Source organism: Pezoporus wallicus, unplaced genomic scaffold (genome assembly GCF_028554395.1).
Source record: "Pezoporus wallicus isolate ANWC-B61680 ecotype Strahan unplaced genomic scaffold, APGP_CSIRO_Pwel_v1 scaffold_7383, whole genome shotgun sequence".
Classification (NCBI taxonomy): domain Eukaryota; kingdom Metazoa; phylum Chordata; class Aves; order Psittaciformes; family Psittacidae; genus Pezoporus; species Pezoporus wallicus.
In genome coordinates this window covers 1113012-1349213 of record NW_026636323.1, presented here as the reverse complement: position 1 = coordinate 1349213, position 236202 = coordinate 1113012, and the positions used below count along the sequence as shown (strand labels likewise).

General features: G+C 39.4%; 2 protein-coding genes across 5 annotated transcripts; one reads left to right on the top strand and one right to left on the bottom strand.

The window, feature by feature from the left end:
* Window positions 1-1686: 1686 nt before the first annotated feature.
* Window positions 1687-44274, bottom strand: LOC130594227 (complement C4-like). 2 transcript variants are annotated; one of them, XM_057399989.1, is made up of 41 exons: window positions 44123-44274; window positions 43235-43427; window positions 41996-42179; window positions 41207-41277; window positions 40823-40908; window positions 39159-39241; window positions 37931-38018; window positions 34525-34630; window positions 34219-34342; window positions 33282-33397; window positions 32366-32533; window positions 31424-31621; window positions 28916-29107; window positions 27732-27881; window positions 27194-27320; window positions 26750-26821; window positions 25640-25843; window positions 24607-24718; window positions 24318-24388; window positions 23563-23702; window positions 22224-22436; window positions 20800-20851; window positions 20227-20307; window positions 19145-19348; window positions 17579-17654; window positions 17030-17186; window positions 16593-16688; window positions 16088-16256; window positions 14948-15114; window positions 14068-14226; window positions 13424-13483; window positions 12870-12963; window positions 11951-12119; window positions 10263-10350; window positions 9401-9475; window positions 8633-8741; window positions 6994-7083; window positions 6329-6421; window positions 5475-5558; window positions 3107-3239; window positions 1687-1943 (listed from the first exon to the last, which is right to left on the bottom strand). In XM_057399989.1, the coding sequence occupies exons 1-41, from the start codon at window positions 44185-44187 to the stop codon at window positions 1805-1807; spliced, it is 5058 nt and encodes a 1685-aa protein (XP_057255972.1). In that variant the 5' UTR covers window positions 44188-44274; the 3' UTR covers window positions 1687-1804. The 2 variants fall into 2 exon arrangements, with proteins under 2 accessions (XP_057255972.1, XP_057255973.1); XM_057399990.1 differs by having other exon boundaries at window positions 11951-12116.
* A 28618-nt stretch (window positions 44275-72892) lies between these two features.
* On the top strand, window positions 72893-193898 carry FREM2 (FRAS1 related extracellular matrix 2). Of its 3 annotated transcripts, XM_057399986.1 has the most exons (24): window positions 72893-78071; window positions 83433-83522; window positions 135844-135990; window positions 138283-138513; window positions 141131-141256; window positions 142190-142441; window positions 157976-158125; window positions 159477-159686; window positions 159934-160131; window positions 160774-160938; window positions 161016-161198; window positions 165921-166051; window positions 166501-166659; window positions 167521-167824; window positions 170318-170446; window positions 171050-171381; window positions 181919-182111; window positions 184404-184508; window positions 185651-185778; window positions 185864-185998; window positions 188517-188643; window positions 190031-190218; window positions 191103-191249; window positions 192929-193898. In XM_057399986.1, exons 1-24 carry the CDS (start codon window positions 72911-72913, stop codon window positions 193439-193441), a joined length of 9504 nt encoding a protein of 3167 aa, XP_057255969.1. In that variant the 5' UTR covers window positions 72893-72910; the 3' UTR covers window positions 193442-193898. The 3 variants fall into 3 exon arrangements, with proteins under 3 accessions (XP_057255969.1, XP_057255970.1, XP_057255971.1); XM_057399987.1 differs by lacking the exons at window positions 184404-184508; window positions 185651-185778; window positions 185864-185998; ... (2 more) ...; window positions 191103-191249; window positions 192929-193898 and adding an exon at window positions 184051-184327; XM_057399988.1 differs by lacking the exons at window positions 166501-166659; window positions 167521-167824; window positions 170318-170446; ... (7 more) ...; window positions 191103-191249; window positions 192929-193898 and adding an exon at window positions 166139-166311.
* Window positions 193899-236202: the final 42304 nt, after the last annotated feature.

Sequence of the window (236202 nt, the reverse complement as noted above, 5' to 3'; positions counted from 1 at the left end):
AAATGGTATGTCAGTGGAATAGCCTGTTTGTCTCATATGAGTAGAAATTAACACTTGCTTTACTGACCTTTCTACGAGATCTGTTATAAAAGGAAGACAATATATGTCCAGGCATTACAATCACATTTCCTAAATCCGAAAGCTGGAGAAAACCTTGAGGAAAACAGATTGTCCGATGTTGATTTAAGTGTCTGACTTGCACCTTCAGGAGGTTTCTGGAGGTTTCTGGAGGTTTCAGGACACTCCTTTGCAGGTGCCATGAAGCAGAGGTTCAGGTTTTCATAATGAAAACCTTTCTCACCCTCTATCCTTGCAATGCCTGGCAGCAGTGGGGGACATCGCTGATATCCGAGTTCAGCTGTCATTATACTTGAGTTTACAGCCTTCAGCTGGGCAGTTCACAGTGCTGGCACATGGTGATGAGCTGTCTGCTGTGAACCCGAGGCTCTCATGGTGTAGATGTTCTGGTAGGTGATGCTGCCATGTAGTATCTTGTCCATGCAAGGCTCACTGCTGCCCCTCCTATCCAGTAAGGTCATTTAACTTCAAATTAACCAGATCAGCATGGACCTACTAATTATCATATTGTTGATACAGGTCCTTCTTATTTTCACCAGTGTACCACGAAGCTGTCCAGGTGACAAATTTTTGCACTCAGTAGCTGCTGGCACGAAGACAGTGCTACGAGCATCCAAGGATGGTGACCTATTCAGCAAACCCACCTTTTCTTTTCTTCTCTGCTCTGCTTCAGACATGACTGCCAAATGGCATACTGATGGCAAACAGAAGAACTAAGACCTGTATTTGCAAACCATCTATGTATCAGTGTTATCAAAACACTTTCTACAGGCTTTTTCTTATCCTAAGAAAAGAGAGGTTTTGAGTTTTGGGGAGTTGTTTCTCACTGTCAACTTAGTTTGCCGTTTGTCGAAGCCTTTAGAACTGTGGCAGCAATACCCCCACCTTTCCCTAGCAAATACTGCATCTCCACTACAGAGCTCTTTGCATGGCCACAGTAGCAGCAGTGCTTTAGAAAAATACAACCACAGATTGAGTCAGGTGGTTTTTATGTAGTGCAAATTAATTAAACTCTGAAAAAAGAAAAGCTTGAAAGATGTGACTACAGAGTGCAGTTAAAAAGCAGTTCTGTGCCCTCAGTGAACTACCAGCACTAACTAGACCATGCAGGACTGCTGGCTCAGGCACAGGACATATCCAATCCAGTTGCTCATCCCTGATGCTGGACCAGTTCCAGTGCCAGCTTCAGATGTGTGTATGGGAATTCTGCTGTGGTGTAAGTGGGGTTGTTCATTCCTTTACCTGAGGGCTCACAATTAAAATCAGAAATTAAATGATGTGCTGAAGCATGAGTGTTAATATCTCTTTCAGTAGTAGTGTAACAGCCTGTACTTGGTAAGTGAATGAATGACCAGTCTTCTTTCTGAGCCATGCAAATTTCTTGGCCTCTTTTGCTGTCCAGTGACAATGACTGCAGGAATTAATAAGCTCTGCAAGCACCATGATTTTTTGTTTGATCCCCTGCAGGATGATTGGGCTGTTGTATAATGGATCAGGGAGACAGAAATTCCTGCTTTCTCTTCACCAGTATCAAGGACAAAACCCACAATCAGTATTAGAGTAACTGCAATCTTTTATTATTACACTTCTCCCCCCCCCCCCCCCCCCCCCCCCCCCCTATGTCTACAAGAAATAGATCAATCAGCAAAGCAGAATCAGCAAGAAAAATTCTGGAAGGAGCCACGTCGCAGTCACACAGACAGGATGTGGGAAGCAGAGCAATGGTTCAGAAGGAGCACAGGTTCTCAGACGTGTCCATGAAGTCATGCAGGTCAGCACAGGCTTGCCGGTGCAGGGTGGTGCGGCACTCGCTGTCTTCTGGAATTTTCTCTACCCAGGTTTGTGAATCAAGGAGGTACTGCATCCTGAGTGCAAGTGGGACAGGTAAAGAGGTGAGTCATGACTATGGATGTGGAGCAATGGGAAAGCATACACCCCATGATGCTGTATCCCTCCACTTGAGCATCTCTGAGAGCAGGAGGAGTTACACCAGCCAAGAAACTTGTCTGAAACCAAGTTTCACCAGCAGGTTAACTGTGCTTTGAATAAAGTTAGCGAAGTGTCAGTGCCACACTGGGCCTAACTAACTGAAAAAACTACGTGTGTTTTGGGTGCCACCAGGTAAGCTTGGGCTAAGTTTCTATTAGTTTTCTGGAGTAGCACAAAAGCCCCAGTGCACACCAGTGAAACACAGTGAAGGGGGGTTTCGTTTCAACAGACTATTCCAAGATGTTTCCTAATTTTCTGTGGTGATAACCATTTCTGGCATTTTATGACTGGGTTGGGGAAGATTTTGGAAGCTACAAGTCTTTGTGAGACTTCAGTTTTTAGCAGGCTTCTGTTGAAGCAGACCCCTGACTTAAGCACTCTCTGTTGTTGTACAGAGATGGGGAGAGGGACTTTTTAAGGTTTTAGGAAGTGGCAGTCATAATTTGACTGAGAAGGTCTCCCTCCTAGAAATTTTCAGAGGCACTAATTTTTCTCCATTTCCACACGGGAAAATGAAACATTTAAGGTGTCTTCCTCACAGAATATTTGGTAGTGTCAGGCTAAGGTCCTCCTCAAATCAATTGTCTTTTCTCATTAAAGTGTGACAATGAGAAATGAGAAGAATAGGCTATTTGCATGGATGATGTAACAGAAACTGAGAGTTGCTCTTAGCCATGGTCCCACCCATCTCTTTTGCAAGCATAGGAGTTGTCTGAGGCATCTGCAGTAGATGGAACTATGGAGCATTTCCCATCCTACTTTTCTAGCTGTGAGTTTTTAACCCAGTGGAGTCAGAGACAGATTTTGATTCTGAGAAATGTGGGAATGAGGCTCTGCACAGATCCATAAGCTGATAGGTTTGGGTGTCTCAGCTGTTCCCCACAGCTACCCTTTTGCCTCTTTGCGTAGTACTAAAGCCAGCAGAATTGGCCCCTAAAAATTTGGTCCTCCCTTTGCTTTCTGGAGGTATTTTAAGAGGCTGAGTATCCTCTGGATCCAGGGTCCATGATAGCTGCTGCTTGGAAATCATTGCACTCACTTGTTGTTGAAATCAACCGTTTGCCCATCTTTCCCCATGATGAGGTACCGTTTGCCAGCGACCACATTCAAGTTGCATGCAGAGCGTGTTAGGAACTGTCGGTGGACACCCACTTGGATGCTTTCATCACTAGCTGTGGCACAATAAGTGAAAACCTCATCAGCTTTTCTAATACAGAACCGTAGCCCATAGGACACAACCCCTTGTGATCATTTACTCCACTGCTAAGCAAAGGTAATATTTCTCTTGTGAGCTGTGGCTTGGCATGGGAATAAATGGCCATGCTATGGTAGGCTATACTTTCCTTAACATTATTTGAGAAAAAGTAAGCCATTTTGGTCTTAGCTGGCTGTCTGAACTTCCTCAGTAGTTACTGAAGGAGCTGTTTTGCTATAAAGAACTTTCAGGCCCTATGGAGTTTGTTTAAATTTCAGAGATTAAAGCAAAAGGCAAGGGAAACATGCTTTTATATTTCACATTGCTTAGGCTCGTAATGGTCTTAAAAGCTAGCAAACTAAACTCAAACATCTTGAGGCTCAACAGTGCAGCAGACACTATTAAAAACTCACTCTTCTTAGTGCATCTGACCTGAACTTTACATAAAATAATTTAGAAGTTCCTGGTCAGCATTCTGGCCCAGAAAATTATTCATCTGGGCACCGCACTGCCCACTAATTCTGTTAATAATCAAAGTAGTCTAAGGAGCGCACATCTGCAAAATTGTCTTTGTCTTACACAAGTAAGTGTTTCCATCTGTCTTCTGAACCAACCTTTTATTTGCAAGGATTGGTACTGAAATAATGCCAGGGGTCCAGAAAATGAGAATTTACCCTACTAATTCTCATCTACCCTTGGTGATGGCAACATAGACCAACCTCACTGAAAACAGGTACAGAAAAGAACAAAAGATAACAACTCTAGTTAGTCATGAGCTTCTTTGGATGAAATGCCTTGCTTTTTCTTCATGCCTCATGGCTTCATGTCTCTTCCCAGCTTTTCCAAGCCTGTAGAAAGCCTCTTGATGCTCATAAGCTGCATCATACAGCACAAACCAAAGGGGATTTTAAGGGATAAAATAAAGAGGAGGTAGGAATGGGAGAAGTCATCTCTTCCCTTTAACTTCACAATCAAAGTATATTTCTCTCAGCTGTTTCCAGTGCTTGCCTATGAGTTGAGAGTTCAGATCCACTGGGGCTCAGAGCTCTAAGTCCTTTAGATCATGAAGGTTTTCTGGAGGGATTAATGAAATTTTCCATCCTGGTACTCTAATCTCCCATAGCCAGTGTTTTGATCATTAGGTATATTATAATTTCTCTACATATGGAAAGTCCCTTGTAGAAAAGATGCTGTCCCTGAACTCATGAGGTATGGACCTCGTTTTCAGACAGGACCCAAGCACTGGGCACAGATCACAAATTGTGTGCCATAAAGTACTTGGTGACACTGCCAGTGCCCTAGGCAAAGACCAAGGGAGTGGGTTAATTATTCTGCTCCAGTCTAGGAAAGTTTCAGAATCTTTGAAGCTGCTTTTTAAAGGCAATCTCTGGCTACCAAACTCAAACCTGACAACCATGTGATACCACAGCAGCTGAAGTCTGATATGACAGACTCTCCAGAAATTACTTTGAGGGTATCAGTGTTCACTGATGTTGATGATAAAGTTCACCTGGGATGGCAGGCTTGTGAAAGGACATTGTCTGAGAGCAGTGCAAAGCTTTACACTGCACCTAAAAAAAATAAAGAGGCTTCTTTGTTTTTTTCACATCTATTAAATTGAAGTTCTAGAAGTTTTCCTGTGTTCACTGACTTCAGGCAAGCCATTGTGGACAACTCTGCCTGTTCTGCTAGGATTGCAAGTGATTAACAATATATTGGGTAACAAGCACTTCAGATCTTCATCTAGTATCAAAACAGAGGTCAGCGGACATTTCTCCAATAGAAAAAAAATGTGAATCAATAACAGCAGCCCATAAAGTGAATTGGCTGATACAGAAGACCTAATATCCACACTATAGATATTTTTGGAGGGTTTATCTTAGACTACCTCCAGTTTGGAGCCATGGACTAAATGCAGCTGGAATGTGTCTTCTGGTTTAGTTTCATCTGAAAAACTGAAGCTCTTGTGCTCTGAGGTTGCTGCACAATGTGAACTGAAGCAACCTACTCCTGAGCTGAAAGGAACAGGGAGGTAGCTGTACCAAACAAGCCTTGCAAGGAATCAGTCCTTCTTGCAAGCCTAGTACAGAAGCATATCTGATCCTACTTCCTACAGCAAGAGAAGAGATCTGCATGGCTTGCACTGGCTAACATTGAATCAACCTAATTTTCCTACAGGTAAACGAAAGGAGCCAAACTTTTTGATACTTACTGGCTTTAAGGATTCGGTGGATTTTGGCCTCATAGTAATTAAAAACATTCTTCTGAGTACTATTGAGGAGTTCCACCTCGTACACTGCAACAGACAACAACTGTGTGAGGCCAGATGGAAACAAGAAATTGCATCAAAAACTGAAAAATAAGTATGCTTTTACCAGCTGTCTCTACAGACCCCTGTGTACCATCTATTCACAAATCATGGGGTTATGAAAGACAACAGGATAGTAATCCTGAATGCCTAGTATGCTTTTAGAAAGTCAGGTCATCAGTCAGAAAATCGTCAACCTTGAGATTTGTATTCCTTTTGTGTATATTATTTTTTTTAAAGAAGCTCCTATATGATTGATCGAGTTTTCACATTTTTTCCTGTCCTCTGTCAGGATCTAACTTACTGAAGCTGATGAACCAGTTTTCCTTCAGTAGTTCTTCCAACTTTCCGTCCAAACAAAAGGCCAGAAATATAAATTAACAAAAAAGAAAATATTTATCTGGCTCCACAAAAGGAGTCACTGAACTGTGGCACACCATGCCAAGTCTCTTTATCTCCATCCTGCAACATTAATTATGTAGGGGATGGTGTTGCTCACACCACAGGTCTTTTCTAAACCATGTAACATGATGTTGCTCATCCCCCAGCATCCCACTGTATCTTTCCACAGCTTTTAGTTTTCCCTTTCACCCCCTTGATGACTGTGATAGCACACAGCTTTGTTTCATCAACTCAGCTTTTAGGCCAAATACAGAAACCTCACCCATTCCAGGAGAGGGGCATATAAAACTAGAAATTTATTTTCAGTAAAAAGAACAATGTTTAAACTAAATTGACAGATGTCTTTCATGCCTTACCATAATCTGCAATAGGGTAGTAGCAAACAAAGCTAGAGCGTGACATTTGTGTTACAGCTTTACTGAAAGTTGATTTTTGTCTTGGGCAGGGACCTAGAGTGAAGAAAATAAATTATATAATGGTTAATGTTGGAAAGGACTTTAAGATCACCCAGTTCCAACTCCCCTGACACGGGCAGAGACACCTTCCACTAGATCAAGTTGCGCAAGGCCCCGTCCAACCTTGGCCTTGAATGCTGCCAGAGATGGGGCAGCCACAGCTTTTCTGAGCAACCTGTTTCACTGGCTCAGTGTTCTCATAGTAAAGAATTTCTTCCTTATATCTAACCTTATCTCTTCCTTCTTGTCCTGGGTTCAGCAGTAGCAGTCAACTGCTACTGCTGAACCCAGGACACTTCTATATAAATAAATTATACATTTGTCTGAGTAAACATAGATATTTGGATAGATATAGTTTACACATACTTATCCACTCAACATTATAACAAAAAATTTTCTTAGAGGTGTGTTGGAGGGTTTTTACACACATATTCAGCTATCAAGTCGATCCTGGATATCTTAACAAAAATTTGTTTGGTACCAAACATACCAGAGGATGCTTTGACTACTGTATTATTTAGAAATAGCTGTCTTATGTTAGAGTGGTCTATTTAGCCATTCCTTACCTTCTGCACACTGGCAAACATTGACGTGGCACACCTTTGAAAGCATGGCACTGTTCTTAGGAGCACTGTAGAACACGCTGCACTTTCTGTCTATGGAGAAGAAACAAAATGGCTTTTCTCAGAGAGCTCCATTTGAAAAGCCTATGCAGTAGAAGCTATATTTGCAGGTCAACTATTCCCTGGTCCAGATAAATCAGGGCATTAAAGGGTTAGATGCACATCAATAGTCCACAAAGACCTATAGCTTAGGCACCTAGAGTTCAGGGTTCACCTTGCCTTTCAGTTGGGCAGTGACCTGCATTTTTGCTTCTGTAGTTTCTGTTGTTGTTGCTGTTGTTTGTTTGGTTCTAGTTTTTTTTGTTGTTTGGTTTTGTTTTTTTTTTGAGCTATACTCTTTCTTTTTTTTTATTTTTTTATTTTTTTTCCTGTGAAAATCATCCATCTTAAGAAGCATCTTTAGACCATAAAGCTACAGTGAGGATTTCACTGTTTCAGGAAGAGGAGATAGGATCACCAAGAGTTAGTGGTTTAAATGTAGTGTAAACTTACCTGGATCCCTCAGCTTCAGGCAAAGTAGAGATTTGGCCTAATTTTCAAATATTGTTTACATAACTCTGCCAAATGGGGATGATTTACATTTAACCTTTGAGCGGGGAATGAAACCGATTCCCCCAGCAAACACAGTACATAAGGCAAACTTCTAGGGTTGCCAATCTCAGAGGCATAGAAAGACAGCCTAGCCAAAAAGAAATGTGAATGGAGCACAATTAAAAGCACCATGAGAAACAGGAACTCAGGAAACCTGATTAAAAAACCTGTGAGTGTAAAAGTTTGTATTTTCAGTTCATTTGCAATGAAAAACCTTCCCGAGAGGATCTTTATTTAGATGGTGTCCTGGGTTCAGCAGTAGCAGTCATGTTTCTCCTCCTTGGTAGCTGGTGCAGTGCAGTGTTTTGACTTTCGGCTCGGGAACAGAGCTGATAGAGATGTTTTGGTTTGGCCAAGGACTTTGTGAGCCTCATGCTCTGCCAGGGAGGAGGGGAAGCTGGGAGGAAGCAGAGACAGGACACCTGACCCAAACTGACCAAAGAGGTATTCCATACCACAGCACGTCATGCCCAGGATGTAACTGGGAGTTAGCCAGAAGGGCTGGGAGACTGCAGGGTTGGAGGAGGTTTCGGTCGGAGCTTGGTCGGGCTTGGGGGGCGAGTTATCGGTCGGCTGGTGCTGAGGTGTTGTATTCTCTTCCCTTGTTATTTCCTTTATCATTATTATCATTGGTGGTAGCAGTAGTGATTTGTGTTATACCTTAGTTACTAAACTGCTCTTATCTCAACCCATGGGAGTTGCATTCTTTTTGATTCTCCTCTCCATCCCTCCAAGAGCAGGGGGAGGGCAAGAAAGGGGGGGTAAGTGAGCGAACGAATTACCTGACTGCGTTTAAACCATGACAGTTCTTTTTGGCGCCCAACGTGGGGCCATGGCAGTAGAAGAGACAGGATTCGAGGCAGGTTATATTAACACTCAATAAAATCATGTGGTTTCACACACTACATCGAAACCACCTTGCTATGGACTGGAGTTTGTTCTTGAGGATCTCTTTTGCAATCAGTTATGTATGATTTTTCTGTGCCCTTACCTGGGTTGTAAAAATCATAAAGGATGGCATTTGCTGGCTGAACCAAGCCCATGGGATTGATTTGCTTTGCCCCAAATGATACACAATCTGGGTCTGGTCCACTTGTAATCTGGAGGAAAAAAGAACAATAGTTATGACGAGTAAATTAACTCTTTCTGCCCAGTCAGTTCCTTATTCATTGCTGCCTGTACTAGCTGCTGAATGCTTGCTTCTGATGGGACAGGTGAGTTAATCCGAGTAGCTGCAGTCTCAACTTGAAGAAGGCATTTCCTTCCGAGATTTTATTGGGAGACTTTGTGGATGAGATAAGCCTGGTAAAGGTAGTTTTGTGAGATGTGTGCAAGTCTTCTCTCCCTGAAACTGTCCGTTCCAGGCTCACATCTTCACTACTTCGGTGTTTACTTTCCTGCTTTTGGCTAAAGCCACCTTGCATATAAGTAGTGGTTGTAATATATGTACACAGCCTATCCAATACTGTAACACTATTTTAATGCTGGACAAAAAGCATCTCTTCTGAGTAGAGAGGACTTGTCTTTTTTGGCCAAAGCTTAGATTTCAAACATGGACTACATCTCCTGGAATATAGAAAGGTGGAGGATGAAGGTTTCACTTCTCCACCCTGTTTCAACTGAGCTGTTCAATAATAATATATCACAAAAATCAAAGGAAGGTAATGGAGTGTGAAAACCAATAATGACTAAATTTAAAAAGAAATTTATATATGCTATCTGAAATGGCAGAGATTGGAAAATCATTGGGTTTGCTTACCTCACCAAAGTATAGCAAAACCTTTCCTTCCTTGTACTCATAGTGCTGAATGTACTGGTCTGAAGACATCACCAACTGCAGGAAAACAAATAAAATGAGAACAAAGCCCTAGCACAACGGGAACAACTTTGCTACTACCTTTTATACTCTGGTTTGCATTGTTCAGCTGTTTGCTTTATTCTGCACTCTTTCTTCCTCCTTAAGGGAGACAGTCTCTGAGAGCATGAAGCTGGACAAACCTTCCCCAGCTAAGCAGGCTCTGGAACCCAAAACTATGCAGCCACCTTTGCAGAGCGCTGTGGCTCATCAACCTGTCACTGTGCCCTCCCAGCAACCAGCTCAAGAAGATGTGCTTGCTTTCTTCTCTGCAAGCACAGTACAAAATGCCCCGGGATGTCGCAGGACAACAGTGTCAAAGGTGAAGAAATATGTGTTAAGGATGGGCATATATTTAGGTGCTCTGCTCTGCCTTGCTTTAATTTCTATTAGAAGGAACTGAGAAGGCTGAACTCTGTTTACCACAAGATTTTAATTTCTTGTACATATTCAGCAAATATTTATTAGAACAAGAATAATGAGTGGTGAGGCACTGGAATGGGTTGCCCAAGGAAGTTGTGAATGCTCCATCCCTGGCAATGTTCAAGGCCAGATTGGACAGGGCCTTGGGTGACATGGTGTAGTGTGGCAGGGGGGTTGGAGCTTGATGATCTTAAGGTCCCTTCCAACATTAACTATTCTAATGAAAATATGTCTATCCAAAAATCTGTTTTCCCTTCTTTATTCTAATATAGGTAATATTTCAGAAGACAACTTTTTTATAGAAAAGGCTATAGAAGATTGAACATAAAAGTGTGTTTCTAACCTGATCGAGATCCTTTGTGTCAGGCTCCAAGCCACTCAGTAGAGAGAGATCTACCAGGGACATCTTTGGTGGATTGGAACCTGTGGACCTTTATAAGAGAGACCATTACCAGAGAACATCTGCACTAGCTTGCTCTGAAAAGTTTGGCTCTTCAGGTTTGCTAATGGTGAAACAAAATATTTTGCTCTATATAATTTTCCTAAGTGAATTTTGATTTGAAATTTAGTTGCTGCCTCATTAAAAGTCATGAAGCAAAATTAGTGTTTTAAGTTTGTCAAATGGTCACCCAAAACTCAGGTGTCTTGCCTGAGCTTGTCATCTAGGCTTTCTTTACAATTGATAGGCAGAAACAATCACCTTCAAAGGACAGTTCATTCCACCATAAAAGCACTGTTGAAGACAGGGAAGGCAAACAGCACTGACATAGTATCTGTTCTCTATAACTTAGAGTGTGGAGACAGGAATTGAGTTTATCCAGTCTTCAATGCTGTAACTATCCGTTAGGTAAATACATTAGATTTCCAATCTTTTCTAATTTTTTTCTTCTCAAAAATCAGGTATTTGCAGTATTGCTAGAAAATTAAGTCGTTCTACGTTCACATAGGGTACATTGCTGTTAGATATTCTGCATACACTTAGCATTACTTCAGAAACTTTTTTTGGTATTCCTTTTCTCATAAGAGGTATACTATGGTGCAGAGAAGATGTTTGTTTATGTAGTCAGTGCCTTCAGTTTCTCTCCTGTGTCTTGACTACAACAAAGGGAGCTTCACATTATTGTTTAAGCCTCACCCTAACACTCAGCAAAGTCCTGCAGAACAGTAGATCTGATAGTTGATGAATGTTACACAGCAATTAATGGGGAAAATGGTTTTTCAGCCAGCACACAAATCACTGAACACACATTTAACTAGGGAGAGTGAAATCGAGGAATTAGGGTAACTCCAGTCCTCCCCTCATTGTTAATGCCACTGTCTGGGAGAGGGAACAAAAACCACTGTCTCTGAGGCTTTGTCAAAACTCAGTGGAAAAGGTAAATTCTCCTGGGAAACAAAACCTGCTTCTGCCACTCTTCATCTCTCTAGAAGGGGAACTCAGGACAGCCACCACTTTGTGCTCCTGTGACCCTTGCCAGGCTGTGAAAGGGAGTAAACCCAAATGTTTCAGCGTTACTCTGCATGGGAGGATTTCTTTCTCACTAACTCTGTCCTTGCCTACTTCTTGGTTGCCACAACAGAATATCCCTTGTGCTTCCTTGTCTCCCAGATAGTAGTGACATTTTTTCATTTTTTATGAGGCCAGAGTGTGCCCATGAAGGAAGTAACAGCATCTCTCCAGAAAGACATAAAACTCTGTAAATGTGTTATTACTGTATTCCAGTCACATCTACTTTATTTAGTAAAAGACTTCTAATGACTAGCCAGCCAGGCACTTTAGAGTTTCCCCAGAGTCTGATGGGGCAGAACCTGCAATGAACATTTGAGGTCTATGTAAACTGTGTAAACCTAATACTCTGTGTAGAAACCTTTTCTTCTGCCATGGGAAAGAGGGCACACTCACCATGTGTGTGTACTCACAAAAGATCACCAGGTTGGATGCTGAGCTTGCAGATGTGATGAGGGTGACCAAGAAGAATTGCAAAAAAAATTAATGCATTTTATAATGAAGAGCTGATCTTGCAGACCTACCTGACACAGACTTTGTACTGCAGCAGTTCTGATTTACTGGGAAGGATCACATCCCTTTTCCTTCTGCTATGGATATCAAACCACTCTATTTCAGACTGTGGCTCAAACGTGCTGTTTTCTGCATCAAATGAGTCCTCATAATCATTGTTTTCATCGTAGTATGCATTTTCTGGAGGTGACAGACATGGTCAGCCATGCACAAATTTGGCTGAGGACCTGGTAACTTGGCTTCTTTTTGTATAATGAGAAATACCAGTGGGCAGCCATGCGATGTCTATGGCTTTTGTAAGTTTGCTGTATACCATCTCAGCATTTCTAATTAATTCAGAGTTAAAATTTTAGGGGTAGAGAATAACCAACAGATCTAGCTAATAATGGGGTCTAAGCTATGCATAAATATGTAAAGGACAGTCCCTGCCTCCAAAAGCTAGCTATTCAAACAGAAAAGAAAAAGGAGATATAAGCAGAGAGGATGATGAATACACACTCCAGGGGATGGAAAGCACAGTCTTGCTCATATAAAAAGACCTACGACAGATCTGTCCAAAAGAAGTTTAAGGCCACATGGTGGGTCCCTTATTATCCAGGGAACTGAGCTGGGCTCTCCTTTTGTGGTAGTCAGGAGCACCATGAAAGGTAGTCTCCCAGTATTGTCTCCCAATAACAAAGTTGAGTTACTAATAGTACTTGTGTATCTATTAGGTACTTGCTGCACCTACAGTCACTCAGATAATTATTGAACTATTCAAAAATATTAATAAGCTGAAAGAAACAATGTTGAGGTAAAGTTCAGAGGCCTCTCTCTTTCCTTGTTTCATTCATTTGTTTGCACTTTCCAAGTTTGGAAAGCCACTGAGTATCATCAGCAGCTGTCTATATGTTTCACCTTTGAGACCCAACCTCTTCCCTTTTCACTCACCAGAGTACTTAATGTTCCCTTCCATTTCCACCGTCAAAATCAAATCATTACATGTGTCGTTCTTCAGCTCAGATGACCAGTACACTTTTAATATCTAAGATGAACACATAAACAGAAAAACACTAAAAATATTATTTAAATGACCAAGGGTTTACTCATCCAGGGTTTCAGCAAATGTTGATGTGAGTGTGGAGAGAAACACCAGTCTCCCAGAGGCACATACTAGTTGCAGATGACTGTCATGGATATAAGCAGGAGAGGTCCCAAGTGCAAATCACAAATAGTGTGGCACCTCAGAGATAACTCTCCATTTCCAGGCACAAAGGGGGTCTTTCAAACTACAGCCACCTCTATCAGCATTGACATTTAGTGAACTTAAAGTTAAAAGCAGTTAAAATTGTTTGCCCTGATGGGTAGTCTGTAAGCCCGGAATTTTAGAAAATTGGAGGTAGGAACAGGAAGGATAAAGCCATGGCGAGTAATTTCTTATGCTCTTTTCAGAAAGGGATTAAAAGAAGTCCAGCTGAACTCTGAAATTCTTATTTAGAGCTTACACTCATTGTTCCATTTCCTCTGCCATGTACAGACACTTCAAGTTTTCTTCCAAGTTCAAACTGCAGACAAAGGCAAAAAAAAAAAAATAAAGAAAAGGTTTAGTCTGTGATCAGCATTTGATCTATTTTTTCCTGCAGTCTTAGTACTCTTCTATTCCTTTAACCTGAAGAACTGGGGTAGGGAAAACCTTTAGCTGTAGAAGGAGTTATGAGACCTCGTGTCATAAGATTTTTAATATACTGCGCTACTGTTCTGAGTCCCAGGAGACATATTTTCCCAACTTATTCTCTCCTCTGTAGCATGGATTTGACATCTTAACAGGTCCCTACACACTGAATATCAGAATGTTCTACCTCTTCCTTATTCCCTAGCAAGACTTGGGCTCCTGGCTGCTCTTCACTACTGGGGGAGATTCGCATCACCAAAATTCTCTAAGAGGTCTGAGAGAGCCTCTGAAGTGTGCTGCTAAACTTCTGTTGATTTATTTTATTCTTTAAAAAGATTCTGTTTTACAGATTAAGATATTAAAACTATTATAAACAAGCTACATCATAATTGCTTAACATGGGAAAACCTAAACCAGATGAGCCAATGTTTCTCCTGTTTGAGGAAATAAAGCTTGAAGCAATGGATGGTTGTGTACCTCTAGCTCCTTCTGAATTGCTTCATCAGTATCAGTCAGAGTAATACTATAGTCTTTTTGCCTTCCAGGTGTTCCCAGTTTTACAGTCAGGTTGGTGGGACTAGTGTTCAATGTCTGTATGCTGTATGCTGACAGAGCTTCTAGGGCCACCACTGTGTCCTAAGTGAGAAAGAAATGCAAAATAACTAGCAATTATGCCAAATTATTTCAACAGTATGTAAGATGACATGATCAGTAACCTGGCGCTATTCTTCAGTTTTATGTATTTTGCTGCTTTGAAGTTCTCCTGTATCTCTCTATTTTTACATGCACAGACTATTCACCTCATTTTCCAGCTTCTTCTTTTATAATTTAAATGCTAAAACCACTGGAGTTCTGACCTTCATTTATTGTAAGTCTTCATAATGACAAAGAATATTTGCTTGCTTATATCCATTTTATTTTGGCCCAGTTTTATTAATGAGCAAAATTTTTAGTGCTTCATACACCAAACAGGTTTGGGATTGCCAGAAATCTTTTACAAGTGTATGTAGGGATAGAACAAGAGGGAATGGCTTTAAGCCAAAAGAGGAGAGATTTAGATTAGATATGAGGAAGAAATTCTTCACTATGAGAGTAGTGAGACACTGGAACATGTTGCCCAGAGATGTGGATGCCCCATCCCTGTAAGTGTTCAAGGCCAGGTTGGGTGGGCCTTTGAGCAACTTGGAAGGCAGGGGAGTTGGAACCAGATGATCTTTAAGGTCCCTTCCAACCCAAACCATTCTATGATTCTATTATCAACTGTTATGATACTGTCCAATCTAAATGAAGAAGTCTTTATGGGGCTTCTGTTTAGTTCCCTCCCCCTGAAACTCCAAGCAGACTGTTGGTCAGGCACCTGTGTAGAGCAGTATCCTCCACCGTAGTTCCTTCTTTCTGTCAGCCACGTAGCAATAGGCTTTGCGTACTCCATGTCTTTCAGGAGCAACGTTTGAAGCAATGCATAGGCAGTGGTTTCCACTGAGACTGCATCATTGCCATTTCCCCAGTGGCGTTGCTGCGTTGCTGCAAGAATAACTCAGTGCTGAATCCCCTTGGTAAAGACATTTGCCCAAAATAGCTATTGTTCTACACAGGAGATATTTCATATCATAGTGCTGAGGAGCTGTCATAAGAGCAACAAACCATTTGGACAGTAAAGATAATGGAAAAGGAAACACAATTTTCAATTTTGACTTATCCAAAATTCTAAGCCCATTAGACCATAGTTTAATGATCCCATTGTACAGTGATGTCCATCTGGTAGAGTGGTAACACTGATATCAGGGTGGTCCCTGATGGATAATAGTATTAATTATGCCCAGAAATCCAGTCTTGCTTGAACTATGGATATTAAACTATAATGTATTTCCCAAATGAATTAGGAGAAATTAATAGTGTGGCAGTGAAGCCATTTAATCAACTGACTTAGCACTGACCACAGCTGCCCGCTGAGGGGGGGAGAGGTTACAACCATGTGGACCTGGAACAAAACACACAGAGCTGGTGTGGGGCTGGAAAAGGCAGCTTGTCTGTTGATCACAAATCCAGTCTAGACTGCTGCCATATGTAGCTGTTCATTCTTATTTACCCATCAAAATTTCTTATTCCAAGTTAGCTTGGACTTTTTTTTTTTGTTGGTTTTAAATGCAGTTTAGGGGTGTGGAAAATTTTGTAGACAGCAGAAGAAGAAGAAAAGTTAAATGATGATTTAGCATGATTCTGTCCAATTCCAGTATCAGATGAGGTGACAATCCAAACTTCACAATGTTAAGCTGTTACTTTATAGTGATATTAGTTATACAAATGACATATTACAATTTCAGCATTGAAATATTCAATTATGTAACTTAAGTATATTACCCATGCACATACATGCCTCTGTAAAGCTAAAGTGTCTTCATTTATGTGAATTTGGTTTGCTCATGTAAGAGTGCTCAAAGTGCTTGAATTAGGAAAAGTGCTTTCTAACTGAACTTTTAAGAATGGTCACCAGTACCTGCATCAAAAACAGAACAGCCCCTTAATTTTTCTTTTGCAGACTGGGCTTCTTTACTATCAGACTGCACAAGCGTCAGAGCATAAGCAGTGACAGCTGTAGCATAGCAGTTAGTATTTCTTGAAAGCTGATTTTTCATGTAAGCCACTGCTCCTCTAATCACTTGTACCTGTGAAAACAAAATGGATCCATTTATAAAGGTCATTCAGACCTATTAACTGTTGCTGCTGGGAGAGTATTAAGAAATTAGAATACTTCATTGCAGTAATTTTTGAGAAAAATTTAATAATTTTATAATTTAATAATTTTATAATAATATAGTGATTAAAGCTATTGATGATGGAGAGTGTAGGTCGAAACACCTTGTACATTCGGCCACAGTATCTTTTCCTATCCACCATAGACTGTAAACAGACTTTTACTTCCTCATTTGCAATACTTAAAAACAGCAGGGTGGTCGTGCTGTTTGCAATAGCCTTCAAACTTGAACAGTCAGGCTTCTTACCACATTAGGTGACTTGAAGACCTGTAAAGTCTGTTGCAGGGCTATAGTTACAAAGGCTGTCAAAGCCAAATCCTCTTCTGCTGACCCAATGCCACCCTGAAAGATGAAACATGGAAAGGAAAAGTTAAATGTACATGTACACATTTTTACGAAGCACAAGGATCTTGGGATTAATTTCCCAAGTGCTCTAAAGGCATAGGTCAGTTACAAAATGATCTAAGACTGGATTGGATGATAAATGTGGTGAAGGCTAGCTGTGCATCTTTGCTATAACAGACCTTTTAACAAGTTATTTTTACATTACAGATTTTGTACTTCTTACAGTACAGGTTTCTTTTCTTTAGATACGTTTCTTGTTATTCAACAAGTCACAATATTCCTTTAAATCCTAACAGCCCTAGATATGCAACAAATTCTTCTAAATACGGATGACCTACCTGCATAGTTCTGTCCAATACTGGGTGATGGTCATGGAATGAATCATCTGGCTGCTGTTGATTGACCAAATAGGAAATTGAGTTGCGTATGTGACTGTCTTGGACACTAGTGTATTCTCTGCTCCTTGTGAGTACTTTAACAATGAATGCAGTTAACCTGCACAAAAGAAAATTTTTCAAACATGTGCTGGCAGATATTTATAGAAGACTATATTGGCAGGAAAAGAAACATACTAATTTTGTACATAGACTCATATTCGATACAGTGCACTCACTGGAATCTAGTGAGTTATTACTTGTCATCAGTGTGAAAATTTCTAGTTTGTGGCAAATGCAAAACAATCATCAGTTGCTCAATATAAACCTCCTCCATCAAGGACTAAATATGCTCAGAGACTTACAGAGCTGATCATCTATGACAAAGTTATACAGGCAGCACCATGCCCAGAAGAATTTAAAATCCAGCCCCTCTAGATCCAGCTTCTGATGCATCAAATGATAATAGAGTTATTTTGGAGAAAAAAAAAAGAAAAAGAAATATACACTTACCATACACTACTGGGAGTTTGTTTAAATGCTCCATAGGATCCATCTGCCTTCTGAAACTCAAGAATTCTAGTATAACCTGCATGAACAGAACAGCACGTAATTGTTCAGAGGATACATATATTTCTCAGGCATTTTGATACCTCGTTTGTATTAACAGGGACATGTTCAGTATTGACTAGTGGAAGAGTACATGGAGGTCTTCACTGACACATTAAAGAGGAAATGATTGTATCAGCAGGCCTCTGACAGAAGGTGCTCTGTCTTGTTTGACTTAATTGAGCCATGAGAATAGCCTGAAAACTGCAGGCATCTGTAGTTAGAAAGCATTTTCTGTGCAGTGAATCTTGGGAAACTTATTTCCTACTACCGAAAATTTTTCAAGCTCCTGACTTTATGGTGCATAGAATCAAAAAAATATACAAACCATCAACTCCTGGGTCAGACATAGGCTTAGAAATCATGATTTGTGGACTCTGATCTTGACTGTGATTATCTTGACAAAGTGTGTATCATAGCTACACAACTCATTTTCTACTCTGGTGAACTTCAATAAGAATTAATAAAAGCATAACATAGGGACTAAATGCTCCTGACAATACCAAATACTCATCATCAGCACTTTATGTCACTTTAGGCAGTCTTAGGTAAATAAGCAAAAAGACCTCAATTCAGCTACTGTTAGCATGTTTTTGTCTCTGTTTATACCCTTATTTTTCACTGATGAAATGTGTGTCACATGTTGTCCAAAGATGTTGAAAGCAGGTGCATTATATTGCTTTATGCCATGTGCACACCATTCTAGTTAGAAAAAGCAATACTGGTAACTTGGGCTCTGTGTTAGTCCCTGTGAGCTGAAACACCTATGCTTCCGCATGCTATGGTCCTGGCTTTGCTGTACAGTTGGATCATGTCTTCAAGTGTGCTCTTTAAGAAGCAGCCTTGCAGCTGCCCTCTCCCTAAGGAAATTCCCTCCTGGGTTGGTCCAAGGCTGCTGGAGTCATTCTAGCTCATGTAATGAATACATGAGTGTGGAAGAGAAAATTTGAACACCATGACTACTACAGGAAGTTTCCTTAGTGATACTTCTCTTGCCAAGTAGAGACATCTCCAGCAGGGGTATCTCCATCTCAACTGGCCATCCTAGGGACTGTCTATGATCCATGGGGAGAAATAAGGACTTTTAGGACATGATTTGTCTTGATCTGTTTTGCACATCTACATTAGGAGGAAATGAACAACTGGCCTTTTCTGTCCATTTACTCTGAAAAGAGTTGACATTGATCAGCTCAGATTTTACTTTCTGCTTCTGAATTAGGCAAGAAGGAGGGTGGACTGTGAATGTCAATACTGCACAATGTCAGATGTGGGCAATTAGTCTTCTAAACCCCCATCAGCTCTGTTCTCATGTCTGTCTGCAGATTATCAGAGGCATTTTTGTGCGCCTATGTTAAGACAATGCTCAGTCCTTTGGCAAGATTCAGTGAAAGATAATAACAAAGATGCTGCAGGTTGTTCTCTGGTTTTGTTTTTGTTGTTTATTTTTTTGTTTGTTTTTTTTTTTCATACCTTTTTCAATCATGCTAATGGCTTCCTCCTTCTGTTGAGGATTAAAGTTCACCCACTGCTCACTGGCATTCAGGTACTCAATTGCATAGACTGCAGGGGCCATTTTCACCATTGTTTGCTCTGCACAGCCTGTGGGCACTTGAATAAGTTTCTCAACTCCACTGAGACTAAGACAATTTCCAACAGACTCATCCATAATATTTCCTGTTGGAAAAAATACAAGCCATAGTACATATCACATGTAAAGCTTGCTAGTGCAACATGAAGAAAGGTCATACTAACTATAGGTTGGCACTCCAGCATGGCCTGATACTTCTCATTAAATACTCTTTTCAGCTACTTAAGACTTTGTAAAGATGGATGAGAAAAAGGTTCCAGGCCCTGGGAAAGCTGGAGAAAGGAAACTGGAGCAGTAAAGGAGCATGGAGAAGAAATAGTCCTGAGACTACTGGAGGCAAGGAAGCAAGGAAAGGGGGAAATACAGCAATTTGAAATGGAAGCCAATAGTCATTGTGTCTAGAATGCATTATCTTTCATTTTCTGGGAAAAAAATATTCTAATAATTAATAAGAGTACTTGTTAGTAGTTGTTTTTAAAATACGTATGCATGTGTGTATATATATATGTATAAAATTATTTGATTAAATGAATATATTATTGTAGGTATCTTCCCTTTAGAAAAACAGAACTTTCCAGAACTTATATGTCAGTCTGACATCCTTATTTCTGAAGACTAAAGCAGTTTTCTACAGACCTACATTCAGTGTGAGGTTATTAGGGAGAGTGAACCCTTCCCTTCTTCTCTGGCCTCCCCATAAATTTAGCCTGCGCACAGTGAGGTGGGAAAGGACTACATAAAGATTTTACCCAGTACAAGTGAGAAGGAGTAATTAGGAAGAGGAAAGGTACTGTATCAGCCTTAGGGCTGTTTTGTTTTGTGATCTGGGCATGTATCACAGCTCATTTGAGCCATAGCAGAAAAACTAGGAACGAACGGAGACCAGACATTCAGGAATAAGCAGCACAAAGGGGGATGTCTTTTGTCACCTATGGAGAAGTTATTGACAAAAAATTACATTTACCTTTCAGGCTAACAAACACGTGACTATCAGAATCTGGTACCATATCAGATGGTCTGTTCAGGTCCAGTGTATGGGACTTTACTGTAAACAAATAGTAAATAGAGATCTATATCTAGGCTCTTTAAACCTAAAAATATAAACTGCAATTTTAGAACATGTTTTTCATTAAACATCTCACAGCTGATGGCAATTACAACAAAAATGTCATCAGAAATGTTAAAGAAATTTATGAAAAGAAATGTACTTCTCTTTTTGAAGTTTATTTCATTTTCAATTGTTAGCAATATTTTTTGGCTTAAAATGAGGCTTGGTTTTAATAACTCAGAAGAACCATTAGCAAATTAAATAGATGCCTACTTAACATTTAAAGAATGGTACTTTGAAATACAAAAGTAATACAAATAAATTATAAACATTTAGAATTAAATGATTTTTCTTTTTTGAGTCTTTCGCTGTGTATCAGATTAAGAGATTTGTGACAAGCTCTAGTCAACCAAAACAGCACTCATATATTAGGTATTTAACTGCACTCATCTGATATTTACACCAGGCTTTACATCGCCTGTAACTTACAGTCACTGTTAATGCAAAAGGTCTTTTCTTCTCTCTGTAGAACACCTTCAGCCTGCACAATTGAGGAAAGAAAGGTCAAAACTTTCGCAAGCACACCTGAAAGCAGGCTGCATGAAAGGTGCAACCTCTGCACTTCACCAGACCAGCAGGTGGCAGAAATAAGTAATTTTGGAGTGAGATTTCTCACCAGGTAAAGGTAAAACAAACTCAATTTTTATTTTTATTTTTTTTAAATTATTATTATTATTGACATATTTCGCTGGATGGAAGTCCTTTAACCAAAACTAACCCAGAAAAATTAAACTTCAAAATTTATTCTCAGCTTTGTGAGTCAAGTTCATAGTTGGACCTATTTTCATATCATCTATGAAATCCACCGAGTTCTGAGTTCCTTCTGTTGGTAAAACTTAAACTTTTTTTTTCCTTCTGACTTCCATACATCCCTCTTCTTACAGTTTCTATTTTAATAAACCTGTTTTTACAAATACCTTTATTGTTTGGTGTACCATTGAACTCTGAGACTGTGTCGATCCTTAGAAAAGTTATGGCCTGTAACAGCAGCAGGTTCCTGGCACCCCATGCCTCATCTTTACCTCCATTACACTAACATTAATGGTGCAGGGGTTTATGTATTGCATTTTTTGTGTGGGTTAAAAATAGCTCTCAGTGGGTGACTTGCATATTGTAGTGAGTCTGCCTGTCAGTGTTGACCTTTGAAAGTCATCTTTTCTAGAAGTCTGCTCCCTTTCATCATTTTGGAAGAGAAGTAAGGTATTAAATAATTATTACATTTTTGTTTGTCTGTATGTATTTTACCCATGCAATTATTAAGATTGAAGATACATTAACTAGAAGGAATAAAATAGGGTTTAACTTTATGGCTAGCAGAGAGTATTTCCTTCTCAAAACATCACTAGAGGGACATATTTAATCTTGGCTACATAAGGGACAAAAAATTTTTACAAATGTTGATGAGCAGGTGGAAGTTAAAGATTATAAGATGGGCACTGACTGCACGAAGGAAGTTGTTGCTGTCTCATAGGTAGAAGGATGGTTTTTTTGCTGTAGAGAACAATTCTTTCCATATACACTACACACAAGCCCACCACAGGGTTAAATTTCTTCTCCATGCTATAGCTCAGTCCTTGCTGAGATACAGGTTTCCTGAGATTGCTTCTAGCCTTATGTTTCTACGATTTCACTCCCTGAACAAGAGCTCTATGCATAGTGACTGTTATATTTCAGCAGAAACACATATTCCTGGGGAAGTGTTCAAAAACCAAGTAGAAAAGGCTCTTAGTGACATGGTTTAGTGGTGGACTTGGCAGTGCTCAGGTAAAGGTTGAACTTGACCTTAAAGACCTTTTCTAACCTGGTTGGTTCTACGATTCATGAAGTGCCTGCCCTCAACTAGTTATACCTACCACAACTTTGAGGTTTTTCCTAATGCTATCACTGTGTCCAGAAGATGTCTCAAAAGTAACAATAGTAATTGGGATTTCTCCCACAGTCAGAGGGACAACTGAGAAGTAGGCTGGTGTTGCAGAGTTCCCTTTAGCCACCAGAATCTGCTGCACAGCCTTGTCCATAGCCTCTGTGGTGCACAGCCCCTTTGCTGCTTCCATTGTCACTACAACCTGCAGAAACAAAGCAACGCCTACGATTAGGCCTAGTGCAACACCACACAGGAAAATTATTCCAGTTCTACCATGCCTGTCTGGATAAGAATGGAAAATGAGAAACAAGTATAACAGGAGACGAGTTTTTGCTTAAAAAAGCAAAACAAGCAATGCAGACATTTTGCAAGACAGAAAGCGTTTTTCACTTCAGTCACCTGAGTTTACTATTGTCCATTTATAAAATGGGAAAACTTTTTCACCAAGAAGTAATCAAATGCTGGCATAGCTTGTCCAAAGAGTTTGTGGAGTCTCCATCTTTGGAGGTATCATTACCTAACTGGGCAAGGCCCTTGAACAACCTGATCTAACTGGACCTGCTCTGGAAAACAGGTTGGACTAAGACCACTGGAGGTCCCTTCCAACCTAAATTGTTCTATGATCATATAGTCTGTTAATATTTTTCTGCATTGACTATGGCTGTGAAGGTAAATCAGATAGTATTTCTTCATTACACTGAATTTTCAATGTAGTTTTGGCTATCCCTGAACCACAGGGGAATGAGAAGGATAGCACATTTTTATACATCCCAGTTGCACACCATTCAATGCAGTTCAGAAGATGCTGGTCAAGCAGAGCTGCCTGAGATAGGAAGAGATGAAAAAATAAGCATCAGCCTGAGGATCACGGAGGCCCTAAACCCAGTGATAACTGTGACCATATGTGTCATATGCAGAAAAAGTGTGGCTTTTTATTATATGCACAATGAATTTTGAGGCTAACATTGGATTATATGCTCATAATTTACCCCCATACCCTGTGTAATCTGCTTTATCAACAGCTGCATGTTGCCCAGATTGGCAGGCAGCAAAAAAGTAGCTGGTTGCTTCAATGAAGGGGGAGAAGGCAAGGAATTTGGCAAGGAATTTGGCTGTGTACTATGGTAAATAAAAGCTGTTTTATACACTAAAATTGATTAGCAGATAGAACTGGATCCTGTCCTTGGGCAGAATTTCAAAATGGAAGCACTATATCTGCACTGCAGGAGGGCACTGAAAGGTGCTTGGGTCATTTACATTAGATTATTACATAGCCATGCATCTAGCTAGATAGATATCTATAGCAAAACAGTTGGTGGTAATACTACCTGGACATCATTGGGCAGGTAGTTGTAAATCACTGCTTTTATTTCTAGTTGTTCATGTCGTCTGACTGAGTATGGTAATCTCAGGGATACAAAAAAGGCTTTGAAAACTGCAAAGGTGTGGGGTTCAGCTATGCAAAATCCTGAGATGAGAAAAAAAGAGAGTTGAGAATTGCACACTTAACATCAGCTGATAAAAAGTTGAATGTTTAATCAAAAGTCATTGTCTGGGCATCCACTAGGTCAAGAGCAGGGGAGGGAGACAGGCATATCCTTTCAACTCACCTGCACTAGAGACCCATCTCAGGAATAGATGATTTGCCCTCTGGAGTCACTGACATGGTTTTTGGTTGGTAAAATTTAGCAGGAATGTTTGTAGCTTTTTTGGATGAAATGTGGTGTTATTACCACTACCTTTCTTGTGGCTTCCTGGCCATGTTGAAGTTAAAATGAGATGGTTTATAGAATGGAAAGAGTAAGTGACAGTTTTGATTGTATAATCCATCCTCCTTCAGAGTCCACTTTGTGTTGTTTTTTATAAATGGTAATAATTAAAAAATATTTATCCCTCAATTTCTGGCTGGGCTTAAATATGTCATAAAAGACAGGAGTAAATGTCACAACCAAAATACTTTTGTGCTTTCCAGTACAGGCTGTCTCATTCTGTCAACATAACACTGTACTTCTGTTTTAAAAAACATACGTTCTCTATTCATCTGTAAAAAAAAAAACAACAATAAAATACCCAATACTTATACCTTTTTGTGGAGATATGCTTATTGCTTGAACTTCCCAGGAAGTTATAGAGTCAGGAGCAAAATTTTCTATGCTAAGAAGCAAAATAAAATATATTAGGAAGTATGGATAAAATGTAAACATCGTTATTTGCCAAAGCTTGAGTATTGTAAGAGAAAAAAATAGTCCCTCAATTGTGGAAAGAAAGTACTTGCAAATATTCTGAAGTCATCTGTATCAGATAAAGCTAATATTTATATACATTCTACTGTACAAAAGTAAACATATTCACCTGGTTCTGTAATACAGTACCTATGATTTCCAGGGTTTTTCACTTCTTCAATATTCCACCACCAGCTCTCAGGAAAATAACTGCGCAAGTTGGGAGAGGTTTCGTAAAACTCTTCTTCTTGGTCATCATAGTCTGTAACACAAGAGCGGGGGTTCTGTTTGAAGTCTTTGGCTGCTGAACCCACCTTGCCTTGCAAACCTTACCCTTACCCTTGCAGGGTAAGAATTGTCACTTTGTCAAAGAGAAAGCAACATGAAAAATACTCTGAATGAAAAGACTTCATCTGGGTTTCATCTTCTCTTAAAAAAGAGAAAAAATGACTAAAGCTTGTCATTGAACAAAAGGCTAATTCTACTTTCCAAGTTCAGTGGTTATCCACTACCAAACAACAAGACATTCCCCTTTAGCAGTGTGTAGCAAAGATTTTCCCTCTATACCATATTCATGACAGACAGAGCATGAAAGGGAAGCTCTGAGAAAAATGGTAGCAGAAATTACACTTGGAATGGGGTCATTGGCAACACAATTTGTTTGTTTGTCGGTTGGCTTTTGGTTTTGCTTTTTTTTTTTTTTTTATGACATGATCCCTGTGTGATCAGGGGAACTCTGGGGAGAAGAAAGGAAGGAAGGCAAAATTGTGCCTGGCTAAAGCGGCCCCTTCTCACGAGGTAGTGTTTGAGAGGTACTGGGTTGTTATAACAATAGTATCTCTAATAAAATAGTTATGAATCTGAGATCACTCAGAGCCCTGAGCACAGACAACAACCCTCTTCTCTGCTCCTCTATTTGCAGCCTTCTGGGGTGCTTGAGGGGCCAAGACCTCCTCCATAAAGCTGTTCCGCTGACTAGATGATTCCTGCCTTTTCTCACCCCAAGAAGTTATTAATCCCACTCTGACCCTCACAGTGCACAGTTGTGAAAATGCAATAGAAGCTCTGAAATACTGATGTGAAAACTTTCTCCTCTGCCCCCAGCATTAAATGCCCCTTAACCTCCATTGCCACCAAGAGAAAGGCATTTTTCTGTAGACAGTTGCATTCCAGAGTTCCTTACGTCGTGCCAAGCCCACTCTGGGCCTAGTCCACTTTTCTTTCTTTCTGAGGGCTGTGGCCTTCTCACAGCAGTCCTGGAAGGCTCTTCTGCATTCAGGGGAGCCAGCCACTTTTGTTAGCCTTTTCACACAAGAAAACCCCATAGGATTTAATTTCATTCCATCTTGACAGCATTTTTGTAGATCAGTGTTTTGATACTTTCTGGCTGCAATATAATTAAAGCCCAGAATTAGTGCTGTAGAAGTAGTGTAAAGGTGCTCATCATGCTCATTCCTGTCATTCTTTGCAGTTAGTTACTGCAACAGACCACCTTCAGCTGGGGACCTGCTCTCTGTTCTAAAACCAGTCCACAAACACAGGAGGAAAGCATGGGTCCTATGGCTTCCTAGATATTCTATTCTAAGCTTTCTCTTCAAATTTAGGCTGTAAACTATAAATGCTTCCTTGGCAGACTGGAATTAGATAACTTGATAGAAATAACCATGGCAGTGTTCTCCTTGAACAAAGAGACCAATTTCAGAAGTATGAGAGATTCCAGCTTTAAGTCTTCCTGTCTCCTGGCAAGGAAATACAGATTTGTGTACACGGGTTTTTTGGGGTTTGTTTGATTTTTTATTTTTTATTTATTTTGGTTTTTATACCAAATACTATACTAGCTCTTCTCTTAATTGGAGCACAAAGTGCCAAAACCAGCACAACTTCAAAGCAGAATATAAAGAAAAGAAATATGATCTATAAAACTGTTTTTGGCCACACAAACAATTTTGAAAAGCTTTGAAACCGTGACTGACTCCATGACATGTTATCTAGTAGAGGTACTTCATATTTAGGATTATAAACTGATGAATTAGTTTCCTTCTGCAGCTGGGCCACTCTTTGGGTTAGTTTTTTGTGGTTTTTTTTTGTTTTTTCAATTATTTTGATAAATGATGCATTGGGTCTCACAACACAGTATGCACACTTGTGCTAGGTTTTGTCACTTAATGCAAGAAGTGGGACCATATCTTGGTATCCTTTACTATTCCATCACTTCTTGCTCCCTAGATCCCAGCCAGACCCTTTTTGACTCCCCCTGCTAAGCCTTTCAGGCCACCCAGGTGAGCAGACATACCAAGTCCTGACATTTTCCTCTGAAAATCCAGAGATCTCTTCTGCCTTTTGGTAACCTGGAGGCATTTATAGCCTGGGAAAGCAAAACAGAAGAGCTTGGTCATGATATTACGGCAGTAATAGCCTGATCATTCAGTTCATTCATGGAAGACCAGTCCTGGGACTTAACCTCATTCATAGAAGACCCATATTTTGATGGATTACCTTACAGCCCTAGACAATTTCTGCCTGCCCCAGCTATGATGCGTACTAAAGGACCAGCAGCAGTGATCTGGGCTAACTGAGCTGCCAGAACTCAGTGGAAGAACAGAAATAGAAAAAATCCACAGTCAAAGAAGATTTTGCAATATCAGGATGAAATGTTTCTGGTATTTAAGCAATCAGTCTCCCCAGATCTATAGTGATCTTGTACAAACATCTAAAGTAAAGGGCAGGTTGCACTTACCTTCCCGAATTTTGGATTGAATTGTATCTGATAAAAAAGCCAGACCAACATCAGTAAAAACTTGAGCACTATCTGCACCACCACCTGCAGAGCATCCAAGATCATACGAATTCATAGCATTAAATACCTGCCAAATAAAATAGCATAGGTGGACTGTATATGCTTGAAAAGTTTTGGTTATTTTTATATACATTAGAAAAATTCTTGTAGTCATTGACATGCAGAAGCAAGACAAACTGGTGGTACAAGCTGTGATTGGAAACTGAGGTTAAAGCTGAGAGATATTTTAGGTTGGCAGTGCTTCCAAGTAGTACCTTTTTAATTTAAAAGCTTGTCTGCTGTAGCATGGAAATCCCTATCTTAAATATATCATTAATCTTAAATAGATTTTAAATTGCAAAAGCAAAACCAGTTTCAGGTTTAGTAAAGCTGTGATTTAGCAATTGATAGCCATTAATTACATTTTTGATTCTCTTATTAGTCATGGAAATTTTTGCTTGACTAGTAGATATGATATTTCTTCTTACAGGTATCTTACTTTTTTAGCTGTAAGCTTATTTTTCTTGTTCAGAATAAAAACTGATTTATCAACCACAGCTAGGGCAACTGCTCCTGCATGGTCTGTTTCAATTTGCAAATTGACTTTTTCTGTTGGTTCATACATCTCTCGTTCTGTTCGCACTTTAATCTAAATAGAAAAGATTGAAACAAAAATATCACATTTGTTAATAAAAAGTGAAGACTCTTTGGGCTAGGAATACTGTCAACAGGGATGCTCCTGTTTTATGATGTTTCTGTCTAGGATCCTGGTTTTTTGAAGATGTAGATGCAGGTATCTCCTACTGGAGGACAATGGCAGGAGGTTAAAAGATGTCTCTGGGCAGGATAATGGATGCTGCCTTTCAATGACACTTAAACACCAATGGGAATTAAAGATGTGTAAAGGGTTTGCTGAACTAGGGCCTTCATAATTTTATTATTTTCCAGTGGAAATAAAATCACCATGAAATGCAGCAAAAGACTAATTAACATACAAAATTAGCTGGTTTAAACCAGGTAATCGTAGCACCTCCTTTCTATCTCACACTTGAATTTTTCAACATGACTGGATTCAGATCTGGTTCATATCTGATGTAGATACTTCTATGGTTTAGGAGGAAGAAGCCATGGTGATTGTGAATAAATAGGGAATTATTAATGGAAATGCTAACTTGAACATAACTGTGTTTTGTCATTTTACAAATGAAGAATTGGCTTGTATGTTAGAGATGGATAATTTTTGTTGAAAACTTTTTTTTTTTCCAAATGTAGTATCACATTCTTTCACCCAAAACAACTTTTTGTTTTGGAAAAACATAATTTTAGAGAGCTGACACTTTTTGGCAGTTGTGTTTCATGATACTGGGAATGATTGCTGTGTCTTCCTTTTTTTTTTTTCATTTTCCGTTATGATACCAATATAAGGAAAAGGAGGAAGGTGAAAGAAAGGCTTAAAGGGGCTCCTATTTTGTTCACACTTCATTTTCTAATGAGAACTATATTTCTTTTACGTGCTTTACTCGCAGCTGTATCTTCTAGCCAGAATTCTCAGGACTCCCTTTTTCAGTAAAAATTAAATGTCTTTCACTTTTTTACTCCAGTCCTGCACTTGCTCTGCTGATACCCCATGTTTTTGTTTTTATTTTGGAATACAGTAACAAAATCTACTTGCTTTGAAAGTACCTTTCCTTCACAGACATCCATAACATCCACCCATACAGAGTCGGCAACAATCTCTTGATGGCCCTCATTTGCAATGAAGTAGTAAGCTAAAAAGCGAAAGGCGGGCACCATCTTCTCGGTGATTTTAAGGTTTATTATTTTGCTTGAAGAGGAGACCCTTCCCAAAAGCTCAACTTGTCCCTTTGTCACAACCTGCAGGGCATAAATCAACAGAAATCAAATATAGCGAATACACAGTAAATGGGGCATTATGTTGCATAACTTTCTATACATATATAGAATTTTCCAAGACTATTTCTGTTTAAAATTTATTTTCTTCCAGTGGCATTTAATTGTTTTAATTCCCAACCTGCACACCAATAGCCTGGAGGAGACCAGCACACCGTACTTCTAACACAGGAAGTGTGATAAAGCCTCTGCTGCACTGATCATGAGGCCCAGGTTTGAACACAAATCTGTCCCACCTCACTCAGTCTTACAGCTCGAACAGGGGGCCCTAGATGACAGTCTTATTTTTGCCTTCTACAATAACAGGTCATCACCCCCAAGAAGGTATCAGCTTTGTTTAATGTGTGATCAGTATTGAATCTTTCAGATGGTGTGGAATGATTGGACTAGGAGGTTTCACCCGAAAGTATTATTCAGGACAAAGTACTATAGACTGGCCTACAACTGATTTCAGCCCATCTCTCATTATTTAATTTCTTTCTCCCCGTTTTATAGTAATTATATTCATGGCTGGTCAGAGGAGTAGAAAACAGACACAGTGGCGCTACTGATAGCGCTCCGCCCTGAACAAAATACACAAAGCTTTCCTAAACACACAACAAATGGCCTTGAGAAAGAAAAAAGACATGCTGCAGCCTGGTCTTAAACCCTCACTGCCTTCATGTAGATGATCAAAGTCTGGGAGAGAGCTGTAACACTGTCTCACACTACGCCTTCCACACACCTTGTCTGCCTAGCACTGAGCCTTCCCAGAGCCCAGCAGCAGCAATTCCAACCCTGTGCTAAGTCATCCAACGAAAATAAACCTCCAAACCTAAATTTAACTCTAGGTATACAACTATTCCTATATAGAGAGTCCTATTAAAAATAAATGGGAATTGGTGCCTGTGGTGCTTATCATCCTGGGAAATTTAAGCTGCCAAGGAAAATTAAGACAAAGAAGATATAAGGGGATTAAACACATTTTATGTTTAACAAATTCACTCCTGGAATGTATCCATTTGTCTCTTTCAGCAAAATAAATACTTTGCATTATTTGTCCTGGCTGAGCAGGATTGTTTCCTCACTTTTTTGTCTATAGAACCAGTTTTCAGATCTAATTTCAGGATGCTATTTAGGGCCATAACAGCCAGTGCTTTCATGGGTCCTTCATGGGTCCTTCATGACATTACCTGCTGGAGATAACACTGACCTACCTGTTAACTAAGATCAGGTGCAGGTAATACAGAGCAATGGTAAGATAAGAATTATGTGTTATTCATCAAATAAACTATAAAAGGCATTTTCTGAGATAGTCAAGGTCCCCTAGAATACAACTAGGTTTTCTAATTGCAGGGACAGAATCTTTGTATATGTATGATCTACCCACAACAAGGTGGGAGTTCTGTAATAGCTGAAAAAAAGCATTTATGTGAATCAGACCAGTAAAAATGATATCTAACGCTGGCTTATTATGAAGAAAGAATACAGATTGGAAGGAGCAGGAAATAATGAGATCTGGATTAGGAGAAATCAAATTGCCGTAGATATAGAAGTTATCCCTCTAGGATTTCGGCTTTCAAGCTGTCAATTTAGTATCTTTCAAAAATATTCACGTAATTATGCATACAAAAATTACCCTATATGGACCTATTTGTTCTAGACTGTTTTAGAAACTACAGGCTAAAATTTACAGTTATGTGTCTTTCTTCAGAAGAAAAAATTACAAAGATTTGTGTATTACATGTCCAAAATATATGCAGACATAAAAAAATACAGAATCATAAAAATAGTTTCTGAGAGGGCCTGATGGAGATCTCTAGTTCACCTGCCTGCTGTAAGATAAGCCATCACCAACATAAGATTAGGTCAGATGTCGTTTTCTCTAGCTGAGTGTTGAGTCCTTCTGAGGACGACAGTTCTCTAAACTCTCTGGGGAACCTTTACCAGTACCAGGTTCATCACTACAAGATTTTTAAAAATGAACCTTCCAGGCCATAATTTGTAGCCTTTGTCCCTTGTTATATTGCATGGCACCACCTAGGAAGGTTTTTCTCCTTTATGTTTGTAATTCCTTTTCAAGTAATTTTAGGCTGCTATTAACTCACTTAGCCTCTTCATCAAACTGAACAAGCTCAGCTCCCCCATCCTGACTTGGTAGATCAGGTTGTGCTGGGATACTCTGGTCTCTGTTGCCCTTTGATGGATCCCCCCTGATTTCCCATGTACTAGTAAATAGGTAGATGTTCTATGTTGCATAGTTTCTAAAAGAAATTACTGATGTGATACTATTCTGTTTACCATATAATAGAAATAGTCAATGCTTCCACTGCCAGGCTGACGAACATCATTCAAGGTGATATGTAAAGTATCTCCAGGTGCCATAACGGTATGCAGGATGCTGATGCTGAGGTAGTTCAGGGAAACAGACTGGTATCTTTCAGCTCTGATACTGGTTTCTGGTGATTCTAATTTTTCTTTTCCCTCTTCAGCCTTTACCTGTCAGGGAAGAAAAAGGCAGAGTAAGTGTCCTTCAGGAGACAGTATAGTGTCACCCTTCATTCAAATCTTGTCAGGTTATTCAGAAACAGCTGGGAAATGAGATGAATCACTGCTGAGAACTCGTTAGCAGAACCTGGCATCAAACAACAGGGTTTTGATTATTTTATTCTTTTACCCTTTTTTGTTTCCTTCTGTATTTGCACTAGATATTTTTCAGCCTTTGCTCCTTCTGAATGAGAACAAATGGCTCAAAATCACAAAGTGATTTTGTACTTAAACATCATTTGTCTATTTTTATATTGTGCACATAGTAGAACTCTCTCAAATGTACTCAAATGTAGACTACTGTCTGCAGTGCTCAGGACTTTTCCTTCACCTTCTTATCATTTCCTGTCACTTCTCATGGCAATACTTCTTGCAGTCCCATTTCCATCCTTCATGCCAGGAAAATACATACCTGAACCACAAACCCCCCTACCCCCCACCACTACCATCAATGCATGCACTCCCAAAGATCTGATGTACAAGAGTGTCCACTTCAGTGAGACATTCTTCAGGCCCCTGGTCTCTCTAACCTATCTTACACAATCTGGACAAAGCTGTGCAGATAGTGTAAGAAATCATGTTCCACTCTCTGTGCTAATTTAATGAAAATAGATCATCTTCACAGTCATTAATGATTGTTTTATGAGGTATTCTCAGTGGCATATTTTTAAACCTAGATGTTTGGGTTTTCTTTACCATTATTTCAAGCATCTGAGCATCTCCAGGGATGTTAAATTTAAAGGGGATTAGACCCTCTTCATTAGAAAGTGCAGTCTTCTTCATTGAGGCATGTCCAGGCAAGGTAACAGTAGCAGTGACAGGTAGAGAGGCAGCAGGAGAGCCATCAACTGAAGTGACAGATGCCTATTGGAAAAAAATGTTTTTCTGTTACTTCAATGAAATGCCTGAGTTTAAAAACTGCCCACAAACCAAAATCAGTTGCTTTTATAAACTGGGAAAATACGAAACACGTTGGTGTTGGAAAATTTGGAATTTGGGAGAATGGGTAGCAACTGACTCAGTCTGGACTCGAGCTAATGGTAAAAATCTTGGAACACAACAACTGCCCAGATTTTCACTTAGCATCTATTAGATCTCAGCTGATCCCAGAGATATTTGTCTTTTCTCCACCTTATAATAAGGTAAATTTCTAACTTTAAGTCTCTGCAGAAAACTTTGTAGAAAAACTTGAAGGTCTGAAGTTTGAAAACTAAAAAACTTAAAAACTTTTTTTTTTAAAAGACAATACCCTGTTTTAGTTTTCAAAATTTGAATTTGATATGGGATTAATTTGATACATTATTACTTTAATCTTCTGATATGGAAGTAAGGAAGAGACTGCTCCACATTTTATGACGCCTTGTTGTACAGCACTGTGCAGATGACTTCCAGAACAGAAAACCAGCGTTTTCTGGCTTCAGTTTCCCTGCTTAGGATCTGTGCATGCAGAAATGAGACAAACCAGGCACACAAACAGTAGCTCTGTGTTGGACCTATTCCTAAAGGTCTCTGTTCTACAGAGCTCCCACAGGATCAGATAAGGATTTCATAAACAGGGCAGATATAAATCCCTTGCTATGGAGGCAAACAGAGTCAGCTTGATACTACATACCACAACAGAGAACGGGGCTCCGGGCACAAAATACTTTTTGGTGTTAGACAGATCAACAGCATAAGGAGATTTCACAAACTTCACATTGCTGAGTTCCTCTTCCCTCATCTCACCACCTGTTAATATCAAACAGTATGTGTTGTTATGAGAGCAGTAACTATGTGATCACATATTACCATAGCATCCATCATTTCTGTTTTCAATATTAATTGCTACTGAAGAACTTCTTGATAGGTATGCTCCCTGCTCATGTCTTGGATGAACAGCAAGACAAAGTTATTGGGAGTTGACTGTGCTTGTGCATATATCAAGTATCACGGTCTGATAAAACTGTGGGAAGGTATAAAAGGACAAGTAGGACTCACAAGGGCTAGATCATCTGCATCGCACAGTAGGTGTAGTACATATTCCTTACCTTTAGACTGATAGCTCAGCTAGCTGAGGTAGAAAGCAAGCAAAGATACCAAGCTCAACTAATAACTTTCTTTGTATGGAAGGAATAGATGAGGCTGAGGTGCTCAAAGAAGATCTCAAGGGGAGCAATTTATCTGTGCTCATACAGGTGTCTGGTATCACTTCAGATGGACTAGGGTACCTTAGATATCCTCACAGGGGTGCTTAACATGGGACAGACCGTACAGGAGAGTACTTACGGTAGACCTGAGTACTGCTGTAGCAGCAGTGGAATACCACATAAGATTACATAGGACATTTAAAGTAGCACTGGACATTTGTGTTCAGATAAGTGAATCCCACCCAAGGTTATGTTTGTCCAAAGAAGGGGGTCAGATGAAAAAGACTGTGATGCACGGCAGTATGAGCAAGCTTTGCAGTGAAGATTGGTACAGTGGACAAGATTTGACACACAAAGGGTTATACCAGAGAAAAATCAAGGTAAATTTTCCAAACTGTATCAGCTAAAGCATAGTGTACTCACTTGCAGTTTCTACAGTGGTAACAGCAACATATAAATGAAGTCCTTCCAGAGTGAAAATACTCTTCTCTAATTTCTCTTCCAAAAGTGAAGTATTTAAAGTAACTCTTCCTTTTCCATTTTGAATCTGAAATAAAAGTGGAGAAAAAAAAAAAAAAGTGACAATCCTCTACTGGTTTGTTGCCATTAGAATGAAAAAACTGTTGCTTATAGCATGACTACGGTATTATAGGGACCTATGTTTTGATAATTTCTGAAAGTATTCAGGTCACCACAATCAGAATAGTTCCACTGAACTCCAGTACTTACTGATAGCTGTTGCTCCAGGCCTGGAAGAAAGACTTTTCTCTCATTTTCATCCATTATGCCAAATCGCACATATGCAACACCTTGAATACCTTTCCCGTAAGTGTGTCTTTGGAAGGAAGAAAAGTAAGGAGATGAATCATTACATTAATAAAAAGCAAGCATAAATCAGACTAATTCTTTTTTGCTGAAACAAAACTGGGATATCTATAGGCATGCCATCTGTAACTAATAACTTGGAAACAAAAATTAGTCCCACTTACTGATAATTCAAACATGAAGACTTTTACTGCTCTGTGTGCAGAGAAATATATAGAGTAAATCCTATTGGCAGAGTCACATGTGGAGGCCTTGTCTGACAGAGTTTACACCCGAGTAGTTTGTTTTGTTTTGGTTTTTCTGTTTTTGTTTTTTCTTTTACAAATTAACGAGAACTCTAGTTGCATAGTGAGGTCTCACACAACTCATCCCGTTCACAGGAAGCAAGAGAGGTATCCAGTGTATTTAGATTGGATGAACAGCTAATTCCTTTGTATAAGACACCTCATGAACAGACCATTTAAAATAAGGGACCAGAGAATCATCTCAGGGACCTACATAAAGTATTTGGTAGCTCTGAAGACCTTAAGAGACAGATACTACCTGCTGATATTTTAATACCTACATTAGGCCAACACCATCTGCTCCATGTCTCTCCTATGGATTGATGCAGTATAGCATAGGAACCTCTGTCCAGAAAACCTCTGAACTCTCCATATAGGTCATGGAGACAGTGGATAGGGCACGTTGTTGCACCTGGCAGGCTCCTTACTCAACAAAACCCTGGCAGATGGCATCCTCCCGCAGCACAGCATGTAATGTGCTACGTGAGACCTGTCACAACTATGGTGTTGTCTTTTACTTGTGGAAATACTACTTCATGTCAGTTCTGTAATGACTTATTTTTGCTTAAACAAAGGCTCCTTCAAATTGACCTGATCAGCAGCACTGATCTATACCAATGAAACTAACTGAGAGACAGTTCTTAGGAAGACTGCTTAAAATGCCAGAACTAATAACCATGGGAAACAACAGTCAATATACCAAATAAGTGTTCATTTAATGCATGCCCAGTTCAGAAAAATAAATTCAATTATCATGAATTCCATATGCTGATTTTGATGAAAGTCAGGCAGGCTGGTGTAGTATCACTAAGACCTTGTCCAATAGACAAAAGAACATTATCCAGTTATTCGATTCCAGTTTTTCCTACTAAGTAATTACAATGTTAATGAGTAGTGAAGTATACATGAAGGAGTTGCACAGTCCATAAACTCAAAAGTGAGTGCTGCAATTACATACAGAGTTCCTCTTCCCTAGAAAGGATTAAAATATTAAACCCAGTTACCTGATACCACTTTATATCACAATATCAAGTAATCATGGATAAAGCTAGTTATTATTCAATAGAACCAAAAAAAGAAGTGAAGGTGCTCAAAAGGAGATTAAAAGAGTTGAGTTTGTTCAGCCAAGCAAAAGGAGGTGAATACAGGGTTCTGCCAGCACTCTGAATGTGTGCTGGGCAAAGGAAGGACCAGCACAGTCAAGGCAAAGAGCTCAGGGACAGCAGGCAGAAGACCAAGAGGCCTAGGATGAAATTAGACTAGAAATAAAACTCAATAGAACTTGAGGGCTGGAGGATCAGTCTTCCACTTAGTTACAGTGACAGGGTCAATGTAGTACATTTAGCCACTGCACCCTGTTTGGACCAAGTTAATTAAATTGAGTGCAGTGCTGTGCAGCTGGTTAGCACAGCACAGACCATGCCTGCTCTACTAAATGCCCTGTCTTCCACAGCAGGGTGGCCACATTCAGACCTGGGGTGTCTCTTGGTCTGTGCTTCCTCCCAGAACGTTTCCAGGAATTCTCTGGGGAGAGCTGTATAGTTGAGGCTGAGCCTGTGCCACGCACCAGCCAAGCCATCAGCAGCCAAACTCAGGGCTCAAGAACCTTCCCTGGAACTGTCTAATTTACTGCCTAGGTTACTCAAATACCTTTTCCGGTATTACCTTCAAATCCAAGCAAAGTTCATAATGTATGAGAGTAATTTTGCATAGAAGGAAAGCATCTAAGAAATTGTATCTCAAAAGAGCATAGAATCATAGGATGGTTTGGGTTGGAAGCGACCTTAAAGACCACCTGTTTCCAGCACCCCTGCCATGGACAGGGACACCTTCCACTAGACCAGGTTGCTCAAAGCCCCGTCCAACCTGGCCTTGAACACTGCCAGGGATGGGGGAGCCACAGCTTCTTTGGGCAACCTGTGCCAGTGCCTCACCACCCTCACAGTAAAGAACTTATTTTTAATGTCTAATCTAAATCTAATCATCTTCCAGATTATTTCTCTCTCCATCTTCTTAATGTGTAAGGTGGGCAAGATATTTCTGGCCATTTTGGTGTACAGCTGAGAGGTAAATAAAGAAAGAACTTTCTCCTAGGAGGCAATCATTAGTATTTCCACTCCTAAGAAACTTGAACATTACATAGTCAAGAAGGCTTGATGTAAGTTGATGAGCCACTGTTAGATCACACAGCAAATCTAGATCTGCCAGTGCGAGATCGAAAATACCTGAGCCACACAGCACAAAATACTTATCCAATCAAGGTTCAGTCTCATTCTTCCGAAGTACTCAAAATATTTTGATGAGTTAAATTTTCATTGTCTGACTTTCTACATTAATAGATGTCTTAGGCCATTCTAACTTTCTAATTTGATATAAGATCAGGTGTAATTTAGTCTCCATGGAGCCCTGCCTCATAATCTGGCCAGTTTGAGGGCTGAGCTCTGTAGCCATGTCTCATCCAGATCAGTGTTGCACTACTCTGCAGTATTGCATGTGTCTGTAGTGATGGTCATGGAAAGTCCTCTGATCAACTGTGTTTATTCACCTGGAAACACTTCAGCACAAAATCGCTACTCTCAAATAAGCACTAGCTTATTACTTACAAACTTCACTGGGCTTTGAGAGAATTTGATCTCCATTTCTACTTGAACTACATTGAATAGCAACATCTGAAGCTTTAGGATGTTTCTAAATATTTAAAGCATAAAGTGTAAAGAAAGGCAGGTTATTGTTTTGTCTGGAACCTTATCTAGCAACAGAGAGCAGGATCCTAGTCACCTTTTTACTATCAAACTAAAGTATTCAGAAAATCTTGTTTCATTTTCATCACCTCCACTTGGGCCCAGATAGTATTTCACACTAATATCTCAAGTTAGTAGTGGAAACACAGAGTATATAGGATTAAAGTCAGATTCAAGTAAAGCCAGAAGCTGATTAATTGTTAATGAAGAGAAAAAGGAGGAAGCTGCAAAGCTCATTATCTACTTCTCTGCCTTGTAAAACAGCCTTGCCATGAGCACACGTACTCTGCCTCGATATCAAACACAAAGCTGTCATTCCAGATGTGGTAGTATGGCTGAAGTGGGATGAGTTTGACTTCAAAAGATGGAAGCTCTACATGGAAGAAAAAAGAAGATAAAAGGTCACAACATGCAAGTTTCAAACTTATCTTAAACTCCTGGCATGTGGTAACACCCTCTGAGAAGATGCAGCAGTGCTGAGAGGATGTTTTAGTTTGACTCAGTAATGCACTTCTGAAGCAAATCCGATCATCTTCCCTTATACTGCTTTACTTCATATAGTAGAGCAGTTTTCACGCACACAAAAATGATTTACATTTTCATTTATAATGAAAAAAAATCAATTAAAAATTTCATTTACAATAAAACCAAGCCAGAAGATAAGCTTTAACTGCTAACAAATGGGCATTAAATGTCCTGAACCAGAAGCAGTCTGAGGTAAACCCACCCTGAAATGGAATGAGTGTGAATGAAGTTCTCAGCATCAGCTATATCACTCTGCAATTTGTTCCTATAAAGCCTAACTATCTACTACTGTAAATGTAACTAGAGAAATTTGCTCCTGGATTTAGGTTTTACAGAGGATGCTGTAGCCTCCACTATAATGTTATACCCACTAGCTAAGGCAAGCCCAGTTTTATTAAACTGAGATTTTAATATAATCCTGAGAATTTCTTTCATCTTTAAGAAAAAATAAAACAAACAACCCCACTCTAAATTATAGTGCAAATAAATCAAGCCATTTCTTACCCCAAATTGTTAAATTCCTACATTTTTACTTCTTTTGCAATGCCCTTACTTTAAAAAATCTTCTCTCAGTATAGGTACAACTCTAAGCAACTTCAAAACTGAATTCTACTGAGAGAAAATAGGCAGCTTTCTTTTTTATTCTAGTCTTCACTGAAAGCTTTGGTCAGAATTGCAATGATTTTAAAATGGAGCTCATTTCCATTTTTTTTTTTTTTTTCTGGAGTAGAACCCTTCCAAAAAAGGATATCTTATGAAAATGTTTAAGTTACTTAATTTGTATAAAAATAAAGGTTTTTTTGAACTGTAAGTGGAAGGCGCACAAAGCCAGAGTTCTTTTGTGCATCAGAGAGAGCAATGAGGCACTGAAACACTATGAATTTTGTTCTTAGTATCTAATTACTGCCAGGTTTAATCACTATAATATATCTTTTAGCACATAGAGATGACTTCATGTATTTATAGCGCAAATTACATATTCTCTTACCATAAATTTTAACTTCAAATTCAGCAGAAACATTAGACATTTCATATTCATGAAACCAGGCTTTGATTTTCCAAGTTCCAGGCCTGAAGATCAGATTCAGCAGAAAAAAGTTGATTAGGATTCTTTAGGTATTTTTATGATGCTAATATATTTAAATTATCACTAAATGCTGATGTTTTCCTTGCCTTGATCTCATCCCAAACTAATTTATTAATGGATTTCTCTTTGCTAGGAGCCAGAAACATATTTCCAAATGTCCTAGGAAACACTCAAAAAGACTTCATGAGGAACTGCAAGATAAGATAATTGCAAGCCACATGTAGCATGCACTGCCTTTGAAAAGTCCCAAGAAATAGGTAATTCACCATATATTTCCTATAGCTGTGATGTCAGAATCAATCTAACATGCAAGAACACACTGAATATTAAGTAAAAGCTTGACTGTTTGAAATCAGAGGTAATTAATTACACTTTGTAAACATAGCCCTTACAGAAGTGCTCTACTTAGTGTAGTCAATATGGTTGAGCAGATAGGTAAGCAGTTTACTAAATTGTTCCTTACCAAGAGAAATGTTACTAATTGCAGCATATTAACATTAAATTCTGGACTCATCTCTATAAGATGAGGTGCTTAAAGGTAAAAAGATACTAACCATAGGTTCAATCCCTGCTCCATGGTGAGAGAAAATCAATTTTGAAAGGTAACTCAAACAAATCAGCAGTTAAAAATGTTAAGTACTTCAACAGATAAGAGGAATGAATCTGGGTGGTTTGATCCTGCTAACAGGAAGTGGGATGAGTCCTCCTCACTTTAGACATTATACTGTGAGGTCTCTGATCTGCATAGATCCCCTTGGGCTCCTTGACAGACAATGGAGAGAAACAGACAGTGATGAGACGTGGTTCATCTCATCCTGACACAGACATCTAAAGCAGCTCAGATGAATCACAACCTAAATATCATAGAATCATAGAATCATAATATGGTTTGGGTTAGAAAGGACTTTAAACATACTCTAGTGGAAACTCCAGCCCCCCTTCCCCAGGCAGGAACACCTTCCACTAGACCTGGCTGCTCAAAGCCCCATTCAAACCTGACCTTGAACACTGCCAGGGATCTCAGTGGCAACCTGTGCCAGTGTCTCACCACCTTCACAGTGAAGAATTTCTTCCTAATATCTCATCTAAATCTACCTTCTTCCTTTTTAAAGCCATTCCTGCTTGTCCAATCCCTATATGCCCTTGTAAAAAGTCCTTCTCCAGACTTCTTGTAGACCCCCTTTAGGTACCGGAAGGCTGCTCTAAGGTCTCTCCAAAGTCTCTCCCATGTCAGAGAAGGGAGTGTGGGGTGACACACTTAGGTATAGACCCCTGCTTGACAGTAGGCACCAGAGCAACCATGCTTGGTTAACTGCTGTCTCATGCTGCCAGTGTGCCATGGTACTTCCCAGGTGCAATCAGAGCACAACTGTCTTCTTTAGTGCACCTCCTGTTCTGAAGAAATGGTAAAGCAGACAGTACAGAAAAAGAACAGAGGAAAACAGGAGCATAGCAGAAAGAGGGGAAGTGAAAGACAAGACTTGTTTTTATCTTGAAGATAGTTCTGCTGTGAGACATTTTGACATGTGAACTGTTTCAATGCTCAAGGCACAGCAGTAACGTACTCAGCAATGTCAGGTATTTCAAAGTTTTCAGTGAACACTGCTTTTATTTTCTGGTCTGACTTTTTAACCACCATTCCTTTTGAATTCTGTTGAGAGAGAAAAAACAAACAAAATTGTACACCAGGTGTCAAAAGTCTACATCCAAAAGCTCAGGTTCATATGCTAGTCCTAACGAAGAGAAAATGCTCTGCTTGTTTTCTTGCTTTAATATTCACAGTATGTTTCCCTCCATGCTCCTGAAATTAGCTAAAAATAAGTAGACATTTCTCAAAATGTGTAAATACAGTTTTCTGGAGAGAAGGCATAGTTATAATTTTACTTTCAGATCTTTTTCATAGTTCCTGTGCCAAAGAATCACTCATTAACTTTTTTTTGTCTACTTACTAGCACAGCGACTGTAACTGTGTCATCTGCTGGCCTCATAGCATTGTCCAGAATGAAGATCCTGTATTTTACTGTTTAACAGAAGAATAAATTTTTTCACATATTTATTTCTGGCCTTTCTAGGTAGCAATTATTACAAGCTCTGAAATGGGTTACTAAATTTAAGATAAAACATTTTCTTTTAATGAAAAGAAATCTGAGAAAAATAAAAGAAAAATAAATGCTTTGCATGTTTCACAACCAAACAGATACCTTTTAGAAGCAAGTTCCAAAAAATACCCAAGGAGATTCACTCAGTATTGTATCCCTTTTACAGTCAAGGCCTGCAACCAAATTCAAGAACTTTTTTGACTTGTCTCTCTTGTTAATTCAATTTTTAAGTAACAAAACAGTTGCAGTCTTTAAGTGAAAAGGATGCTGGTGTTGAAAACAGAAGCAGTAAGAGGTTTTTCACAGGTTTCTCACAATTTTGCTTTCCAATGGAAAGCCATTGTTAGGCTTTTTGACTAAAAAAGAACAGATTTTGCCTGGCTCCTATTAGAAGAGAGAATGACTTTGTAACTCCGGTGACATTTCCGCATGGGTTAATACCATGTGCAGAGCACATCCTGTAGAAGCCCTGTCTGTAAAAGGTGAGTTTAAAATCTGGACCAGCTGGTAAGGACAGAGGTAGGAGGGGTTAAATGAGAAGGATGTATACTAGGAAGATTCAAGTCACTGTTGCTTTTTCTAATCATGCCCTTGTAGTATTTATATTTGACATCTGAAATGCAGCATTTGTATTTTAACCTTTGGAATTTGGTGTGTATATAGGCTTATCCGTCTGAATAAAAATGTAGCCTTTCTTGGAAGACAGGAGGATGCGAGTGCGTTGAATGGTCTGCTTATAAAGGTCTCTGCTTTCAATGACTAGCAGAACATATGGCAGATGACTCCTCTTGAACAGATCCTGTCGTTGAGTTCCTGGCTTGACCTGAAGAAGACAAAAGAAACACACCCCACCCCACCCCCCCCAAGAACCTGGTAATTTTGGAACCACACAGCTAACGCCCAAAACACCTGAAGTGTTTAAATCATTTTATGAACACTATTCAAATACAGATACTAAATTATATCTTTCTCACTGAGCGTTGTATCTTTCTAATTGGGTGAACATTTCTTTTTTAAGTATAAATGCTATCTAATCCCCCATTTTCCACCATAGAAATACATATTCTTCTGTCCAGTGGCAATAACTCAAGCCCAGTGACATTTCTTTAGTCTATGTGCATGTTAAATTCTAGTTACCATGTCATTTCGAAGTTGTAGCAGCTTCTTTTAGTCCTTCACTTGCTGAAATCCTGGCTATGAGATTAGAGCTTTACCTCATGGTGGTTAATACAATGTTTCTAAACATCATGCTCAAGAAGAACCTGATCTGAAAGCTCAGGTTTTAGCTTTGTGAGTAATCAATCCGAGCTAAACTGAGTCTTGCTCTGTGCTGTTTTCCAACCAAATAGCCCAAACAAGTACTCGAACTAAATGCTGCCAGACTTCAGAGAGACATGTCAGAAGCAAATGGTGCAAAACAGGATGCAAAGAATTAATCGATTTACACGTTTGCAGAAACATCACAAGCTTTGGTCTGAGAAACTGCACGTTTCAAGGTTTCTCCTGTTTTGTAAAAATGGGCAGTATGCCAGAGGCAGTCTTAGTTTAAATTATGCAGAAAACCAAACAGCAATAAAACAATTACATGTTTTAAAATTTAATTTCATCACAGATCTACAGTGACGAAAAGCTCTTTCATCACCATGTGATGAGCATGCTAGTAGGGCACAAAAGAGCACCACAATCATCACTGAAATTATATTTGTGATTGTTTTATTAGCTGTTTGGGTGAATAGGGTGCTGCTGACACTGGAACTGGTGTTTTGCCATCTGTGTCTAAGGATCAGTGCTGTCTCTGTTCCAGTGTATTCCTAGTACAGATTATGGATTTTTTATCACCAAAGTAAAACATTTACATCACTATGATGGTAGACTCACCATTAATTTTTTCATGTCTTGGTAGTTGTTATTTTGGTTAAGGTTAAAGATGACCCTCTCTGATAGCAGCTGATTTTTTGTCTCATCTTTGAAGTATGCAGTAACTTGCACAGGATGTTGTGCTCCGTGGACTTGAACTGTTATTGTCTCATGTGTACCCAAATGTACCACATTTGGGGCAGTAATTAGAAATCTAAACCAACAGAAAAACAGATTGTCCAGTATGAAGAATGATTTTTGCATAATTAAAAAATGCCCTTGAAAGGGGAGGAGGGTTTGATATTTCTGCTCAAATATCTCATCAAAGCTCTTGTCTGGCCATGGCAAACACCTAAATGCACTTGATCCTGGCGGTAACAAAACAAGAGTCTCCTCTTCAAAGTCAATTTGAAGGACTTTGTTAATGCTCTATTGATTTGCTCAGTTACATCTATTTCCCAAACAGAGGAATTTGTCCAACTAGAAGAACCAGTATCAACATATGTAAATGTCCACTCAAATAGAGGATAAGTACAGAAAAATTCTGAATCTCTCCCAGAAGTGAGACCTTTGCTTCCTGCATTGCAGAAATCAATTACAGAAAGGAGAGTTATTCTTTCCCAACCAGTCTAGTAAATGTCATAAACTAAAGAAGAGCAGACAGCAATAACAGCATGAATATCATGCTTCAGCAGGACATTTGAAATTGTTTGTTACAGAATGGATATCTCTCCCCTTACAAGTTCCTTGAAAAGGCAGTTTTACTTTTCCCCTATTTAAGGTAATACAAATTCTCAGTGGTAAAAAAAAAAAAAAACAGGCTTTGTTGATTCTCTATCAAAACCTTTAGCATTTCCTACTTTCAAACAATTTGTTAGGAGTGAAGAATTATTAATAAAGTGTACTTACGATGGTGCTTGCTGTGCGCTGGACAACAGCAAACAATAGCTCATCAAAAATAGCAGCCTTTCCATTGGAAAACTCTACATCTGCAAAACAGAAACACCAAACAGCCACTGTCAATCTCCCCTTGAGCTGCAGGTTGTAAGGAATGTTGTAAGGAATGAGCCGATGGCATACCGCAGCAAAGAGCATTGCCTATCCTGGTTATTTATTAATAACTAGCAAAACTTTGCAACCAATAATGATACACATGCTAGTGATACACAGATTAAATAGCCTGGGAAGAGACATTTTGGCCCGAGCCACAGTTTTACATGTGATTATTCATTCATTCTCTTCCTAGATTCAGCGTTTTCACGATAGCAAGTAGAGGTCATGAGCAGAGAGGAGTTTTCACAAATATGGCAAAGGCAATCCCCAAATTCAACAAGACGCCATGGCGAAAAAGTGTCTGTTAAGCACTTCTAAATGGAGACAAATGTAAGTGACAGGTCCCTTCTCTATTAACTTTACTTCTTCATATCTTCTCTACTTAGCTTCAGGCATCTCTGTGGTCCACCAAAGTTGAGAGAAAGCTCCTGGTTTAGACAGCACCAAAGGAGTTGTGCTGGAAATCTACCCGTACAACTCAGTCCCAGTTTGTAGTCCTTGAAGGCATTAATGCTCTAACTTAAGTGGAATTAAAATAGGTGTCTTTCAGCTACTCACAAAGTTTTGCTTTATGGTCAAGACAGAGGGCTTTTCCAGAGTGTAATTAGTCTGATATTAGCATGAGCACATAAGATGATTCATCAGTTGAAGGCACTTCAGATTGCAGAAAAGACACACAGTCTCTTAAAAGGCAAGATACTCAAAAAAGGGGACAAAAAAAGTATCTGAGGAATAACTCTGCAGGATTCAGTTTTGGTCAAGGGCAAATGAAATAACAAACAAAAAGTCTTACTGGGTTTCATTTTTGCAAGCTTTTACTGGATTGTTGTCCCACAGACATAATTTTGTTGACTAATGAAAAAAGAAAATTGCCCATCTGATTAACAGGAAGGTCAAATCCCAGAAATGATTACATGCCCGTCCGAATGTTCTGGGGATAAACTGCCCTTTAATACACCACATTTAAATCTGTGTCTATAATTATTAGCAATGGATGCCTTAAATCACCACTTCACTATTTGTAAGGGAAATTCATGCTCACAGAAAGGGCTGCTTGCACTGTGAGGGTGAAGAGGCCTCCATCTCACCCCACTCCTTGCCTAAGAGACATACTTTTCCTTGCTCTTCAGACAAGCTGCCTTAAGACAAGGAGGTAGGTGAATAGGAGAAGGTGTAAGGTGTCAACAAACCAGTTCCCTATTTTACACTGGGCTCTTCACAAGTGCTGTAGCTCCCTCTGACTCAAAATCAGACAGATGGCAAGTGCTTTCTGTCAATTGGTGGTCCCAGAAAGTACCAGCAGTAGTAGCAACAAGAATGTTTCTGGCTTCAAACTCGCCTCGGCAAAGGCTAAGATTTGCCTGCTCTAAGCATAGCTTTTTTCAAAGAGACAGTTGCCTTCACCCTTCCTCTTGTGGTTTCTACTCTCATTTCAGCTGTCAGACAAGGGGGAGAAGGTGAGAAAAGGTACCTCACCTTCCTAAGGGCCCAAATCCATGCTTTTCGGGAGATGTTTGCAGGAGATAGAAATGGGCACTGTTAAGACCAAAGTTACTTTCACTCTGCCCTCCTTCCCCACCCTCTCATTTCCTCTGCAGTTATGCCCTGAAAAGAAACAGTTTATTTCCATGTCAAAATCACATAATTTTCCTCAGGGCCTCTGGCTTCCAAGACCCAAGCTGGATGGTGAGGAACAGCGGCAATTTTCATCACCAATATGGTCTATGCTCGGGACAAAGACAGGTTTTGTGGAAGAAGTTCTGGTGGGAACAGGGCTCATGCTCTCCCCAGGGAGCAGAAGAGGCTTGTTAAACTTGCAGCTGGTAAAATAAGAACTTCTCACTCCTACATGAACAAAGAGAATGAGGGGAGCTAATTAACAGCAGCAGAAACTGTGGAGCATGCTAAGGCTCTGCCCATTTTCAGAAACAGTTTCATTTCTCGGTCTATATGGCTACTGTCCAAGGTCAGGGCTGATGCAATCACTGAGTGGTTCCAGTGACAAAAACAGGAAAAGAAACTAATATTAATGGATCCTTTATATTTTAATCTAGAGAAATAAAACATAATAATAAAAAACTGTTAACATCCACAAGGTCAACACCCCAATACCCTCTTGTTGAGAAACACATACAGAAATATCCCAGCTGAAAACTCAACACAACCAACATGGGTTTCCTATTCCTGAAGTCACTGGAAAGGCAACTTTGCACAGTGGGTCACACCAAAATCTCACTGTTGTGCCAATCTTTATCAGAGAGGAGGAGAAGTGCTTTCCATTGTCCAGGCTGGCTTATTTGTCAGGGGACTCTGCTCTGTTTGTACAGCTATACAAAGAGCCAACTACGAACTCACAGTGAAACATTTTCACAGATTGCTTTTTAAAGGGGACCTTGCAAAAGCCATTTTTTTGCTTTCAATTTTTTTTTAATTGGATTTGCACACTTTGGCTTCCTTGTGAAGTATGGCTAGGTACATGTGTGTACTTAATGGTGATCCATAGCAATGTGTTGCATGACCATGCTATACTTGAATTTAAAGAGGTGTTCTTAAAAAGGCGTTTGTTATCCATAATATAAACAAATAATTGTAATTAAATAAGGATTTTTCTCTCCATCTCTCACAAAAAAAAAAAAAAAAAGAGCAAATGCATACATAACTTTTTAGGCTTAAAATTCCTTATGCTTTATTTGACTGTCTATGAGTTTATATAAAATGATCATTGTGCTTGTTCTCTGGTATCACAGATTTTTCAGATTGGCTGGGATTTTGATTCCTAGGAATATGGAAAATATTCCAGTTCAAAGCCACGTTAAAATATAACAAAATGAAATGAACTGAAATAAAAAAACGAAAAAATTAAAAATGAACTGAAATAAATAAAATAAATAAAATAAAATAAAATAATAAAAATTTCTCCAGCATATGCATGAAAGAGAGAACACAGAAAACTCACCATAAAATAACTTCTGCATCCATTATTTTTCTAAAGACAAAGTCCTTTTCTGTTTACTCACCACCTACTTTTCACCTATTGATCCTTCAACTGACCCACAATCCAGTCCAGTGTGTGGAAAAATGGTCTGAGATTAATGTATGTGTAAGAAGAAACTAGTGAGCTCTGAATGTAGGGAGACAGACTCGCATTATTTTGAATATATGCTATCTTTCTTTTTACTAGCTTCATTTGAACTTTGTAGGTTTTCATAGTCTTTTGAGTACCAGCAGTAGTGTTTGTTCTTTGGCTTGAAGTGCTTCCAAAAAAGCTTTTTCCCCTTAATCTCACTAAATACTAACAAGACCGAACTTTTATTTCAGTTTCTTAATGCACTCTTTCACCTTTTCCTGGCAGAAGAGTACAAAGGACAGCTTCTCAAAGCACATTTTACAAATAAGCACTGTGGTGATATCCTCTTTGTCGAGTTATAGGGAATTATGATAAACACAAAAGGCAATGATTCACTTCTGGCATTTCAGAAAATTACATTTTAAAATCTGCTTTCAACAGCATGAAGTGTGGGTCTAATTTGAATGGTTCCTCTTAACGGCAGGATAACTTCTCTTTAGCTTCAATGTAAATCGAATATGTAAATTTAGATGATACGATGATACTTTTTTTCTTTATCATAATCTGGTCATGAATTAAAAAGTTAATCTAGGCTTCAGTTGCTTTTACCATGAAAAATTGTCCTTTTTGTCTATATTTTCTTTAAACATTCTGCATTTAGTGCTCCTAAGAGTATCTGCTTAATCCCCAAAACAACCCAAGCTCCTAAATGAAAATAGAAAAACCCATGGATATATCGGTTTTCCTAATACAAACAGATCAAGCAACCAGCCTTAGTTTTTTCTTATGGGTTCCTCCTTCATTTTTCCAGTAGGTAGGATTGATTCTGTGATTTTCTTAACATAGTGCCAAAAAAAGAAAAGAAAAGAAAAGAAAAGAAAAGAAAAGAAAAGAAAAGAAAAGAAAAGAAAAGAAATTTAGTATTTGTGAAAAACACACAAACCCAGCACTGCATGTGGGGATGAAATGGGTTGCGAAAGTGATCTATATAAAAGATTATGTATTTTTTTAGGTGAAAGAATAATTGTGTTGTACTACAGACATAATATTTCACCCCACTGTAGTAACACATCCTGGGTTTTGGGTTAAATGTTTGTTTGTTGTTTTTTTTTTTTCCTCTGAGTAACAGAGCTTTTGGTACCTTTAAGAAATGTAGGTCAAATTTAATAAATATACCGACTAGAGCCTTGCTGAGAGAAAATCCATTGGACTGCATATGGCCAGGAGAGGAGATGTCTGAAAATGCAGATGGCTCTCTCACCCCAGGTGAAAGAAAAGAACTGCTGGAAAAGAGGAATGAAACAACTTGGCCTAAATCATAATGGATATTTGGGGTACTGCCATTGTACCCAAACATCCTGAGACTGTCTACAGTCTTACTCTCAAAACCATCCTTTGTGTTTTGTTATTTTTATTTTTTCTTAATTTTCTTTCAATTTCATTGTAAACCCCAAAGAAAACCCATTTTTTTCCTTGCTATCAACTGTAACAAATGCACATAACTTACAAAATTTAATATATTTCAAATATTTTGATCTTTCCCAACTCGTCCATTTTTATTTAATGGACTTTAATGAACATAATTGTCTCTTTAGGGCATTCTTCTCCTTTTCATGGGAGAAAAAGACAGGAAGTTAAAAAAGCAAAAGGCATCTTGATCATATCAGTGGCAAAAACTAAGATTTTAACTAGCTGAGAAGAGTAAGAATAAAGTTTACACATCCAGGTCTGTGGATGTGGAAGCATATAATCAAATCAAGGAAAACTAGTCTTTTATATTGGCAAATTTTAAAAAGCAACTAAGAACTATTACTGACCCTTGTCCTTTGAATTTCCTGACTTGTTAAATGGAGATACTCCAACATTTCGGACAATGGCACAATTATGCTAAAAAGTGTTTCACAAATGAATAGGAGAAAAAAAATGAAATGCCATGTACAACCGCAGCTCATCGTGTGCCTGTCTGCCACTGGAAGCTTTCCTTGTTCTGATCTGCAAGTTATACCTAAAACCTTCACTTCATCCACTAACTCAGAGGAACATGAGCCACCAGAAAGTAAAACACCACTTAGCCTGGTGATGGGACATAGCCAGGTCCTTTGAAGCGAAGCATGTGGGCCTCCCAGAGCACTGTATGCACAGAGCCCTGGTACCGTCCAGTGGGCAGCTCCACCATGGCAGCGAGCTTTCATGAACTGTGAAATTGCCAGTCCTGCCTTCTGAGACCCCCTGCTACCTCCCAGACAGGTACTTGGAACAATGGGGAGTGCAGGTTGCCTGTAGGTGAGCTAAGTACCTGAGCTCCACCACAGTCAGTACAGGTAGTGGGTTTTGAAAAATTATTTGGGTTATCCTAGTGGAGGGACTTACACCAGTCTGCTCTGAATGCCTAAGCACATGTTAAAAAAGAAGAGAAAAAGAGTAAAACCAGGTGACCCACTGGCAGTTAGGATTCAATCATGCATTCTCTTCTGGTGGGATTCACTATGGGATACTGAGAACCACTCACCTGCTGACATCAACAGCCTTTACTCCACTGGGTCCAAAAACAACTTGTCTGGATAGAATTCCAGGTTTCTATACAGCTTTTTAACCCACTGTTTAGTCTATCATCTTGAAAGAAAGCACACCAGCAAAAGCAGCGCTTGCTGCTCAAGCCATGTTTTAAGGGTAAGCTTTTTATATAGTCAGTGATGTTCTCAGTTGGCAGTTCAGAGCTAGTCATGAGCACCTTGCTTTACCCAGCTACATCAGCTTCATGGCACTAGACCCTGGAAGGCAAGGTGAAATGTTTTGTGGTGACCAGCACCGTTTATTGCCAAGAACAAGCCTTATCTCACTTGCATCCTTTCTGAAAAGATTATTGCAGTCAGAAGCCTGACCCCTCTCCATGCCTTCTGGACTTTCTGCTATACTGCTGCGCACTCTTCTTTCCCACTCCCTTCACGTCAAAATCTTATCTGGAAAACATGGGGCCCCTATTCTGTGTTCCAGCTAAATTCCACTTACAACTAAAAGGGAGGGGGAAGATTATTTTAAATCATTTTTAAGCTCCCCATATTTCACAATAGGCAGAGGGCTAGCTTCACTTCTAAGGAACTAAAGCACCTTAAGATTTTGTGATATAGGGCCAGTTATTTAGAAATGCTAACACATTTCTGGCACACAGAAATAGGCTTCTCTGTCATAACACCTCTGAGGTTAAAAGAACACAGAGACAAAATACACCTTGTACAGATATTTATTTTACTCTTTTTACCTATTCCTCTTTACAGTGTGCAGATAGCCCTTCTCCCAGGGGGGTTATAGTAGAAATAAAGGCTGGCTTAATTGTATTTACAGTGCTCTTAACAAAATAATAACCCTATCTGCAACTCAGATATCTGAAAGTGCCCTCTCTAAGGAGTCAGACAGGCAGGATCCCCTACACAGAGCAGTCCAAGACTGTATAAAAGCAAGATAATGTGTATAAGGTACACAAGAATGCAGCTGTGAGCTTAGGAAAACACTCTTCAAGCAAACACAGATAAAGACATTCCTTCCTTTTTGGCAGCCCTGAGAGATGTACCTTGACCGTCTCCATATCTGCCTGCAAAGATGACCCACAAACATCCTGCCTTCATTCCTGGGTGCTGCTTTTCACCTCTGTCACCTAACACAGAACTGTATCCTACCTACATACCTACATGTTCTTCACTATAAAGTCATCAGTTAAAAGAAGCTGAGACCCAAGGACCCAGCCCTTGTTTCTTGGAAAGTAGCACACCCCTTGTTAGTGGCTAAAGACCAGAAAATGAAGTATTTCTCATACCTTGGAATTTGGAGAATCAGCCAGGCCTTGCCAAAGTTATGGACAGTCCTCACGTGGCTTTAGAGGAAATACCGGTAGGAAAATCAATGAGCAGCAAGCTACTCATATCCATATTGTTGTGCTTTATTTGGGATAACAGAAGATGGGGGGGGGGGGGGGGGGGGTGGCATAAGAAACATCCCTTGTGTTTGTTTTTTGGGGTTGAATAGGGATCATCAGCAATACAAAACTCAGGTTAAAAGTCATGAAACACAAAAGCAAAACTTTGGGGCTGGAGCTGTGTTACAGCCTTCCCATCCCACTGTTTTCTTGTGTTAGTGTGCAAGTGTGGATGCCCAGTGTGCCCTGGCAGAAGCTCTTCAGCATCCCTGCATCAGTGAAAGCTGAGGAGGGAGATTCTTCCAAAGCAGCTCTGAAGGGAAGTGTGTGGAGGTGAAGGAGCTGAGGATAAGAAGGAGAAATAAGCAGATACAGATCTTCATCCAGTGAAGTCATTACAGAGAGACTGGATGAAGTATCACCTTCCTCCTCCCCCTTCTCCCGTAACAGTGGTCAGAATTGACCTAGTTTCTGGTTTCCTTCAAAATCCTTTAGTGAGCACGTTTATTGTAACAGCCAGAGTGCAAATAGCGTAGCTAAAGGAAAGCTTATGCGTAGAGATTTCTGTAGTTCAGAGGGATTTAAAAGATGTGTGCATATGTATGCTTACCTGCGTGTGCCTACATGAGCCTGCGCACTCATTTTACAGAGGTTTCCAGTGGTTAGTTTTCTTGGGACTGTGCAAAAGCCAAAAAGAACAGAAGGTGGCAGGTTTTCAACATTTTCATGCAGCAAAAAAAGTACAGTAAATGAAATGCAGGAAGGAGCTATAGTAAAAGGAAAATGGGAAGGTAATAAAGGAAAAGGATACCAGAAGGAAGAAGAGAGCTAAGCCAAGATTATGTCTGATTTGATATACCTGTGCTGTTGATGATTATATTAACACTGAAGGCTATATTTTCCCCATTTTTGCAATGTAATTCACTGATGCTGTAAGGGCTGATTTTGCCAGACTCTGAAAAAAAAATCACACAGTGTGGCCAATTTATCAAGATCTATACAGAATACAAATGTGGCTCTGAGATTTTCCCTTTAAAGTGCAGGTACATCAGAGAGTGCACCAGGCAAAAAGGAGAATGAATTTACATTTGCCATAAAATTATGAAACAAAACCCCAAAGGAAATAAATCAGAGAAGATGGCAGAACTATTTGTTCTCACATCACTAAATTAAAGATATTCCTGAATGTTCGACCAGGCTTTGTGAAACTGATCCCACAAACAGGTGCCTTTTAATCTGCAGGCACCCTCTTGGCCTGCCTACTATTAAGCACACATTTATCTCTTTTTTCCAACAGATCTATTTCAAGAAAAAGGTTTGCCTCACACTGTGTGTCAGCAGCACAAAAAGACCTGTTTGCAGCCAGTGTTGGCGACTTACCGGGTGGGATGTTCCTTGTGTCTTGAGCTCTCCTTTTCACTTTATTCTACAAACTAATTGCTGCAGCTCGTTCAATAAGAAAAGGACTGAGTGTTAGGTTTGAGTGCTTCAGACGGACACCAAGGGCTGGTCTGAGCTGGAGCAAAGCAACATCTCCTGCACTGGTGGGGATGCCAGGAGCCACCATGGAGTTAAGGTCCCATCCACAAGCACTCATGTGGGAATAAAGCAGTACTTCTGTGGCCCTTAGAGAAATTCTGGACTGTGTCCGACAGATGATGGCTCTTCTTTGTTTTGCTGCCAAATTCCCTCATTCCCTGGGCAGCTGATTAGGTTTTAACTTCATACCTTCACCAAATGAAAAAGGCTCTCTTAAAATGTCTGGGGACCAGGGAGAGCAGCCTCACGTGGCCCAGACACTGGCAGCATCCCTGTCACTGGCCCTCAGCCTGCTGCCTTCCTTCTAGCTGGAAGCATTTCCAGGCCATTATGCTAATAAGTGACCAAAACCAGCTCACAGCAGTAACAGAAAGGGAGATGAGGGACCAGCAGCCCAGGAGAGGGGCGTAAGGAGAAGCTGCTGCCATGGCTATTGCTTTCCATCCTCCAAGCAGGGGGAAATCCTGCTACTGCGACAGCATAACATAAAAGAAATAGAAGAGGCACCGAAACATGGACTTTTGGAGAACTTCTGTCATTTAACATCTCTTTTTCTCAAAGCATTTACTTGCTGCTCTCCAAACACAAGGTATTTTGGAGGAATGACTGTGCTGCTCCCTGGCATCCAATAGCAGACCAGCACTGAAATGCTCAGGCTGGAAGTAGAGGTGGCAGCTGCTGGTCCCAGGAGCCACCATCTGGGAGACAGCCCTGAATGCCATCAGTTTGCTCGTTTTGGACTCCAGTAGAGTGTATCAAATCAGTCTTCCTGATCCCAAGTACTGAGAGGTGCATTCTCAGGTTTTGCTTGTGGGTCTGGCTGCTGTGATTCCTTCCAGGCAAATACACCTTGAATTCTCCTTCTCAACCCGTAACACTTCAACTTTGTGATCTTATCTAAGGAATTGCATAGAAATAAAAAATTTCATTGTATAGTACAAAAATATAAACACACACATAAAATATGTACTATTTACGTATATCAGCACCTGTTGCCTACCATATAAAAGCCACAAACGTATTATATATAACCATATGTAAAGTTTAAAATATATATTACATTATAAAATCTATACAAAATATATAGAATAATAAAAACATATTGTGTGTGTGTGTGTTTATGTGTACACACACACACTTGTTGCAGTCATGACTTGAAACCAGTCGTTTTGTTGGAGAATAAAACTTCTCAGCCACTTCATGAGGAGTCTGGGATAACTCATATTACCACAGCTGACAGTTCCAGATGGGAACTACAGGCAATGCTTAAATGCTGCAAATGCAATTTTTTCAATTGTTGGCATCACTCTTAACAGTCATAATGGTGTTACAGATGTTGAATGCACAGTTCCTGAGAAAACTGGAATTTCTGCGGGGAGAAATATTTTGAGAGCTAAATTAAAGAGGAAAATCCAAACAGCAGTGCACCAAGTCAAAGAGCTCAGACAGGAGTTGTTATGGGGGGTCCTGTTCTAAGTACAGTGTCTTAGGGTAAGAAAATCCCCACTACTGTGGAAATAGTAATAAATGGGTGAAGCAATTGTTTGCAGGAAGTGCACACACAAACTTCTTCAGGCTAATGTGTGATTACAGAATCTGAATTTTCTGGACAAGCTGTACAACTATACTACTAATTCAGAGAAAACCTGCCAGCAAGAAAAAGCAGTTGTTGAATTGTTCCCATTTCATCTGGATACATAAAAGCAAGAAGGGTGTTCTGTCTCTGAAACTCACCTTTTTTTGAGGTTCCAGCCTGGTTAAAAACATTTAGGTTAGCAATGAAGGAGCTGCAGCCACACACCACTCTGGTTATATCATGCACACAGCCTACTGCACTGAGACTCCCTGTCAATGAACTAAGTTTTCCCATAGCCAAACATGGCATGTAGACTTGTTATCAGCAGCTGGAATCGCGCTCCTCTGTTCCACTTCTGTTCAGCAAATTTTAGGTGTCTGTGCCCATCACAATACAGTCCATAACAGCTTTTTTTTGGACCTTGTTCTCCCAAGGGAGGGTGTGAGTGCGGTTTAAGTGAAGCGAGCATGGTCTGCTGAGACTGTTGCTTCTGAAGTCCTGGAAGATAAGAAAGAAATGAGCACATTTAATGGCAAGTTAATGGTTGATATTGCAACCTGAGGTGGACAAAGTCTCCCAGGGTGGAGAGGAGCCCCAGGAGTGCCTGTGCTGTACTGTGTGCTCTAATGCATTAGGGTTGCATGGGAAAACCAGCTTTTAGCAGGATTCAGATTATTTTCCTCCCTTTCTCAAAAACCTCTTCCTCTGTATCATAGAATCATAGAATAGTTAGGGCTGGAAACAACCTTAAGATCATCTAGTTCCTACCTCCCTACCATTGGCAGGGACACCTCACACTAAACCACGTCACCTAAACATGAAATGTCATCAATGTATTGCAAGTGTTCTGGAGCTTGCCCCTGTTCCAGTGCAGTCTGGATCAGTCCATGGCAAATGGTAGGGCTGTGTTTCCACCCCTGGGGCTGTCAGTTCCAAGTGAACTGGACACCTCTCCAAGTAAAAGCAAACTGTGGCCTGCACTCTGCTGCCAAAGGAATTGAGGAAAATGCATTGGCAATATCAACCAACCACTTGGTTGCCTTTGACTCCAGCTCATACTGAAGTTCTACCATGTCTGGTATGGCAGCACTCAATGGTGGTGTGACTTCATTCAGGCCACGATAGTCTACTGTTAGTCTCCATTCTCTGTTAGACTTTCACACTGGCCATATGGGGCTATTAAAGGGTGAGCAGGTCCTACTGATCATTCCTTGGCTCTCCAGTCTACGGATCAGTTTATGGATGGGAATCAGGGAGTCTCGGTTGGTGCGATATTGCTGCTGGTGCACTGTTGTGGTCACAATTGGCACTTGTTGTTTTTTTTACCTTCAGCAACCCCACAACAGGATGATCCTCTGAGAGACCAGGCAAGGTGGACAGCTGCTTAACTTCCTCCATGTTCAAGGCAGCTATACCAAAAGCCCACCAGTACCCTATTGGATCTTTGAAGTACCCTCCCCTGAGGTAGTCTATGCCAAGGATGCATGGAGCCTCTGGACCGGTCACAATGGGATGCTTTTGCCACTTCCTCCCAGTCAGGCTGATTTCAGCCTCCAGTACAGTCAACTCTTGGGATCCTCCTGTTACTCCAGAAATATAGATGGGTTCCACCCCTTGATAGCTTTATGGCATCAGGGTACACTGTGCACCAGTATCTCCTAGAACCTATTACTTCTGTGGGACTGGTGTGCCAGGCCATCTGATCCACACAGTCCAGTAAACCTGATTGTCCCCTACCTCCACCTGGCTGGAGGCAGGGCCCCTCTAATAGTGATCATAAGATTCTCCACTTCTTGTAGAAAAGGATTAATATTCCTTATCATAGGAGTTAGAGTGAAATCAGGTCTTCCACTCTAACTAGAAAGCTTCTCACCAAAGACTGGAGCAGCAACTTTCTTGTGAGGATCATTATTGAGTTGTTTTCCTTTTCAATGCATGCACCTCTTCATCCAGAACTGAGGTAGTTTTTCCATCCCACTTTCTCATGTCTCCTCCATGATCCCGCAGGTAAAACCACAGGGTGTCCTGGGATGTGTACCTCCTATATCTTCTCTCTCAGGTAATAGGGTGCCTTCTGTTAATAGCTGAGACATGGGCTGGTACATGTGGAGAGTTTTATAGATCAGATAGATCGTTTCTGAATTGTTTGACTTCCTGGGACAGTTTTTCCACAGCTGAAATGACGGAAGGGGTGAGACTGTCTTCGAACTCTCTGATTTGACGACTCAGTTCATCCACTGTTGTGGTGCTGTCTCATTCCAGATCATTGATGCCAATGAGTAGGCATATGATGATGGTGCATTCCATGTAAACTTCCACCACATGGGTCGTATACATTCAACTTCATCTGGATCTACAGGTGCATTCCCAGCAGCTGGCCTATGATAGATCATCTCTAGAATGGCTGATTCCTTCAGGTACTGGAAGCCTTTCTCTCTTGTGGTCCAATTGCTTGGATGATACATAACATCATCCTTGTAGGGCTACTTTTCCTTCACAGCTGCCAACAGCCACCTTGAGAGGCCGAGGACCTGTTTCTCTTTTGCAACTGCTTTGTCGATACCTCCTTCCCTAGCAAGTGATCCCAGCTGCTTGGCTTCCCTACCTTCTAGTTTGTGACTGTTGGCCCCATTGTCCCAGCACTGGAGCTATCGGGTGGCAATGTGGTCATCTGGAAGACAGCTGAAATCTTTTGGCATATTACACAGCTCAGTCAAGGTCAGGGATCTAGAATTTACCTCTTTTTCCTCCTCTGATTTGTGTAGCAGTTCCTATGTTTCAGATGTCACTCCTCTAGTTTGAGCACTGAGTCTTTGTGTTCCTTCACTGCACAAGCTGGGTTTTGTGCCTTTCATTTGTTTCTCTTCTTGCTTATAGAGGCTACTGATACTGGCATAGACTGATCCTTTGGTTGAGATGCAGGGTCTGTCACTGGGGCTGGAAAGGCTGCAGTGTCTTCCACTGAAGTTGGAGTGACTGTAGTGTCTTTCACTGGGGTTGCAGTGGCTGCAGTGTCTGTTGTCAGGGTTTGAGTAGCTGCTGTGCTTGTACCTGGAGTTTGGGCAGCTGCTGCACTTGGAGTTGGAGTAGCTGCATTGTCTGTTGCTGTCATGGTTTGAGTAGCTGTTGTGCTTGTCACTGGAGTAGGGGTAGCTGCTGTGCTTGGGGTTTGAGTAGCTGTGTTGCCTGTTGCTGTCAGTGTTTGAGTAGCTGTTGTGCTTGTCGCTTGAAGTTGAAGGAGCTGCTGTGCTTGAGGTTTGAGTAGCTGCACTGTCTGTCGCTTTGCCATCAGATCCAGAGACATCTTTTTCCTGCTTCTTACAGAACAGGTCTCTGTAAGTGTAGGCCAAGCCCCAGGACGTTGCAGCAAACTGTCTCTCCCTGGTATCGCACACCACATCTAAGTGTTTGGTTATTTTGTCCGGATTCTGCATTGGAAGGGCCAACTGGCCTAGATACTTGCCCACACAATCCTACACACCCTGCCACTCATGACTGTCCAGCCTTGGGGAAGATCTCTTGGTAGTATTCTTAAATAGGCTTTTAACCTTAGACAAGACCCAAGCCTGACCCTGCTTAGCTTCTGAGATTGGACAAGATTGGACGTTCTCAGGATGGTCATGCCGTAGGCAAAACACAGCATATTCAGCATCAAGCTGGTTCTCAGCAAAAGGATCAGGGTGCTTTCAAGGGCATTGAAAGGACATTCAAGATCTTTAACATTTCCAGAATCTACTTCTACTATAAAGAGCCTAGCAGGGGAGCAGAGGGTGTGAGGGAACATCTCCTACATGGTTGACTGCCCAAGAAAAGGAAAGAAAAGATGTCTAATTGTTAAAAATTCCCATTACATGCCTCCCATAATACAGAGTTGATGACCACTCTGAGAACACATACCAGCCCAGTTTCATGATCAATGAATCTATTGTATTACAAGTCATTACCATAAAGTACAGCGAAACGAGAACCTTAGCCCAGGCCCCAAAGCCAATAAATGCTGAAACAGCAAATACTGCCTGCAAGTAAGGTGGAGAAGAGAAGGCTGCATGGAGACCTCATAGCAGCTTTCCAGTATCTGAAGGGGGGCTATAGGGATGATGGGGATGGACTATTCATTAGGGACTGTAGTAATAGGACAAGAAGTAATGGGTTAAAACTTAAACAGGCAGTTTAGATTGGATATAAGGAAGAAATTCTTTACTGTGAGGGTGGTGAGGCACTGGAATAGGTTACCCAGGGAGGTTGTGAATGCTCCATCCCTGGCAGTGTTCAAGGCCAGGCTGGACAGATCCTTGGGTGGCATGGTTTAGTGTGAGGTGTCCCTACCCATGGCAAGGGGGTTGGAACTAGATGATCTTAAGGTCCTTCCCAACCCTAACGATTCTGTGATTCTATGATCATGCTGACACTCTGAGATCAAACACAACAACTCTGAGAGCAAATAAATCAACACTGTGTTGAGTGACTATTAATCCGAAACAATAAATGTTTATCACAAATACAATTAAACATATTCTGGTCAGATCTGTTTTTATCTCAACACTTTGTGTCCCACACTGGGCGCCAAAAAGGACTGTCATGGTTCAAGCCCAGCTGGTAATTCAGAACTATGCATCCACTCACTCATTCTCCGTGCTTTTCCCCACCCACTTTCTCCCAGAGGGATGGGGAGGAGAATTGAAAAAATGTAAATCCCACAGTTTGAGATAAGAACTGTCCAGTAACTAAGGCATAATACAAAATTACTACTACTACTACTACCACTACTACTACTACTACTAAGTAGAAAGAAAGAGGGAATATAAATTTAAAAGGGGAAAGGAAAAAATACCCAATAAACACAAGTGATGAACAACACAGTTGTTCACCACAAGCCAGCTGATACCCAACCTGACCCAAGCAACGATCTGGGCCTTCCAGGTAACTTCCCTCAGTTTATATACTGGGCTTGAATACCCAGTACGGAATACCCCTTTGACTAGTTTGGGTCAGGTGTCCTGTCTCTGCTTCCCCCTGGCTTCTTGTGCCCCTCCTCAAGGCAGAGTATGAGACTGAAAAGTCCTTGATTGGAGTAAGCATTACTTAGCAACAACTAAAAACATCAGTGTCATCAGCACTGTTCTCAGGCTAAATTCGAAAACACAGCACTGCACCAGCTACTGAGAAGGAGAAAAATAACTGTTACAGCTGAATCCAGGACACTCACCCAGGCTTTTCTTGAAGTAAATGGAGATAGAGAGGCTTTTAGAGCATTATTCATCTTATTCTAAAGTTGCATTCTAAGTAGTAGTAAAGCAGTGTTCTAAGGTAGGTCAGATTAAGTGCAAATAAACCCCACCTTTTCTTTCCACTGATAAGAAAAGGAGCCTGGAGTGCTGAGCACAGAAGTACATTTCACTCTAGGCATCTGAAATCAGGTGTAAAGAGATGCTTCCATCCACTTCACATTCATGGCTATCCTGTGGGAATGCAAATACTTGAAGGGGATTGATTTTTTTTGTGAACTACACAATAAGAAAGTTTCCCAAGAGTATTCCTGTTTTCCTTCCAGTGACTTGTCTAATTTCCAGGATTGAGGTCAAAGGAATGGGATCTTCAGTCATTAGATTGAAGAGTAATAGGTTCTTCCTTCCATCAGGCCCTTTGTTAGTCTACCTTTACTCAGAACGAATGAAGGTTTTCAAACCTTTTCTGTATCCTGGCAGTTCAGGTAAAAGGCAGAAATATTTTAAGTCCTCTTTTGGTTGTCAAAAGCCTAAAATCTGCCTTTAGTGCTTCCTGAAAAGGTGCTCTAACCACTAGTTTATTTGCACATATCAATTGGTTTACATCTTCCTTAAAACAAACAGATGATAAAGACTCACAATCTCTATGGTTTATCATTCGCTATCTGTTTCTGACAATTTTATATAAAAATAGTAACAGTAATGAAATAACAAAGGATTATCTATGATCTGTGACACTTTATTTTATAGAGAGATCTGCAAGGATTTATCTGTATATATGCTTTGGGATTTTTTTCAGCAAGTATATGCATATGGTTTTTCTTTATTTGTTTTCAGACTATTTACTTATGTTAATGCTTCCATTGTTTTACAATGTTCTGGAATGGCTGGTTTCAGATCTGAGAAATATGTTTGCTTCTCATCTGAAAACTTCACCACTGAGTTGAAGAAGTCCTGGTGTAGTTCTGGAAAAACAGATATATAAGAAAATTCTCAGACAGACTTAGGAAATATGGTATGTTAAAGTGATAGAAAAAATTTAATTTCCACAAATTCAAAATATTTTATTAAGTGAAATAATGTAAACTTTCCAGGACATTTAAATAGGTCTGAACTAAGAATGACTGCTCAGTGCAACATTGTGTTGTGTTTTTTACTGACCTTTTGTCAGTCTGTAGTAAGGAGCAGAAAAGCAAATCTAAGCCTAGACATGTACTGGAGAGTAGCACATTATAAAGATTAAGGTTATATAAATGAATGGCCTGGAATACTGCATGCAGAAATGGTGACTTGCTTTGTGACGATTTTGCTTAATTTGAATGATTTCATAGACAAGAGACCCTAAGGAGGGAGAATTCTCCTATAGGCATCTATGATCTGTTTACTGCACATTTGGACCTTCAGGTATTGGGATTTAATCCATAATGGGCTCTGAACAGACCATTTAAAAAAGAAAAATAGTTGTATTATTTCTTAAGGCATATGAACACATAAAACCAAGGGTTTAAATAGTAACAAGGAAATCTGCCATGTCTAGAAATGGGGCAAAAATAAAAAGGTGTTTGGGTACAGTTGCCAATTTTACTTTTCTTAACATAGCTGGGAATACCATAAAAACTAAGGTTATCTGACTGCAAATACTTATTTAAGTACCTAAGGCAATTGGCAAGATCTCTCTAGATGCTGTTGTATAGCTCCTGGTGATCTCAATTTACCTGCTTAGCTGCAGATTTACATACTGTAGTAGTCTTTATGGTGGTCAGATACTAGTAGCCTCTGACCCCATCCCTCATTATCTGGTGAATGTATGTTTGCTAATTGAGCTGTTAATGGCAAATAGCTTTTTTTAAGGAAAAGAATTTTTATAGCTAACTGTGTTTAAGAGTGGGGAAGGTAGATGCACATTGCTCTGTTGTTAAGTGGGTCCAGAAACTCTTACTGCAAAACACCATTTGCTCTATTTTATGCGCATTTGGCCAAATACATTCCCGTTGGTGCACCTTTGATTTCAGTGGACATGTCTGGGATAAATTTGGCTTTCCAAGACTCTTAATACAAGGACGTCACAATGGCGGGCAATTAAATTATTAACTATTAGTCAGCCAGTTAACTATTTTTACTTTCTTGTGAACAAGCCACTCAAATCTCAAAGGTTGAAGCACTAGCTTTTGAACATTCTGCAACACAAGACTTCTGTACTGCATTCCATATCAGAGCAGTAAAGAGAGCTGAATCACTTGCAAGCTTGAGGATGCTTAAAGAAAAGATTTGGCTTCTTTGGGAATACGAGTACATATGAAGCGGAAGGTCTTGTAGAAGTGCATTTAATTGGGGGGGGGGGGGTGTTGGTTTTGTTTTTTTGTTGTTGTTGTTTGTTTGTTGTTTGGGGTTTTTTTTGCTTGTTGGGTTTTTCTTTTAATCATTAAAAATAGAAGCCCTGGAGCCTATGGCTGAGAGCTTTTAAATCTCTGATATCTTGGCATGGCATTTATCACATCTAATTTTGCGAGTCTCAGAGTTTAGCACCTAGTCCAAACCAGGAATTTAAGCTTCCCCATAGCATGGATGGAAGGACATGAGCACTTCTCAGACATTTTCCACAGGATGAAATGCCTCTAACTCACAACTCCCTTCATGATAACAGGAGGAGACGCTCTATGACAGGGTGATTATCTGACAGTTGTCACAATCTCCTATGTTCTAATCTTAGGGCAGCAAGAAGTGATTCAAATCTCCTACTGGGGCTGATAGACCCTGGTTTAACATAATGTCAATAGAGGAAGTGAGGTACAGGTCAAAATCATACACCTAAAATAAATGATCTGATACAGACTATTTATGTTCAAAGGGGTGATGAATGACAGAACACTGGTTTTCTATAAGGTTATTTGACATATATTTGAAAGACCATCTCCTTATTGAAATGTCATAAACTCATTTTACTTCAAATTTAAGTTAGAAAGGGGAATGGACCAAAGAATCTTTCAGTTTAGGCAATCCTATCCTGCCTCTCACACTGTACACATACATATTGAGATGGCAAATCTAAAACTAATTCATGGTTCATTTGAATGTGAATAAAAGTCTGGAGAACTGGTTTGAAACAAATTTACAGAAGTGCCTGGAGATGAACTTGCAGCCTTATAGATGCCTTATTTTAATAGATAATGCAGGTGAAACAGACACACGCATCCATAGGCCCTGCATATGAACAAAATCCTCATCTGTCATATTTTAAACTGCCTGTGATTCTTATCTTGGCAACACCCAATAAAGAGAATATGAGGTTTGTTTGAGAGGAAGCTACAGTATCAGACCCAAAAGGTTAAGATGTCTGTATATTCACATTAGTTGTGAGCAAAATGGGAGTAAAGTTAACACTGGCTAATTTAGAGAAATCTCTATGGAAAAAGGAAGCTTAGTAAGTGGTTGACATTACTACCTGGAGTAGTTATGGAGGGGAATGCTGGTTCTTGTTCTCTTCACAATCTTAAGGCTTAGCTCTCATTTACTTTTCAGCCTGTGGCTGTCTAACATAGAGGCCAGTAGTTTATAGTCACAAAAAAATGTGTATTTGGCAGTGATACTGTTTGAATTATATGATGAAACTACTTGTGTGGGGTGGTTTTGTTATGACAAGTGAAGCTGCAAAGATTAGGTAAAATTTGTTTTATAAAGTGGGAGAGAGAAAATTACAGTGAAGGGCATCTGAATTGCTTAAACAAGTTTCTTCAGCCTTTGATATGCAATTTTAACAGTTATCCAAGGTCAACACAGAGATAGCAGAATCATCCTTCAAAAGAATTTGTTTCATTTTATGGCACATACCATGGTGTTCTGAATCATTAAAAGCATTCAATGTGGGGATACCTGACAGCTTGTTTAACTGAAGTTCCGAACCTAATTTAACAATCTTTACCATGGTACGTGACTGCATACTATACCAAATGCACAGTGTGTCATGTTTATAGTATACGGGTATATAAAAAATATTTAGTTAACAGAAAAGAGTTCTGTTAATAGGAAAAAATCAACATCTTGCCACAGATATATTCAAATAATTCTAAATATATTACTAAATACATTTCTGTGAGCTGCACTGTTTTCAACAATCTAACTTACTCACTGTCCTGGGTTCAGTGAGTGAGTGAGCAGCTGCATGGTTCTGAGTTACCAGCTGGGCTTAAACCGCAATACTCACCCACAAACATACCTCCTTCCATTAGACCAGCAGCCATCCAAAACACATAAAAAAAGACAGCAACATCTAGATATTGGTGCAATTGTTTTGAGAAGAACAATGTCGTACTCATGTTATAAAAGCCTCTTGAACACTGAGATTACTCCTCTAGAGAAAAATGGATTAGCTCTTTGAATGAGCTACCTTAATATGATCTAAGTCCTTGGTGCAATCCAATCTTTCCCCAACACTGACCATTCAGCTAAACACAAAATATGCAGAAAATGATTAATCATTGTAACCCATGATAGAAGACTATCATCCTCTAATGAAAGTTCAGCATGCATGGCTTCATTCTGTAGGGACTAACCAACTTTTCTCTCAAGCTGCTTCATAGATTTACCATAAGTAAATTAATTTTTGGCAAATATTTTTAATTCTCTGTTTCTGCAGCAGGCCGGGACATAAGAGAGGCTTACACAGTTAGAGGTTTTTCTCTTTTTCACCAATAATTTCTATTAAATCTGTTAAAAGTTATTACATTTATGTACAAGTCTTCCTTTGCTAATTTAAGGGGGAACACTTAAATCATAATAGCCAGAACACCGCCACTACCAGTCAAAGATATTAAACTGTAGTCACAAAAGAGGAATAGACTACTTCAAAAAGTTTCACCTCAGCCACTTTTAACATCTGTGCTAGAATGAAATAAATTTAAAAAAAAAGTTTCACCTCAGCCACTTTTAACACCTGTGCTAGAATGAAATAAATTTAAACTCCTATTTTTTAAACTCATAGTTCTTAATACAGAAATCAAACGTGGATTCATGAACAACTCTGTCATGAAAGCTAGAGTTTGATTCTTTTTATCCTTTTGAGAACATTGCACCAGCAATTGAATAACAACTCTAGCACCAACAAAGTGAGCCCTGGTCTTTCAGCCATTAGTTTTCCACAGGCGGTGTCCATTCCACTCATAAAATGTCAAAATGCACACAAGCCACAGTGCAAAACAGCTATACTGAAAAGCTATTATTCATCCTCTCTGGAAGTATAAGAACATGGACAGAGAGGAAGAGAAATAAATCTTTGTTGCATTTCTTATAATAACAGGCATGTGTTACCAGGGAAAAAAAAAAAAAAAAGGAACAAATCACAATATTGCATGTGGCCTAACAAGAAAATATGTATTTGTAGGGCATTTGTGGGACAGGAAGAGTTAAATAAATTAGCCTGGATGGCAGTAGCTTCCATTCTGTTTTCTTTTTCAAATAAAGTGGTGTCAGGAATGTCTCCCTACTTATTTCATTAATAAAATATATAAGCACTTGACTGTACTCGAATTTCAGTGGTTTGTAATTAAGGTCTGACAGTGAGAGTTAGAGCAGATAACCAGCACAAACACAGTTTGAAGTTTAAAAAATAAAAATAAAAAATTAAAAATGGCACTCAAGATAAACGTATACACATGGAAGATTTTACTGTCTGGACCTCCACCAGCTATTACATATTTACATATAAGCAATAAAAGTCTTAACAATAATTCCTTGTTAATACATAATTTCAGTTATATGCATTGGGTTTTGATGGCAAGGCTTCAGAGGCAGTGGGTCTACAGGCATGGCTTCTGTGAAAAGCTGGTAGAAGCTTCCCTGATGTCCAAATAGAGCCAGTTCCAGCCAACTCCAAGATGGAGCCATCAGTGGCCAAGGCTGAGCCCATCAGCAATGGTGGTAGCACCCTTAGGGTAACATATATAAGAAGGGGGGAAAGTTACAACTGGTGAGAGGATAAAGAATATGTCAGAGAAATAATCTGCAGATAGCAAGATCAATGCAGAAGGATGGTAGGAGGTGCTCCAGGTGCCAGAGCAGAGATTCCCCCACAGCTCATGGTGCAGACCATTGTAAGGCAGGCTGTGCCCCTGCAGCCCATGGAGGTCCACTGTGGAGCAGATACTCACTTGCAGCTCATAGAAGACCCCATGCTGGAGCAGTCTGCTCCTGAAGGACTGCACCCCATGAAAGGGACTCACAGTGGAGCAGTTCATGAAGAACTGCAGCCTATGGGAAGGACCTCTACAGTTCTCCAGAAAGTCTCCTGTGGGAGGGACAGCACACTGAGGCACGGAAAGAGTGTGAAGAGTCTTCCCCTTGAGGAGGAAGGAGTGGCAGAGACAACCTGTGATGAACTGACCACAACCCCATTCCCTGTTTTCCTGTGCCACTGGGGAGAGGAGACAGAGAAACTGGGAGCAAAGTTGAGCCTAGAAAGAAGGGAGGAGGGAGGGAAGGTGGTTTCAGGATTTGGTTTTATTTCTCATTATCCTCTTCTGATGTGATTAGCAATAAATTAAACTAATTTCCCCTAGCTGAGTCTCATTTTCCCATGGTGGTAATAGGCGAGTGATCTCTCCCCATCCTTATCTCAACCCACAAACATTTTGTAATACTTTCTCTCCACTGTCCAGTTGAGAAAGGGAGTGATAGAGCAGCTCTGGTGGGCACCTGGTATCCAGTGTCAACCCACTACATTATGATTTATATAAGCGTAGTCTAACACAATATATACCCATACCAACACATAGCTAATATGGATTGCGTGTTGAGATAACCTTGTCATTGATAACAGCATTTGGCCAGTTCCTGTCAAGAACATTTCCAACCACTCACCAATTTCATCCACGGAAAACCTGAGAGAGGACTCAAAAAGTCTAGGTCTCTAAAACCTTTTTGAAAACAGCTATGTTGCTTATAGTATCTTTATTGTTGCCTTCATTGCACATCAAAGAACATGTGTGTGTGTGTCAGGGTACATTTAAATGTAATGTTATAAATTCCATAATAACAGTAAAAAACTTCAGAGTCCAAACACAAGGCATAAACCATTGGTAAGGAAGTTTGATGGAACTACTTATTTACTTTGGTAAATTACCAAATATTTTCTCATTCTTAATGGGAGATCAAGAAATTGTATTTTGGCTTTGAAACAAAAAGTAAGAATGATCAAAAGGTAGAGGAGAAAAACTGTAGAGGAGAAAAATTGTAATATAAACTGGGAAAGAGCTTGAAGAAGATTGACTTGAAAAGTAGGTTTACAAAGAGCCCAGGTTGAAGTAAAAATAGTGCTAGAGACATGGAGGGTGGGCAGGGCACCAGTGCTAGGCTGGTGAAAAGAATTATTGGGGCAGCAGCAGAAGAATCATCTTAAGGTGCTAAGGCAAAAATCTAAGAAGAGCTTTAGAAACATGGAGGGTGACTTTGTATTAGGTTTTGGAGTGAATGCTGGCTGCGTTTTGTGGTCACATTTAATACAAGTACATGAAATGTAGAAACCAGCATTATTCTCACCCCAGTATCGACAGAAAACAATTTTGAAAACAGGCTACGTAGTAGTTTCACTAGTCATAGAATAAAACTTTACTTTGACAGTAGCCAGTGAGGTTTTTTCACACTACAAGGGGAAGATTTACGTGGGGCAGACGGAAATAAAACTATGATGCAAGATTTAGTGGTGTTGGATGCTTCAGGAACATCTCTGCCTGGAGGACAACAGATACTGGGACTGAAACATAAGTCATGAAAGAAATGGCGAAGAGGTTCAAGAGAACGCCACATTTACAGTGTGATGGTAAAGACACCTCGGGAACAAGAGAGAGGATTCTTGAGTTAACTATCTGCCTCTTGAAATACCTGGCAGAAAGAGGAAGACTGAAAGTTACATGTTAGCAATACTCTTGCATATACCCAAGGAAAAAGCTATACGTGATAATTTAGAAAAATCCATTTCTGTAATAATTTATTAATGAAATGAGAAAAAGTGATTATGGAAGCAACAGAAAGGCTGTTTCTTAACTGCAGCTAAACACAGGGAACTGAGACACTCTTATCTGCCTGATTTAGCATTTTCAAATTTTCTACTCTGCTTCTACAGACTATACAGGATTGTTCTTTGCTCTTTGTACACTAAATCACCAGTCATATTGTGAATGATGAAGATTTTCTCTGTGCCACAGTAGGTACTGTACACCTTGTTTTTACACAGCCTTCAAAGCTGAATAGTAATAGCAAAATTACTTATACAACTCATTAGTGTTCAAATACTCCCGTGAATCTCATTTCCTGTTTCCATCCTTTCCCCCTGCTCTCTTAATTTCCTAGGCAAGATAGTTATTATACATTGCCAAGAGATGGCACATCTTTTTGAACCTGTAAGTTATGAAATAGTCATGCTATCTCTTTGGAAAATGCTAAAAGCCCCTGATGTTTCTATGTCACATGTAGTCTCCTTTCCCAGTATTTAATAATCAATATTATTTCACTTTTACTAATTCAGTAGAAAACTATCTCTGGAATTAATTTCATCTTTAAGTCCAAAGCTGCTATGAAAAGTAATGCAATAACAGAAATCAGACTTTACTACCATTAAGATGTTAAGATTATACCATATCAACAGAGGGCAGTCTTTGATAACTTTCTATGCTTGGTGAAAAGTAAACTTCTGCTTGACTTACAAGGGAACTGAGTTGTGTGAGTGTCAATAAGTAATATAAATCTGTGATCCATCATCAAAAGCAGAAGGCAGATGCCCTCAGAAAGGGTTGCATTTAAAATAAGAATAAATTTGAAGTCATTTCTAAATAAACAAATGTCTTACAATACAGATTTATCATGAGGAAAATCACAGGTAATTTATTTCAGAAGAAAAATTCATCACTAGATTTCCATAAGCACACATTTATTAATACTTTATTATATGAGCAGGTCTTCTTTGTTTTAAAGATTTCTCTTTCTGTTTAGACTCAGAAATATATAGTAGTAGTACAGCAGAGCTGCAAGGATATGTAGACTCTGTTTTTCCCCATGTCAAATACCAGTTACTTTATTCACCAAAAATTTATTTTAAAAGATCAATGGACTCCTTATTGGGCCCAATTCATATTTGTTACATTGAATTCAGAGACAATTGGTAGAAAAACGCTCTGGATTTACAGCTATGTCTCTAAATCAGAATTTAGCCAAGATGAATTTTCTGCAATTACAATCTGAACACAAATGTTGGCACAAGCCAACCAGTCAGAAACTCAAGGAAAATTTGATAAAAAATCTTAGCAGCTTTATAATCTGGAGCATTTTTAATTTTATGCTGCGCTGTGAAAAGAAAAAAACCCTACGTCTTGCACTTTGGACTTGGAGTGTGGCACAAGAGCTCATTGACTTGTTTGATAAGACAGCAACTGCCAAAAATAGAGGACTTCTGCTGTTTGTACCTGGAGATTTATTAATTGATGATGGTGATAACAGAGATCAAACAACCTGACCATGTATCTACCAAAACCAAGAAATTTCTGTTCTGTCAAACCCATCCCTTCAATACTATACTCTTGATCTTTTTTTCTTCCAGTTAAGAAGCTAAATATCTCAATAATTTATTTGTTCAAATACATGGCTTCATTCGCTTTCAACAGTTATTTCAAAAACTATTCCTTCCAGATTTCTACAACTCTCTTTACCAGTTGAAGAGATGTCCCAGGTATGATCTCTTGATAGACATCACAATAAATACTGGACTGACTTTAACAGAGGAGAGATCGCTCTGTTACGAACGTGGTTCAAAACACATCATCATTAGGGACAAAATATTTTAAAAGTACATGTTTACCTGCTATCTCTAACAGTCCAAGAATATAACAATCTTTTTTTTTCTGTTAGAACAACAAATTAAAAAAGCAGATATGATGTGTAACAGATGCGTTACCCTTTTTCACCAAGTCTCTCTACACACACGGATATCTGCATGTGCACACATGGTTTGAGTGTCAAACTCTGCAAAATGGAGTTTATTCTGAAAAAAAGAAAGATTTTCTCCCCTGAAGTGAATAAATATGAAGATTTGTCCTATTCTGGAATCAAGCTTAAATTGTATATGTTCCTTTAATAAGTTAAATTATGAGTCACCCCAATGGTACCTTCTAATCTCTGTGCTGGATCACTTGGTTTTGGTTGTTTTTTCCATTTTGGTTGGTTGGTTGGTTGGTAATAGAATCACTACCTCCTGCAGCAGCATCCAACTTGGTAATTCAGTATAGACATGTTTAACAAAATAGCTTTCTGCAGTTTTCCACAGTGTGTAGGCGAGCCTAACACGTGAGGTAAAGGTCCCTGGTGGCTCCCCATTTAGCTCCTCCCTGGAGAGTCCTGCTTTGGCTGCTCCCTAGAAGGTCCTGCTTTGGCTCCTACCCAGAGAGTTCCGCTTTAGAATTTCCCAGAAAAGTCTCGATCCTTGGAGACCTTTCTAGGTATTGTTGGCCACTTCTTCCGATGTAAGCTGGCCCCCTGCGTCAGAATGAGTGTGCATTTTTGTCAGTATAAAAGCCCAAGCCTCATGCGATGTGAGAATGCAGAACTTCATACCATCCAGGTCAACGTTGCCTCTGCAGGGACACCCGCCACAGTAGAGCCTGCCTCCTCACACTGCGATGATGATCCTCAGAGCTGGTTTCCTGATAGTCTTCACAGGGTCCTTGGGGTTGGTAAGGTATACACTCTTCGGAAATATCCTTTACTGTATCTGTTAAATTCTCTATATTTTCCTATATTAATAAACTAGTTGAGAGTTTTCTATTTGTCTCTCTTTTTCTCTTACCTGGAATCCTTGAACTCTGGAGCACATGGGTAAGTGAATAACAGAACAGAAAAGTAAGTCTTAAATTACAATAATCCAGTGTTGTGGAATAGATGTCCACCAACATTCCCCTCCTCTGAACCAAGCTGAATTATTCGTTGGAATGAATACTTATACATAAATGTGGTTGATTGTGCCCACACCTGAAATAGCGAATTTGGGATTTCCATACAGGAAACAAGATCACATGCCATAATGTTACTCTACCATCAAAGGACAATTTCATAGAATCACAGAATAATTAGGGTTGGAAAGGACCTTAAGATCATCTAGTTCCAAGCCCCCCTGCCGTGGACAGGGACACCTTATGCTAAATCATATCACCCAAGGCCTCGTCCAACCTGGTCTTGAACACTGCCAGGGATGGAGCATTCACAGCCTCCCTGGGCAACCTACTCCAGTGCCTCACCACCCTAACAGGAAAGAATTTCTTCCTTATATCCAATCTAAACTTCCCCTGTTTAAGTTTTAACCCGTTACCCCTTGTCCTATCACTACAGTCTCTAATGAAGAGTCCCTCTTCAGCATTCCTATAGGCCCCCTTCAGATACTGGAAGGCTGCTATGAGGTCTCCATGCAGCCTTCTCTTCTCCAGGCTGAACAGCCCCAACTTCCTCAGCCTGTCTTCATACGGGAGGTGCTCCAGTCCCCTGATCATCCTCGTGGACTTGTTCCAACAGTTCTATGTCCTTTTTTCTTTATTAATTATTTTTATTTATTTATTTTATTTATTAATTTTTTTTGTTAATGAAATATGATCCACAACCTGCTTTAAACAGGTTCCTAACAATAGAAAAGCAAAAAATACTGAGAAGGAGCATACTCAAAGATGACCCAAGGCTGTTTGGAAATGACTGTGTAAATTTGTGATGCCTTCTTTTAAAATAATCTTTGAAATAGCAAAATCTTGGATCAGATTCTCCTGGAAGGCATGCTAAGGCACATGAAAAACAACAAGGTGCTTGGTGACAGCCAGCATGGCTTCACTAAGGGGCAATCCTGCCTGACCAATTTGGTGGCCTTCTATGATGGGGCTACAGAACTGATGGATAGGGGTAGAGCAGTTGATGTCATCTACCTGGACTTGTGCAAAGCGTTTGACACTGTCCCACATAACATCCTTGTTATAAATTATAACATGTTGGATGTTATACATAAAGGATGTTATAATTATAAAGTAACTAAAAAAAAAAATAAATAAATAAATAAAAATAATTAATAAAAAAAAACAGGACATAGAACTGTTGGAACAAGTCCACAAGGATGACCAGGGGACTGAAGCACCTCCCATATGAAGACAGGCTGAGAAAGTTGGGGTGTCCCTGCCCATGGCAGGGGGGTTGGGACTAGATGATCTTAAGGTCCTTTCCAACCCTAATTATTCTATGATTCTAACAAGAAAGAATATTAGCAGTTGTGAGAGAAGACGAATAAAAAGTCAGAGCCTGCCATTAGGAACTCTAAAAGGCAATTAACTCCCGGAAACTTAAGCTGTTAGTACGCTTTTAACTGCAGACAGAAGGTGGCAGACACGCTGTGAGGCTTTTATTCACTCACTGCTGCGACTACTCACGTTAGAGGAATAGAGCTGGGTACTAACTAGGGTGTTTTGCCCCGGAGCTATTTATCCCCTTTCTTTCTGGCTCAAAGACAGGAGGTGCCGGCAGCCGGGTCTCTCCCCGTCACCCGGAAGCAGCCCGCCGATCCGGCGTCAGCCCCTTCTCATTGCGTGACCGCCCCCGGTTGCCCTCAGGCACTTTCCTCCCTCCCCGTTAACCCGCCTCGGCTGTCGGACAACCCCGCTCTAACTGAAGGGGACCGGGTGCGTCAACCCGCTGCCACCGCCCCGTGCTCCTGTCCCCTGAAGGGAAAGGGAGCCCGAGCCACTCTAGTTCTGCCCCAGGGCGCCAAGGTTTAAAGCGACAGCGGGGAGCTTCGGTGCGGGGGGGGGGGGGGGGGGGGGGGGGGGGCAGGGGGGCGGCAGAGCGCTCCCGCTTTCGGCAGAGGTGTGCTTCTCCGCTGTGGGCAAGCAGCACCGCCCTCCTCAAGGCACGGCGCCCGCGGTGGCTGCCGGCAAAGCGATCGCGCCTCCCGCTTCCCCGTTCTCCCCACTCCCGCACACCCAGAGCTCTCCCCCGGTCCCCCTACCACCCTCTCCTCAGCAACCTGCTGAGGGCCACGCTAGAGACGAAGAGGCTGTCTCGCTGTAGCTTGCAAGATTGGCAAGCAGTTCTGTCCAATCGCGTCTGGCGGGCTCGCCCCCCGCGGCTGCCTACTGGCAGCTTGTAGGCGCAGGGCGGGTCTTCGCAGCTCGCGGAGCTCCCCTCCGGAGCGGAGCGCGCTCTACTCAGAGGGCCGCGTGTGCGTGACGGGAGTACCTGTGGACTGGCCGCGCCGGTGGCGGGAGCGGGGCTGCGACTCGGCACCTTTGGGAGCTCCCAGCGGTTCGCTGTGCCCACAGCAATGATGCAGGCTCTCCCCGCCGCGCTGCGGCGGCTGCTGGCCGGCTTGCTGCTGCTGACCATCTGCGTCTGGGTCGGGTTGTCGGAGCCGCCGCCAGGCAGTGCCGCAGTCGCCTTGCCCTGGGCGCCGGAGGCGGACCCCGTCGTGGTGGCCAACCGCGGGCTGCGGGTGCCCCTGGGCCGTTCTGCCTGGCTGGACCCCACGCGGGACCTGGTGCTGCAGGTGCAGCCAGGTGACCGGTGCCACCTCACCGTGCTGGACGAGGACCCGCTGTGGCAGCGCCCGGGCCGGCTGAGACCCCGGCGCTTCCCCTGCGACTTCGGGGCCCGTGAGGTACAGTACTCCCACCTGGGCGGCCGCAGCCCTCCGCGGGACCGCGTCCGCCTGCAGTTGCGCTACGACTCGCCGAGCCGCTCCCTGGTGCTGCCCCTGGTGCTGGAGGTGGAGGTGCTCTTCACCCAGCTGGAGATCGTCACCCGCAACCTGCCCCTCATCGTGGAGCGCCTGCGGGGCACCAGCAACCCGCTGGACGCCCGCAGCCTGGAGTTCGCCTTCGAGCCGGGCCGGCAGCGCTGCCGGGTGGGCCTGCTGCCGCCGCTGGCCGGGCTGCCCCGCTACGGAGAGATCCTCAACTACCCCCAGGCGGAGGTTCCGCCGGAGGCGGCCGCCGCGGGTGAGGAACCGGCGGCGGGCGGCCCCGTTCCCGCCTCGATGTGGGACTGCGAGGAGTTCCTGCGCCTGGGGCTGCGTTACCTCCACACGGCAGCTGGCGGCTCTCCCAACCGTGACCTGGTGCCGCTGGTGGCAGAGCTGCGGGAGGCGGCAGGTGGTGGGGCACTGCTGAAGCGTGAGTACTTCCAGGTGCTGGTGCGGATCCAGGCCGGGACTGAGAATGTGGCCCCCAGACCCAGCTTCTTTGCCATGCTCATGATGGAGGTTGACCAGTTTGTCCTCACTGCACTCACACCTGACATGCTGGCAGCTGAGGATGCTGAGTCACCACCAGACCTGTTGATCTTCAACATCACCTCTCCCTTTGGCCCTGGCCAGGGCCACATGGTCAGCACAGATGACAGGAGCCTGCCAGTTTTTTCTTTCAGTCAGAGAGATGTGAGGGAGCTACGCATTGCCTACCAGCCCCCCATGGAGGACTCGGATCAGGAACGGCTCTTTGAGCTTGAGCTGGAGGTATTGGACCCAGAGGGTGCTGCCTCAGAGCCCTTCACCTTTGTGATTGTGGTGAAGCCCATGAACACCCTGGCACCTGTGGTGACCCGCAACACTGGCCTTGTGCTCTATGAGGGGCAGTCACGGCCTCTTTCAGGCCCTGGTCCAAACCCCAATTTGGTGATCAGTGATGAGGATGACCTTGAGCAGGTGCAGGTGAGTGTGGTGGCAGGGCTGAGGCATGGCCACCTCACTCTCCTGGAGGACACTGCAGCACCTGCAGCCCCTCGTAAGCACTTCACAGTGGCTGAGCTGGCAGCAGGCCAGGTCATTTACCAGCATGACGGCAGTGAGTCTCCACTCAATGACAACTTGGTGCTGCGGCTGGAGGATGGTGGATCTCGCCATCGTGTTGAGTTCCTTTTCCCTATTACCCTGGTGCCCACTGATGACCAGCCACCCCTACTCAATGCTAACACAGGGCTGGCCATGGCTGAGGGTGAAACAATGCCCATCACCGCCCGTGCTCTTAGTGCCACTGACATTGACTCTCAGGATGCCATCCTGCTCTTCACAGTGGAGTCTGGCCCCACTGCAGGGCAGCTTCTCCTCCGTCAAGCACAACCACCTCCTGGCTGGGAAGAGGAGGAAGAAGATGAGGGATTTTCTTGGAGGAGGGTGCCAGGTTTAGGGGGGAGCTCTATAATCTATGAAAAGACAGTGAGAGAGTGGCTGCAGCAGGACATTACTGAAGGGCGTCTCTATTACCACCACTTGGGGCCTCACAGCCCTGGCCCTGGGGTTGTATTGGACCAGTTCATATTTAGAGTTCAGGATGACAATGACCCACCCAACCGCTCTGGACCACAGACTTTTGTGATCCGGGTTCAACCCATAGACAGATTAGCCCCTGAACTGCATAGCAGCAGCAGCCTGCACTTAATAGTTGCAGAGCAGCAGGTGACCCCCCTGCGGAGGAAGCACTTGTGTTACACAGATCAGGATTCAGGGGATCGTGAACTCCGCTACACAGTAACTCAGCCCCCCACTGACACTGACACTAACCATCCGCCAGATGGATATGGAGCCCGCCTTGGAGCCCTAGTGCTGACTGAGGATCACTCTGTGGAAGTTACCCACTTTACCCAAGCCCAGATCAATCATCACAAGATCTCATACCGTCCCCCACAGGAAGAACTGGGGGTGGCTCCTCATTTGATTCAGTTTCAGTATCAAGTGCAAGATGCAGCTGGCAATGCAGCTGAAGGGACTTTCACCATCTATCTGCAACCTGTGGATAACCAGCCTCCTGAAATCATTAATACTGGCTTCACTTTGCCTGAGGGAGGCAGCCATGTCCTTAGTCCAACTGAGCTGAATGCCAGTGACACGGACACTGAACTTACCCATCTCAGATTTATCCTGACCCAGGCGCCCCGTTATGGCCAGTTGCAACTTTCTGGATACAGTTTGATTCCAGGAGGTGTCTTTGGCCTGGATGATATCAGACAAGGGAGGGTGGTGTATGTGCACGGTGGAGCTGAGACCAACAGTGATACCTGTAGGCTTGATGTGAGTGATGGGGTTCATTTTGTGCCCATCACACTGAAAATGAACGTGCACCCAGTTGATGATGAGGTTCCTACACTACGGTTGCCCCCAGGCACTCTTGGTTCCTACCTGGATGTGCTGGAGAATGGTGCTGCAGAAATCACTGCTAATGTCATTCAGGGCACAGATGAGGATACAGATGACCTAATGCTGACTTTCATTGTAGAGGATCCTCCTCAACATGGAAACATCCTGGTCCAAGGAGTACCTGCAGAGAGATTTTCCCAGAGGGATCTGCTGGATGGTGTTGTGGTATATGCTCACACTGGTGGTGAAATAGGCCTTCTGCCCAAAGTAGATACCTTCAATCTTACCTTGTCTGACCTGTCTGAGAAGTGGAACGTCAGGGGCAATGTTGTTCAAGGAGTTTCGGTCTTGGTGACCATTCTTCCTGTTGACACTCAAGCCCCAGAGGTTTTTGTAGGAGAGCAGCTCATGGTAACAGAAGGTGACAAACGGGTCATTACTCCTGCTCACCTCAGGGCTGAAGATGTGGATACTCCTAATGATGATATACTTTGCACCATTGTTGCTCAGCCTGCATCTGGGTACGTAGAGAACATATCTCCAGCCCCAGGATCTGAAAAATCCAGAGCAGGTGTAGCTATAAGTGCTTTTACCTTGAAAGACCTCCGTCAAGGACATATTTTTTATGTCCAAAGTATACATAAGGGTGTTGAGCCTGTTGAAGACAGATTTGCTTTCCGCTGTTCTGATGGCATTAACTTTTCTGCAAAGCGTTTTTTCCCCATTGTTATTATGCCAGTCAATGATGAAGAGCCTGAAATATTTGTGCGAGAGTTTGTTGTGATGGAAGGCATGAGCCTGGTTGTTGATACTCCTATTCTCAATGCAGCTGATGCAGACATCCCTGCTGATGAATTAATGTTTGCAGTCGTCAGGCTTCCTAGGCATGGCCACATTGTGAACCAGCTGGTGAATAGAACTGTCCTAGTGGAGAGCTTCAGTTTGGATCAGATAACAGAGAGCTCCAACATACTCTATGAACATGATGACTCTGAGACAAAGGAGGACAGTTTTGAGGTGACACTCACAGATGGTAAATATACCATTAGGAAAACAGTACTCATCATGATTATTCCTGTAGATGATGAGACACCCAGAATGGCCATCAATGATGGTTTGGAGATTGAAATAGGAGAAACTAGAACTATTCATAACAGAATATTGAAGGCTACTGACCTGGATTCTGAAGACAAAACCTTGACATACATTATAAGATATGGGCCAGGACAAGGCCTCCTGCAGAAAATCAAGCCTTCAGGTGGAGTTGAGAATATCACCCTGGGGATGAATTTCACCCAAGATGAAGTGGATAGAAACTTAATTCAATATATGCATTTTGGCCAAGGAGGAGTTCGTGATCTTATCAAGTTTGATGTGACAGATGGAATAAATCCACTCATTGACCGCTACTTTTATGTCACGATAGGTAGCATTGATATTGTCTTCCCAGATGTAGTCAGCAAAGGGGTTTCTTTGAAAGAAGGAGGGAAGGTAACCCTAACTACTGATTTGCTTAGCACCAGTGACCTGAATAGTCCAGATGAGAACTTAGTTTTCACTATTACCAGAGCACCTGTTCGTGGTCATCTTGAATGCACAGATCAGCCTGGGGTACCTATCTCAACTTTTACTCAACTCTTATTAGCAGGCAATAAAGTCTATTACATTCACACTTCAGAAGATGAGGTGAAAATGGACAGCTTTGAGTTTGAGGTGACTGATGGCTATAACCCTGTATTTCGTACTTTCAGGATTTCTATCAGCGATGTGGACAATAAGAAACCTGTCGTCACAATCAACGACCTGGTGGTGAGTGAAAATGAATGCAAACTGATAACCCCATTTGAACTGACTGCAGAAGACAGAGATACACCTGATGCATTGCTAAAATTTATCATCACTCAAATACCAGTTCACGGTCAGATCGTGTTCAATAACTCCAAACCCGTCACCAGCTTCACTAAGCAAGATCTAAACGAAAATCTAATCAGCTACAAACATGATGGCACAGAATCAGTTGAGGATAGCTTCTCTTTCACTGTTACAGACAGCACTCATACTGATTTCTATGTCTTCCCCAACACTGTGTTTGAAACAAGGAAACCTCAGACTATGAAGATTCGAATAATGGCTGTGGACAACAGTGTACCTCAAATTGTAATAAATAAGGGTGCTCAGACTCTCCGTGCTCTGGCCACAGGTCACATCGGGTTTCTGATTACCAACAAAGTGCTCAAAGTGGAAGACAGGGACAGTTTACATGTTACTCTTAAGATCAGAATCACAGAGGGTCCACGCCATGGCTTCCTGATCCATCTGGGGAAAGGCAACCATAGCATCAGCCAGTTCACCCAAGGTATTACAATACTCCATGCTTTCTATAGATTGCTGGAAATGTTTTCATGCTAAACTCTAATAATTGATGGGAAAAACTTTTCAATAGTGAGCTTATTTATAATGGCTGCATTATTTTTCAGTTCTGTTTATTAGTTATTGTACCTGTGACAGCTTTAAACAGGAAAGAGTGTCTGCTGGATAAACATCAAATAAGGAGCATCTTTGTTTAGGAAAGCTTACAGCCCAAAGAACTGTGGTTTAGACTTTTTATCGATAGAATTTTGGATAACAGAATTGGGCTGCATGTGGTTTCAGATCTTTAGAGTCTGTGTGCCTTGTTTAAACAGTTTTATTTAGGGAATGCGGTGGGACTGGCCAAGTTATTATTAACTAACGGTCATACCACAGCGAGGATATCAGTTGCTATACAGTCTGAATGCAGTTAACTGTAAAAGCAAAATCACTTCCCAAACATGGGGAAATAATGTATTACAAGTGCATTTGTTGACTTAATTACACAAATCTTAACCACAAAGTGTTTGTGGTAAATTAAAAGGTAATGTAAATGTTTTAAATTTATATCAGTGCTCCTTTGTATATGGAACTAAAATACTGAGTGGTATAAGTAGGATGAAAACAACATGTGCTGTATGTTCTAAAATAAAGCCTCAACACAAAGATATAATGTAACTCTAATTGAAAAGAGAACATTAGCTATTCTCCAGAGAATTTTCCATGTTACTTTGCAACAAGTTAATAGCAGGTTGATTAACAGTGAAATAAGGTTTCTTGGAGGCTTCTGCAGCTGTGGAGAGAGCAAACAGCAGAACAGTATGAGGACTCAAAACTAAAGGTGCCCAGACAGGCTGGCCTGTGTAGGTGGTAAGGCTGGAGATGAATACTTGTAGTTGACTGTATTTTTTCACAGAGCCCATACCAGTATGTATTCCATGTTACAGTCTTGGCTGTAGTGATGTCCTTGTCAGATACACCAAACCTTGCGAACAGGCATGATGAACTTCTGAATGGCTGGACTGCTGTAAGTTTTGCAGCATTAATGCTATGAAGAGGATGAGAAGGGACCAAACAATGTCTAAACTTTGGGAACCACCAAGGTTCCTTAAGTGTAAGGCTTCAGTAGGGAACTGCAGGTAGTATTAAGAGTGTTGTCAGAATATGTGAAAAACAGAAGAGAATGGGAGCGAGCAAATAAGCAGATTATCACTTTTTCAGTGGGTTTTCTCTTACATTGGAGGATGTAGAATTATTATTATTGAGTGGATGGTCCTTGAAAGCAGACCACTGCATAGCACAGTGATATTCCTATTTTTTTTTTTTTTTTTTTTTGAAAGGGGGTCTCTCAGTAGAGGTACATGTTCCATTCTCTTTTTTGCCATGTGGCACCACTGAGGCTTTCAGTTGGCAGTCTGACTATGTGTCAGGCTCACTGGTCTCCACACAGGGTGTCTTAATATTCTGGGTATGCCTGAGCTGGATGAGAAGCTTGCAACCCTTAGGAAAGGAATGGTTTGAAAGCTAGTGAGGATCTCTATAAAGTGATACAGCTTCACAGGTCCTCTGACAGTACTGGCACAAGCGCTCTAATTAATGCTGAACTGAAGAGTGTTTTTAAGAAGTACACATTTCTTCAGTAATTTTGTCCTTTGGTCTCTATAAGCAAATACCTCCCGAGCATCTGTGTTATTTCTGTGAAATCTGTCTTCAACTTCCTGAATGCTTATGCTATACTAAGACAAATAATTAACTAACATTTAAGGCAGAAGTGAACAAGACCCTTTTTTGTAATATCCTTAATGATACTCATCCGCTTACAACCATTGCATATAAATCAGATTTTGTAGTCAGTCATGATTAATAGTATTGATTTTGGGATGCACCTATATTAGGACTTGCTGTTACACACTTGCTTTTTTTTGTTTTGATCTCCCAAGTTTTTAGGGGTTTCATCCTGCCACGTGGGGCAACCTCTTACAAAATGCTGAACAGCTCTAGTTTCATAAACATTGTTACAGTCCTCCAATTTATGTTGGAAGAGACCTCTGAAAGTTGTTTGATCCAGCCCCTACTCAAAACTTGGCAACTTTGGAGTTGGATGAAGCTGTTAAGGGTCACATGCAGGTGAATTCTGAAAGCTACTCAATAGCTGGGGAAGTCCATCCTAATACTTTTCCATCTCACATTCCCTGGGTTTGGGCTTGTGGTTGTACGAACAGGCAGCCGAATCATAGAATCATAGAACAGTCAGGGTTGGAAAGGACCTTAAGATCATCTAGTTCCAACCCCCCTGCCATGGGCAGGGACACTTTGAGTTAGGTTAACATTGATGAAATAAGATCCATTGTGTGCAAGCAGCTTGAGCAGTCTGGTTTTTCAGATTTGCCGTAGTGGAAAGAGTGGGCAGAGTGATTGTGTAGTAAACAGCTTTCTGCTTCATGCTTGAGATTGCTTTTCAGTATCTGTCCACAAAACATTATCAAGTGCTAGGAAGGAAGTCATCCTAGATTTGCAAGATGAGCTAAAAGCCTCCAGTCAAAATGTGGTTGTGCAGAATGTAGTATGTCCATGCGATTTTTTGTGTAGTTTGTTCAGGAACAATCAGTCTGGGTCTTCCTAATTAGCATGCATTAAATACTTATGCCACAAGTACAGTAGAAAATCTTTTGCTTCTGAGACTCCTAGAGTTAATTGGGATTGGTCAAAGGGGGTATTAGAGTGTGGAAGGATTAACTTCTTGATAAAAGGTCCCCAAATACTTCAAATAGTTGGTGCTTTTTATTTATTTTTATTTAATTGTTGAAATAATCTGAATGAGAAAGAGGCAGGCAAATGACAGTAACAAAATAAAATACTCTTAAAATATGTTAAGCAGTTCCTGAGATTATTCAATTCCTATCTGTCATTTCATGTTACATCTGAAAGCAGCAGTGTTAATTATTTCTTTGTGCTTTGTAGTTAGTAAATGCAGAGAAAGCTTAAAGAAAAATGCTTGCCACATGGTAATTTCTTGTCTAATGCTGTCCTAGAACAAAGCAAACATACAAAGGATATTCTATGCATAATTGTACTGCAGTTGTCTCTGCAAGTCAGGGCTGGAATTTCCTCATAGCAGATATCCATTAAGATTAGATAATTTGTTTAAAAGTGAAGAGAGTCTGCTAAGGAACTGGCAAGTCTTTCACATTTGAAAAATTTAGTGGTATATAACAGATAGCTGATGTTTGTATGATGTTTTGAATGTATAAAGTGTGACGGACTGCTGAGCACTGTTTTGTGACTCCCAGGTCCCATGTGGGTAAGTTTGTGAGTAAGGGCCAGGTCACATCCCAGAGTTGTGCAGGTGTGCTGAGGAGCCGGGAAGAAATAGTGGAGAGTAAGCCTCTGCCTTGGCAATAATACAGCTTGGTCAATGTCTCAGCACTCATGTAGACTCCTGAGGCCAAAAATATCTAAATGGCTGCTTCAGCCAAATATGCAAAACTTTGCAAACAGTGATTTTATTCAGCATTCACCTTGATAATACTTTTTTTCTTGTTTTTCAGGCAGTTGTTTTCAGGGAGATGAGTGAATTATGTTGCAAAGTGCATTTGTTTCTTAAAGAATATGTGTAACCTTTAATAACCACATCAGTTTTGCAGGTTTTTCAAACAGGAAATCAGTGCCTTGATCCAGCGGAGATAAAATTATTTTTTTGATAGGAATTATGTTGGATGGATTTCAAAATTATGCTGGAAAATTTCAGTATCATATCAATATTTAGCAGGCACTGTAGTTATACAGCAATGAATTGTGCTTACAACTAGGCAAGCTCTAATATAACTTGTATAACCCGAATCAACCGTGGAAGGAAAGTGTAGAATTGCTCAAGTGACTGTGAACGTGTTCTTAGTGAACAGAAAATAGGTCATTCCTTTGAAATTCTTTTGACAAAATTTAGGTGTTTGGATGCCAAGTGGCTTTTTCTGATGTGGTGGTCCTGGTCTGCCAAACACTGGCTCAAGAGCGTTGAGCCAATATATCTTTATATGTATTGGAACCATAGATTTTGAGAAGGCTGCCCTCATCGGCAGAGCTGAGCACTTGTATGTTTGCAGGATGAAAGATTTATTTGCTCCGCTGACATGAAGAGGTATTTGTTGGCATCCTCTTTATAGCCCTGTGAATTTTTGATCTTTAACTGAAACATTTATGGAAGAGATTCTTCAGGGACATGTATTTGCTGATAATGCTCTTAACTTGTTTGCCCTGGAAGATGTCTGGCTGCTTTTGGAACTCAAGATTTTGAGGAGCTCTGACAAAAGTGCTTTTAGCTTCTTTTTACTAATGCATATGCCCTAACATGAGAGGAGAACTTGGATGGTACTTGAGTTCCACTTTAATGCTATTAATTTATAGCACTTTTTCTTTAAAAAACTATCAGACATGGATTTTTTCCGACAGCAGTCTTTCAAAGAAAATGTCAAAAAGTATTTTTTATGTATTACATGTTTCTTATCACTGTTCAAGGAAACCAGAAAGCACAATATTAAGAAATACTTTTTTACCTTTTACATACTTTTTTATGCAACTGATTATTCAGAATTGTGCATTGAATTGCTTCTTACTGAAGTCTTATCTGTCTACTTACATTGCATCTATTTGAATTCCTAAATCAGCCAATCACTGTGTCTGAGCACTATTTATGGCAGTTCATATAGATTATATGTCATATCCTTTGAAAACATGCTGATAGGAGGGATGGTCTGGTGGAGAGGGCATTTTTGTGGGGGACTAAAGACACTGAGAGCTCTCTTCTGCAGAATGTGTAAAGATATCCTATCCTAGGGGTAGAAAACATGCCAGAAGTAATCTAGTTTGGGGGTGGGGAAGTAGGGTGGTATGAGTGTGAACTAATTTGTCTTGCCTCTTGAATGAAGGGTAGAACTTCACATAGAAAATAGCCTGGGGTTTGCTCCTGTTTCAGCCACAGGTTTTATGTGGTCTCTACAGTACTACTCGGGATGAAGAATGACAGGATCAGTATCTTAGAGGACGTACACCTCTATTTACGAAAATACATCACTAAATTATGACATAGATCTGACTGTTGAGCCCACGTTTTTACACTTCCTTTCAGTTGCTTTTGTAAATACATCATGAAAGAGGGCACTGGGGAGGGGGAAGTAAAGGGAGGAAGAACAAATGGTATCCGTAAAACTTCAACACTGTTAATACTGAAATTCCTGAGCTCTGCTGGAAATCTTGACTTCTCTCTGTTGAAGATAAACAATTTAATACATGTTTGGTTTTTTTTTTAAACTAAAAACAGTTTCATGCCTTCAACATTTAAAATAAAATCTGTTTTTTTCCTCACGCTTTCTAGCTGATATTGATGACATGAAGATATGCTATGTTTTACGAGGGGGTGACAATGCCACCAGTGACATTTTTCATTTCATGGTTGAAGACGGAGGTGAGTACCTATAAGATCTGTGCTTTTGCTGCTCTTGAAAGAGAAGGAACTTAAGTATACTTTGGGAGTTTAAAAACATTGAATTTAATTGAGGAAAGTCCATGTTACATCCTGGAATGTTATTTTTGTTATGAATTTCTTATATTTTGAAGAATTTCTGGTGATTACAGAGGCCTGTTGATAAAATGGTAATTGCATCTAATGAAAAAACACTCAGCCTATTCTAGTGAGAAAGTGACATTCTAGAAGCTCACACAGATACCTGGGATCTCTGTATTTTTACTTTTGTATTCCTTGTCCAGGCTCTTGACGCGTAATTTCTCATAAGCCTTTTATCTTGAGATACTTCCTAAACTTTGATTTGCATGTATAGGTGCCTACACCTTTAAAGGTTCCAGGTAAGAGGCTATTCATGTGAATGCTTTGTCTAATGTACATATTTCATAGAAGTCAAGTTTAGACTCTACCTACTTAACAGGATCTTTAATGGTTTGTCAAAGATCTTTGTCAGGTGACTTATGAGAATTCTCCTACTGTTATTTTGTAGGATTGTGGAGTATGAACAAGGAAAGAATAAAACCAAATTGAAAATACTGGCATATACTCACTTAAGGAAAAATATATGTAGGGGTTTTTATTGTTGTTGTTTTTAAAGAACAACAGAAAAGAACAGTTTAAGGAGCTAAAACCCCACATTAACAGGCCTATTTTTTCCATCCAAAGTCTGTACTTAATGTGGATATTCCTGAGTGTAGATATTCCTCTGTGTGGTAACAGGTGGCAATATTATGTTATTTTAATACCTTTTTTAATATGTGATATATAGCTGTCTGAGTAATTGGAAATTAGTTTTATTAGTTGATTTAATAATAAACTTCTTAGAAAAAATGTTTCAAGTTAGTTTATTGTCGGCTTGTGTGCTGAGCTTCTGTTAGTGTTTCATAAGAAGCACACCTAATCAACAGTATTATGATCAGTGAACAGGGATTTGTCCTGTCTGTCACAGATTGAATAGTTTTGTCACCATCTACCGTTGCTGGGAGTGGGATATTAAAGCATGTTCTCCTTATAATTTTTTTGGACAAGAGCAGAAGAGAGAGTTCTTCTAGGGACTCCTGAGAATGTCTTTGCAAATCTTTGTTTCATTAGAGAAGTAGTGAGATAACAGTTTGTAACACTTGACTTACTTTCCTTAAATGTTTTATTTTAACCAAGATATAGGTTAGAGAAATTTAAAGCTAAGTAAAGGTAATGGATCACAAGGTGCTATGTTTTCTTAGTAATAACATAATTTTCTCATGGCAGGTGTCACGAAATGGTGACATTCATGATTTTCTGTTGTTCTTCTAGTAGGTGAACAAATACTCAGTCTTGATGTTTCAAGGTTTCATGTGATGGGAATAATAGAAGCTGAAGAAAGTTTGTTCTTTGTGAACTGATTAACGTCAGTTCTTAAAATTGAGTTGTTCCTTGAGAACCCAATATTTGTGAGACTTCTCTCCATGCTATTTGAACACTTTCTAGTGGCAAATGTGTATGTAGAGCAAATTGCACTTAATATATTCTGACTTCATACCAAGAAATTTGTCTTTCATTGGAAAGCTTACCTGCCACATCTGCTTCTGCTTGGCAGAGTTGTAACAGCCTGTCCATTGTAACAGCATGCTGTTTTTTGTAATGCAAAGAACCTTTGCAATAACAAGGTGCTTGCTGATTTTTTTAGAGCCTTTGGAACTTGCAATGTTATCATTTTGCAGACTACTTAGCTAGATGGTCTTTGCTTTCCTGAGGCTAACTGTTGACACTGTGAAAAATGAGCTGTATTGCATTACAGAGTATTTCTGATTTTCTGCTTGACTGAAGGTGGTAAAACTGCATTTAAAGGGATGAAATTATGATCAAAACATTAATATGAGCTCAAATTTCCTAGCATTGTCTTTAGCAATGGGTGAAAAATCCAGCAATATAATCTAGCTATATTTCCACCCTCTTCAGAAAGAAATCAAAGCTAGTGTTTTTCAGCTCAGGTGTATTTGGGCAGAATTTCAGTGGTATCAGGACTATTGTTTTTGTGGTTTTAAGTCTGATCATAATAGGAGATTGCACGCAAGATCTGACAGAAAGATGCAGCATAGACTACCAACATCCACAGTAGAATGGCACTCTTCAGACCTCTGTCTTGTGTATTGGGAACTTTGCAGTAGTTACAAGTTTGTAATGGCTTACCACGCAGTGCCTCATGCTGTAAATGAGATAAGTGGGCACTTAAGCTGAAGAATTGTTCCATAATCCATAAGTGATCCTGTTGAAATCAAAATTAAGAGGGGTTTCACAATGTGATTCCATTAATGAATATGTGTTCATATTATTCAGCTGAAGTTATTTCCAACCAGTAAAAAACAAACAAAGAAAAAAAAACAAACCAACCCAAAGTACCCACTTATTTTATATCTTCCAGTCTTCTCATGCCTTAGAGAGGGGCAAATGCAACACCAGTCCCTGCTGTCTTCAAATAACATGAATTAGAATGTTGATTTTGCCCTATACCTCTAGTGTTGCCTGCAAAATACTTTTTTTTGTTTTTGGAATATTTGTTCATTGCCTATGAACTGCAAATAGGAGAAGAAGAGCATGGCTTTATCTCCATCTTCGGATACTCATTATACTGCCACTCTTGTAGGCCTCTTCTGTGGAATCACAGAATCATAGGATGATTTGGGTTGGAAAGGACCCTATGATCATCTAGTTCCAACCCCCATGCCATAGGCTTGGACGCCTTGCCCCAGACCATGTCACCTAAGGCTCTGTCCAACCTGGCCTTGAACACTGCCAGGGATGGAGCATTTACCATGTCTTTGGGCAAGCTGTTCCAGTGCCTCACCACCCTCACAGTAAAAAACTTCTTCCTCATATCTAACATAAACTTCTGTTTTAGTTTAAGCCCATTACCCCTTGTCCTATCACTACAGTCCCTGATTAAGAGTCCTTCTCCAGCACCCTTGTAGGCCGCCTTCAGATATTGGAAGGCTTCTAGAATATATAATATATATGATATATGATGATAGTCTAATTGGGGCCCAAGTCTGTTATCTCAGGCAATTGCCTGAAGATCAAGCTCAAAGAGTCATCAAACTGCATGGTGTGTATTTTGTTGTGGATCTAGAATTTTGTTTATTTTCTTATATGTAGATAGCATTTATGGTAAGCAAGTTAGGGCAACAGCCTACGAGGTGGGTAACATGAAAAGAAGCAAGTCAGTGCTCTGCCAGCTCTTGGCCCCTTGCCTGCTTGGTTTCTCACCATGGGAGTGAGTGTGCCATGCTGTGTACCAACCAACCAAATCATGAGCTGGGAAAGCATCGAATATGGTACTGGGACAAACTTGTTTACTTACTGGCCAAGGGAGAAGACTGCAGTCTAGACAAATGGAGAATAGCTCAGGGATTACAGCTGCCTTATGGTAACTTGCTGATTATAATTAAAGAGAATAGAAATGGGCTCAATACAAAGAGAAAGGAAGGCCATTTAAGAATAAAAGAAAGCACTTAGAACTGTAATTAACAAGTGAAAGCATATGCCTGCTGTATTCAAACCAAAATTGGAGATTTCACCAGATATACTGGTTGAGGTTTTAAACTCTGAGAGAGCCTTACTTTCAGGATCAGCATATGTATGGCTGTAGTACTTTTCTGGCTTTGAATGTCATATTTCATAAGAGTAATTAAAAGGTGAAATAAAGTGAACACAATTAAGCTGTTTATCACACAAATAATTTTTAAAGGTAGAAATGTTTTTTATTCCTCATGTTAAGGGATTTTGCCTCAAGATGACTCACTATAAAGTTGGGCGAGCTCTTGCATTTTTGTCATTCTTAGAACAAGAAGACACTATAGAATACTTGATGCTGCTGAGTTAGCTGTGTAATGTTTTGAAAGAAACTATTAACTTTTTGAAATTAACTATTTGAAACTTCATATTAACAATCTGCTTTCTTTATGTTTTGATTTTTGATCTTAAAATAATCCTGTGGAGATCTGTTGATACTGAAAAAGTGTTATGAGTCCATTTTAGCAAAACCTTGAAGAAAGTGTGGGATTTTCTTTTTCAGAAAGTTTGCAAAATCACATCAATAGAATCTCTTTCCTCAGAAGTGGACTCCACATTCCATTAACAAGGTGAAGAAAAAAAACATGCTTAGCAAGTGCAAGCATGTGATGCTGGTGAATCCTGATGTTTATATTGCTAACTTCTTAATGCAGTGGTCAGTAAAGGAACCAATACTATCAGAAGGCAGGGAAAATGGGATTTTTTTTTTTTTCCCCAGTGGCAAAGTAAAAAAAAACCCAAGGAAATCCAGGCTGATAGTTGAACTCCTGTGTATATTTATGATATGTAAATTTGTATATTATTGAGAAACTCACTAGACTGAAGAAAAAATCCAGCTGAAAATGATTTGGCCTTTTAATTAGTGAAAGGCTCACAGAATAACTTAAATCTGATAAACTTAATGAGAAGCTGCAATGTGTGTGGCCACCTTGTATTACAGAAAGCTTGAGGAAACTGGATATGTATGGCACTGCCAAATATATGCATAGAGTCGGTGCTTCAGCTATGCAAAATAGCATTAATCTGTGTGGAATGAAAGTTGACACAGAAATCAGCTCCAGTGTGTTAAGCTCTTGTGCCTGCTTCAGAAAACTGCATGCTACAATTTCATGCTTCATCCCTTGTGGTTTTTTTGAGGCATTTTTACTGCTTACATGAGAAACTAGCACTGAAAATGCAGTTAAAACTGAAGTCCGTCATTTACCTTCACTTTATGCTTTGCTTGGCTAAGATTTTTTTTAATGTCACTGTAGTAAGTCCTAATAATTGAATAATAATATGCATCCAAATGCACATTTGTCCGGTCTGTAGGAGGTATTTTCTCATGAATTGTGCTGCTTCAAATAACGTGAAACTGGTTGAACTGGTTTAAGGCAAATTTTTGGCCAGATTCTGCTGATTATATAGAGTAAAACAAACACACCCAAAAGCCAGCACTAACATGAAACCCCAGCGCAAACCCCATACCTCCAGAGTCAATATCAGAGTCCAGTATATTCCTTTGCCCAGCAATGGGTAGTGGGACTGGGGTAGGAGGTACTAGAGCAGTGTGCTGAATACCAGTTAAAAAAAGAAGAGCTTCTGTGCAAAGGATTGTTCTATTTTCATTTTTCTTCACACAAGAAAAATGGTTGTATTCAGGTGTTAGGGATAACTCTGAAATGTTCGAGTTCAGATTGTGTAAAGTCAGTGAAGGAATGTTTATCTCTTCTAAATAGTGATCTGCCCCCAGATATTTTTAAAATACAACCTTGCTTTTGACTTACTTGTTGCTTGGCTAATACTCTTATCCCAGTAGTCTGCCTTGCTTATTCTTCCTTCTCCCCTGTCTGTCTTCTGAAGCTTGGGAAACTGTCAACCAGGGTTGCAGCACCCATGGAACAAATTTGGTATGTGTTTCAGTATTTTTCTATTACAAGAGGCTGGCCCCATATTTATAGTGTTTTGCATTGGAGTCAGTTTTACTAAATTTTCCAGTTTCGAGGAGAAAAATGAGATAAGACTTAAAAACCCCCAAAATAATAAAAAAATTGTGTAATAAGGAAACATATTTCCTGTTCAACCTAAATTTGAACCATAATCTGTCCCTCCCTTACCTAACTGCCTTCTCTGCTCCAGTGCTTAACTGGAGTCCTCCAAACTGCTTCTTTAGGACTGCTAAGTGGTATCTTGCAGTATAGTGCCTCAAGGGTAGAATGCTTTCAAAGGGGAAGTAATGACAGATTCTCATGCCTGGTTTAGGAATGTGAGGATCACTAGGGAAGGAAAGAAACAGGATTTTGTTTTTTTTTTCCCCAGGTTATTTGGGCAGCTTTTCTGAGTTAAAGCCAAAGTGTTGCAAAGCCAAGTCTCACTGAAACTGGTGATTTACATCATTAGCTAAATCTCATTTAAATTTTTCATTACAGATCCCTAAATGCCTGCATTTTCCTGCACTAACATTTGGTTAAATCCCCACTGAAGCAAGAATCTTTGAAAAACAATTCCCTGATGTTAGCCTTTAAACCTAATTTCTGGGAAACATCATAGACTTTTCCCAAATATTTTTTTTTTTGCAATAGATTATGTTAAAGAGGCACTGTTCTACTGCTTAGAGAAAACTTCGAGTAAGTTTGTGAAATATAATTATTTCATCTGTCATCCTTCATTTTACTAAAAAAAAATATATATTTTTATGAATTTCACCATTTATTCATTTCTGAGAGAACAATATTACACTCCTGAGTATAATCATTAAATGATAACAGTTGTCAGTGCTGCTTTTCAAAGCCATAACACTGATGTATTTTCCTGGTGAGCTGTAATAATAGTGTAGGAACAGACATTTTGGACTTGATATGTGATGGTTCTTAAAGAAGCAGACTGCTAAAATATCATTGGGAATTATTTGCCGCATCCTTGTTTGACCTCACATATGGTATTTGGGCACACTAGTCTTGGCAAGAAACATCAGCTACATTTATCTTTGGCTTAAAAATGAGGGCATCACATGTTGACGGTACTTTTGCCATCATTTGCCAAGTACTGTATTGGATTCTGGTTTGTTGCCAGGCTTGTTGCTGCTGTTTTGATGTACTCTAGATTGGTGCCCAAACAATTTTTCATATGTCAAACTTCTTACTGTAAGTATTGTCAGGGGATTTAAATAGTAGTTTGACACTACAGTTTATAAAATCCCCCAAGCAAACTGAACAAAAAAAAAGCCTTTCAAAATAAACCTTTCTGTAAATAAAACAGACATTGTTGTATGTGGCTGCAAGGTCACAGCAAAGTTAATGTCTGTTAATGTATACAGGAGCAAGAGGTGATTATAGGGGACCTATAGAAAGTCTAGTACAAGCCATACTAATCTCAGTGGAAAGACTTTCAGTGTCTTTTGTACCAGTTCTATTTGTTTCTTTGTACTAGCATTTTAGACTGGCTACTGGAAATTATTGAATTTTCCATTTCTAACTTGCATATCACCTTATCCTCTAAATATGTCCATAGAAAAGGTCAGCTTTATCTAGATAAAACAAAATGGTTTCTGGAGAGGAAAAAAAGTAGTTGTTTAATTTGGCAAGAGAATTTTTGTTTCTTCTAAATCATTTGGGTGTAATGGTGATTTTAATGGTCCCGAAAGTAAAGCTTTTCTCTGCTCCTGAATTCATTTTTTTTAACAAAAGCAAAACAGCATAATTGAAGAGGGTGGATTTAGGTACTAGGGATCAGGAAAGGATCTAATTGCCTTTTATATAGAAGTTAGGGTACTTTGTCCAAATGTGAAAGTCTTGGATGTAATTCCTTCCTTCATTTGAACCCTCCTTCATTGTTCCCTCACTTATATTCTAGTTAGTTTTGTATTAATTTTCTGTTTGCTGTCCATGTATGCAAGTTCTTAATTACTCTTTGGAATATAGCCTGGAGTGCAATGTTCCACTTTCCAGCTAAGTACTGTTATCAACAAATCCTGTCTCATTTTTTGTGTGGGTTCCTCCTCCCTTCTTTCCTGTATATTTCTCCTTTTCTGCTAATACTTTTCATGTTCCGCAGAGTAAGATGGCTAGAACAGGCCAGTTAAGAGCAATATGTTCCAGAGTAACACTTAGGCCGATGGTTTAGATCAGGGTTAGGGCAGGGAGGTTTTGATTCCAATTCTCTTAGAGTCAGAGCCAATAGTCTTGTCTTCCATGCAGAAAAAACACCCTGACTACTGTATTGGTTTGATAGAAAGGAAATGTCTCCAACATCATAGATATTTTTCTACTTTTAAGCTGAGATCACTTGCTGAATAATCAAACTTTTACAGAACAGTGTATTCACAATAAAATTCACCAGCTCAGCACCTGGAGCTGAATCCTGCTTGCTTTACCAAGCTGAATAGTGTCATTGATTTTATTTGACCTGGCCAGGTGAGAGGCAAGGAAGATAATGCTTAAGATAGCCCAGTAAGTACTTAGCAGCCCTTTTTTTACTTAAAAATAATCCATAATTTAGCTTTCATATTCTTATGATACAAAGTCAGGTGCCGCTAGCAGCAAAAGAGGCATGACTGAGTAGTAAAATTAGCACAAAATGCAAGAAATAAAGAGATTAAGAGGACACACTAGGTATTGAGATCTTTCAGGAGTAACACTGATTGCCAGTGACATGAGAACCTGCAGAATGACACTAATTCCTAAAGTGAGCTATAATAAGTGTGTGAAATTATATTGGTTGTTGGTTGCAAATATTTTTGATTTGGACAGACTAAGGAGGGCTAGAGAAGAATGAAACGAGAGAAGGGACCCTGGCTGCTGTCAAAGAACCCTGGTTGCAGGGTTTGTTTTCCCTACCTGTTTACACAGAGGGGTTCTAAAGAGCCCTGAAGATGAGTTTAACATTTATCACTTCAGTTGCCAATTAACTGTAAAGTCTCTAGAATTCCCATAAAGGATCATCTGATCAGTGTATAAAATATATCTGGGAAGTTCCTAGATTTCTTTAAAAATTAGACTACTGTTTATACAAGAGGGATAAATACTTCTGAAACAAACTACAGATATGTGAAAACCAGTACTCTAACAAGAAAAGTTAGTGAGTCTTTACCTATGGAAATATATTAGGAATAAAGTTAAATTAGAAATGGAGGAAATATAATGATGGCATATATTGTAATAAAATTTTTGCAATTTGTGCTTCTTAATTTACAACATTCTTGCTATTGTAAGATTCTGTTTGCCTTGCTAAATCTTAGAATATAAGGACCACTCTTGCCCCATTAACCTCTGTATACTTTCTGGAAAAATGAAGATATTTGTTTTATTTCATAAGCCCAAATTGTGTTTGGATGCTGTTCAAATTTTCCCTGATATTATATGTCCTGTTCTTTATAATTGGCACTGCAGTATGCTAGGGAGTGTTTTGATTGTCTAGAGCTTGATGGTGGTGATGAAAAGATTGAGTGTTTATGGGTAAGAATCAGAGAGAAGGCTAACAAGGCAGATATCATGGTGGGAGTCTGTTATAGAACATCCAACCAGAATGAAGTGGCAGACAAAATATTCTATAAGCACCTGGGAGAAGTCTCACAATCTCCACCCTTTGTTTTCTTTGGGATTTCGTCTTAGTGGATGTCTTCTGGAGATAACATCAGAGAGGGAACAGTCTAGGAGATTCCTGGAGTGTGTGGTAGATAACTTCCTGATACAGTTGCAGAGTGAGACAAGGGAAGGCATCCCACTGGATCTGTTGTTTGTGAACAGAGAAGGACTTATGGATGATGTGATGGTTGGAGGCCGACTTGGACGTAGTGATCATAAAATGGATGATAATAAAGTAATGGTAATAAAGGAGACAGGCAACAAAGGCTTTATTTATCTCTACAACTACCTGAAAGGAGGTTGTAAGGAGGTGGACATCGGCCTCTTCTCCCAAGTAGCAAGTGATAGGACAGGAGGAAATGGCCTCAAGTTGCACATGGAGGGATTTAGATTGGCTATTAGGAGAAATTTCTTCACCAAAAGGGTTGTCAAGCACTGGAAGAGGCTGCCCAGGGAAGTGGTGGAGTCACCATGCCTGGAGGTATTTGAAAGATGTGTAGATGTGGTGCTTAGGGACATAGCTTAGTGGTGGATTTGGCAGTGCTAGGTTAAGGGTTGGAATTGATGATCTTAAAGGTCTTTTCCAACCTAAGCAATTATATAAGTCTGTGAAGTTCAGAACCAGGAATAATACAAGAAGAGTAAAAATCCTGTTAAATTAATCAGTTAATTTGACTTGTATTTATTTTTGTTTGTGTTTGGCCAACATGAGAATTTCTAAAGTCAGAATGTTGTGGCTTGTTTTCTCTGGGTTTTTTTCATTTAATCTTTTGCAAATTTATCTAATTAGTTTTTGGTTTTAGAGTAGAATTTCATTTAGCAGTAGACCCTTAGGAAGCTTTTTGAAAAGACAGAATATATCTTTTTTTTTTTTTTTCCCTTTCTGAAGAAGGATTTTAGCTTGTTTAAGTTCAAGTCATTAGTAAAACATTAATTGAGCCAGTTTGATACAGCGCTGCCCTGAATGTTTGCCAGGATTTCAATCTCAGTAACTTTTAACTTAAGTACCAGTGTAGCACTTCTGTCACTCTGCTCTATAATGTGCATTTTCTTCAAGGCTGTAGGAATGCTGTTACCACACACCTTGCTGCCTCTTTAAAGCTTTGTAGTTAGGGTATAACACAATAATTAGAGAGGGAATTGTAAGGATGCCTTTAAAGAAATACTTGAAGCCTAATTCAAAGCCCAGTGCCTCCAGTGAGGCTTTTTGTGCCTAGAGGTTTGTGGTTTGATCCTGCGTTAGTGAAATCTGTGAGCATATTTTTTTTCACTTAGTACTACGATGTTGGAGAGCAGGTCATGCAAGATAAGATTTTCATAAATAAAAGCATGCTAGTATTCTCTGCCCCTAAAACTATTTTACCTTAAAAAGCTTTTAATTTAGGACCCTCAAAGTATTTGATTTCTTATTTTGATGCCTCCTCTTAGGCAGAGCTTGTGAGCTCAAAGTCTGAGACACTGTAACCAGTTTAAAACCCACTGCACTACTTCGTGTAGTATTTTAAGACCTTCCTGGGCTTTGTGCTGAATTAATTCCCTGTCTACACTCTTTAATCTCAGTAATGCCCTTTTAAGATGACTTATCATTACAGTAGAGAATTTGTAGTACAGTGTGCTCAAATACATCCTTCCTGAGGGAACAACTGAGTCTTTTGGGCAGAGAGCCTAATGAATAGGAAAATAGTAATTACCAAGTTGTTTTTTCCTTTTCCTTTTCTTTTCTTTCTTTTTTTTTTTTTTTTCTGGCAGATACACAAGAGCATCACTCTCAGCTTTCTCATCAGGGACAGGTCATGCATTTAAGATCCAAACTGCAGAATTTATCTGGTGGGACCTTTGAGTGAGATTATGTCCTGGATTCATCTTAATCAAGTGGAGGTCCCTAAAGTGCTAGATTTTTAGCCATAATCAATTTAGGTTCCTTCCATAACCAGTAACAAAATGAGAGACACCTTGAGGATGAGTAGATTTAGATGTGGCACAGGAGTGATTGCTCTGAATTCTAGTCCAGTTTTGCCCTTCACTTTTCATGTGTACTTAAAATTGCATAAAACGTACTAAGCGGGGCAGCCCTGGCAAGATTTACAGGTCAGTTGGTGAAGTGGGCATTTTCTAGCTTGTTGACTGATTTGGGCATTATGCTAAACAAATGAAACTTCATGAGATTGCCAGCTCACTTTTACTTACATAAGTCACTGCATACTGTATTCACTGCTGATATTTGTGAACAATTTCCTCTGCTGCCCAAGGAAGCTTAAATAGATTCCTACACATCTGCTGTAGCCTTTAGGCTATAGGAAATGTGAGGTGAATTCCTCTCAGTGAAGCAGAGTAATTTTGTGTGGAATGAATAACTTCACTATCGAGCACAGATCAAGCTTCGTGTCCCACTGCACCGAAACCAGGTCCTTTTGGGCTGCTCCTCAACTCGTGAGTTCTGTGCTCTATCCAGCGGTGGAAAAGCCTCTTCTATTCCTTCATAATTTTTGCGTATGTGAAAGCCTAACTCCCTATTTATCCTGGACCCTAGGAGTTTCTGCTTATGCCTGTATGGGGTTTGTCCAGTTATGTTTTCAGTTCTCTGCCCTCCATCTCCATCCAATCAAACTTTTTTCCTTCCCCTTGGTTGTATCATAGCTTGGTTGTATCAAGAACCATTGACAACTTAATCAGATGGTTATCAGATTGCTAGATCTGCTAGGGACAGAGGGCCTAGCAGGAACTGGGAAAAATTGAGTTAGCCTATGATCCTGTAGTCCTATTGTTTGCACACCAGTGGCAAGTTGGAACGAAATAGAGCAAAGCCTTGCTTTTGGCACTGTTTTGCCATCAATTAAAAACCATAGGCAAAATACAGAGAGCTGTGCCTGATCCTTTTGAACATATTCTGAAGGGACTGAATCTTTTACCCTTCAGAGAAGTTGGAATAGACAGACCTTAGGCATTACATTGAAGCTATGTGGACTGCAGTGACTGAGTTAGCCTGAAACTGAGAGATTTTAATCATGGCATTGGGAACTATCAGTCAGACAATATATTCTCATATAGCTCTTATTTTTTCCCCACTTAAAGGCAGGCATAAGATCATTTAGTCATATGTCATACAGGTATTATAGCCAACTGTATATACAAGTATTATAGCATAGAAGAGTCCTGTGTGTCAAGATGCACAATTTCTACATACTTTGTGCTTATTTTCAAATATACTGCTTCAGATCCATAGAAAGGTCACAACTGAGCTAGATTCAAATAAGCAGGACAATTTTCACCAGCAGTGGTTCAGCCTAAATCATCTAATGCATAATTCTTGGATTTCAGATTATGAAGAACAGAGGAACAGATCACAAATGATTTTTTTTTAAATTTTTGTTTATTTAAAGGAAAACAAAATGCAACTCCAAACAGTATTAATGCACTTGCTGCCTCTGAAGTACCTTACTCTGTGTACCTGTTCCAATTCAGTACATACATGCACAAACCTACAACTCTACTTCAAGCTAGTGACCCTGCAGTGGTTCCTGTGTCATGCCTCCGTCACCTTGAACAACGCTGCTATTTGAACTCCTTTTCTGCTCTGTTAGGTTCATAACACAAGTAGATTCAAGACGATATGATTTATTTGATAATTTATTGATATATTTATTTTGAAAATATGTCAGTGCCATGTTCCAGCTAATGACCAGCAAATGTTACTTACACTATAGGAAAGAGGATGAGCAAAAAAAGGGAAATTTTTTTTGTTAGTCTTTTTTTTTTTTTTCCTTGAATCGCCTCATGGCATTCCCTGAAACAGCCTAGATTTAAGTGATCCCTCTTTTCTGTCATCAGAGAGCTGCTCCTGAGAAGTACTTTTTGGTACTCTTGGAGTGCTTGCCAATTGAAAGAAGCCTCAAAGGTATCAACAGTTGAGAAGCACACATTTGTTAATTGAAATATTTAATTGAAATGTTTATTTTAATGTTGTTTGTAACTTCAATGTATTGAGTAATAAGTAATGTAGTTTTGGATTATTAGTCTTTATGTAGTTACTGCTACTATTTGTAGTAATTTAATAATCATCAGTCATAGGAATTCTGCTAGGAATCATATGATAAAATCGTGTCCTCCTCTTGTTTGCTACTATTACTGCCAATTAAAGCAAACAATTCTAAATATGCAGCTTCTGATTTTTCACAGTTCTTTACACTTCCCTCAATTACAAATGTAAATCAGACCTTATTAATTGTTTGGAAGTCCCAAATTCAACTAAATATCTGAGGAGTGTAGTTTAAGAGTACAGCCAGCCCTGAGACAATTTCAGATTACTGAATTGCTGAGTAATCTCAAGTGACTGTATTAACTTCTGGAGTTGCCTGCTTATAGGGTAGCCTCACTCATCTCAGGTACCTCAGAAATAGCTCTTATGTGTAATGAATCTGTTCTTTATTGAACAGTCTTCCCTTGGTTTCCACAACTGAAAGAGAGTAAATGAAGATTTTCAGTGGACTTGACTTATGTTTTTAGTAAGAGTGTGTGCAAATGTATGTTTGCTCTTTGGGACAGAGCTGCATTTCCTACCTGGGACATACTTTTGCAAATGCAGATGTACCCTGATTTGGCCACATATGGCTTTGCTTAATTATCCTCTCACCAAGAGGCAGTGTATTATTTTGGTAAAAAAAATAGCTTCTATGATGTTTTATCCTGCAGTACTTGTACTTTGTTCTTTGCATGGAATAGATGCATGTTGTAAGACATCTGCAGATTCCTTGGTTAAATGTCTTTTTTCATACCTTTTGAGTACTTTGAAAAGCAATAGTGTAATTTTTTCTTTATAGTATTAATTTTGACTTGTTGGGTTTTCACACAATGCTGTTCATGTAGCTTACTTCAGATTCATTCAGTGAACAGTTGCAAATACTTACAGCTAAAGTTCGCTTCTGCCTTTTTTTCTTTTTTTTTTTTTTTTTTCCCTGTTTGCTGACTCTGGAATGAGTAAAGCTATGGTGGGATTGAATATTAGGCATGAATATAATCACAAATACTTAATACAGGCTTTCTTTCACAGCATTTGATATTGTAACACGTGACAAAGTAATTTTAAAAATTTAGACACCACAAAATTTGGACATTCATAAAATGACAAGTTTGGACAGCTTGAAATGTTTTTTTTAAGGGATCTTGTCAACTTTTACAGAAGCTGGGAAGTGCAATTTCCTGAGATGCCTTGTTTAATGAAATTTAACAGTAACGGTGATTTTGCTAAGCAGTCTAAGCTGCTTCTGGTCTACTGGCCATTTTTGAATGCTTGATTTCTATATTTCACCCATGGTAGGAAGTTGGCATAACAAGTGTCAGTGGTTGGAGGTTGAATGCATCACAATTCAGATTAGAGATGGGAATGTAGTCTTTAAGAGTGAATGCTCTGACTTGGTAGCAGATTTTCAAAGCAAGTGGTGAATTCCCTGATGTGTTCCGCAACAGCTAACTTATGGGAAAAACCCCTCACCTGTTAAGCTACATCCAACACAAAGTTACTGGATGGAATTTTATGTCCTCTTAATACAGAAGACCAAGTTAGTCATAAATGATGGCATTGGCCTTGAAATCTGTGCAGCAGGAATTTATAGAAACTCTCTACTATTACTGACTTTGCATGGAACTAGAGTCAGCAGCCGAGCTTGCCTGCAGTTCAGTGAGTTAAAATTGGAAAGAGACTATATGATTTGCAGGAAATTCTTATCAGTGCCATTCTTCCAAGTTGTATATTTAAGAAACAATTCTTACTCCTCTCCAATCTCCCTCCAAGATCCTTAAGGAAATTAAGAAGTGCAATTGTGAAAGCCATAGAAGAACCTTTAAATCACATAGCTGAGAAGCCAAGAATTTAAAGAAGATAAAATGAAAGCTGAATGGTACAGCCCTCAAAATCTGTGAATTGTTATGCCTTTTCATATAGTCACTAGTAACATTATTTGCTTAGTATTTCAACATACAATCTTATCTTTCTCCCACCCACATTCTTGTAAAATATATCTTGTTGATCTTAATGTTATCTTCACATTTTTTACCTCTGGGAAGTTTTTTACAAAAAATTCTAAAAGTAAGCAGCACTTAAAAAAAAACAAACAAAAAGAACACCCAGACGTAAATAACTTTACCAATCTTGGAGAATTTTAGAACTACCTTTTGTATTTAACAGTTAAAAAGCTGGCACCAAATTTTAGATATGTTTTTATGTTTAAAACCTCATAATGTGCCAGCTTTTCATAAAATAATATTATATATAAATGTGGGTGCAATATTTTTAGAATTGTATTGTTTATCCTGTTCTTCTTAGCTAGATCAGGGTTATTCTGACCTAATCAAGTGAAATAACTCTATCCTTATGTAATTGAAAGTAGCACAAGACTCATCAGCTCTCCACCCCCTACTGGACAAAATTATTCCCACAGAGTTATCCAACATACATTAGTATGTTGCTTGGAAGAATTTAAACAGATGAGAGTGGGATTTCATGTTCATCACACTGCTGGCTTTTTTATGGATGCGCTGTCACATGATACCAAATGTGGCAATATGAGTGTCCCTAGAAGATAAACCTCAGGTGTAAAGGGTGGGGCCAGTTCTGCGCATGTTGTGCCTCACCTAAAAAATCCACTGCGCAAGCCCGAAGGGTTTACTCACACTTGGAAAGCCCTGTAACGACAGGTGAGGGATGAAACAGCAGGTGATAAGGTGCACTGGAAGCCACAGACCCAACCCTGCATGCAGGCGATTCAGGACATTGGTTGCTTGAGATTGACCCAGGAGATGAAAGTCTTGTTCCGAAACATCCTGAATGACCAAGCAGCTTTTTCTCCAACTGGATTTGCTTATCCCTTTTAGTCCTCATCGCGCTTGTAGTAAGCGTGGGTAAAGCTCTTCCCAAATCTTCATTCACGAAGCCAAGCCATCATCATCATCAGATTGCATAACTGCCCACTCCTATAGCTGTCCAGTGGCCCAAACATAGTTACTTCACTTTTGTTTCACTATGCTGACTTACATGATTGCCTGTAAGGTAAATGTTTTATAGTCTACTATAAAAGGACTATATATGTGTGTGTGTGTGTGTGTGTGTATGTGTGTGCATCTATATATAAAAAGGATGGTATGTAGTCCTTAAACCATCTAGCCTCTTTGAATTTACATAACAAGTACATATTCTAATGGGGTATCTTTCTTTCCTGCTTCACTCCTTTTTTTTTCCCATGTTACACTGATTGCTTTGGTGAGTAACATAGTTCACAATTAAGGCTTGAACTTTGAATTCTTGACATGCCTGAACTGGCTTTCTACCTGAAGAAAAGCAAGTATTCCCCTTTCAAGTGCTTAGCTTTGCATAAACAGGTCTTTACTCTGACCTTTGCTTATAGATATTGTTACCCAGTCAGCTAGTTACACTGGAATGAGAGCATACTGTTTCAAGCAGCAGACAGATTTGAAATATATAAAAAATATATATTTCTTTTCCATAGGAAAGATTTCAGTTTTAATGAAAAATAATTATTTGGGGTCGGGGGAAGATGGTCAGGAGTTATTTTCACACTTCTACAGAATACTTTTTAGGCCAACTTTTAACTCTCGCTGTTCATAGTATCTGAAACGACAGCTCTCAGGCCCAACCCACCTTCCCAGTGTAGAGCTGATAAGATTGGTTAAGAAGCTGATAAACATAGTCAAGGATTAAGAGTAAAATGAAACATTTGGCGTGTGCTTTCAGTGCGGAGTGGTGTCCGTTAGTCAATTCAGATTATTTTGTTTTTACTTACATATTTTTAAATAGCTCTTTCTCTGAGCGTCTTTTAAAAATCTTTAATTGCTTACTGTGCAGTTCAGTAGTCCTTGCCTTATTCCCTGCTAAGGTAAAAAAAATCACTTCTTTCACCCACCATAAATACATTCCCTCTGAGAATTTCCCTTTGGGCAGTGTTGTTCAGCTCCATTCCAGAATACAAGGCTGTGTGATAAATGTCATTGAATAGGATACACAGGAGGAAGAAAAGTATGATTAATTGTATGTGATGACGTATTTGTTTTACTTCAAGCTGGCTGCATAGCTTAGAGTAGCAGAAGCCACAGCATGAATTCTAGCATATGGTAATCCAAGCACAAACTCTCTATACATTCTGGATATACATGCTAAATAAATTACAGACAATGATGAAACCCGCATTACAATCCCTTAATGACTAATGTTTCAGTGCTAACTAAATCAAGCTAGCACAGGTACACTGTCATGTAATTGTACTAGTATCTTAATTTTTATTTTAGATATGTGTTCTATTTAATAAGATTTGGCCAAGTTTGGAGGGGGCTGGTCGCATACTTTCTTGGGCAGCTTTGTTTGGTTGCATTTTTTTAACGGAAGGTCTAAAGAGGCAATATATTTTTGCAGTCTATTCATTTATGACATCAAAACAAAACATTTTTCTCTTCAATGTACAACCAGATTTCAAATTCAGAAAGAAAATAAAAACAACAGGAATTATTAGTTTCCAAATATATGGTTCCAAATCTAGTTATAATTTTGAGATCCTTTTATAGTTGAGTTGTTAATCTGATAAAGTAAGGGTGATTCATCTCTATCTAAGAGACAAGCTATTAGAGTAATTAAATTTCCCTCCTGGGGTGCTTATTTCTTCATATATGGTGAAGGGGGCCTGGAACAATTAGAAAGATATTAGGCATCTAAAGATGAAACAGGTGAATCTGGCTCCTAAAAGTTAAAACTATCCTTTTGTCACTGAAAGGCATATTGCTGTTCTTTATGTTCTCTGGGGGACGATGACTGGTAAAGCTTGCTCTAATATATATATATTATGGTTGAATCAGTAGTTAAAAATAGAGTATTTAAAACATCAGATGTTTTTATATAATAGTAATACAAATCAGCAGAAATTCCTTAATCCATGAGGATACTCCTGATATTAGAAAAGATAATGAATTTGTTAGGAGTCCAAATCAGGTATATCAAAATAAATCTTTCTCAAAGCCCTTCCCAAATGGTTGTTGCAGTAGGTAAATAGTCATTGTACATCAGTGAGGTAAGGTGGGTTTGTGCTTTAGATATGGGTTGGGCAACAGTAAAGATTAGTAGAGATTAACTTTTAATTACCTGTTTTGTATTTTGCCTTTGCTGGTGCTTGGAGTTGCTCATGCTTCCACTTTATTTCTCTATGAGTTTAATTACTGTAACATATGCAGTAGATACTGAGAACAGTTATAATGAGTTGATGGAATTAATAGGATTAAGACTGTTATCTTCACTGTAAATTTGGCAAACCACATTCATTTGCAGTGGCCATTGCTTTTATCTAAATAGTTGAGAAAGAATACAGAGATAATTTTTGGTGGAGTGAAATTCCAAGAAGTCGTGATTCAGATAAAATGCTTAGAGATGCAAGTAACATTTTTATCTACTATTGATGGCTTGGCTTTGCGAGCAAAGTTTTGGGAAGGGCTTTAACCACGCTTACTACAAGCACAGTGATCCTTTAATACACCAAGCGATTAGAGAAAATATGGAATTGTTTAGAAAAGATTATACTGCAAACACTTCTTTATAAATATTTAACAAAATTTTTCTAAGTACTTGTGTGAGTATGGAGTGTCTTGATCATATTATGTTCATGTGCATGTGTATACAGGAAATGCAGTGGAACTATTAGCTGTGAAGTTAAGGAAATAAAGACATTATGTTTATATTGAATATTCTGAATATTCTCAGCTTTTAGGTTCAAATAAATAACATGATTAGAAAATAATCTAGTACTTTCCTAGTATTTTTGTTTCTCTAAGTGGAGAAAGGATGTTTTTGAGGTGAAGTTGCTAAAATGGATTTTACACTTGGTATGTGACTTCATGCAAGCCATAGAATCAGAGAATAACAGTGTTTTTAAAGCGCCTCTGAAGATATGTAATCTGATACCCCTGTGAAGAGCAACAACTCTTCATTCCCAGGAATGAGCCCAATCAAGTTTTGAGTGTCTTCAAAAATGGAGACTCTACAACCTCTCTGGACAATCTGATGCAGAGCTTGAACATCCTTACAGTAAGGAAGTTTTTTCGCTTGTTTGAATGAATCTTGTAATTCAGTTTGTCCCCATGGTTTCATGTCCTGTTACTGAGCACTTATGAGAACAGTGTGCCTCCCTCTCATTACACCCTCCTTTCAGGTATTTATAGGCATTGATAAGTTTCCCACCTGAGTGTTTTTTTCAGGCTGAACAATCACAGCTCTCTATTTCTCCTTGTATGTTAGGTGCTCCAGTTCCTTAACTGTCTTTGTGAACTTCACTGGACTTGCTCCAGTATGTCCATGTCTCTCTTGTGTTGGGGAGCTCAGAACTGGGCCCAGTACTCTACATGTGTCTCACCAGTGCTGAGCTAGAAGTGAAGGATCTCCTATTTCAACCTACTGGCAGTCACCCTAATGTAGCCCAGGGCACTGCTGATGGTCATGCTATAATGTGTCAACCTAAATAAACCCTAGGCTTGTATAACGGCAGTAAGAAAAAACTCAATTCCATTATTTCATTCAGCTGTGAAAAAGCAAGACTATTTCAAGTGTACAAACTGTCATGAATGTGAGTGTCTTACAAGTTTTATCTGCAAGAAGCATTTCCAAATTAGTGTGAATCATTGATAGTTGAGTTAGGGCTAGAAACAGGTTTCCATATTCACCATGAAAATGGAGTATAGTTAGAAACTCATCTGTAAGAAGAAAGTACATCTCAGTAAGATTGTGGGGCAATCACATAAAAAGTTGCATAGGCAACTCCCAGGATTTATTACCTTGGCTTATGCTGAAGAACTTGCAAGCTGTTAATTTCTCTCTTCTCTCTTTATATGAGGTAAGTATTATACATTAAAGTATAGACAACCCTATCTACAATGGCTGGTAAAAGCAGAAAAAACACAGACACCAAAATATTCATGTGTTATGAAAGGTTATTCTGAACTATGATAAAAGTGTACTGCTTTGCAGCTCGAATTAAGTGATTATTTTGATGTCCCCCAACTTTAGAGAGTTAAATTGAAAGAAAAATGAACACTTTCAAGTTTTCCTCTTAACTCTGTGATTTTTCTACTTTTACCAGCCATTGTAGACAAAAAAAATTAGGTTAATGAATCAGATAGTGTTTGGCTGAGGGGAGCCGGAGGGAAAGAGAGAATCCATAATCCATGCTACCTAGATCTTAACACTTGTGAGCGATGCTTCCAAAGCTTTAGGAAATGTTGAAGGCATTTCAGGTTTTATGCAGTGTACCAAAAAAAAAAAAAAAAAGTGCAGTAGCCCTCTGGAGTTACTTGATTCTCTCCATCATCTACAGAGTTTACAGGAGTTGGGTTCCTCCCTTAAAATGTAGTTCAATGATACAGTGAAATTGACTTGATGACCTGCTGCTGCCAAAAGAGAGCCCCTTTCCCTCCATCATCATTTCCTATCTCAACGCTAGTTTATAGCGTGCTAAGTTGATTCAACTAACTGTCCTGGCAGAAAGCCAGTAGCTTTTTAGGCAAAGTGAGTGATAAGGGCGTTGAGTTGGTTTAGCAGGCAGGTAGTGATGAGCAGCATAGAGACCACATAGCTAGGAATGGAGGGACCTGAGGAGGTGAAAGAAATGGGGCTTCCTGAGTTGAGGGCTTTGAGCTGTTGGATTGGTTCAGCTCAGTTGTCTAGTTATGCTGCTTCACGCTCAGTTCAGGTAGGGCTTCACAGACTGCCTGAGGTAACCTGAAACTGTGCTGCCTACCTAAGGGGAAGTCCCACCTCTTCTTCGCATCTGGCTGTATCTGTTCTCCTTGTGCTGGCACTAGTGGTGGTGCAGCCACACACAAAGGCATGGGTTGCCCATATCTACAGCATCCTATAATTAATCAGTTAAGCCCATCTTGCAAACATACTCTTGGGCTCTTCAGGCTAAGAAGATTAAATAGTTAAATAAATAAACAGCTCTCTAGCCCCCATTATAAATATGTTATTATGGATTTTACCGACTGGTGGCTTAGCAGCAGAGAAAATATGATTTATAAAATATTATGAGTCCATTTAGTCTGTAGAATGGCATTCCATCCCATTAGCATGTAGACAAATTTTTCTTGAAGTTTTGAATATGCCATAGATATTGTACTTTTAAAACAATAATCTAAAATATAAAAAGGAGAAATAATGAGTAAAACAGGAAAAAAAGATGGAAAATGACATACATATCTCATATGAGAAAAAATCTTAATCCATACATAAGGAAAAAATATGTTGTGTGTAGCATTGCACACAAAATAACATGCATTATGTCTTAGAATTTGTAATGTTCTAATCACTTTTATTAATTTTTTAAATAATTTTAATTTTTCAATAAAGGAAACTTCTGATTTTCTTTAGAATGTTGCATCCATGTTGGTGATGGACTTGGCTTGGAATTGAGGTAACAAGTGATGAAAATATAGGTTAATTGGTCCTGTGTAAGGAACATCATGCTACGAATTCATTGTCACTAAACCAGAAGTGGATTAAACATCCAAAGTACATAACACAAGATGGTGATTTGTGTGCTGTAGGACATATGCAGTTTGATTATTGAAATGATAGGTCATGCACCTCTATGTTTTGGCTTTATAATCCTATGAAACTTGTGCAATAGAAAGATCCAGCTGGCTATGTCTTGTGTTCTACCATGATAAATGGCATCTCTTACATCAATTGTTTGATTATCAGGTTGAATGTGTCCCCCATACAATGAATACATCATTGAAACAGTATCTCTTTTGGAGACATCAAAACATACAAGGAGTGATGAACCAAAGGTCATCAGGCAAATGCTTCAGTGTTGGATTGAGTAAAGGCTACTGGAGAACTATAACATCATGGGATTTTTCAAAAGTTGGTTCATTGATTTTGTTTCTTCTTTTAAAAAGAAAGAAAAAAGTGCTTCTTCATTTTAAAAGGTCTTGTGAAGTCCAGAATGCTTACGTGTTCTTTCTGAATGGCTTTGAAACAGTGTGTAATTGTTGCTATTGTGCATGTCAAAGTAGCCTCCATCTAGTACTGAGTCAGCAGCTTTCTAATGCTGAGGATGAAGTCAGGAGTCCATACTCATAGGCTTGTGCTCTGGAAAAAGAAGGGCTTCTTCAGAAAGCAGCTGAGAGTACTTAGCTTCTGATCTGAGTTTGTGCTGAAGCGGCCTTTCTCTCCTTGCAGGAACTTCAAGGGAAGTTAAAGAGATTCGTCTCCTAACCCAGATATCTTAACTTTGCTGCTCAAGTTGGGCTGAAACAGCCCCTCAGTGTGTGTGGGGGGTAGCCCTGTTTCAGACTTCCAGGTAATTTGGGTTAAGGGAATCAGTGTTACTCACATTTATCAAAGTATATTTTTAAATGAAGAATTCAGTAAGCAAGGAAAATGGTTAGTAGAAGCTCTGAGCAGTCTCATTTTGCACAAACTACTGTTCTGGTGTGACCTCCTTGTCAGTCAATAACTGTCCATTGCTGTTTCTGACTACTGGGAGAAATCCAGAGATGATGTTGTAGTAAAACAAGAAATTGCAGCATGTTTGTTCAGACATGCAGTGTCTGTAAAGATGCCAACTTATTCTGATATTTTACTGTTGTTTTGCGTAACAAAGAAAATGTTGCCTCTGGAGATTTCTTTCAGAAGACATCTCTGTTTAGAGCCAGTGCATGCAAATGCATGCCAAATTTCCTGTTTGTGTTTGCTCTTGGTGTTGCAATTTTTTAATCTAATGTAATCTCATACTGTACCACAAATCACTGTACTTTACATTTTCATATGTAGTAGGGATGAGGTGTTTCTAATTTCCCAAATAGTATAGTGATGAGCTATTTAATGGCTTAAGAGAGATGATTTTGATGAACAGAGGATCCAAAAATATTACGTCAGCATTGCAGTTAACCAGATAATTTTTGCATGGAAATAAAATGTAATCTTTTTGCACTTCTAGAGAAGGTGACATGGTAAGCTGACTTTGAAAACTATATTGTACATTCAGGATGACTCTGAGCTGCATCAAAGGAGACCTAAAGCTTCTATTCATAATTGGTTTTGTGTGTAAATCACAGCAGGCTAATTGTAAGGCAGAGTAATCACTGTAGAGTTACCTGAGCTGACTTTACTATCTGGAGCAGGTACCAATAATAATGTAGCTTCAACAGTTTGGGATTCAGCTTGACCTGCAAAAGCAGTCTGCAGTAGTAAGGTGCAGCTGTTCATGCTGAGTTATGCTTTGTCACTGCCATATACATTCTTTAACTAAGTTTAAAGCCAGGTGCCATGAACCTAAGTGCTGCAATTGCTTATTTGGATTGCAGACACAATGGCAATGCACGGTACGAAAAGTTGGGAATTGTGCTACCCTCACTTTCTTTGTGCTCAGAACAGGGTATGTTGTAGAAACTGCTGTTCCTCTGCAGCATGGGAGTGTTCTGCTCCAGTGGACTGACTGGGATATGAGAAAGGAAAATGAACCTTTGTGAGGGCAAAGATCTGGACATTATTTTGATGCATTGACCTCTTTTCTGGTTAAAAGCTTGCATTTTTGCTTTTAATCAAATGTATCTAAGTTTGCTAACACTACTTGCCACACCTTTTGTCCTTATGCTCTTCTTAAAGATAGTGGGAGGATTTCTGGAATAATAACCACATTGGAAAAAAGAAAAAAGTTTTTACTGTCATTTAATGAGGGAACAGGTGTGGTGGTTTAATATGTTACTATATCCCCCTCTGCCAGCGGTAGCTGCCTTTTTTCAGAGTCAGCAGAATGGTATGCATATGTTAGTAATGCCAGCGTTAGTTCAGCTCTGTAGCGCAGCTAAGATACTGAACTATGAATGAGTGTTTTAGGGGAAGGTACACATACTCTGCTTCACTAATGCTGTCACAGGCCTGCCAGTAATATAGGAAAGGGGTGGACAGCTGTGGAGGCAGTGTCTTAAAGCTGATACGGCAAGATTTGCCAGGGGTTGCCTGTCAGGTACGGACATGAGGTCAAGATTTGTATCAGAATGTACAGTATCATGCAATTCATTAATAACTTTTATTGGCTGCTGATTTGAAGTACATGTTGGTGTGTCTGGCATGTCTAAGTTTGTACCTGCTGCCTAGAAGCCTATCTTGATGTACACAGATTTAAAACACCCCATTGACTAATTGTCATCGAATGCACCACCCTCTTAATTGTACTATTTCTGTATTTTTATTGCAATTATGGGTATTTGCATGTTAGTACAATGCAGATCACAAATAACATGTTATGAAAAGCAATCCTGTGTTTTAATAAGCACTACACCAAAAATTTCAGGTTTTTAACTAGCTTTTAAAAATACATAGTTGTAACAAAGTAAAATAAGTTTAGGTTCACCTATGGGTGGGTTGTTTTCAATTCTGCCTTCTTTGGTCTCTGGGCTTTGTATATATTCAGATGGATGGCTGCTTAACCAGATCAGTTCCCCCAGACTGCCCTTTTGGTAGTGCTCTACCAAGTGATTACAGTATTAGGCGTCCCTGGTACAAATAATCCATGATAATTATAAATTGTACATAAGGAAATAGATCTAACTGGAGCTTTCTGAGAATCTGCCATGAATGCTATTTTGCACTAGTCTGCCAAGAGCTGTGGCTGATCAGATTGTTATTGTCGAGTAAAACATAGGTGTTCTGTGTGGAGCTGGGGGCTTGGGAAGTGTTTGCTCTTTTGGATGCTGTGTTCTTTGGCATATGCTGAGTCACTGAGCATGAGGCCTAGAGCTTTTGTTACACAGTTGCAAGGGCAATTGCGTACTGATTTCTACGGCCACTACGGAGGTTAGGAAAGTACTGTTGTCATCACATAGTCTGATTCCAAGCAAGCAAAGGAAGTAACGAATGCTTTGCACTTCACATCTCTTCATGGCAGGAGGAAGAGAAGCTGCTGATCTGTGATGCTGTTAAAAATGTGGCCATTTAGATGCTTTTGTTTTTTTTTTTATGGGATTAGAAGAGATGATGATAATTCATAAAAATTTAGAATAAGATCTTGTTTCTTTTCCCATCTTATGTCCATATAATGAAGAAAAAAAATGCCCAGTAAATTTTGCTTCAAATAAAATGTTGTTGAAATTAGAAGTGCTGCACTGAAATTACGAAATCATGTAAACATAAAACCTGGGAATAGTGCAACCCCTTGCGAGACAGGTAGACTTCTTCATTGTCCTAGAAAGATAAATTATTTTTTTGCCTTCATACCACTTGAATTCTGCTACTGAAACAGTCATCTCTTCTGGGCTTGTCAGCTCTGTGCCTCATAAAGTGGAATTGACACTTTGCTGTATAAGATCTTGGTACTGATCTTCTAATCTCTTTGTACTGGAGATGCATGTGAAGTTTCACCAAAAAACAGTGGCTCCTGAGTCATTCAGATGTTTTTGAAAATGTTATCTAGTAAGGGAGAACTTCGGAGAGGAATTCAGGATTAATTATATAAGCAAACTCACAGTTATTTGTGGGCGGAACTAATTGCTTCCACCCTGTGCTAAACTTGACCCGATGCCCTACAGGGTTGTTTGCCTATCTGCACATCATCCTCCCCAGCATGTCTCATAATTCCTTTGTTTTTATTTTTCCCTTTTTTTCTGGGATTTCCCAGGCCCCTTAACCTTAACCCTGGATAATACAGAGTTAAGTGTAATTCTGTGTTGCTAGAACTGCACTTCAAAATTTACAGGAAAGAATATAATGCTGGTTTTACACAGTCCAAAGGCTTAAAATTTTATGCCATCTGATTTTAATCCTGGTGAAAGAAATGTCAGCAAACTGGTCTTTTGTCACAAGAGTGTATACAGTTACATCTGTTCTTTGTAGGACAGGATTTTTTCAGGGATCCAATTAAGGAGGCATTTAAAAATGCTTTTTTTCGTTTTAATAGAAAACTGCTTCTACTTTAAAAAACTGAAATCAAAGTGTGGTCGCAGAGACATGTATAAAAATATTCTGTTGTAAGCCTCTCCTCATCTCCTTCTGGCTTCTCTTCAGAAGATCTTTATCTGTTGTGCTTGAGGAAAAAATAGGGGTTGAACTGCACAACCCTTAGTCTTTCTGTAGCAGTTCACATTGGTAGGAAAAACCCTCTATCCCCTTTTCATTGTCGTTCTTCAGCCTACAACATCTTTAGACTGTCTTTCAAGGGAGGGATTTATTTCATCTAACATACATTTATTTTAGATACCTGTTTTGAGATGAGATGAATCCCTGACTAAAGACAGATCTTTGAAGAACTAAAGCATGATGTTTACCTGCAGATTTCTGCATTTGTTCTCACCCTTAAAATAGGTATGCTACAACATCCTGGTGTATCCAAGAATAAAATTACTTGGGTTTTAGAATATGGCTAATGAATACGTCACAAACAGAGACTGATAGCATCTATGCAAAACATATTTACATTGGTAAAAGATGAGCCTTTTCAGATTTTCTTGGACTTGCTGGATGTGTGGAATTGATTATTCAATCTAGTGTAATTCAGTGGGGGTAAACAAAAAACACCAAAAGTAATGATTGTAAAATATAGTATAATATTCCTCAGACTGCTTGCAGTGCTGTGCCTCACATACTGACTAGACTGACAAGTGTCTTGGACTTGTATCGTAAACTTGTGTACATAAAAATCATGGAGTTGCCAATACTGGTACGATCTGTGGGGAAAAAAAACAGTCAGATCAGATATGAGGTGCTGCAGGCTGGAAAGCTGCAATTTGTTATCTAGCAGTGGAAACAGAGTTGCTATGACAAACAGATGGGCTACCTGGAGGGGTTCAAAAAAGGTGACCAAAATGGAGTGAGCTGTGTGTAGAAGATCTGCAGAACGGTGCTTTACTGGATCTGGAGGGGAACACAGAAGGCATAGAGCCAGGGTAACCTCACCTTTGTACTCCTGCGCAGGACTGCCCTCAGGAACTGCATCAGGAATATATGAGTTTGATTTTTTTTAGTGGAACTCTTAAGGGCTGTGATGAACGTGGTTATACCTTTTATTACTGGCAGGTCTTGCAAAGGAATTCTCATTTTATTTGGAATCCAGGAGTGGTTTGGGGAATTGGTGGAGGGTTAATACCTGAAAAGCTACAAGGTATGTGAAGTGCTCACAATCCCTGCTCACAATCTAATACACAGTTTGCCAATGGTGTGTGTCATATCACTTGATGGGACATGCGAAGTCCTGTGATGAAAGCTGGGCTGTGACACTAAGATGTTGCTGAAGAACTTACATTTTTGCAGTGCTCTGATCACACGTCGCTTATAGGTTGTATATTTGTGGCTATATAGCAACCCCTCTCTTGCACTAACAAACAAGACAAACTTAGTTCTTGATTGCAGCTCACCTCCGGGACATGGTACTGCAAAGTGGACAAAGAGCCGGGGCACAGTACTGCAGGTGTGCAAGATACAGGCTCAGCCATGGGGATCATGGAATAAGATTTACATGTATTTATTTGCTTCTCATTTGATAAGATATGCACTCACAATAAACCACACTTCCCAAAACAGCTAGGAAGCTCACAACAGCCTTCTGAAATGAGGTTACAGTGAAAAGAGATTGTGTTGGTTTTGCACCAGGTCTGGCACATTAACAGTATACTTTCGTATTGTCTCTCTCTCTCCCCATATTTTGTTTTATTTGGTGTGTTTGTCTGTGGCCACTGGAAAGGGAACTTTAAACTTACAGCGCTGTGCTGTGTTCAGAATCTAGTATGGGATGTTTCCTATATTTAGGACAGAGTTTTAAGCAACTAGGTAAAATGAAGGAGATAAGCACCCAATTTTTATAAACCTGAGCATTGCCACCTTTTTTTCTCAGAGTCGTAAATGTCAAATGAACATGGTAAAGCACTGAAACAGAAATTATATGAAAGTTTTTTGGCTTTGTAATAAAAATTATACTTAAATTCTCTTAGAAGCCACATTAACAATACTTTTTTTTTTTTCCCCTGGGTGATGGCATTAGCATAAGCATCAAAAATATTTGTTAGCAAACTGACATATTTTGTGATTAACACCATTTCACACATTTATTCTAGCGGATGTAGGTTAAACATAAAGCAAGGAGTGGTTTTAGTTCACTCTTTTTTTTTTTTTTCTTTCTTTTTTTTTTCCCCTGCTCTTTCTGGCATAAAGTACATAAACCTTGAAAGATAATTTTTAACCTAGGAGTTACCGATTCATTAGGAGAGTTGAAAGCAGGATACATTAAGTAGCTGTTTCCTGACCTCAGAGAGAGCTGCCTGTGCGCTTTCAGATCTGTGTCCAATAATTGGTCCTACCTAGGGGGAAGAAAAGAAGAAAGAAACTACGCAGACTGACTGAATGATCACTGAAGGGTGCTTCCAGAGTAATAGCTGGCTTCCGGCAATGCTCCTGTTCATGTGACATAGGTTGAAACACCTTTTATGTTACCCAGGGATATCTCCTACCTTAAGCCTTTAAAAGGTCATTCTTGAAAAGGAGGAATATCAATTAGTTAGTGGACTGAATCTTTAATCTTAGTGTCTATGTTATGATCAAAAAAAATGTATGTTAAAGACTTTAAATAAATGAAAATGTGAGAAATGTGAGAGATTTAATTTTCTGAACTCTACAGGTATACCAAACTGCTAATAGCAAACTTCGCCCTTAAATTACATTACTTAAATACTTTTCCTGTGAGTTAGAACTCTAATTGTCTTTAGTGTGAATCTTCCCTATGTACAAAATCTGCTAAATCTGTCAGGTTAATGCTTTTACCTTGAGATGGCTGCCTTGGCAGGGGAGTCCATTCTAACTCCATTTAGTGCAGCTCATCAGCTACTAATATAATGCCTTTGCTCTGGAGACTCATTCCAGAGCGGCTTTGGTTTTGTCCATTTTCACTTAGCTTAAACTGACTTGAACAAGTGAACTCAATTATAATGTGAATGCTATGTAAAGGGAGAAAATAATCTTAACAACTATAAGGAATGATGCTTCTGGAAGGTTTAATATGTTATTTTAAAAGGGATGTTTGATCAATCCTTTGAATGACATTCATTGAATGTTGCTCCTGTGAAGTTAATAAACTCCAAGGTAAGTAGAAATCAGAGCATCTGACAAATCTAAGCTTTTTTCCTTTATGTAATTTGTTTGTATTTTACACTTCAAGTAGCTTGATTGGCAAAGCAAGACTTGGGTTTTTTGTGTCCTCTCTGTATAACTTTTTCAATTTCCCTACTCTCCTTGGTGTTATTTCTGAGTTTCTTCTGCTGTAGTGAAAATGCCAGGGTGAATGCTGTGAGCTTTAGCTCATACTACAGATAATGAACTCATGGAAATGTATTGAGAATTGGCATTCCACCTCCTTGGCAGTGTATCGTTATCATCACTGCTGAACTGATGGAGAGCAGGAATAAAGAGGGGCTGATATCTTATGTTCCAGCACACTCTGCAAGGTCAGTCAGCTGGCAAGGGGGTTACTGTCTTTCTGCATCCTGAACTGAGCCAGGGGTTGCACTATGTCTGTACCAAGACTGAGAGCAGGCTGTGCTCTTTCAGTCTTGGACTGGTAAAAGAGAAGAGAGCAGGTCTACCGCAATGGGCAAAGTTGAAGGGAACTGGGTTGTGGTGGCAAGAAGCAGTTTTTGTGCCAGAGTCACACAAGGACCGGGTATCCTGATGACACTTTAAATAAATCAGCTCTTTGGGGCCTTTAGTGCTGGTAGGAAGTGTGTGCTATGAAACATGTGCTGGGAATTAAGGTGAAAAGTGAGTTTGGGGTGGAGGACTGGCTAAGGAGGTCTAATTAGTTTAGTGAGTGAGGGCTTGGAAGAAAAAGAAACATGCAAGTGTGCTCTAAAACTGCCACATAAGAGGATAGTTTAGCTTCTACACATTTTGCAGATTAGAGATGGAAGTTAAGATGAAAGCATTCATGTAGAGAGGCAACCACAAGCATTCTAGAAAGGTTTCGTGCTTACAGAAGGGAAGGTAAGACTAAAGGAAAGCAAAGCTAGAAAGCTGCTATAGTAGTGAAATCTCTACCTGCAATACATTCCAAATACAGCTCAGCATATGTATCTGTTTTGCTTTTCTGTTCTATGGGAGAAGACAAGATACATAGTCAGAATAAGCATCAGCAGCAGAGGTAATGTTTGTCAATGGGTCCTTTTTTTCCTTGCTGTTTTAACCTCTTTCTGAGGTTAGATGTACGTTGTACCTAAAATGTTCAGGAATGGAAAATGTTGGAATGAGCTTCCCTACAGGTGAGTTGGTGCCTTTCTGGTTAGCCAGTAGATGTCATTGCAAGACTGAGCCTCTTTGTCCAGGAGCTGTGTAGCACCCTTCCCTAATCCTTCACATCCTTGCCAGCTCATGACTGGCAGAAACTACGTTGCAGCACTAGAGTGTGTATTTTCTGGCTGACAGGTCATGTAGGCTAACAAAGTGGTTCAGTCATCGTACAGAGGAAGTTCCACTTGCTAAAACACCTTTCCAATGAACCAATTCTTCTTGAGCTCTACTGGCAGCACTTAAGAAGTGTTTGAAAGACCTTTCAACAGAGGAAGGTAACAATCATGCCCATAGGAATTAGGAAATAGCAGGGACAATGTACTCAGTAACATAAAATTGTGCCTTATAAACAAGGCTGCAGATATTCCATATACCTTCAGCTGCAGTATCTAGCCTGTATATTATATTCCAGAATGGAAGGGTATGATCTGCAAAAGCATCCAGTATTAAACTAATTCTGTCCTTGCTGAATAGGAAAAGAAATTTAGCAATTGATCTTACCAGGGAGTGTCCTGGGATCAGGACAGGGAGAAAGAACTATTAAAAAAAAAATCAAAAAAAAAAATCTTCTGAATTTTTAATTTTAAGAACTTATCCTTATCACCAAGAACAGTGTTTTAAGAATGAGTTCCTAAATGTATGTGTCTTATAATAGTGCAAGTAGGGTAGACCCATGACGTAGTCATCTGGCCTCTAGTTGCCCCTTCACAGCAATGCAGGTTTTCCATAGGTCCCAAATGATACCTGCCAGTCTGCACTGACATCTGGTTTCCATAACCATCTTAAATTGCACTAGATGCCAGTGCTTACCACATCAATATGGTATTTTTTTCTTCTGAAATCTGTAAGCATGCTGTAGCAGTTAGCATATGTCTGACCTTGCCCATGTATGCATCTCAGTAAGTTAACACTGAGGCCCTTTTAGACAATCATAACAGAAGCAGCTGTGGGGGTTTAAGATATCATTGTTCTTCAGCTGTTCATTACTAAACCTCTGCTGAAGGCTGCAATCTTACAGAAGAGACAACAGAACACCATCTTTCTCTGTTTCAGCAAAATGCTACCTGAGTTAATTTAACTTGCTGATGAAGGGGGTTTAAACTAAGCTGGCTAATTTAAACAGATGAGAGAGGTTCATGAGATCTATTCCTTTCCATTGCTAGAGGGATGACAGCCTCTAGCAGAGAAGAAACAAGCAGCCAAAGTATATTAGCTTATAATACCATTTAATTAGTTAATTTCTTCCTGCAGCCTAAACTTGAATATAACAGTTTTGTTAGCTGCAGTGATAGAGCTAATCTCCTTCATATGCTTGCTCAAGTAATTTAAAGTATTGCCCCCATCCAAGACTAACTAGACACCAAAATCTCTGGCTTGCCATTTGCTCATCTCAGGATTCCCAGCTGCTCCCGTCTGATAAATATGTGAACACTGGAGTGTTACTTCAGTGCCCTGAAACTGGAAATGCAGATGTAACATTAAATACTCTGCATTTTACATCATAGCTGTATAAAACAGGAATTGTATTGATTCTCACCAGAGTTTGCTTGAACTCGGGAAACTCTTCAAGACTTTTGACATGTAGCTGCATCTGGTGTGGAAGTTTCATCTGTCCGTAGTAATTCTGGACCTGCCTATAACATTTGAGTTCAGTTTCCTTTAGAGTGTGCAGTGTGAGCTTTTAGATGTGAGCTTTTGGAGATGGCAAAGAGAATGTGTTCCTGATAAAGCACAGAGCAGAGAAACAGTCCTACAGAACACGTTGGAACATGAGTGATGGTGTGGCTGTTCTCTTCTATGTTGGTTCTTACTGCACTCCCCCTACACCCTTCCTATAGTATCCAAACACCTTTCTGTAGTACATGAACAGACACGATTAGCATCTGTCACAAAATGTTCTTTCTTTCATCCTCTCCTTGGGGTAGAATTGTGTGTGCAGGGTAACCTAGCACTTTTTTTTTTTTCTTTTTTAATGTATATGTTACTTGTTTGTTAAAGAGAAATCAAAGGTGTATGAGCTGACTCAGATTGGAAGATTAGTGATGGTTCTTCATTCCAGGGAGAGTTAATTTCATAACCTCAGCCTAGCTCCCAGGCAAGCTGTGTTTCTTGCTCAGACAAGCTTTACCTTCAGGAGAAAAAAAATAATCTATTATGCCTGAGGAGTATTGCATTGAAGTGGAGCTTTAAGCAGTGTTTTAAATATGCTCAGTCCACAATAATGAGCCCCTTGAAGGACTGATTTTTTGGTTTAAACTTAAGTCAGAGTTCAGTATAAAGTAATCAAAAAGAGTGTTTAGCAAAAGACTGGACAAACCCCTTAAAGTCTCTGTTGGTCAGATGGATGGAAGATTTGCTATTATTTGGCATTCACTGTGGGTTGAAGGCCACGTGTTAAAGATGGATCACATCGCTGTGACCATGAGAAAACTGACAAAAACAAGTATAACCATTTTTTTATGTAATTACAGATAAAAGCAATGCCTTGCTTAGTGACATAATCCTTCCTTTTGGCTTCAAACATAAACCAATCCAAGCTTTTTCTGGGGAAACCTATTCTCGATGCATCAATTACAACCAAAATTAAGTCTTGTGTACCTAAGTTACAATCATCAACATCAGAAGCAGGCCAAGCGCACATTCATTTTTCAAAGCTAGACATCTTAGACATGATAAAATTTAGATTCAGTCCTGGCCAACCATAATACCTAATTTAAAGCTTGCACTTACAGTGCAGCTTCTATGGTTAAAGCACTTGCTCCCAAATGTTCAATGCAAATTGCGCTTCCACTTTCTTTAGAGATGCCGCATCTTGTGCAATGATGCCTACAAACCGTGCTTCCTACCATCTGCCTGCTCATAATAATTCCCTGTTCCATTCCTTCAGCATGATAACCTGTCACCTGATTTAGAGGAATTTTTAAGACAGGTATGTTGTGTCACGTACTAAATATATCTGTCTCCAAAGAGAAGCTGGTTAGCATAGAGATTTAACTCTGAATTAGGTGAGGAGATTGCCATTCATGATTTCATAGTTATAAATGGCCAAATTTTCAGGCTTGACTGCTGTTGTCTGCTGATATCCATAAAATTAAGAAGGATGACATCAGATTACTTTCCACTCACTGAACATGCAAGGAGAGCTATTTTGCATATGCAGTCTGTTCTTAAAAAACAGATATTCAGGAACATAAACTAGATTTGAAAGTATACTCCAGAACATTTCAACTACAAAGCTTTTCACTTCTGTTAGACAACTGCAGTTTTGAGAGATGTCTGTTGTATTGCACAGAGGTAGGGCCTGCTTTAGCAGTGACAGTTTCTGCAGAAAAAAAAAGAAAAAGAGAAAGAAAAAAAAGTATTTTCTTTTGTCCTCTATTGATATCTAGGAGTCACAGGGATGTTACTGGAGAGAAATTTTGTATATCCTAAGTGGGAAAGCACAAAAGTTTTGACTAGCTGCTCGCCTTACTGTTCTGTTTGTTCCAGAACTGACATATCGCCTACAGTGCTTTTACATCGTCATGTTTCTTATTCATTAGTCTGCTTATCAATTAGTCAGTCAGCCCCCAACCTGTATTTTTGCCTGGGGTAATTCCTCTCCAGGGGCAGGACTTGGTTGAAATTTATTTGCTTTCTGTCAGCCTATTTCTCTAGCCTGTCAAAGTGCCTCTGAATAGCATCAACCGATCTGATAAATCAGCCACTCCTCCCAGTTCTGCATAATCTGCAAACTTGCTGAGGCTACAGTCTGTCCCAGCACCCAGGTCTTTAATTATCCAGGTTAGAGAGTATCTGCCCCAGTATTAATGTACCCTTGGGGTAAGCCATTTGTGACTGGACTTCGTGCAGCTGATCATAACTTTAAACCCAGTTATTCATCCAGTTTTATTGCCCACTTATCTAAGTCCGTAATTCTGCAAGCATCATTTCATCTTCATAACTCCATACTTATCCTCCCTGTCACCTGTCACCTTCTTGTCCTTCATGTGTTTGGAATAGGTTTCGAGGATTATTTATTCCATCACCTTCCTACTGACAAAAGAGAGGTTGACCTGCCCGCAGTTCCCCACGTCCTCCATTTTACCCTTCTTGAAGATAAGCATGATTTTCTCATGTAGACTGAAATTCTGCTTGAAAATGCATTAAAGCAAATTAGAAAATGATGCTAAGAAAGCAAACTGAAGCGAAGTTACTCAATACTGCTAATCCCTGAAAGCACTTAATGTCACTATAGCAAAAAATCTCTCACAACTTCTTTGTACCATTAGGTTAACACTCACCTGATCTTCTACAATAAAGTAACCCACCTGGTTGATGAGGGAAGGCCTGTGGACATAGCCTGTTTTTGTGGACATAGTCTGTTTGGCACTGTCTAACTTTCCTGGAGAAATTGGCTGCTCATGGCCTGGATAGGTAGATTCTTCGCTGAGTTGGAAACTGGCTGGATGGCCAAGCCCAAAGAGTGGTGTAAATGTCATCACATCTAGTTGGTGACTTGTCACTAGTGGTGTCCCTTGGGGCCAGTGTTGTTTAATATCTTCACTGATGATTTAGATGACAGGATAAATTGCACCCTCAGTAAATCTGTGGATGACACCAAGTTGGCTGGGAGTGCTGATCTATTGGAGGATAGGAAGGCCCTGCAGGGGGTTCTGTACAGGCTGGGTTGATAGGCTGTGGCCAGTGATATGAGGCTCAACAAGACAAAGTGCTGTGTCCTACACTTGGGCCACAATAACCATATGCAATGCTCCAGGCTTGGGGAAGAGTGCGCTGGAAAGCTGCTCAGTGCAAAAGGACCCAGGTGTGCTGATTGATGGCTGAACATGAGTCAGCTTTTGCCCAGGCAGCCAAGAAGGCCAGTGCATCCTCTCCTGTATCAGGAATAGGGTGGCCAGCAGGGCCAGGGGAGTGATCATCCTCCTATACTTGGCAGTGGTGAGGCTGCACCTCGAATCCTGTGTTCAGTTCTGGGCCCCTCACTACAAGAAAGACACTGAGGTGCTGTAGCAGGTCCAGAAAAGGGCATCAAAGCTGGTGAAGGGTCTAGAGAATAAGTCCTGGGAGGAATGCCTGAGGAACTGGGGTTGTTTAATGGAGAAGGCTCAGGGGGTACCTCATCGCTCTCTACAACTACCTGAAAGAATTAGCTGGGTAGGAGTCAGTCTCTTCTCCCAGGTAACAAGGGGTAGGACAAGAGCTAATGAACTCAAGCTGTGCCAGGAGAGGTTTAGATTGGATATTAGGACAAATTACTTCACAGAGAGGGTGCTCAGGCATTGGAACAAGCTGCCCAGGGCAGTGGTGGAATCACCATCCCTGGAAGTGTTCAAAAACTGTGTAGATGAGGCCCTCAGTGACATGGTTTAGTGGTGGACTTGGCAGTCCTGGGGTAATGGGTGGCCTTTATGATTTTAAAGGTCTTCTACAACCTAGTTGATTCTATGATTCTATGTTACTGATTCTGATTTTGAAAGCTGCACTTTGCCTGCAGTTTTACATCTACATGCTACCTGCTTGATGGATATGATGTTAATTACATGAGACTACAGCACTTGGGCTTCTGGAAGTGAGGCATTTTCATTTTCTCTCCATCCTTGTTCAGGTGACAGCTGAGATTTTTACACTTGTATTCCCATCACAAGCCTGTTGTATAAGACAAGGAACATTCGTGTGGTCTGAAAATTGCCAAAAGCAAGTAAAAAATTACCCATTTAAAGAAGAAAGGGAACAAAAAGAAATCGTATTTAGAGAGGTTGTCCTTGTTAGCTTGTTAGTATTTTGTGTTTACTATTTGGATTACTAATATAAACCAGAAAACATTTCATAAGATTTCTTGTATTTACAAATAAACAATTTATTTTAGTATGTATGAAAGAAACCAAAATCAAAATATGGTACTGTAAGCTATGGTTTTACAAAATTTATCTGTATTTATGGAATAGAGAGACTGATAAATGCCTGATGAAGTTCTTGCAACTGAAAGAGCCAGTGGGATGCTAAAATAAGAAATCTGTTGGTCCAGGTGTTGATTATTGTGTTTCCTGTAGTAAGGCACTGAAATGCCATGCTGGAGCCCCTTATGTAGTGCATGAATACACCTCCTTCAGTTTTTTCATTATGGACCTATTTTTCTGTGTGTCTGGAATGATTACCATCACCTTTTGTATGCAGATTGCACATGTTTTAAAGATGGACTTTCATGTGTCCCTGCTGATACTGTGTGAGCAGGAAGCAAGCCTTGTTTTACTGTAGGCTCAGATTAATCTAAAAAACAGTGAAATTTAGTCAGATACAAGGTTCTTTGTATACTGTGATCTTCATGCAAGAGAATATGGTGATTATCTTGCATGCACTGTCATGTACTATTAAAACATCACCACATTTATAATGAACTTGAACGAACATGAAACATTGAGGTAGTTTAATTGGTGCCAGAGGTTAATGTGAAGTTTGTGTATGTGCGTATTAGTTACATTTACTGTAGTACGACCAAGAAGAACAAAAAATATTAAAGAACACATTGTTCAGATTCATTTTAACTGAGAGTGCATTTTCTTCACTGTTTTTGCTCTGGTGTCTGTTACAGTCAGGCAGATCTGTTTAATTCTCTAATATGCAAATAAACAATGAAAAAAAAGGATTTTTCAGCAAACATGTCATTGGCTCTGTTGTTCACATAGTTATCTATATGGATAGCTTTAATATCCATAAGATTACCAGATTTTAAAAATTCAGTTGTGTTTACAGGGCTAATACGTGTGGAAGGGGCACTCACTTGAAGTATTGCAGAAGGGAGCAACTAATATACAGATCTTAATTTTCAGATAAGAGCCATATTCTTCATCTTTCATTCTTTCGTGAGGTCAAGATGTTAAATGGCTTAGTAAAGAGAATATATGTTGGCATAATTCGTATATATATATGTTAGTATACATTCAGAAGTGACTCCCTTAACACATTTCTCAAGATAATGAGGTCTGCAAAAGCAAGGGATATATTTTGTTTCATAATATGTATCTAGATTTTTGTATTTAGCACATTGTTACAAGTGATGGGTATTAATCAGACAAATTCCTGAAATTCCTTTTCTTTATTTTTTTCCTTGGTCTTCTGCAGAGCAAACAAACCATGCTTCTGTCCATTTAGTTTCTTTTTCTAATCATACATTCACTTTGGAATTCATTCTTATGAGTGCTTTACATGCTGTATGTTTGCCTGTGGTAGGTGGGTATATATGTAAAGCGTAAGCTTAAGGGGATTTATTTTTAGACAGAATGTTTTTTTGTGTGAGCTTTTCCTGTAAATCTGTGTTTTGTGGAGTGACTTCTTACCTTGAAAGTGGATGCTGGTTGGCAGTTAGATGCAAGGTAATGTCTCACAAGTGATCAAAAGGAGCAAGCTGCAGCATTTCAAGAAACTGTGCTTTGTCACATTAGTGTCCTGGCCAATGGGTTTGATGGAAAAAAGCCTTAGCAGAAAGCCTTAGCAGAAAACTCTGTAGGCTTTTGTTTTTCTTGGGAAGCATACTAAGGCTGGACCTTCATGACCTCTTTAAATAGTTGCTACAACATCTCCTGGCTTCTATCAGGAATCATTTTCATGTTGTTAAAAGTGATGTGATTTGTGTCAGCATCAAAGTGTGTCTTCCTTGGTTATGCTCTACATTAGGTATAAGACTCGGGGATTAAGTTGTTTCTTAGTGGAAATAACACAGAAAACTCACTTTTCAGAATAATGGCCAGATTTACACTCTAATTTATACCAGCAAGGAATGACAGCATAAGGGTTTAATTTCATCATTGATGGCAGTGCTGCCCAGTGCAAGAGTCCTGTGCTCTCTCCAGCTCTGGTATTTGCCACTGTGCTGCTGCCTCCTTTACATTGGCACAAGCATTCTTACTGCTGTGCCATAAACTCTGGGTCAGGGAAACTGCCCAAATGAAAACTAATCTGTTTCTTTACGCATTTAGTTCTACTGCAGACCAGTTCCCTAGAGAGGTTCCTTAAATGGCCACACAATCACTTGCGCCAGGTCCAGGGACAGGATAAAGCAGAAGCTGAGACTGAGAACCAATGAGGTAACAGGGATTTGCTGATTTCTTAGGCAATGCTTGGTCTATACTTGCAGAATGCATACATGAGGCCATGGGTCAGGGATGCATTTTCAGTAAGTTTAAGCCAATCAGAGACCAAAACTGAAATGGATACTGTCTCCTTCACTTCATTGCTCCGTGTCATGTTCCTGTCCTACCCTGTTTGTGTATTGCTTCAGGCTGCCAGTTTGATGTGTGCAAGCATCCACACATTCATCTCAAAGATATAATGCCAAGAGGTAGGGTTTGCAAATCTTTCTTTTAGAAGTACAGCTGCCCCGTAACATGAGATTTGTTTTTCTATCTGCATACTCTCCTCCCTGAAAAAAAAAAGGTTTAAATATTATATGTGGAAGTTTGTACTAGACTTAAGACACACGGTTAAGTGTCTAAATGCAGGATTCTGAATGTGTCTAGTTGTCTCAGCTCCCATTGTGGTCCATGAAGCTCTACATGGTACAGTCTGTAATTACAAAACTATTCAGCTGATGCAAGTGTCTTCTTTAGGACTAGCTGAATAGCTCTGGGCACTGTTGGGCAGGATTCAGTTCCCTCAGCATAGGACTGAGCAACCTGCCTGACCTTTGTCCAACTCCAAATGGCATGAATTTCCTGTCAGTCCTGTGTTATATTTGCCAGACCTCTGCAGATGTCCGAGATACCTTAAAGTATCTCAGATGGCCCCTCAATACCTATCTTTAGGCAACAGAATTCTAATCCACTGACTAGACTTTCATTAGCTATAATGGATGCTTAGGATAGCTATCTTAGGATATAGATATCTAGTGTTCAAAGTTAGGTGAAACAAAACCCAATAAATGCTTTTCATAAAAACCTGTCTAATGTAACATGAGTGTAATTCAATGCAGCAATGTCTCCCTACACAGAAAGTCCTGGAGAGAAAGTGGAAGAGAGCTTCCAGCTGCTACTGGCAAGAACAGTAAAGGACCCGCAGCTACAGCCAGCGGGTCTAGTCATAGGTGGTCAATACCATTTGTAAAAGGGCAAGGATTTGACTGTGGTTATAACCGTGAGCTATGTGTACTCACCCAGCAAAGCCCTCTGCGGTGAGGCATAAATGTTCCAGTAAAGAGAATAGATAAAGGAATGCCGTAGGCATCAAGAAAATTTTTCTTCTTGGGATAACCATGACATTTTTTTTGCCAGAACATTGGGCCCCGCAATCTCTTTATTTATTGGGCTGTTTCTAGTGAGTCAACTGTGTGGAACAAGCAAGGGCTTAATAGTGTCCAACCCAAAGGCCTGATGCTGTCCAGGTGAATGTCTGAGTAATGGTAGATGACAGCTCAGTGTGTTATACCAACTTACATTGCTTTTTTGAAGGTAGAAGAGATTGCCTAATATTACTGTGCTGGGGAGGGAAAGATAATCCGTCACTCAGAAGGGTTCCAGTCTTGATTTATTAGCAGAATGGCAAGTTTTAATCATGTGTTTTGGGAAACTGTATGAACTGATTTCTCTTGTGTGTGCTATGGGAGTCTGCTGCAGTCCTGCACATGTGAATTTATGTGGCATAGATTGGTTTGCACAGGAGGATCAGCAGTGGATTGCTCTCAGCCTGCCCAACTTGGTCATTCAGCTTTCATGGGTGGGCTCAAATATACAGCTTTCCAGAGGTGGCAAACAATGGCCCAACAATCAGTGACATCTTATATATTGCATAATTACCCATGTGAAGATTAATTCTTCTGCTGTCTCATCTTCTGATGTTAAATCAATTGACATCTGCACCTGTTCCGTCCTACAGAATAGAGGAAAAAATCCAGTCAGTGTAATTTATGCATCTAACCATTCATTAATCAATCCTGCTAAGTCCTTAACTTTCTTCTCTAATTTAGGTAAAAAGGGGAAAACAGTATCCTTGAAAGACATCCACGGGAGAGCTCATTTTCCTCAACAATAAGGCTTTCAGCAGAGCATCACTGGTTATTAGCTAGAGGTGTTTCAGCAACTGTATATACTTATTTGGCCGGAGGGCTACCCATGATGATTCAATCTGGGATGTACTATTAATCTCACTGAGCAGTATGTGAGCTTTGTCATACCACCTCTGCTGTATCCACTGTTCTTCACTGCCTTACAGTCTCTGAGTCTTCTCTGATGCTCATGGAATGGGCCTCACTCTCCAGCATGTCATTCCATAGAATCATAGACTAGTTTGGATTGGAAGGGACCGTAATGATCACCTAGTCCAAGCTGGCCTTCAACACTTCCAGGGATGGGGCAGCCACAGCTTCTCTGGGCAACCTCCTACTAGAAGTAGGGATCCTAACAGGTAGCAAGGGCACTGTCAGATTTGGTGAGGGAAAGAAAATAAATATTTTGAATAGCGATGAAATCAATTAAAAATAATGAGTTTGATACCCCCAGCCAAAAGGGGAGGAAGGCGATGACAGCTTGGCACTGTGTCATTAACATCATTTGGATTGCTGCAGGCTGAGGCAAAAGGAGCTTTCCCAGCAGCTTCCCAAGTGTCCCAAGTTGTGCTGCAGCCCGGGGATCCACTATGGTTTGTGTGTCAGCTATGTTATCAGCTGCAGTGGGTGACACACAGGAGGCTGAAGTCCTGTCCCAACAGGCGAGCGCTGTGCAGCTCCCTTTCAAGACATGGTGGGAAACACCTTTCTTTAAAATTAAAAAACATTTGTGATAGCTGGCATGTTAAAATTGCTGTGGTTGCACCTCCACACATTTCTATACAAACTCTATGGCAAAAAATGTAAACTTGAGCCCACAGATACCCAGGCCTTCACCTGCTCATGTGCGACAGCCAGCAGATTCAGTGGGAGCTGGACTTGATTTGACAAAAACATTGTTTCCCTGGCCCTTGGGAAAAAGCTGAAGGATTTTTATTTCCAAATATGTGTGGGAGAGCAATTATGGAAATCTTTATCAAGGATTTCTCAAAAGCCTGAGTGATGCCAAATCAAGTTCAACTTGACATGTCAAAAAGTACAGCTTAGTATTTGAAGGTCAATATGTATTTTTTGAAAAAAATCTTGCCAAGGCTATTATAAATAAAGGGAATTTATGTAAATATTCCTTTTTGCTTATCAAGACAGTGCTGTATTCTGCTAGTACATTAGGACAGGGAATTATATCTAAACCAGTAATCACTTTTCAAGCTGTGTAAAATGTGACACATACATGAATAAATTAATTGTTAAGATCTGTTGTGTGCTAAAACCATAAATATAAATTTAAAGATGCAATTTTTCTACTGATTATTTTAATTTAATTACTTATCTCAAAGCATAAGTGAAGATTACAGGCATATGCAGAGAAAAAGAGGGAGAGAGGAATAATGTGTTGGAAGCATTGTACTGTTGAGTTGTCATAATTTCACAGTCACTTCTGTCTCCTTTCCCTCTGCTTTATGTCTGCTGAGCTGTCTTGGGAAACTCACAGTGGTCATATGATTCTGGATTTTAAATTTTGCTTTTAATTTCAGTAGCAAATTTCCTCTACTTAATTTTGATATTTAAAGAGATTTCTCTCATCTGGACATGAATCTTTTAAGGAATGTTTGGCTTCTCCTAATTTATTTATTTATTTTTTATCTTGTAATTTATTTTGTGACTGAAGCATAAGAATTTGAGATAAAATAAGAATACAGGAATACAATTGCTGCTTTAGGAATATACAGCTCTGTTCCATAGGATAGGCCTCAAGTAACACTAAAAACCTTGACATGATATAAAAAGCCCACACAATTAATGAAGAAATATTTCTTCCCTCAGCAGAACTAATATCTTTGAATACCTCTTTACAAGGTTTATCTCAAGGCAAAGTTACAGTTATTTTAGAAAGGAACCCTATTTTGTCCTTGTCTATATCAACAATTTTGCATGCTTTATAGTTTTATACTCTGCCCTTCCTTAGCAGGACTAAATCACCTGCAAAAGGTTGTAGGTTTGGCATAGCTTAAAAAGGATCAAAGGAACCCCAAAGGAGTTTCTCAGGTAAGATAACATTAAAAGTTAAGTATTTTAGATTATCTGCTACAATTACTCTGAAATGAAATAAAAGTAAATGTTAAATGAACGTGCCTGACATTTGTTCTCCTCCAGTCAGTCAGGCATTTCATTTGTTGCATTGCCAGAACAGCAAAGAAACCAAAATTCAAGTCTGTGGAAGTGAATTCTTAATAAAGAAAAACAGTTCAATCACTTTTTTACATGGAAAAGAATAATTTTCTTATAAGTACTCAGTAAGTTACATCAAGTCCAGTTGATAAAATGGAAACTTCTGTTTAGTTTTAGCTGTTCCTTTTTGTTTAGAGTGGATTTTACAAATAACAACAACCTTTAATCCCTCTTGCATACATTTTCCTCTTCAGGCTATAAAATTTGAGATTTATGAGTTTGGATTGTCACTGAAATGGAGGGTAACTCTGCAAAGACAGTATTCAACAGTTAGAGTTAAAAAAGTTCACCTGCTTCTTCGAGGGAAATCTTCCAATTTGACACAAATACCATTCCAATTTCACTATGAAAAATTAGAGGCCTCAGTTTCAGATAGCACCCACTCATGTGTCCTGATTTTAAGCATGAGAATGATATTGCGAGCATTGAAATATTAGGCAAATATGAAGCAGTTTGCAGTAGTGGGTTGTGAATTAAAATGTTACTTAAAGAAATGGAAATCAATATATATTTTTCTCAGAATAAAGGCATTTCTTAAAATAGCACAAGACAATACTTTGACTGTATGTTCCTCCTGGCTCCTATTCTCCTGGAATGCCTTTCATTTGTGAGGTTGAAGTAACCTTTTCTGTTATTACTTATTAGTTTCAAAACTGAGACTGAGGATAGCCCAGGACCCTCAAATTTAACACGTTGCCTGGTTAGGCTTTAAATGACAGTCATTTTCTTACAGGCTGATATGTGTGTATCACTGCTTTAAAGATGTAATCCAGAAGAAAGTTCCACATGGGACAGTAACTATGTTAGGGGAGCTAAACCTGTTATTCTGTGAGACAAGGAAATGAACCTTGCTTCAGTTCAGTTGGAGCCTGGATTTGGGAGAAGTTATCTGGTGCCACAAAACGAATTAGTAAGCAGAGACCTGAAGACCACTAAGTTTATTTTAAGAATGTGTTGCCAGAGATCTAATAAATTTACTTACTGCTGCAGGCCATGCATGCATGAGACCTTACTAATCCAGGTGGTGTTTTTTTTCCCTCAGAGGGAGGTGCAGGGTGTGGATCCTTAGGAAAAAAGGTATTCTGCTTTAGGTAATATGGGCCTTATTTAATGATAGACATGACAGCTTGAGTGGTATGTTTGGGTTTTCTCTGTTATTACTCACAAGGAAGTTTAAATTATTTCTGATGCAACATTAGTTTGTGACTATGCAACGTGATAATTAGTTTAATGACAACATGGAAATAACTTTGTAATAACATAGTAATTAGTCTAAACCAAATAGATTTTTCTTTAAATAATCTGTATTTAAAATATTACTTTTAAATATTCTGAAGATTACTTTTAAAGTGTTTGAATTTACAAGTTTACTGTATTACAGTTCAGGATTAGTTGTATCTTTGAGTTTTCTCAGGACTCTTCTTCGTGCATGTGTGAAAATCATGTTACTGGACTTCTGTTTATCCATCTAGACTGGTGGGCTTAAAACTCTCTCATTGTATTCAATGAAGTGGGCCAAATCTTTCCAGAGGGTAATCCTGCTGTTCATATCAGATATACCTGCAGTTCTTCCCATTCATTGTACCTACACAGCTAGCCTAAATTCAACATACATCTATTACACGATAAAATTAGATTATATGAATCCTACCCTTAAGTAGCCGGTTTCTTGTCTTCACCTTTTGTGGAACAGGTGCCACAAGAGTTGATTATGTTCCTGTGCCCTGGGACCTGAGAAACATCATAGTGTTTTGTCAGTAGTGGTTATTCCCTGGAACTATTGAATTTGGATGATTTTTTTTTTTTTTTTTCTGCTGAGAAGCAGTGGTCAGTTTTTATCCAATAGGCAATAACATAAAGCATCGTTTCAATATATGGACATATCTCTACAATAACAATAAAGACTTCTGAGAACGAAGTGCTGCTAGGTGTAGTGGGACATACATAATAACTGTCAACTGTCTTCCTTCAAATGCTTCCTCTCCTGTCATTCCCCTTTGGTTTTGTCCTGCTTCTTTTGAATCTGATTATATGAATTAGCTCTGCAGAAGGAAGGGTAAGCTCCCAAGCTTTTTACTACTTTCACATAAAGGCTGTCAGCAGTGATTACTAGCTGCTGATTAGTTTAAAATAATTACTGGTAAGTGCCTAGCAAATAAGGCTGTACTAACCAAGAGGTATGTGGCACATGTATTTTGTTTAACTTGTTTTTTTTTGCCTGCTCATCACCTTATTGACAGGGCAAAATAAAGTAATTTGAGTGAGAAGAGGAATAATATGAATATTTTTTGCCCAGTGGTACTGTGTTCAGTCTTGCTAAGAACTTTTCAGGTAGCTCAATGTCTTTCTCTTCTGTTACAAACAACGATTCAGCAGCACACACGGGTATGTGCTTAAGCATTTACTCTGGATCCATTAAATTATTTACATATTCACTGTTGGAACTGTAAAAGTGGGAATCACTCAGTTCCTACAGAGCTAGTCCCTTGCTTGTAAAACAGAATCCCAAGCCAGAAAGTGGATCTTTTAGATTCTCTGGAATTCAGTTACAAAGCTAAACACTTCATATCTATAAAGGCTTTTAAACACATGTGGTGCTCCAGCGTGGGGTGTTTGTTTTTTTTTTTTTTTTGATGATTCAAACTGCGTTTCTCTTTATCTGTTTTGCTTTTTCCTTTGGAAGTTCCCTGCATCTTGCTACAGCCAATAGAATGAAGGTGTCCTGGCATTTGGTGAACTGATTTGCACTGAGCTGATTTACACTGAGATTAAGTAAAGACTATGAATTGAAGTGACAGGAGAGACAGTGCAAATTTGCTTCCACAGTTTCTGTAAATGAAAATCTAGGTAATCTCTTAATCAGAATCTTTTAATCTCCTGAAAAAGAACTGGACATAGACTTGAATTGTCCATCATATTTGAAAAATCATGGCAGTCAGGTGAAGTTCTGATGACTGGAAAAAGGGACCTATAACCCCCATTTTCAAGAAGGGGAAAATGGATGACCCGGGGAATTACAGACCAGTCAGTCTCACCTCTGTGCCTGGCAAAATCTTGGAGCAGATTCTCCTGGAAGGCATGCTAAGGCACATGAAAATCAACAAGGTGCTTGGTGACAGCCAACACGGCTTCACTAAGAGGAAATCCTGCCTGACCAATTTGGTGGCCTTCTAGGATGGGGCTACAGAACTGATGGAGAGGGGTGGAGCAGTTGATGTCATCTACCTGGACTTGTGCAAAGCGTTCGATACTGTCCCACACAACATCCTTGTCTCCAAATTGGAGAGTCATCAATTTGATGGATGGACCACTCAGTGGATAAAGAACTGGCTGGGTGGCCCACATAAAGAGTTGTGGTCAATGGCTCAATGTCCAGCTGGAGACCAGTAACGAGTGGTGTCCCTCAGGGATCGGTGTTGGGACCGGTCTTGTTCAACATCTTCATCGCTGACATCGACAGTGGGATTGAGTGTGCTCTCAGCAAGTTTGCCGATGACACCAAGCTGTGTGGTTCGGTTGATACGCTGGAGGGAAGGAATGCCATCCAGAGGGACCTTAACATGCTTGTGAGGTGGGCTGATGCCAACCTCATGAAGTTTAACCATGCCAAGTGCAAGGTCCTACACCTGGGTCGGAGCAATCCCAGGCACAGCTACAGGTTGGGCAGAGAAGAGATTCAGAGCAGCCCTGTGGAGAAGGACTTGGGGGTGCTGGTTCATGAGAAAATGAACATGAGCCGGCTTCAGTGTGTGTTCGCAGCCCAGAAAGCCAACTGTGTCCTGGGCTGCATCAAAAGGAGCGTGACCAGCAGGTCGAAGGAGGTGATCCTGCCCCTCTACTCTGCTCTTGTGAGACCTCACCTGGAGTATTGTGTGCAGTTCTGGTGTCCTCAATGTAAAAAGGACATGGAACTGTTGGAACAAGTCCAGAGGAGGGCCATGAGGATGATCACGGGACTGGAGCACCTCCCATATGAAGACAGGCTGAGGAAGTTGGGGCTGTTCAGCCTGGAGAAGAGAAGGCTGCGTGGAGACCTCATAGCAGCCTTCCAGTATCTGAAGGGGGGCCTATAGGGATGCTGGGAAGGGACTCTTCATTAGCAACTGTAGTGATAGGACTAGGGGTAATGGGTTAAAACTTAAACAGGGGAAGTTTAGCTTGGATATAAGGAGGAAATTCTTTGCTGTTAGGGTGGTGAGGCACTGGAATGGGTTGCCCAGGGAGGTTGTGAATGCTCCATCCCTGGCAGTGTTCAAGGCCAGGTTGGGCAGAGCCTTGGGTGACATGATTTAGCATAAGGTGTCCCTGCCCGTGGCAGGTGGCTTGGAACTAGATGGTTTTAAGGTCCTTTCCAACCCTAACTGTTCTATGATTCTATGAATTGGCAATTGCTTAAGTTAACCCAGCATATATCTCCAGACTGTACTTGGAGACATCCTTAATTATGCTTAGTTGAATTTTACTGGGATCAAAATTTAATATGCAGTAGCTAGCCTTTACATCCATGTCTCTTTTCTCAGTTCCCCTCCTCATTTTGTAACAAAACAACTCTACAGTGTTCTTCAGATTTTTTTCCTGCTACATGACTTCAAACATTTGTCTGAGCCCTGGCAAATGGGGCCATTCCATCTTCTTTCTTGTGGGGAGACATAAAATAGAAGCAAAAAAGAATTACAGAAACTAGTGAAAGATGGAAACTGTCTACAGTTCATTGGATACCAGCAATTACACTCAAGGCAAGCAAAGTCCATAACGCTGGGAAGAGTGTGTTTTCTCATGAGAAGTCAGAGATAGCATTGTTTTAGTCCCTAATCACTAAGGGCTAGTTTAAGGGGTTGGTTTTGGTTGTTCTGCGAATATATTGTGTTACAGTGGGAGATAGAATGCAGAAGGGTGCAGAGTTCAGCAAGTTTAGTGATTGGAGTTCATTGTAGTACATTTTTAAAAGAGTTGATAAAGTGAAGCATTTTAATGGGTTTCTAATTGGATAAAATTATGAAGTTAGCTTATGCATCTTTGAAGTCAATTCAAAACATTCTAATGGTATATTTTACATACTGAGTTTACTTACACGTTTCACATCTGCAAATAATTTTTCTGTATTAAGTTAACACAGTTTTACAGGATATGCCTTTTCTGATGATCATAACAGAGGGAATAACGTATGATCATAGAATTATAGATAGCTAGTATTGGAAGGGATCTTTAAAGATCTAGTCCAATGCTGTGCTGCCCCAATGACTGAAGAACTTTTCTCATCTATATCATAGGTGGGGTTATGTTAATAGTTTGACAGTCAAAGCATTACTTGAGACCTTTGCCTTTTTAACCTGGAGGTAGAATGTCCTAGGACCATGACATACTATGACAAATCAGAGTTGTTGAAGCTATCCATCTTGAGTTAAACATGTAATATCTTCTCTGTATCTATTCTGACTATCAGAATTGTCTAAGATTGTCTCTTCCTTGTCTAGTCTGCCAAAAAAACGTTTATACAAACCAGGAATAACATTAGCAAATAGTGTGGGAAACAAAAAACTTGAGAAGTGCTAAGGTTGACAGGGAGCTTCCTGACTAAATAGGGAATAATGATGTTTGGGATGAAGATTTCTGCATTTCAGAACAGATTTTAGATCTACTAAAACTGCTGAAGTAACTTTATCCTGGTATAGATTAACTCGGTTTGGCACAGAAGAAGGCTGATCAGAGGATGAGAAAATAGGACAAATGTCTCAAACCAGATGATTCCCTTTTCTGTACTCTCTTGCTGTCTTTGTGTTCTCTGCAGGTTGTTCAGGAGTGGGTTTTCTTCTTCATATGCTTTATGTACCTGCTTCAGTGAGGAGATCCATAGCAAGGAGGGTAGAGTAGTCCGACTTCAGTAACCCTGCCTGAATGAGGCACCCAGTAGGGTCAAATATTCTGAACCAATAAAGAAAGACTGCAGCTCTTGCAGACATGGAAACAAATCAGCAAGTAGTAGCAGAACCTGGAAAGAACTGGAGGAAGAGAGAGGAAATTTTTGTTAAGATGTCTTGCTGTGGTTTTATTTATGCCATATGATGATTCCTGTACTATCACAGTTGATCTGATTCTCCTTTTTAACATCCTTTTGTAGTCTGTTTAGGAAGCAAGATAAGAATAGAAAGGAAAAAAGACCAAATTAAAAATATTAAGGAAACTGTTCGTTCTTAGTGCCTTATTTACCGCTGGGGGGGGGGGGGGGGAGGGGAGGGGTGTGTTTTGGGTGTTTAGGATTTGTTTTTTTCTTCTCTTTCTTGTGTTTGTTTGTTGCCCTGGAAGAATTTATAGGTTGTGTTTTTTCCCATTAAAAAAAAACACTTAATGACTGAAGAGAGCAGATATGTTGCACCATAAAGCTGTACGAGACAGCTGTGTTTCTACAGCAATATCTTGTGGACACAGTGAGACTTCGTGGCTACATTTGTACAGGTTAGACAGTCTTTAGCTGATTCATCTCTGACTGATTATGCCACAGATACCATGTAGGGAAGCCAGTATCTGTTATCAAGATACATCAACTTCTACTGTGTCAGTAAGTGAACACTCGTATAGTTGTATGCTTTTTTTTATGAATTAGGGTTCTGAGGTAGCTCCTAGGGACAGCAAAGCTACAATCAAATGTTCATCAGCATTATAATATGCCCTTCAGGTCAGTGCTCAAGAGACATGATTTAATGATAGAGATAGATGTAATGATAAAGATAGATTTTATAATGTCTTCACACAAACCAGTGATCTGTGGAGAGAACTGGAGCTAATTCTTTCCTTCTCCGAGCTCTTTGCATCATGATAGAAAGTTCTGACAATCTAATCTGAATTTCTCATGGAGGTTTTACATCTTTTAAAAGATATATGAACAGCATGGTTAGAAAGGTAAATGCTTAAATGAGAATATTCATTTTAGTATTTTTTCCCTCTAACCACCTTTTCTCACTAGATTAAAGAATAAGACATACGCTGTTACATTTGTCCCAGGAAACTAATGAGAAGACATAACATAAGGCTAACCTAAAGTACGTGCTGGTGTAGCTAACACTATACTTACTGGGTTTGTGCAGCTCATTAGTTTTTGGTATGCGTTTTTGTAGCCTTTGTCAGTAATAACAGAGATCAAAAGAGAAGAAAGAAGCAGAGGAAAGAGTGCAATGTGATGCTCAAGTATCCCTACTTTTGTTTACCCAAGACCATTGCCTTTATATGAGATCACACAAGTATGGTAGTTGTTTTTTTCTAACAGATGAGTCAATAAAGAAATAGAGAGGCTTACCTCTGGAGAAAAGTGGAAGCGTATGAAAGGGCTGCCTAATTTTTCAAATAATAGAATGGAAGAAACTGGAAGGGGAAAATAAACCTCCATTTAGTTCTTCTTCCAGTACTTAAGCCATGTGTGAACAGACATATTTAGATATGTTTCTCTGCTGCTCAGAGAAATTGCTTTATTCACTGGCTTGTGTACAGAAGTGTTAAGTTCTAAAGGAGGCTCCTGGCGCATTTCAGTCATTACCTGAGCAAACCTGGTTCAGTAGCAGCACCTTGTGGGAAGGAAATCAGACTACAGCCTCTCACACAAGCAAATGTTCCCAGAAGACAGTTGCTGAATGAGCATCTGCCTTCGATGAGCTGAACAGGTTATATGATTCTTGCTATGGAATTTAGAGAATTGTCCTAATAACAAACATATCCAATAGGATGATATACAGGACTTGATTTGTCAAGCTCTTTTATCTGTGGCATCCAGAATCCCTACATTGACAAGAAATGCCTTTTTACTGTGGAAAATCAGTGAACAGATGGCGGTAAACTGTACATGAGAAAGTAAAGCTATGCTATATTTTATCAGAAATGTGTTAATCTAACTGGAGATACTCAGTCTATTGTGCAGTCATTTGGTTTATAGTCAATGGAATGGATGCTAGCTCTTTTCAGCTGTTATCTTTCCAACTGAAAAAAAGTAGCATTTTTAAGTGGACCTTTGAGGGCCATCTGTTTGCAGTTGTTATTTCTGGCTTGCTTTTCTAGACCAAGAAATGCTCCATGAAGCCTGCCATTTCAAGAAATATTTCCTGTTTTGTTACAGTTGTGCAAATCCCATTAATTGTAGACACTGTTGTGTCTCACTCCCATTTCTGCTGGGAGTGAGAGCTTAGGGTGGGATATGCTTAAATATCAGGCTGGTTCTTAGTGCTTTGCAGGTGGAAACAAATGACTTCCGTATCATCCCCTCAAAACTTTGAGGGACGTTTCCTGTATTCCTGCATTGCTTTGGCTTCAAAAAAGGAAGCCTACATCTGCTGATAATTATATGGGCATTTTTGTTTGAGGAGGACTGTGAAGGTTCTTCCGATTACTGTAAGAAGAAATATAGTCTTCAAATTCAGGACAATGCCATCAACAGCTCCTAGCCAGAGGTGCTGGCTTGGTCCATCTTAATGGTTCAGTTTCCCTAGCTGAATGTACTGCTTGTTGTCCTGTGCTTTCAATTCCCAGTGTTTGAGTGCACAGAAACCATTCTTGTTCCTATTAGTAAGACTGTAGGGAAGCTGTTGTGCTACAGCTACAGTAGAGACATTGGAAAGGATCTCTGGAGTCTGCTCACCAGGAATGTGTTGCTACAGTTGTGCCCACATAAAAATAACTATGTAAAAAGAACTGTGAGGACATCTTTTGGTCTAGACTCTGAAAACTGATACTCAGTACACATCTCAGCAACTTACTCAGTTTGGGGCGTTCACCAAATTGTGAAGACAGATCGGTTGCAAAATACTTTAAGAGCATTCTAATAAGAATTTGTATCTCTCTAAATCTTCTTAGGTGACCCAGGCAAACATACTCAACTCAAGATTTAAGTAACTTAAGAGTTAAGCTTAGGAGGGCATAAGCATAGGTATAAACAGTAGCATGTATCAGGGATACTTAATCTTCTTGGAAGCATTTCCTAGGAAGATGTGAAAGCTGTTCCTGGAATCATGCAGTGCTGATGAATCAATTCTAAACCAATAAGAGCAGAAATTGTTAGATTTAATGAATAAAATATTGAGTTTTAGAAGCAGACTGCGTGGGTAAATGCAGACTAAAAGATAGTAGGTATCATCTCCAGTCTCTCTGAATACTGAGGGTCTTCCAGTGCTTCTGGCACTCTGACCATATCAAGGAAGTTCTGTGTGACGTCCTACCTTGTGTGTTATTTGGAAATACCAATATGGTTCTGCAGAAATTTGGATCATACACAATTTTTGTAATTTTCCCAAATATATTTCGATTAATTCTTGTTCTTTTCCCCTTGAACTAAAATAAAATATAAAATAAAATAAAATAAAATTAATATACTTGTTTATATGCATCTAAGATAAAATTTATTCCTATATGTTCCAAATTTATCATGGTTGGGTTCTTTACTTGTTATTTCTTAGTTTTAAATCTTTAAATCCTTTGGATTGCAATAGTCAGCTAAGATACACATCTTACCCAGCTTCTGTTAACCTCAGAAGAGAAAGTAGTATTTAACAAAAAAAGAAAAAATAATAAATATATTTTTATAATTTTGTTTTGCAGGAGGTAATAAGCTGAAGAATCAACATTTTCGCCTAAACTGGGCATGGATCTCCTTAGAAAAGGAGTATTATTTAGTAAATGAAGACTCCAAATATCTTGATGTTGTTCTTAAACGGAGAGGTTACCTGGGAGAAACGTCTTTTATAAGTAAGTGCTATTTTAGCCTTATTAATTGCTTCCATAAATCACTGGCCAGATAGCTGATAAAATGTATCAATACAGCTATATCCTTTTGCTAGTGTTTCATAATAAGCAAGCTAGATTCAAAGGAATATGTTCATTTATTAAAGGAAGTATCTTTTGTTATGGTGGATATGTGATTTCTTTAGTAATATAATGAAATTTTCATCTTTTCAGTCTTCTGCAATTTATTTTTGACTCAACAACCCAAGATTCAGTCCTTCTGCTTTTTATTTGATTGATGCCACTGTTGTGTTTGTTTCACAGAGTACAGTCTCTTTCCAGATTTTATTTTTTCCGGTAATGAGACAATACAGTTGTAGCAATTGGAAAAACAACAATAACCATAGATAATTTTCCAGGAAGGTTATTGTGAGCTGGTCTGATTAGCATGAACATTAGGCTCATTTTCTTCAGTCAGTCTTGGCAGTTGACTAAGGCTGATACAAGAGGTGTTGAAAGTTTTGCAGTGTCTGGAGAGTGAAAAGCTGAAAAAAGATTGTGTTATCGCAGTCTGCAACCTCACGCCTGTCTGTAGCTTCTGGATCTGTTCCCATCCTCTTCCCGGTGATGCATTTGGACCAGGGAGCATTATCCTTTTATAGTTTCATGTCAAACCTATTGTAAGCTTACAATGCTTAGAAAAGGCACTCAGTTTCAAGCTGGTTTTGCAGAGATATGTAAGTATTTACCTGGCATAGAGCACAAGCTCATGCTTATAAATCATGACTTCTGTTTAAGTCTCTTTCTGAATAAGAATCTGAGTTTCAGGTATTAAGATGTAGTTAGGGTACCTGTTTTGACATGAGATTTAAGGGATGTAAGTACTAGCTAAGCGAATCTAACTTAAAAGCGAATCTAACTTAAAAACCAAAACTTTGTTTTGGACAGTGGACTAACTTTGCTAATATATTTCTTTTAAAGCAAGTGAAAGAACAAAAGAGGTTAATTAAATATAAAGTTACAGATATGTGGTTTAAATTAATTACTGGTACTGATTAACAGATACTGATTTTACTTCTGATTCTTGAAATAGCATTTACAAAGCTTTCTACCTATAGATCCAAGTTAAGTTTCTGGATTGAGCTGACTAAAAATCCAACAAAACCAGTTTGCATAAATAGCCTCTGACTGCCTTAATCCTGCAAAGTGGAATTACAGTGTTCGAAATACCATAAAAGATTTTGGTTAAGGTGCTTACTGGCCTTTCTGGTCCATGTGCAGCACCAAAGTGGCTGAAGGGTTGTAGGTTACGTAAAATGTTGGCTATGACTTAGGAGGAGGCCCAAGCAGGAAACAAGAAAGTCAAGGTTTGTAAGGAAAGGCAATACATTTTAATACACTAAAAAATACAGTTAGAAGAAACAGTCAGAGAAGGGGGAACTTTATGTTTTTTCTGAAAACCTCAGAGCTGTTCAAACAGAGGCCAAATGCATGAGGTGTAGATGGTTTTGAAGGACTCTCTAATTTCCATCAGGGGCTGTCAGACAGCCTGAAATTGTGAGGCAAATGCCAGTAAAAAGCCGTTTTCGGGCAGCCTAGGTACCAGGTTACAAGGCCTGTGCTGTATGTCATGGATTTTTTCCCATGACGTTGCAGTTTCAGCTTGACTTGAGTTTAGTGACTGTCATTACTCAAACACTGAAATAAGTGGATAACAATTTAAAACAATGATTACTGTAGTGGGAATGACCACACTCGTTCAGATTGGTTCATCTTTCATCTTATTCTGTATGTTTTACCCCTTCATGTCTTTATGTTTTCCTTACCATTTGAAGGCTGAACTTTTCAGGTGTTTTTTTATTTTCTTCTAAGAGAAATAAATATTTTTGAGGGTTTCAGGCAGCATGTTATTTAGATGTTCTGGAACAGAAGAGAACCCAGAATGTTAAAGAGGGGGGAAATCTGTTTGCCTTTCTTGAACTGAATCCATTCTTGAATTACAGAGAAATGGAAACTTGACTGTGACCTCTGAGAATATAAAGGTTTCCTAGTATTTAGTTTTGCTTTGACTAATTCTGTCCAAACTGTATTTCATAATGTTAATTAATGTACTTTCACCTCTATGTGTGACACCAGTATAAAATTGGTCAAGAGTAACAGAGCTGGCTTGAACACTCTCAGGTTGTGGAAAGTATATTTTTCTAAAAAGTCTTTTTTTTAAAGATGACATAATGAGAGAAAAATTGCAAGTGATGCTTTTAATTACCTGAATTCTTTTTGTTTGTTTGTTTTTTGTTTTGTTTTTTTTTTTGTCAGGTATTAGCACCAAAGATGGCACTGCCAAGAAAGATAGAGACTTCAGAGGAAAAGCTCAGAGACAGGTGCAGTTTAATCCTGGCCAAACCTTAGCTACATGGCGAGTACGGATTTTGAGTGATGGTGAACATGAACAGTCTGAATCCTTCCAAATTGTTCTTTCTGAGCCTGTCATGGCAGTTCTGGAATTTCCTGCTGTATCCACGGTGGAAATTATTGACCCAGGAGATGGTAAGAACCTTTCCAGAACTGTACTGCCAATATGGGCATATACCAAAAGGCAAGCTGCTGAGCAAATGCTGTGAGTAACATTGGATAGTAAAGCTTACCTTTCCTTAGATTATTTCTGAAGACAGACTTGGGCATTGGGTAGTTGTTTGTCCTCTACCACTTTAAGTGATTCATGACTGTATGACTAAGGTAGCATTCTTTAATGAAATACCTACATTTTTCCTATATTATCTCTAGTTTGTTGCTTGTCTAGTTTTGTCTTCATTTTAGGTTTAACAGGTTTTCAGTTCAGTGTGTTTGCAAACAGAGTGTATCTGCATAGGTGTTTGATTTGATTTAATTTGCCATGATAATTCATGTGGGAGAGGATGGTACAGAAAATACAGGCTGATTGGTACCAACAAGTCTGGGTCTTGGAGCAAACTAGTTGTGTCTGTTAGGTCTTAAGCTGAGAAGCTCAGTAAGGGTTCACTAGACCAAGGACATCACAAACTACCAAGAAAAAAATAAAATTATGTTTAAATGTAAATGAAAAAAAATAGCTTATTAAAAAGAAGGAGAAAAAAAATTGAAGAAAGAAACTAGAATGTGCTCTGGTTGCGTTATTTTTTAACTGCATCCAGACACTTGAACTCTTGGGCCATGGTCACACCAAACTATCCTTAAGGAGTCTTTCACATACTGAGTGACAGTAACAGATTGTTTTAAATAGCCTTCCCTAATTAACATTTGAAGAGGACTGCAGGAAAATTGTCAGACATCCATATTTAGTCACTGAGATATGGAAATTACTTGAAAATGTGTTAAATCTATTTTTGTATGATCAGTGAGATAGCACAATTCGAGATAATCATCTGAGTTGTCTTAATGCAAACAATTTTTTTTCTATATTTTACATTAAGATAATTTTTAGTAATTATTCATAAAGTGGATTGCATAGGAGAAAATCAGTGCACAACTGCAAATCAAGGAATATCTACAGGAAAAACAGAGAAAGAACTCTGAGAGGAAGGATTGGGTTTCCTGATAATCTTTTAAAGTGCAGGTAATGAGAAGGTCAGATGCCAGCTAAAGAGGAACCATCAAAAGTTTTATTCTGCTTCCAGTGAAAATGATTTTAAAATTAATTGATTTTAATGGTGAAGTCTTAGCACCAAAATAGTGAGTTTGCTTGAAAAGCTGTACCAGCCCCTCAGTGTATGGGACATTAGTTAATGTTTTATTCCAAAAATAGCTTGCATAAAGGTGTGTTTTCTTGCACTAGCTGAGATGGTCTAGATCATTCTCCCCTGATCTTTTATGCTGTTCATAAGATCTGTTAAACTTTTATAGTGTCATTTTACTCCTAGTTGGATAATTATAAGAGAGACAGGAAAAAGAACAAATCAGATTCCTGCATTTTACTTCAAGGATAGAGTTTTTAATTTTGTCAAACTAATTCTAAATGGAGAAATAAAAGGAGTAAATTTGGGGGCTTTAGTGTTACCTTTTGGTTTACTTTAAAACAAGGTAGCGATTTGCTGCTTTTCGCATTTTTTTTTTTTTATTTCCTGGAATAGTGAATGTGTATAGATTTTATCAAACCTGAATTACAGCATTTTTAAGGCAAGCTTTTACCTTAAATCACGCTAGTAGTATTTTCCAGTTGGAGAAATCAAACATGGAACATGTTTTCAAAGAAGTCACCTGGCAATTTTCAGAACATTTTTGCCTAAGTATTCTGCAATAATGAAATTATTTGCTTTGTGCTGTCAGCTGGTACCACTTCATTTAATATTTTACAGAATTATATCCTGTTTGGATTGCAGTCATATTAATGAAACTAAAGGTTCTTGTATGCATAACCACCTTTTGTTCTTGAGGTTTTGAGAGGACAAGAACAAAGCTGAACCTGAATTCCAGTAACAACATAGAATTCAGTAATCTATTTATATGAGTATAAAATAATAAATGAGTTTAAAATGCATTTTAGTGGGGTTGTTTCCTTGAAAAAGAAGATCTGACATGTTTTGGTCCAATACCTTTTAGGGTGAGATTGCTCTCCAGACTTCACTGACTGTATTGGCTATGTCGCCTTTGAGTAAAACAGGAATGTAGACATGAAACCAACTTGAATCAAATGCCCAAGTCAAAGTGAGATAGCAAACGCTCAGTCTTGCGTCCCCTCAATACCAAATGATTTTTACTGTGAGCTTGATAGCATAAGTTAAACAGCAACTTTTCAGAACTGCTGCTTGTGTGTGAGCTATGCTATCGATGCTTCTGTTATTAAAAGTTAATAGTGAAATACCATGGAAATAATAAAAATATAGCCCTTTGTGGAAGATTTCTTCAAACAATGTCTTGCGCCATTACCCCTAGATAAGTTAATTGGTTATGTCAGAGACTGCTTAGCGAGTACTTCTGAATTCAGACCTAATGATCTGATTTTCAATTCTGAAAGACTAAGAAACTCTACGTCTCTCACCCTCCATATTTTTCTTAAAATTTATCCCCGTTGATGGTAAATATGAGTTATTTGTTGCACTTTAGATTATGCTAAAATGCTTCTGGCTAATTTACAGGTGACTTTATGAGGCCATAAATCTATGTAAACAGATGTGTCTGTTCTTTACAGAATCAACAGTCTTTCTTCCTCAGTCCACCTATACTATTAAAGAAGACGTTGGTGAATTATTTATTCCAGTCAGAAGAAGTGGAGACGTGAGCCAGGAACTGATGGTTATCTGCTACACACTACAAGGTAACAGAATTTACTGTAGGAGAAAAAAAAAAAAAAAGTAAAAAATGGAAAACAGGCAGAAAAGCAAAAAGAATTGCACTATCTATTGCATAATAGATTTGTTTATAACTGTTCATTACATTTTTCACCTAAATATCTTCAGTCGCAACTGGAAATGTATTCATCAATGCAATCAGTCTTAGAGTATTACTGAATAAGCTGAAAAATTATCATGTTCCAAATTTCTGCCATTTATTAGTAGGTGAAGAGGATCTGTGTTCTTTATGGTTTTGCAAATTTTTATATGCAGCCCGATGTATCTGAGAGTGGTGGGAACTGAAAGCACTGCAGTGATTGCCTAGGATATCCTTTACTTGTTTATATATGGAAGAAATTGGTATAAAATAATATTGCTTAATTGGCATACTTCTCCTTTCTCTATCTTTCAGTCTCCTATTAATTATATTCACACAGGGCATGGGTTCTCTACACCCCTGCTGTTATTATAATTTTTCATGTGGAGACATGAAGAAACATTTTTGGAGAGATGATCTGGAATAAGAATTTTTTTTTTTTCATCAAATTCTATCTGTTTTAATTCATTTCTGGTCCACTGAATATTCAGTGAATAAATTATACTAAAGGAGTTAACTTGTAACTCTCACAGGGTCTCCTCTGTCAGCTTGTGTCTCTTGTGGTAGACTACAATATTTCTTCTGACTTAAAACCTGCAAATGAATTTGAGGAGCCATGTGCTTGCATTGCATCAGATGCAGAACTAGTTTGTCCAGAGGCCTCAGAAATAAAACCTGTTCAGAGATTTCAGCCCATCTTTCACCTAAAAGTAAATAGAAATTAAAAGATAATAATGAAAATAAAATTCAGCTTCTGTGAGGGGATCATTAGAATATATATCACAGTATGTATAGTGACTGTTTTCCTTTTATGCCACAGGAACAGCAACTGGCACTGCCCCAACCTCTGTACTGTCTTACTCTGACTACATATCCAGGCCCGAGGATCACAACAGCATTCTGCGTTTTGACAAAGACGAACGAGAAAAAATGTGTCGGATTGTTATTATAGATGATTCCTTGTATGAAGAGGCTGAGACCTTTGATGTTATGCTGAGCATGCCAATGGGTGGAAGAATCGGTACAGAATTCCCAAGCACTCGAATTACCATTGTACCTGACAAGGATGATGGTAAGACATCATGTAATTGAGTGATATTCCCAGTTCTGGACAAATAACACTGCATTCACATCAGCACATAGAAACTGTTTTTTTGCACTTCTTCCTGGTGGTTAAAGTGCATGCTACTTCCATCTTGAGATTTGAAAGTAGTACTGGAAAGCTGTGTGGATTTTTAAAGTATTTAGCATTGGTATTTTATGGTTTCAGAAAATCACATGAGCAGTGATTGAGAGTGAGGAGATGCACCTTTCCATTCTATCATGGTTAACAGGTATAATCCAATATGTCACCCTGTACAGTCACCTTAGTATGTGTGATTCTGAGGTGGTGTCCACAAAGCCTTGAGGCCCATTACATTATGCTCATAAGGGCCATATTACAGTTCCTGATGGACCAGAAACCATCTAGCAGCTGCTAGCAGGCAAGCTATATTCCTTTTGTCTAGAAGTGTCCATATATGCCTCCTTTGTCTTTTTAATGAAGCAAATAACCAAAAGATGTTGCTTTAGAAATCACCTTAGGGCATGCTAACAGAAGGATGTCCTTTGTTTGAGTGGTCAATAGTGTTGATATATATTGCACTGAAACGGGCATTTCTGGTGGTGATTAGAGAGAGGTCTATGACTAAGGAAGAGTAGAATCAGCAACTGTTAGCACCATTGTTATCACCATGTATTTGAAAATACTTGTAAATATTGTTGTGACCTCAAGCTTCTCCTTCAGTGTCCTTAGCATTGGTGTGGCAAGTCTTTTTCTAGGAGTGGTAGCAAAAAGGTTTCCTGGTACAATTTCCCTCCTTTATACAGGGAATTTGGTGGCTGACAGCTCAAGTGTAAATTCTGTGAAAGGAATACTGATAAGCTATTTCAGTCCTTTCTACGAGGCCATAAGCCATCTATTGTGACACTGTCATGTTTCCTAAAGACTGATGTGAGGAATTACATAGCACAGTACTCTTTGAAAGTCTGATGCCAAGATAGATTATTATCAGCACAGGATTTCTCCCTAGTTAAGGATATAAAAGGTGGCTCTTAAAGGCAGGAAGTTGACACCCACCTGATTGCAACCTAATTACTCAGTCTGCCTGAAATGTCTCATGTGTAATCCAGTGACAGAGGTGACTTTGTTTTCTCTGTAGAGCATTTGAGTAGTCATATAACATTAGTGATACAACAGTTTGAAATAATACTTCTTGCAAAGTAATAGATCATATATCGAATGAAAGCTGAAATATGTTTATCTGACTTTGCTGTGATAGCAAATGCAGGTTTATTTGTGTAGGTTTTTTGCAACAATTTTATTTTTTGAATAATTTTGATGAATTCATTAACTTTACAGTCTGTAGACAGCAAAGCATAGAATATTGGGAGAGTAGCTGTACAATGACACTGAATTAAAAATTAAGAAAGTTAACCAATCGCAATATAGTGTAGAATTTAACAATTTATGAAACTCCTACAATATATTAGGGAAGTTAAGAAGAAATCTCTTTTATTTTAACCTGCTATTAGAAAACATGAGAAGTAATTTGGTTTGTATACCACCATCCAGTTTTAAGTCTAATTTCCTGCATTTATAAGCACAACTTGCCTCAATGCTACAAACTTTTAAACAGGAACTATTTAACACAAATAATAATATTAAGGGATTTATTAAAAAAAGCTAGGGAAGTGTTTGAGACATTAGGGTAGAACATTTTCACCAGATAGGAAATGAAACATCTACATTTGCTGGTAAGAGTAAACAGTATTTTGGATATTGAAAGATAGGTTTGGATCATTTTTTATAAACACTCACTTGTCTTTTTGCACCCAAATATTGCATATGCCATCTTTGAAATGGTGTGACAGAAATACCTTTTTTGCTTTCTATATCAGTGTAAGTACTCCCACAATAAAGTCCAGAATGTTCAAAAACTTAGTGACAATTCACTTGCTAGTCAGGTTTTCTAGCACATGCTTATAATTTGCAAAAAGCTGTAATACAGAGTAGATAAATTATAAGCTGTACCTTACATATTTATCTATGTATTCACACACATATGTACATATGCTTACTTCAGATTGCGTGTATACACACATATTTCTGTTAACACGGGAGCAATTTAACACCCTGGCAATCACAATTGAAAGTCTACATACATAAGCAGGGGATTTTAAGTGGCTTTGGTTATTATTGTTTGCAGCAAATTTTAATAAATTAAAACAGTATGCTATGTGAAATAAAAACCATTTCTTTAGCTTTTAACAATAAAATATAATTGAGAAAATGCCTAAGATAGAGGTAGCTAAAAGTTTTACCATATATATAATAGTCTATGAGCTATAATAATGTTAGCATACTAAATTCTGTTTTCCACTTTAGCCTCTTTATTTCACATCTACTGATACATTTTTCTCATTGTTCGTTTAAATTCATCTTCTACCTACCAATGTTTCTTTGGATGAATGTCATAGAGCATGTCATATATTGTTATTTCTCCAAATACTGTGACTGGATTAACATTATGCATTGACTTCTTAAGATCAAAAGATACAAACAGCAAAGGTCAAAGTTTAATAATACTGCATGAGATCTTTCCTACGGAAGTCAAGTCAGCACTAGCACCTTTACCTTATCTCCTCTGGCATTCGAGGCAAGTTAATTAGGAAACATTCACCTTCAGTACCTATCATCAAAGCCTTTTCTTGTTCTTTTATTTCTAGAGAAGGCCCTTAGGGTCTAATTAAAATAGCTGAGTTGCTATACAATCATGACAATAAACAAAAATGTAAAAGAGGTGTGCTCACCTTTCTAGTGAACCAGAGTATATTAAAGAAATTCGTGGCAGCTGAATACTTTAACTGGGGATTATACAGTTGTACTGTGCTGCCAAAGCAAAATCTGAAAAAAAAAATAAAAATCACAGTAGATAGAATATGCACAGGTATATTTATGTATTGTGAAACGTGATTTTAAAATCATTGCTGCTGTTGGGACATCTTTTAATTTAGAAAGGTCCTGAAGTTGGAGACAAATAAAAAGGAATAAAATTATTAAGGTAATGAAATACTCAGCAAATGAAATTTTGCATGAAATTTAAATTTACACGTGTCACTACAGTTTAAGCAGTAAAAAATGAAAATATAGATCTGTTGGAGTCCAAGGTTATAGTTGCAAACCATGAATCACTGGAAGGAAAGCATTTAGCTGAAAGCCCTATGCAAATTCACTTTTTTGAGTGGCAGCAATCTCACTTGATATTAGCTATCTATGCATTTAGACATCCCATCCTAGAAAGAGTATCTAAACTGTTGAGATCAATCACTGTGGGTACCTGCTGCATCTGAATACGTTGATTTCTGACAGCAGATATGAACCTTCCCTTAGAAATTTAATTTGCCATTCAACCTAAAGTTGTAAGCACTGTAAGACTGGGCATGAAGGAAGGAATTTTTTTCTGATACTTTGTTAAAACAGCTCCTACTATGAAACACCATTAAACACCAAAGAGATACATAGCTATTCCTGCTTCATAAAATAATTATGATTTCTAAAGAAAAATCTAAAAAAATATTCTTGGAATCTATAGAAACGAATGCTGAAGAGTGCTTCAATAGGTATTTAGATAATTCAAGACAAAATCCGAAACTAAACAAAAAACCTCAACCGTTTTCCATACAAATGTGAATATGTGTTAATAAATCTAGTCAAAATTGGTGGGCTGAACTACTTGTCTTCATGTATTGCAAGGATTTGGGGGATGAACCAAAATCCCTGAAGAATTTGAGGTCAGTTGATTGGCTCAGGACATACATATCCTGTGTAGAGAGTTCAGCATAAAGTTCATTTGGAGGAGGCCCTTTACATGAAAGATCAATATTATGCATCTAGGGAAAGATAGATAAGGTTGCTGTGCACTTTTCATTCCCCTCGGAGAGGGGAGTGCTGGAGTTTAGTCTCAGACCCTGAAAACACTCAGACCCCAGTCTTCCATGGAAATGCCTTAATCCCCACGTACTTAGCAAATGAGCAAGATCAGCCTGGAAGCTGATCTATGTTTTTCCAACCGAAGCTGTGACTCTGGGACCACTTCCATAGAGAGAGAGAAAAAAATAAGATCAAACTTAGTATTCACTGGGGAGTGAGGAGCCTGTAATTTAGTTCCAACAGGAAGAGTGTTGCTGTGTTGTCTGCGACAAGTCTGATACAAATACTTCAGTCCTTGCAACAAGGCTTGCAGTCAAAACTCTGCCCTCTGGTAGTCAAATGTTTTGGGCTGCTGGTTTGGACTTTATTTTACTTACTCTGTTTTGTGTTGTAGGTAAATTTTAAAGAAGCGAAGAGGTGTGAGGCATGCAGACCTGAAAGTTTTCAGCTAAGAGAATGCTTACAATTATTTTGTTTGCTTCAAGTTTTTTGTCAGTGCTTGTCTTCACATGTGATTTTAATTCCATGCTACTGTATTTAGCGTTGCTATGAGAGCACACAGCCTTACAGCCAGGCTGACAAACAGTCGCCTTAGTGGAATTGTTGAAGCCTCATGCTGTTCACAGCATGAAGTACATTACATACGTTTGTTCCACTTCATTCAGGTTAAATGGGCAAGCAGGGATGACTTCTTCTTGACATTTCTACGTCAAGGCTGGGAAATCAAAGGATTCAGCTTTATGTCAGATGTTTGCTTACCATTTTCTTTATAACTGCTCAACTCAATAGATCAGTTGTATCATCGACATGAGAGAGGTTAACGCTGTTGGGGAATATTTTACAGCTGAGGAAACTGGATGATGGTATGATCATGGTTAATGCAGAAAGCCAATATAGAGGTCAAACTGAACAGATCAGTTCTTGAGTCTTCTGGAGATTTCTTAAAAACACTTGCTGTCACTCCCCCTACCATCAGTTAAACTTTGGAAATTCTTAGACCGTTTTCTGGAAACAAGTAGCCACTAGCACTTGTCGAGCTTGCTTGGAGTAGTAAAGACATTTTTATCAATCACCTGAAAAGAGGCAGAAAGTCAGCACTGCAATGCTACATTATAAATTTGTGCTTTGCATTGTCTTCCAGCAGGCATACAGTGTCAGCTAACTTTCAGCGTGTATACTGAGCCAAATTTTGATCTGATGATAATTAAATATTCAATTAGTAACACAGTTTGTCAGAGGGACATCCTTATCTCACAAGGGTATCTGAAATCTCCTTATTTCCACGGCCTCTGAGGCAAGCAATCATAGAATCATAGAATAGTTAGAGTTGGAAAGGACCTTAAGATCATCTAGTTTCAAACCCCGTGCCATGGGCAGGGACACCTTACGCTAAATCATACCACCCAAGGCCTCGTCCAACCTGGTCTTGAACACTGCCAGGGATGGAGCATTCACAACCTCCCTGGGCAACCCATTCCAGTGCCTCACCACCCTAACAGGAAAGAATTTCCTTCTTATATCCAATCTAAACTTCCCATGTTTAAGTTTTAACCCGTTACCCCTTGTCCTATCACTACTGTCTCTAATGAAGAGTCCCTCTTCAGCATCCCTGTAGGCCCCCTTCAGATACTGGAAGGGTGCTCTGAGGTCTCCACGCATCCTTCTCCTCTCCAGGCTGAACAGCCCCTACTTCCTCAGCCTGTCTTCATACGGGAGGTGCTCCAGTCCCCTGATCAAATGCAATCAAATGTGTCTTTTTCTTTTTGAAAATAGGTATGACATAACCTTAAACTGAATGGGTCATTTGTTGATCTTGGTAGTTAATATCTGCTGATATGTCTGTCCAGTTTTAGTTACAACCTGAACACTATAGGCAGAGCATGTCTGTATTACAGACTGGAGTCATGATTTGGCCAAGTATCCCTCACCATTCTCTGGAGATGACAAAAATAACTAACTAGTTGCTCTTTTTTCCTCTGTGCAACCATCTTTAACTACTTTCTCCCTTTTCTTTTTTTACAGTGCCTGTGGGTCTGATGCCTCTGACACTTCTGTGCTCTTTTTGTCTTCTTTTGTCTTTTCAGTAGGCAAAATCTTTGTGATCCCTCTCTTTTCCCCAGTCTGTGGTAACTAGTCAAGGGAAAAAGTGGAGAACAGTCAATTTATGACACGTTATACTCCCAGTTTTCTTTGTTTTTAGTTTCTTATTACCACCAGCTCAAAAGAGTGAAAAACATTCAATTGATGGTGATAGCCTTAAAGATTTTGGACAGTCCCAGTTTGCTGTCTATCACAAAAATAAATCAATGATGTCATATCTTACAGTAGGACATTCTACAGAGGCAACCAGGTGCATTTATAATTTGCTCTTCTAGCATTATCTGTCGCTGACAGTTTATTATATGTGTGTGTCTGCAGGTACACATTCACACATTATTTGTATATATTTATGTATATATATATATATATGTATACTACACACGTTGGATTAATCTTCACTTAGCTGCTTCATATCTAGGTATATAGTCCAGCCTATAGATCTAGTCTGTCATAGATCTAGGCTCCTTTGATAGGTAAGGAGGACAGATCATGACCTCTAGACAGTACTTGGTCCATCTACTTCAAATGGCTCTTTTACCTCAGCTGCTGGAACAGCATACCTCTAAGCCTTCACTACTGCAGATTCTTAAATGGTTACCTTAAATACGCATTGTTACATTTCTTTATGAATTACAGCAGTATTTCTGGAAAAGTGTTGAAATATGGGAAACAGCTTTTGAGTTTTGTACTCAAAATAACCAAAATAGTTGATAAGCCGTAGGTGCAAAATTACATGAACTGCAGAAAATGGATCCTTTCTGTTAGACCTAGAATGAGTTAAATGAAATGGTGTTCTTATGTCTACTGATTTTTTTTTTTTCCAAACCTTAATGGATCATTATTTTATGACAGATCACTTGAGTACAATGAACATCTTCTTCTCTCCTCTATTCCTGCAGCATGTTGTATTTTTTATGGCTCTGGTCTTTGTACTGCAGATCTTATTTTTGTTATAAACTCTTTGAAAGTGTAATGAATGCCTAGCGAACCATTCTAAATTTATCATTTGTTTTTGTTGCTTGTGATTGTAGGGAGTGAATTTAATGACCAAGTGAGTGCTTTGTGTGTTTAGTATTTGGGTAATCAAGTTGGTAGGACATCTTGGTGCATTCCATTTTCCTAATGTTTCTTCAGATCATATTGTTTCCTCTGAAGCTCCATATACTGAGACTTGCCATTTTGATTGTCTGTCTTTGAACACCCAAAAGATACTGAGCAACAGAGTAACCACTGTACCCCACTGATTTTTAATGACATTGATTCTCCTTTTGAATGTCTAACCCCTCAAAGGATTAACTCAGTTATTGTCTCACATTACTGTTTGTCAAGAAACGCTTTACTCTTCCCTCCCATGTGAATAGGGTCAGAAGTCCAAAAGAGAGAATTCAAGAAATTTTAACATACAGCAGAGCATATTTTCTTTTATTAGAGCTCTGTTTTTTTGGTCTGGTAAATCTGGCTGTGGAGCTATTTTCACTTCTGTTCTTTCTTCTCTGCTGAGTCCCATCTTCAGCATTGGCTCCTCTAAAGGGAGCTTGGAAGTTCTCTTGTATATTTTTCTTCTCAGGCCTCAGTGAGCTAAACATGTTCTCATTGTATGTGAGCACAAAAGCCTGTAAAAAATTCTTTCTGCCAATTAGGCAGACTTGTGACTGAATAGTAAAAGTGCAAAAATGTAAAGTCAGAATTGGGGCAGTGTCTTTCTCCAATTCAAAAAAGTCTGTGTATACATATAGACAGAAGACAGATTTAATAACTCCACAAGAATGGGCAGAATCATAATTTTCTTTGTTGTACAGGCTGTGCCAGAAATTATATGCAAATACTAAAGGCTGCCTGCAAAATAAAGTATTTTACATTTCTTGATTATGCTATTCCTCTTTATGCAATATTTGTCGTAATAATAGTTACAAGAATAGCGCCTCCCTTCTTTATTTCTTCTTCAATGAAACCAAACACAATTTTTGCTTTGGAAAAATTCATATTTTTAATTCATTTGGTTAAAATTAATTTAACAGCCTTACCTCTGTGCCTGGTAAGATAGTGGAATGTGTCCTTCTAGAAGACATGTAGATGGAAGACAGGGACGTGATTAGAGACAGCCAACATGGCTTCATCAAGGGCAAATCATGGAGTGACTGCATCAATGGGCATAGGAGGTGCTACAGATGTCATCTACCTAGACTTCGTCAAGGCCTTTGATAGAGTACCCCCAACATTCTTACCTCTAAACTGGAGAGGTATGGGGTTGGTGGATGGACCATTAGATGGATGAGAAATTAGCTCTATGGCCACATACAAATATTCATATGCAATATTTCAATGTGCAAACAGGAACCACTAATGGGTAGTGTTCCTCAAGTGTCTCTACTGGTACCAATACTACTTAATACTTTTATCAGTGATATAGTGGGATTTAGTGCACCCTCAGCAACCTGGATGATGACACCAAGATGAGTGGTACATTTGATAGGCTCAAGGGAAGGGAAGCCATTCAGAGAGACTTGTCAGGTTTGAGGGTGGGCCAGTGCAAACCTAATGAAGTCTAATTACTTTCAACGCATAAGGATTTCACCCATTTTCAACATGTGTTTACTTTTATTAAGGTCCAGGATTTTTGTCTTTGCTTTTGAGACTTGACAATTTTTTTGCCATCTTCCTATCAGCTTTCATTGCCAAACAACAAAATGCTTGTTTATCATTCAGAAACCCTACTAATACTAATTGGCAACCAATGGAAACCTCAGCTGGGGAGAAAACATAATTGTCATAACTATGACTTTGGGCTTTAAAATTTTAGAGCTCAAGGTCATGATTGAAGTGGATAATGTTACAAGGTATTATAAAGAAAAGATTCGTAGAATATGCTATTGCAATTTTGTGGTTGTGTTTTTTGATATGAGTGTAGGTGTGAGGAACATGATTTGGAAGAGAAAAATGAAAATACTTTTCTTGGAAAGCCTGGTTTTGCAAATATACTTGTTACACTCAGATCTTTTCTACAGAGTGATTTTTCTGCAATGCCCAGTAGTGAACTAATTACTCAGTTAAAATGTGAAAAACACATTTAGGAATGACTACATGCTATATCTTTATGTAGCCTAATTTCTAAAATGCTGCTCAGCTTCTCACACCATTTCTGTTTGTAGGATTCTTCATTTGTTATCTCATGTATGAATCACTAACTGTGAGCTCCTTCACACTTGGCCTCCTTGTGAGATACCTTGTGTAATACCTTTCGTGTGGTATATTTAAATACTGCTGACAAGCTTCCCTGTTTATCTGCCTGCCTCTGTTTCATCAGTGCATTGAGAATTTGTTAGTGATGTATTTCCTGGGCCTCTTCCACAAAAATAATCTAATTCTTTATAAAACTAGAACATGTAGAAGACCATGTGAGAGGTCTTGCCAGGAGGAAAATGATATGTGAAAGTCAGATGTTTGCTGCAGGCAAAACTATCACATGTGGGTGTGTCCTTAAATTCCAAAGTGTTTGTTTCTTCAGCTATTGGCCTTTATATGTCTATTGACATTGGTAAATGAGGCAGTTATCTATATTATGGAATAGTTTGGGCAAGTGGTTGGAGCTTGATGTTCCTGTTTCAGGAAAAATCTTTTGGCCCTGTCCTCAGACTCTGAGCACAGGAAAAGCTCCTCTGATACCTGTGATAGTCCCAGTTGTCTGTAGGTTATATTTTGAGGGTGTGTGCCAGGATCAAAACAATACGACTTCTACTAATAAATATTTTCACATATATGTTATTTCCCATATATAGGAATTTTGTATTTTGGAAAGGTAACAATATTTTTCAACCAACCAAAAAGGTAAATGGATTGCTTCCGAGTGAACGTCACTTAATAATAGTCAACCTTATACATCAGCCTTTTTCCTGAAATGCCAGTTATAGCTGTAAGACAGCTTAAGACTGTTCATTACCAGCTTGTGCATAAGTTAAATGTTGAAAAATTAATCTTTAAAGCCACACGAACAAGTTGAGCTACAGCATGACTTCATATACTCAGATGTCTTTACTGTCCATGTTTCAGGCTTACTCTGTAGCTCGTCTAGTTAATACTGAACCATTATGAACTGCAACCTGTCATTAGATAAAATCAGAATTAGCTCAGTTCTTCAGGCTGCAAAGCATGCTGCAGGCTCTCCCTGCAGCAAAGACGGGGCTGACAGGAAGAGTAGGTGACCAGAGATGTGGAATCACTGTAGCCATCTTACTGCCATCCTCAGTCTTGCAGCTAAGGCTGTAGTCTACCTCCTTTATTGTGCTACTTTGCTCATATTTGAGTTTTAATTAGTCATGTAGCAGAGACGTTAGATGTGAATGCCAGGCCCTTGTGATGGTACTGTGCATAGAGAAACTAAAGCATGGATGCACTTTACTAGAAAAGACAAGTTAAAATGTAGAGGTCTATACTGAATTATTATGTTTCTTAAATTAATCAAAGTAAATTTCATAGCAGTTATTGATCTCGATTCACGCTGTGTTACTCTACTGATATTATGGGGTTAAATGGCATAAAATGAGAGTAATTTAGTGCTGAACAGTCCAGTCAATGTACAGGATTTCCTCTGTAGGGTAAAAAAAAAAAAAAAAAAAGCATGTTTTTCTTACATAATAGAGCTGGGTTTGGTAATGGTTGCATTAGTTTGAGTCTGTCCTTTCATGTGTTACGTTTGCTGTATACTTTAAAAAAATCATTATAAGTTGGTAGACAGAAATGAGCAGTTGAGACAAATGGAAATACGTACATTATTTGCTTGAGATAATGTGTGTGGCAATTTGGCTGCAACTAACAATTTCGATTCTGAGATGAATTTACTTTTTGTTTGCAAAAGTTCTGGCAACAGTGCTAAGATGGTGAAAGCTGTTAAGATTACAACATATGGATTTGAAAAGTAATCTGTTTCAACCACATCAAATAAAAAGCTATTGGCATTTCCACAATAGTACCTGCTCAAAAACTGAGCTCTGACTGAAATCTTGACCCCTGCTTCTACAGCATTCAGCAAAAATAAATGACTTGGCAAATTAAATGCCAAGCTTAGTTGCTTACATAGCTTCAGGTATGTATAAATAGCTGTCGAGTGGTGCTACCTGGTTTCATATGTTAAAGTCCTCTTTGACAATATCATAATACATGTTTTTGTAATGGACGATTTTTCTGAGCCTTTCTTTTGCTCCCATTAACAAGTATATATGAGAGAACATACAGAAGTTGACCTTTACTGCTATTAAATAGGAAATGTCCATTCCTTCTCTTGTTTTTAACTGCCCTATTTATATCTCACCCACTTCACATATGGAAAGGTCAAGTCTCTTGTGTTATAGACTCAGCAGCTCAGTCATTTAATGCTAATTGTGATAGTGAGATGCAAGTAAGCATTGTGTAGGGATGTATGCATTGTGTGGGTATGAGCCAGGTGAGGTTCAGAGTAAATCTGCTGTGTTTGTTATGTACAAGCTAAGTAGCCATGTCAACCATAAGGGCTTATTATTTTGGTCTCAGCATTGCACTAGCATGTCTAGACTTTACCAGAACAGGCTAGTAGGCTTACAAAGCATTGTTTTGCACCCTCTGCATTACCAAAATGTTCACATCATAGCCTTTTTTGTACTGTGCATGGAAAGAAGGAAGACAAATCTTTTAGGAATAAACAGTTTGACACCCCTAGGAAAAGATCAATCATGATGAGTCTGGTTGTAATGACTGCTTCTCCTACTTCCATTATCTAAATGTCAGACTGACAGGTCTGTTTTCTTCTATTATTTCTCTATTCCTGAGAATATATACGTATATGTATGTATCTCTCACTGGAAGCATTTATCACTGAAAATCACTTTAGTATTAAGGCTTATCAGGGTTTCAACACAGAAGGGTCTGTTCTTTTGTGTTTGTCCTAACTATCCTGCCTTACGTATTACTTGCACTAGCAGCCCAAGCTGATTGTGCCCCTTGCATATCTTACAACCAACTTACTTGTTTGCTGTGTCCCTCTAAAGTAGACTACAGATATAATTTTGAAAACAAAATCTCCTTGGAAATAAACAACTTTGTGCTATCTCATTTATTTTCTGATGTACATTCCAAAATAGACCTATTTCTAACTGCATAAGGGGTGTGTTTTTTTTCCTGCTTGATGACTGACTAGTGCTGTAGTTGATATTCACCTGACTGTGTAAGTACAAAGGCAAGACAAACTTTAATTTCTGTGCCAAGAAACCTGGAACTAAAGCTCCTAACCTTTCTCCGCTGATTATTGTAACTTCATGCCAGTGAAATCTGTGGGTCTGAATAAAAAAACTCTAAAAAAACCTTTCTCTTATTTCTGTAAAAGGAACCATTAAATTTGCAGTAGTCTCTCTTCAGAGTGATTACTAGATTAAAGATCTGCTGTAAGTGAGCCCGCAGTCATTGAGCAGAGTGTTTTCCAGCTATGACCTGAGAAAGACAATGCTTTCCCTGTTAGTGGCTTGGCTTTGCTACTTCCCCTGGGGAGCTACTAACACAGCTTACAGGAAATGAACTTGCAAAACATTTGTAAGGATTTGTTTCCTAGGATGGGTAATCATGTAGAATGTGTCTTTCATTGATGGTACATGCCTCAAAAAGTGTGAAAAACTTACTCTCGAATACTAGGCAACTGTAACTGAGGGTTTAGGCTTTTTTGTTTGGCTGTGACTACAGGAAAAACAGTGCATAAGGATTCTTCTCCAGCAGCAGTAAACCAAGCATTAAGATAACACTACAAGAAACGAACAACATTTTCTTTATCTTCCATCTGGTTTAAGGCAGATCATCTAAGTTCTGTGTGTAGTCAGTGAGTCAGATGTCCTCAGGTTTTTCTCACTGCAATGAGTGAGCTATTCCACCTCTCCTTCTGTATGCTCATTATGCTGGAAAACCTCCTGGAGTGGCCTACATTTGCCCTTGCAAACTGAGAGCAAGCAGGCTGTGATTGTGAGTATCTCTCACTTAAGTGCTTCAAATGTGGTGCAGCCAAGTCCAGATCTATTTCCAGAAATATTGGGACATCAATATAAAGAGAACAGAATTATAAGAACAAGGTAGACTTGGGAAAGTGTGCTAAATTTTAAGAATACTTGTTCAAGAAATTACATGTGTTAGATTTGATAATATTTTTAACTGCCTTTATCTAACTGTTGGCACATTCATAACCATTTGGTCTTATAGGCATTCTGTATTTTTAAACCCTAAAGGCTGGGTGAGACTTTGAGAATTTTAGAGGATCATTGTATGTCTGAAATGTGACATTTCTTTGCAGATCTAATATCCAGTTCTGCAGTATCCTTTCATCAAAGTTAATAATAGTTATACAAAAAGGTCTGGAGAGAGTATCCTATTCACCTGTTAAAAAAATTTCAGATAAGAGTCCCAAATATAAACACAACTATTGACAACCCACTCACTATAGGCAAATAATATGAGACTGATGTGTGTCTACCTGTGCACACAAACAGACACACACTTACATACACATAATGATGACTAAATAAAATAAATAAATTTGCAATGAAAACCTTATCTACCAAAGTTACACATTGCCAAGTTTGTCTTTCATCCTGCTAAGGTTGATGAACTTGATAATGCTCAAGCAGATCTATGAATCTGCACTATTTTTCACTAAATGTATTCAGTTATGTCAATTTGTAACACTCCATGATATTAGTTTTAGCAAGTAAGAAGATAATCAGGTGCATTTGTTTCACTGATGTAGGATATTAAGAGATGTTTTTGCTTGGGTTTCAATTTTTTATTTTGTCAATTGTGAAATACAGGAAATATCTTGGAAGCAGAAGAGAAAAATCTTTTCTCCAAATCTTCCAATTTAACTTTTAAGTATAATTCCAAAATACTTATTAACTGATAGTTTCTCAGATGAAGTTTTGGCTTACTAATAACTGAGTAACTACATTATATTACTTCTGGTTAGTTTTAAATTCCTATTTTACATTGTTATTTTTTCTATCAAAATTAATAAGCTATCTCCACAGAGGAGATTGTTGCCATGCACTGTGTAGTCAGTCAGATTGTTCTCAAATACTTCAGAAAAACATAGGTATTTTGTCTGTCTGGTTATCCTACAAGTCCCTCCAAAACCTTCAAAATACTATCTCTTCGCAATATTTGGCTTTATTGAGCTCAGTTGTAGTCCAAAGCAGGTTCTTCAATTCCAGAACTTTTGTTCCATTGTAATAGAAGCCATGGGCTTTGCAACATACAAAAAATATACAGTAAATTTGACTGAATTATGGAAATTACTTATCATTATAAAGCATTTATGTCTCCTTCTTTAGGTATTTTGTACCTGTTCTGTGTGCTAGGCACAGATCTGTAGAACCATAATCTTTTCCAGTAATTTTCTTTGAATTATTTCTTTTTCTTTTCTTTTTATCTATTGATGAAGGGGAAACATTCCTAGTGCCACTGATAGAACGCTGATTGACTGCTATGATCTTTGTCAACTTAAGTTGGGCTGGTATTTTCAAGCACATTTGTGGTATTGTAACCTCATGATTATAATAAATTCTTACTAGGCAACATAAGAAAATTGTGATGAAATACAAAGAGAATTTGTGTAGGTGTTCAAATTACATCCCAAGTATTGGGGAAAGCAGGTAAGATTCATGATGCTCAGTGGGAAATACTGAGGCACTGACCGTGTGTGCTTACTCTCATATGTTAGAAACAGGAGTCGAAGCACTAGGAAAGGAAAGCTGATATACATGCAGGATGAAACTGGGCTATGTTTTTAAGCCCAGTTTCTTTGTGAAATTGCTGTGGGTAGAAAAACTGGAAAATGGAGGTAAAAATGAGGATAAACAATATGTCTGTTGAGTGAGATAACACTTAACCTCCTTTGCTTTTTGCTGTTCTTATAGACTGTGGAACTTAAATATTAACGTAAGAGACTATTCATATTCCAGTTTACATGAAATAAGATTGATTTTGTTTTAAATGCTAGATGTGGGGGAACTAAAATGAAGTATTTGCCACTTTGGTTAGCTAGAAAAAAATTCCAAAAGCAGCTCCAGTTATGTATCATGTTCCAGTCTGGTTTTACCAGCAGTGATCTATGAGAACATTCAAGTTAAGATTTCATTATCTATATTCACCTTTATCTGTTTGCACCAAAATGAAAAATGCAAGGAATTTTCTGGCTTGTGCACAGTACTCAGCTCAAATAAGTTTAATGAGATAACACATTTGATTGTGCACACAGATTCATACCTCTGCTGACACACAAAGTTGAAACTCTGGGAGGCAAGAAAAGGAGCACAGCGCTTGTGTAACAACAGCTGTCCCAACACAGGCAAACCAATACTTGACAAGAAACCAAAAATACCTAGGAAAAAATCTAAACCTAAAAAAAAAGCTTTATTTCACTTACTGAAAAGTGTGAAACTCTCTCCATTGTCTAGTGTGTATTTTATGCTCTCTTGTTACTGTCTATGTATGATAAAGAAACATTTATGGACATTATTCTTCTCTCACCAGAACCAGTATTCTACTTTGGAAATGATGAATATTACGTTGATGAGAGTGCTGGCTATATTGAGGTAAATGTCTGGAGGACTGGAACTGATCTGTCTAAAGCTGCCTCTGTTACAGTGAGGTCTTGCAAATCTGAACCAGTAACTGCAGAGGGTAAGTTACTGTTTTGCTTTAGCTTCATAATACCCCTCAACAACAAATGCTGGTATATTTGTTCTTGATACAGATTCACCTACATAAGACGAAATTTATATGTGTCTTGCTTTTAGCAGATCTTTCTTTTTAGAACAAATTAAGTAGTTATGGAATTTCTCTCTAAGTTAGTAGGAACAATTGTGAAGTAGAGCACTAAGAGAAATGGGGGGGGGAGAATATATTTCCTTATAGTAAAAATCTTAATTCATTGTGCTAGGACTTCTAGTATTCAAAACTGGGAATGGCACAGCTCTTGGGCGCTCTAGTCTGTTGGCCACAGCCTGAAAGCTCTGACATGGCTGGCTGCCTGTAAAGCCATGAGCCTGGTTCTTGGTCTTACACAGTGCTGTGCTGGGCTGCCAGTCCTGACATCCTGCTTTAGAGGCTAAGCTCTGAGGTGTAGAAGAAGCAGGAACTCTAGGCAAGTGCTTTTCTGATGATGGCCTTTAGCCTTGGCAAATTCACAGAATTCCAAACCTTATTTCAATTTCAGTTTCAATGAAACTGTGTCCCCCAAAGCTTTGTTTTAACAGTTCTGCTCCTTATTCCTCCAACCCCCCCCCCCCCCCCCCCCCCAAACATTAAGTCCTAATCCTTTACTAAATTTCTAGATACCTTTAATGCTTTGGTTCCAAGATGAAGTGTCAGGTTTAGGTGGTATCTTGTTTTGTTAGCTTTCTTCTCACTGGTTTGTTATGGATTAGCTTGCTTTGGTTTAAATAGCAAATAACCAACCAACAACAATAACAACGAACATAAGAGCAAACCAAACCCAGATGCCAGATGAGTCTGTCTTTAACATTAAGTTGCCAGATCTCACCTGACATGGTCTGAGCAGAATTTATTTCTTTTGGTTTCCATTCATTCTGGTTTACACAACTCCTCTAAATAGGAGTTCTTCCTCACAATCAGCTCACTGGCTTTTTCTCCTTGCCTTTTTACATTAGTCTCAAAACTTCTACCTTTGTTACAGAGCAATATTAAATTTCTTTCCAAAAGACTTTGCTTCATCTCCAAAGCTTTTTGCTTGCTTTAATTTCTTACTTAAGACACATTTTATTAGTTTTACTGGAATAACTGTTGGTTTACAACAGAACAGAATCAGCCCCATTTTGTGACTTGAATCACTATACAAAAAGTAGCTTAATATCGACTTGTTGTATTCTATAGTCCAACTTACGGATGGTCAATATTATTTAAAAAAATACATTCACCTACAATTGACTGCCTAATGATAGGTATTTTTATTTTTCGTTACATGTAATTCTGTTTATTAATTTGATATGGTTTACCTTTCTTCTGTTGGTAGCTGGAGTAGATTATGTAGGCATCAGTCGTAATTTGGATTTTTCCCCTGGAGTCAATATGCAGACATTTCGTGTGGTAATTCTGGATGACCTTGGACAGCCAGTGTTAGAAGGAACTGAGAAGTTTGAGCTTGTGCTAAGGATGCCCATGAATGCTGCCCTTGGAGAACCCAGCAAGGCCACCATCTTCATTAATGACTCAGTGTCTGACTGTGAGTAATCTTTTTTTTTTTTACCTTTTCACATTTATGCAGGGGATAGCACTTATCCGTTTGAATCACACTGAAGCCAGTGAGTCTACATGTTTCAGCTACAGTTGATGTGTTATGTAATTTGTTGTCTACCTGTTTATATTATATATCTAATGCGCTGTGGTTTACCTAAATTTGAAATAGTAGCAGGGAGATATAACTTTTTCAATTGTACTTTACACATGCTTTTTCATGTTTTTCTGCCCAGTACCTAAGATGCAGTTTAAAGAATCTGTATATATAGGCAATGAAAATGATGGACAGATTTCTGCCATGATATATAGGAGTGGGGACATCCGATACACATCCACTGTGAGATGCTATACAAGGCAAGGCTCAGCTCAAGTAATGATGGACTTTGAAGAACGTCCTAATACTGACAGTTCCATCATCACATTCCTTCCTGGTAAGCTTTTGGTCTGATTTTAGAAGCCTTTTGTCTACCATGTTTTGTTTCATTTTGCTTTGCTCTGTCTGTTTGTTTTGTTTTGTTTTAATTGTGTCTTCTTGTAAAGTCGTGGCAAAAGGACCACTCTGGAAAACCAAGCCTTTTCCATATACAGTGGGCAGAGTGCACAAAAATGATGTCTCTTTTTGCTTCACGTCTGACCTAGAGGGATAACCAATAGGAACCAAAGGGACATATCTTCATATAGATTCAGCCTGAGTGCCAGGATCTTTTTGGTAGCAAAAGCAGGCTCACCGTAACACAATATCAGAAGCACAACCTGCTGTCAAAAAAGAAACTTCAGAAGCTCTGCTCTTTGTTAAGCAGATTTCTGGTAAATACATTTAACTCACACTGAAATAGAAACTTGTCTTAGAAAAGTCCCAAAATGGGGGATTCCACTTCAATGAGTTTCAGTGAAAAGGTAATGATTACAAATTCTGCTTTCACTATTGTTATTACTCATTAACTTATACAATGTCAAGGTAGATGCTTTCACCAGCAGAAGCAGCCTGTGGTTCCTTGAGTTTGGAGAGAAGTGCTGTAATAGAGCAAAGAACAGCTAGGTTCTGCATGATATTACCTTCAGAATTATTGCAGGTGAAACTGAGAAGCCTTGCACATTGGTGCTTGTGGATGATACTTTCCATGAAGAAGAGGAAGAACTACGTTTGGTTCTTGGCACTCCAAGAAGTGATTCTTCCTTTGGTGCCTCTATTGGTGAACAAAATGAGACGCTGATAAAGATTCAGGATGATGCAGACAGTAAGAATTTATTTTGTTATTACTGGCTTCTGGAAGTCTGTTTGTGCACTCTAAAAACATTTTTCTTCTACTTACAGAGGCTATTATTAAGTTTGGTGAGACCAAATTTAGTGTGAGTGAACCAAAGGACACAAGGCAAGTAGCAGTTGTAAAAATCCCAGTGCTTCGTCTGGGAGACACTTCAAAGGTTTCTGTTGTAAGAGTTCACACAAAGGATGGATCTGCTACTTCTGGAGAAGACTATCACCCTATATCAGAAGGTAGGATCATTCAGATGATTTTAACATCCTACCATTTGCTTTTATTCTATGACTATATATTCATGACTATAACAAAATATCTGAAAGATGAAATAACTATGAATAGAATACTTTGCAACTACATCCGTTTTGCCATACAAATTCAGTATGGGCATTATCCCATGTGGTACACCATGCCAAATTCCTCTTTGTATACTAGATATCAGTGAAGATATTTACAAAAGAATTGTGGCTCCTTTGAAAACATCTGCAGCTCAAGTAACTGTGGAAGAAATGTGTGAGTGCCATTGCAAAATGTAACACCATTACTCTGTAGAAGCATCCGCTCATAGGATATGATTGTGTAGTTGTTTCTCAAGCAGTTCATTAAGCAAATGGCTTTTGCTTTCTGTAGGAATTAATGTTTATTTCTTTTTATTTTTCTACTTTCATAATAATTTTTCTTTATATATCTGCAGTTCACTACATGCTGCTTCTTACTACTAATGAATGCGGAGAAAAATTGTGTAACAGAATGAGAAATTTCTTAGCTGATAAACTTCTTTCCATTAAATAGCCCACCCAAATGGTTCAGTAAATGACTGAGTTTGTAGAACTGTGAATTTTTTTCATATGAAATTTGTGGTGATACATGATACTAATGTGTCTTTTAAGATTAATCATTAATTGCTGGAGTGTTTTCAGTCTTGGATAAACTATTTCTTCCTGGAAAGAATACAGGGATGCTGTCCAGGAAGCTAGGGACCAAGTTAGGAAAGCTAAGGCCCAGTTAGAATTAAACTTGGCTACGGATGTTAAAGATAACAGGAAGGGATACTATAGGTACATAGGTACATAGAATCATAGAATAATTAGGGTTGGAAAGGACCTTAAGATCATCTAGTTCCAACCCCCCTGCCGTGGGCAGGGACACCTTACACTAAATCATATCACCCAAGGCCTCGTCCAGCCTGGTCTTGAACACTGCCAGGGATGGAGCATTCACAACCTCCCTGGGCAACCCATTCCAGTGCCTCACCACCCTAACAGGAAGGAATTTCCTTCTTATATCCAAGCTAAACTTCCCCTTTTTAAGTTTTAACCCATTACCCCTTGTCCTGTCATTGCAGTCTCTAATGAAGAGTCCCTCCCCTGCATCCCCATAGGACCCCTTCAGATACCGGAAAGCTGCTCTGAGGTCTCCATGCAGCCTTCTCTTCTCCAGGCTGAACAGCCCCAACTTTCTCAGCCTGTCTTCATACAGGAGGTGTTCCAGTCCCCGATCATCCTCATGGCCCTCCTCTGGACTTGTTCCAACAGTTCCATGTCCTTTTTATGTTGAGGACACCAGAACTGCACACAATACTCCAAGTGAGTTCTCACAAGAGCAGAGCAGATAAAACATAGCGGATAAAACATAGCAGATAAAAAACAGAGTAGGGACAATGTAGGCCCCCAAAGCGTTCAACACCGTCCCACATGACGTCCTTGTCTCTAAATTGGAGAGACATCAATTTGATAGGTGGACCACTCAGTGGATAAAGATCTGGCTGGATGGCCGGACGCAAAGAGTTGTGGTCAATGGCTCAATGTCCGGCTGGAGACCAGTAACAAGTGGTGTCCCTCAGGGATCGGTGTTGGGACCGGTCTTGTTCAACATCTTCATCGCTGACATGGACAGTGGGATTGAGTGCACCGTCAGCAAGTTTGCCGATGACACCAAGCTGTGTGGTTCGGTTGATGCGCTGGAGGGAAGGAATGCCATCCAGAGGGACCTTGACACACTTGTGAGGTGGGCTGATGCCAACCTCATGAGGTTTAACCATGCCAAGTGCAAGGTCCTACACCTGGGTCGGAGCAATCCCAGGCCCAGCTACAGGTTGGGCAGAGAAGAGATTCAGAGCAGCCCTGTGGAGAAAGACTTAGGGGTGTTGGTTGATGAGGAAATGAGCATGAGCCGGCTTCAGTGTGCGCTCACAGCCCAGAAAGCCAACCGTATCCTGGGCTGCATCAAAAGGAGCGTGACCAGCAGGTCGAAGGAGGTGATCCTGCCCCTCTACTCTGCTCTTGTGAGACCTCACTTGGAGTATTGTGTGCAGTTCTGGAGTCCTCAACATAAAAAGGACATGGAACTGTTGGAACAAGTCCAGAGAAGGGCCACGAGGATGATCAGGGGGCTTGAGCACCTCCCATATGAAGACAGGCTGAAAAAGTTGGGGCTCTTGAGCTTGGAGAAGAGAAGGCTGCGTGGAGACCTTACAGCAGCCTTCCAGTATCTGAAGGGGGCCTATAGGGATGCTGGAGACAGACTCTTCGTTTGGGACTATAGTGATAGGATAAGGGGTAATACGTGCGAACTTAAAACAGGGAAAGTTCAGATTACGTATGAGGAAGAAGTTTTTTTCTGTGAGGGTGGTGAAGTACTGGAATGGGTTGCTCAGGGGAGCTGTGAATGCTCCATCCCTGGCAGTGTTCAAGTCCTTGTTGGGCAGAGCCTTGGGTGACATGGTTTAGTGTGAGGTGTCCCTGCCCATGGCAGGCAGGTCGGAACTAGATGATCTTAAGGTCCTGACTGTTCTGTGATTCTATGATTCTATTCTGGTGTCCAGTCCAACTGATAGGACTTATTTTTGAACATCCAGCAACAACATTGGGCTATCTCCAAATTGCACAGAAGAAGAGTCATTTCCACTTAGCGATATTAGAAGAGAAAAATTGTTACCAATAAGAAAATTGTCAACCCAAAACTTGCTAATTTCAGTCACTTTGCCTCCTGCATTTGGGAGTTTTGCTCTTTCCTCCTGAAAAAGCAGGAATTTTTAGTGCCAGCTAATACTTCTTCTATATATATTACCTATACGCATTGCCTTGCTTACGCTCTCCCTGCTGTGCACTGACAAGACATGGAGGCAGAGTTTTTAATGGAAACATGCTACTGCTGTAGAAGAGGCTCTAGGCCTGTGCCCAGAAGCCTTTGAGAAAGGTCTGTGATCTACTGGGTTTCCCCACAGATTTCAGAACATCTGTGGGTTCAGGCAGCCTGCCTATTCAGCCATGGGTACAAACTGGATTATCTGAAGGAAGTGGGACAAACTGAAATTCAGTAAAAGTCTTCGCTCTCCCATAGCATGCTTATTACCATAAGGAATATTTTCATGGCTTAATAACATTTAAGGCTAAAGGGTAATTAGATCACTTAATCAGACTCACTGTGGATTGCAAGTTTCTCCGGGTTTCCCCCATTTACTTCTGTACTGAACCAAATAACTTTTGGTTAGAGAATATATATCCTCCAGAAAGGGCATCCAGTCTTGGTTTGAAGGCACCAGAGAGGATGAGTGTTTCATAGCATTTTGCTTCACTTTTCTGTCCTTATTTCTCATATATAATTCAACTGTCATCCACTGCTGATTGTTTTACCTGTCCCTTTAAAGTGCAGAGCTCTTTTAGTACCTGGTATTTTTTGTTTATTATGGTGTTTCAATATACTAATCAGAACATAGCTTTCTGTAAGTCTGTTTTTTTCTTTCTTCTGGTCCTTAATTTCTGTTGGTCATTTTTGTGCCATCTTCAGTTAATTTCAAATCCTGTAAAAAAAAAAAAAATAGTAGAAATGTACCTACTATTTTAGGATCACTCTCATCCATTCCACACACAAATGTAAAATATTTTCTGTACTTCTTCCTTTAGTAAATGCATCAAAGAATGACAGTACTCTTCTAACTCTATCAGTGTGATGGGCTGACCTTGGCTGGATGCCAGGTGCTCACCAAGCCACTCTATCACTCCCCTTCTCATCTGAACAAGTGAGAGAAAATGTGATGAAAGGCTTATGAGTCAAGGCAAAGACAATGTGTCACTCAGCATTCGCCATCACAAGCAAAACAGACTCAACTTGGGAAAATAAATTTTACTTATTACCAATTGAATCAGAATAGGATAATGTGAAATAAAACCAGATTTTAAAACCCCTTCCCCCACCCCTCCCTTCTTCCCGGGATAAATTTCACTCCCAAATTCCTCTACCTCTTCCCCCTAAGCAGCACAGGGGGATGGGAAATGTGGGTTATGGTCAGTTCATCACATGCCTCTGACGCTCTTTCCCTCTCAGCGGTGGGTGCATCATGGAGCTGTCTGTCACTGGTCTGTCAGACATGGGAGAAGCTTCTAGCAGCTTCTCACAGAAGCCACCCCTACAGACCCCCCCAGTACCAAAACCTTGCCATGTAAACCCAAGAAGTCACCTGAGGTTGAACTTCTTGTTCGCCATGACCTCCAAAGTTTTTTTCAGAGAGTGCTTTTCAAAATACAGTACTTTTTGTGTAGCTCTAGCTTTGTGCCTTATTTTTGGCATATACCATTTATTAAAATGCATTTTCTTTGATTAAAACCTGGTAATACTTTTTATTTAGAATTCTTCGCTCTTTTGGTCATACACGTATGTTGCCAACATTTATGTAATAATTAGTCCCAGAGCATTTTCAAAATACTAAGTTGCTTTAGACTTAATCTTGGTCTTTTCAAATATCTTTTGATGATTATTATGCCTCATTTTCAGTGAGTTCAACATGTATCCACCACTATTCATTATTATTATTTTAGCATCAAATAGGTTAAACTAAATACATGAACATCTGTAATTTGAAAAGGAAGTATTAACTGCCATCTCTCCTGTCTAGGTTTAGAATTATAGCTTGTTATGAACAACAGATTTATTTTTTAAATGTCTCATTATGTTTTTAGAAATTGAGTTTAAGGAGGGTGAAACACAGCATTTTGTGGAGATTGAAGTTCTCTTTGATGGAGTGAGAGAGATGAGAGAAGCCTTCACTGTTCACCTGAAGCCTGATGAGAACATGGTTGCAGAAATACAGGTAACAAACTCATGCAAAGTACTCAACAGCAAAATTTTATAAACAATACTTCTTGGTTTCTGGACTATAGCTTTGCTCTTCTTTTAGGGTTTATACATGCCATCTTGGCTTGTATCTTAAAAGACAAAGAGGATCAGCACAGCTGATAGGGTAGCACCTACCCAAAAGAGTTTGTTGGCAAGGCATGATTCAAGAAAGCTGGGACCCAAGGTTAAAGGGTTTGGTATCTTCAGTGTTCTGAAAAGAAAGAAAGTAATTTTTACTCTTGCTTTTGTAGTCTGCTTTATGTTTTCCAGTGCCTCAATCCTTTCTCAATAGCTCATCCTATTGAGGTTTTAGAACTTCTTTTGGGACAATATTTTAAAGGTTACGCCTGATCAAGGTCCATTTTGAATCCCTTTGTTTATTTAAATGTTCACAGAGAACCATTTCTGCCTTTTCATTGCCAGACAGCCAAGGCCATTGTTTACATTGAAGAAATAAACAGCATGGCAGATGTCACCTTTCCCTCTGTCCCTCAAGTTGCATCCCTTTTGATATATGATGATACTTCTAGAGCCAAAGACAAAACCAGTCCCATAGCCGGCTATCCTGTTGTCTGTATCACAGTGAGTATCTCTGTGGAAAGATGGAACAAATTTAGTATATGATTTTTGCTCAGTGGATTTTAGGCACCCAGTATCAGTCCATATTGTTGTGAGCCACAGGTGAGTTCAAGCTAGAACTGTCCCAAGAGCTAATCTAGTTTGTCTGGATAATTAATCAATTTTCAGTAGGACAAAAAGCACAGAAAGATATTTTGCTTCTTCATCACTAAGAACAGTTTGATGCTCACACTATGTCTATGATTGCATGATCTCACTATTACCTGCATTATCTTAATTTGCAGAGTTAAAATCACTAGAGATAACCAATAAGCCATTGATTTTAATAAGTGACACAGACTGGAAGATGAGTTGAAGTACCACAGGCTTCTTTCATTGTAATTTTGCAGCTGAAAGCTTTGCATGAAGAAGGTTTTGGTCCATCTGTGTCTTCAGCTTGTTTCTCACACCATTCCTTTCACACAGGAATGGATCATATGTTGAATGTATCTCCCAAATAGAAATCAATAACAACAACAACAAAAGAGAAATCTTGAAATGCAAAGTATATTTGCAGAATTAGACCAAAGGGCAAAATTCAAGTTAAAGCAGCATGTGGAACTGTAGTTTGTGCCTTCGTAACTCTGTTAGAATTTCACCCATAAACCATAATTTAAAATAGTATTTTTATTTCATTAAGAATAATTAGACCTGCCTTTTAATCTACCACAAGCAGGCTTAAAGTGTCAGTGTCAAAATAAAGTGATTTCTTAAGAGATTTACTGGGGTTGTCAGTTCTATGTTGTTGTTGAGCTTTGTGATCTTGATAAATTAAAATTCTTGTGCCATGAAAGCAGTAAATTGTTAACATATCTTGTTCTGCAGGCTTGTAATCCTAAATATGAAGACTTTGACAAGACTGGTTCTATATGTGCCAGTGAGAACATCAATAATACTCTGACACAATACCGGTGGCTTGTAAGTGCACCCACTGGTCCTGATGGTGTGACTAGCCCCATGAAGGAGATTGACTTTGATACTTTCTTTACTTCCTCCAAGATGATTACACTTGACTCCATTTACTTCCAAGCTGGTTCTCGAGTCCAGTGTGCGGCTCGTGCTGTGAATTCAGATGGGAATGAGGGTCTTGAGCTTATGAGCCCTATTGTAACTATAAGCACATCAGAAGGTAAGGCATCATTACCTATTGCAAAACCCCCAGACCTCTTTTTGATCCCAGATTCTGTCATAACAAAATTTGATTACATAACCAGCTGTTTTAACATTACCATCTCGGCTTTTCTTCTGTTGTCCATAGAGATTGTGCAAACACTTTCTTCTTAGCACGGTAGGGAACTGTAAAAAGAAAATGTTTTTTAACTTTGGTAGTTGCCCACATCCTTGAATTATTAACCACATAGCAAACTTGCATGTTCAGTAGAACAGTATATAATGTGCACTGGCATTAATGAAGCCTTGTTTCTCTTGAATTTTGAATTCAACTGTAGTAACCTTGCAGTACAATCTCAGCTCCTGTTAGACACTGGAGAACCCATGTGGGAGTGCTCTTGCGAATGCCTAGCCAGAAGAAAAGCTCCATTTGGCATTCAGGCCTCACTGGCCTCAGTCACTGGACGCCTGATACTCAGTGTCTTCCTTGGCTAAGGTGTGATGTCCGATAACAGGGCATAGACAAATCTTTTCATGGTTGAGGTATTCATAATATTTAGCCTTCTTTTTCTGATTCCATCTTTGTCTCTCTCTGATTGTCTGATACCAAATCACTACTGAATTGTTGCTGCATTCCCTCAGCCAGCAGTTACTGCAGTTTGCTTCCTTTGCCCAGCCAACTCTTTTCATGAAACTCTTACTGAGTAATGTTGTGAAGCAGAGGTGAAGAACTGACATGCACAAAGTACAGTCTGATAGCATATGCTATTTTGTAGTAGAAGTCACAGATACTTTTGTTTATTGTATAACGTGGAGAATGAGTAATCAGCAATTACAGACCATTGTATTTTATTACCCTTTTGCTGCTGTTTTACATTCTTTGTGTCATCTCTGCTGCTTTTATATGTACGTTAAGTCTTCTGGGTTTTGTGAGATCTTGCAGTAGATAAATTACATGATTCTTCATCTGAAACATAATTTTAATTTCCTTGGCCTTTCCAACTAAATATTGTTAACATTTTATTTCCAACTAAGTTAGGGCTTTAATGAGCTTAATGGATGGATTTTCTATTTATTATATTCCTGTCCTTTATTCCACATTTTGACTGTAGACTCAAGTTGCCTTTTTTTGTGCTATCAGGAATCCTACAAGCCAAAAGGACAAGGCTAATTAACTCAGGCTCAGGACTTAATTGTCATGCATATATTGCTTCCAGTACCAAAGCTAACTTATGATGCGAAAGTCAACAACACTGAAGATCATGTACAATAAAAAGGAAATTATTAGATGCTATTTTGAAAAAAGTGCAATGCTCAAAGCAACCTGCCAAAATCCAGTATATTTTGAGCCTTGAAGATGCTTTACCTCCAGTGCATAGACCAAATTCTCAGAAGTCAGATTGTGCAAAAAAAAAAAAATGTATTTAGCCTCTTTAGTACATCTTTCTTGCATTTAAGAAAAACAAACAAACAAAGCTATTGTTTGCAGAATAGAATTTATTTTTCATCATGCCAGAAGTTTCCAACTTGAAGTGTTGAGACAGATGAGGCCCACCAAAACTGATAAATTCTCCAGGAGGAGAGCCCTGCATTCTCTTTCTTGTAATCCCTCACAGACTGGCAAAGAGCAGAACATGGGTGAAGGAAACTGGTGATTTTCCACATCTGCTGGTTTCTTTGGCCATCACATGTCAATGTGCTATGATTCTTGTGGCCAGAATGCAGATGCTTCTACATTGAACTACGCAACCAGAAGTTGCATATATATCAGATCATATTATTGCAAGCCTAATCTGGTCCTACAAACCAGGACTAATACTGGAACAGGTTGAAATAATACTGGAACAGGTTGAAATAACACTGGAAAGGATTGCCAAAATAAGTTATAAATTCTTCTTTCTTGGAGAAATTAAAAATTCAACTGAACAAGGCCTTGAGCAACTTGATTTGACTTTGAAGCTTTGAGTACGGTATTTCTAAACATCCTTTGACACAATTATTCTACAAAATTCTACATTTTGGTCACTAATGAAACAGGAGGCTCATGGATTTCTGTGAAGCTATGTATAGGTCCAAATCCCAATCCTGGGCCAAAACAAACTGAACACTGATCAGGTATCTTTTGTAAAGCTATGTATGTGCTTAAGAGGGTGGGAGGAATTAAAGTGTATGCCTCTGAGAATCTCTGTAAGAAAGTATGGCACTTGACACTGACTTTGCAAGCATGCTTGATACATGCAACTGAAAATGTACAGGTGCAGTATCATCACCTTTTTCTGAAAATGTGGTCCAGTTGATCTGGATGATTTCTATTTGAATCCTCTTTTGCATTAATTCCTTTTCAAACCTCTGGTAAATGCTGCTGAAAAGGGTTTACCTGTTGTTGAAGAAAATTCTCCTTGTTTTGGGAACTTGTACAGTGAGAAAAAGTACATCTAAAAATAGTGCAAAGGAAAGTATAGATTATAACCTCTGGACATAAAATAAAGTTATTTTCTCTTTTTTCCATCAGGTCTTTGTCAGCCTCGTGTGTCAGGAGTAGTTGGAGCAGAACCCTTCTCTGCCAAATTGCGGTATACTGGCCCAGAAGATCCTTATGCCAACTTTATCAAATTGACAGTCACAATGCCACATATTGATGGTATGATATAATCAGCTTATCAAGTGTGGAGTTGAGAGAATTCATAAAACAAGCTGTTATTTGAGCTATTTTATTGGTCATGTTATTTTAAATAGCCATGTGGGACCAGAGAAGAGCTTGATGTATGTACAAGTGCAGTTTGCAACAAGGTGCATAACATACTGTGTTAATGCATAGTCTTTGATCTGAAGACTGTTTTCAGATTAATTGCATAGTTTACAGAAGTTTGGCTAAGTCTACACTTTATAAAACTCCTTTGAAACGCATACAGATATATCAAAGAAGAATTTATTTATGAAAAGACATAAAGCCATTTAATTACTATGTGTCTCTGAAAATTATCACAAATCCTGACTGAAAATTATGTTGCAGATTTAGAAATGTTATATTTGGCATTCATATTACAAAGACACAATTATTGTGGAGAAGTCTCATGCACACATAGCTTATCAACTTTCTCTGAATTCTAAAGTCCGTTAATTGCTGTATGTGCAAAATACAGAATCACTGCATAGCTTGCTTAGTGTTTGACAAACTTTGGCTAAATTAAGCAGCTCTGAACAGTGAAATTTAGTTATAGTGCTACAAATTAATGTTTTTTAGGCATGCTGCCTGTTATTTCTACAAGAGAACTCTCCAACTTTGAGCTGACACTTAGCCCTGATGGAACTAGAGTTGGAAACCATAAATGCTCCAACCTGTTGGATTACACAGAAGTGAAGACCCACCATGGTTTCTTAACTGATGCTACCAAAAATCCAGATGTGATTGGAGAGACCATTCCGTATCAGTACAGCCCAATAATTAGAGGATTTAATACCTTACGCTTCTACCGCAATCTGAATCTGGAAGCCTGTTTATGGGAGTTTGTTAGCTATTATGACATGTCTGAGCTCCTCACAGATTGTGGAGGCACCATTGGAACAGATGGACAGGTATGAAGCTGTAACTTGATTTTTTACTATGTTCTTACAGTGAAATGTTTCCTTGATAATGTGTCTATGCCTATAGAAATAAGTGGGTTTAGAATTAATTTAGTTGAAAAGTAGTTGGTTTTTCTTTCTTGGACTTCCCCCAAAGTTAGTTTGTTTCTTAAAGCTATTAATATTCATTAAATATTAATAGGCTATATGTAAAATTTGTGTCTGATTGAAGTTAAGAGAATAATTTAGTCTGAAGGAAATTTGCTGTGATTTTCTCCCAATACAATTTTGAAGTATTTTAGGACAAATCAATCCAACATTTACTGTATAGTGAGCCACCTTAGTCTTTTCTTAGAATAAAAGCCTAAAGGATTGGTTTTACCATATTTATACTATTGGGATATATATATATATATATATACACACACATATATATATAGATACAGAAATACACTGAATTACTATTAATCATGGTGTATCTTTAAAAAGAGTTTAAAAAAAATTGTGAAGACCCTTCTTGCTGATAACAACTGACTGCAATGTCCTACCAGGTGCTTGCCTCTGCTCAGCTCTTGCTCACTGGGTAACAAGACCAGTCAGTGCAGACAGCACAGTTGTCTCGCATTACTCAGCAAAAAATTCCTTGATCAGGAAGGAAAGAGAAACTGCCAATACAGAATGTCTGAAGAACAGACCTGTGAAAGTGGTTGGGAGTTAAAACAAAGAGACTGGGGACATCTTCAGGTGTCCTTTGGAGAATTATTTCTAGAAATCCATAATAATGTGGAAGCAAAAAGGTTTTCTTCTGGTGCAGTGATAGTGATGCTAATCCCTTATATTAACTACTGTCTGATCCCACTCAGGCTCTAAAGTACAAAAGCTATGAAGATCAATCCTCTATGACACACAAAAATCTTTTTTGGGAATAATCATACAGGCTGGAAGAAAGACTGGAAATTCAGTACCTCATTTCAGAGAAGTCTATCCATGGCATCATAGCTGTGTGGTAAAGATACATCACTTTCCTGGCTCTCTTTGAAGCCAGTGTGGAGAGGATGAGGCCACTGTGAAATGGCCATAATTTCTCAACTTTGTAACAGATGTTCATTTTGCCAAGGACCCTTCTTATCAGACCTCAGTAGACTTATATACACAAATTCTTATTTTTGTCAGTCCCAAATGATATGAGGCCTTAACAGATAAGAAAAGTGTGTCATTGTTGAAAGGAACCTGTGGGCATGTGCAACAGCAAAGCTATTCTACTGCTAAAAGCATAGGTGTCAAGGGACATATAGCTAGCTAATCAGATAAGTTTTTCTCTCTGTTTTTAAATTCTTTTTCTCTTTTATACTTACACACCTAAAGTCCACCTTCCTGTGTGAGTGTCCACAGGTGATCATGCTAGAAATTGCACCGGGCTCTCTTTAGACCTCGGTTAACTTCCTAACATTTTACCCCTTTAACTAGAGATTATATATTCTGTAAATTATAAGATGATAACAAAATGGAGCTTCTGTCCTTCTTAGATACAAAGTCTGGTGGATCTGTCATCTCAGTGCTCTATCATAAGTTCTGACTCCTGTTTGTTATAGTGACCAGTTCAAGATCTCTGTCTTGATTCTGGAAGCTCTCCATTGGTGCATCTGCTTGGGGTTGCCCCTCGGCTACAAGCAGATCCTCCTACAGGTGCATTCCACGGAAACCGTGTACCTCTCAGAGGGAAGGCATGCATGTGTGGGATGTAAACCTTACACATTCCCACAAGATAAAAATGACAGCAGTCTTCACTGTTCTAGAAATTATTTAATGTCTTCAACTCATCATTCCTTTTACTATCTCTTAATGCCCATGCAATATGCAGCCGTATATTATTTCCCACACACACAATCATAAGCATATAAGCAAACACAGCTGCCAAGCAGCTGCAACTCCGATCCTGTGAGCTATGCAAGCCACTTCTGCCACAGTGAAAAGGAAGACTTGATATGAGCCCTTTCCATTTTATATACTTTTGCATCCTTTACAGAAAAGCTTGAATAAGCTTTTGCCTAAACCTTGGTTTAGGCAAATGTGTGTCTAAATAAAACCTAAATATGTCTATATGCATGTAAACAGAGGAGAAAATAAGCACTATTACTATATTTTAGTAAATAAAAAGACCTCATATTCGATTGTGAAGGACATGTATAAATGGTAATGTGACCAAGAAAGATAGTTCTACTTGCTTTAAGCTCTAGAAGTGTTATGTACTTTAGGTAAGATCATTCGTTTAAAAGCAGAAAGAGATGAACGTGAGCTATGAGAGCCATTAAACTGCAGCTGAAGTCATCCTTTAGTGCCTTGTAGGTTATGGCTAAAAGGTTACAGTGTGTTAAGTGAAATATCAAGCTGAATTACTTCTAGCAGCAAAGCATTGCCCTGAAGCCAGTATGCGCTTCACTGCCTTCCCTGTTTCCCCACCTCCATTTAATTCTTCTCCAGGTTTGGTCTTTATCTTCACATGACCCCCTCCAGCTGAGAGGGGAGGCAGTCAGTGCCCTGTCTCTGTGGTTGTCACCATTGTTGTTTTTTTCTCCTTCAGTGAACAATTAATAATCCTCCTCTGTGACAGTAAAGCTGGCAGCTATGGTTTTCACCATGGTTTTTTAGTATGCAAAGGAAGCTTAAGTTCTAATATACAGACAGAACAGATAGATTAAAAACCCCACTCTTATGACATCCTGCTACCATTGCAAATTTAATAGCTTTAATTTACCAGATATTTTGGCTAGATCTTTAAGCTCAAAATTATTTTTCTTGATTCTAAATCTCAGGTACCTGTATGGTCAAACAAAGACAGCACTGTCAACTCAGAGAAAGATATTTCACAAAAGAAACTGTCAATATATTGTGTGATGTGGACCTCCACTTTATGGGTGCTCTTCCTATGCTAGGGGAAGAGCTTCAGTCAACAAGAAGTGAGTTCAGAGACCTGCAGCTGGTGTAGCAGTGCTCATACTTTACTGCAAGCTGCAGCTGTCTTAGCCAGTTCCCATGAACTCATGAACTGTCATAATACATACAGAGAAGGTCTTAGTTATTGGTTGTTTTTTTTTTTTTTTGCTCCCTTTGAGGCCTTTTGCTTGTGACCCATTCTCTTTCTCAATTACTCTGTGCATGAGCAAATCCTGTGTGAGTTAGATGCAGCACTCTTTTCAGTATCCAGCTTGATGCTTTGTTCCTGGGGTCTGTCCTTATTCACCACATCTGAGAAATCAGGCACTTATGTATCTAAATATGGATTTAGATGTGCAGCTTAAAGAATGTATATTTAAAAATAAAGACCTAGTCCTCTTTAAATTGAGTTAGTTCTTTTGTATTATAGTTCTGTTTTGGTTAAAGTAAGATTTTATAATTAGCAGCAACAGTTTTCTTTTGGCCAACCTGCAATAAGGCTAAATTTCAGTATCTGTCTTTAAAAATGTATATGTCTTAAAAATATGGAACTCACCTACCTGAGGGCTATCTTCCTGTATTTTCAGGTAATTAATAAAGGTTATTAGACTTTACTTCATGGGGACATGTCAAGTACTGCAGACATCTCAAGTTCTCAAGACACATGTGCTAGAACAATGCCAGATATTCATGAAACAGAATTAAAAAAGGCAATAGTGAAAACCAAGCAAACGACCATACCTTATTAAAGTATATATTGAAGTGTTGGCCTAGACTTATTTGATAGCGTGTTAAGTATCATTTGATCTCATTTCCTTCTGTTTTAACTGCTTTAGCCATACAATTTGGCACCTGAAGGCTTCTGTGTGGTTCTGGCCAAGTACCTATATGTGGATGTTGCTTTCTCTAGTCGCAGTCTCTTGCCAGACTTGGCATAGGGAAGTAAGGAAATTACCATTTAAAAACAAATTATTAACAACAACTAATTAAGCAATTCTTTGACAGAAACAAGAAGGTGAAGAACATATATTAAAATACTTAAATGTACAGCTCGAGACCTTGAAGCTACTTTATTTGAGTAGTTGATCAGTTTGGTTTGCTCTCTAATGAAAACGGTTATTTCTGGACACAGCTGAAAACATCATTCTTCCAATATGTTCAGTTCACATTTATGCTACACGTTACGGCACTGGATGTTTGAAAATCCCATTGGAAAGCAAATTTTTAAATTACCAGTGTGTTTCCACAGCTTCTACGAGGCAGCTCACAGTTTTTATTACACTGAAACAGTATCCTTCCAGCTTTAATAGTTCTAGTTTTACGAAAATCATACTTTAAGGGGAAAAGTCAGCTCTTCTGAAAATCTCACTAGATCTGTAAAATGGAAATAGACAGAAATGTCCATTTTCTTATTTTTATGTTCTGTTCAGCTGCCACAGTCAAGTTTAAGAGAACCCTGCAGCTTGTATTCCCTTGACATGGAAGCTCACTAATAGCCAAACCCTTTTTCTCCAGCTGCAAACACATGCATTTTGTGAGCACTGTGAAGAAAAAACTCCACTGTAAAGTTAATGCACCAGCTGTGTAGCAAAGTCAGACGTTAACTTTTTCAAGGAGCTGGCATTTCAAACCTGCATTGCATTCTCCTCTCCATTCAGACTTCTTTAAAGAAACCTGCTTTACGTTTCACCTGTGATCTACCTGGGGCCAGATCTTAGCTTTACCATATTGGTATTGTGTAAACAGTTAATTGATAACGTTGTTAATCTTGTGTGACTCAGATTCACAGACAGAACAAGTAAATACAACAGAATATGAGGCTCAGGACAGTTTAGAAGGAAAAAGTACAATTTTTAGGATATTTCATTGGCATATACAATAGAAAACATGAACTTGTGTTATTTCTAGTTTCTGATTCTGGTTTTATCAGTACCTACATACAGTGTGCACATGCACAAAACTGCCAAACTCTGCCTTCTGGAAATGTAGGCCAGATAAACAAAACATAATATAAATGTAGAACAGAGTCCAGATCCCAAAGCCTTAACTGGAAATATTTTTTTTTATGTTGTAAATATTCTTACGTGTTACATGACAGATTTTCAAACTAATTGGGGGCTTGGGGTTGTTACTTAATGAAGTTTGGCAGTTTGCATCAGAAAAGGGAACAAAAGAATACCTATAGAAACTACCATTAGTATTTCCTAAAGTCTGAAATGGGAATTGTCAACATTCAAAAACAGACCTAATGCTCTGTGATAATTTATCTTGCAAAGAAAATATATGAAACTCTACTTCTTATACCACTGTCCGGTGTAAATCGTGTTCTTTCCTCACACAAATGAATTTTGAGATGCACTTTGATTTGTGATCTACATTTTTTCCTACATTAACTGCAAGAATCTGCTCCCCGCTTGGAAGAATTTTTGTCTTCTGTTTTCCCAGATTCTCCAGGACTGGCACTGTTACAGAGTATTCGACAATTTCCCCAGCTCAGCTGAGGTGTAGCTGTAGTCTGTATTTCTCTCCTGGTATCACAAGGCTAAAAGTCACACCCACTTATTATTGTTTAAAATCAATGAATATAATTTTGTCCATACAACTGTTAACATCTCCTGTGGATAGGATACGTAGATACATAATGCACCTGTTCTGTCTCTCCACAGCACTTAAACTGATCCTACACTTACACAGCTCTAAGTTACCACTTTGGTTTCATCATGTCATATTGAGATAGAATATGAACAGCTGGCTACTTCCAATAGGCTTTGCAGGCAGTGCTGTAAAATAAAGATAACTCAATGGAAAGAATGTTTTCTCATGTTCGCCTAAATGGCATTATTAAGAGGGCTAGAGAAGTAAGACTCCTCCATCTGCGTAACACATTCCATCAATTCATTTGTTGGAGGGTCTGCTCACTTACTGACTCAGTTTTCCTCTGCAGTTAATTTCTTCTTTATTTTTTTATTGTGTCAAAAAGATCCTCTGTATTTCATATAGCATATAGTCCTGTGATTTTTCCTTTCTGCCTCCCAAAGTGTACTATTCTCCTTGTGGCATTTTCCTTCCCAGCAAGAAATGAGAGGGGTTTGTATGTTTTAATTTACTGTTAGGAGAGAGAAAACTATTCAGTGATTGTCTGGCTATCAGTATTGTAGGTTTTCCTCCACACCTGCAAATCCATGAGTGCCTGAAGAATGGTTTGTGTGCATAGAAACTCAATCAGCTGGTTTAGCAAGAACTCCTTTCTCTCCTTACATGCCATGAATCTCACATAAGGGAAGCTATACTGATGAAAGCATGTAGACTTTCATAAGTACACAAATAAATTCCCAGGATGGGGCAGTCAGCCTGTTGCCCACACATCTCTCATGGATTTTGCCAAAAGACAAGAACCTTCTAAATTCTAGGGTTCTAGAAACAGAGACAATTCTTTGGCACCATGGTTTCAGATTTACCTACAGAGCAGTGGTAATGTATGACAAAGCAGTGTTTCAGGCAGATCTGCCCCAGAAGGGATCCTACTGCTACATTTTCACCACTGCAAATGAGCTGATCTCACTAACACTATTCTGTCATTGAAAGGAGGCAAGAAAACCCTAGAAAGTGTCTTAGAAACCCCATTAATGAATTGCTTTATGTACAGTGTATGTGAAGAGGCCCTGATACCTTGTACTTGAAAATCAAGAAAAGCTTTGAAAGAAGTTTGTTTTCTTTTACTTGAGGTGGCAGACAATACTGAGCTGGAAGGGGGTTGTGGATCACTGTCCTTAATACTCTATATAATGTGGTTCCAGCACTAGTAAACTTAACTGAAAAACTAATAGGATTTCATTGCCTCACTATTCTTGTTGAATGCCACCACACCAAGGGTTAGAAATTCTTCTGATTTTTAGGCTGTATTTGTTATGGCTGTTTGTTCCCATGTCAGCACCATCTATCATCATGAGTGGCCCTCCTCCGTTGTTGACCTCCTGATGTGTATAGACAGCATTCTTATTCCCTCTCACCCTTTTTTGTACCAGGCTAAACAACCCAGCTATTTTAGATTCCCTTCATCCAATAGTTTTGCCATTCCTGTGTTTACGTTGATTTCTTTTTCTACAGTCTACAATGCAAATCAGGCTATTTCAAGCATGGATGATCAAAGCTGTTCTGGATAAGCTCTCACTAGTGCTCTGCATAATAGCATGCATGCTTCTAATTTCCACCCCATTCCTCAGTTTATCTTAGGATCATATCACATGGAGAGGGTAGGAAGGTCATAGTTGTGAGATGTGATCAACTTCGCATACCAAAATTTCTTTCCCTCTGTTGTTTCTAACTGATGTCTTTAATTTCTACCAGAAATCCCTAGTTGCCATTACCTTATACTTTATGCTATAAAATGTCACCTTATTTAAGTCCTGGTCTTCAAGGTCATTAAATTCTCTCTGTGTTAGATTCCAGTCCTCCTCTACATTGCCATGAAACATTATGTATGCTTCCTTTCAAGAGGATAATGGACATTTATTGAATTTTCTTTCATATACTTTTGTAACTTCCTCATAAGCAAACTGAATTTCAGATCTTTGATTTCAATGTCTACACATATGTGAATGACTTTTCAATAAGAACACATTTGTTACACTACCAAATGTATTCAGTTCTTGATCCTGTTCCAAGAAATTACAAATGTTCAAGGTTAATCCTGTATCAAAGGCAAACCATGGTGCGCTGTAGACTTCCACCATAGCTATATTTTTTCATAGAAGTGGGAATTCTATGTTATTACTTGGAACAATTTAGCAAATCCATGTCTGAAATAATTCCTCAGATATCATGCAGGTATCCCAAAGATAAACTTGCAACTTAAATAAGACTAAAGGACAATATTTTTGTCTAACTTCAATGTCTCATCCAATACATATGGAGAAGAAACCTCTCTTTTTTTGTTCCAAATAGAAGTTCTTAATTGTGTTTATATAAAACCAACAAAGAAGCATTCATATAAAATCATCTAAAACTGGAACATTTCATATTGTCTACCCGACTGCTTTACTGCATGATACTGTGTTTTTCCAGACAGTTTTCTGTCTAAATGATAGTACATTTGATGGAACAATGCAAACAATATAAGTGGAAACAGTTTTGGTAGCAGAGAGTGTAGCTCAAGGAGTGTCATGTGTTGTGGCAATTATAAACATTTGCCATTATGAACTTTTTAATTAGTTCAGAGTATTTAGTCAGGGCAAGCAGTATATTTGTGGTTTTATAGTATTACAGTTTCACAGTTTCACAGTATGCTAGAGATTGGAAGGGACCTCGAAAGATCATCTAGTCCAATCCACCTGCCGGAGCAGGAACACCTAGATAATGTTACACAGGAATGTGTCCAGGCGAGTTTTGAATGTCTCCAGGGAAGGAGACTCCACAACCTCCCTGGGCAGCCTGTTCCAGTGTTCTGTCACCCTCACTGAGAAGAAGTTTCTTCTCAAGTTTAAGTGGAACCTCCTGTGTTCCAGTTTGTACCCATTACCCCTTGTTTTATCATTGTTTGCCACTGAGTAGAGCCTGGCTCCATCCTCGTGACACTCCCCCTTTATATATTTATATACACTAATAAGGTCACCCCTCAGTCTCCTCTTCTCTAAACTATAGAGACCCAGCTCCCTCAGTCTTTCCTCATAAGGGAGATGCTGCACTCCCTTAATCATCTTCGTTGCCATGCGCTGGACTCTCTCCAGCAGCTCCCTGTCCTTCTTGAACTGAGGGGCCCAGAACTGGACACAATATTCCAGATGGGGACTCACCAGGGCAGAGTAGAGGGAAAGGAGAACCTCTCTCGACCTACTAACCACCGCCCTTCTAATACACCCCAGGATACCACTGGCCTTCTTGGCCACAAGGGCACAGTGTTGGCTCATGGTCATCCTGTCATCCACTAGGACCCCCAGGTCCCTCTCCCCTACACTGCTCTCTAACAGGTCGTTCCCCAACCTATACTGGAACCTGGGGTTGTTCCTGCCCAGATGCAGGACTCTACACTTTCCCTTGTTATATTTCATCAAGTTATTCCCTGCCCAACTCTCCAGCCTGTCCAGATCTCGCTGGATGGCAGCACAGCCTTCTGGCGTGTCAGCCACTCCTCCCAGCTTAGTGTCATCAGCAAACTTGCTGAGGGTACACTCAATTCCCTCATCTAAATCGTTGATGAATATATTAAATAATACCGGTCCCAGTACTGACCCTTGAGGCACTCCACTGGTTACAGGCCTCCAACTAGACTCAGCCCCATAGACTACAACTCTCTGGCTTCTCTCCTTCAGCCAGTTCACAGTCCACCTCACTACCTGATCATCCAGTCCACACTTCCTCAATTTAGCTGTGAGGATGCTGTGGGAGACTGTGTCAAATGCTTTGCTGAAAAAAAAACCAACTAAAAGTTTTGTCTGGTATTTGGAAATGTAATGCATCGGTAAGGTAATGGACGTTCAGACTGCTGACATGCCACTGGGTGAACTCAAAAACAGTTTGATTTTTACACAGCTTGTAAAGTTCTTTGAATGTTGGGGGATTTTTTAATAGTGCAAAACACTTTTTAGAAGCTTGCAAGGTAATCACTCCAGGGAAATGCACAATCACTCCAGATGCACAAATTTACATATGGGATTTCTATTGGAAACAAATGAGAGTTCGACAGCATTTCTACCTTTGAAAAGTCTCCCACTGGGAGATGATCTCAATGCCTTTCCTTCCATCTCTTTCTAAAGAAATCCAGAATGTTCTAAAAGGATCTGGATTGCACATTTCTAATCAAAGAGATGTGAATGAAAAAGTATTTGTAACAGACAGACCGTAAATGCAAAGTCTCTTCAGAAAGGTTTGGATCCATACATTATGTAAGAGCTATCCTAAGAGGTGGCAGTTTATTGACACTGTTCTTGCCTTTTTCATCCAAATATATATGAAGAATATGCAATTCTCTGATAATAATTAAATACAGCGCTATTGTTTTGTACAATACATGCATAAGGGATATATTTTTAAATCTATATCAATTTGCACTTTAGTTCTTCCAGACAGTGACAAATGGTATGATTTGTGTGTTTGCATGAGTGTGTTAGCTACTATCCATGCACAAAGGAAGAAATAGTTCCAGAAAAGCATAAGTACAGTCCAAGAACTGTCTTGCAATGACATCTGAGAAAATCAGGATCTTCCAGAAGAGCTTCTTAGAGGATAGTAGCATAAGAATGTAAGCAAAAGAATTGGTTAAGGCACAAAGATAGGACAAATGCAAAAGGATATTTGAAAAATTTCCAAAGTCTTCGTTCGTAGCCATGTTGATTAAGTACTTAAAAAGCCTGACCAAAAAAGGTAAGTCAAAATTGAGGGGTCCATGTTTTATTAGAAAACATATTCAGTTTGAAATACAAAATGGAACTTGAAGGGATGTAAGCTTAGCTGAAATGTGGTGGTGTTTGCTTCACCTGTAATTTGCAAAATGAGAAAATTTGATTCAGTCACAACATTTATTTCAAATTCTGTCTTCTTTTTCTTTTGCACTCAGATTACCAGTGCAATGCTGTCTTTCATGACCACTAACCTAATTAAATAATTTTCATTTTTATAGGTTCTCAATCTAGTACAGTCCTATGTCACGCTGAGAGTCCCTTTGTATGTCTCGTATGTTTTCCACTCCCCGGTGGGTGTAGGAGGCTGGCAGCATTTCGACTTGCAATCAGAGCTTCGGCTGACTTTTGTGTATGACACTGCCATCCTGTGGAAGGATGGGATCGGTAGCCCACCAGAAGCAGAGCTCCAAGGTGGGTTTTGGATTTCTTTTCATTGAACTCATAAGAGTTCTGTTATTAAGAGTATAATGTGCACACAGTAGGATGATTTTTTAATAATTCTAATACTAAAAATTAATGGTATATCACTTATTATCAGTTGCAAACACTCTGTCATATCTGAGCACTCACAGTTCTCTGCTGGGGGGTTTAGGTTAAAGTTGACACCTGTTTTGTTACAAAGAAAGATAATTGTCTTGTTGAAGTACACAGGCAAAAACTAATGACATTTATTTATACTCAGAACTTCAAGGTTCATTATGTATCTATATTCTGTTACCACACAAGATGCTTGCTCTTTAATGAAAAAAAGTCAAAAAAACTTTTCTGTGATATCATATTTTTCTGGCCATGAATGTACAGTTTCAGAAACTTTTTATATATTGAGCACATTAACTGTGAAACATTCAAAAGATATAGGAATAAGTAATGGTTAGAATAGCCTATGTGTTAGAGTACTAAACTGGGAAGCATTCTTTAAATTTGATACTGTCAATAAGTGTTTGTGACTATAATTAGTCACAAATCAAACTCTGACATTACAGAATTTATCTTTCAAAAAATTATTTTATTTTTTTAAAAAGTAGAGACATACGGATGTCTGTGAAAATGTATATTTAAACCTATATGCTCCTTTGTTCTATTTAGGCAAATTCCTTTGGTACTCATCAACATTAAGCTTATGTGTTCCATACCTGTCTTGGCCTATGGTGGAATACAGGCATCACCTATAGTTATTTATATACGCTTACACAGTTTCAAGACTCCAGTGAGCATAAAACTATTCTTTGTTTCTACAAACCCTGTATATAAGCTACAGAAGTCATTGCTATGTGATTTCTCTCCTCATGTTGAGAACAGTAAATGAGGGTGGCAAGGGGAATCTATAGTGCATGATGAAGCACATGTCATGCCATGCCTAAAGAATAAGCCACATACCACAAATCATATGATGTAGTAGACACTGACTAGCAACCTCATTTAATCCTCAGCTATGTGGCACATCTGTGCCACTGTTTTCCTCTCTTTAATGCTTAATATTTTATTTCTCTGTTTAAGGAACTGATGGCCAGCTGTTTGGAGATGCTGAACACTGGCAGCTCTCTTTGACAACAGCTAGAACAAGACACATGATAAACATAGTGAGGAAGTGGAGTATAGACCCCCAACATATCCCAAAATGATTTGGGCAGTATTTTCTCATTCTGCAGCTTTGTACAATGAGCAGCTGTTTTTCTGGGCAGGAAGGGGTTAACTAGTCTCCAATTTATTTCCATGCCTCTGGATAGATATAGTTGTTCTACGTATATTCTGCATATGACTGTAAAGCAGTCAAGGTCTTCTAAAGCCATATTTCATACATGTATATATCTTTCTGATGTACCAATAAATATAATTGGTAGAGGTGTTTTTGTATGGGTGCTATACATTCACATTGGTGAGGGCGTTAGGTTTCTGACACGTTCATGGAGGAACATTCCTCTTTTCTTCTTGCTCCTGGAAAGCAGAATGGTGGCACATCACTGGCTGTAAAGGAGCACTGGAGGAAATGCCTGAACTCTGAAGCTTTGCAGAACTCTAGAGAAAAAAAAAAGACTTGGCTGCAAGCTACAGCAATAAACCTCTTCTGACATATAAACAAGACTTTGTAACCTGAAATTGGGAAACATTAGTCCCATGTCTTGGGCCAGATTCGTGCCAGAGATTGCGATGCAAAGTCTGTCAGAATGAGTTTCACAGATTCAAGCACCCTCAAACAGATTGCCATGGAAGCCACAACCAACAGCTGGTTGGGTGATACCTTGAGATAATAGATAGGAAGGCACTGATAAAAAGTATCTCTGGAGCAGCTTTCGTTGGTAGAAGTCAGCTTGAATACCTAGTGAAAATATAAGTATTCTTCCTTCTATAGAGCCTTCTGGCAGCTCACCATGCTATTACCCGAACACAAGCACAGACTGTGCTGTGGACTTTTGCCTACTGGAGCGGCTGTTTGGGTCCATGATAACATGTAAAACCATGACTTTGCAGGGAAGTTCAGTATGTGCTTTGGAAAGCTGAAGCATTGTGAAAACTCTAGGCCCCACTGTGTAAATTCTTGCTCAAGAAGAACCTTGAGTCAACCCAAAAGGTACCATTAGGCCGTCTCCCAGATAACTTACATGACAAGGGGAAATTAAAGAGTGGGGTTGGTGTTTCGCAGAAGTGTGATTTATTTACCATCTTCAAGTGGAATAAAAGTTGTAAATTGGTTTCTGCTGCCAGGTTCCCTGTACCCAACCAGCATGCGTGTTAGTGAAGAGGGGCGCTTGGTTGTCAACTTCAAGACTGAAGCCCGATTTCATGGTCTGTTTGTGATGTCCCATCCTGGTAAGCTTAATCTACACTTTAGCAGTACTATAAAAGCAAGGACACCCCTCCATATTCACTTTTCTTATTTCTGTTACTAATGTCTGATTTTTTTTTTATGTAATGTGCCCTTCAGATGGGATTTTTCCCATCTGAAAATGGAAAGTAAGGGATGACTGTATTCTGGTTGTCTAACTTTAATGAAATATACATGAATCTGATGGAAAGAAGATCGTTCTGCTTGATGAAAAGCCTGGCTTATGAAAGATAAAGATCTAGGCCATTGTGTTCACTATGGATTTATAAGTGTATGTCTTTAATCCAAAAGCTATTATTAATTATTCACTTATGTTGCCCTAGGAATGTAGATAGCATTAAAATTTATTTGCTAACTTGAAACCATTCTAAGTTATTTAGACCTTTTTCAGAGAGTAAGAAAAAGTCTTGTATGAGCATTGTATCACTCTGTTAATAAAACATTCTCACTGTCATTCACTTAGTTGTTGCTGAGGACCTGATCCTGCAATTTAATGTTTAAACCCCACTACCTTTATTCAGAATACAGACATAAATCTGAGCATGAATGCCAGCTACAGAAAAGATTATCTAACTAAATTAAATCTGCTGAGCAATAATGAGAACTTAACAATAATAAGAAGGGACAAATTAATTTTAAGAAATCTCTTTTAGTTTAAGTCAGTTTTATTAACCTATGAAACTCCTTCATGGTGCTTCTACTTCTCAGCTGTCTTCTAGCATATTAGGTTTTGTCTTTCAGGCAGAGCTGAAAGAGTTACGTTGCTTAGAGAAATTATTTTTTGTTCCCTGAGCTGACATTCCAAGTTTTAAACAGGAGGGATTATAGATCTTTGCCATTCCTTTCTCACTGTTTTGCCTGTCTGTTAAATTTAATCTTCATACACTTCTGGTTGTGTAGCCCAAAAGCAACTGTTAATAGACACTTGAACAAGAATCAAGGGGGCCCAGCTGTGTTGACTGTAATTAATTTTGTTAGTTTCAGTTAACAGAACCCAGTGTCCTGTAAAGGTATTAACGTCAACCATGGCATTATGGTTTGTGAATTACTGGGAATGTTTTTCAGGCTCTGAGAGTTTGCAGTGAAACACTAAAGGTGACAAATCTGTCTCTTGACATGTTTCTAGCTTCATCTGTAACATCCATGGTTATGTCTGCTGATCACCCAGGCCTGACATTTAGCCTCAGCCTCATCCGAAGTGAGCCAACGTACAACCAGCCAGTACAGCAGTGGAGCTTTGTTTCAGATTTTGCGGTAAAACCTCAGCCTTCACTCTGTTTTCTGTTGCCCCAGCTTGTTAGGATGTTGGTGGAACACCTATTTCTCTCTCTCACTTCAGGTTCGAGACTATTCTGGAACATACACTGTGAAGCTGATAGCTTGTACCACTACTCCACATCAGGAGTACAGCCTACCAGTGATATGCAACCCTAGAGACCCTATCACATTTGATCTGGATATCCGATTCCAGCAGGTACCACCCCAGTGATTCCTTTGTCATGTTTTCTTTTTAGCTAGATCCCCAAATTGTCTTTGTGGCCTTGTAATAATAGTGCTAGAAATTGAATTTACTTGCTTATAAACAAACTGATTCCTAAATTGGTGGGACAGCACATACTCCTCCCCTGTAATGTAACCAGTTCTACCCAACTGGGAAAGGCTAATGTATTAGCCCATAGGAAGCTCATCGACATTGGTCTGGGGGACAGCGACTGTGATATGAACTAAACCGTGGGAATTCTGTACTTATCTCTTGGCTTTGGTATGATATAGATTTATCAGATAATTAGGAAAATATAAAACTATTATCAGAAGGTTTTCATCTGTTACAAAGATCAGAGCTAGATCTCTGGTATTAAAAGTTGAATCTCCAGAGGAGGATTCATTCAGTCCTAAGGTAAGCCTTCTTCACTGACTACAGAGGAAGTATAGGTGGCCAGCACTGGTCTCAGAAGTGACACAAATCCCACCCGTAGCAATATGGCTCACATGGCAACATGGGAACCAGCAAACAACATACCTTTCATGAAGCCCAGCTGTAAAGTTCTGTAGCTAAGAATGAAATATGGAGAAATGGATTATGCTGTAGAAATCGTTGACTAAAAAAAAAAATCTGGGGGTTAATGTTAGTTAACAGAACATAAATTGTCACTTTACAGTGTTATCAATAGGGTTAGAGTGATCTTGGGATGTGTAAGGAGTAAGTTTGGAGCCAATACAACTAACACTGGAACAGCATGGCTGTGGTTTCATGCTCATTAATAGTATAGATGTATGATATTAAATCATCTTACAGTGCAAATCCTATCCAGATCTGTCAGCGATACACAATCACTTTTCTGTTGAATTAGCCAGAGTACACAATGGAATGTATGCAGTCTTCATGCTTTGTTTTGGCATTATGCCAGCTATGGGTGAACAGATGATTCCTGACATGGCATTAAGTCCTAGTGAAGCAGAGAGATGATACCTGGTCTGACATGAAACCTGCCTTCTCACAGCTAACCAGCAAAACAGTTTGAAAAAATTTACATGGAGGTGAGGGGATTTAAACCAGTTCAGCACTTCAGCTTTTCTTTGGCATTTCTTATCTGCTTCTCGGAACTCTGAAGTAGTTCACAGCAATGCTAAACCGCAGCTTGTGTTTGGTCCTAGAATAAACAAGATGATGACAAAGAAAATTCAGAAAAACTGCAAAAATCATTGCAAAATGGGTGAGGTAGGAGAGACCTAACTCTTACCTGGAACTGACTAAAAATCTGTGGGACTGTTTAGGCTGTTCAATAGCCTGAACCCCAGACATTTAGAAGAAAGGATTCTAAGAGAATGGAAATAATATTTTTTTAACCATTCTTTCTGTGAAAAGGCTGTGGGGGTACGGCTCCTCTTTCTAAAGAATTGCAATGGGTTTATAAAAGTATTTCAGCTATTCATTCTTCTTGCCAAATCCTGTTGCTTTGATAGTCTGGGGACTCTATTCTGAAAAAGAGATTTGAAGAATAAATGTGTCAGATGTAGAACTTGCAGAAGTATTTTCTGTTGTTATATCTTATTACATCAGCCCCTTGTTCATGAGCCAGCAATAATGTTTTCTTTACTGTTTTCCTTCCTTCCTTTCCACACACATATACATATGTATTCATAAATACACATATGTATGGTAGCATTTTTTCATTTGTTTATCAGCCTCTTGCTCTTTTTTTCTATTTTTTTGGAATGTGTGTATCTTCTGTATTGTTTCCCCAGGTACACTGCATCATGTTGAACTTTGCTCTCCCCAATTCTGTTCACTATATTCTTTCCCTTTTGTTATGCCATGTCCCTGTATAGTTTGCCTTCCAGCTTGCTTTCTGGCCCAATGAGAACCTGCTGATGGTGGTATTGATTTATTTTGTTCTTGTAATGTAATCAAGGAAGAACTATAGATAACTGTGTCAAATGTTAAAGATAAATAATAGCATAAAAAGGTGTGCAAAGGGTTTGGTGCATTTTCACATACATGGTCTGATATCCTGCAGCACATCAGAAGAACTGATACTTGCAAATAAATTGTTATCAATTTGTACTTTCAAATAATTGGCAGAGGATCAGAAGCAGAGGTGGGACTTGGATGTAAGAATGAAAATGGGGTAAAGAAAACTGGCTGTGATGAGTCACAGCAGGCAAGTTACTGAGGGAAATATTTTCCTGATGTTACCCCCACACATAAGTCACCTTAGGCACCTCCTTGGCTGGGATTTGGAAAAATGTGGTGGGAATAAACAAACCTAGAATCCTATTAAATATCACAGAGGCAGGTAACCTGAAGGTTGTATGCATGTAAAATTTATAGCGATCTATGTCTAGTACAAAGAAATCTTTTTGGTTAAAGTATAATATTTCATGTAGATGTGGGGAGCTGCAAAATAAATGTACATTAAGAGAAGATCATGCTATGTTTTAAAAGTCATTAAAGAATCCTTGTTGAAGAGCTTTATGCTGTTGTGTTTTAGGTCAGTGACCCAGTGGCTGCCGAATTCAGTTTGAACACCCAGATGTTCCTTCTCTCCAAAAAGACACTGTGGCTATCTGATGGCTCAATGGGTTTTGGGCAAGAAAGTGATGTTGCTTTCTCAGAAGGTATAATTATGCACAGATCATATACATTTCATATGTGTTCCACGCTTTCAGGATCGTGTTTCAGTAAAAACAAGACAGGAGTAAGGATTTGGGCTTGCTGCTTGTATTCTTTTCCATTTGCCTTTCCTTAGCAAAACTGCACTGAAACTCTAATGTCTGAGGGTTACAGTACTGGTGCCACTTCTCATAATCTGAGCACTATGTAATCATTGTCTGATATTAAGAACACTACTAGTTGATAAGTGAATATTACACAGGTTTCTTTTTTTTCTGTGGGTGAGTGTACTGGGTATGGCTGGGATGGAGTTAACTTTCTTAATAGCAGCCACTATGGTGCTGTACTTTGCGTCTGTTTCCGGAACAGTATTAATAACATGCAAGTGTTTTGGCTGCTACTGAACACAGCTTGTACAGCATCAAGGCTTTGTCCCTTCTTCCTGTCCTCCACTGAGTAGGCTGGGGGGTGGGAAGATTGATTCACCTGACACATTTGTAAGTGGATCTACGTCAATCCTTTGCTTTCCTCCTGTGCCTCTTTTGCCTGTTTATTACTGTGCCAACACCTTGAATACATTAGTGTCTTTTGTGATGTATTTGCACAGACTCTTTTCACAGCAGGTACCTGGTCTCTCCTTCTCAAAGTGCACAGTTGCTCCAAATTGTTGTAAAAGCAATGTGATGTTTCCCCTTTCCTACTCCAGATTTTCAACCTTCCTAACCACTTTCTGTCATATGTATCTGACTGCTGCACACAATATACTTTTCTTGCCTGCATAACAGTGGCCCAGGTTATTTGTACAGGTCTGGCAAGCATGCCTTAACTTAAACATTATTAGACAGCTGAAATACAATTGCATAGTAAGGAACCAAGTCTCAGATAATGTCTGTGTGACTTTTTGTAATGTTCATTTCACTTCTACAGTATGCCAGTCTGACCAAGTATAAGTAAAACCTTATACAGACTGAACAGGATTCTACCTGAACAGGATTCTACCTACGTCAAAAATGGCATCTCTTTAAGAAGTGCCAGAACTGTCAGAAGGCCAAAACCTACACTCTAGTTTGGTGCAGAGGAGTTTCTTTAAGTCACTTTTTGAGTGAAGAACACAGTATAGCCCAGAATTAAAACAGACCCTGAACTGGCTGAGGTTATAGCAAGAGCAGGTGACCTCCTACTGCTATTTTATGGCTCAGAGTACATGGAAGAGCATGCTCTCTGATCATGACCTTTGAAAGCACCCTACAGAAGAAGCTGGGTAGCAAGATGTCTTTGGATAAAGTCACATTACACTGCACTAAATTTTTTTACTTGGCTTATTAGCTTAGCCTCAGTACTGAGCCAAATGTTCCAGCATAATAGAATGTAAACTGTGTGCACTGTTCACAGGTGATATCATATATGGCCGGGTGATGGTGGATCCAGTGCAGAATTTGGGTGATTCCTTCTACTGTAGCATCGAGAAGGTTTTCCTATGCACAGGAGCTGATGGATATGTACCCAAATATAATCCATCCAACACTGAATATGGGTGCCTTGCTGATTCTCCATCCCTTCTGTACAGGTTTAAGATTGTGGTAAGTGTTCTAATTCTGGGAGGATGCACGTTTTTTTTTTTTCCTAACTTATTTTTTATCCAAAACCAACTGTTCTTTAAAATGTTCTCCAGGGCACCATATTTTTGGCTCAAACTCCAGGATAACATGAACTGGTGGTGTATCTTGCCTTTCTCCCTCCTGGTTCTATTCTTTATCTTTCCGGGGACTCCTATCATTTAGAGTTTGACCTAAGTTAGAATCCCAAGATAGCTTTTTTCCCCACATTGTCTATACCTGTTGACCATAGAGGTAGTCTTAGGAGACATGCAAGTTAAGGGCTGGAATTTTTATCTTTAGCCATTAAAAATTTAATGTATAATTTAGTCATCCAATTTGCCTCTGTAATCAATAGGGAAAGAGAGATACCTCTAATGATGGCTTAGAATATCTGAGATTATTTCCCTTCTGAAAATAGAGTAAACCTAAATGACTACAGATCTGTTGCCCTACTTTTAGAAATTTAACTTGAAGTAAGATGATTGCCTAATTGTCTAAACTAATTTATATGAGTATCTGTTAATAGAAATGAAAGTTAGCTTCTTTAAACTGGGAAACAGACTTACTACTTTTTTTTTCAGACTACATGCATATATCTTTTTTATTTTACAAATGTTGCTAAGATTATTCTATAGTGTATCCCCTTGGATTTCAACAAAAAAAGCATTCAGGCAAAAGATTAAATAGAAGTTAGTACAAGTCAGGTGTGACAGCAGCTTCTCATGTCTTTTCTCTTGGTATTACAATGGATTGCATAAAACAATTTATACATTGTGTATAAATATTAGAACTGGAAAAGAAGAAATAAACTAGAATAAATAAATCCGTATTTTGCTAACTTTATTTTTTCCTCCATGGCTATGTAGGACAAAGCTCAGCCGGAGACACAAGCCACAAGCTTTGGAAATGTGCTTTTTAATGCAAAACTTGCAATAGATGATCCTGAAGCAATTCCACTAGTTAAACAGCCAGGCTCTGATGGATTTAAAGTAGACTCAACTCCTCTATTTCAGGTATGATTTCTGTAGCTTATTAGCAAGAGCACTGTACCAAGAAAGAAACACTCGCACAAGAACTGTTGTCAACAGTAAGTCATATTGAAGCCAATAGATTTATTCTGATTCCAATGACAGTCAAACAGGATTATAAATGCTTAAAAATTTCTAGATATAAAATCTGGAGCACTTACTAAGAGATTTCTGTGGGAATACTATGTTTTTCCCTTGCTTAACTCCACATTCTAACCAGAAATTATACAAATTATTCTTATGTATTTCTTCTAAGAACTTGAAAAATTTATTGTTACACAGCACTGTTTTATTGCTTCCAATCTCACGTGTCAAAGATAAAAAGGAAAAGAATCATAGGCATTTATAAATAATTGAATAAAAATGTAGCTATTACTCAGCATTTTCTATGTAATCTCTTCCTTGCAAATTTGCCCATTGTGAAACATCTAAGCACTGGAAATCCTAGAAACTGACAACTAAAGAGTAAAACTCTTTAATTAGATATAATCCTTCAGCTGTGTGCATTCATCTGTTTGATCAGTGTAAGCCAGTCAGGAATTACTTCTTCATTATTTGTCTCTTAGGTATTTGCAAAGGTACATGCAAAACTCAAGTGTATGAATTAGTATAAAAAATACTGAGACCTTATTTAGGCTAAATTAGACTTCAGGAGGCTTTAATGCTACTCCTGGCCACTTCAGAATTAAAGGTCCTGTTGCAAGCAATGAAATATTTAAGAGAACAATCTACTTAACAGTAGAAAAAGAGTTTTATAACCTGCCCCCATGAAAATTAAATCTCTTTTTTGTTATCTGAAGATTCCATTTCCAAATCCAGTAGTTTTTGGCCTTCATTCTGTCAAAAGAATGTAAATTTGAAGAAGCAACCATATATCCTGAAAAAGACTTGGAGAAAACAAGAGTAAAATAGAAAATGTGTTATTCATCACAATTATAGAACTTGGCTGCAGCCACTGAAATTATCAGACAATTGCTTTAAGACTGTATTCAGACAATCCTACTGGACCTTGTGGAAGCCAAATTTATTATGTATCCTGAAAAGAGAAAACAAATTTGAGAAAGAAAACATCATCTAATGCAGATCGCATGCAATCACAGAAAGATGAGGTTGTCAAGGGCCTCTGGAGATTCTCTGTTCTAACCTTCTGCTTAGAGCCAGTTGCCCAGGTCTGTGACCAGTTGGATTTTTAATAACTCCGAGGGTGAAGATTTCACAGTTTCCCTGTTGCAATGTTCGATCACCCTGACAGTTTAAAATTCTTTCTTATGTTTAAATGGAACTAGACACAGCCACGGCCTACCTAGTCAGCTAGCAATTAGGCCTGGGATGTTCTCTTTTGTGAACTGTCTACAGTTGAGGTTCTTTTGATGGCCATTGGTACTAACAGTACCAAAAAGATGCCAAGGCTACACCTCTTCATCTGCACCTGATAGCCATAGAGTCTGGCCATGGAGAGGAATGGAAACTACCCCCTCTAAAAATTTTGGCAGAAAACATGACTTCTCTGGTGTACATTGGCGCATAGTGCAGGGCTTGTATGTGTGTGACTTTGAAAGTACTTGTCCAGGCAATCAGTTCAGAACAGTGGTTGATTTCCTCTGTATATAGTGCTGTCTGATCGTGTATGCATGTATTAAATACAAAACATTTTGTCTTTCTAGGTGTCTTTGGGTAGGGAGTGGTATGTCCACACAATCTACACTGTACGTTCAAAAGAGAATGCTAACCGCGGAATTGGCAAAAGGAGTGTGGAGCATCAGTACCACTCGCTCTTGAGCCGTGGAACTTCAGGAATATCCACACATAGACGTCAAAAGAGGGGAGTTCAGCAGGATCGAGATCTTGCAAAGGACATTGGAGTAGAAAACAACCGAGGAACAAACATACAGCACATAGCACTAGATCGCACCAGCAAGAAACAGGTCCCTCAAAGGGAGGTTGCAGTCAATGGTGTTCTCCCCAGAGAACTGAATAACCAAAGTGCAGGGGTCAGTGTAGTCACAATCATTGGTGGAGTTGCTGCCATTTTCCTTGCCATCTGCTTAATTGCAATCATTGTTTTGCTGCTAAAATGGAAACAAAATTCTGAGAAGAAGGAAGCCAGAAAGGAGCCAGGTAACAATGAACCAATGATGCTTCCGTACAATTACGCCAGCGACAGCTCAGAGGTTTGACTCCAAGATGGCAGGATTCAAGCCAAAGTCTCCAGAGTGCCTCAAAAAGAACTTGAACTGCACTTTGCTAGCAGCAGATTGTGGTAACTCATGAGGAATGAAGAGTTCATATGCTTCTAGGTGTACCTGAAATTTTTTATCCTGAACTCTTGCTGCCATCATCAGCAATAGAAAAATCTATACCAAACCTCCCACTATGCAAAAAGGGTCATCCTGACCTCCCTATATCATGCACTAATCTAAAGTAGCATTTCAAGGAGCTGCATTGTAAGGGAGAGATTTTTTGTTTTGTTTTTGTATTTTCTGACATTTCAGAACAGTAGATGAAGCTATCTAAAGGTGCTATATATCCTGTCTGCAATAAGAGAGGAAATCTGTTTCTTCGGAAACACAAAATACTTGAGAGGAGGACTCCTTATACTCTTCAGTTAAATTTTGTATTGTTTTTTACAAGGAACACAGTATCTACAATGAAAGGTGATGAAATGCCTCAGGCATGAATCCTCCCTCCTGTAAGTATTTGACTTCACTTAAGCTATACCAGTGATTTCTTTTTACTTTTTTTTTTACTTATATATAACTGAACCTTTTCAAAAGACAGTTAAATTAGACAGCATAATATTATAAGCATTGCATGTCGCAGGATGCAATGCATATTCTTTTCTGCAAATTCATATTCAGCTATTTAATCAAGATTTTTTTTTCCCCCGTATTTATGTTTGTATAAAGCCAAAGAATGCAACAGATCCAGAAAGAAAATGGTTTTTCACAGAAACTTGAAACATGTCCTTTTAAGTTTCTAATGGATCATGGAGGTATGGTAAGGTAAATTATATTTTTTAGTGCATATCCACTGCTGGGAAATGCAAGCATTAGTATTTCAGTACCTAGAGAAGGTGATAGAGTTAGATTCAAAATGCAGAGGACAAGGTTCTGCCTGAACTGAGCCTAGGAGTCATTATACTGAATCCAGCGTGTCGTTGCCAGTTGCCATATTAAATGGCAACAAAGCAAAGAAAAAAAAAAAAGCCACATTTGATTGAATCAAGTAATATTTATTACTGTATAATCATAGCACATCTTGACAAATATCCTGGGTCATTGTTGGGCATTTTTTAACAAGTGACTACTTTTGCAAGAGTAATTCTAATTTTCTCTCAGAGCTGTTGATGTAGGTAACATGACAGCATGATGATCCACAGAAGTTTGGATCAGAAGTGTCCCATGTCATTTCTTAGCCAGACAGGACCTATTCTGTCCCAGAGATAGTCTTCCAAATATTTGGCTATGAAAGCTATTTAACCCTTAGGACAGATTGTACCATTTGTCACAATAGTGTTATATATGAATAAGCCCTTTCAAATCAGAGAACCATAGAATGGGTTGGGTTCGAAGCGATCTTAAAGATCATGTAGTTCCAACCCCTTTGCCACAGGCAGGGACACCTCCCACTAGACCAGGTTGCTCAAAGCCCAGTCCAACCCAGCCTTGAACACTTCCAGGATATGACATCCACAAATTCTCTGGCAAACTGTTCCAGTGTCTCACCACCCTCACAGTAAAGAGCTTCGTAATATCTAATCTAAGTCTACCCTCTTCCAGTTTAAAGCCATTCCCCCCTTGTCCTTTCACTACATGTCCTTGTAAAAGTACCCTCTGCAGATTTCTTGTAGGCCCTCTTTAGGCACTGGAAAGCCCATGTTTTTCTTATGTTGGGGAGCCCAGAGGTGAACACTCCAGGTGGGGTCTCATGAGAGCCAAGTAGGGGGGGACCTCCCTCAACCTGCTGGTCACACTCCTTTTGATGCAGCCTGGGGTATGGTTGACTTTCTGGGCTGTGAGCACACAATGACAGGTCACATTCAGTTTCTTATCGACCAACATCCCCAGTGTCTTCTCCTCATGCATGCTCTCAGTGTACTCTCAGACCACCCTGTATTTGTGCTTGGGATTGCCCTGACCGAGGTGCAGGACCTTGCACTTGGCCTTGTTGAACTTCATGAGGTTAGCATTGGCAGACCTCTCAAGCATGTCAAGATCCATCTGGATGGCATCCCTTCCCTCCAGCATGTCAATCACACTGCACAACTTGGTGTCATCAGCAAACTTGCTGAGGGTGCTCAATCCCACTGTCCATGTCACTGCAAAGATGTTACAGTGCCCAAGTCAATGGAGTTGTCAAAGGAGTTAAACTATAGAAATGATACAAAATCTGAATCATGCTGTTGAGACTGTTGCTAAAATACCTGTTGCCTTTCACCACTTTGTGGTGGTTGGTGCAGACAGCCCCCAGACTATCTTCAGCTGCAATACACTTGGTCTTTGGTATTCTGGGGATTGTGCTGCAGAGATCTGAGCTAGCTGAGCAGGATCCAACTTAAAAGCAGCTTGCCTGCAAGCGCACAATGCTGCCTCTGAACTAAACAATCCATCCAAAAGGTTTTCTGTACTGGCTGTGGTGCTCTCTCAGCACGGATAGACCTAAACTAGCAATTCTGCACAATCGTCTTCTGAGCCATAAAGACTCAGAAACATTGAGGTCTACTAGCCTAGGAATATCTGTGCTAAGATTCATGGTACACTATGAATATGTCCACAGAGGGATTCATGCTGATACCTTTTTTTTGCTCATTTATATTGTTATGACTTCATTCATTTAACAAGATTTCATCAGGTTTTCACCAAATAAATCTGGTCAGGATCTGTCTTTTCTAAGTTTTCTGAAGGCTGTGATTCAGACTGCTTAATTGAAGGATGTTTGCAGCAACCTAAGGGTCAAACTCCATTACTAAAATCATCTTTTATTTTAATTAATCTGGGTTCTAGCCCAAAACAATTATCCTCAAAGATGTGTCCCATGCATTAAACCCTTTCCCCAGTCACCTGACCTTAATTTACTCCTGTAATGAAGTTCCTTGTGTTGTGATCTATGTGTTATGTGTGCAAGACTGATCAAAGATTTAGCCCACAGATGCATTTTCTATTTAAAGTTCACCACTAAGTTGTGAGTGTAACCTAAGGTCAAATTTGCCTTTGTGCCTATATGTGAAATCACTATGATAATGAGAAATGCAGAATTCATCTCCTAGGACATGCATGTTGAGGTAACAGCAGTCAATGATTCTACAGAAAATGGGACACATGTAAATAATAGAACATTTAAATATTTATAAAATGCCTGTTTTGTATAAGCAAAGAAGATCTTTTTAAAAATATATAGAGAAAATACAGCAATCAGGTGTTTATCAGTAGAGCTATTTTTCTGCTTTTGAATTTTAACAGACAAGTATCACTAAAGTTGCTTGCAGGCAAAATCTTTTTTTAATTATTATTTCTTTTAATAAAAATCACATCAAAAACCATGTGTTCTACAAGCCAAATATTTAGCTTGGCAAACAACTTGATCACTGTTCTGTATAGCATTCAAGGACAACTCTATAAAATGTTTAGGCTGATGGGGATTATCAGACTAAAGTTTTTCTAACAGTATATAAAATAATAGAGCAAACTGGTAATAACAAAGAAAAACACAAAGAAAACACTGAAAAGCTGAACAAGCATGAGTAAGATTCGAGTCAGATATTGAAGTCCTTTGCCTGGGAAAAAATCCCAGTGTTTTCAGTGAGGCCTGCCAGATTTGTCCCATTCTTAAGGAAATGGATTTCTTACAATTCAGTGAACTACAAATACATCTATACCAGCATGCCTTTTTTATTATGGCTTCAAGGTTTTAGATTTCAGGAAGATGTTTTTGAGGATTATTGACATTTTCCCTTCTACCTAAAAAGTGGCCTTGTGTATACTAACCTGAATAAGTGCCTCATTCCCAGTTATGTGCACAAATATGTTAATATTTATCTATCCATGCAATAAACTGAGTATATTTTATATATATATATTTAATCTATTTCCAGATTATGTATTCAATCCTCTTATCCCTGGAGATGCTTATTCTGCTAGCAGTAATACCGTTTGTTAAGCCATTTATACAATAACTACTGTATTTAAATTTGTCAAAAATCTTTCCATACATATTTATTTGGAACATTCTTTTACTTATGTCTATGGCTGTGATATTTGGCATTTGTATCAGGAAAAAATAAAACTACATTTGTTTTGGTTACTGATGTAAGATTTGTGTGTGAAAATCACACTGTGGAAGGGGGTCAGTAATGCAGGGTTAACAAAAACTAAATTGTCTCAGCGATGGAAGAACATAAACTTACTACTATGGTTGTAATAAACCTCTCTGCTTTGCTCCTGAACTGGTTGTTTTCTGGTCATCAGGTGTTCAGGACAGGGGCTGGCTGTTTTTTAATCATTGTTGTTGCACTCATGGCTCAGAGAGGGATTTTTCTTTCAATTCCAGAACATCAGAAATCTCCTGACGTCTGCAAGTGCTTTTGTAGGGTGGATTGCCACATTCCCGTGTGCTGGCAGGGTTTCTTGCACCAGACTCACTGACAAGTGAAGGTGAGCCTGCAGGAAACAGTTCTCTTGTTCCTGCAGTGCTGATGTTGCTGTCAATTTTTATTTCTCAGAGTACATTAGATTTTTTTTCATGGCAAATGGTACATAATGGTGAGAGAGCATTGCTGCTCAGGAGAGCCCAACAGCCTGTTCAGGAGGGCCCAATAGGTTGTTCAGGAGGGATAGGAAGGCCAGGAGAGGTGGAGGAGTTGCACTCTGTGCAAGGGAGGAGCTGGACTTCACAGCCCTTACTCTCAGGGGTGATGGATTGGAGAAGCTGATGGTGAGGATCTGGGGAATGGAAAATAAAGCAAATGTCCTTGTGGGTGTCTGCTAGCAATCACTACTTAGCAGGGTCTCCTGGGCATGAGCTTTTGAGGACTTAGGGGACCATGAGAACTGCTCACTTTTAAAGAACCACCTTTTGAAAGCACAGGAGCAGGAATCCCATCGTGTCAATAGGAGTCAAGCAGGTGTGGGAGAAGAGCAGCCTGGAAATCCTCCTGGAACTGGGCAGAAAAAGAAATTGTATCCCAGAAATGGTATGCTCCCTAGAAGCAAGGTCGAGCTTCCCAGGAAGACTACTGAGCTGGGTCTCACACATGGAGGGAGACGTCACGAAAGGCCAAAGCTCAACTAGAGATGAAACTGGTCAGTGTTCCGTCAGACAACAACAAAAGGCTTTTTAAAGGATGCTACTAACAAGCAGAGGCCTAAGGGAAGTCTCAGACTGATACTTTATGAAGATGGCCACTAAAAACTGGGGATGAAGAAAAGACAGAGGCATTTAATACTTTTGCTTTGCCTCACTGCATGGTAGACATGGGGCTCCCTGCTCCTGAGTCAGAAGACCACGGCTATGGGAGCCGTGACTTGGTGGACACTGCAGTGTATGGGAGCAGTCCCTGGGGCCAGGGCTGGACATGAGCATGCTGGGGAGAGCCCCAGTGCCCTGCCCCACCTGGGCCCCCGGGTTCCAGAGCTGATGTCACAATGGTGTTCCATTCTAACCCGGTGGTTGCCTGGCAAAAGCCCCAGTGCCTGCAGGGACGGTGCTGGGTGTAGCAGCACCAGCAGCACTGGGGGTGCTTTTCTCTTGCGGAGGAGCACTCCTGTCGAGCTTCACAAGCTTTCTATTTACAGGTCTTCTCCCGGCCCTATGAGGATGGGCCAGTGGTTCTGCTGCTGCTGGTCCGGGTGAGTTCCCCCACGGCTTGGGGACACGCCGGCACAGCTGCACCCCAAAGCAGCCGTAAGTAAGGTATAGCACAAATCACTATTGCTACCACCAATAATAATAATGATAAAGGAAATAACAAGGGAAGAGAATACAACACTTCACCACCGCCGACCGATAACTCGCACCACCCAGCAGTGATCTGGCCCTTCCGGGTAACTGCCCCCAGTTCTACATTCTGGGCATGACGTGCTGTGGTATGGAATACCTCTTTGGCTAATTTGGGTCAGGTGTCCTGCCTCTGCTTTCTCCCAGCTTCCCCTTCTCCCTGGCAGATCATGAGGCTCAGAAAGTCCTTGGTCAGACTAAAACATTACTAAGCAGCAACTGAAAACACCATTGTTATCAGCGCTGTTCCCAGGCTGAAAGTCAAAAACACAGCGTTGCACCATCTACTAAGAAGGAGAAAAAAGACTGCTACTGATGAACCCCGGACAAAACCCCAACCCTGAATCCTATTTTGAAAAAAAGAAAAAAAAAAGAATAAAATCCCTCAGATCCCTCTGCACTCAGGAAAGAGTAAGATCACCTCTCAAGATCTTAGGGTGATCTACCATAGATGTCTAGTGTCTACTAGCATACTTTATAGACAGAAGGCTATCTAAATGCCATTGGAAGTGATGGCAGGCATCCCAGACATCTGGAAAAGTAACACAACCAAATAATACAGGATGTTGAGAACAAAAGGTTGAATGAAAACTAAAGGACCAATGCACTTAGTCCAGTAAGGTGCAGCAAGACACGGGCAGCAAAGGACTTGAAACAAGTACCCTCATCCCTAGGGATATTTTCTACCTATTGGAACAAACTGGAGCTAACTGGCACGAATGATCTGGAGCACCCAAGCTGACCATGATGCCCTCTAGATGATCATCTTCAGGAGCTGGGATGTCTGAATTATGCTAAGAACCATGTGCCTTCTGTTTGCACTCATATTTATGAATTGTGTGATTCTGATTTTAGTTCTAAAAATCAGTACGTACTTGGTAAACATGACTCTCTGCTGTTTCTGTTGTCTCGAAATCCGTATTTGCTTCCCATGTGCTGGGAGAGGAGGCAAATCTGCGAAATGGATGCTCACAGTATCACAGTATACTTTATAAATTAAAAAGCTGTATGGAAGTGAGGCAGGTTAATTGTGTTGCCTGATTTCTGGTGTTTGCACATCCATCTAGCTTAACAGATCCACTCAACTGTTAAGAAGGAAATAGTATCTCAGGATTAATAGTATCTTAGACCAATAACTTATTGAAATGAGATCTAACAAATTGTAAAGTAGGGACTTGATAAACAGAAACAGCATAATGAGTGCAAGGTCAGAGCTGAAGCCCATCTAGACATCAAGTTTAAGCAGGACACGTGAAGAGGCTGGTTTGCCATTCATAAAATTACATTGGCCCCAGTTAATCTTTGTCTAGACTATTACTAAAACTAATTCGATCTTGTACCCTGACACCTCTTAGAAGCTTGAGTTTCCTCTATATGTTGAAGTATTCCTCCATTGCAATCTGCATTATGCCATATTGGAGCTAGTATATGTACTGGAAAATGCAGCAATATGCATCTCAACAGAACATAATTCATCCTGCTTCTGGGGTAATTGAGACAGTAGTCTCTGCTGCTACAGCTATAATGCTACTAGGCCTATAAGCTTTTTGACCATCCCTATGATACCTCATTGGCTGTAATGTAGGTATACCCAGAGAGTATAGTACAGACTGAGCATCAGAGTTAGAGGCAGAAGGAACTGCAGAAAAAACATCCCACTGAGGATTAGTAGCCTGAGTCTGTTCCCTGCCGCAAGAACTGTATAACCTACAGGGAAAAGAAGTGTCAGAGGGAGTTGTTGTCACTCTTCAATTGTGAAATAGAGGCAAGAACCACTTCCCAAGACATTTGCAAGCTAGTCTTTCACCCCCTGTGAACTGGATTTGTACGATTTCAGATTAGCACTCTTGCTCTCTTCCACTCTTGCTTTTTGCTCATTACTCCCCACGTATCACCTCAGCCCTCAGCAGCCTCTTCCCCAGACTGAGTAATACCGAAGGGACATTACAATGTCCTGGGTTCAGCAGTAGCAGTCATTTTTCTCCTTCTTGGTGCAGTGCAGTGTTTTGACTTTCAGCTCGGGAACAGAGCAGATAGCGATGTTTTGGTTTGGCCAAGGACTTTGTGAGCCTCATGCTCTGCCAGGGAGGAGGGGAAGCCGGGAGGAAGCAGAGACAGGACACCTGACCCAAGCTAGCCAAAGAGGTATTCCATACCACAACACGTCATGCCTGGGATGTAACTGGGAGTTAGCCGGAAGGGCTGGGAGACTGCGGGGTTGGAGGAGGTATGGGTCAGAGCTTGGTCGGGCTTGGGGGGCGAGTTATCGGTCGACTGGTGGTGAGATGTCGTATTCTCTTCCCTTGTTATTTCCTTTATCATTGTTATTATTGGTGGTAGCAGTAGTGATTTGTGTTATACCTTAGTTACTAAACTGTTCTTATCTCAACCCGTGGGAGTTGCATTCTTTTGATTCTCCTCTCCATCCCTCTGGGAGTAGGGGGAGGGAAAGAAGGGGGGGAGTGAGTGAATGAGTTACCTGACTGGGTTTAAACCACGACATACAGCTACATTCACTACTGAAATCTGTGTCCTTCATACTTCGGTATGTTTTGTCAATTATAAAAAATCAAAAGTTGTCGTGAATCCCCAAAGAAGTACCACATCTTAGACTAAATTACAAAGACTTACCGGAGGGGCAAATGCAATGAAATAAATGATTCAGCCCTCTTTTGCTATTATTGGGTGAATCTCAACAAGAGCCTGGGTCTGTGAAGCAGCTAGTCCAGAAAGTAACATCTTAAGTTTTATTTAATTTAATATCCTAGGTTAAATGTAGTCAAAATGAAGATGAAATAGCTCAGTTATCGCAAGGGTGTACAGCTAGATCATGCCCAACTAACTCCATAGGTTTGTAAACAGATGATTTTAGAAAGCACCTTCCAAAGAGCTAGCCAAATCTCAAGATTTCCACTTGGAATAAATGCATCCTTTAGTATCAGAGTGCTTCATAAAACGAAGATGTGAATGTTCTGTAAGAATACATACAGAATGAATTTCAAATAGCACTTTACTAAAATACTTGGATTCATAAGTGACACTGGCCTAACAAAATATGATGAGAAATTTTGAAAGTCAAATTCCCTGCCAGTGATTCACTCTGGGTATCATTATGATCTGGTCAAGTCAGCATACTCTAACCTGGGGAGACTTTCAACCATGTCTTCTCAAGGAAAAGAAAAATAAAAATTTTTATCTGTTTACACCAACCCATAGGACAAAGGAGAATGGCTCTGAGACATAGAGTCAAAATAATATGTCATGATATACGATAACATACCACAGTTGTTATGGAATGCTAAAGCAAACTTATTCCTTCCTGGTTACTCAGCTCCTGAATCCAGGCTTAGGAGCTGTGCTGCATACGCATATATGTGTTACCCATGAGATTTCAACACGCTGAGCATAGAATCATAGAATAATTAGGGTTGGAAAGGACCTTAAGATCACCTAGTTCCAAGCCCCCCTGCTGTGGGCAGGGACACCTTATGCTAAATCATATCACCCAAGGCCTCATCCAACCTGGCCTTGAACACTGCCAGGGATGGAGCATTCACAACCTCCCTGGGCAACCTATTCCAGTGCCTCACCACCCTAACAGCAAAGAATTTCCTTCTTATATCCAAGCTAAACTTCCCCTGTTTAAGTTTTAACCCATTACCCCTTGTCCTGTCACTACAGTCCCTAATTAGAGTCCCTCCCCAGCATCCCTATAGGCCCCCTTCAGATACTGGAAGGCTGCTATGAGGTCTCCACGCATCCTTCTCTTCTCCAGGCTGAACAGCCCCAACTTCCTCAGCCTGTCTTCATACGGGAGGTGCTCCAGTCCCCTGATCATCCTCATGGCCCTCCTCTGGACTTGTTCCAACAGTTCCATGTCCTTTTTACGTTGAGGACACCAGAACTGCACACAATACTCCAAGTGAGGTCTCACAAGAGCAGAGTAGAGGGGCAGGATCACCTCCTTCGACCTGCTGGTCACGCTCATTTCGATGCAGCCCAGGATACGGTTGGCTTTCTGGGCTGCAAGCGCACACTGAAGCCGGCCCATGTTCATTTTCTCATCAACCAGCACCCCCAAGTCCTTCTCCGCAGGGCTGCTCTGAATCTCTTCTCTGCCCAACCTGTAGCTGGGCCTGGGATTGCTCCGACCCAGGTGTAGGACCTTGCACTTGGCATGGTTAAACTTCATGAGGCTGGCATCAGCCTACCTCACAAGCATGTCAAGGTCCCTCTGGATGGCATTCCTTCCCTCCAGGGTATCAAGCGAACCACACAGCTTGGTGTCATCGGCAAACTTGCTGGGGGTGCACTCAATTGCACTGTCCATGTCAGCGATGAAGATGTTAAACAAGACCGGTCCCAACACCGATCCCTGAGGGACACCACTCGTTACTGGTCTCTAGATGGACACTGAGCCATTGACCACAACTCTTTACGTGCGGCCATCCAGCCAGTTCTTTATCCACTGAGTGGTCCATCCATCAAATTGATGTCTCTCCAATTTACAGACAAGGACGTCGTGTGGGACAGTGTCGAATGCTTGACAAGTTCAGGTAGATGACATCAACTGCTCTACCCCTCTCCATCAGTTCCATAGCCCCATCATAGAAGACCACCAAATTGGTCAGGCAGGATTTCCCCTTAGTGAAGCCATGCTGGCTGTCACCAAGCACCTTGTTGATTTTCATGTGCCTTGGCATGCCTTCCAGGAGAATCTGCTCCAAGATTTTGCCAGGCACAGAGGTGAGACTGACTGGTCTGTAATACCCCGGATCATCCATTTTCCCCTTCTTGAAAATGGGGGTTATATTTCCCTTTTTCCAGTCATCGGGAACTTCACCTGACTGCCATGATTTCTCAAATATGATGGCCAGTGGCTTAGCAACTTCATTTGCCAGCTCCTTCAGGACCTGCAAATGGATCTCATCAGGACCCATGCACTTGTGCACGTTCAGATTTTTAAGATGGTCTCGAACCAGTTCCTCCCCTACAGTGGGCCCAACATCCTCATTCTCACAGTCCCCACGTCTGCCTTCCAAGACTTGGGTGCTGTGGTCAGAGCCTTTGGCAGTGAAGACCGAGGCAAAGAAGTCATTCAGAACCTCAGCCTTCTCCAAACCCTGTGTAGCCAGTTCTCCTGAGAGCTTCTTGAGGGGGCCTACATTCTCCCTAGTCTGTTTTTTATTTGCTATGTACCTGTAGAATCCCTTCCTGTTATCCTTAATACCTCTAGCTAAGTTTAATTCTAACTGGGCCTTAGCTTTCCTAACCTGGTCCCTAGCTTCCCGGACAACATCCCTGTACTCTTCCCATGCCACCTGTCCTTGCTTCCACTTATTATAAGCCTCTTTTTTCATTTGAATTTTCTTCAGGAGCTCCTTATCCATCCAAGGAGGTCTCCTGGCCCTCCTGCTGCACTTCCTTCTAGTTTAGATGCAACACTCCTGAGCTTGTAGCAGGTGATCCTTGAATACCAACCAACAGTCTTGGGCCCCTCTGCCCTCTAGGGCTGTATCCCATGGAACCTTACTAAGCAGGTTCCTGAAGAGGCCAAAATCTGCTCTGTTGAAGTCCAGGGCAGTGAGCTTGCTGCACGCTCTTCTCACTGTCCTGAGGATCTCAAATTCGAGCATCTCGTGATCGCTGCATCCAAGGCTGCCCTGGAGAGTCTCATTTCCAAACAGCCCTTCCCTGTTGGTGAGCACGAGGTCAAGCATGGCATCTCTCCTTGTTCGCTCCTCTATTACTTGCAGAAGGAAATTGTCTTCCACACAATCGAGGAACCTCCTGGGTTGCTTGTGCCGGGCCGTACTGTCCTTCCAACAGATGTCAGGGTGGTTGAAGTCACCCATGAGAACAAGGGCCTGCGAGCGTGAGGCTTTTCCTATCTGTCTATGGAGTGCTTCATCCGCAGGTTCTCCTTGATCAGGCGGTCTGTAACAGATCCCTACAGTAATGTCTCCCATGGCTATATTCCCTTTAACCCTGACCCACAAACTCTCTGTCGACTGCTCACCTGTCCCCAGACAGAGTTCCATACTCTCCAGCCTATCCCTAACATAAAGGGCAACTCCCCCTCCCCGCCTGCCAGGCCTGTCTTTCCTAAAGAGCCTGTAACCTTCCACTCCAACACTCCAGTCATAGGAGCCATCCCACCATGTTTCTGTGATACCTATTATATCATACCCCTGTAGACGTGCACACATCTCTAATTCCTCTTGTTTGTTCCCCATGCTACGGGCATTTGTATAGAGGCATCTGAGCCGAGCTCCAAATGAAGCCAGCTCATTGCCTGGAGCGGCTGGGATATCTCTACAGTGCTCCAAGCATTTATTATAGGTTCTGGCAACTGACTGGGTGTGTTAGGATGGAATGATGCCCCCCTCCCCCAACACATCTAGTTTAAAGCATCCTTGACCAGCCTGGTAAACCTCCTACCAAAACTGCTCTTTCCCTTCTTTATCAGACCAGCTCCACCAGCCCCCACTAGACCTGGCCTACAAGCTTGGGTCCCGTGTTCAAGGCGCCCAAACCCCTGACTATGACACCACCCTTCTAACCATTTATTAACCTGTCCAATCCTCCTAGCTTTTTTTAGGTCCTCCCCTGTATCCTGGAGATTTGACAAAAAGGCTATCTGGGCTCCAGAGCCCCTAACCACCTCCCCCAGGGCTCTGTAGTCCTTCTTTATGTTCCCCAGGCTACTGCTATCTATACCCCTAGCACCCACATGTATCACCAGGAGTGGGTAATAGTCCATGGGACTTACTAGAGCAGGCAGCCTCTCTGCCACATCCCTGATCCGTGCCCCCAGTAGGCAGCACACCTCCCTTGAGACGGGGGCTGGCCGGCAGATGAGTGCTTCTGTCCCTTTCAGTGTAGAGTCCCCTACTTCTCTGTTACTGGGTTCATGAATGACCTTTTTCTGCACTTTCAGATTTTATTCATCTTCCTGATAATTTACGCTAATTAAAAATGTGAATTAATGAACAGAAGTTATCTAACTGAAGGTAGGTGTTTGCATTTGCGAGTCATTTTGGGTTCTCTTCAGAAACAATGCAATAAATATTCCTAGAATTTGCTTAATTTAATCCTGAAGTTGAATCTAAGCCAGGTCAAATTGAATTTAAAATGCTCACTTTTCTTCATTAATTGCAGTGAGAATGTAGGTACCTGAGCTGCAGAGACCTAAAGACAACTGTTTAAGCCCACCCAGTGCACTCATTTTCCTTAAAATGATTTTAAAATTGTCTTAAGGCTCCATACAATACCACTTTAGTTCTGGAAATATGTCTGCTTTATACTCCTATAAGTAAGATCAAATTTGAGCCCTAAGCTTGAATAAAGAAATTGAAGCCTTGTTATATGTGTATTTGACATAAATATTTAACAGGAGAAAATGCTCAGAAATTAGATCTCAAAGATCTCAACATGAGACAGCCCTGGACACTTTTAAATTAGTTAAAAGTTATTTTTAAATATACATTAAAAATGCACTGTAGCTTTTCTGAATAACTGAAAGTTGAATATTTAAAATACAGATAGTTTCTGACTTAGTGTATTTCAATAGTTTAAATATTGTCTAGAACATTTACTTCAATCCCTCTAAATGATCAGATCTTCATAATAAATACATTTACTTTTTTTGTGCTATAGCTTCTTTGGTAAGGACTTTACTTGCAGAGCATAGAGACTTAGAACTGTGACTGAGGATGTGAAGTGATATTGGGAGGGCTCAGTTTCAAGGACTGGCAGCAGTTCAAAGTATGCTAATTCACTGTTATAGCAGTATTCAATCTGACATCAGTCCATCAGGAAATTTTCCCTATTTTTGAATCAACAGTAAAGAAAACCCAGCGGTTTGTAACTCCTTTAATAGTATTCTGTAGAAATGTGATCATTCAAGTAGCTTGCTGCCAGACATAACTCTGATAATGTACACATTAAACTGCAGCTGTAATATTCATATGATGACAGTGTTTGAAAGGCAAATTTCTTGGCAGCAAGTGCTATTCAGGAAAGATTGTCTTCCTCTGCACAATATGTGGTCCAACCTCACCTTAGATAATCAAGTTTTCTGCATCCTTTTGCAAGTTATGGCATCATTTTACCAAAAGGACAAGGACAAAATAAAGGGAATTCTAATAGTGACAGCTAGAGTTATAGGATATATGAAATGATTTACTGGAAAGTAGTAGAAGAACAAATAATATATCTTCTGACAAGCTTTGAAATAATGGGCTAAAACACAGAATATGTATTTTAGAACAGGGAAAAAGGAGGGTTAGTTATTAAAAATAAATATAGTTTGAAAACCTGAAAGAAGAGGTCCTAATTATGACACATTTTCTGTGAAATAATCTATCAATATGTAGGGTGTGATGGCCACTGCTTGGGTTATTAAAAGGATTACATTCTAAACCTGGAAAAGGGGAAAACTGTTAAATAGTACAGACGAATGAATAGCTATAAGCAGAAAAGCTAGAGATACTTAATGCAAGCATTTATGATATTTAAGCTAAAGGGAATAATATGTCATTTAGTCTATTCACTGTTCCTGGCCATCCAGACAGGACAGGTGGTAGTGATGGCTAGGTTGGTACCTGCAACAGGTAGTTTGTGTAACTTGGGCAGCATGAATACTTCAGTAGTAACCGATCTTTTTGTTTCAGTAAAAGGTGGGTCAATCATGACATAGAGACTATGTACTGATGGATTTGAAAAACTGTCAAAGAATGGACACCTTTAGGAAAATAATCTTGCAGAAGTATTAGGAGACTTGAGGGATCCTAAAATTAGGTTATTTTTTGTCTCTATGTCTCTTTTTTACCCAGGATAAAGCAACATTTACAGAATGGTCTACAGAAGTATTTAGGATCTCAGTTTCCATAGAAATAAATGAACTTTAAGCTTCTAAATACATTTACAGGTTCAGTCTTGGTTCTCATCTTTTTCCACTGCCTGACCTTGTGAAGAGCCCTGCAGCCTACTTATCAGAAAAGAATCAGAAAATTGTAGGAAAAAATAGGGCTAAAAAGGATGTCAGGTGGTCAAGTAGTTCACCAGCCCCAGGGTGGGATTAACTCAACCTAGACCAAATACCTATTTGTCTAATCCAACAAATGAGATTGCCAGGGGAGGCCAGGCAATCTCTGCTAGTCAATCATAAATAGAGACAGCGCAGATCAAAACCTCTTACTCTGCCTTTGAGCAGCCATGCACACATGGTGCACTCAAGGAAGGACAAGCTAAATCCCAGAAGATCTTTAGTGATACAGTCTCAGTCTAAAGGCTGAGATGTCAGTTAAACTCTTCAATGGGAACAGAGCCACCTAACATGGTGGCACAGGACAGACTTGCAGCAATTCAGAAAACTCTGTGCTGAAACATGTATTTATGCCATAAACTGTTAAAGGACATTTCTTTACAAAAGAAACAAAGCCAAGACAAAAAGAATGTTCTTTTTACTCACTTTTAAAATAGTCAATCCATCTGATAATAAGAGAGTTAATGAAACATGCTGCTTTGGTAGTGTCTCCTTCAGTAATATTCTGGCTTTATATGTGTGCATGAAGGCTCAATGTCACCCTTTAATTGGATTTTGCAGAAATCAGAGTACATCTGTATTACCACTAGATAAACCGTTTTGCTGTCTTTTGTTTGTTGCTGTTTGTAGTTATTGGTGAATTTTCCCATTTGCTACATTTCATACCCACTCTCACTGCTTTCCAAACAGGACTAACGAACAGGATGATTAGCAATCTAGCTTTCTGTTCAGAAGTGTGCTTCTTGGGTGGTTTTAGGCAGGTCTTTTGTATTAATGAAGGGCTTTTGCACAGAAAAAAAAGAAAAATGTGGTAAAATACAGGTTCTGAAGATACAAAAGAAATAGAACACTTAAGAATTGAAATCTGTTTTATATGAAATATTACTTATAAGCAGTAGGTACACAGGACCCACTATATACATGGAGTTAGACTCATTAGCAAAAGAGTTTTGTTATTTTTTTTTCCTTCAAGTTCTAAATACGTTTATCCGCATCAATGTTTCTCACTGAGAAAACAACACCAGAGACAGGAAAGTAAACAAAGGTTTCCTAATCTTGCTAGGCTTCTGTGCAAACATGTGGTTCAAGCTGTATTCCAGAACTACTGTTTAAAGTTCTTATATGCGTATTTTAGCAATCCTTGCTAAACTCTTGCATTACATGCCAACTAAACAATGACATGCTGCTTTTTGGCTAGAGGAGGTCATGGGCTGACCTGGAGTCCTTCTAGGGCTGTACTGACTTACTTCCCTGTAAAGCATCCAAAATGTGCCCAATATTTTGATAAAAAGCATAAATTTGGGTTTGGTTGTTTGGGTTTTTTTTGCCTGGTTACACACCAGCCCTACCATACATTTGCTCATGTCACAAGACTGATCATTTTGGTACTCAGAAAAGAGGATTGCAGTTCATTTCATCTCCATGGTTAAGGAAAAGAGTGTGTCCAGGGAAGAAGTGATAGCCTAAATAGAATATTTTCTTTGCTGAACCTCAACTTGGTAATAAACTCCTCCTTGTGCCTTGAGTTTGAGCAAAAAGACATATTGTTCCTAGAAGAATCTCATAAACTAGAGTCAGCATGATCAGTAGACCACAGGGCTCAGGAAGAATTGGTTAAACTCCTCTTAATCCCTTTCACCCAAAGGCACCCACATAAAAATATCCCCCTCTGCCAATTTGATCTATTTTTATTTCAAGCAATAAATTCTGCCCTAGCAAGCAGTCGGAGTGACTCTTGATATCTGAGGCTGATCAGACCACCCTCAGTTGTCTCACGGATGTGTTTGTTAGATGTTGATAGTACTTGTGTAGCATGTCATGCTGGTAGTATATGACCTCTCAGTAAATGTTGATATAAATCTAGTTTACTGTTAAAAATAAATTAAGTAAAAGTGCTGGGAAACCAGCTATTTAGCATTTCATAACTTGACTTCGTTTCCCCTCTCCTCCAGACTTCTTTGGTTAGAGACCTTGAGAGTGATTCAAGTGCATAGGTGTTTACCTACGGTTCTGTCTTCTTGGTATGGTTCTACCCATGGTTCTACCTACGGTTCTACCTTCTGTGGTTCTAACTTCTACATAGTTCTACCTTAGGTGCTACATGGTATCTGAGACATCATACTGGGCTAGTAAATATGACATAGAGCAGCTGCAGCCTTATAGAGCAGAGGCAAGATAAAAAACACAAAGGCACTCAGAAAGATGCTCCTGGGCATGTTTAGGCATCGCAATTCCACCCTCCATATTATCTCATATCCTTCTTTCCTGTGTCAAATACGTCACCTATTAGCAGCCCCCCCCCTAAACACACAAATGTCATTCTTTGGTGGTGAACATTCATTAGCAAATCCCAGGCCAGGGACTGAACTTATTTATTACTATCATATTCAGGAGTCAGCAGCATCAGCTACTACCATCTGATCCCTCCTGCCTCAGTTTAATACAAAAACCATAACACTTGTTGCTCTCACAGACTTACTCTTCTTTGTGTCCTTTGCTCTTATATCATTACAGGCTTCGGCTGTTCTGCTTCACCTCAAGCATAGCAAACTAAGAGCTGCAAGCACTACCAGCTGCAAGAAGCAGAAAAGTGAGCAGCGCAGGCATTTCCATACTCAGTCCAGCTTGAGCCTGATCCTTGGGGTCTGACACCTGAGCTGTCATTTCAGGAGGACACAAAGGAGCCCTTCTTACATGGGAAGCAGTCCGAATGTGGAATTCACTCTGCAGTTTTAGGGTAAGTTTGTTTGTGCCTGATGAAGATCAGAAAATAGTAGAGAAGTAGTGTAGGTAATTTCAGTAGGGTCTAGGATTTGGTAATGCCAGGAATGACTGAAGATGCCTGACACTTTATCAGAAACAGCTGGAAAGAGTTGAAATAACTCGTATAGATTTGACTGAATTATGGTCTTATGATCAATCACACAGATGCATGCTCAGCAGAGATGACCAGGGATTCTGAAGACTGCCAAGCAAGGACTGTAAAACATAGATCTGAGCTTTGTTTGAAGAAAGTAATCTCTTCAGAACTACAAGACAGGCATGAGGGAAGGAAAGGTTATTTAGTAAACTGCTGCTTTCAGGGAATAAGGGCCTCAGGTCTGCGTGAGCAGAATGAATGGGAGGAGGTGGAGGGTTAAACAGCAGGGCAGGTGGATGGATAAGGCAGAAGTCAGGGTTGGGCACTCTAGATGTTCGTCTCTCATGGCTCTTTAGTCTTATCTATGAAATGTTGAAAGTTCTTTAAACTGGGTGGACACACACACCATCAGAGAATAGCTCTTTTCCTGAAAAAGAAGTTGCAATGTAGGCAATATGAAATTACAAGCTGAATCATCAATGACTGTTTGTGTATGCAGATCCTGCTTTTTATATTTGGCTTGTTCTTTTTTTTTGTGGGGGTGTGTTGTATTAAGTTAAAGAGGTCTATTTTAGAATGAGTCTTGCCAGCAGAGGGCTTAAAAATAGCAGTTACATTTAAAACTCACTGGGATTATTTTATGTCTATTTTTTTGTCAGTTTTGAGTTTGTTTGTTTTTTTTTTTAATGCAAGAATGACTACAGCTATTACAGTTGGTCACTAAAGCTGAAGGCTTGCATTTTCTTTTAGATTTGCTGGCCAAGCAAAGACAACAGCTTAATTTTCACATTCAATTCGACAGAGCGAGCATTAGTGATATTAGTGTGGTTTGTTGCTTTAAACCAATTTGGGGAAATGGTTTGGCTGTTCTTTAATAGTTGGGATTGTACAGTAACTAAAAATTACAGTCTATTTATAGGTATAAGAACAAGTGGAAGGACTGATAACCTAAGCAGTGACTTCACAGTAGAGTGAATCTCTGTTCTTTCTCATATGCATACACATCATGGCTTGCAGCCATCCCTAAATATGTCAGCATTTTCATATGCATGCACTCAAATATCTAGTGACACTGACAACAGTGAACTGAGATAGGCTTCCAGAGTTTTTAATTCCATTTGGAGAGGAGACAGCGTTCAGATAGCCATCTGATTGTGATCATATAGGCATTAAAAAGGCATTGTAATCCTTTCTATCATCTCTAAAATATTATTCTCAGGAAATACAGCTGCAGCACTTGAGAAGCTTGTTATTTTAGACAAATATATTAATATTTTTGATTTGCCAAGTCTCATGTTACTAAAGAGTTTCTGAATAAGCTAGTTTGTAACTTATTTGCATGCTATTTCTATTTTAAAATTCAGAAGTATTAACTCTGGAGCAATCCAGTTTACATACATTTCATTTAACATGCGATAAGCTTTGTCTGCAGTAGACCAGCACCACAAAGGAAAATAGAGATCCAACTCACCATATGCTATCTAGTGGAACTGCTCTATAGAGAGCTTCCTTCCTTTACCCTGGACATGCTGAGAAGTCAGGGAACTGGCAGATTCTTGGTTTCTGATGTGTGGCACCATTGCCTATGCATGGCATGCGCCATCAAGAACCGCATCAGTTTGGTTTATCCCATTCCTGGAACTACAAAGAAACTGGGAGGATATCGCAATTCTCAATATATATCTAAAGAATGCAGCAGGGACTGATAAAGAGCTGCTTCCACCATTGCAAAAAAAGCAATGTAACAAGCTGACACAGGTAGTGTCCTTATGGTCACTGTCCTGTCTGTCATTATGCAGAGTTAATTCTCTCAGCTGGATAGTGAACTTTATTCTGCCTTGCCACAGTAAAACACTAATGGTGCTTGTGGAGCTGAGCTGGCATGTCCACAGGTCTTTGTGTTATACACCAGCATGCTCTGGCCATGATTTATTCCACCAAAATTGACATTTACTTGAGACGATTAAATTAAGAATGCAATCATCCTAAACTTTCTGCTTAATGAAAAAAGATTGATCCCTCTAGAGGGCAATATATTCTATCTGTTTTCAAAACTTAGGATGTGACTAATTGCTTATCAAAAGAATCTGTCTTTCTCTATTAGCTATGTAGGAACCTGTGTACTTAGCTTACATGGGAAATTCAAGTTTTTAAAATGCTGAAGTTTGATGAAAAGGATTATAATTCTTTTCAAACAAGTTTCTGCAGGTAAGTTAAGACAGGTGCCTGTCTTCACTTGCCTTGAGGTGGAGAGCAACAATTGCATACAGAAAGAAATTCACATTTTAACTGCATTGATTTGGTCTTCAGAAATCCCTACCTCACAAAATTGCTTATGGAGAGACCAAATGAAGTTAATTCTCTTAGTTTAGATGCCTATGTTAAGTCCCTTAAATTAGGAAATATCAATACAAACTACATTGATGAATCAAGGACCTCTGTCCTTTGCAGTGGTGTGTACCATATCCTCCCTCAGATACCACCTTTCTTCTCAGCCATGCCAGCACTACTGTGCTATTTCACCAGTGCTATGAGCTAGAAATCCTACTGCTAACAGGGAAAAGAGTAGTTGGACTGATATAAAATGTGTGGCTTTTTCATTCGGTGATAAGTTTCACACAAAGGTGTGTGCTGCAGAGCTCCATGGCTGTGGGGACCTTCCAGCTGCCTGCAGGACCATGATGCTGTCTATCATGGGGTACAAGATAAGGTGTAGAGGTAAAGGATAAGGTCAATATTCTTGTAGAAAGTTACAACACTCCTTGGCTTAATGGTGAAGGAGGAAGAGGACAGAAGTGTGCCAGGTAGAGGGAGGTGATTCTTCCCCTCTACTCCTGTCTTGTGAGACCTCACTGCGTTCAGATCTGGGGCTCCCAACATAAGAAGGACATGGACCTGTTGCAGTGAGTCCAGAGGAGGGCCATGAAGACAGTCAGAGGGCTGGAGCACCATTCCTATGAAGACAGGCTGAGAAAATTAGGTTTGTTCAGCCTGGAGAAGAGAAGGCTGCATGGGTACCTTAGAACAGCCTTCTAGTGCCTAAAGAGGCCGATGAGAAAGCTGGAGAGGAGCTTTATATAGGAGCAAGTAGTGATAGGACAAGGAGGGATGGCTTTAAACTGGAAGAGGGTAGATTTAGATTAGATATTAGGAAGAAATCTTCCCTGTGAGGGTGGTGAGGCACTGGAACATGTTGCCCAAAGAAGTTGTGGCAGTGTTCAAGGCCACATTGGATGGGGATCAGAGCAACTTGGTCTGTTGGAAGGCATCTCTGCCCTGGATGACAGAGACTCTCACAAGATCGTGAACTGATCCAAGCTTGCTCTGCAAATCATTCCCTGACTGCTTAAGGCCCTTGTCACACCAAAGCCATGAAAAGACTGTCCCTCTTGCTTTTAGCTGAAAAAAAGCAGAAAAGCGACTAAGGTAGAAAGTAGTGAGGGCTGAGAGGAAAGCAAGTATTGCCTAAAATGATAGAATAAAATCATAGTGTGCAAAGAACAACGGCTTCCATCCTATATGACAAGGAAGGAAATGGAGCAAAAATGTGGTTGTGGTCAGAAGGGCCTCTAGCAAATGGAGCTTGGAATTAATTCAGAATTTATGAGCCACTTCTATTGTCAGCTTTAAACAGTGCTGGCAAAACATGCCTGTCTTCCTTCCGCTTGATTTATGCAGAAGTTGACAAATGTGCCATTATTAACTCCAAAGGACCCAAAGAGCTAACCTCTGATGATGAACCTTACTGGTCACTATAATGGTACACAATGGATTTCCTGAAGGAGGTCAGTTTCCTTTTTTTAAAAAACCTGAGATCTTCCATTAACATTCCCTCTCTCCTCCCTTTACTCCTTCTTCTGCTACATTACTGGATGAATAAATCTGCAAAGTCAAACATTCACGAGTAAGTAAATGCCAAGATAAAGGTAATTTTCGCAGGAGAGGAGAAGAAACCTCAGCTGATCTTGCCACCTGCCCATGTACTCAAAGGCAGACAGTTTACTTGTTCCCCTAAGCAGTGAGAAACAGCTGTGGCCAGCCCCTATGCGATCCATATGGAAGGCTGCCCTTACTCCCACAGAACATCCTTGTGTACAGGCCAGTCACAGATTCATCCAAGATAACAAGGCAAAATAAAATGTTTACAGCCCAAGTAATCTCTCTGTTTCAGCTTTTTCTTCTTTCCTTCCATTTTCCTCAGAATTATCCTTGGATGAATCCAGTAACTCCAAAGTATATTGCTGTGCTCTTTGATAGACATTTTTTAATACTTGAAAATACTGGTCAAACTCTCCGAAGTCACTTTCTGAAAGTGATGGCAAACAAAGCCTCTTCCTTTTTGCTTTCTTTATGTCTGGTTTTCTAGTACATCATGTTAAGTATGTTATGGCATCAGGTTATAGATTTCTGAAAAGGACAAAGTTAAAATGCAGCATAAGACGGATGGGATCCATATCTATGTGTGAGAGGGAGCCTTTTTGTACCTTTGTGAATATACAAACTGGCTTTACAGATGTATGGTACAAATTTCTCAAGCAGGACTGCAGGCTCAAATAAACTTTCCGCTCTCTGATCTCAAATAGAGTGTTTAGTGTGGCATTACGTGTTCCTAATTCATGACTAAATATCTAACAAATTCATAAATTGGGAGGACTTATTTCCTGACAGAAGGATGTTACTCCTATCCAAAGTTTCTAAGTCACTGAAGCAAGTTTGATATAATAGTTTGGTATAACTGGCCTGTGAACAGCTTGATGCTTTCAGTCTAGGTTTACAAGCATTTAAGTCAAATGCCTTCTGGGAAAGATTTAACATGTACAGTCTTCACTGAAGAGATAGTGGGAAGTGCTGAGCCTCTCAGAAGTGGGAATTAACAATTTGAGGGACTGGATCTTTATCTTTCAATAAAACTATGAGTTATTTTCACTGGCTACTTTTGTGGACTTCCTTAATTTAATCCCAAAATGAAACTATCTGTACCCAGAAGTTTTTTTCCCTGCTCTCACCACCAAACAATTAAATTACCTGTGGATCTGGAAACAGTTGATTGGTACTCAGAAAATAAGGGGGTTTGTAGTATAGCATATGTTGTTCTTCACTGGGGATGTTCATATAAGTAGCAAAAGTAAATGCATTAATACATTAAAGGTTTGACTTGTCCTGTTCAAATGTAGATTTCATCAGTACAAATAGCAGCATCCAGACCAGCTGTGCAAGTTTCTTTAATGGTCACAGGAGGAAATTAAGCCAATTTATGAAGCTGAGGATGAAATTCATTTGAGTAAATGAATGTCATTTAAATGGTTAGATCTCCACTGACTGTGTCAGGAACTTAAATGTGTCAGTTATAGACACCAATAATCAGTTAGATGGATCCCAAGTATGCTGTCTTTAAAACATGGTCCTACGTAAGTGGTATCCCGGGACTTTCTCTTTCTCAGAAGACACTGCCGAATCAAGGCTTTATGGATATGAAAAAGTATACGTTATTGATGAAGAGAATTACAGAAGCTTCCCACTATGTCTGGGTGTATCTAAAGACAGAAGGGAGGCTGCATCTTGCCCATTTTTACCTGTCTAGGAAATAGCACCTAGGGATTATGGAATACCTTGCTTCAGTGGAAAGAGACACTCACAGAGGGTAATTTAGCCTTTCTCCTTTAGCACTTCTTCTAAGATAAGATGAATGTAGACAACTTGCCTAGACTGCATATACAGCTCCTAGGTGATCAACATCATATGAGATATATCCCACCTACAAATCCTGTTGTATCACCTATTTGCACATTGTGGCGTTTCAAAGTCACCACCTGTGCACCTCCTGTAGATGTTTTACAAGGATTACGGTCTTCACTGCAGTCTTTACAGCTTTTATTCCTACTGTATTGTCTCTTTAGTACCTGCTCAAGAGTTCTTGCTTTGTTTAGTTGCTCTTTGCTTGCAACTACACTTTCATATTAACAATCTTACTATGATATATATGATCTTATGTATACAAATCTGCCTGAATTTTCCTGAAAACCTAACAAAGCATCTTTTTGCTATATATTTTACTGCATCTATTTGGCTTATAATAATAATATCAACTGCTGTTTAATTTTAACATGATTCTGAGGGAAAAAAGAGTATGCACACTACAACAAATGATGAGGTTTATCACGCAATAGAAGTGCAAGTAAGAGAAAATAAACTGAGTGGTGGAAGGGGACCTCTTCTGGTAAATCGGTGTATGAGAACAGAAGACCCTTAAGTGGGAATGAAGGATTGTATTCCCAAGATTTTGAGTTAGGCAAATGTAAAATGCAATGTTCTGAACCTTGGTGCTCTTATTTTGACCTTTATAATTGCTTTCTTTAGACTGGAGGGGTAGATAATTATGTTGCCTAACCTTAAAGAAGCCTTACATACTTCAGAACTCTTCAGAAGTTCATAATATGATATGATTAGCAAACATTTTTTCAACTGCCTCGCTGCATGTACCACACACACAGAGTCTGTTCTCAGGCCCACAGAGCAATTCTAGAAAACGAACTCCAGCACAATTTTTTAAAAGAAATTCAAATGATAAAATAAGATTACTCTCTGGCAAAACATTATAAAATGCATTTTCTATGATCAAAGAAAGATGAAAAAATAATGTCAGCTCTAAAGATCAAAACTCCTTCTACTGATTGGCATACCAGGAATCAGAAAATCATAGAATGGATTGGGTTGGAAGAGACCTTAAAGATCACCTATTTCCAACCCCTTTGCCACGGGCATGGACAGTTTGCATTAGACCAGGTTGCTCAAAGACCCATCCAGTCTGGCCTTGAACACTTCCAGGAATGGGACAGCCACAACTTCTCTGAGCATCCTGTTCCAGTGTCTCACCACCCTCACAGGAAATAATTTCTTCCTAGAATACTTGATCATGCAAATGTAGGTAAGCTGATTTATCATGTAGAACAATTCATATGTCCAAACATTACTTTTCAGATGTTAAAATACATAATCTAATCCATACTAGTTACATGAATTATAATCTATTTGGTTTAATAATGTTTCTTCTCTGGGCCAAGGGAAGCTCTAAGAAAGCCTGTCCAGGATTGCTTTATTTAGATGACATACAGGTATGTATTCTGAGCACAACTGCTGTTTCTCTCTTACTGATTATTTCCACACACCCCCCAACCAGGGATCCATTTATTCTAGGCAAAATTAGAAACAATTCAAGGCCTTCTTATTTTTTATAAGTGCATTCACAAACTCTTCATACTCACCTGTTTTTGCTTCTCTTGGCACATTCCCACAATGACTAGGTTGTAATTTATGTTCATGCCTATCACCTTTCTTCCCCCCCCCCATTTTTATATGTCTATTTCTCTTTTGAACTGTGTTCCATTTTATCCCTGAAGCTGGCTTACTTATTTTATTTAATTTTAATTTAATTTAATTTAATTTAATTTAATTTAATTTAATTTTATTTTATTTTATTTTATTTTATTTTAAATAGGGTTGTAAACATTTTTTCCAAGTACTATTTCTTCCCACTCCTACACCTCATTCATTCAGCTCATGCTCATTCTTTGATATGTGAATAGGATTAATCATTGTGGCTTTACTGTTTTCACAGCAGTAAATAACCAAGCAATGCTCACTTTCACTGGGTGACTGCTAGATCAGTGCCTCCTTATCTGTTGTGAAGAGCTCTCACTCAGCATTTGACCTTCTCAGGTCTAGGACTTTGGAATTAGGAGTCTCTTGTCTCCACAGTTTGAAAATTCCAAGGCTGCTTTAATATTAGAAGCATAAGGACCTTCAGCTTGAAGTCCCTCACAATGCCATGACAGATAGATGCTACAATACTCAACAAAATAAACAAGCAAAATAATCACAACAACAAAAATTAGGCTTGTTCTCCTGTCTGACTTGCATGCACATGATGGGACCATAGACACCTGTGCATTTGTTAGAGCTATGGTTTGGGGTATATATAAATATACCCCAATTAAAGACTTGGGGTAACTTGGTCCTCAGTACTCTTTGCCTCAGAAAAGGTAATTCTACTTTTTACATGATCTGCTACCTCTGCTCCCACATTGTAATCACTGGATCTTTCACTGAACAGATCTTAGATATTGTCCGTAACGTTCAAACAAAAAAATCCAAAACAAAAATACCCCCAACTTGCTCTGTTCTATTATTGCTAACAAGATTCACTTTTATTAATAACTCAGCTACTTCAGTTCTTCTTCTTCATCACCTAGATTTCCCAGCAGACAGGAAAAAAGATTTTAATTTTAATTTTAGTTCTATGTATGTTTATGTTTGCAACGGTTTTTCTAGTATCAGAAACTCTTACTATATCTTCTAAAAAACCCCAGAGTTGCATTCTGACTTTCAGATAGATTCTGCGATCTCTGCTATCAGAACCACATGATGATAACCATCTACCCCTCCCCTTCCCCAGCAGAGACCTGCAAGCACACTCAAACATCTTTTTCCTTATATACGTTTAGTAAAGCAATGAGATTTTCTATGTAAGTACAGCACTTTGAAGCACCCGAGCTTAGTTCGTTTCAAGGCATTTGCTTGCTTAGGGCAAGAATAGTTAGGCTATATTTAAATTCTTCATCTGAATAGCAACTCCTACCATGGATATGTTTTCACATTATACCCCCACTGAACTCTACAGAAGAGTAAAGATGCTATCTGGGAAAGAAAAAAGTAAGCCAGCTGCCCAAATGCTCTCAGCTAAATAGAGAAGCCGATGAGTGTTTTTTGTCATATGCTATTTTGAGAATTACAATTTAGAGTAAACGAGAAGATAAATAGAAGAGATATGACAGTGCTGCCAGGAATGCCGGTCCTGACAAGAGGTGTCCCTAAAGAATGTCATTATTGCTATCATTCTCTATGAAATTCTGTAACAGTAAGCTATGATTTGTCATTTTCAAGAGAAATTGCAATCATCTGGGAAACAAAAGCATTCAGAAGTTTGATGGTATAATAATATTACTTTTGTTTTAGAAATTGAAAGGTTAAGAACCCTCAGTCAAAGCTTATGAAAAGCTTAATCTGGAAGGATAAGTATTTCAAGAATGGCCAGTTGAACATTACTTAAGCAGATTTTAATTGCAGCATGTTTGTACTTACAGATTGTCCACGGTAAACAGTAAACAAGGGGCACAATGTTGGCATTGACAGTTTTGTCACACAAGGAAGGCAATGTAGTGGCAGGACAGAAGGCAGTCTTTGCTGCACACTGGTCAAGTATGAGTTACGGTGCCAGAAGCCCTAACTCCAGTTCGGCAGTTCCATTATTTCTCTGAGGAGATTTGATCCAGTTACCATCCCTTTAAACTCTCCATATTGGTTTCCTTTTCCGTGAAAAAGTAGGGATTTCACCTCTTCCTTAAACTGGCTGAAGAGTTCATGACACACTGATGAACTGTGCTTTGAAAGTGCAAAGTACTGCTACTTTTCAACATCTCATGACTAGCAGAGGAAAAGTCCGTCTGCCTTGGTGATTTCATGGGGTGCCTGTGACCCACAGAGCCACAGTAAGATGTCTGTACCTGTTACATGAGCCATAGCACACTTTAATTAGAGTTTGATGATAAGCATATGCTACACTCTCTGAAATCTTTTGAAGGTTGTCAATGTTTGAGATTCAAAATTGCCTAGGACAGGAATGTTTACAGAGACAGGAGAATGCAGAGGTTGTACCTACCTTTGTCCTGTATAGTTTTGGAATTTGCACAGGATTTCACAACAGTAACTTGTTAGTTAGACATGGATGATGACACACACTGCATTTCTGAAGTGGAAATTAGGGGAAAAATGAACAGAAAACAGTGTAAAGAGTATGTAGGAGTTGCAAGCGCACATGCGTCATTCCTGAATCACGTCTTAGTATGTCTTTGAGGGCATTCCATTGTCACACAGAGATCATACATGTGCTTTTTTTTCCCCACCAGTTCTTTACAGATTTTGGAAAGTTTACAAAAGGAGGTGCAGTTTTCTAAAGAAATAGCTGCCACATGATGTGAGAAACCACATGGATTCCCTAAAATATAAATAAACTGATTAACACATTTGAAATAATCTCTGTGCTGTAATCAGAGGAACAAAAAAATCTAACTATTAACTTTGAAAGCTTCCAGTTAGAGATATTGCTGAGATAAAATAAACCAGAGTACTCTGAAGATGTAAAAGCACTCAATTTTAAACCCTCAGCAATGTGGCTATCTCAAAGAGTACCTTTGATATATCTTAAGCTTTGAGAAAAGTTCTTTTCTAGGGTAAATTCACACACAAAACTGAAGGCGTACTGAATAATCACACCTAATTTTGCAAGCATCAGGAAAGCCTGATAATGAAAAAAAACCACATCCTTAATGAAAGGAAGACCACATGTTCTACAACATGTAGTCTGTGCCTCAGATACTCAAAGTGTTTAAAAATATCTAGGACATAACCATGCAGAAAATAAAATTTGATGAGTCATTCTGATTTTTCTATCCTCCCTTTCTATCCCCTACCTTCTGCTTCCCTCCTGTAAAATTTAGATTTAACCATAGCAGGTCTACCTCAGATTTTCGATTCCAGAATTTAATTGGAGAAGAATTTCTCGTGGTCAATCTTTAAAGCATGACACAATCCATCCAATTTCTGGTCATGGGACTGTCCTGTACCCCTCATGGAAGAAAGATCCTGATTCCATCTCTGTCTGGTCCTTCACTGTGGCTGCACAATAAAAGGGTCATCGCCTGTATAGTTCTCCCCATTACTGTATCTGGTTTAAGAGTGTGCAAACTGAGAGAGTGTTCTACAAGGCATTCTGCCTTCCTACACTCCTCAGGACTCCCAGGGTCCTAAGGAAATTAGGAAGAGAATGCAGTGTGATTCCTGCATGAACAGTCACCAAATTCAGCTGGCCAGGCAGTGACCTGTTCAGCCAGACTATAGGTTTTTATCAGACATTTGACACTTATGAAGAGGAGCAGCTTCTTCTACTTCCCACAGATGACAGTGCCTTCATTTTAATTTAAGGTCTAACCCACTCTGCTTCACTAAGATCCTATAAATTTCTCCTCCACACACATAGATGACTTAGAGAAGTTTGTTTAGTCTAGGAAGTGAAGAATATAGGAAGACATGAGAACTATTTTCAAACATATAACAGGATATCACAAAAAAAAGAATGGAATAAATAATTCTCCTTATCCTACGGGAAGATAAGAGTTAATGGGCCTATTTTGCAGCTGCGGAGACACAGACATAAGGGGAAAAAACTGTTAGCACAGAGAAGCAGAGAAATAGATTGTTAAAGAGAGTCTCTATCATGGTTTTAAAAGCAGGATAGATAAATATATGTCAGAAACAACACAGGCGTATTTCTCGAGGCTGGGGCTGGGACTACACCATCTTTCAGTGTCACTTCCAGATCAGCCATCTACAAATCTAAAAATGATTTTAAAAGAGCAGTAAATATTCTGAAAAATAAGCTCTCTTGCAAAGTTTCACAGATACATCAGTGAGACAGTGAGACATTTTCTTCCTTAGAAAGTTATGCAGGTTCACAGAGGACCAAATTCAGTCTTTCTTGTGTCCATTGTGTAGATAATGCTGCTATGAATTGAGGATTAGAAAGTAAACTTGGATTAGAAAGTAAACGTTTTGGCCACATTCTTTGCTTGTACATATTGGCCTGGCTCCAGTTACCCTCTGTGGACTCATGCTGGGTTTTATTTACTGTCTGGTCATTTGACTTTGAGTCTCCTTTTGACTTCCCTAGCCTTTGAATCTAGTCCTTTAGCAAGCCTGACTCTCGACTCAGAGGGTGTAGGATCCACACAAACAAGCCAAAGTTCTTCAAGATGGCTTGAACTGTGGGAGCATTCATGGCTGTGTCTAATTAAGCAAATACAGGGAGAGAGAAAAAAATAGGCAAGAGCAGTTAAATCCAGGAAGAGGTCAACCCTGCTGGTAATTAGCAGGATAATGGATCAAAGAAGTCCACTTAGCACAGGAAATATTGAGCACCTCGTCTTTATAGCTGAATCTGATAAAACTTGGGTTATACATTTTCTACTAAATGAACCAGAGGCAGGTACAAACAGAAGGCTATTGTTCAACCTCTGTGGGAATTTCAGTTGGGTTATTGCATGCTTGATGTGCTACAGAAGACCAGCTCTTAGGCCACATACTGACGTAGGTCTAATGATCTCTTATCTTCACATAGTGGTTACTCCAAAAGCAAATAAAAATTAAAGCCTTTCAAATGTCTTTACCTCTAAAAAACCCGGGCTTTTGTTTGCCTAGTGGATTTTTTATGTTGTTGTTTTTTTTTTTCTTTTCAGTTTACAAATAAATATATCCAGTGGTTTATTTTAACAGGTTTCTTGTTCCAGTGGAGTAATGTACTGGTTTTGTGTTACACCCTTCAAAAGCTTAACCAGAAAACTCTGTTCAGACAGAAAGGTCAGCAGTAAAAGTGAAAAGAGGAAAGGTCTTCTGTACCATTGTTGCATTAATCCCTAAAAATTACCTTTTAGCAAATACTGCACTGCTCCAGGCCTGTCCCTACTGATAATGGAATTTCAGTTCTTTGCAACAGCTTAATTAAGGGAATAACACACATGTTGTATGTGCTGGAGTCCGTTTGAACTATGTTACCCTTTGGGTTTATGCATTGAAGTAATAAAGAAAAAAATGACAGCCAAATATCGAGTGTTCATCATAAAGCTTTTTGTTTGCAGACAAATGTTGTTCAATAGATGGAACATTATGTATTTTTCACTGCTGACTGTAGGTGAAAAAAACCTGCTTTTACATTTCTCCCTATAGACACTGCTGGGTTTATCCTTTTTGGTGCCTACAACATAAATTCTCTGCACTCATTTCAGAGTCAATGGATGTGGATAGTTCTTCTCTGGGTAAGTAAGAACAACTAAAGGTAGGCTCCTCCTCTGACCTTTTCTGGGAAGAGACTATCTTTATCCAGGGACTGTAAAAAGTAATGTTTTCTTTTCAGACACAAGCAGCCTTTCATTATTGTCTCCAGTGTGTGGCTTGGATCAGGAACCACCTGAATCTTGGATCTAGCATCAACAGCAACTTCACTGTAGAAGACATGATTTTCTCTTGCAGTTCCCTCATCCTTATAGGACCACCACTGAAAGCTGCCTTCTTGAGTATGTAGCATACTGCATTCTGGATACTGGGAAAGGGTATGGGGATCCAATCTCAGTTTCAGATAACTGCTATGGAGTATTTCCATTATCTATTGAAGCTGGACTTGCTTTAGGCCTTAGCATGGTCAGAGCGAAGGTAATGCTGCAGCATTGTTCTGACCATACATACATGGTAAATTACAAGTCCTTGTACTACCCTAAAGCTCTGATTTTTCACTGTGAAATAAAGGCTTTCTATGTTTCATGGGTATTAAAGTGGAGTAGAGAAGTTTCTAATCAATGATTGCAAAAAAGAGAAGGGGGAGAAAGGAAGGATCACAAAAGCCAATTACTACCAAAACCTCCATGGCAACTAAACTGACTATTTCTTTTCTTTTAAGCCTCCTTATACATGCCGTAATCACAAAGCATCCAGGCCTCCCTGCAGCTCATTGGTGCCAAATGGATTAGGCTGGCAGAGTCTGTGCTGGTTTAATCCCCTTTAATGCCTCACACCTTCAGTCCACTGAGCAGCCCGGCCCTTTCTCCAGCTCATCAGTGATAATGACTTATCATTACCATCATCAATAGGAGAGGGATTTTTCCTGTGCTCCAAGCCTTCATCTAGTTTACAAGAAGAAAAATACAAGCCTTTACTGAAATTTTCCTATTCCTGACATCTCAGCTGTAAGTTGCCTAGAGAAGTGTAGTCGCATTTATGCACATTGCCCCTGGAAAGTGCAAACAAAAACTTGACCATGAAAGGCCAATTCCTAGCAAGTCTTTGAAGAATACTTTGCACACAGCAGCCAGATGGCATTCATTCACATCTGAAGTGTATTCCACTGGAATATAACATCAAGCAGTATTTCACAGGCTTTTCTGTACTCAGGGTAGTGTGGGTTAGATCATACTTGTGCTCTTGGAAGTACCAGGAGAGAAGGGGTGTTATTCAGGCTAGAAGGGTGGGGTTCTTTGGGTTCACCCACACAGCATGACCTGGCCACACACCACAAAAGCCACTTCCATGGGACTTTTTATTCCTATTAGTGGGGCAGAAACAGAAATGGCAAATCACATGAAGAAATACTGGTCAATCTGTACACCTATCCTCCACCCAGAGAGTCAGAAAGTGCAGAAGCATAACACTAAGTCTAATCCGGGTAAAGGGCTAAGCTCTGTTTACCAGACAGCTGGACTTCTGCAAACCACATTTCTTAAGTACTTCAATTCACAATTTGTTTGTACTTTTGTATGCCAGGGCATGTATTGGTGTGTTGGAGTACGACATCCACTGTAATGTGCAGTAACCACCATCACTCCTGCTGGTCACCAGGTCTTCCATGTACAGTTAACGTTTTTGTTTTGGTATAAACTGATGCTCCAAGAGGACGCACAGTTCATGCCTCATAGATGGCAACAACCGGTAAAATAATTTCCACAGACAAAGCATTAGGAGCCCCTTATCCCAAGCTCTGTCTCACAGTACTTCTCTGAGGGAGCCCAGCCTACAGTTGTCCTCCTACTCTTACTGTCAGCTATGGAGAGGAAAGCATGAAAGCAAAAGTGCAAAACAGACAGAAGTATTCAGGTAAAACCTGGCTGCACAGAGTGGGAATGGGATGAATTTAGCTTCTTATTTTAAATTGTCCTATTATCAACATGAAACAAAGCTGTCTTTAACAAGATCCATACAAAAGAACTATAGACAACTTGAAAAAGTTATGGATGACTCAAACCAAAAAGAAATATTTGTACATTTCATGAGAAAAGACTAGCTTTTAAACAGATGAACCTCAAGTCATTTTAAAACACATTTGAATGTCTTAATTCCTTAGGCCTTATTTTTCCCTGGTGTTATATCAGCCTTTTCACATGTACCTGTGAAAACTAAGTTTGTTGGTGTCTCATCATGATATGAAAAGGAAAATTTTTTTCTTTGATATTTGTTATCAGACATTGTTTGATATTAGTTATAAGAAGAAATTAGTAAATCTTTAATATCATAAAAGAGGCCGAGAACCTCTCCAGTATGTGTAAAATTCAGCACGCCAAAATCCTGTTCTTTCTTCTAACAGTAGCTACACCACTCTGACTGAGCAAATTTGAGGACTACAATTTCAAACAGTATTGGTGTGACAGGGATATCTAGCAGATGAATATCAGGACTGGCTTTTGTTATTTCTTTCAAAGTCATTACTGTTTTTGACAATCCTCAAAACTGAATTTGAGACCAAGCATAACACTGGTTCGTAACATTCACCTGCTGGATATCTCTGTAGTGCTGGCAATGCTTAAAATCCCTGTCAATTCTTTGCTATTTAGAAATATTACCATGTTGCTTATATATTACCATTAAATCTTTGCTACGGTACTTGCTGATGAATTCAAATATAAACCACAGCTTATTTCTTGCTTGTATTGCTTGTGGATCACATGTAACTTTGTCCAAACTTAGGCTGAAATGCCAGAAACAGTACAGCATAGCAACGTTGTGAATCAGATGTATTATTTGTTAGCATGAAGCAGAAGAAAGCTTCACTATTATAATACACAGATTTTGTTTGTTTGTTTTTGTATTTTACATGGGAAAGACTCTGAGAAAGTACACTGATAATCAGTTACAAAAATTTTGTGCCAATAGCTGAGCTTCTGGATGCCAAGGGCTGTCAGCTTTGCCTGGGTGATCCTGTTCATGTGTGCTGTTTGGCTGACCACACAACACTAATCATAACTGCTGCTAAAAGCAGCGTGGAAGGAGTTGGTTGGCAGGGTAGAAGTGGGATGAAATGGAGACCAGGCTCTTTCAGAGTGAAAAAATCTTAGAAGTGCTCTGCTAGGCTCTGGGGTAGGGCAATGTGGCAGCTGTACTGCATACCAGCCTCACTCATGCCAGAGAATTTTGTGTTGCCCTGTGATTGTGCTGACAGCAAGGGACAGAGCTGTAGTAAACTTGGCTTCATGTGAGCAGGCAAGTTGCCAGCTGACAGGGGAAATTACGCTGGTAGCAAAGCAGCCCCACGGAGTTCGTAGGCTGTTGTCTTTAGGCGGTGTTTTCCTTAGTTCTGCATGCTCCCAGGCATCTAATTTTCAAAACTTCCACAAATATTTGTCATTAGGATTCAGTCCACCTACCTGTAGATTTTCAAAAATCAGTTGTCTAGCCTAAGCCATGACTATGTTTCTTCACAGACATAGTGGTACATCTGCTTTGGTTTGGGTTTAAACCTTCTGGTTTTAAGGAAAAATGAGTTAACCTCAAGACAAACTTCTCTATGTTTACAAGAGAAAAAGCCAGGAATACTAGTAAAGACTATGAATGAGACCAGCTCATAGGCCAAAACACCTGTATTTTGGTGTCTATGTAATTTCTTACATGTGCCAGGAGGCTAAGCTCCCTTCATAGTCAATGACAATCTAGTCAATACAGTCACCGAAGCCTTGAGAACATGTAGATTCATCCTGAAGTAGTGCCTGCTCAGCTGAATCACTGTCTAGGTTGCACTGATGATAACAATCAGGTCTCCTGTACCTGTAAGGAGAGTTTGGACACACTAACCTCTTGCAGGCACTTACGTATCCTATTCTGTGAACTCATTACCACCACAGAGGATTTAACTTACAGGCAGCCAAACTCATAGTACTTGAATCCCATTTCAGGCATTTGTATTGCACTAATCAAAGCATATGAAGAGAAATGCAGGAAGTTTCCATCTTCTCATGTGCATTCATTGACTTGAGTGAAGTTACTCTGATTCACCCATGTGGAATTCCTCATTTACTAAGTTGCACTGTCACCACTATGTGTTTGGGAGTGAGGGACACTTGCCTGATCACATGATGGTGTCCTTGATTCTCAGAATGAGAAACAGCAAGGCCACTCAGGTTCCCTTAGTCTGAAATAAATTTCCCACATGGAGACTCAGTGTCTTCTATAACATGACACAAGCAAACACCCAGCAGAGGAGAAATCCTATTAACTTCAAACAACTGTGGATGAGATTCCCAGTTTGTATGTGTGACCTATGGAAAACGAAAGTGTTTGTCATCTCAGCAGTTCAGATAAATTTCTAAGACAGGTCTGAAGGAAGATGTCTGTCAGAAGGACAAATTATCTTACATCAGCTTAATTTTTCTGGATGAAAAATTTCTGCCCCACAGGACCTTTGGCCATAAAACAAGAAGAAAGACATTAAACATGAAATGGATGTCTCTGTGTCTTTATTGAAACATGATCACTTTGTTAATAAATCTCTCTTTTGAATGGGAACTGAGACATGCTGTGTGGTCTATAATTATCATGCTCAGGCAGTTTCCAATCTTCCACAAAGCTAGGGATTTATCTGTGGAGGCATTTTTTGCTGATATCTCTGTGCTTAATTTGAAGGTCAAATTCAGCAACTTTGGGTATGGGTGCAAGTGTATGAGCTTCAGCTCTATATTTGGGCATTTGACTCTGAGCCTGTATAGCATAACTCTTTCCTTGGCTTAGAGCAAAAATAAAATTACTTTATGGCTTCTTTGCAAATCACACGTCTGCTCCATGGTTTGCTTCATACGAAGAGCTTAGGGAATGAAGATCTGTTTTTACCGAAAAAAAGTTATGATTTGGAATCAATGTAAACTCTTTAAAATTGCTGAGGGCAAAAATAAATGTGGATTTTATATCTCTAAACTGATTAAAATATTTGCCATAATTGCATTTACGTTAATATTGTATGAATTGTATTAATATGCTTCAACACATTTGTGGGTTGCCAACTGAGAAGTCAGAGCACATAAATCAGGTACCGAGTCCTTTTTTCTGATGACTAGGATAGCACGGTTGTGGGTCAGAAAACACAGGGCACTTCAGGCATATTTCCTCATTTGACTAAAGATTGCAACAGGCTGCAACAAATAAACCAGGACATTTAGAGTTGTTGTGAAACAAGATTTGATCAGAGAGAGGCACAGATCTCTTGTTAAGGCATTTCAATCAGTTTCATTCTGCATTTGTAGCTGTCATTAGGTCCTGTAGGCTGGGTGCCATTTTTAAAGAACAGGAGGCTGTTCACTGCTGTGGTCCTTTGAATACTAAAGGGGTTAAGCAACGTCTCAGAGCTGCTGGGTCCAGCACAACACTGAAGCTCCTTTGCCTTTCTTCATAGCCACCACATCAGACAAGGGCTGCTAAATTAAGCAATCTGCCGCACAGCTGCAGCTGTGGCCTGGGGGCACCAAGCAATATCAAGGCTATGAACTAATGTAGGACTGCACAAACACAACGGATAGCCCAGGCTGTGGGGGAGGTGGGAACAGGAATTAATTGTGAATCTTGAGCTCAGTGTGCATGCATGAATGCTCAGACCTGAATGACTTGCACAGCTGCATTTCAGAACGTGTCAAGTGAGAAAGGAAAGACTTTTCCTCCCCAGTTTTCAATATACTGCAATGGTTTTATTATCATCTGACAGCTCAGTTACAGTTTGCCACTGAAAATCTTTGTGTTGCATTACAGAGAGCTGGCACCTAAATGTAACAATTAACCTTATTCAGTAAAATACCTACGTTCCACAGAATCACAGAGAAGTCACAAACAAAACCTATCAGTAGTTTCAATCACATTATTCATGTTTCTAGGCTGTTTTTGCAGATAAATCTCTCCTGAAAAAGATTCTTCTGCAAGAAAAGAGTGTGTTAAAGTGGAGACAGTAAATGAAAAGACATGTGTTGAAGCAGGCTCTCTCATTCATTTATTTGTTGCCAGACTTTTCTTTTTCTTTTTTCCTTAAATAAATGTTTCAGTAAGTGTTTCAGAAAAAAAGAATGCTTAAAAAAGGCTACTTTTCCAGTACCCACAGAAAGGAAGCCAGAAAAAAAATCTCCCTGGCTCTAGAAATCCATTCATAAAATTATTACTTTGTCCACTCACACTCTACTTTTGGCAAAGATTTATATTTGCTTATGAATTTATAGAGGCACAGAGGTGAGGAAGGTGGTAAGCACTCTGTATTAGGTCAATCTTCAGACACTTTGTATAAAGTTTGTATTTTAGAAAAATGCCTCTTGTGCTTCCCAAACTTCCATTTATCAGGGTACATTTTAAAAATAGCTCCCTGAGCTGTGTTAAATATTTAACTATTTGAAAAAAAAGAAGCTCTTAACTGCATAGGCTGTGCACTGAACTGTGGGATATGGGTTGGCATATGGCGCCATACTTGTGGGTAATCAACAGTCAGGAGCTGTAAGTATAAGATGTTAACTATGTGTCTTATATACCTGCTGGTCCCCATTACTAGCAGCACTTGAGCAAACTAAACTTAATAATTTACATAAAAGGTAAAAACTCCCAGAGAACCACAAAATCCACTGTACTGCAGGCAGTTAAGAGAGTAGCATAACAATGAAAACTTTACCTCAAGCTAACCTGCACAGTAGCATAGTCCGTACAAGAATGATGGACTCAAGAAGTATTGATAACTTTTCTACTTGCAGAAATGTGTTAGTGTAAATGGAACCAATTTACTGGAAGAATGGGTTTTTCTGTGCCAATGGGGTACATCAGCAAGGAAATTCTATATAATCTGTTTTCCTTTGCAGTGTGCCGTAGCTGAGTAGTATGATATATTCTCAATTGTGAGAGAATATTTCTGTCCTACGTGCATATTGTACTCATTTCTGTGTTAGCTCCCACTATTACAAGGTAGTACAAGTCACTGAGTGACACCAGTAGGCTTGAATGAGACTTTAACCCAGTGGTGGCAAAATCTTTCATATCACATGAAACGCCATGTTCTGGCATGCATGCTAGCTGTGACACAGGTAACACCAGTTTGCCTTCCCTTAGATCTCTGTGATATAAAAAAGGTGAAAGGTTAAAACTAGCTAGAAGAGGATAGACCAGAATAAGGAAGCTGAATTTCTTGGTAGATGAAGGTAAAGCTTGTGTATCAACTAGGAATATTATACATACATTTATATAGAATGTTTCCTGCTTCTGTGATGCTTCCTGTGTAATACTAGTCAATGATTTTACAGTTTCAGAACATTTCCTTTGTAGGTGGAGAGAAAATCTTGACAGTGTGGGAGAAGAATACCCTAAAGGCATTATTAAAGTGAAAAGATAATACAAATTTAAAATGTTTTAATAAGAAGCTGCTGAGTATTACATGTATTTTTCAGTTGAGAGCCACCTCAAAGTGGTTTTGACTGCTTATTGTTGCCAGTACTGGATATGTTTGCTCTTAGGCTGTTAACTGATTGCACAGCTACTACAAAATTAATCTAATTTGATGTTGCAAAAGTGCCTGGATTGATGTGAGCTCTGCTATCATAAAAATTATGAGTTTGTCTCTCTGTATTTCACGCACTTGTACTTTAGGCAACCTAAGGCATTGTTCTGCATTGGTTTCTAGAAGTCCCATGTAGGTAGGAGGCTGGGTCCTGAGTTTTATTCTGTGCTAAAAAATATGGCAACCTTGAAGAGCATCAGCACGCGGCATAGGGTGGGGAAACAGATCCTTTTATTTTACCTTAGGGCATGGACACTCATGGTCTAGTCCAGAAGTGAAAGTTTATCCATCCCATGAGCTTCAAGTACCCTGAGAGAGAAAGGTGCCAAGCCCAAGCTCTCGAATATATGGCTCTGTTCCTCCAAACAGCAGCCTGGCTCTGCATGTTCAAGCTATTAGAACCAAGGCAGGGCACCCCCATCCCATCAAGCACTAAGGGTCTCTGAATTCTTGTAGGAGGTTACTTGCATACAGTGGTCATGCCTCTACCCCCGATAAACTGTCTTCCTTGTGGATAAAGAAGTAATTGACGTCTCGTATTGCTTTTGTAGCTTTCCTATTCTCTTCAGAGGATTGAATAGGTGGGCAAACAGCCATCGTGGAAGGAAGCGAATTAATTAGAAAGGCTGGCCTAGGAGAAAAGGAGGAAAAGCGAAAGGAGGGAAAAGGTTGAATAGCTGAAGAATACAGACACATGAATTTTCTAATTGTCAGATTATTTGAGAGAAAGCAGTGCTTTTGTCCTACCCTCAAACCTGCTTATGGAAGTTTGCCATACAAAATCAACATTCTCTCTCTCGTCACACCACACCTTCAATGAGGCTTTAAGCAAAAGTCCATAGACCTACACGGCCTGTGTTTCCATCTCTATTTCTGTATGCTACTGTGCTTGCTTGGGAGAGGATGAGGGGTGGGAGAGGATGAGGGGTAGAAGAGGATGGGGGCAGGACCCTTTGCACCCCAGGGTGAACAATGGACTCAGACACTGAAAGTCTACATTCAAATGCTTTCATGTGTCTAAAGAGCTGATATGTAAACATTTGATTCAGGGGAATGCAGCAATGGAAAACATGACAGCCAGAGGTGGGCTTGCAGCACACGCAGACATTCTTCAGCTTGCTTTCATGCAGCAATTATTCTATATCAATCTGGAATCAACACAGATGTCAACCTGGACTAACTGTATGAGGAAAAGTCCAGGACTCTTCTCAAACATGCTTTTATGAAAGACAGATGAAGGCAGAATTGTAATATTTGTTGCAGGAATAAAGTGTTCAGTAAAAAAAACAATAGGCATGATCACACCAATTCCAGTAATTTGTCAACCCAGTGTAAATCTTAATCTGATGCTACTGTAAGGTTTGCAGATTTATTTAAGGGACTTTCAAAAAATACAGGATTAGTTTGTACATCTCAGCATACCGAGTTGCCGACATAACTCACCTAAGACTGCCAAATGCTATTAACTATTCATCATTGCTCAGTTAGATGAATTAGACCCCAATACTTGTGTACCAGCAAGCTTCACAGATGCCAAGAAGCTTCAGCCCAGAATCCCTGAAATGGCTGAAAAAGTCCCATTGTTACAAGAAAAAATGTTCTTCTCCCTCAGGATGCTCAAATTTGAGGGAGAGGAATATCAAGGCCTGGGAAGAAAGGAAGTGGATGTATGTCAACAACTTCATTATAATCAATTATTTGCACTTCAGACCCTATCACATTCTTTCACCCCTAGTAATTAATGTGCTGTATGATCCATGTTTCAACCTTTCTCCTCTGTCCATGGATCTTGATATCTCAGTTCATCTTGTAATAGGGTGCCATTACTTCCTTTTGAAGATAAAATGATCACATTGACAAGCACTGGGCAGAAGTGAACTATGTAACAAAAGGTTCCTGTATTGTCTACAGTGATGGCTTCAAAGCAGATCCATAAAAACAAAATGCAAGGCATGTTTCTGCATCTAATATGCACTGGTTTATAATGTGTCATTCTCAGGAGGCAACATTAATTTCTTAAAGTTATCTTCTTGTTTTTCTTTTTTTTTTTTTTTCTTGACCTTCTCTATCCCCCCCCTCTTTTCTGATTTCCTACAGTTTTTGATTTTTTGGGGCTGATCACAGATTTTCTCACAGGTCCCAACAGCCCAGATTTTTAGCACATAAGCTGGCTTTCCTGGTTGTTTCAATAATACTGATGAAGTTAATCTACTTAAATGGGTTAATCAACCTCAAAGAAAGTAATTCCCTCTTTCTGAAGAATTAAGTGATGAGATTACTTTACAGAGTGTCAGCAATTTGAGGGCCTTCACCTTTGCTCTGTTTCTGTTCTTTATGTTAGAAATAAAGTGAATTTCTGCCTGTATTCTTTTTTTTTTTAAAAAAAGACTCAAATATTTACAGGTGGCATTTAAATGACTTAAATTTGTCTGCGTAGAGGTCAAGTTCTCAGTCTAAACTAATTGTCCAAAAGTCAACAGAGAGATAGACCAGCTGCAAAGATTTATCCTATTAATCTTAAATGTTTATCTTAACATAGGATAAATGGCTCTACAGAAATATGTCTCTGTTAACTGCAGAGGCTAATTTAATGATTAGTTTAGACTAGATGGCTAATCTCAGTTGAAGTTCAGAGAAATAACAGAGCATCTCCCTGTGTGTCTTTTTGCCTCCTGCCCCCTGCACACTGGACTGCATTATTAAAATGCATCATGGTATTTTCAGAGAAAAACTTTTCAACAGTGTGCTGGGTTTGCGTGGCAATGTTTTGGTAGCAGGGAAGGCTGTAGGGGTGGCTTCTGTGAGAAAACACCAGAAGGTTCCCCCATGTCAGACAGAGCCATCTCCTAAAAGGATCTGCCATTGTTCAAGGCCGAGCCCCTCAGCAACAGTGTTAGCACCTCTGGGGTAACATGTTTCAGAAAGTGGAGTTCTGCAGGTAATGAAAATAGTTGACCTTTACTGATGTTATTCCTAAGATCTTTGTGAAATAACAGGAAAATTTAAAAAATACCCAGTAAGGTCAGTGGGTTGCCTTTTGCTGACAAGCGATTTCAGAAAACTACAATGCAGTGGAGAAAGCTGTTAATCAAGAGAGACCTGTTATGAAAGAGCTGAACTGAATGCTTCTTTTAGACAGTATCAGCAAACTCAGACTTTTAACACTAAATTTGACAATACCACTCCTTCAGTTTTTCTTCAAAGACTTCCAAATGATTGCTTCACAGCCCGTATTCTATTTCACTACCTCATCATGTGATTGTAGTTCTGAAATAATTGCAAAAAAAAGCACACTTTACCATATATTATTATCTGATAATATACTTAATAACTGACATGCAAGCGTGCTGCCTAATGCAGGGTAAGCAGGTACTTGCCTGAACAAGATTTTTCCAAGTCCTGCTGGAGAATGGAATGCAAATGGCCCTTTGCTTCTTTCTAGACATGCTGCAGCTCTGTAATCCTTGCATTTCATCTCTTTACAGGGATGCAAACAAGACAGAGCAGGCAAAATACACTGCCTAAAGTAACCATGCGTTTAATACCACAAAATCCCAGAGTTACGAACCTCGGTTCCTGAACATCATATTGCTATAAAGATACTAAGCAGCTAAAGACTGGTCAGAAGAGCAATATAAAAATGCTGAAGAGAGATAGCTGGTTTATGACGGAACACTAGGAGAAATCTGAGTAGTTTGGCTAAGCAATGACTGAGAGTGGGACATGATAAACAACTCCAAATATCTAAATGCTATTAATATCAAAGAAGGTAGAAGGATTAGTATGGTGGTATAGAGAATAACTGATGAACTTAAAGGATGAACTTAAAAAAAGGAACAGGTAGGCAGCCAGGTTTAATATTCCTGTCAGTAAGTTGTGCTCAGATATGCACCAGTCTTCAAAAGCCACAAAATTAGAGTGAAAAACACACCCTAGAAACTGTATTAAATTTTTAATTTTTTTAGTTGGTAAAATACCCTAAGAAGAAAAATTAAATGAACTTGGAAATTGTAAAACTTAAATATGTACTACACACCTTATACCATACCCAGCTTTCTGTTCAAGTTTTATGAAACGTTGTTAGTACAATTTCAAAAATTCAGACAATAAATCAGACAGCAGATGAACATAGCATGGAGACATAGGGTATATCTAAGAGCAGTATGGAAGATCTGAATTTCAGAGAAGTTATAATATGATGGATGATGCTTTATCATAGAAGAATTAGGTTATTTATTTTCTGAATTTTTGTGGAGAAAGAAGAAGCAAACACTGTAGCTTGGAAGTCCACAATAGACAAAAGAAGAAGAAAAAAGAAGCTATCACTGGATTGTTTAAGGTGGTACATCGGATGTAGATTAAAATTCATTTATACTGTATTTGAATTCAGTGAGGTGACAACACAACTGTGCACAAGACTTTGAAGATGAGAGGGAAGTTTTGTTCATAAAGGCAGATTTAGGATTAATTGTGACTGGTAGCATGGTGTTGAGGAAATAGATTGCTTCAAAGAAAAATCAGAGGAAGATCGTTAATAGTGGTTTAACTAATTTTGCTGAAAATATGAGTACTTTTATTGGCTAATAGAAAATCATCTGGTCTG

Excerpts from the sequence above, each read along its gene's own strand:
- FREM2 (XM_057399986.1), top strand. The coding sequence starts at position 72,911 with ATGATGCAGGCTCTCCCCGCCGCGCTGCGGCGGCTGCTGGCCGGCTTG. Across the intron at positions 160,132-160,773 it reads CATCATCACATTCCTTCCTG|GTGAAACTGAGAAGCCTTGC; the intron begins GTAAGCTTTTGG and ends GAATTATTGCAG. Across the intron at positions 166,052-166,500 it reads ACATGGTTGCAGAAATACAG|ACAGCCAAGGCCATTGTTTA; the intron begins GTAACAAACTCA and ends TTTCATTGCCAG.
- LOC130594227 (XM_057399989.1), bottom strand. The coding sequence starts at position 44,187 with ATGGAAAGGCTGCTATTTTTGATGAGCTATTGTTTGCTGTTGTCCAGC. Across the intron at positions 24,389-24,606 it reads AAAAACCCTGGAAATCATAG|CATAGAAAATTTTGCTCCTG; the intron begins GTACTGTATTAC and ends TTTGCTTCTTAG. Across the intron at positions 14,227-14,947 it reads GAGGATACTGCTCTACACAG|GACACAGTGGTGGCCCTAGA; the intron begins GTGCCTGACCAA and ends TTTCTCACTTAG.